The sequence below is a fragment of the Hyla sarda genome, chromosome 5, assembly GCF_029499605.1.
Source record: "Hyla sarda isolate aHylSar1 chromosome 5, aHylSar1.hap1, whole genome shotgun sequence".
In the NCBI taxonomy this organism is placed as follows: Eukaryota; Metazoa; Chordata; class Amphibia; order Anura; family Hylidae; genus Hyla; species Hyla sarda.
Window position 1 is genome coordinate 115,434,057 of NC_079193.1, and position 288,358 is coordinate 115,722,414.

Genomic DNA, 288,358 nt, shown 5'->3' on the forward strand with positions numbered 1-288,358 from the left:
TTTCCATTATGTTTGGCAGCTTATATCAAACCCAGTATTTAATTAAGGTATTTATCATGGTATGCCACGCACCGGCCTATAACTTGCACCCTCATTTTTCCAAGGAAATAGTTTTTTTTACCCAAATATCCTTGTTAAAATGAGGGTGCGTGTAAGTGTGTGTTATACCCCGATAAACTCTGGCCCCGCAAAAGCCGCTGCAGTTCAATGATTTAAAGCGGCCAATTTAAATCATGTAACTGCTGCAGCTTCTGCGGGGTCAGAGTCCCGCCGCCACTGCCCAATTCCCTAAACCCCCAGCTTTCATATTTACCGCTCCTGCACACTCCGGCGGTGACCGATATAAATCATTGAACCGCAGCAGCTTATGCGGAGCCAGAAATAGTTTATCGGCCCATAACACGCAGACAGACTTTAGGCATAAAAATTTTTGCTCAAAAAATGTGTTTTATATGCTGATAAATATGGTATGTTTCTCAATATATTTATACCTATGATGCAATATCTGCAATATCATATTAATCACAAATATCTTCCCTCACATATAGCCGTATTAAAATATCCCATTAAAAACAAAACCAGCAACCAGGGAACACTTTAAACTTAGTTATAAGATTGTTTAATGAATATGAATACATTTATTTTTACAACAAAATTAAAAGATAATGTCAATATATTTTTTTTCAAAGTATATCTTAACAGGCAGCAGTTCGTTTGATCTTCATAAAAAAAAATAACTGGATAACAATTTTTTAAACTACTGAAACTCACAATAATAATTATTTTCTATAAAATTTTTCTACCTAGTAAACATTGCAAGAAGATAAATACAATATTTAATAATTTTACTTATTTTTGCATATCTATAATAAAGTTTCTTTGAGCACATTGAATTGTCAGTGTCATTTTTTAAATGCTGTATCTAAAAATGTATCCCCTATCCGCAGGACAGGGGATAAGTGTCAGAACGCGGGGAGCCCGACCACTGGGACCACCCGCCATCTCCTGCATTGCACCCTCTGTTTTGAGCATGAATGAGGTGTGTCGACTGTGGCACAAGGCTGTGTCCAACACGCCTCCTCCATGTATCGCTGTGGCAGACCCGGAGAGAACCGAAAGCTGTGTCTCTGGTTCTGCCACAGTTACATGAAGAGGGCGTGTCGGCCACAGTTGTGCTTCAGATGCCGTGATCAGTATGGATCACGGTATCTGAAGGGTTAATGTCAGGCAGCAGCCGAGACTCACCGTGCATAAAGAAATCGCAGCTCCTGCAGTTACTTTATGTACAGGACATCAATGGATGTCCTGGTGCATTAATTACCAGGATTTACAATCACGTCCATTGTCTTTAAGGGGTTGATCATGGCTACATCTGTACACTAGTAATATATCTATAAGATCAGCAGACCTAATTTTATTTCCATCACAGGAAGAGCCTAAATGCAAAAGACAAGGTCATTTGTAATAACAAATAACTTAAAGTTGAATTATATTGTTTTAACTACATTAATCCAATTTAGGATTATGTTGAACTAGACCTTACGAATGTGAGTAATGATTTGTTTAAAGGGGTACTCCGGTGGAAAAAAAAAGTTTTCAAATCAACTGGTGCCAGAAAGTTAAACAGATTTGTAAATTACATTTATTTAAATATCTTAATCCTTCCAGTACTTATCAGTTGCTGTATGCTGTAGAGAAAGTTGTGTAGTTATTTTCAGTTTGACAACAGTGCTCTCTGCTGACACCTCTGTCCATATCAGGAACTGTCCAGAGCAGGAGGTTTGGTATGGGGATTTTCCCCTACCAAAAACATATATTATACATATCTGACGACTGCAAATTTGCAAGTAGGTAATTTTTCTGACTGATTCAATGTTGGGGAATTCATCATTGGTTGTAGATGATTTTTCTGTGTATTTTTCTCTGCAAATTTGCGCAGTGGTCATATTTGCGCTTTTTCTGTGCATTAGTTTGGTGGATCTTTTCATTCCGATGTCCATACAGGTGTGCCTTGAGCTCTTTTTCCCATGGACAGCGATTTATTAACTGCAGACTTTCTGTTTCAGCGCACAAATAATGTGCAACTGGCCTTTTTATGCGCGAATATACACCAGCTCAGGGGACACGTACGTATCAGAGCTATGGAGAAGGGATGAGGGGATTTTTTATGATTGTGCAAGATTTACAGAAACGCATGCGCCCGGTTTTTAAATTCAGAGCAGCAGCATGGGGAATACACACAGCAGAAAGTGGTAAAAATACCTCTATAATACACTGATAATGATAAATGTCCCCCATTGTACCAAATGTTCACAACTTCTATATAAGTTTTAAAAATGTATTTTGTTTAATTTATTACACTAAGCATTGCAATAACAATAACCGTAGCATGGGTAGTTTCTGCCATTGATCAGAATTAAATGTACATAGTTATTTTAAGTAACTTTCTATTAACAGACAAGTACAAACAAATTTCCCATTTCTTTTTCAGTTTGGTATTAGTATCAATTTCCATGTTAGTCCTTAATTTCTAGACAGTTTTTTTTCTCTTTCATTTCAGGAACGCAAAGGAGGCCAGAATTAATCTGTATGTAAAAAACAAAACAACAAAAATCAACACAACATATATACACACATCTTTCACAATTACGATAATTAAAAATAATTATGTCTTTAGTGAGAAGATAATTCCAAACTAATGATACTATGACAATCTATAGAAAGGTCAAAGATTGTTACAGTAGTTATAATCAGGACAAGAAGTGTCTAGTATAAACATTATGCTTTCACTCCAGTGACGTCTCCAAAAAAGTTGGTGGTTAGCAGTGCTTCTGTTATTATACATTCTACTAGCTGAGTACCCAGCATTGCCCGGTTTTTCCTTCCTAATCCTTGTTGTGGAGGAAAATCAACAGAGGAAGCTTTTGACTTCATATCCCGTCCTCATATATTGTTGTCATATCCCAACCCCATATTCCGACCTCCTATCTCGACCCCATATCCCGACCTCCTATCTCGACCTCCTATCCCATCCTCCTATCCTCTCCTCCTATCTCGTTCTCCAATCCCGTCCTCCTATCCCGACCTCATATCTCGATCTCCTTCTCAATGCTTCCAAAGGTACAATAATGCACTTGGAGAGAAGGAATCCTCTGTTTGAGCGTTGTATTAGCAGTTCGATGTTTGCTAATGATTTCTGATAGCTTCAAAATGAGTCAGCAGTATGGAAAGCCAGTAAAATGCTTGGCTATACAGCTAGAGGTATAACCGATGGGAAGAGGGAGATCATCAACCCCCCCTTTCCTCTCCACTGGGAAGAATTTTGAAATGAAGCAGCAATCAACCATACCCTGTCTATGGGTCCAACAGAAAGAACAGAGGACTATCAAAAAGGTAAACAGCAAGGATCAGAGTTAGCTCCATCGAAGTGCCAGGCACACAATGCAGGTGGCATGGGCATACAATTCTATCACTCCAGCACTGTAAATGTATAGTGCTTTCAAATGGGTTTAAGGATGTTATATACAAAATGTAAATGTATTTCTAGCCTGATGTTTTATTTTGTATACATTAAGAGAATAAAAATACTTGTACTTGTGGTTTACTGTAACTTTAAACATGGATGAAATGGATTAGAAATGTTCTAAAGTATTACCTTGTGTCTTTTTACATGTTTGTAGTCTCTGGAAGGAAAAATCTAGGTTGCTCCTCCATTCCATCATTTATCAGAAAGGAATCAATTGATCTACTGCTGACACGCAAAGGAGTCAACCTCTTAATGTTGCTTGGAGAATAAGGGATCTGTACTCGTGCCCTTTGGGATGGGACTACAGCATCTTCGTTGTACAGCCATGGTGTAAAGTTCATTGATGTATTTTGCTCGTCATCAGTTGAAAATATAGGATTATCAATTCCTAAAAAAAAGTAGTTGGAGAAATGTTTGTTTTGTAAAAGATCTTCGAAGGGAATCTGACAGCAACATCATCCGAATTAACAGGCTAATAGCGTGTGCGGATGACACTGATTAATATTACCCCTTTTTAAATGTTATTCCATTGCAGATATATTGTAGAAAAAAATGCAAATTAACTGCTTTGGTGCACTGGTACGGCGACACGCTTGTTTTTTGTATCACAAAAAACTAAATGTTAACTATTATCGCCCTAAGCACATTGCCTAGTGGGATCTCTTGTAAGATTGGGCAGCGGCATCCCTTCCTATGAAAGAGGGTTTGATGCAAATATCAAATGGACATCCGATAGGGCTAGGGAAAGCCCGGCGAGTGCACTATAGCACTTATTTGCTCTTTTGGCCATATCTCTCCAATGAACCAACATTTTAAAAATTGGTAAAAACCCATTGAGTGAAAACAGATACAGTGTTAATACAATGTAGTAAAGATGACCTCAAAAATTATATACTGTACTGTGATGAAAACAACATAATCACATTGAAAAAGCTCAACTCTACTCATCTTATATTTTAAAATTGTTGGCAGTTCGACAGGCTCGCAGAACTATTTAAAAAAAAGTTTGGTTTACAGAAAGAAATTGCAAAACCTATTGTTTATACATGCTTTACAACATTTAAAAAGTTTTTGTATCTGACAGTGCCCATTTAAGTTACAGCGACATGTGCTAACCCCATGGTAACCAAGAGCTTTTTACAAAAACACATTGCACTTTGAGATGTTGTAAGATTTTTAACATTAAACTACAGGTGCACAAAACATCTCTTTTTTTATTGGTGCAATGGCTTTTCCAAGCGTTCCAAAAATTTACCCCATTTGTGAGAAGGAATAGGTTTTGGGGCTGGCAAGTGAAGATGCAATGGCTTTTTTTCAAGTGTTTCCTTTTAGGAGTTGCAACAGGATTGGTGTTCCAAAATAATGAAAACTTAGCCCAGACAGTATCTACTAGCTGGTTATAGCAGCAGCAAGGGTGGTGGACTAGTGGATGTTGTAGCCAGTGGACAACAGGCTGTGGTGGGTGGACCAGTGAAAGTTGTGGTCAAACAAATCTTATATTCTCACTGTGAGCAGTACAAAACTTATGGAAATAAAAAGGTCAGGAACAGTAGAAAACCCTTGTGGATGAATAAAAATTATACAGGGGGCAATAATAAATGACAAAAAGCATTTAAGCTACAGGAAGGCAATGAGGGAGTATTAAAGGGATATTCCAGGATTTCTTTTTTTTATTTGACTATGCTACAGGAGTGTTGTCTCAGGTTTTACCAGATTGCAATACGGCCCGAGATAGTACATCACAAGTCAGGCGTTAAAAGCAGTCTGTCTGCTTCAATGGGTGGTGCGACTGCTGGGTGGGAAGGAGATCATTCTACAGTAAATTGTAGTTTTGCAACAGCTGGAGGCACCCTGGTTAGAAAACACTGGTCTATTGTTCACAGCAAAGCATGGAAGGCAGATGCTATATGAGATTACCTTACCTCAATGAAAATAAACAGATGCTATATGAAAATAAATGTATGATTCCATGGGTTTATGAGGGATTAGTCCTGTCAAACTAGCCTCACCAGCTTTTTTTGAGGGGGCGAGCTCAATACTGGACCGGGGTGTGTGAAATGCTGGATGTTATATATCAAGATTTTACCAAAGGAGTGCCACATAAAATGAGAATGCGTGGTCTGTGGGAAAATGTGTGTAGGTGGGTAAGTGGTTCAGTAAGGTTGTGTTCAGCGTCCGGTATAGTTTCCCTCTGGCGTGTACTGGAGGGAAACTGATGCTAGAATTGAATTCATTCATTTGAATGGGACAGTTCACAATCATCCAGTGTCTCAATGTTGATGCGGGACAGTCCGGTGTCCAGAAACAATGGACGCCAGATGCCATACAACTGATGACCACTGATGCACGTTCACCTATGCCAGATGCCGGACATACAGTCATGGCCGTAAATGTTGGCACCCCTGAAAGTTTTCAAGAAAATTAAGTATTTCTCACAGTAATGGGTTGCAGTAACACGTGTTTTGCTATACACATATTTATTCCCTTTGTGTGTATTGGAACTAAACCAAAAAAGGGAGGAAAAAAAGCTAATTGGACATAATGTCACACCAAACTCCAAAAACGGTATGGACAAAATTATTTGCTCCCTTTCAAAATTCTGGAAAAATAAGATTGTTTCAAGCATGTGATGCTCCTTTAAACTCACCTGGGGCAAGTAACAGGTGTGGGCAATATAAAAATCCCACCTGAAAGCAGCTAAAAAGGAGAGAAGTTCTCTTAGTCTTTGCATTGTATATCTGTGTGAGCCACACTAAGCATAGTGACACTAAGACAACAGAAAGGAAGAACTGTCTGAGGACTTGAGAACCAAAATTGTGGAAAAATATCAAAAATCTCAAGGTTACAAGTCCATCTCCAGAGATCTAAATGTGCCTTTGTCCACAGTGCCTTTGTCCACAGTTTGCAACCCATGGCACTGTAGCTAATCTTCCTGGGCATGGACGGAAGAGAAAAATTGATGAAAGGTGTTAACGCAGGATAGTCCGGATGGTGGATAAGCAGCCCCAAACAAGTTCCAAAGATATTCAAGCTGTCTTGCAGGCTCAGGGAGCATCAGTGTCATCGCAAACTATCCGTCGACATTTTAATGAAATTATTTGCTATGGCACAAGACCCATGAGGACCCCACTGCTGATACAGACATTAAAAAGCATGACTACATTTTGCCAAAATGAACTTGAGTAAGCCAAAATCCTTCTGGGAAAACGTCTTGTGGACAGATGAGACCAAGATAGAGCTTTTTGGTAAAGCACATCATTCTACTGTTTACCAAAAATGAAATGAGGCCTACAAAGAAAAGAACATGGTAAAATATGGTGGAGGTTCAATGATGTTTTGGGGTTGTTTTGCTGCCTCTGGCACTGGGTGCCTTGAATGTGTGCAAGGCATCATGAAATCTGAGGATTACCAATGGATTTTGTGTCAGACTGTACAGCCCAGTGTCATAAAGCTGGGTTTGCGTCCGAGATCTTGGGTCTTCCAGCATACATCAAAAAGCACCAAGAAATGGATGGCAACAAAGCGCTGGAGAGTTCTGACGTGGCCAGCAATGACTCCAGATCTAAATACTATTGAACACCTTTGAAGAGATCTTAAAATTGCTGTTGGCAAAAGGCGTCCTTCCAATAAGAGAGACCTTGAGCAGTTTGCAAAAGAAGAGTGTTCCAACATTCCGGCTGAGAGGTGTAAGAAGCTTATTGATGGTTATAGGAAGCAACTGATTTCAGTAATTTTTTCCAAAGGGTGTGCAACTAAATATTAAGTTAAAGGTGCCAAGAGGAAGGGGGAGGAGCATGTGTGCCGATGCGCATGCGAGGTGCCGCTCTAAACCACCCGGCACAGCCAGCTGGAGTGATGATCCCTTTTTGTACCTGAGTTTGGAGCCATCTGTGCTAGGAGGTGGCTGTGTGGGGGAAGGTTGTGAGTGAGGAGGCTGCTGTTAGGATCCCTTGAGAGCTGTGGGAGCAGGCCGGCGCGACCCACGTTGAAGGCGAGGCACTGTGGGCACATGAAGCAGAGTGGATCTGACGGCGAATAGGAGAAGGTCGGGGAACTGGGATCCACGTGGGATGCCGTGGGATGCTGGACCTTTCAGAGCAGACGGGAGTGGTGAGAGGAGCTAAGCTCCAGCCTGCCTGTGGCATAACAGTATACTCCATATCGCAGTGGGGCAGAAGTGTGAGGGAAGTGTGAGGATAGAAGCCGGAGTTAAAGGATTATTTTTGTGAAGTGACTTTATCTTTTGCCCTGGAAGTTGGAGGGCGGTTGGTAACATTATTTATTTTAACCCTCCCGTGGATATGATTCATTAAATCTGGGGTTTCATCTGATTTCTCCACCTGCACCCAAAAGGCTCCCCTGCTGGACTTTGGAAAAAGAGATGGTACCACCTGGTTGCTAGCCCCTAGAAGCCTAAATAAAAACAGGATTAAATATATAGTTGAATGAATTGTCTGAAGAAATTTCCTCCCTTTTTGCATCAATAACTTATTTGCGCCAATATCATCTATAATTAACTTCTGTGTTCTAGCAATTAACAACAGACTCTGGAGCTCTGAATTGCGCAATTGTGGAGAAACCATCAATTAATTTATGCTGCCTCATCACTTATTTCTCTAATGTTTTAAATACTAGATAATACTAGTTTTATATATTAGATAATAGATGGTGTGTGCTAAGTATTACAATCTGTTATCCCATGGTTGTGAGTTTTGGTTAGAAGCTAATATTGTGTTGTTAACGATGACGAGAGAGAATTTTGTCCTGGTCTTTTGAACTTAAGTTGTCGAATTGTAAAAACTGATGCATATTAATGGTCAACTGTTCCATACCCGAGATTTGGGGTTATGTAACATTCTTCCGGAACGGTGGGGTTAGAGGGACCAACTGAGTGGGGCGGTTTTTGTAGGAAAGTAAGGGAGAGGAAAGAGTAGAAGAAGTTGGTCTTAGAGGTCTGGACAATGGGGGGGGGGGGGGAGAACGTAAGGAGAGATCGTAAGGACATCGACCCATCAGAAGGAGAAGGTGCGGTGGGCGGAGGCTCAATAGAAAAAAAATTTCGATTCCCAGGGGTCAAGAGGGGAAAAGTGAATCAACAAGAGCTGGAAAGGAAAAAAAGACAGAAGACAGAAGACAATCAGGGAGAAGTGGGAACTAAAGCAATGCTCAGTAAAATATTTGAGGGGGGGGGGTAGAAAAAACAAACAAAGCAATAAGGGAGGTTCAAAATCAGATATGGGAAGTAAGACAGGATACCGTAATATTAAGACAGGACTTCCAGAAAATTAGAGAAAGGCTACATGAGGTAGAAGATAAAACTAAAGGGATAGAACACAAGACAGATGAGCTAGAGAGAAAGGTGGAAAAACTGTCAAGAATGTGTCAGGAACTGAATGCCAAAGTGAGAGATTTAGAGGATAGAGGAAGGTGATCAAATGTAAGAATAGTTGGGATCCCAAGCGTTTGTTAAAAACTGGATACTGAAATATTTTGATGGACAAGGGCTATCTGAATTATTCGAAGTAGAGAGGGTGCACATGGTCCCGTCAAAACCTCCCCTACCAGGGGCCTATCTGAGAACAATTCTAGTTAGGTTACTATCGGCGACAGACAGAGATGTAATTTTGAGGGCTAGAGGGTAAGATAAAGAAATCGATTGTAACAAAATAATGCTGAATGCAGACTATTCGAGGGCAACACAGCAGGAGAGGTTATCTTTTATACATGTTAAAAAGAGGCTAAGAGAAGCAAATATCAGGTATTCATTATTATTTCCGCCCAAACTCAGGGTGATATATAAAGATAGGTTGTGGTTTTCTGCCTCAGCAGAGGAAGTAAATGATTGGCTGGAAAAGGAAGGGATCAGATAAAATGTAATAAACTAATTCCTCCTATAAACAAATAATTAAATATATTGATGTATTTAAAGGGGAAAATTGATAAGTTGGCTGGCCGGGTGGGGGGCTTGAGGTAGAGGAATTGTCGAAAAATGTTTTTGGCAATTTCAAAGTAAGGGGGGGGGGGGTATTATAGAAGGGGTGTTTCCCCCCCCCCTCTCCCTTTCTCCTAGTCTATTAGAGACACACTTGAAAAAATATAAAATACAGATTTTTCAGAGAAAGTGGATTGCAAAGCAATTTCACTCAACACATACTTGTTATTCTAAAGGGGTAAGTGTGTTAATACACAACGGACTGAAGGTAGAAGTGTTAAATTCAAAAATAGATAAAGAAGGGAGATACGTATTTCTGGTATAAAATTGGGAGGGAAGAAGTCTGCCCACCACCCTTCTCATCAGGAGTATTCAAGGAATTTTGTCGGTTTGCCAATGATAAAGGAGGTATCCCAATTATGGTGATTGGAGATATTAATGCAGTAATGGATGAAGGGAAAGATAGATTAAGGATAGGGAGACAAAATTTGAGTGGTGGAATAACAGGATTGAAAAGAATGGTAGAGGAACTAGGATGGGTGGATTTTTGGAGAGAGAGAAACCTTGAATCGAGAATATATTCATGTTATAATAAATCCAAGAAAACATTGTCCCATATAGATATGATTATTGGAGATAAGGAAATAACGCCATGGATAGAGGGTATAAAATATGAACCTCGGAGTATATCCGATCATACACCGCTAATGCTCCAAATGGTAAACAGAAAAATATGCCAGATAAATACAAGCTTAGATCCATTTTGGATAGAAATATGGGGGGAGGATAGTGAGGTAGGGGATAAAATAAAAGCATACTTTGAGATTAATGATGGAACAGCTTCAGAGGGGATGCTTTTAAGGTGGTATTGCGGTATAAGAGAATGGGAAGAGGCAATAGGGAGGTATAAAGAAAACACTGTTCCAGTCAGAGCAGAAGAGATATCTAGAAGGAGGGAAGCCAGGAAGATGGTTTATAGAAGAAGGAAAAGGAAAAACACCAATAGCAGGATAGAGGGGGACGGATTGTAAGAGAACAGGAACAAATCACAAAAGTCTTTCTAGAATTCTATAAAGAGCTATATGCCTCACAAATAAAAGTAGAACAAGAAGATATACAAAAATATGTGGATGAATGTGAACTACCAAAATTAACAAAGGAAGCTGTTGAGATGTTGTAAAGTAAGATTATAGAAAGTGAAGTGTGGAAGGTGGTAAAAGAAGCACCCAGATCAAAAGCTCCAGGCCCGGATGGGATACCATTCTTGTCCCTAGATTGGTGAAATTATTTAAAGATATCTTAAAGAGAGCAATACTACCCCCCTCAATGAAGGAGACAGTGATAACGGTGATTAGGAAAGAAAAAAAAAAACAGGAAAAAATGAACATGAACCTGATGCGTATAGGCCAATCTCACTGCTTAATACCGATATGAAGATAGTGGCACAGACCTTTACAGTGAGACTGGCGAAGGTAATGCCTTTATTAATATTAAGAACTACGGCAGATAACGGAGAAGAAAATCTGCAAATGAAAGGGGGGGGGGGGATGCTCCATCCTGTCATTGGATGATGTTAAAGCCTTTGACAGAGTGGAGTGGTCCTACCTCTGGACTGTAATGAGGGGATACTGGTGTGGTGAAGATTTTATGAAATGCATGGGAATTCTGTATGACTCCCCCAGGGCAGCGGTTTTGGGGAACGGTGTTCAGTTAGAAGGATTTCAGTTGACCAGAGGAGCCAGACAAGGCTGTCCTCTGTCCCCCCCATATCTTCGCCCTATATATTGAACAATTGGCAACAAGAATTAGAAATATGAAGGAGGTGGAGCGGTTTGGATGTCGGGGGACAGAGGACAGAATATCACTTTTTGCAGATTATATTTTGCTGTATATTCAGAATATGCAACAAGCATTAGAGGGGATTATAGAGGAAATAGAGGAATTTGGGAACAAATCGGGACTGAATATAAATTGGAACAAAACTGTATTGATGCCACCAGATGAAAAAATATCCCACGGGAGAATCAAGATAGTAGGAGAAGGAGAAATGTTTAAGTATTTGGGTATAAATGTTGGAAGGCAAGTTTCAAAATATCCGGGATTAAATGTATGGCCCATTCTGGGAGCTTAAATTATTGTTTTACTCTGTTCAGTTTTGTTTGTATAATTATATGGTGATTTAATCAGGGATGTGATATGAGAGGGGGAAGAGAGGAGAGGTATTATTTAAATTGGTAATAAGAATATGTGGATTATGTGGGTCGGACAGGGCACTGGAACCGGATTGGAGAAATGTATAGGGGAGGGGGGGGGGGGGGACTTTTTGTTATACTGAAAGTATTGTGGCAGTGTGGCAAGGAAAGGGTGTATTTCCCTTGCTATCTCTGCAGAATGCTCCACCTGTGGCCTGATTAATGAGGTATCAGGAAGGGAAAGTGTGTGTTTTAAAAGGAAAAAAGACAGAATAGTTGGGGCTCTTCCTAGGAGACAGCATGTGGGCTGTAGGGAAGAGACAGAGCCTGCTGAGGAGTACACAGCCCGAGCTATGAGAGGCTCAAAGAGACTGCCATGAATTGTGAGTAGAAGGTTGCAGGGGACATATGTTTAACCGGCTGAGGGAAGCTCAGCGGTTGTTAGTCAGGACAAGCTGATCTGTGTAGTCAGTGACCAGACGGTCTAGGATTTTGTTTGTTCCTGCTTTTTGTTTATTTCTTTCCCTGCAACCTGTGTAATAAAACTGGCAAGGTGCCAGATTTGCATTATAAGCATTTGTTTGCTGGTTTATTGAGAAGAATCGCATCCTGTGGCGTGGTCCAGGACGATCCCAGAGCTAATCCCCAAGGAGGAATCCTTACAATTGGTGGAGGATGCGGGCATACACGTTGCTAGGAGCAACCAGTGGTCGAGTTGCAGTGAAGTTGTTGCCAAGAGAAAACTACCGTGCATGGTGCAAGGGTGTACTCTTTCTCAGAGAGGAGACAGTGGGACGAGCCCAGCTGTGGAGTACAAGAGCAGGACTGAGCCTGTGGTGAAGTTGTTGCTAGGGGCAACAGATCGCATCAAGCGAGTGGGCGCTCTTTCTCAAGTAAGGAGACAGGTGGACGGGCCACCTGCAGAGTGCAGATTACGTTTTGAGACTGTGTATAAAGGCGTTGCTAGGGGCAACGGAAAAATTTTGTTGGCAAGCGGCTAACATTTCGGCAGAGGACTGTGCTGTGTTTGCAAGGTTTGAAGTGTTGCAAGATGGATGTCCTGATAAGTGCTTTGTTGCAGACTGCTGCAGCGCAAGAGGAAGCAAGCTTTGCAGAGTTTGAAAGGATTGCTACGCTTGAGGCATGGCCCAAGACACACTGGGGAAACTTGGTGTTTGGATTCATTGGAGGAGATGCCCAAAAAGTTCACTGTGAACTGGATTCAAAGATATTACGGGACTATGAGAAAGTCAAGACAGAGATCCTGACTAAAGTGGGAGTAAGCCAAGCTGCAAGACTACAGTGTGCACTGCAGCCTAACAGTGACGCTGGGTTTAAGGTTGCAGAGCTACTTAAAGAGCAAGTGGAGCGATGTTCTGCAGCAGAGAAGCTGGTGAGAGGTGTCCAGCACCAGCCCTTAACTGACTGGACGGCAAGCGATTCTGGTAAGACTGTTCCAGGGGTTATGGGGGCCATGTTTAGTGACTATGAGACTGTGCATAAAAATGATGGGACTGTGCATAAAAAAGCTGAGTCGGAGGGTGGTGTTTTCCTAGTTGACTGTGTGAACAGTGTTCAAGGTGGTACCAACCTATGTCCAGTTGCAAAATCATGTGAGGGTGGAGAACCCCTCATGAAGACTGATGGGACTGTTCACACTGTGCAGATCGGATTGAAAAAATCTGGTGAACAGAAAATGTTAAATGCAGGACTGGGAGAAAATGTAACAAAACACACTTTGCCTGAGTTAGGTCCTAGTGCTATGAACTGTCCTGTAAATTTTGAACATGTGCAATCTGATAATGTTTTTGTTGAAAAACTTATGTTGATGTGTTCAGATGTAAAGAGTACTGCTGCCACCTCTGACAGGACAAAAGAAAACCTGTGTGAGCTGGCAATAGAAGGTAAAAAGATGATTGTTTTGTTAGACCCTAGATGTGTAATAAGTCTGGTAAAGTCCAGCAGGAGAAAGCCAGACCCCGCTATAATGTCTATGCAGGCTGGTATTTGGGGTTATAAAATGGTTAATGTCTGTATTTCTACTCCCTATGGTACTGTAGATCACAAGGTTGCAATAGAGCCCTCCTTGGAGTATGATGTAGTACTGGGGACGGATTTTCAATTTTTTCAGCAATTATGGGAAGACTGTCGGGTAACTAGAGCAGGTACACCTGATAGGCCCACAACACTTGACTTGCACCACACACTAGTGGAGAGTTACTCAGCAGAGGCTGAGGACGGGGAGTGTCAGCAGTCACTAGCTGTAGGTCAGATAGGGGTCTGCCAGACTGCTGGGGGAGCTGAAGACCAGACCATGAGTCAAGTCCAAGAGGATCCAGCGACTCAAGTGACAAGTGTGCCTCTGACTGAAACAGAATCTTCAGTGAAACCAGAAACGGATCAGGTACAGGAACATGGGTTCCATCCGCCAGCTGAAGATGAGCCCAAGGTGGGGCTAGAGTTGTGCGGTCATCTGGAAGAGGTGACTGGAAAAGAAGCTACAGAGATGTTTGTGGATAATGCAGAAGTACTGAAGAGAGTACATGTGGAGCTGGGTGCTGCGCTTACTGTCACAGACAGAGTCCTGAGTGAAGGAGATGTCACGTCTGGACCAGAGATGGATCGTGACCAGGAAGGTCGAACCACTGGACCAGATGTTGTTACAGACCCAGGAGCCCTAGACCTTTCTGCTGGGCAGCAGAGAGACAGTGTTGAAGTGAAAGAGAAGTCTGCCAGTGAGCAGAGAGACAGTCCAGAGAGACTGTCCAGGAACTACCCTAAAGCCCAAGTGACCAAGACCCTTGAAAAGGGGGAGACTACTCCTAAAGGTGGAAAAGAGTCTGAACGAGTTGGCTTGAAGAAAGAGACAGGCCAAGCACAGGTGACTGTCAGAGGACAAGAGAATGTCACAAGGTCCAGCAGCGAGAGTAAGGAGACCGCTGTAAGTAAGAGATCTCGGAAAAAACGCGCTGGTCTTGGTAAAAAAAGGGAGCAGATCCAGAACCTTGAAGAAACCTTACAGATGGTTTCTGCTAAATTGTCTCAAAAGGAAGAAGTAGTTCATCACCTGACAGAGGAGAAAGAAAAAACGCTTGTAGACTTGAATAAAGAGCAGGAAGCGACGCTTCAGCTGCAGAAAGATATGGAGCGCCACAAAAGTGAGTTGGCGGCTCTGCAGGATGAACTGTCCCGCTCCCAGGGTCTTATGACCAGCAAGGAGAGAGAATTGGAGATTCTGGCCAAGCAGATCTCATTCAAGGATGAAGAAGTGAATGTCCTGTGTGGGGCATATCTGGCTCTACAAAGTGATCACAAGGCTAGGTTGGTAGCCATGGAAGAGTTGGAGAAGGAGAAAGTGGTAATGGCTCATAAGGTGCAGAGCCTGGAGGCGCAGAACGAAACGCATATTAAGTCTCGCGCAGCTGCCTTGGATTCACTGGGTACTCAGCTCTCTGAACAAGAGGCTCAGCTAAAAGTCTATGAGCAGAAAGTGTCCAAGATGGCGCAACTGAATAAAGACAATGAGCAGATGAGAGAACAACTGCTGTTCCTGGAGGATACTGTCAAAAACTTGACAGAATTGCTGGAAAGTGAGAAGAAGAACTCTAGTAAGCTCAAGAGTGAGCAGCAGAAATGTTTAAAGCTGGAAGGGGACATGAAGGTCCTAAAAGAAAGTCGTGACCAAGCTATAGTAGAACTGGCTAACGAGAGGTTAAAAGTGTCTCAGATGGAAACTGAGGCCAAAGCCACAGCCGTCCGTGTAAAAGAAGAAAAACTGCTTGTGGGGCAAAAGCTACTGGAGACAGTGATGCTTTCTCTAAAAAAGGCGGAGTCTGAACAATGGACGCAAGAAACAGTAGAGTCTGAAGACCATGAGAAGAAGCCATATGAAAGGTCCTCTGAAGCTGAGACTGAGGTGAAACCATATGGGAAGTCCTCTGAAGCTGCAGAGCTATTGACATTGCATGGTGAAAATTCTGAGGCAGAGAAGTTCTCTGAGGTAGAAGTTAAACCAGAGATAACTGCAGAAGCTGCAAGTAAAGTCAGTGACACATCTGAAGGTGCAGGTGAAAAACTGGCTAAAGGCGCCAAGAGTTCTCAGCCTAAAAATGAGCCTGTGAAAGTCGGTGTCCCTAAAGAAAGGGCTAATAAGAAAGCAGAGTCCTTAAAAAGAGGTTACTGTGATAGAAGACTGGGTCGTGGTGGAAACCCTGAGAGGCACTGGATTAGAAAACACTGGAAGAAAGTCCTCAGAAGTAGAATTTGGAGAAGAGTCCGTCTCAAGGAGAAGATGGACAGGTGCATTAAAGGGAAGCCTCCTGAAATTGTGGAGGATGACTTAGAAGACCTGCAAATGGGTGATACAGGCTCGGTTGGCCACCAGCAAAGTTTGTGCAATGGTCATACCAGTGACAGAAGAAGACAATGGCTTAGAGCATCTGCCTTGTCCGCACCTAGTGTCCAGAGCACTGCACAGACCAAGATGAAGAACCTGGTGTTGGAAAGGTGTGACATGAATGGAGCTTTTTACAAGGAATTTGTCAAAGGTGACCAAAAGTCTTGTGCTCGGTGGCTGATGAAAGTGCGAATGAAAGAAGGGTGCACCATTGAAGTGGTGCAGATAAAATCTACTGATGAAGGAAGCCAATTGCCTCAAAACCTGTTGGACGTAGCTGTTCAAGGAAAAGGAAAGGCAGTTGGACTCTGCCTTTTGAATACAAATGCTCCTTCCCGGTGGTCTGAGCAGAGGGGGGGGGGGGGGGGGATATGTGGCAGTGTGGCAAGGAAAGGGTGTATTTCCCTTGCTATCTCTGCAGAATGCTCCACCTGTGGCCTGATTAATGAGGTATCAGGAAGGGAAAGTGTGTGTTTTAAAAGGAAAAAAGACAGAATAGTTGGGGCTCTTCCTAGGAGACAGCATGTGGGCTGTAGGGAAGAGACAGAGCCTGCTGAGGAGTACACAGCCCGAGCTATGAGAGGCTCAAAGAGACTGCCATGAATTGTGAGTAGAATGTTGCAGGGGACATATGTTTAACCGGCTGAGGGAAGCTCAGCGGTTGTTAGTCAGGACAAGCTGATCTGTGTAGTCAGTGACCAGACGGTCTAGGATTTTGTTTGTTCCTGCTTTTTGTTTATTTCTTTCCCTGCAACCTGTGTAATAAAACTGGCAAGGTGCCAGATTTGCATTATAAGCATTTGTTTGCTGGTTTATTGAGAAGAATCGCATCCTGTGGCGTGGTCCAGGACGATCCCAGAGCTAATCCCCAAGGAGGAATCCTTACAGTATGTAAAAATAATGAAAATGTAATTTTATAAAGAATGTATAACTATTGTTACTGAAAAGGAAAAATGCAATTCTATAAAAAAAAAAAAGAAGTAGCTCAGGAAGTGTTCACAGCATTGGCACAGGGGAGTATAGAATGCAGCAGATCTGCCGTTTCAGGATTCACCTCAATTCCTGGGCTTGTAAGCAGGTCTTGGTGTTAAACCTGTAATAGTATTCTATTGTTGTTTCATTTTTTACATTTTTGCTATATTGTAATTGTAATATTGTAGTAATTGTAGAGATAATATAAAAAGAGAAAATAGAGAGTAGAAAGCAAGGATAACTTAATAGATTAAACCGATTGTGACTAGATAATTTGACTTCTTAGGTTGCTTCATTATATTGTTGTTTGGTGGTTTGTAATCACTTTATAACAGTATAGAATGTGTCATCAAAAAATAAGTTATTGTTTCAATAAAGACATATGTTAAACATTAAAAAAAAAAACGTTAAGGGTGTCAATCATTTTGTCCAGCTCACTTTTGGAGTTTGGTGTGACATTATGTGCAATTTGCTTTTTTTCTTCCCTTTTTTTGGTTTAGTTCCAATACACACAAAGGGAATTACCTTGTGTATAGCAAAACATGTTACTGCAATCCTTTTCTGTTAGAAATACTTCCTTTTCTTGAAAAATTTCAGGGGTGCCAATATTTACAGCCAGGACTGTTAATAGAGATGAATCACAGAAAAATCTAGTGATTGGGAGAGTATTTGTAAAAGTTGTATGAAGCATGGTATATGTCAACAGTGACAGGATTACTTAGTTTGGACTGATCCTTTCTCGAATGTACTTACCCATGTAATGAACTTTGCATGTCAGTTTCACTGTATTGTGAACTATAAAAAAAAATGATTGCCCCACAAATTCCATTCAATTTGGCATTTCATATATTTTTTTTTTTCTTGCTTCATTATAAAATAAAATACGCCAATGAAAAGTACAACTTGTCCCACAAAAAATATGCCCTAATAAATTTAGGGGTCTTAAAAGTGAGGAGGAAAAAATTGCTGGGTGATGAAGGGGTTAAGGTACCCTGACCACTTTTAAAACCCTCTATAGAACTATATTTACTTTTTCCTCTAAATTAAATGAATTTTTGTTGCTTTTTTCACAGGAAGATAACAAGAAATCTCAATAATTGGCACATTTCATTTCAAGAAGTTGTTTCCTTTAACTGTGTGCTTAGGTGACATAACACAGAAGACACATTTGGTTTTTGGTATAATGCAAAACTTCTAGAGGGGCAAAGGTTCAAAAATAATATCAGGAAGTATTACTTTACTGAGAGTAGTGTATGCATGGAATAGCCTTCCTGCAGAAGTGGTCGCTGCAAATACAGTGAAGGAATTTAAACATGCATGGGATAAGCATAAGGCTATCCTTCATATAAGATAGAGCCAGGGACTATTCATAGTATTCAGATTATTGGGCAGACTAGATGGACTAAATGGTTCTTATCTGCCGACACATTCTGTGGTTCTTTGTTTCTAGGCTAATAGAATCAAAACTGCCTAATGAAAGACAGTACAGTGACCCCCCCCCCCCCCCGACCCACGATGGCCCGACATACGATCATTTCAACATACGATGTCCTCTCAGAGGCCATCGCATGTTGAAGGCAGCATCAACATACGATGCTTTTGTATGTCGGGGCCATCTCATAAACGACTATCCGGCAGCGCTGACTGCTTCAGCTGCCATCGGATAGCTGTTTACGGTGTCCCGTGTGGTCCGCTGATGATCACTTACCTGTCCTCTGGGCTCCGGCACGTCCTCTTCAGGATTCCCTGCATTGTCGGCGCTCTCCATCGTCGTCATCACGTTGCTGCGCACGCTGTCCCGTCATCCAATAGGAGCGGCGTGCGTTGCGACGTGATGGCGGTGAAGCAGAGGATGCCGGGGAAGCAGAGGCCTTGCCGGAGCGCCGGGGACACCCCGGGGACGCAGCGACAGCGATGGAAGGCGACATCCAGGGCAGCGGTGACGAGCGGTGACGGTCCGGAGCGGCGGGGACACGTGAGTATAATCTCCAATACCAGTGGTCTTCAACCTGCGGACCTCCAGATGTTTCAAAACTACAACTCCCAGCATGCCCGGACAGCCGTTGGCTGTCCGAGCATGCTGCGTGTTGTAGTTTTGCAACATCTGGAGGTCCGCAGGTTGTAGACCACTGTCCTATACTACATTGCACGGATCCCTCAGCATACGATGGTTTCAACAAACGATGGTCCGTTTGGAACGGATTACCATCGTATGTTGAGGGACCACTGTGGTCACTTCCTTAGCTAAAGAATAAGTACTGCACATTGAAGGTTTTCATTTTTTTAGATTGACTTAAATGCATTCCAATTGGCTTGCTGTACATGGAGCATGGCATGATTTCTTCTCTGCTGGATAAAGAAGTAATATATTCATACTACAGTACAACTCTGTCCAAGAGAAGAAACCTCTACTGCTGACACGCAAAGGAAACGTAAAAATAACTGTAAATGGGGCCTAAAATCCATGATCTTACTTATGCTAATGTAACAATGCTGTAAAACTTTAGTATATGTCCTAGAAATTATATTTTTGGCTAATTATCAAACTAAGCTAAAGAGGTTTTTTTTTTTTTACAATTCTCAAATAAAAAATGAAAGGAGAAAACTAAGATGTATACATTATATACATATAACTCGCTATATTTATATTATTGTCTTACCAAATGCTGTATTTGTTAGTCCTTTGTTTTCTGTTATATGTGTTAGAAAAGTAATACTGCCATCGAGCTGTTCATTTTGCATAGTATCCTCCACAGCTAGATCCATTTCTGTAAAAGAAAAAAAAGAAATATAATATTGTAAACTAAAAATGTTGGAGAGACACATACATAAGTCCTGTAAAAGAAAAGCCCAGGTCATCTTTTTTTTACCACCAGAAAGTGCAACTTTTTTTTATCCCAGGGAATCACTTTGGCGAATAACATGCCTTTTTACTGGAGCAGCTGCAGAAAACCAGTTGCTGGTGATCTCAATAGAAAATATCTGCATATATCTGCATATATCATGACAGCTGTCTGCATATAACATGACAGCTGTCACGCCCCCTCCCATAGGCTTACATTGAGGGGGCGGAGCGTGACATTACACGGGGGTGGAGACGTGACATCACAATGCTCCGTCCCCGTGATTGCCAGTAATCAGACCCGGAGCGAGCACGCTCCGGGAGCTGATTCTAATGGGGTGCGGCATGGAAGATCATGGGGGTCCCCAGCGGCGGGACCCCCACGATCAGGCATCTCATCCCCTATCCTTTGGATAGGGGATAAGATGTCTTAGCGCTGGAGTACCCCTTTAAAACAACCCTCTAGTTTTCCATAAACAACCCTCTACTGACAACACCTTTCCTTATTTATAATTTTTTGAATATTTGTTGCACTCAAAAATGATCCCCTATCCACTGGATCGAAGTTCTCCTTTAACCCCTTAAGAACGCAGGGTTTTTCCATTTTTGCATTTTCATTTTTTCCTCATCACCTTCTAAAAATCATAACGCTTTCAATTTAGCACATAAAATTCCATATGTTGGCATATTTTTTGTGCCCCGAATTCTACTTTGCAGTGACATTAGTCATTTTACCAAAAAATCCACGGCGAAACGTAAAAAAAAAAATTCATTGTGCGACAAAATTGAAGAAAAAATGACATTTTGTAGGGGGCTTCCGTTTCTACACAGTACATTTTTCGGTAAAAATGACACCTTATCTTTATTCTTTAGGTCAAAACAATTAAAATGATACCCTACTTATATAGGTTTGATTTTGTTGTACTTCTGAAAAAAATCATAATTACATGCACGAAAATGTATATGTTAAAAATTCTCATCTTCTGACCAATATAACTTTTTTAATTTTCCACGTATGGGCCGGTATGAGGGCTAATTTTTTGCGCCGCAATCAAAATATTTTGTCGATACTATTTTTGTATTGATCAGACTTTTTGATCGCTTTTTATTCATTTTTTCATGATATAAAAAGTGACCAAAAATATCCTATTTTGGATATTGGAATTTTTTTCCGCGTACGCCATTGACCGTGCGGTTTAATTAATGATATATTTTTATAAATTGGACATTTCCGCATGCGGTTATACCACATATGTTTATTTTTATTTTTATTTACACAGTTTTTTTATGGGAAAAGGGGAGTGATTCAAACTTTTATTTGGGAAGGGGTTAATTAACTTATTTTTTTCACTTTTTTTTGCAGTGTTATAGCTCCCATAGCGGGCTATAACTCTGCACACACTGATCTTTTACACTGTTCACTGCAAAGCCATAGCTTGGCATTGATCAGTGTTATCGGCGGTCGATTGCTCAAGCCTGTATCTCAGGCTTGGAGCAATCAAACGCCGATCGGATGCGACGGAGCAAGGTAGGGGGACCTCCGCTCGCGTGCTAGCTGATCGGGACATGGCGATTTTATCGCAATAGTCCCGATCAGCCCGACTGAGCTGCCGGGAAGCTTTCACTTTCATCATCTTTGATCACCGCATCTAAAGGGTTAATAGCACGTGGCACAACGATCGGTGCAGCACGCTATTAGCCCAGGGTCTCGGCTATCTTTAGCCGCTGGGACCGACCTGGTATGATGCTGGGTCACGGCGTCACGCCGTTTTAAATACCGGGACCGGGCGTAGGACGTATAGGTACACCCTACGTAATTAAGAGGTTAAATATACGACTTCCCCTTCATAAGAAATGTTTCAGATAATCAAAAAAAATTTATGTTATACAAGTAAACACAAAATACAGTTTTCAAGTGATCATTTAATTTATTTTGGAGGGAAAAATGGCGTTGTAACCCTTTCCAGAGTGATAGATGTCAATTACTTTGATTCTCATATGTTCCTGAATTTCTTTGGATAACAGTCTTGCTGTTTTGAGATCTTTTGGCCTCCTTCACTTTGTCAGACAGGTTCTATTAAAGTGATCAGCAATCAGGCCAATGTGGCTAATCAAATTGTATTCAGCTTTCTAAACAGTGTGATTAACCATAGTAAATTCATAATAAATGAAATGATCAATTAAAAAATGTATTTTTTATCTGATGATCTGAACCATTTAAAGGCATAGAAGCGGGAGGTATCGGGAAAAGCAGTCAAAGCAGGGAAGATACGTAATTTGCGTAATTCATGTTGACTCTGTTTATGCATCTCCCAGAGTTTAAAAGGAAGAAAAGATCTTGACATTTCACGTTCCCATAAATTGAAAAATAACAAAAAAATAAATAAATAAACAAACTAATAAATAAATCATTTGAAATATAATTACAAAAGGTTGAAATTCTTTTTTTCCCATTTTTACCATGTATTTTGTTTTCGTAAGGAACACTTCCATTCTGTAGCATTGCTATACTGCTGCTTCTCTAGAAAAAAAATGTATCAGTTAAATACCTTAACATGTTACAGATACAGTTAAGTGAATGCTTTTGTGTGCAATGTAAAATACATAGAATAAAGGATGTAAAGGACGAACAAACCCTATAAGCAACTAGCTGTCCCCGTCATCAGAATAATGTGTATAGGATTTTCAAATCCTACCAAATGCCATTGTTGATTTGATCTGAACCATGCTGAAACATGCATTGTAGCCTTTGTCAGTGACGAGGACATCGCTTAGGTGGTGGCTCCCTTAGTACGACTTGGTACTAAGGCACTAGTGGGATCTCTGTGCAGGTGCTCTTCTTAGCTCCCAAGGTTTTCAGTGACAGGGGGTATTTCTCTAGGAGGGGGGCATGCTGACTTGTGAGATGGCCCTCTAATTAGAGAGTTTCATCCATCTAGCAGATTGCACTCCATTCATCTATGCACATTCATTCATTCCCTATATACTATCTTTGCTTTTGACTTAATTTTTTTTGGTGGCCAGGGTTCGACTGATCCGCTCAATCATAAGTGACTTTTTGTAGGGAGGAAGGGTGGGGTTGTTGTGTATACTTATATGTTTCATGTATGTTTCTGTATTTTTGTACCCTTAAAGGGGTACTCTGGTGGAAAACTTTTTTGCCAGAAAGTTAAATAGATTTGTAAATTACTTCTTAAAATCGTAATCCTTTCAGTACTATTTAGCAGCTGTTTGCTACAGAGGAAAATCTTAATTTTTTTAATTTCTTTTTTGTGTTGTCCACAGTACTCTCTGCTGACACCTGATGCCTGTATCAGCAACTGTCCAGAGCAGGAGAAAATCCCCATAGAAACCTATGCTACTCTGGACAGTTCCTTACATGGACAGAGGTGTCAGCAGAGAGCACTGTGGACAACACAAAAAAGAAACTCAAAAAGTAAAGAATTTCCTCTTTAGCATACATACAGCTGCTAAAAGGTACTAAAAGGATTAAGATTTTTTTAATAGAAGTAATTTACAAATCTGTTTAACTTTCTGGCACCAGTTCATTAATAAAAATAAAAAAATAAAAAGTTTCCCACTGGAGTACCCCTTTAAGTCCTAGAGGCACAGGAGATCCTTGTCCACTGTCTAATTCCCTGTTTTTTTATTTTTATTTTTTTGCTGTATCTGTTTTATATTACAAAAAACAAAAAGAGCGTTTCCATTTTCCACCTACAGCGCCATATGAGGGCTTGTTTTACACATGACCAATTATACTTTGTAAAGATAAATCTCCTTTTACCACAAATTATTTCAGATGCTGCAATCAACTTTCATCGTGGATGCCGTGCATAAGTGGTACGGTAAGTCCTAACTCATGACCACACTTTCACATTCACCCACACTGCGACCAGGGCACACCTGTACACCATGTCTTTTAGAGTTTAACATAATGTTTACTTACTCTCTGTCCTCTTTTGTAGTTCTTATTTATATGTTTTGCTTGTTTGCGACCAAATTTAGTTGATTTGAAGGACTCTAAACGCCTCTTCATCGTTCTCTGAAATATCTCCTTTGTTTGTGTCTCATCTTCATCTATTGTGACTTCATGACGACTGTAGAGGTGTTTTTGCTGCCAAAAAGAAATACACAAATCAAAATCGTGTATGTAAAACTCATATAGTTTTATCATATAGTTTTTATCATGCCTGGCAATTTCAACAGTTGTATGAACATAAAACATAAACATAAAACCAGGGCTGTGGAGTTGGAGACGAGGAGTCGGATTCAGACGAAATTTTGGGTACCTGGAGTCGGTGTCGGCAAACAATGCACCGACTCTGACTCCTACTAAATTTAGATTGGAATAAAAAAAAAAAAAAAAGCAAGTTTAAATGTCCCAATTCACAAAAAGTTATAATTAATGACTTCTCTACTTTAAGAATAAAGACCACTGCATGCAGTGCCTCATGTAACCGCAAAACGTAAGTGACCGTGAAGAAGCATGCTTTTTATGTGCTTTACTATTTGGCACACAACGCACAATTAGAGTGGCAATACTTTCCATAGTGTTGTGTTCTGCTGTTACAGGGAACCCATGGGTAACCTAGCCTCTCACTGATAAGGGATTAAGTAAATATGTTTTTTGCAGGACTAGAGACACTTGTATAAGTGAAGGGAATGGAGGGTCAATAGTTCAAGACTGAAGCTGTAAACCATTGGAAAAACTACTGCTATTCAGCTAAGGCTATACAAACTTGTAAACTCGATTGTTAACTTAAAGGGGTACTCCGCCCCTAGATATCTTATCCCCTATCCAAAGGATAGGGGATAAGATGTCAGATCGCTGGGGTCCCGCTGCTGGGGACCCCCGGGATTGCCGCTGCGGCACCGCGCTATCATTACTGCACAGAGCGAGTTCGCTCTGTGCGCAATGACGGGCAATACAGGAGCCGGAACATCGTTACGTCACGGCTCTGCCCCCCGTGATGTCACGGCCAGCCCCCTCAATACAAGTCTATGGGAGGGGGTGTGGCGGTCGTCACGCCCCCTGCCATAGACTTGCATTAAGGGGGCAGGCCGTGATGTCACGAGGGGCGGAGCCATTGCATCACGCTGCTCTGTCCCCTGTATCACCCGTCATTACGCACAGAGCGAACTCGCTCTGTGTAGTAATGAAAGCGTGGTGCCGCAGCGGCGATCCCGGCGATCTGACATCTTATCCCCTATCGTTTGGATAGGAGATAAGATGTCTAGGGGCGGAGTACCCCTTTAAACTTTAAACATGACTATGGGATTCTACTAGGGAAATCATTCTATCTTTGCAGATGACACCAAGCTTTGTAGCACAGTACAGTCTATAGAGGATGTGTATAGGTTACAAGATGACTTGGATAGACTAAGTGTCTGGGCATCCACTTGGCAAATGAGGTTCAGTGTGGATAAATGTAAAATTATGCATCTGGGTACAAATAACATGCATGCGTCATATGTCTTAGGGGGGATAAAACTGGCAGAGTCACTGGTAGAGAAGGATCTGGGTGTACTTGTAGATCACAGACTTCAGAATAGCATGCATTGTCAGGCTACTGCTTCCAAGGCCAGCAGGATATTGTCATGTATCAAAAGAGGCATGGACTCAAGGCCTCACCTTGAATATACTGTTCAGTTTTGGTCGCCTGTTCATAAAAGGGACACTGTGGAGCTGGAAAGGGTGCAGAGACGTGCGACTAAGCTAATATGGGGCATGGAATATTTTAGCTACGAGGAACAATTAAAGGAGTTACAATTGTTTAGTCTTGAGAAGAGACGTCTAAGGGGGGATATGATAAATGTATATAAGTACAGTGACCCCCCCCGACCTACGATGGCCCCGACATATGATGAAATTGACATACGATGGCCTCTCAGAGGCCATCGCATGTCGATGTCAGCATCGACATACGATGCTTTTTTATGTCGGGGCCATCGCATTAAGTGCTATCCGGCAGCGCCAAATGCTTAAGCTGCTGCCGGATAGCAGCTTAATGTTCCCCGTGTGGTGCGGTAAGTATTACTTACCCCTCCACGATGCTCCGGGGTGCCCTCCGGGTCCAGCGCTGGTCTTCCGGTGTCTTCTCGGCCCTCTCCGATGACGTCAATACGCTGCTGCGCACGTCATCCAATAGGAATGGCGTACGCAACCACGTAATGACGTCGCTACACAGGCCCAGTAGGGCCTTGCGGAAGAAAGCAGAGGACTGGAGAAGACAGCAGAGGACTGGAGAAGACAGCAGAGGACCGGAGAAGACAGCAGAGGACCGGAGAAGACAGCGGAGAGCCCAGTGGAGGCCCGGGGACACCATCTCGAGCGGCGGGGACAGGTGAGTACAGCTTCCTATACTTTACATTGCACGAATCCCTCAACATACGATGGATTCGACAAACGATGGCTCGTTTGGAACGAATTACCATCGTATGTTGAGGGACCACCGCATATAAATGGCCCATACAAAAAATATGGAGAAAAACTGTTCCACGTTAACCCCCCCCCCCCCCAAAGGACGAGGGGGCACTCCCTCCGTCTGGAAAAGAAAAGGTTTAGTCTAAAGGGGTGAGACGCCTTCTTTACCGTGAGAACTGTGAATTTATGGAACAGTCTACCTCAGGAACTGGTCACAGCAGGAACAATTAATAGCTTTAAAACAGGGTTAGATACATTCCTGCAACAAAATAACATTGATGCTTATGCAGAATTATAAAACAACATCCCTTCCCCTTATCCCCTTACACCATTCCCTTCAATTCCCTGGTTGAACTTGATGGATGTATGTCTTTTTTCAACCATACTAACTATGTAACTATGTTTTATAATAAATGCCCCTTCCTGGATCCTCCCACTGCCCTATCTTAAGCAGCAGATCAGCACACAAACTGTTCAATACAGTACAGTACAGTACAGTTGGCTTCCCAGCCAGTAGTAGTGTGGTAATGACATGTATGTTGCCTTTCTTTCCTTCAAGGAATGTATAAAATACAATCACATATTAATACAGAGGAGTCGGAGTTGGGGAGTCGGAAGTACAGAAAACGTCGGAGTCGGATCATTTATCTACTGACTCCACAGCCCTGCATAAAACATAAAAAATTATTCAAATAGTATATAAAAATTTAAACCGCAATTTTGCTAATTAGGTGGGGGTTTGTGGGTTTGTTTTACACCGTTCTCCTTGGAGTAAAACAATAAAAGCAATAGGCTGCCATGACAATGGATTTACGGTTGTGTAAACCTTTGACATTGACATTTAAACAGTAAGGGTATGTTCACATGTGCACAGATGCCCTCATGTGAAGTGCTGTGGATCTCCTTTTGAAACATAACATTTCAATATGCTTGCTTTAAATCAACAGGAGTGGGATTTTCAGCATCCAAAAAGACTTGTTTTATGCGCATATGAATGTACTCTTAAATAGCCTACATTGGAGATCACTCCATACTGGCTAATGATGGCAGCTGTCAGCTTCTAAGAGGAAGGCTTGACTCCCAAGTCCTATCTATATGCCCCTAATATAGTTTACTTCTGAAAATAGACTCATGTCCGTTCCAAGCAGTTGCAGCAGCATTCCAGTTATGTCTTGTAAGAATCTTGTTGTTTGATCATATAGGCACAGTAATAGTGCCTGCACGATAGAGACAAGCTCTGCCTATTCTAAATTGTACTGGGCTTGACAAAGCAGAACTTGTCAAAAACTTAAATGGGCACTCTCATTAAAACTAATTTTTGCTATCGTACTCCGTATGTTTAATAAATAATCTTTCTAATGTACGTTATTTTTTTTAATTAAGTTTTATATGTTTTATTTATGTTTAAAAAAGCTGTCCTTAGGTATCTCCCTACTTTTTCAGAGCACATTTCCATTTATCTCTTGCACAGGCTTTGGACTCCTGCTGGCCTGGCAGAAGTCCAAAAGCAGGAAATGCTGAGGGGTGTGTGTGCAGACTTATCCAATCATAGCTCATCTCACACTAAACTGCTCTGGGCTGTGTGTAGCAGAGTGAGGAGGAAGTTCTCCCCTGTATGGCTTCAGATGATGTCACACCTGCTGGGTAATGCCCCTTCCTAGTCTGTGAATCTGAAAATACAGAGCAAATACAGAGCAATATGAAGGTAGAAAACTAAAAAAATAGTTGGGGGCAGTGAACTGGGAGGATTATAAAATTTAACAAGATCATGACAGGTACTATTTAATAAACTCATGACAAATAGATGGTATATAATATTACATTATGATCAGTGGGAATCTGACTTTTTGAAACCCAACAGATCCTGAGAATATTTTATTTTTTTTATTTCAAAATGAGGATTGATAATCAGTAATTTCACAGAACAAGGAGGCTTGTAATGGTAAAATAGGATAACATATTGATGTCATCCATCTAACTGGGATAAGTATTTATTATATAATCAAGAATGAGTGGCCCTATTTTCTGAGTGTTTTTCTTGAAGCGTGCTAAAAGTATTAAATTCTTGTTGCTGGGCAATTGTAATTAAAACATTATCTCCCTGAAGAATTTGTCTCCCATGGATGGTATTATAAAGCTTAAAGGCGTACTCCACTGGCCAACGTTCGGAACATTTAGTTCCTAACGCTGTGCGTGTGCTGCGGGCATTGTCCACGCCCCCCATGATGTTACGCCACACCACCTCAATGCAAGTCTATAGACTTGCATTGAGGGGGCGTGGTGTCACAAGGAGGTGTGGCCGATCCCCGCAGCGCATACAGCGTTCGGAACTACATGTTCCCAATGCTGCCCAGTTGAGTACCCCTTTAAGTTTTTGTTCCAAAAAGCTAAAGTTGATTATTTACAATGTATTTGTAAAGTTTTTTTTTAGACCCTTTTACTTTTTCCTATTTTTTATGTTGCAGCCTCTTTCTCCTTTTTTTCTGCAACAGTAAAAACAGAATTTTAAGAGATTTTATTAAAAAACAAAAAGTTCAATTTTGCATGAATATTAGACCCTTTACATCTATCCAACGTATAGGGGATAAGATGTCTGATCAGGGGGGTCCAGCCTCTGGGACCCCCCATGGTCACCATGCACGCACTAGGTGTTCTGAACGTGATGTTCAGAATGCTGGGTTTGGCCACGCCCCCTCCATTCATGTCTATGGGGGGGGGGGTTTAGGGGGGGTTGCTGTCAATTGACAGATGTCTTTTTAAAAAGGCCAATGCAGAAGCTACAATATAATTTAAGATTAATTTACTAAAAAAATTAATTAGAAGTTTTTCATTGATTTTTTAATGGAGCTTTAAGTAGCTCTGGATATGGCAGAATGGCATACTGATAAATAGCAAAAGACACTCACACCAAATCCATTTCCAAGAGTACTGAAAACTGCGCTTTCAAGTTCCAGCAAAACAAGTATATCTTAATGGGCCTTACTGGCGCACACAATATTGCATGCTGTAATGAAATAATCTGCAGACTTCTATAAGGCAGACATAATGCTGTGCAAAACTGACTGTACCATTAAAGCTGGCAATGGTAATAGGCATTGTAATTATGGACTGTAATTATTGTTGTGTCTAGAGATGAGCGAACTTACAGTAAATTTGATTCGTCACGAACTTCTCGGCTCGGCAGTTGATGACTTTTCCTGCATAAATAATTCAGCTTTCAGGTGCTCCGATGGGCTGGAAAAGGTGGATACAGTCCTAGGAGACTCTTTCCTAGGAATGTATCCACCTTTTCCAGCCCACCGGAGCACCTGAAGGCTGAACTAATTTACGCAGGATAAGTCATCAACTGCCGAGCCGAGAAGTTTGTGACGAATCGAATTTACTGTAAGTTTGCTCATCTCTATTTGTGTCTGCTAATATACATAGGCACAAAATTGTGGCAGATACAACATCTAGACACTGGCTGCATTCATTTTTATCGAATACTCAACAAATATACGATAGTCATTAACTTACCTGCCGTCTTGGTTTATATAGATATTGCTGCAGAGTATGATGACTTAAAATATCTTCCAAATCTCTAATACTTTTCCGCCTTTGCTCCAGAGCCTGCATGTCTAGGCAAACTGCACTGACATTTTCTCTTCTGAAACAGAAAATATGCACTCAAAATAGATCCATGTGTGTAAAGTTTATCAAAATACTTTAGTGTTGGAACATGTATGAAGTAATGACATAGTTATTAAACTTAGGATATGGCCATATACTGTAGAAATGCAACAGAGTTTCTACAGCAAAAGTTTGCTCCACACCAAACTATGCGGCAGATTTGGTGAGGATTTTGCTGATATTTAAAACTTTTAAAAAGTCAGTGGGGAAGATTTTAGCACCAAAATCCTTAAAGGGGAACTCCGGTCCTGAACAACTTATCCCCTATCCACAGGATAGGGGATAAGAGTCTGATTGTGGGGGTCTGACTGCTGAAACTCCTCGCAATCTCCTGCCCGGCACCTTGGCTCTCCACATACACAGAGCTGTGATGACCACTGCACAAAGCATCTCTATACAGCGTTCAAGTATCTCCAGCTCTCCCATAGAGATGCATGGAGGGGGTGTGTCAGAATAGGAAATGGAGTCAAATAGGATGGAGTCAAATCTTTCATTTGAGTCACTATTAGTGCAGCTCATCCAGGATGGCACATCAATGCAAGCTGTGGCAAGAAGGTTTGCTGTGTCTGTCAGCGTTGTGTCCAGAGCATGGAGGCGCTACCAGGAGACAGGCCAGTACATCAGGAGACGTGGAGGAGGCTGTAGGAGGGCAACAACCCAGCAGCAGGACCGCTACCTCTGCCTTTGTGCAAGGAGGAGCAGGAGGAGCACTGCTAGAGCCCTGCAAAATGACCTCCAGCAGGCCACAAATGTGCATTTGTCCACTCAAACGGTCAGAAACAGCCTCCATGAGGGAGGTATGAGGGCCTGACGTCCACAGGTGGAGGTTGAGCTTACAGCCCAACACCGTGCAGGATGTTTGGCGCCCTGTGCTCTTCAAAGATGAAAGCAGGTTCACACTGAGCACATGTGACAGACGTGACAGAGTCTGGAGATGCCGTGGAGAACGTTCTGCTGCCTGCAACATCCTCCAGCATGACTGGTTTCGCAGTGGGTCAGCAATGGTTTGGGGTGGCATTTCTTTGGGGGGGCCGAACATGTGCTTGCCAGAGGTAGGCTGACTGCCATTAGGTACCGACATGAGATCTTCAGACCCCTTGTGAGACCATATGCTGGTGCGGTTGGCCCTGGGTTCCTCCGAATGCAAGACAATGCTAGACCTCATGTGGCTGGAGTGTGTCAGCAGTTCCTGCAAAAGGAAGGCATTGATGCAATCGACTGGCCCGTGCGTTCCCCAGACCTGAATCCGATTCAGCCCTTCTGGGACATCATGTCTTGCTCCATCCACCAATGCCACGTTGCACCACAGACTGTCCAGGAGTTGGCGGATGCTTTAGTCCAGGTCTGGGGGGACATCCCTTAGGAGACCATCTGCCACCTCATCAGGAGCATGCCAAGGCATTGTAGGGAGGTCATACGGGCATGTGGAGGCCACACACACTACTGAGGCTCATTTTCACTTGTTTTAAGGACATTACATCAAAGTTGGATCAGCCTGTAGTGGGGTTTTCCACTTTGATTTTGAGTGTGACTCCATATCCAGACCTCCATGGGTTGATAAAAACTATGTAAAGACTAAACTATTTCATACGATTAGTTCATTCATTCAGATCTAGGATGTGTTATCTTCCCTTAGTATTCCCTTTATTTTTTTGAGCAAGTGGGACTTGTTGTGCTAATTGTAGGCCCAAAAAATGAATCACTAAGCCTGATGACCAAAAAATCATGGTATCCATGTTGTCTTACTATGCAGTCATGTTAACAGGGCCAATGGGTTCATCAAAAGGACACAGACACATATACAATGGGGGTCATTTATTAATGTGATCACAACAGTTTTTTCTATGGTTTTGTGCCCAAATAGTGTCTCACGCTTTGTGTATCAGAGAGTGCAACCAAAAAGTCCCCAAAAAACTTACCAACTATCCGTTTTACTCAAAAAACCCAAAAAGGGTGTGTGTGCCAAAAAAGGGGCATATCGTCAAACGTTTAGAAAAATCTTAACATATTTACTAATGTTCCCACATAAAATGTGGTGGATTTGAGCACTGAAAAACCCAACAGCTCAGAACAATTGTAAAACAAAAGAAAAACATAGGGAAAAATTCATGTATACCATGAAAAAATACCTGTTAGGGAAAAAAAACACAAAGAAATCTACTCTCCACTGTTAGTAAATCAGGGCCAATATCTTTTGATTTCAATTTCTACACAATTGCCCTGATTTCTTTGTTGTTTTTTTCCCCGACATGTATTTTTCCATGGTATTTACTAATTTTTCCCTATGTTTTGCTTTTTTTTTTACAACTGCTCTGAGCTGTCAGGTTTTCCAGAGCACAAATCCACATTTTATGTGAGAAAACTTTTAAATTTGTCCCTTTTTCTGGTTTTCTGAGTAAAATGGAGTGTTGAGGTACTCCAGTGGAAAACAATTTTTTTTTAAATCAACTGGTTCCACAAAGTTAAACAGATTTGTAAATTTGATTTAAAAATCTTAATCTTTACAGTACTTATAAGCTACTGTATGCTCCACAGGAAGTTGTATTACTTTCTGGAGTTCTTTTCAGTCTGACCACAGTGCTCTCTGCTAACACCTCTGTCTAAATCAGGTACTGTCTAGAGCAGGTTTGCTATGGGGATTTGCTTGTACTCTGGACTGTTCCTGAAATGGACAAAGGTGTCAGCAGAGAGCACTGTGGTCAGACAGAAAAGGATTCCAGAAAGAAATACTTCCTGTGGAGCATACAGCAGCTGATAAGTACTGGAAGGATGAAGATTCTTAAATAGAAGTAATTTACAAATCTGTTTAACTTTCTGGCACCAGTTGATTTGAAAAAAATAAATAAATAATAATTGTTTTCCACCGGAGTACCCCTTTAACGACACAGGACGTAAATGTACGTCCTGGTGACGTGGTACTTAACACACCAGGACGTACATTTACGTCCTGAGCATAACCGCAGGCATCGGAGCAATGCCGGCATCATGCGCGGCAGGTCCCGGCTGTGGATCGCAGCCAGGGACCCACCGGTAATGGCGTACACCTGCGATCCCGCGGATGTCCGCCATTAACCCCTCAGATGCCTTGATCAATACCGATCACGGCATCTGCAGCATCGCGGTCACTTAACAGGATGATCGGATCGCCCGCAGAGCTGCCGCGCCGATCCGATCATCCTGCACAGCAGACGGAGGTCCCCTCACCTGGCTCCGCTGCCTTCCGGGAGTCTTCTGCTCTGATCTGCCTTCCCGCAGACTAGAGCAGAAGATGACCAATAACCCTGATCAGTGCTATGTCCTATACATAGCACTGAACAGGATTACCAATCGAGTGATTGCTTTAAATAGTCCCCTATGGGGACTATTAAAGTGTAAAAATAAAAGTAAAAAAAGTAAAAAAAAGAAAGTAAAAAAAATGTGAAAACCCCCCATCCCCAATAAAAACGTCAATTGTCCCATTTTCCCTATTTTACCCCCAAAAAGTGTAAAAAAATTATTTTATATACATATTTGGTGTCGCCGCGTGCATAAATATCGGAACTATTAAAATAAAATGTAAATGATCCCGTACGGTGAACAGCGTGAAGGTAAATAAAAAAAAAAGTCCAAAATAGCTGCTTTTTTATAACATTTTATTCCCAAAAAAATTTATAAAAATGTAATAAAAGTTTTGTATAAGCAAATATGGTATTAATAAAAAGTACAGATCACAGCGCAAAAAATGAGCCCTCATACCGCCGCTTATACGGAAAAATAAAAAAATTTGTAAAAAGTTTGCGATTTTTTTTAAGCGCAACAGTAATAGAAAAGTGTATAATCATGGGTATCATTTTAATCATATTGACCCAGAGAATAAAAAACACATGTCATTTTTACCATAAATTGTACGGCGTGAAAACAAAACCTTCCAAAATTTGCAAAATTGCGGTTTTCTTTTTAATTTCCCCACACAAATAGTATTTTTTTGGTTGCGCCATACATTTTATGGTAAAGTGAGTGATGGCATTACAATGAACAACTGGTCGCGCAAAAAAAAAGCCCTCATACTAGTCTGTGGATGAAAATATAAAAGAGTTATGATTTTTTGAAGGGGAGGAGGAAAAAACGAAAACGTTAAAATTAAATTGTCTGAGTCCTTAAGGTCCAAATGGGCTGAGTCCTTAAAGGGGTATTCCAGGAAAAAACTTTATTTTATATATCAACTGGCTCCAGAAAGTTAAACAGATTTGTAAATTACTTCTATTAAAAAAATCTTAATCCTTTCAGTACTTATGAGCTTCTGAAGTTAAGGTTGTTCTTTTCTTTCTAAATTCTCTCTGATGACACCTGTCTCGGGAAACACCCAGTTTAGAAGCAAATCCCCATAGCAAATCTCTTCAAAACTGGGCGTTTCCCGAGACAGGTGTCATCAGAGAGGATTTAGACATAAAAGAAAAACCTTAACTTCAGAAGCTCATAAGTACTGAAAGGATTAAGATTTTTTAATAGAAGTAATTTACAAATCTGTTTAACTTTTATATATATATAAAATTCCTGGAATACCCCTTTAAGGGGTTATGTACCTGACAATCCACCCTAGGAAACTGTGAAGCTAAAGTGTGTTTATTCTATTGAATACTATTTCTTTACATATGGTATTGTCATGTACACAATTAAACATTGTTGGCTGACATTAAACATACACATATTATGCTAACCTATGTTTAACCTAAAAATCGAGTAGGACACCCTATTTATTAACCTTTGAAATCTATTAGGAAGATTTCCTGGAATCGTTTCTACAACTAGTAGTGTAACACAATCCAATTCACCTTTATGTTTTAATGTTATGTGTTTGGACACACTTTATTGTAAGAAACCTTTTAAAGTATTTGTCTGTGCTTATTCATATGGGACCACAACCTGACATGAATCATCACCACAACCTGAACAACAGGTTTATGCATCCCTAAAGCAGGGCCATTTTTCTGACAGACACCATGAGCTCAGACTCCATGGACTTCTGGGTCACCAGATTAGACCATTAGCCAGAACTTGTGTAGTTGTCTTGTTGCCATGGGTGTTCTGTCTTTTCCACCCATTATTTTAGCATCAGAAAGAATGTTCAGCGCTGCAGATGTTATCTAAACCCCTAAGCGAAAAAAGATTGTCTGCCAGCAACATGGAAAAACTCATGTTTGTAAAAAGGAATCAGACACTGTGCCAGATGCCACTAATTGGATAGTACTCCCCCCAGTCTACCACTGCCTGTTGTCCTGTCCTCTGGCTACCACAACTCCCAACAGTCCACCACTGCCTATTGGCTCCTACAACTGTCACCAGTCCGCCTCTACCTGCTACCCTGTCTGCTAGTTACTACCACTTGGTCTTGTCCGATAGCTTCCACAACTCCCACCAGTCCACCAATTCCTATTTTCTTTTCTAATGAATACTACATCTCCCACCAGTCCAGCACTGCCTGCTGTCCGCTGGCTACTAAAACTAACACTAGTGTTACAGTTATCCTCCGGCTGGACTCACTGGCCATGAGCACTTTCTGTCCCAGCTGTCGGCGGGGCTGAGATTCGCAGTGTGGGACGCGCCCGCATGCGAGTCTCAGCTGGTCGCTCACCTTCCTGTGTCCTTGCTCCCTGATGTCCCGGCAGCTCTGGCGTATGTGCCTCTGGCCCATTGGGTGCGTGCGCGCCAGAGCTCTGTTTCTTAAAGGACCAGTACCCAATTAGTCTAAGTGTTTGCACCTGTCCCCTGGTCCATATGTATCTGTTCCTCCCTGCTCCCTGGGCCGAATCTAGGTTGTCTGTCTCAGTCTTTGTTTGTCCTAGCCTGAGTCTAGTCCTGTTCCAGAGTCTGTGTACCTGTTCAGTGTTCCTGCCTTGTCCTTCTGCATTGCCAGTCACATTTTGCCCGCCACGTCCTGCCTGCCTCTGTCTGAGCCACGTCACCCTCCAGGTACCTGTGTGGACGAGTCGTGCCAGGGGTAGCGACCTAGGTTCCACCTGGCGCAGCAAGACCATCCCGCTTTGCGCCGGGCTTTGGTGAAAACCAGTGGCACCTTAGACTCCGCTCCCTGGCACGGCTCAAGTCTCCTTCCACACAGGCCCTGAGGATCCACCACCTGCTGTCCTAACAACTAGTTCACCACTGCTTGCTGTCCACTAGCTAGTACAACTACAACCAGTCCACCACAGCCTGATGTCCACTGGCTACAAGCACCAGTCCACCACTTTTGCTGCTGCTGCTGCTACTACCAGTCAGGACTACACATACACAACCCATGATCCCCAAAAAAGTTATAATCTTTTTTTTTTTGTACAAAAGCTATTTCTACTTTACTATTTTTGAACACCAATCCTGTTATTATTAGAAAAAGCCATTCCTCATCACTTGCCAACCTTAAAATATGTTGCTAATCCCAAAAAAGGGAACATGTTTTGAAAGCGCGGAAAAGGCCATTGGCTCTTCTGATACCTCCATGTGCATTTTAACACTCAGGCATCTATCAACAAAATGGGAAATGTTATACTTTATCAATGTAAAAAGACATACACAATCTGCTAGTGCAGTGTGTTTTTGAACAAGATATTATTTACCATTTTTTACTGCATGTTGCTATAACCTTGACATTAACTTTGCCTTAACCTCTTAAGGACGCAGGCTCTGACGGCCCCGAACAGCCAGAGCCTGCAGGGGTGAGGTGGCACTGGTGCCACCTCACGATCGCCGTGATTCGTCGGCCGGATTACCGGCCGACCAATCAGGGCGCCTGCTGCGGGTGTCACTCCCGCACCCGCTCCGCCCCTCTTCCGGAGGACGTGAGCGGGTGCGGGAAGAAGACCCCGGGTGCTGGGGACCACGATCCCCGGCGTCCATGTTGGGATCGGGGCCCCAGGAGCGATGGCGGCGGCGAGGGACAGTCCTGCGATGGAGCAGCAGCAGGAGGTGAGTTACAGCCTCCTGCTGTTGCTTAGCAACAGCTCCCAGCATGCAAAAAGGGCATGCTGGGAGCTGTAGTTATGCAACAGCAGGAGGCAGACCACCACAACTCCCAGCATTCCCTTATGGGCATGCTGGGACTTATGGTTTTGCAACAGCTGGAGGCACATTTTTTCTATGGAAAAGTGTACCTTCAGCTGTTGTATAACTACAACTCCCAGCTTGCACAAACAGCTAAAGTGCATGCTGGGAGTTGTAGTGGTGCATCTGCTGGTTGCATAACTACAACTCCCAGCATGCCCGCTGGCTGTCGGTGACTGCTGAGAGTTGTAGTTTTGCAACAGCTGAAGGCACACTGGTTGTGAAACCCATTTTTTTTTTACCTAACTCAGTGTTTCACGACCGGTGTGCCTCCAGCTGTTGCAAACTACAACTCCCAGCAGTCACCTTACACCATGCACCGTACATGCTGGGAGTTGTAGTTTTGCAACAGCTGGAGGCACACTGGTTTTGAAACACTGAGTAAGGTCACAAACTCAGTGATACATAACCAGTGTGCCTACAGCTGTTGCAAAACTAAAACTCTCAGCATGTACAGTCTGTCAGCGCATGCTGGGAGTTGTAGTTTTGCAACAGCTGGATGTCCCCCCCAATGTGAATGTACAGGGTACACTCACATGGGCGGAGGCTTACAGTAAGTATCTGGCTGCAAGTTTGAGCTGCAGCTAATTTTCTGCAACAGCTCAAACTGCCAGCGAGAAACCACTGTGAACCCCCGCCCGTGCGACTGTACCCTAAAAACACTACACTACACCAAAAAATAAAATAAAAAGTAAAAAACACTACATATACACATAACCCTACACAGCCCCCCTCCCCAATAAAAATGAAAAACGTCTGGTACGCCACTGTTTCCAAAACAGAGCCTCCAGCTGTTGCAAAACAACAACTCCCAGTATTGTCGGACAGCCGTTGACTGTCCAGGCATGCTGGGAGTTTAACAACAGCTGGAGGCACCCTGTTTGGGAATCACTGGCGTAGAATTCCCCTATGTCCACCCCTATGCAAATCCCTAATTTAGGCCTCAAATGCACATGGCGCTCTCACTTTGGAGCCCTGTCGTATTTCAAGGCAACAGTTAAGGGTCACATATGGGGTATCGCCGTACTTGGGAGAAATTGTGTTACAAATTTTGGGGGGTATTTTCTGCTTTTACCCTTTTTAAAAATGTTACATTTTTGGGAAACGAAGCATTTTAGGTAAAAAAGTTTTTGTTTTTTTTTACATATGCAATAGTCGTGAAACGCCTGTGGGGTATTAAGGTTCACTTAACCCCTTGTTACATTCCCGAGGGCTCTAGTTTCCAAAATGGTATGCCTTGTGTTTTTTTTTTGCTGTCCTGGCACCATAGGGGCTTCCTAAATGCGGCATGCCCCCAGAGCAAAATTTGCTTTCAAAAAGCCAAATGTGACTCCTTCTCTTCTGAGACCTGTAGTGCGCCAGCAGAGCACTTTTCACCCCCATATGGGGTGTTTTCTGAATCGGGAGAAATTGGGCTTCAAATTTTGGGGGGTATTTTCTGCTTTAAGCCTTTGTATAAATCTAAATTTTTTGGGAAACCAAGCATTTTAGGTACTTTTTTTTTTTTTTTTACATATGCAAAAGTCGTGAAACACCTGTAGGGTATTAAGGTTCACTTTACCCCTTGTTACGTTCCCCGAGGGGTCTAGTTTCCAAAATGGTATGCCATGTGTTTTTTTTTTTGCTGTCCTGGCACCATAAGGGCTTCCTAAATGCGGCATGTCCCCAGAGCAAAATTTACTTCAAAAAAGCCAAATGTGACTCCTTCTCTTCTGAGACCTGTAGTGCGCCAGCAGAGCACTTTTCACCCCCATATGGGGTGTTTTCTGAATCGGGAGAAATTGGTCTTCAAATTTTGGGGGGTATTTTCTGCTATTACCCTTTTTAAAAATGTAAAACTTTAGGGAAACCAAGCATTTTAGGTAAAAATGTTTTTTTTTTTTTTTTTTACATATGCAAAAGTCGTGAATCACCTGTGGGGTATTAAGGTTCACATTACCCCTTGTTACGTTCCCCGAGGGGTCTAGTTTCCAAAATGGTAAGCCATGCGGGGTTTTTTGAGGTTCTGGAACCATGGGGGCTTCCTAAAGGTGACATGCCCCCCAAAAACCATTTGACGCTCCTTCCCTTCTGAGCCCTCTACTGCGCCCGCCGAACAATTAACAAAGACATATGAGGTATGTCCTTACTCGAGAGAAATTGGGTTTCAAATACAAGTAAAAATTTTCTCCTTTTTACCCCTTGCAAAAATTGGGTCTACAAGAACATGCAAGTGTAAAAAATTAAGATTGTGAATTTTCTCCTTCACTTTGCTGCTATTCCTGTGAAACCTTTAAAGGGTTAAAACGCTTACTGAATGTCATTTTGAATACTTTGGGGGATGCAGTTTTTATAATGGGGTCATTTATGGGGTATTTTTAATATGAAGACCCTTCAAATCCACTTCAAACCTGAACTGGTCCCTGAAAAAAAGCGAGTTTCAACATTTTGTGAAAAATTGGAAAATTGCTGCGGAACTTTGAAGCCCTCTGGCGTCTTCCAAAAGTAAAAACTCATCAATTTTATGATGCAAAAATAAAGTAGACATATTGTATATGTGAATAAAAAAAATAATTATTTGGAATATCCATTTTCCTTACAAGCAGAGAGCTTCAAAGTTAGAAAAATGCTAAATTTTCCAATTTTTCATAAAATTTTGGGATTTTTCACCAAGAAAGGATGCAAGTTACCAAAATATTTTAAGACAAAGTTAAAGTAGAATATGTCACGAAAAAACAATCTCGGAATCAGAATGATAACTAAAAGCATTCCAGAGTTATTAATGTTTAAAGTGACAGTGGTCAGATTTGCAAAAAATGGCCGAGTCCTTAAGGTGAAAAAGGGCTCAGTCCTTAAGGGGTTAAAACCACTTCAAAATACTTGAGTACATTTCTAGGTGGCATAGATGTGTTATGCAGGTAAACAGCACTTTTTCAAAGCTTGCTCAACTCTAGTTGGTATATAAAATGAGGATGCTAGGACTAGGGGAGGTTATATATAAATGGGTTAGTTCACTGGCTTAGTGCTAAGAAACATAGGGTGGTCATAAATGGAACTTAGTGGAGTACCTCAGGGCTCAGTACTGGATGCACATCTTTTCAATATGTTTATTAATTACCTTGTAGAGGGATTACAGATAAATATTTCAGAATTTGCAAACACTAAACCGGTAAGGTAATCACCACAGAGTAGGATAACATAATATCACAGAGAAGCATTACATAATCTTAGAATTATGAGCTAAATATTAAAATGTACCTGTCGTTAACAAAACTTTTCATATAACGTAGCTAATACCATTAAAGGGGTATTCCAAAAAAATATATCAACTGGCTCCAGACAGTTAAACAGATTTGTAAATTACTTCTACTAAAAAATCTTAATCCTTCCAATAATTATCATCTGCTGAAGTTGAGTTGTTCTTTTCTGTGTGGCAACAGTGCTCTCTGCTGTCACCTCTGCTTGTCTCGGGAACTGCACAGAGTAGAAGAGGTTTGCTATGGGGATTTTCTTCTAAACTGGGCGGTTCCCGAGACAGGTGTCATCAGAGAGCACTTAGACAGAAAAGAACCACTCAATTTCAGCAGCTCATAAGCACTGAAAGGATTAAGATTTTTAATAGAAGTAATTTACAAATCTGTTTAACTTTCTGGAGCCAGCTAATATATAAAAAAAAGTTTTTTCCTGGATAATTCCTTTAAATATATATTTGTAATATACATTGATTAAAAAAAAAAAAAAAGTGTTTATTTTTAGGTGAAAAAATGCTGTCCCTGCAGCTATTGCCTGTGTGTCTCTATGAGGAGTCCAAATACAGGAAATGAGGGCAGGGCAAGCAGGGCTCTGTGCTGTCAATCATCCTGCTGTGTGAGCTGGGGGCATGTCACAGAGCCTCACTGCACAGAGCCCAGCTTGTCCTCAGTGCACAGAGCCCTGTGTACTGTATAACATTTTTTAACCCTGTATAAAAGAAGGAGACTGTGTCTAAGATTGCAGCTCTGTAGTAAGAAAATACACTGCTCAAAAAAAATTAAGGGAACACTAAGATAACACTAGATCTGAATGAATGAACTAATCATATGAAATACTTTCATCTTTACCTAGAGGAATGTGCTGACAACAAAATCCCACAAACATTATCAATGAAAATCAAATTTATCAACCCATGGATGTCTGGATATGGAATCACACTCAAAATCAAAGTGGAAAAGTACGCTACAATTGGATCCAACTTTCATGTAATGTCCTTAAAACAAGTCAAAGGGAAGCTCAGTAGTGTGTGTGGCCTCCACGTGCCAGTATGACCTCCCTACAATGCCTGGGCATGCTCCTGAAGAGGTGGCGGATGGTCTCCTGAGGTATGTCCTCCAGACCTGGACTAAAGCATCCGCCAACTCCTGGACAGTTTGTTCGTGGATGGAGCGAGACATGATGTCCCAGATGTACTCAGTTGGATTCATGTCTGTGGAACGGGTGGGCCAGTCAATAGCATCAATGCCTTCCTCTTGCAGGAACTGCTGACATACTCCAGCCACATGAGGTCTAGCATTGTCTTGCATTAGGAGGAACCCAGGGCCAACCGCACCAGTATATGGTCTCACAAGGGGTCTGAGGATCTCATCTCAGTACCTAATGGCAGTCAGGCTAGCTCTGGCAAGCAGATAGATGGCTGTGCGGCCCCCCAAAGAAATGCCACCACACACCATTACTGACCCACCGCCAAACCAGTCATGCTGGAGGATGTTGCAGGCAGCAGAATGTTCTCCATGGCATCTCCAGACTCTGTCACGTCTGTTACATGTGCTCAGTGTGAACCTGCTTTCATCTGGGAAGAGCACAGGGCGCCAGTGGCAAATTTGCTAATCTTGGTGCTCTCTGGCAAATGCCAAACGTCTTGCACGGTGTTGGGCTGTAAGCACGACCCACCTGTGGATGTCAGGCCCTCAAACCACCCTCATGGAGTCTGTTTCTGACCGTTTGAGTGGACACATGCACATTTGTGGCCTGCTGGAGGTAATTTTGCAGGGCTCTGGCAGTGCTCCTCCTTGCACGAAGGCGGAGGTAGCGGTCCTGCTGCTGGATTGTTGTTGCTGCGGCCTCCTCCACGTCTCCTGATGTACTGGCCTGGCTCCTGGTAGTGCCTCCATGCTCTTGACACAGCAAACCTTCTTGCCACAGCTCGCATTGATGTGCCATCCTGGATTAGTTGCACTACCTGAGCCAGTTGTGTGGGTTGTACCACTAGAGTGAAAGCACCGCCAGCATTCAAAAGTGACCAAAACATCAGCCAGGAAGCATAGGAACTAAGAAGTGGTCTGAGGTTACCACCTGCAGAACCATTCTTTTATTGGGGGTGTCTTGCTAATTGCCTATAATTTCCACCTGTTGTCTGTTCCATTTGTACAACAGCATGAAATTCAAATAGAAAATAATTTCATGTGGAGCATACAGCAGCTGATATATATAGAAGTAATTTCCAACACTAACTTTTTGGATCTAGTTTATTTAAAAAAAAAAAATCATTCTACTAGAGTACCCCTTTATCCCCTTAAAGGGGTTAGCCAGGAATTTATATATATATATATATATATATATATATATATATATATATATATATATATATATATATATATCAACTGGCTCCAGAAAGCTAAACAGATTTGTAAATTACTTCTATTAAAAAATCTTAATCCTTTCAGTACTTATGAGCTTCTAAAGTTAAGGTTGTTCTTTCCTGTCTAAGTGCTCTCTGATGACACGTGTCTCGGGAACCGCCCAGTTTAGAAGAGGTTTGCTATGGGGATTTGCTTCTAAACTAGGCGGTTCCCAATCATTTATTCAAAGTACTGCACTGCACTGTATTGATCACGGCATCTGAGGGGTTAATGGCGGACATCCGCGCGATCGCGGATTTCCGCCATTACCGGCGGGTCCCTGGTTGCTGATAGCAGCCGGGACCTGCCAGACATGACGCGAGCACTGCTCCGGTTCTAGCGGTCATAACGGAGCGTAAATGTACGCCATGGTGCGTTAAGTACCACGGCACCATGACGTACATTTACGTCCATTGTCATTAAGGGGTTAAGGAGTGATGCATTGCATTATTACTTACTTACACCAGCCATATAGTATATGTAGTGCATCCATACTGACTGAGGGGACTTCCTGCTCCTATTGCTCCTTTTTGGGCTATACAGTATATCCACTCATCTATAGATGGTTGTATATACTGTATACAGAAGCCGACATCCACTTACCTCATTTTGTCGCTCCGGCTGGGTCTGTGTAGCTCTGCCTCCTAGTGATGGCATCATTATAGGCGCAGCTACAGCTGGTAGCCAGAGGCTCTGTCAACTTTGTATGTTTTGTATAATGCGAACAGAACTTTCTGTCAATGTCTTCCCGCACAAGAAGACTCTAGTTGTTGATAAACTACAACTTCCGGCTTGTCTGGACATGCTGGAAGTTGTAGTTTTGCAATAATTGTAGGCTACCAGTTTGAAAAGACATTGCTTTAAGCCAAAAGTGTACAATCTAAGTATACACTAAGTTTTTAGATAGTTTTAGATCTATGAATGCAGAGGACTATGTTGGATTCCATGGACTACATCGATGACCAGCATTTATTTTCTTTCAATAAAATGGCTGACGAGGGTTTTGTGGGCGAGTGATTTGTAAAATAATTTTTTTGCTTCAGTGTGTCCGTGTTTTTTTAATAAAATTTTTTAGACTTAGTAGTGGAAGCTGTCTTATAAACTGAATCCATTACTAATTCAGGGCTTAGCGTTAACACCCAAAACAGCTAGCGCTAAGCCCCAAATATTACCCTAGTATCCACCCTCACAGGGGTACTGGAAAGAGCCGGTCCCCCCAGACTAAATAGCGCCAGCTTGTTACCACCTAGGTGAGCTATTTTTGACACTCCTGTTGGTATCGCCTCTTCCAGATACCGCTGTGGCAGTGGGTACTGTGGTAACATTCGGGGGTTAGCACTAGTTGTTTTTGGGGCAAACGCTAAGTCCCGTTTATAAGACAACTTACTAAGCCTGAAAATGATATTTAAAAAAAAAACGTGGACACATTGAAAAAAAAATTATTTAAAAAACCACTCCCCCACAAAGACCTCTTTAGCCATTTTCTTTGAAAAAAACCGCTGGTCATCTACATGGAATCTGACTTAGCCCTCTACATACACTGATCTGAAATGAGAAGAAGAGGAAAAGCACAAAAAATGGGTTAGTACATTTTTGGCTTAATGCAATGTATTCCAATACAGTTGTTGCAAAACTACAACTCTCAGCATGCCTGTACAGTCTTTGGCTGTCCAGGAAAGCTGGGAGTTGTAGTTTAGCAACATCTGGAATTTCTCTGTCTGGGAAGACACTGCTAAATAGGTCTGTTCACATTATACAAAATGTACAATGTGAGCAGAGCCTCACACTTACCACCCTTTGCTCCTGGCTGTAGCTCCACCTCTAATGATGTCATCACTAGGGGGCAGAGTTACATGGACCCTGCCAGGCAGGATGAGATAAGTGGATGTTGGCTTCTGTATACAGGAAAAAGAAAAGGAGGGTGATGCAGCTCACAACTGAATAAATGAGGTTAACTAAAGCACACAGATACCCACAGGTGTGAATTTAGACCAACAGAAAGAGAGAACAAATGCCATGTCATGAATGACTGGATGGACAGTGAGAGTAAGCCCTAAGCTGTCCCTAGAAGCACTCTCCCTGCCTACTTCCCCATCCGCCCTAAACGGCGGATCAACAACCATTCTCGATGGGCAGCAGATATACGACTTATACCTACTGCTCAGCATTAGCTGTGCTCCTGGCTCTATACTGTAGCATTCCCTCTATAGAGTCCCAATCTCTGCAGGGACAATCTAAGGCTCAGCACTATGCTGTGTTGAAAACTGTATGGATGCAGAGGGAAGTAGTGATGCTATGCATCAGTGCTTCCATTTGAGCATGCTGAAACAATGGCCTCTCTGCAAAACTGATAAAATCAAGTAGTGTTACTAATTAATTTTATCATGGGACAGATACAGTCCACAACCCTATGTATTCATAAGTCTGCAGTTGTAGCTAAGTATAAGTTACCTATATTTAATTTCAATTATATATCCCTCCCTAAAAACTGTATCTCCTCTTGACAGGATAGGAGTAAGTAAGTGTCTAACCTCTGAGCCCTCACCCCATAATCTCTAGAACGGTGCCCCAGCTCTCCACGCTCAATGAAGTAGGGTCAGAACTGTCCATGGGAGAGCTGGAAATACTTGGTCAGATCACAGTGTTTACATAAAAGTTGACAGGGCCCCCATGTCCACTTTCATGAAAAATTTTAGTTTCTTTTCACTGCTGAAAATAACAACCTGAAATGTTGTATGATCATGGCCCTAAGGCTATGCACACCTGTTAAGTGCATTTTATTTTATCCCAGGCTACTTTTAATTTCCTCAGTCTGAAAATTCCTCTCTTGAAAAAAATTTATTAGCTAACTTAAAACCAGATATAACAATCATTAAAATAATTTTGTATGTATTTTCTGAAGCAATTCGCCACACAACTTTGTTAGGCTGTGTTCTCACTTGCAATTCAATTTTATGTCTACCAATGACATAAGTTTTTTTTTTATGGAACTATTACTTTATGGGGACAGTAAGGGGGCCTACTACTATATGGGCACAAAAAAATAAAGCGCCACCGTTATCCAGCTGCATGTTACCTATACTGAGCTTCCATCACCTATCCAGGACATACAGTATTAGAAGATCTACTCATGGACATTTTTCTATTTGCTTCCATGTTGTGAATTTTGCTTTGCTTGATCAAGCCTCTTGCTACTATGCATATTTTATGACACGGATATGAACACTACCTCAGCCAGTTAGTCAAAATAAAGCTTCACATAACCTATAAAGTTTGGGTCTGATGTAATAGATGCCACACAGTTGAAATGCAGCCCGGATGCAATTAAAAACTATTGTTTGGTCAGGTTTTCTATTGATTGTTAATGGCCATAATGATTTTTGCTATTCATTTATGATTTTGCAGGTAAACAGCAGCTTTACATAATGCGTTGTATGTATTGTCATAATACGAATAATGTCAGTATCCTGATGTCAGGAGCAGCAATGGCCAAATTGTGTGTGGGCTTTAAAAATGGCCAATCGATGCCTGCTACTAATGTACAGTGAACTCATGGGAGAGCACAATGCGAGAAAAAAGGCAAATGGCGGGAAGAAAAGCGGCCCACAGAGAAAAACAGCCCATAAAGCATTATTCAGAATTGCCAGATGGGCAATCCGGTCTTGCATGCTAGGTATACTAGCTATAAATGCTTTATGTTAAAGACAATACTTCCTCGAGTCCATGTAAGAGGTATACAGGAGTATATACAAAACACATTGTCCAATAAAGCATTTTACAGCTAGTATACTGTATCTAGCATCCTTATTGTGGTATTGTTGGATTATTCCCCTGCTGTAAACCAAAAATGTCAGTCAATGCCTAAACCAAATATTGTTCAGGAAACAAAGTGGCTATTCTGTGCCTGAAATGAATCCCTGAAAAGTACAATTAGTCTGCAAAATTGGTACATTTCTCTTCATCAGCATATTTGCCATTATTTTTTAAGGCTGCATTTCCATTTGGCAGTTTTTGAGAAATCTGCAACTGCAGTTTTTGGGCCAAAGCCAAAAGTGGATCTATAAGGAAGGAGAAGCATAAGGCCTTCCTATATATTGTCCATTCCTTTGGAATCCACATCTAGTTTGGACTCAAAAACTGCAGTGGCCGTTTTAAAAAACAAAAACAAAAAAACTGTCTTAGGCTAGGTTTCCACACAGCATTTTTTCTGCCATTTTTTGGAAAACTGCCACTGCTGTTTTTGAGCCAAAGCCAGAAGTGTATCCAAAAGGAATGGGGAATATAGAAGAAGTACTTATACTTCTATTTCCTACTGGATTCACTTCTGACTCAATAACTGCAGTGGCAGTCCAAAAAAAGCGCCAAAAAAAACATTTGTGGAAACCTAGCCTTATTGTGGTTTTTGTTTCCAATCAAAAAAGTATACAATAAAAAGGAAGATCTGTGAAAATGTATGCAACTTACAAGAAGTAGGAAACAGATGGTTCTGAAACAGACGGGCGTGGGCTACTAAAATCAACATTTGCCATGTTCTCCATGCTTGGTGAGCGAATAAAAGCCAATGATCCTCTTCGTTCTCCCTGCAGATAAAATACAGCAACAAAGATGTAGACTGTTTTTTAAATGTATTATTTAAATACTTACACAACACGATATATAGTAATTGTTACTATTAGGCTGGTTTACATCAGCATCCTAGTTTCTGCTGTTCAGGGGGAAAGAAGCTCACAGATGGCTATAAAATACATTAAGCACCAGGAGTGTCTGAAGGTCCAGATCAACTTTAATTGATCTGACTTTAATTACTGCATATAATAGCACAGCATGCTGCCCTGTTTTGTACTGTATTTTTGGTGGAATATGCAATGAATGCTCCCAAGAAAACCTCTGACACAGTCAGAATAAGTAATTGTAAGTAGTGATGTTGCAAACATATGGGCAGGCAAATTTTAAAACCCACAGGGACTCTTTCTGGCCACAATAGTGATTTAAAAGTTGTTTCAAGGGGACTAACACCTGGACTGTGGCGTGCCGGATGGGGATCCATGGCAAAATTCCCATGGAAAATTACATAGTTGATGCAGAGTCTGGTTTTAATCCATAAAGGGCATAAATCACCTAACATTCCTAAATGGTTTGGAATAACGTGCATTAGCCCCCTTTAGGCATCACATAGTTAGATCCCCTTTAGGCAGCACATAGATTCCCCCATATTAGGCAGCACATAGTTAGAGCCCCCTTTAGGCATCACATAGTTAGATCCCCCCTTTAGGCATCACATAGTTAGATCCCCCTTTAGGCAGCACATAGATTTCCCCATGTTAGGCAGCACATAGTTAGAGCTCCCCTTTAGGCAGCACATAAGATTCCCCCAAATTAGGCAGCACATAGTTAGAGCCCCCCTTTAGGCAGCACATAGATTCCCCCATGTTAGGCAGCATATAGTTAGAGCTCCCCTTTAGGCATCACATAAGATTCCCCCATATTAGGCAGCACATAGTTAGAGCCCCCTTTAGGCAGCACATAGTTAGATCCCCCCTTTAGGCATCACATAGTTAGATCCCCCCTTTAGGCAGCACATAGATTCCCCCATGTTAGGCAGCACATAGTTAGAGCTCCCCTTTAGGCATCACATAAGATTCCCCCATATTAGGCAGCACATAGTTAGAGCCCCCCTTGAGGCAGCACATATTAGATGTATGCTAAGGGTAGCATGGTGGCTCAGAGGTTAGCACTGCTGCCTTGCAGCGCTGGGGCCTTGGGTTCAAATCCCCAGCGCTGCAAGGCAGCAGTGCTAACCTCTGAGCCACCATGCTACCCTTAGCATACATCTAATATCCACGGTTGCTAAAATGGACAGAGATGTCAGCAGAGAGTACCAGAAAAATTAGGCATGTACACATGGATGAAAAATTCGGTATTGCCGCAGCTGTAGCAGTGGCCAGAAAAATTACAGCACCATAACAAGTGCAGCAGCAGAGGCCAGAAAAATTAGGCATGTACACATGGATGAAAAATTGGGTATTGTTGCAGCCGCAACTGTAGCAGCGGACAGAAAAATTGCAGCACCATAACAAGTGCAGCAGCAGAGGCCAGAAAAATTAGTCATGTACACATGGATGAAAAATTGGGTATTGTTGCAGGCGCAGCTGTAGCAGCGGCCAGAAAAATTGCAGCACCATAACAAGTGCAGCAGCAGAGGCCAGAAAAATTAGGCATGTATACATGGATGAAAAATTTGGTATTGTCGCAGCCGCAACTGTAGCAGCTGCCAGAAAAATTGCAGTGCCATAACAAGTGCAGCAGCAGAGGCCAGAAAAATTAGGCATGTACACATGGATGAAAATTTGGTATTGTCGCAGCCGCTGCTGTGGCAGCGGCCAGAAAATTTCTGTTTGTTTCGCCATGCAGAAAGTGCCCTAAAACATTGCGGCTTGAACCCTACTTGGTGGCGGATAGGTCACGCAAGTCATCCGGCATTCAGAGTTCAAATGCAGCAGCGTGTGGACCATTTTTAGCCCAAGGCAGCTCATCTGATCAGGCCTTGTTCAGTCAAATGTATCGCCCAGTGTCAGTCCCTTCGGGATCCATCCCTCATTTATCTTAATAAAGGGGAGGTAATCCTGACTTTTTTGACCAAGGCGACTCCTCTTCTCAGTGACAATACCTCCTGCTGCACTGAAGGTCCTTTCTGACAGGACACTTGAAGCGGGACAGGCCAAAAGTTTGAGCGCAAATTGTGATAGCTCAGGCCACAGGTCAAGCCGGCACACCCAGTAGTCAAGGGGTTCATCGCTCCTCAGAGTGTCGATATCTGCGGTTAAGGCCAGGTAGTCTGCTACCTGTCGATCAAGTCGTTCTCTGATGGTGGACCCCGAAGGGCTGTGGCGATGTGTAGGACTTAAAAAGCTCTGCAAGTCCTCCATCAACAGCATGTCTGTAAAGCATCCTGTCCTTGCCGGCGTGTTCGTGGGAGGAGGAGGAGGATTACTTTCACCTCTTCCCCTGTTAGATCCCTGTTGTGCTGTGACATGAGCCTTATACGCTTTGTACAGCATACTTCTTAATTTATTTTGGACCTGCCGAATCCTTTCCACCTTGCTGTAATGCGGTAACATGTCAGGAATTTTATGTTTATACCGGGGGTCTAGTAGCATGGACACCCAGTACATGTAGTTCTCCTTCATCCTTTTTATACAAGGGTCCCTCAACAGGCACGACAGCATGAAAGACCCCATTTGCACAAGGACGGATGCCGAGCTACTCATGTCCCCTTCCTCGTCCTCACTGATGTCAGGGAAGGTATAACCTTCTTCCCCCAACCACGTACAACACCACGGGAACCTGATAGGTGACAAGGAGCACCCTGGGATGCCTGCTGTGGTTAGTCTTCCTCCTCCTCTTCAAAGCCAAATTCCTCCTCTGACTCCTCTTCCTCACAATCCTCTTCCAGCGTTGCCGTAGGTCCAGCAAGCAATGCTGATAAAGCTGTTTCTGGTGGAGATGGTGTCCACAACTCTTCCTCTTCACACTCATCTACTGCCTGATCCAGCACTCTTCACAGGGCACGCTCCAGGAAGAAAACAAACGGTATGATGTCGCTGATGGTGCCTTCGGTGCGACTGACCAGGTTTGTCACCTCCTCAAAAGGACACATGAGCCTACAGGCATTGCGCATGAGCCTCCAGTAACGTGGCAAAAAAAAATTCCCAGATCCACAGATAATATCCTAGCACCCCGGTCATGCAAATATTCGTTGACGGCTTTTTCTTGTTGGAGCAGGCGGTCGAACATTAGGAGTGTTGAATTCCAATGTGTCGGGCTGTTGCAAATCAAGCGCCTCACTAGCATGTGGTCCTTGAGCATTGTACAATCAGATTACACACATGTGCCATGCACGGCACATGTGTCAACTTGCCCAACCTCAATGCCGCCAACAAATTTGTTCCGTTGTCACAAACCACCTTGCCGATCTCCAGTTGGTGCGGAGTCAGCCACTGGTCCACCTGTGCGTTCAGGGCCGACAGGAGCGCTGGTGCGGTGTGACTCTCCGCTTTGAGGCAAGTCAACCCCAAGATGGCGTGACACTGCCATATCCGGGATGTGGAATACCACCTGGGGAGCTGGGGGGGGGGGGGTGCCGGTGATGTGGAGCAAGATGCAGCAGTGGAAGAGGGACTCGACCGAGGATGTTATGGAAGAGGATGGAGTAGGAGAAGTAGAGGTGGTGGCAGCAGGCCTGCCTGCAAGTCGTGGCGGTGTCACCAACTCCTCTGCAGAGCCACGCATTCCATGCTTGGCAGCCATCACCAGGTTTACCCAATGCGCAGTGTAGGTGATATACCTGCCCTGACCATGCTTTGCAGACCAGGTATCAGGGGTCAGATGGACCCTTGCCCCTACACTGTGTGCCAGACATGCCATCATTTCCTTTTGCACAATGGAGTAAAGGTTGGGGATTGCCTTTTGTGCAAAAAAATTTCGGCCAGGTACCTTCCACTACGGTGTCCCATTGGCTACAAATTTTTTAAAGGCCTCAGACTCCACCAGCTTGTATGGTAAAAGCTGGTGGGCTAGCAGTTCCGATAAGCCAGCTGTCAGACGCCGGGCTAGGGGGTAACTTTGAGACATTGGATTCTTGTGCTCAAACATCTTCCTGACAGACACCTGACTGTGGGCAGATGAGCAGGAACTGCTCAAGGCGAGAGACGGAGAGGCGGATGGTTGAGAGGGGGCAAGGAGGGCAGCAGTAGTTGACCTGGCTGAAGATGCTGGACCAGGAGGAGGATGGCGGCTTTGACTTTGTGTGCTGCTTGTACTGATGTGTTTATCCCATAGGCTTTGTGATGTGACATCATGTGCCTTCGTAAAGCAGTTGTGCCTAGGTGGGTGTTGGACTTCCCATGACTCAGTTTCTTCTGGCACAGGTTGCAAATTGCCTCGCTGTTGTCAGAGGCAGACACACAAAAAAAATGCCACACTGCTGAGCTCTGCGATGACGGCATTTTGGTGGTGGCAACAGCATGCGTTGATTGGCATCCCGTCTGGCTGACCCCGGGTGCCGATGCATGCTGTCTGACTGTGCCACTAGCTCCTTGCGACGACCTCCCCCTGCTTCCAACTCGTCTCCTCCTCCTCTCTGTCTCCCCATCTGAACTTTCCCCCTCTTCTTCTCTTCTAGCGGGCACCCACGTGGCATCCACGGACACATCGTCATCATCAACACCTTCACCGCTATCTGACACCTCAAGAAAGGAAGCAGCAGTGGGTACAACATTATCATCACACCGTACGTCCATGTGTGTAATGCTGCCTGACTGAGACATATCCCTGTTAACTTCATCCTCTGGCAATAATGGTTGCGCATCACTCATGTCTTCAAACTGATGTGTAAATAACTCCTCTGACGGATCAAGTAAAGCTGCTGTGGTGCTAGTGTTGGTGGTGGCGGCAGGCGGGCAAGTGGTAGCATGAGAGGTGCCCGAAGCTAAGCTAGAGGAGGAGAAGGATGGTGCGTCAAGGTTCCGAGCGGAAGCTGTAGTAGATTGGGTGTCTTGTGATAGCCAGTCAACTAAGTCCTCAGAACTTTGGGGGTTCAGGGTATGTGGCCTCTGAACACTGGCCATTCTAGGGCCAAAGGGAATCCCAGCACCACGACAGCCCCTGCGGGGTGGCCTTCCGCTGCCTGTCCTTTTTTTGGTTAAATTTGCACAAGTGTCACACCAAATGTGATTTGCACTAGGGTGACACAATTTGCCCTGCAGGCAAAAAATCTGGCAACTGTGACGTGAACTGAAAGTGACTGGTTTTTATTTAACAGCCAAAAAAGTATTTTTTATTTGCACAAGTGTCACACCAAATGTGATTTGCACTTGGGCGACACAATTTGCCCTGCAGGCAAAAAAACTGGCAACTGTGACGTCAACTGACAGTGACTGGTTTTATTTAACAGCCAAAAAATGTATTTTTTTAATTTTATTTGCACAACTGTCATACCAAATGTGATTTGCACTAGGGTGACACAATTTGCCCTGCAGGCAAAAAAAATGGCAACTGTGACGTGAACTGACAGTGACTGGTTTTATTTAACAGCCAAAAAAGGTATTTTTTTTTATTTGCACAACTATCACACCAAATATGATTTGCACTAGTGTGACAATGAGCAAAAAAGCTTGCCAGCGGAGTTCCCCTTTTAAGCAGTGGTCCCCAACCAGGGTGCCTCCAGCTGTTGCAAAACACACGGACTGATATATTTCAGCCCTTTGAATACTGTAGTAGTTAGTTGCTGTAAAGAAAAAAAAGCTTGCCAGCGGAGTTCCCCTTTTAAGCAGTGGCCCCAACCAGGGTGCCTCCAGCTGTTGCAAAACACACGGACTGATATATTTCAGCCCTTTGAATACTGTAGTAGTTAGTAGTTAGTTGCTTTAAACAAAAAAAGCTTGCCAGCGGAGTTCCCTTTTTAAGCAGTGGTCCCCAACCAGGGTGCCTCCAGCTGTTGCAAAATACACGGACTGATATATTTCAGCCCTTTGAATACTGTAGTAGTTAGTTGCTTTAAAGTAAAAAAGCTTGCCAGCGGAGTTCCTCTTTTAAGCAGTGGTCCCCAACCAGGGTGCCTCCAGCTGTTGCAAAACACACGGACTGATATCTTTCAGCCCTTTGAATACTGTAGTAGTTAGTTGCTTGAAGGAACTTAAGTTTTAGTCTGGAGTACCCCTTTTAACCAGCGGTTCCCTCCCAACCAGGGTGCCTCCAGCTGTTGCAAGACACACGGACTGATATTTGAGCCCTAAAAAGGGCTTTTTTGGGTGCTGTCCTTAAAGCAGATGTTACACTAGTGCTTTAGGAGTAAACTGGACCCTGAATACACCACCTAGCAGCAATCTAGCTATCGCTTTCTCTATACAGCAGGAGCAGCTTCTCCGACCCTCCACTTCCTAAGACTGCAGCATGCCGAATGAGGGTAAAATGGCGTCCGTGCAAGAGGTAGGAGGGTCTGGAATGGAGGGACTGCTGCTGATTGTCTGTAATGTGTCTGCTGACTCTGGCTCACAGGGTCAAAGTTTACCGCAATGTTAAAGTATAGGGGGCGGATCAAACTTCACGTATGTTTGCCCGGCGAGGCGAACACGAACATGCTAAATTCGCGAACAATTCGCTACATCTCTAATTGTTAGTAATAATTTAAAGCGGTATCCCACTACTAGGGAATAAGTGTTTCATTGCAGGTGTCCAACCTCTGGGACCAGACTCCTCCCCCCCCCCCCCCCCAGGCAATCTCCAGAACAGGGCCCCATCTCTCCCTGTGCATGGAACGGCATGTCAGCATGAGCTCCATGCGCTTCCTTTGGGAGCACATACCATTCACAGCTCCCCTGTACGTCTGGCCCTCCCATAGAGAATGCATGTGTGTCAGCATGCCACTCCATGACAGGAAGAAAGCAGATTACCCCAACAGCTGATATACATCTCAGTCCATCCCTTCACATTCCATTGCCCTCCGTCACATTCAAGTCCACCATACTAGTATATCAATATGTATCAAATCTACACTGAGTGTTAGCTTTCAAAAGCTGGAAACAATGGAGGGTATTCTTAGGAGTTCAATATCAGCAGTAAGTCACTTTATCTTATCTCCCTAGAGATGGGGCCCATTCTAGAGATCACGGATTTCCAATGGTCAGTCACTAATCCTGAATGGCGATTGCCGAAGGTTCTGTATAGAGGAAAAATGAAAGAGGGAAAAGTGGACACCCTTGACAGGTATCTTTTGTTAATTTAAAGAGCTCTTAGGGTTTACCATCCATCAGAATTCTGGCCATGGGTGTATTATATAATAATTTTATCAAATTGACATAGTTAAATGGGCACTATAAGATTCAAAATTTTTTGATATGTTGTAAAGCATGCAAAACCAATAGGTTTTTATAATTGTTTCATTAGAAAATTTTCAGTATTTCATACTGAAAAAGCCAGTCAAACAACTGCCCCCCCTGCCTGCTTGGACACATACTAGTCCTGCTGTGTCCGTGCATCATGGACACACTTCCTTAATTGACAGCTATGAGCGCAGGGCTCACAGCTGGAGGAAAAACCCTCCCACTGTCAGCTTGTGTCCCGCTACTGTCAGTGAGGACAAGCTGGGAGTTGTAGTTTTGCTAATCCTAGGGGAGATGTGAGCAGACAGCATACTGAGGGAGGGGGCGGAGACCTGCACAGTGAGGCCATGCCCCCTCCCTTTGAGAGGAATTCAGACTAGTGAGCTAAATTTAAAGTGTAATAGAAAGATAAATAAAGGTGCTAGACACATAAAAATTAGATGTACATGGTCAGGAATAGGTACTGAGGGATGTATTTAAAAAAATTTTTTTGGGTTGGATCTGACGGGTACGCTTTAACACTCATTCCACCTTCCTCCAATACTCCTAATCCACCCTGTCAAATGCCACATCTAGTGAAAGGATGAAGCGGGGTCCAAAACCCACCTTCTATAACCCATTGAAAACTCTGTCAATGTTATTAAAGATGGATCTACTGGGAATTAAACCAGTTTTAAAGTAGTGGAGTAACCCTTTAAGTGTACCAATACTTAAAGAAAATTTTAAAAACCTGCATGGTTTAGAAGAAAAGCCTTCTGTGATTTTTTTTGTCTGTTACTGCTGGTATTAGAGCTTCTGAGAGTCCCCTCTATGGTTTTTAACATACATGCTAATATACTTTGATGAACCTGAATTTAATGGAGGACAATAGAATGTGGAGTGATAAACTGATAAGCATTTCTCAGCAATACCAATAAGCCTTGCATCTGAGTGATAAGAAGGAGGAGGAGCTAGTTGTAGCGGTTTTCCTTCTGTCATAAAGCCATGCACCAGTCTCTGTTGTTGCGTAAACAATAAACAGAGCATTTATGATTGTCAATAGGCTCTGGGATAATAGGGGGTCATCAAAAGGGTAAAAACCTATTCTAAGGAAAAGGTGCCACCTACAGGAAGGTGTTGAGCTCCACAACCTTGTTTGCAGAATGTAAAGAAACTGTCTTGATTGGCTGAGACAGTATTTAGAAGGTGTACTAGGGATGGGTGATGTATTGGCTATGTGTGATTGATATATCATATATAAGTCAGCACACTGATGACTAGTTAGGCACTTTTTCTTCCCCATTATCCCTCCCTACCACCTTTCCCCTTTTTGCTTGTATCCTTGTCTTAGTTAGAAAGGTATCTATTTTTAATTGTATCCTTCGACTATAATTGTAAAAAAAAAAAAAAAAAAAAATTGTTTGCCAATAATCTTTTTATCATTGGTATATTGCCCATTTTTCATCATATTTTTTCTATTTTACCCTTGTCCTTATTGTTTTTGATGATCTGCAATAGAAGTTTTGTTGGCTTACCTCCTTCTATTAAACTATTTTGACCCTTATAATGATGTATATTTTGTATATTTTGAGCTTCTTTTGTTGTTTCTTCATTCTATCATATACCACCACCCCTGGCCTGTTGGCATACTCTTCATCCACAATACTAGCTTTTAACCTTAACCTTAGGCATCTTATCCCCTTTTCAAAGGATAGGGGATAAGATATCTGATCGCGGGGCCCTCGGTGCTGGGACCCCCTGCAATCCTCATGCAGCACCCGGCATTCTGTGCCAGGGGCTGCTCCCGAGGCAGAGACGTGATGTCACACCACCATGGTGATGTCATACTACGCCCCTTTTATTCATGTCTATGGGCGGGAGCGTGACGATTTATTTGGTCAAACACTGCAATTCTCTTAATCCTCTCTCCCAGATCTCTTATATTTCATGTTCCTACCATAGGCGTGCGCACGGGGTGTGCCGAGTGTGCCTGGGCACACCCTAATTGCCCCCATCACATTTGGGACATCTGTGTGTCCCGAAAGATCTTTTCAGGACACAAGGATGTCCCAGGTACCTTTCTGCGGCCCCGTGTTAACTTTAAAAATGCAGAGGTAGCGCACGCATGGACGTCACTGACGTCCCGTGCGTGCACCCTTAGGCACGGAGGAGGGGTGCATCAAGGAGGAGGAGGACGCGCAAGCATGATAAGTTGAACATCCTCTTCGGTGTTCCAACCACCGCTCCTCCAGTCCCGGGACCTCGTGACCCCGGACCAGAGGAACGGTGGTCGGAACACTGAAGTGGGGTAGTACACAGACATACAGCCTCCAGCCATACACTGTATATGGCTGAAGGCTGTAGGTCTGTGGGGAACTATACTGCACCTAATGTGGGGGAACTATACTGCACCTAATGTGGGGGAACTATACTGCACCTAATGTGGGGGGAACTATACGGCACCTAATGTGGGGGGATCTATACTGCACCTAATGTGGGGGAACTATACTGCACCTAAGGTGGGGGAACTATACTGCACCTAATGTGGGGGAACTATACTGCACCTAATGTGGGGGACTATACTGCACCTAATGTGGGGGGAACTATACTGCACCTAATGTGGGGGGAACTATACTGCACCTAATGTGGGAGGAACTATACTGCGCCTAATGTGGGGGAACTATACTGCACCTAATGAGGGGGAACTATACTGCACGTAATGTGGGGGAACTATGCTGCACCTAATGTGGGGGAACTATACTGCACCACCTAATGTGGGGGAACTATATTGCACCTAATGTGGGGGAACTATACTGCATCTAATGTGGGGAACTATACTGCATCTAAAGTGGGGGAACTGTACTGCACACCTAATGTGGGGGAACTGTACTGCACACCTAATGTGGGGGAACTGTACTGCACACCTAATGTGGGGGAACTGTACTGCACACCTAATGTGGGGGAACTGTACTGCCAACCTAATGTGGGGAAACTGTACTGCCAACCTAATGTTGGGGAACTGTACTGCCAACCTAATGTGGGGGAACTGTACTGCCAACCTAATGTGGGAGAACTGTACTGCCAACCTAATGGAGGGGGAACTATACTGCAACTAATGTGGGGGAACTATACTGAATCTAATGTGGGGAACTATACTGCACCTAATGTGGGGGAACTGTACTGCACACCTAATGTGGGGGAACTGTACTGCACACCTAATATGGGGGAACTGTACTGCAAACCTAATGTGGGGGAACTGTACTGCACACCTAATGTGGGGGAACTGTACTGCCAACCTAATGTGGGGAAACTGTACTTCCAACCTAATGTTGGGGAACTGTACTGCCAACCTAATGTAGGGGGAACTGTACTGCCAACCTAATGTTGGGGAAATGTACTGCCAACCTAATGTGGGAGAACTGTACTGCCAACCTAATGTAGGGGGAACTGTACTGCCAACTTAATGTGGGGGAACTATACTGCCAACCTAATGAGTGGGGCCTTATACTGCACCTAATGTGGGAGAACTATACTAACTAAGTGTATGTGTGTATGTATATACATTTATATATATATATATATATATATATATGTATATACACACACACGTGCACACCCTAATGCAATAGGCTGCGCACGCCTATGGTTACTACTTTAATAATCATTTAGATCCCCCTACCCCTTCGCCTCCCAAAAACCATTGATCCATGCACCAGACCTCTAAACCTGCCCAAATTGACTCCCCCGCACAACACACCACCTCTCTCCCTCCCAAAACCACCTGCCTATATCAGGATTTATTAGTGTCATAGTGCCTCACCACCCAACCAATTACAGGAGTAGCTGTTGAAGACTTTTTTGCAGAAATTAAACTGCCCCGAGTCACACAAGAAGATAGGGGAAAAATGGAACTTGCATTTACAAGAGGAGAACTCGCAGAAGCAATAAATATGGCCCCTGCAAAAGTCTACCCCAAGCCTTGTTGGGATACCCTTTGAGTTCATCAAAATCATTTTCAGGATCAGGTGATTCACTGAGATGTGTTATGAGGACAAATTGTAGGCATTGACAAATATAAAAATAAAAAAAACGCAAAATATAAATATTTGCATACCTCTGCAACATAACTTATAGCATCCTTCATATTCAGCTCATGGAAAACATTGAGTATTCGATCTCTTTTTTGTGCTGATTTTCTCATGAATAGTTTGCTGAGAAATTTTGTGTCAAAATTTGCAATCCTAGTGAAAAATTCATTTTAAACACTGTATTACAAAGTAGGAACATAAAACATTAAAACACTTATTGACAAAAAATATATATAATGCTGCAAAGCTCAGCATACAATTATATACCAGGCATATATGTAAATGATTACAGGTGTGGTCTGATTACACACTGGGTTTTTCCACAACAGGGTGTCAAAATGCATCTCCAATGCCCTCTAAAAAGGCTTTCAAAGGCTCCTTTTGGACACCATACTTCTTAGTGAGAGATATTTCACTGCTGGACATGAATAGTTGTTAGACTGAGAGGTGGTGCAACACTGACTAAAGAGAAGGCCTTTCTGACAAAGCTATTAGTAGATTTGGGAGCACTGTAAGTAAGGGCATGCACACATGGCCAATATGCTCTGTATGGCCCAGAGAGACCACTAGTAGAAAGGATTGTTTGATCCCCCAACAAGCATGAGCAGCTTTGACATTTTCCTTGTGCCTCTTTTATTACAAACACCCTTATCTAGGCTCAAATCATTTCCAGGCATTTAGCAGAAGGAAATGTTGTATCACATGACCCATTATGCTGCCCCTGACAGCTACAGTAGCCACCCCACTTTAGTTTGCAGGAGTGTCATAAACGAGAAACCTGCAATGCTACAGACTGAAGTTGATAGCAGTGCATGTTTCTAGTTCATGACATCACTTTAAACTAGGTGGCTAGCTATCAGGGGCAGGATAATGGGTGTTGTGATACAAAATTTTCTTCTGCTAAGTGCCTGGAAATGCTTTGGTCTAGATAGGGGCATGTAATGAATGAGGCACCTGTGCCTGGATGGTGAACAAGGAAATTGTGGGAGTTTCTTATACTTCTTGGTGGATCAGGGGTGTTGCTAGGGAACTAAAACATCTGGGGCACTATATCTATTATGCACAATAGGAAGTATAACAAAACAAACCATGCTGTGACATCACTGCATGTATTATCCTGTACTGTGACATCACTGTGTGTAATATCCTGTACTGTGACATCATTCTGTGTATTCTCCTATACTGTGACATAACTATGTGTATTGTCTTTGTACTGTGACATTAGTGAGTATTACTTCTTTACTGTGACATCCCTGTGTATTATCCTGTACTGTGACATCACTGTGTGTATTATCCCTGTACTGTGACATCATTCTGTGTATTCTCCTATACTGTGACATCACTATGTGTATTGTCTTTGTACTGTGACATTAGTGAGTATTACTTCTTTACTGTGACATCCTTGCGTATTATCCTGTACTGTGACATCACTGTGTGTAATATCCTGTACTATGTAAGTATAGGATAAATTTATGGCCTTTCCTCTGCCCTCTCTTTACATTGCTTCTTGGTAGCACATATACCGACTTATAATAAGAAGGGGCATTAAAATATTACTATATTAATTCTTATGTTAAAAAAACACCACAAAGAAATGTGATCCTTTGTGCAAAAAACAAGAAAAATATAACATTTTTTTTACCACTTTTTCCCCCCTTATGTATTATCCGATTTTGTTGTGTTTCTTCCTTCTCATTTCAGGTCCATCTATGTAAAGGATTAATTTGGATTTGGTGGGCTATGATGACCAGAGTTTTTTCAGTTTAAAATAAAAAAAATGGTTAATGAGGGCTTGTGGGGGCGTGTCTTTTCAGGCTTAGTAGTGGAAGCTGACTTATAGATAGAATCTATTACTAAGTCAGGGCTTAGCTTTAGCCCCAAACACAGATAGCGCTTACCTCCAATTACCTCAGTACCAACCGCCACAGGGGTGCCGGGAAGAGCCGGTACCAACAGTCGTGGAGGGTTAAAAGTGGTGCTTCTGAACCTAGGTGGTAACAGGCTGGCGTTATTTAGGCTGAAGAGGGCCAGTAACAATGGTCCTTGCCCATCTTGGTAACGTCAGACTGTTGCTGCTTGGTTGGTATCTGGCTGAGAATAAAAATAGGGGGAACCATACACCTTTGTTTTATTAATATTATGTAATTATTTATGAAAAAAATTTAAATTCTCAGCCAGATAAAAAAAAGCGCAATAAATCACTATGGCGGTGGGTACCAGGGCAATAATTGGGGGTTAGCGCTAGCTGTTTTGGGGGCTAATGCTAAGCCCTGGCTTAGTAATGGACTCCGCCTTTAAGATGGCTTGCAATACTAAGCCTGTAAAGTAAATTAAAAAAATGAAAAAATAACACAACCCGTTTTAAAAACTTCTATTACAAAAAACACTCTCCCACAAGCCCTCGTTAACCATTTAATTAATAGTAAACAAAAAAATGCAGGCCATCGACGTAGTCCACCAAATCCAAAGAAACATCAAAATACATTGATCTGAAATCAGGTGCTCTCCCTAGGGGGAATGTCTATAAAGCAAGGTTTTCAAACAGGTAGCTTCCAGCTGTTGCTAAACTACCCCCACCCCCTTTCCAGAAAGCCCATAGCTGTCTGGGAATGATGGTGATGGAGGTTATAATTTAACAACAGCAAATCTTCAGTTAAGCACCAGTTGCACTCTCACTGTTCCTAAATGATGGGAGCTGTAGTTCCGCAACAGCTGGAGGCTCCCTGTAGCTAAACTACAACTCCTGTGATGGGAGCGGCTGCCGACATGCCCCCTTTATGTATGCTTCCAGCTGTGAGGTTCGTGATGTCACGGCCACACCCCTCATGACATCACGCCATGTCTCCTCAATTCAAGTCTATGGGAGGGGGCGTGGTGGCACGAGGGGTGTGTTCATGACATCACAACCCTTATAGCCTGCTCCCAGCATTCAGAACTAAATGTTCCAGATGCTGGGGCAGTGGATACCCCTTTAATCCTTCCAGTATCTGCTGCTGTACATTCCAGAGGAAGTTGTGAAGTTCTTTTCATTCTCACTACAGTGCTCTCTGCTGCCACCTCTGTTCGTGTCAGGAAATGTCCAGAGGAGGAGAGATTTTCTCTGGGGATTTGCTTCTACTCAGGGCAGTTCATGACTCAGGCTGAGGTGTCAACAGAGAGCACTGTGGTCAGACTGGAAAGAACTTCACTACTTTCTCTATAGTATACTGCAGCTGATAAGTACTGGAAGGGTTAAGATTTTTATATAGAAGTAATTTACAAATCTGTATAACTTTCGATTTGAAAACATTTGTTTTCCACTGGAGTACACCTTTAATCTCCAAGGCTTCTGAAGACGGTATACAATGCATTTTCTATTGATTCTATAGTAGAGACAGAGTATTCTATCTTTGGAAACCTAGGAGACAAAGTCCATACTGTCTTACTTGCAATAGGCATACTAGATTACTGAAATATGCAACAAAAATGTGTAAGTTGGGCCATTATGATTTGAGAAACATGTATGGTTTTACTACCTTTGTATGGCTAGGTTTCCACTCAGGTTTATTTTTTTTTTTTTGAAAAATCAAAAATGCTGTTGTTCAGAAGTCAGAAGTAGATCCAGCAGGAAGGAGAAATATAAGTCATTCCTTTATATTTCCCATTCCTTTTGAATATACATCTGGATTTGGCTACAAAAAATGCCAGAAAAAAAAATAAACCTGTGTGGAAACATAGCCTAAAAACTAGAGCATGAAAATTACCATTTATATTTTGCCATTTTTATTGTGCAATAAATTATACAGAAATATTGAAGACATTTTCTGGTTACTTACCTATCTCTCATATAATTATGTCCAATTTGCCCAGACACATCTTCAATAGCCGAGCAGATGTGATCAAATGCCTTACACAAACACAAGGTAAATAACATTAGCAACTTTTAGTATTCAATTTGTTGTCAAATGGTGTAATATTTCATCATATGAAAAGATTATATCACTAAAGCTAAAACTTTAAATATAATGGGGGCATTTATCATTGTTTGCTTTGGTAAGCAAGTTCTAAAGGCTTTTTTTTTTGCTATGGGTTTGCTTATGTGCTACATACTTATAATACCATCACAGGGAGTTGAAATTTTTGGAGCACATAAGCAAAGCACAAAAGTCGCAGGTGAGGCTTTTGTGAGACTTTTTAGCGATTTTTTTTAAATTTGCTTAGGTTCAGTTTTGTACTCAAGGTCAGACCTGGAGAAGACTTGTCACTTTTTGTAAGGGGCGCCTGGAGTAAGCAAAAAAAAAAAAAAAAAGGCTCTAAATACCTTTATAAATGTCCCCTATAATGCTTACGTTTTTTTTAACTCAATACACATGTTGGGGTACTTTTATCATTGTTGGGTTTAATAAGTGAGTTCTGTATTTTTTATTTTTTTTGCTTATGTGTTATATATTTATCATACTATCACAGGGGCTTAATAAATTTAGCTCACATAATCAAAAAACAATAAATCACTTTAGAATAAAAAAAAATTTAGCACGCATTAGTAAAAAAAACAATAAATGACTTCAGAACAGCACTTTGTAACACCATCTCCTCTCCTCTGGGTCTTTCAGCATGACAATAATCCCAAACACACTGCCTGGGCAACGAAGGAGTGGCTACGTAAGAAGCATTTCAAGGTCATGGAGTGGCCTAGCCAGTCTCCAGATCCCAACCCCATAGAAAACCTTTGGAGGGAGTTGAAAGTCCATGTTGCCCAGCAACAGCCACATAACCTCAATGCCCTAGAGGAGATCTGCATGGAGGAATGGGCCAAAATAGATCAGACACAGGCATCCATTTTCCTGTCACATCACTGGTTCTCCTGTCAGCTGGTTTTCCTCACAGCTCTGTGGTGTCCCTGCTTCCGGCGTTTGGGTTTGGTGATCAGCTACGTGCTCAAATCAAATGAGACATGGGCATCCATTTTCCTGTCATATCACTGATTCTCCTGTCAGCTGGTTACCTGACAGCTCTGTGGTGTCCCTGCTTCCTGCGCTGGGCTGGTGACCAGCTCCACATTCAAATCACCTCAGACACACGCATCCATTTTCACAAGTGTGAGAAACCTTGTGAAGACTTACAGAAAACGTTTGACCCCTGTCATTGCCAACAAAGGGTATATTACAAAGTATTGAGATGAACTTTTGTTAGTGACCAAATACTTATTTCCTCCCATAATTTGCAAATTCATTCTTAAAAAATCAGACAATGATTTTATGGAATTTTTTTCGCATAATTTCTCTCATAGTTGAGGTATACATATAATGAAAATTACAGGCCTCTCATCTTTTTAAGTGAGAGAACTTGCACAATTGGTGGCTGACTAAATACTTTTTTGCCCCACTGAAATATATAATATATATATATATATATATATATATATATATATATATATATATATGTGTGTGTGTGTGTGTGTTTATAAGGAATATATATATATATATATATATACACACATGTTTTTTCCCCTAAATGTACCAACCCATTTTTTTATAAAATGGTTAATGAGGGCTTGTGGGGGATTTCTAATTTTACTTTACAGGCTTGGTAGTTGAAGCGGTCTTACAAAAGGAGTCCATTGCTAAGCCAAGGCTTAGCGTTAGCCCCCAAAACAGGTAGGAAAATAGGTTAGAACATTTATGGCGCTTTCCCTTGTGGAGAACGTCCATAAAGCAGCGTATCCAAACAGAGAGCCTCCAGCTGTGGCTACACTACAGCCGCCATCATTTCCAGAAAGCCTTTGGGAATGATGGGAGTTGTAATTTTGAAACATCGAGCCTCCAATTTAGCAACAGCTGGAGGCAACCTGTTCATAAACTACAACTCCCATGATGGAAGTTGAAGTTTTGCAACAGCTGGAGTCTTGCTGTTCCTAAACTACAGCTCAAATGATGGGAGTTATAGCTTAGCAAAAGCTGGAGGCACCCTGTTCCAAAACTACAACTCCCATGATGGGAGTAGTAGTTTAGCAACAGCTAGAGGCACCCAGATCTTAAACTACATTTACCTTTCTCAACTAGTGCAGGACCCAACAAGAGGGAGGAAGGGGTCACTTCTGAACCTTATATTAACCAATAGGCCAGACATAGTATCAGAAGTAGAGGTAGGGAGTCATCTTGGTAATAATGATCACAGCATAATAAGTTTTTATTTTACCTATAGCAAGATGTCTACTAGGAAGGCCAATTTTCACCAACTATGAGAGCACCTTAGTGACACAGATTGAGACCTTGTCCTTAGTAATAAAAGTACACAAGCTAAAAGGGACATTTTTAAGAGCATCCTGAATAGATCTTGTGAACCACATGTACCCTATGTTAAAAAATGTGCTAGAAATAGGAGAAAACCAATTTAGTTAACCAAAACAGTTAGGGATGCGATAAAGGAGAGGCTAAATTATGTAAAAAAATAAATAAATAAATAAAACTAGCAAAAATTGCAACAAAAAAAACAATTGCCATAGAAAGTAAAATGAACCCAAAAATACTTTTCATCTACATAAATAATAAGAAACTTAAAACTGAAAATGTTGGCCCCCTAGGAAATAATCTGAGTGTAATGGGAGAGGAGGATGAGGAAAAGGCCAATCTACTAAATGCATTCTTCTCTACTGTATTTAAACAAGAAAATTCAATGTCAGAGGGCAAGGGAAGGGATAAGGAGAACTGTAGTGCAATATAACTCACCCCCTATTTGAAGGATAGGAGATAGGTTATAGATAGATTTGCTATGGGGATTTGCTTCTAAAATGGGCGGTTCCCGAGACACGTGTCATCAGAGAGCACTTACACAGAAAAGAACAACCTTAACTTCAGAAGCTCATAAGTACTGAAGGGATTAAGATTTTTTAATAGAAGTACAAATCTGTTTAACTTTCTGGAGCCAGGTGATATATAAAAAAAAAAAGTTTTTTCCTGGATAACCCTTTTAATCCTTTTAGTACTTTTTAGTAGCTGTATGCTACAGAGGAAATTCTTAACTTTTTGAATTTATTTTTTGTGTTTTCCACAGTGCTCTCTGCTGACACCTCTGTCTGTGTCAGGAACTGGCCAGAGCAGCATAGGTTTGCTATGGGGATTTTCTCCTGCTCTGGACAGTTCCTGATACGGGCATTAGATGTCAGCACTGTGGAGAGCACAAAAAAAGAATAAAAAAAAATAAAGATTTTCCTCTGTAGCAAACAGCTGCTAAAAAGTACTGAAAGGATTAAGAATTTTTAATAGAAGCAATTTACAAATCTGTTTAACTTTTTGGCATCAGTTCATAAAAAAAAAAAAAAAAAAAAGGTTTTCCACCGGAGTACCCCCTTTAATGAAAACAACCTTCTGAAACAGCATCAACATGGGTTTATGCAATATCGGTCCTGTCAGACTGATCAGCTTCTATGAGGAGGTCAGTTAAAAAATAGATCGGGGTAAAGCTGTAGATGTTGTATTTCTGGACTTTAAGACATTCGATACTGTACCATACAAAAGGTTAATACATAAAATAGGGATGCTTGGACTAGGGGAGAATATATGTAAATGGATTAACAAGTGACTCAGTGACAGGAAGCAGAGGGCGAGATTCAATGGAACTTACTCTGGTTGGGTGACAGTAGTGGGATAGTGGGATACCACAGGGGTCAGTACTGGGTCCACTCCTTTTTAATATCTTTATTAATGTCCTTGTAGAGGAATTACAAAGTACAATTTTACAAATTTCTATATTTGCAGATGACACTAAATTGGTTAAGGTGATCACCACAGAGGAGGATAACATAATCTTAAAGAGGGATCTGGGGAAGCTGGAGGCTTGGATACAGACATGGCAAAGAAAGTTTAATGGGGATAAATTTAAGGTTATACACTTGGTCCATAAAAACAAAATGTACACTGATGTGCTCAAAATATATAAAATAAAATAAAATCACACTTCTGTGAAATCACACTGTCCACTCAGGAAGCAACACTGATTGACAATCTCACATGCTGTTGTGCAAATGGAACAGACAACAGGTGGAAATTATAGGCAATTAGCTTAACAACCCTAATATAGGAGTGGTTCTGCAGGTGTCGACCACAGACCACTTCTCAGTTCCTATGCTTCCTGGCTGATGTTTTGGTCACTTTCGAATGCTGGCGATGCTACAACCCACACAAGTAGCTACGGTTGTGCAGCTCATCCAGGATGGCACATCAATGCGAACTGTGGCAAGAAGGTTTGCTGTGTCTGTCAGCATAGTGTCCAGAGCATGGAGGTTCTACCAGGACATAGACCAGTACATCAGGAGACATAGAGGAGGCCATAGGAGGGCAACAACCCAGCAGCAGGACCGCTACCTCCGCCTCTGTGCAAGGAGGAGCAGGAGGAGCACGGCCAGAGCCCTGCAAAATTACCTCTAGCAGGCCACAAATGTGCATGTGTCCACTCAAACAGTCAGAAACAGACTCCATGAGGGCCCGCCATCCACAGGTGGGGGTTGAGCTTACAGCCCAACACCATGCAGGACGTTTGGCATTTGCCAGAGAACACCAAGATTGGCAAATTCGCCACTGGCGCCCTGTGGTCTTCACAGATGAAAGCAGGGTCACACTGAGCAGATGTTACAGACTTGACAGAGTCTGGAGACACCGTGGAGAATGTTCTGCTGCCTGCAATATCCTCCAGCGTGACCGGTTTGGCGGTGGGTCAGTAATGGTGTCGGGGGGGCCGCACAGCCCTCCATGTGCTTGCCAGAGGTAGCCTGACTGCCATTAGGTACCGAGATGAGATCATCAGACCCCCTGTGAGATCATGTGCAGGTGCGGTTGGCCCTGGGTTCCTCCTAATGCAAGACAATGCTAGACCTCATGTGGCTGGATTGTGTCAGCAGTTCCTGTAAGAGGAAGGCATTGATGCTATGGACTGGCCCGCCCGTTTCCCAGACTGGCCCACCCATGTGACTCCATATCCAGACCTCCATGGGTTGATAAATTTGATTTCCGTTGGTAAATTTTTGTGTGATTTTGTTGTCAGCACATTCAACTATGTAAAGACGAAAGTATTTCATACAATTAGTTAATTCATTCAGATCTAGGATGTGTTATCTTAGTGTTCCCTTTTATTTTTTTGATGTCATGCATTTTGGACACCCAAAAAAATGAATTACTATATTTAATATGTCTCATAGCATAAGAGCATGATGTTGGCCATTTTGTGTATGTTCTAAATAAGACCACAATAATTGTAAAGTCCTTCCCTGTATAAATGCCAGTCGGGGAGTAGAGATGTCTACTTACCTTATTTATCGTGTTTGAGATAAGGGACTGATAAGGGGTCTGGTTATACTCTCTAGACATCACTACTAAAATTCACCCAAGTAAAGGGGGGTGAGATAACGACTAGTGGAATATTCCTTAGACTTTGTGAACGTTATTCTGTTTAACAGTTAATTACCCATTTGACTGGACATAAACATTCACACATCTGTGTTGGAGAATCATCCATTGTATTTCTTATCTGTCCAATAAATTTAAATGTCTGATTGGAGACTCTATGTCTATGAGAACCCAGGGTTTGATTACTTATAGATGTCAAAAGTAATCCCTGTTTGATAATCTAGTGCTCCACATTTCAAGTGTGGAATGTTGGTTTAAGACCAATTATTGAAAAGTTAACACTTAATGGTAATGATGCTAATTGCTTATGCAATAGCAACCCCTAGTGGATGGGTAGGTGACATTACACTGACAGGAAAGGCATTATGGGTGATATGCTCAATGCATTCTGGGTAGTATAGTGATGTCATAATCATTACCATATGTACACGCCCAACCTACATTCATTGGGGAATTCCAATTTAGGAGGGAGTGTCTAACTAATTAAAAAGTCTGGTAAACCAGATGTTAGGGAACTAAAGACTGAACTGGAAGCTGAACTGAACTGAACTAGACTGGAGACTCTGATCTGAACTGTAGACTGTAGGCTGAAAGGGACAGACAAAGACAAAGAGATCTTGCACTAAAAGAGGTCTACAAGATGGAAGCCATGGAAGCCATGTAGATCCCTGCCAGCTGGACTGATCAAATGGTACCGACACAATGGCTGTCCCTGACGATGAGATGGACCGTTCAGTGTTCCTCAGAGCAGAAGTAAGGTTCTTACAAAGTTTTGGTCAGAGACACAAAAATGGTATTCCATTTAATTAAGACTAATGGGGATAATGTGGATGGAATTATACCATTTAGATTGGTGAATAAATTAATTAAATAAAATAATTAATTATCTCGATATTGAGATTATAGTTTTAGGATATTGTGAGACTTCATTCTATCTGCAGAAGAATCAAGACTCATAATCTATCAAAGCATTAAATAATTGCTTATACATATTGATAGAATTCCTACTCGCCAAGCTAAGTGTTATAAATATATTTCACACACAGGAAACTTGTTTCAAGTTCTTCCTCCTAAAATATAGTCTAGCGAGATCATAAAACTCTGCTATTTGTCTTAATGTCTTACCAAAGTCATGTATAGAAAATAGTCCAGAATGGGGTAGAAGTATATCATAATTCTTCCATATTTATATCTTAGATGGATTTCCCCATTCTTGAAGTCATGTGATTTGTAGTGGTTAGAAGGGGGCGGGGAGTGAATTTAGCATTCCATATTGATGTCTAATGATTAGATATTGCCCACCTTAATATCATGAGGTTCCTCTGAATAGAGTGATATGTAAGCTTTTTCTTATATGATATTCTAACCTAGGAGCTTTTGTTAATTTAACAAGTTACTAACTACCCACATGTATTGTTCTACTATATGTAGTCAATAAATCTTCTTATGTTTACTAATATCTAATTGATATTAATTTGCATATATCATTGTGTTTATTACTCATTTATGTTTATAATCATATAACCAATACATCTGCATACTTTATAATACCTGTGTATTATTGTATATTGCAAAACTGCATCCTTAAGCGTTAATGTCATCCCGTCATAAAAAGAAATTGTTGATATCTGAGGAAATAGTCGGACTTTGTCTACAATTCACCAGGTCATAATTTTGATATTTTTTATAATTTTCATAATTTTTCATAATTAATATTTTTATGACCATCATTCATAATTCATAATTGAGTTATTACCGCACGACATTGAGCAGTATAATAAAACATTAGGTAAAACTTCTACCGAAAAAGACTTGGGGGTACTGGTGGACAATAAACTCTACATTAGTGTTCAGTGTAAGGCTGCGGCTGCCAAAGCTAATAACATCATGAGCTGTTTCAATAGAAGCATAGAGGCTTTAACCCCTTAACGACCACGGACGTAAATGTACGTCCTGGTTTGGCGGGACTTCCCGCACCAGGACGTACATTTGCGTCCTGTGTATGACCGCGAGCATCGAAAGGGTGCTCGCGTCATACACGGCAGGTTCCGGCTGCTCCGATGCCGTGATCAATACAGATCACGGCATCTGCGGCATTGCGGCACTTTGATTTGATGATCGGATCGCCCGCAGCGCTGTCGCAGGGATCTGATCATCCATCATGACAGCCGGAGGTCCCCTTACCTAGCTCTGGCCGTCTCCCGGGGTCTTCTGCTCTGGTCTGCGATCAAGCAGACCAGAGCAGAAGATCACCGATAATACTGAGCAGTGCTGTGTCCTACGCATAGCACTGCACAGTATTAGCAATCAAAGGATTGCTATAGATAGTCCCCTATGGGGGCATATAAAGTGTAAAAAAAAAGTAGAAAAATGTAAAAAAAAAAAAAAAAAATCCCTCCCCCAATAAACATTAAAATTGTCCGTTTTTCCCATTTTACCCCCAAAAAGCGTGATAAAAAAAAAACATATTTGGTATCGCCGCATGCGTAAATGTCCGAACTATCAAAATATAATGTTAATGATCCTGTACGGTGAATGGCGGGAACGTAAAAAATTAAAAAGGTCAAAAAATGCTGCTTTTTTGTTACATTTTATTTAAAAAAATAAAAAATAAAAATGATCTAAAAGTTCTATATATGCAAATGTGGTATCTAAAAAAAGTACAGATGACGGAGCAAAAAATGAGCCCTCATACCACCCTATATACGGAAAAATGAAAAAGGTGGTCAAAATAGGATGAATTTAGATTACTGATTTTGTACAAAAAGTTTTAGATTTTTTTTAAGCGGTACAAAAATATAAAAGTAACTAGCCATGGGTATCATTTTAATCGTATTGACCCACAGAATAAAGAACACATGTCATTTTTACCATAAAGTGTACAGTGTGAAAACAAAACCTCCCTAAAAATTTTTTTTTTTTTGGGTTTGCCATACATTTTATGGTAAAATGAGAGGTTTCATTACAAAGTACAATTGGTCAGGCAAAAAAACAAGCCCTTATATGGGTCTGTAGATGGAGATATAAAAGAGTTATGGATTTTAGAAGGCGAGGAGGAAAAAACTAAAACGCAAAAATAAAATTGGACTGGTCCTTAAAGTGAAAATGGGCTTGGGCATGCTCGGAGTTGTAGTCTTGCAACAGTTAGCGGGCGGGTGGTAGGTGCGGGTGGATGGCCGGGAGCGGAGCTTTATGCATAGAAAGTCGCAGTTGTGATTGTGTGTGTGACTTTTAAAAGAATGCTGCCTATTGGCATTTTTGTAAGCCAGGTCTGACCTGGCTTTGGTTTGCGACTTTTTGAACGGGATTTGCGACTTTTATTTGCCTACGTGCAACAGTCGCACATCATAAATACGCGACCACTGCAAAGTGAAAACTGTGCAGGTACGGCTGGTTGCAGCTTCATGCTTAACAACAAAAGTTGAACAAAAAAGTGTACATGCGACTTTGTGTGTGGCCAGAGTAAGCAAAGAAAAAAAATTAATGCTCTAAACATCAAAATAAATGTCCCCTATTGACTTACAGCACAGCACATATGAATCAGTGCCTTTTATAACTAAAGATTATGCTGATCTAACAAAGGGAAGTCATACAAACTCTCCAGTCATTCATAAGAGAGGACAACATATTTCATGCTGTAGTAGAAAACCTGAGACATTTTCTGTACATAAATGACAATGTGAGAGAGAGTTGACGGGGAGTTTCTTGGTGAATCAGAAGATGGCTGTACCCATACTGTGCAACCACACTGTGATACTGCTCACCTGATGTAATCATTTTTCAGCTCTGGTAACTTTGTCATCATTAAATGAGGATGTCATGAGGGGGCGGGGCCGTGACGTCACGATCCTCCGGCCCATGTATCGTGAGTCATCACGCACAGAGCGAACTTTGCTCCATGCAGCTTATGACAGGGGGTCTGCAGTAGAGATCGCGGGGGTCGCGCCACTTTGGATAGGGGATAACATGTTTAGGGGCAGAGTACCACTTTAATAGCTCTGTATTCAGAAGAAAAGTTTACCATTAGGAATGACAATCTCTAATAAATAATATTTTAGTCTAACATGTGCTGTTACTGTATATGCTTAAGTATTCAAGGACAGCTCTTTCCTAAAACTTTTATATAATATATCAGACATATACATATATATCATCTCAATTAGTAATGATGAGTAAGCCGAGCCCCAAGAACCCAGACTCGATCCGAATTTCGGGTTGACAGCGGCTCGCTGAACTTTCGAACATGGCTCGTGCAAACCTAGATGAGAGACACATGGTGTTTTGGCACCTACAGAAAAGGAGATAGTACTGGGGCAGTGAGATGATGTCAGGGTATGCCCAACATACCTTGCAGCTATCACATGACCGGAGTTATCAAATGATTTGCTTACATTTATGTCTTATTCAGCTTCCAGGCCATTGGAACACAGCACAGGGGTGGGTTGAAGACACTGCTATGTACTGCATTGTGGCCACCATTTTGGAGAAAGCTGACAAAGCAAAGACTACCTACCGATCTTGATGAAGAGGTCAGACCAACCTTGAAACCCATTGTTGTTATACAATCAAGGGTCTATTTATGCACACAGTGTTCTATCTATCCATATCAAAGTTGCACTGTGGATTCCTGGAGAAATTGGAGGTTTCTATTATCTATTGTGTCATCATTAAAATGAAAAAAATATTTAAATAAAATGTTGATACTGTACCCTATACAATGGATAATATGATTATGATTGGGTATAGCACCCCTATTAACACTATGTATGCAGTTCTCTGCTAAAATTACAGAACACAGTAACATTGAAAACTTATGATCATGCCCTCCTTGACATGTTTCGCTGTAACAATGGTAAGCCATTGCCCTATAGCCTCTAGCAATATGTTTTTACAGAGTTGTGAATGCAACCTAGCCATCTAAGTGTGTGAGGGCCAATGTGTCCTTTTTACTAAAAAGTGCACTTTGTAGAAACGGAAGCCCCCAAAATTGACAAAATAGCAATTTTATTTAAATTTTGCCCCACACGTTTTTATTTTGGTTTCACAATAGATTGATGAAATGATTGAGGTCATTACTAAGTACAATTGGTGGTGCAGAAGACAAGCCCTTATATGCAACTGTAGGTAAAAAATTTAAAGAGTTATGATTATTAGAAGGTGAGGAGAAAAAAGCAAAAGGTTAAAAATAAAAAAATAAACTGCATTTTTAAGATGTTAAACCACTTTAAAACACTGCTAGGGTCACCTAGGAATGTATTGAAATAAATTTAAAGGAATTTAGAGCTCTTAGGCAGTGTTTTACAAATGTTTAGAGGTTTCTTTCATTGCCGGTTTGTAGTTAACTTGATGGACACGAAACAAACATTTCCTGAAAGTGAGCCCGGCAAACCAAACTTTTTAAAAGTTTACTCATCTCCATCAATAAGTCAATTATTGAGCACCCCTATTGTGGTATCCCGGTGCAGGACCTTGTTTTGTCCCTTGTCTAAAGTCCCCTCAGCTCCTCCATTCATCTAGGGCTCTCCTGCAGGGCTTGCCCTTGGTCACCTCGTGTAAAGTGTGTTTATATTTATTTAGTGTAAAGAAAATATATGTACAGAACCTTAGAGGTTATGTGATGTACCCAGAGTTCACTGGGTTTTCATAACTTACAGGTTTGCTGACCAATGAGCTTAGTCCAGCCCCTTATTATATAAAGGGCTGTAGTCAACAATTCACTCTCTTGGTCTCTTAGTTCCTGCACTATCAAGAAGCAAAAGCATCTCATCAGCATCAATTCATCTAGGCCAAAGCCTAAGAACCTGCAGCCACTAAACGTGAGTTATTCAAAGCTCCATCTATCAAATCCTGTGTGACTACTACAAGTTCAAATCCTCTAAATTAGTAGCACAGTGGCCTGCATAAAAGCTCATTGCTTCCAAGTCCCAGCAAACCTGTGAGTAACCTGTATCCCGGTTCACTCTTAAGAGACTGTTATGTTAAAGACTGTTTCATTAATTCAGCAAGTAAAGTTTCTTCAGTTTATTCCTGAAATCTGCTGTGGACATTCCGTTATTTTTCCCTGCCGTTTGTGGGACGGTTGGCGGTAGGAACATTACTATTGAGGAAACCGCACCCTGTCGTCACGACATTCAAGAGTTAATACCACCAGACACTACACTACCACTGCAACACCCCAGTCACCGTTACTCTCCCGGCACCACACTATTTTAACCCCTTAAGGACCAAGTCCATTTTAGCCTTAAGGACCAGGCCAATTTTCATTTTTGTATTTTCGTTTTTTTCTTCCTCCCCTTCTGATAATCATAACTTTTTTTCAATTTCAATTCAATCATCAATTTTGCACCTACAGACCCATATAAGGACTTGTTTTTTGCATCATCAATTGTACTATGTAATTACATTATTTTATACCAAAATCTGCAATAAATATCTAAAAACATTATTTATGGGGTGAAATTAAGAAAACCGTCATTTTGTAACTTTTGGGGGCTTCCATTTCTACGCAGTGCACTTTTTGGTAAAAATTACACCTTACCTGTCACGATGCCGGCTGGCAGGTGGTGGATCCTCTGTGCCAGAGAGGGATTGGCGTGGACCGTGCTAGAGGATCGGTTCTAAGTCACTACTGGTTTTCACCAGAGCCCGCCGCAAAGCGGGATGGTCTTGCTGCGGCGGTAGTGACCAGGTCGTATCCCCTAGCAACGGCTCAACCTCTCTGGCTGCTGAAGATAGGCGCGGTACAAGGGAGTAGACAGAAGCAAGGTCGGACGTAGCAGAAGGTCGGGGCAGGCAGCAAGGATCGTAGTCAGGGGCAACGGCAGAAGGTCTGGAATCACAGGCAAGGAACACACAAGGAACGCTTTCACTGGCACTAGGGCAACAAGATCCGGCGAGGGAGTGAAGGGGAAGTGAGGTGATATAGGGAAGTGCACAGGTGTAAACACTAATTGGAACCACTGCACCAATCAGCGGTGCAGTGGCCCTTTAAATCGCAAAGACCCGGCGCGCGCGCGCCCTAGGGAGCGGGGCCGCGCGCGCCGGGACAGAACTGACGGGGAGCGAGTCAGGTACGGGAGCCGGGGTGCGCATCGCGAGCGGGCGCTACCCGCATCGCGAATCGCATCCCGGCCGGAGGTGGTAACGCAGCGCCCCGGGTCCGTGGAACCGACCGGGGCGCTGCAGTGAGGGAAGTGTAGCGAGCGCTCCGGGGAGGAGCGGGGACCCGGAGCGCTCGGCGTAACAGTACCCCCCCCCTTGGGTCTCCCCCTCTTCTTGGGGCCTGAGAACCTGAGGATCAGACTTTTGTCCAGGATATTGTCCTCAGGTTCCCAGGACCTCTCTTCTGGACCACAACCCTCCCAATCCACTAAAAAAAAAGTTTTTCCTCTGACCTTTTTAGAGGCCAAGATCTCTTTGACAGAGAAGATGTCCGAGGAGCCGGAAACAGGAGTGGGAGGAACAGATTTAGGAGAAAAACGGTTGAGGATGAGAGGTTTAAGAAGAGAGACGTGAAAGGCATTAGGGATACGAAGAGAAGGAGGAAGAAGAAGTTTGTAAGAGACAGGATTAATTTGACACAAAACTTTAAAAGGACCAAGATAGCGTGGTCCCAACTTATAGCTCGGGACACGGAAACGGACATATTTAGCGGAGAGCCATACCTTGTCTCCAGGGGAAAAAATGGGAGGAGCTCTTCTTTTCTTATCTGCGAATCTCTTCATGCGAGAAGAAGCCTGTAAGAGAGAATTTTGGGTCTCTTTCCATATGGTGGAAAGATCACGAGAAATTTCATCCACAGCGGGCAGACCAGAGGGCAAGGGGGTAGGGAGGGGGGGAAGAGGGTGACGGCCGTACACCACGAAAAACGGAGATTTGGAGGAAGATTCAGAGATTCTGAAATTATACGAGAATTCGGCCCAAGGTAGAAGATCTGCCCAGTCATCCTGGCGGGAGGAAACAAAATGTCGTAAATAGTCACCCAAGATCTGGTTAATTCTCTCTACTTGTCCATTGGATTGAGGATGGTATGCAGAAGAAAAATTTAATTTAATCTTGAGTTGTTTACAGAGAGCCCTCCAGAATTTAGACACAAATTGGACGCCTCTATCCGAGACGATCTGTGTAGGCAACCCGTGAAGACGAAAAATGTGTACAAAAAATTGTTTAGCCAACTGAGGCGCTGAAGGAAGACCAGGAAGAGGGATGAAATGTGCCATTTTGGAGAATCGATCAACGACCACCCAAATAACAGTGTTGCCATGGGATGGGGGTAAGTCAGTAATAAAATCCATACCAATCAGAGACCAAGGTTGTTCGGGGACAGGTAGAGGATGAAGAAAACCAGCGGGCTTCTGGCGAGGAGTCTTATCCCGGGCACAGATAGTGCAGGCTCGCACAAAGTCCACCACATCAGTCTCTAGAGTCGGCCACCAATAGAAGCGAGAGATGAGTTGCACAGATTTCTTAATGCCCGCATGACCTGCGAGATGGGAGGAGTGACCCCATTTGAGGATCCCAAGGCGTTGGCGTGGAGAAACAAAGGTCTTTCCTGGAGGAGTTTGCCTGATGGAGGCTGGAGAAGTGGAAATCAGGCAGTCAGGAGGAATGATGTGTTGAGGAGAGAGTTCAATTTCAGAGGCATCTGAGGAACGAGAGAGAGCATCGGCCCTAATGTTCTTATCAGCAGGCCGAAAGTGAATTTCAAAATTAAATCGGGCAAAGAACAGAGACCACCTGGCCTGACGAGGATTCAGCCGTTGGGCAGACTGGAGGTAGGAGAGGTTCTTGTGATCGGTGTAAATAATAACTGGAAATCTTGATCCCTCCAGCAGATGCCTCCATTCCTCAAGTGCTAATTTAATGGCTAGAAGCTCTCGATCCCCGATGGAGTAGTTCCTCTCCGCCGGAGAGAAGGTCCTGGAAAAAAAACCACAAGTAACAGCATGCCCGGAAGAGTTTTTTTGTAGAAGGACAGCTCCAGCTCCCACTGAGGAGGCATCAACCTCCAATAGGAAGGGTTTAGATGGGTCAGGTCTGGAGAGCACGGGAGCCGAAGAAAAGGCAGACTTGAGTCGTTTAAAGGCGTCTTCCGCTTGAGGAGGCCAAGACTTGGGATCGGCATTTTTTTTTGTTAAAGCCACAATAGGAGCCACAATGGTAGAAAAATGTGGAATAAATTGCCTGTAATAATTGGCGAACCCCAAAAAACGTTGGATGGCACGGAGTCCGGAGGGGCGTGGCCAATCTAAGACGGCAGAGAGTTTATCTGGGTCCATTTGTAGTCCCTGGCCAGAGACCAAGTATCCTAGAAAAGGAAGAGATTGGCATTCAAACAGACATTTCTCTATTTTGGCATAGAGTTGATTATCACGAAGTCTCTGAAGAACCATACGGACATGCTGGCGGTGTTCTTCAAGATTGGCAGAAAAAATCAGGATATCGTCCAGATATACAACAACACAGGAGTATAGGAGATCACGAAAAATTTCATTAACAAAGTCTTGGAAGACGGCAGGGGCGTTGCATAGACCAAAGGGCATGACCAGATACTCAAAGTGTCCATCTCTGGTGTTAAATGCCGTTTTCCATTCATCCCCCTCTCTGATGCGGATGAGATTATAAGCACCTCTTAAGTCCAGTTTGGTAAAAATATGGGCACCTTGGAGACGATCAAAGAGTTCAGAGATGAGGGGTAGGGGGTAGCGGTTCTTAACCGTGATTTTATTAAGACCGCGGTAGTCAATGCAAGGACGTAGAGAGCCATCTTTTTTGGACACAAAGAAAAATCCGGCTCCGGCAGGAGAGGAGGATTTACGGATAAAGCCCTTTTTTAAATTTTCTTGGACGTATTCAGACATGGCAAGAGTCTCTGGGACGGACAGAGGATAGATTCTGCCCCGGGGTGGAGTAGTGCCCGGGAGGAGGTCAATGGGACAATCATAAGGCCTGTGAGGAGGTAGAGTCTCAGCTTGTTTTTTGCAAAAAACGTCCGCAAAGTCCATATAGGCCTTAGGGAGACCGGTTACATGAGGAAGCACAGGGACACGGCAAGGTTTACTGGGAACCGGTTTTAAGCAGTCCTTGGAACAAGAGGGCCCCCAACTCTTGATCTCCCCAGTGGACCAATCCAGGATTGGGGAATGGAGTTGAAGCCAGGGAAGTCCAAGAAGGATTTCAGAAGTGCAATTGGGGAGGACCAACAGTTCAATCCTCTCGTGATGAGATCCGATGCGCATTAGAAGGGGCTCCGTGCGGAAACGTATAGTACAGTCCAATCTTTCATTGTTTACACAATTGATGTAGAGGGGTCTGGCGAGACTGGTCACCGGGATGTTGAACCTGTTGACGAGAGAGGCCAAGATAAAATTTCCTGCAGATCCAGAGTCCAAGAAGGCCACAGCAGAGAAGGAGAAGGCAGAGGCAGACATCCGCACAGGCACCGTAAGACGTGGAGAAGCAGAGTAGACATCAAGGACTGTCTCACCTTTGTGCGGAGTCAGCGGACGTCTTTCCAGGCGGGGAGGACGGATAGGACAATCCTTCAGGAAGTGTTCGGTACTAGCACAGTACAGGCAGAGATTCTCCATGCGGCGTCGTGTCCTCTCTTGGGGTGTCAGGCGAGACCGGTCGACCTGCATAGCCTCCACGGCGGGAGGCACAGGAACAGGTTGCAGGGGACCAGAGGAGAGAGGAGCCGGGGAGAAGAAACGCCTCGTGCGAACAGAGTCCATATCCTGGCGGAGCTCCTGACGCCGTTCGGAAAAACGCATGTCAATGCGAGTGGCAAGATGGATGAGTTCATGTAGGTTAGCAGGGATTTCTCGTGCGGCCAGAACATCTTTAATGTTGCTGGATAGGCCTTTTTTAAAGGTCGCGCAGAGTGCCTCATTATTCCAGGATAATTCTGAAGCAAGGGTACGGAACTGTACGGCATACTCGCCAACGGAAGAATTACCCTGGACCAGGTTCAACAGGGCAGTCTCAGCAGAAGAGGCTCGGGCAGGTTCCTCAAAGACACTTCGAATTTCCGAGAAGAAGGAGTGTACAGAGGCAGTGACGGGGTCATTGCGGTCCCAGAGCGGTGTGGCCCAAGCCAGGGCTTTTCCAGACAGCAGGCTGACTACGAAAGCCACCTTAGACCTTTCAGTGGGGAACTGGTCCGACATCATCTCCAAGTGTAATGAACATTGGGAAAGAAAGCCACGGCAAAACTTAGAGTCCCCATCAAATTTATCCGGCAAGGATAGTCGTATTCCAGAAGCGGCCACTCGCTGCGGAGGAGGTACAGGAGCTGGCGGAGGAGATGATTGCTGGAGCTGTGGTAGTAACTGTTGTAGCATAACAGTCAGTTGAGACAGCTGTTGGCCTTGTTGCGCAATCTGTTGTGACTGCTGGGCGACCACCGTGGTGAGGTCAGCGACAACTGGCAGAGGAACTTCAGCGGGATCCATGGCCGGATCTACTGTCACGATGCCGGCTGGCAGGTGGTGGATCCTCTGTGCCAGAGAGGGATTGGCGTGGACCGTGCTAGAGGATCGGTTCTAAGTCACTACTGGTTTTCACCAGAGCCCGCCGCAAAGCGGGATGGTCTTGCTGCGGCGGTAGTGACCAGGTCGTATCCCCTAGCAACGGCTCAACCTCTCTGGCTGCTGAAGATAGGCGCGGTACAAGGGAGTAGACAGAAGCAAGGTCGGACGTAGCAGAAGGTCGGGGCAGGCAGCAAGGATCGTAGTCAGGGGCAACGGCAGAAGGTCTGGAATCACAGGCAAGGAACACACAAGGAACGCTTTCACTGGCACTAGGGCAACAAGATCCGGCGAGGGAGTGAAGGGGAAGTGAGGTGATATAGGGAAGTGCACAGGTGTAAACACTAATTGGAACCACTGCACCAATCAGCGGTGCAGTGGCCCTTTAAATCGCAAAGACCCGGCGCGCGCGCGCCCTAGGGAGCGGGGCCGCGCGCGCCGGGACAGAACTGACGGGGAGCGAGTCAGGTACGGGAGCCGGGGTGCGCATCGCGAGCGGGCGCTACCCGCATCGCGAATCGCATCCCGGCCGGAGGTGGTAACGCAGCGCCCCGGGTCCGTGGAACCGACCGGGGCGCTGCAGTGAGGGAAGTGTAGCGAGCGCTCCGGGGAGGAGCGGGGACCCGGAGCGCTCGGCGTAACATTACCCTTATTCTGTAGGTCCATACGGTTACAAGGATTCCCAATTTTTTTTTATTATTATTTCTTTATTACTCCATTTCAATAACAATGATACATTCTTCATAAAATTGCACTTTCATTTTCTTCACATATTGTCAATATTACAAAATTTTATACAAACCCCCCCCATACACTTCTCAAGTCTGGTTCCAGTGCCCTGTCCGACTCACATCACTCGCATCTATTCCTATTACTGATTTCAATAATTCCTCCTCTCTCCTCCCCTCTCACATCCCAACGCTAATCATTGGGTAAAAAAAAACGAAAAGAGTACCATATATCTATACAAAAAACAAAAGCGAATAAATAAATAAATAATAATAATCCTCCCCCTTTGTATTCTCCATAGAAGGCTAAACATGCAATCTTTTAATTGCATACACCTTTTAATGTTATGCCATAGCATAGCATTGATCAGTGTTATCGGTGTTCTGCTGCTCTTGCCTGCTGAAGCTTCCTGCGGCAACAGAGGACTGATCGGATGACAAGGAGGCAGGTAAGAGCCCTCCTGCCGTCCACTCAGCTGATCAGGACATCGTGATTTTACTACGATGGTCCCAATCAGCTCCGCTGATCTGCCTGGATCATTATCCTTGATTGGTGATGCCCGGCATTAACCATGGGTCCCAGCTGCTGATAGCAGTCTGGGCCCACCGGGTTTGAAGTGTGCTCAGCTTGTGACCACAGTTCAAACACCGGTAACGGGACCAGGGCGTACAGGTATGCCCTCGGTCCTTAAGGTGTTAAAATTAATAATTACATAACTTTGGACCTGAAAAAAAAAGAATGGTGGATGTTATTTTTGATGTCCACCATTAAAATTAATGGTGTAGTGCTTTTGTCATGGCTTATAGTGGAAAATGGCACCTATTCTGAGTTTTGCTATGTGGCCTAAACTGTTTCTGTGTTCCCTCGTTATTAACATTCTAAGGCTGGGTTCACATTTGTACGGCAATGCAACATTGTCCCTGATGGGAAGGGATGGCAAATCCTGATATCACCAGCTAGATCTGTTGCTCGATAGGCTGAGGTATTTATGTTATAGACCATTTTCAACTGCATAGTGGAAGACCAGGGAAATAAAAAAAGAAACACATTGTATTGTACAGTATAGCACAGTATAGCTAACCATGGACTAGAACTTTGCTTATATTTTCTCATGTACAATAAACAGATATAAATGTATTTATCTTCACTGGAACAACACTCTGCTTTCATCTGTTCCCACCATCCCCCAGTCAAAAAGGAAAGAAAAAAAATCTATGTATTTATGTTATCTATGTACTGTATATACTGCAAGTGTTTTTAGAAAAAAAAAATGTTACTGGAGACCAACCAGCAGCCTTAGTACTGTTAAAAAAACAAAAAGTCTTCCATGAAAAGAATATGGTTGCTCAAATACTTACTCTACCATGCAGTTTTTCGTTTAGTTTTCGTTCGTGATGTTCACTCCTCTTCACTTTCAACCACTGTACCAGTGGTTTAATAGTTAGTCCCTATTTACAATTGATAAACATTACATTGAGTTAGCTTGTATGGAAATAGAGCAATTTACTATACTATAACTAAGGCTGCTTTCACACTATGAATTTCTCCATTTAGGAACTTCCGTAATTTTTTACAGTAATTTTTCCGCCACGATGTCCCGTCACTGTATAATGCCCGTAATAAATTACGGGCATATATGGGTGCAAACTGGCAGTTACAAAACCCCATAGGCTGCAATGCAATTTAGTCACGGCCGTCAGTGGTTTCGTAACGGCCGGGTTTCGCAGCTGTAGTGACGGAACTTCTGACGGAAGTTCCTAAACAGAGAAATTCATAGTGTGAAAGCAGCCTAAGACAATTTAGAAAAGTATCATTTACTTAAAAATGTTTATAAATTTTGTATTTGTTTTTGCAGCAACTGGCAAACTGAGAGGCAGTATATGATGAAAAGAAATTATCCTTGTACCAAAATAAAAGAAAATAATATTTTTTCTAAGGGCTCCATGAAAATAAAAAAGAAGAAACACTGCAGTTCCCGTTACATACTATTACCGAAAGAAATTAGGAGTAGTGACAGTCTAATTAATCAATCACTGCAGTGGCATCCCTCCTCACTCAGTAATTGGCTGTGCAGGCTGGCATTGTAGTGAAAACTCCATCTCGGAAATTTTTTATATCTTTTTATTGTGCTGGTGGCAGGGACATATGAACAACCATCCTACATTTATGTTGCTGTCATGAGCCACAGTCAACACCAAAGATGGAGGGGGCTTCCTCTCTTACCCCTTCGTCTTTCCAAAGTGGACTCTATACCAGACCCCAACTGGTAAATTTATGCTTAATTTTCAGACTTATTCAGAATGAGAAGATAGCGCACACCTCCCTGAGATCAATCAATTTGGCAACACCTGATTCAGTTAATCAGCCTTCCATTCCTTCCACATCTACCAAATCTTTGTGAAATAATTATACACTTTAACCTGTTAAGGACAGCAGGCGTATCCATACGCCCCAGTTTTAAAGTCCTTAAGGACTGAGGGCGTATGGAATACGCCCGTGGGAATTCCGGTCCCCGCTGCTAGCCGGTTGGGGACCGGATTGGGATGCCTGCTGAAAGTATTCAGCAGGCATCCCGACACATTGTTGAGGGGGTCCTGAGACCCCCCCCCATGTCGGCGATCGGAGAAAATCGCATGTCAATTCAGACATGCGATTTTCTCCAATTCCAGGCTGATCGGGTCTCTGGTGACCCAATCACCAGGAAAATAGGGATGATCGGAGTTGTCAGTGACAGCCCCGATCATCCTAAGGGATAGGAGTGAGGTCGCAGTGCTGCGAGCTCCTCCTATCCCCTGCCATTAGTCAGAACTGAGTTCTGACCAATGGCAGTGCAGGACAGGGGGTTGCCATGGAAACCCCTGTTCTGCCCACCCCTGGATGTCGGGCAGAACGGGGGGGGGAAGAAGATGGATGCCTGTACCTGAGGAGAAGATGCGTGGGGCCCGGAGATCATCGCAGACATCCACCGGAGATCACGGCTCAGGTAGGGAAACAACGGTGGGGGGGAGAAATGAAAGTAAAGTGATCTTTACTGTGGCAGCCACTAGGAAGGCCGGACTGCAACTCCCAGCATGCCCAGACAGCCAAAGGCTATCTGGGCATGCTGGGAGTTGTAGTTTTGCAATATCTGGAGGGTCACAGTTTGGTGACCACTGTTACAGTGGCGCCCAAACGGTGGCCCTCCAGATGTTGCCAAACTACAACTCTCAGCATGCCTAGACCGCCCAGGCATGCTGGGAGTTGTAGTTCTGTAACATCTGTCCCTTCAGGTTTTGCAATTTTCATGAAATTTTTGGAAATTGCTGCTTTACTTTGAAGCCCTCTAATTTTTTCAAAAAGTAAAAATATGTCCATTTTATGATGCCAACATAAAGTGGACATATTGTATTTGTGAATAAAAATAAAATGTATTTGGAAAATCCATTTTCTTTACAAGCAGAGAGCTTCAAAGTTAGAAAAATGCAACATTTTCTAAATTTTCATGAAATTTTGGGATTTTTAACAAAGAAAGGATGCAAGTAACGCCGAAAATTTACCACTAAAATAAAGTAGAATATGTCACGAAAAAACTATCTCAGAATCTGAATATTCGGTAAAAGCGTTTTAGAGTTATTAACGCTTAAAGTGACGGTGGTCAGAATTGCGAAAAAGGGCTCAGTCCTTAAGGTGAAAAAGGGCTCAGTCCTTAAGGGGTTAATGTAGGCCTCATCCAGTAATTCCTTTACTAATTTGACTTATCTTGCACCTCTTGGTATCCCTAATATGTAACTGGATTTATACATAGGGGAGTATCTTCCAATAGAGGAGGGGTATGCCAATGCTATGAGGCCCAGTGGACGGGGGCCTTGTTAGGGACCAAATGGCCCCAATTTACCCAGCATATTAAAATGTGTGTGGTTTTGGACGGCCATCCAAACTACATATTTTATAACTTGCTTGCTATCCGGGGAATCCAGGACACTTGCCCCAAAGGTACAGGACAGTGAGCACCACCTAGCTGCTGGTGTAGGCAAGACCACTTCAGGCTGCAGCCTACACTGGTAGAAGAGCCTGACTTCTGTCCCAGGGAAGGCGGTTATGTCACTCGTCATTACCACTTGTGACATAGCAGGGGAGGAAGAAGATGAACTAGCTGTTTCTCTAGGTGAGAGTGGAGGTAAGTATTATTTTTTTAAATGAGTCTAGCATTTAGAGGGGAAGGCTAATCTGGTGAATACCTGCCTACCTGAATACTATCAAGACTTGCCTAATAGAAGACTATACCTGACTACCAGGTAGACATATCTTACTAATGGGGGACTATCTAGCTACAGACCTACCTAATAGGGGAACTTTCTATCTGCGGAGACATAATTAATGGTAAACCTAAATACCTTATGAGGGACCTACATACTTACACAGTTTTACTGTGTGGGGTAACAAGGTGGGTGTTATTGCCATTTGGGGACTTTGATGGGGAGTTTGTATAGAGGTGAGGAGGATGCTGGAGGGAGGATTCTTACATGTTTAGGCCCATTTCACGCTGCTGGTCAATTACGTCCATCAAACTCCCTTATTTTTTCTGTTTAACGGACGTAATTTTGACGGGTCATAACTGCCAATAACTGATCCCAATGGACCCCATTATAGTCAATGGGGTCCGCCGGGCGCTGTTATTTTCGGAGAAAAAAGGTGCAAGCACAATTTTTTCTCCCGCTTTTCTCGATCCTAAAAAAGCGGGCTTCACACTGCCGGATACAAGCGTCAGTGTGAATGTAGCCTTATGTGGACAATTCTGCTGGATTGAGTCGTGGATGAGGAAAGTCTTCATATTGGTTTGGGCCAGATGGAGAAGAGAAATTCCTCATGTTAGAGTAGACCTCTACTGTAGGTCACTGGATGTAACTGCACTGTATCTTTACTACTGTTGTTCAGCTCAGACCTTCTCCTGGCTGTTGCCAGGTAAAACTTTTCTGAAAGTATTGGTATGTGACTACAAGTGCACATTTATAGTTGCATAACAATAATAATCTTGATGGTAATTTATCATTGTTTTATGAAAATATGTAAAAAAATAAAAATGCCAGAATTACAGTCCTTTTTATCTTGTCTTCCAAAATGTGGAATAAAAAGTGATAAAAATGTTGTGTACCCAAAAACGGTTCCAATAAAATTTAAATTTCACTCCTGCAAAATAAGAAAAAGTGTCCTCACATACCATTGATGGCAAAATAGTAACTCAGAATATGGTGACAAAAAAACTTTCTTTTTTTTAGTTGTTTTTTTAATTTAAAAAACTCTTAAAGCATATAATAATCAGTAAATTTGATGTTTCTGTAATTGTCTTATTAAAAATAAACAAATATATAAAAAAATGTTTTCATTTGATCCAGAATTTCTAGTAATTTACTTTCCCTTAAAGGGGTACTTTAAACATCTTATCCTCTATCCATAGGATAAGATGTCTGATCGCTGAGGTCCTGCCGCTGGGGCACCCTGCGATCTCCATGCAGACACCTGGCGTTCTGAAAAAATTTCTACACTTTTTTTTATATTTTAGTTCATTTATAGCATAAAAAATATTTTTGTAAAAAAAAATCATGTTTGTAAGTCGCCGTATTCTGTGAGCCCTAACTTTTTGGGTGTGTTTTGGGGCGTATTATATATCTAATTTATTTTATAATTTTTTCACATTTTTTTATTTTATTTTTCACATTTTTTAATATATTTTTTTACATTTTTATTCTTTTTTCACTTAATTTTTTCCCCAATTTTCACATTTTACTTTTATACTATTATATCCATAGGTAGCCTTAGGTAAAGACTGATCTATTGCCATGACAACGGAGGCTACTGTCAGTCCTCCGGTTACTAATAGATGCTGCGGTCAGAGTGACCGCAGCGTCTACATGGGTTAATTCAGGATCAGAGCGCAGCTGCGATCCTGAGTGCCCGTGGGTGGCCTCCTCCGCTGGGGCCCCCCTCATCCCCGATCCCTTCACTGTGTGAAGCGAAGGAGGTGAGGGGGAAGGAAGAGACCCCCACTAGATCCCTGCTATTGGTCCATCTGTGCTAACAAACCAATAGCAGCGATTGCTGGCCGGGGACCGCTGCGATTGGTCCCTGGCTGGCTTCAGGGAGGCTCTCCGGCGCTGTGACAGTTTATTCTCATCTGGTACATGTACATGGTGTTGCAGGAAGTCATCCCTAATCACCATGTACATGTACCTGATTTTGCAGAAAGGGGTTAATAGAGGGATCGTGGTGTGATATCATGACCACAGCCTCGCAAGCCCAATGTTCTTAATCTGGTTGATCCAGGCGGCCTTGGAATATAAACTTGTTATACCACCAAGTGCTCTCATTATATCTGTATTAATCCAGAAGCAATTTTTGCGTATCATAGATATGCTAATAATTGCAATGTCTGATTGCATGCTGACAAATATGCTGAAAGGGGTATTCTGGTAAAAAATATATATTTTTTATATAATGGTTCCAGAAAGTTAAACAGATTTGTAAATTACTTCTCTTTAAAAATCTTAATCCTTCCAGTACTTATCATCTGCTGTATGCTCCACAAGAAGTTATTTTTTTCTTTTCTGTCTGACCACAGTGCTCTCTGCTGGTACCTCTGTGTCTGTCTGGGAACTGTCAAGAGCAGGGGTAAATCCCCATAGCAAGCCTATCCTGCTCTTGACTGTTTCTGAGACAGACAGAGGTGTCAGCAGAGAGCATTGTGGTCAGACAGAAAAGAAATTCAAAAAGAAAATAACTTCCTGTGGAGCATACAACAGCTGATAAGTACTGGAAGGATTAAGATTTTTAAATAGAAGTAATTTACAAATCTGTTTATCTTTCTGGCACCAGTTGGATTAAAATGTTTTTTCTGGATGCCCTAATTACTGTCATCTCAAAGCCACATAAGGAGCACCTCCAACCCACTAATTATAGGCCTATTTCCCTTATTAATTTGAATACTAAAATTCTCACTTCACCCGCACCAAGGCATCACGACAGTTAAGGGTTAATCCAACACCCTTTCATCACTGCACAGCTACACCCTACCTACTGTTACGCCTAGCGCTCCGGGTCCCCGCTCCTCCCCGGAGCGCTCACGGCGTCTTTCTCCCTGCAGCTTCCCGGTCAGTCCCGCTGACCGGGAGCGCTGCTCTGTCTCGGCCGTTGGGGATGCGATTCGCACAGCGGGACGCGCCCGCTCGCGAATCGCATCCCAGGTCACTTACCCGTTCCCGTCTCCTGCGGTCATGTGCTGGCGCGCGCGGCTCCGCTCTCTAGGGCGCGCGCGCGCCAGCTCCCTGAGACTTAAAGGGCCAGTGCACCAATGATTGGTGCCTGGCCCAATTAGCTTAATTGGCTCCCACCTGGTCCCTGACTATATCTAACCTCCTCCCTTGCACTTCCTTGCCGGATCTTGTTGCCTTAGTGCCAGTGAAAGCGTTCCTTGTGTGTTCCTTGCCTGTGTTTCCAGACCTTCTGCCGTTGCCCCTGACTACGATCCTTGCTGCCTGCCCCGACCTTCTGCTACGTCCGACCTTGCTTTTGCCTACTCCCTTGTACCGCGCCTATCTTCAGCAGCCAGAGAGGTGAGCCGTTGCTAGTGGATACGACGTGGTCACTACCGCCGCAGCAAGACCATCCCGCTTTGCGGCGGGCTCTGGTGAAAACCTGTAGTGGCTTAGAACCGGTCCACTAGCGCGGTCCTCGCCATCCCTCTCTGGCACAGAGGATCCACTACCTGCCAGCCGGCATCGTGACAGTAGATCCGGCCATGGATCCCGCTGAGGTTCCCCTGCCAGTTGCCTCCGATATCACCACGGTGGTCGCCCAGCAAGCCCGACAGATCGCCCATCTAACCCACCAGCTGTCGGAAGTGTCCACCATTGTGCACCAACATTCGCAACTTCTTCAGCAATCATCTCCTCCGCCAGCTCCTGCACCTCCTCCGCAGCGAGTGGCCACTCCTAGCCTCCGCCTGTCCTTGCCGGACAAATTTAATGGGGACTCTAAGTTTTGCCGTGGCTTTCTTTCGCAATGTTCATTGCACTTGGAGATGATGTCGGACCAGTTTCCCACTGAAAGGTCTAAGGTGGCTTTCGTAGTCAGCCTTCTGTCTGGAAAAGCCCTGTCATGGGCCACACCGCTCTGGGACCGCAATGACCCCGTCACCGCCTCTGTACACTCCTTCTTCTCGGAAATTCGAAGTGTCTTTGAGGAACCTGCCCGAGCCTCTTCTGCTGAGACTGCCCTGCTGAACCTCGTCCAGGGTAATTCTTCCGTTGGCGAGTACGCCATACAATTCCGTACTCTTGCTTCTGAACTATCCTGGAATAATGAGGCTCTCTGCGCGACCTTTAAAAAAGGCCTATCCAGCAACATTAAAGATGTTCTGGCCGCACGAGAGACTCCTGCTAGCCTTCATGAACTCATTCATCTAGCCACTCGCATTGACATGCGTTTTTCTGAGAGGCATCAAGAGCTCCGCCAGGAAAAAGACTTAGATCTCTGGACACCTCTCCCACAGTCTCCACTGCAATCTGCGCCTAGGCCTCCCGCCGAGGAGGCCATGCAAGTGGATCGGTCTCGCCTGACCCTGGAAGAGAGGAATCGCCGTAAGGAGGAGAATCTTTGTCTGTACTGTGCCAGTACTGAACATTTTTTGGTGGATTGCCCAATCCGTCCTCCACGCCTGGGAAACGCACGCTCGCACTCAGCTCTCGTGGGTGTGGCGTCTCTTGATGCTAAGTCGGCTTCTCCACGTCTCACGGTGCCTGTTCGGATCTCTACTTCAGCCAGCTCTCCCATCTCAGCCGTGGCCTGCCTGGACTCTGGAGCTTCTGGGAATTTTATTCGGGAGTCCTTAGTGAATAAATTCCGCATTCCGGTGACCCGTCTTGTCAAGCCACTCCACATTTCCGCGGTCAACGGAGCCAGGTTGGATTGCACCGTGCGTTACCGCACGGAGCCCCTCCTAATGTGCATCGGACCTCATCACGAGGAAATTAAATTTTTTGTCCTTCCTAATTGCACTTCCGAAATTCTCCTTGGACTACCCTGGCTTCAACACCATTCCCCAACCCTGGATTGGTCCACTGGGGAGATCAAGAGTTGGGGTCCCTCTTGTTCCAAGGACTGCCTTCAACCGGTTCCCAGTAATCCCTGCCGTGACCCTGTGGTTCCTCCTGTATCCGCTCCCCCTAAGGTCATTAAGGACTCTGCCTGCCACAGGAAATGCCTCTCCCCCCCTCCCAGTCCCATCAGGCAAACCTCTGTATCCCCTCATGACCCTCGTCCTGGTGTCACACTGCCCCGTGCCAGGTCTCGCCCTCTGCCATCCCTCCCCATTCCTACTCCTGCTGTACTGCCTGCCATTGAGGAAACCATACATTCCTTCCCGGTGTCCTCATCCCAGGGGAGGCAGTCACCGGACAAAAAAAAGGGGAGACCTAAGGGGGGGGGTACTGTTACGCCTAGCGCTCCGGGTCCCCGCTCCTCCCCGGAGCGCTCACGGCGTCTTTCTCCCTGCAGCTTCCCGGTCAGTCCCGCTGACCGGGAGCGCTGCTCTGTCTCGGCCGTTGGGGATGCGATTCGCACAGCGGGACGCGCCCGCTCGCGAATCGCATCCCAGGTCACTTACCCGTTCCCGTCTCCTGCGGTCATGTGCTGGCGCGCGCGGCTCCGCTCTCTAGGGCGCGCGCGCGCCAGCTCCCTGAGACTTAAAGGGCCAGTGCACCAATGATTGGTGCCTGGCCCAATTAGCTTAATTGGCTCCCACCTGGTCCCTGACTATATCTAACCTCCTCCCTTGCACTTCCTTGCCGGATCTTGTTGCCTTAGTGCCAGTGAAAGCGTTCCTTGTGTGTTCCTTGCCTGTGTTTCCAGACCTTCTGCCGTTGCCCCTGACTACGATCCTTGCTGCCTGCCCCGACCTTCTGCTACGTCCGACCTTGCTTTTGCCTACTCCCTTGTACCGCGCCTATCTTCAGCAGCCAGAGAGGTGAGCCGTTGCTAGTGGATACGACCTGGTCACTACCGCCGCAGCAAGACCATCCCGCTTTGCGGCGGGCTCTGGTGAAAACCAGTAGTGGCTTAGAACCGGTCCACTAGCACGGTCCACGCCAATCCCTCTCTGGCACAGAGGATCCACTACCTGCCAGCCGGCATCGTGACACCTACCCTACACCCCCAAGCTATCACATAGCCCTCTATCCATAGGATAGGGGATAAGATGTATGATCGTGGGGGAAAAAGGCTGAAGTATCCCTTTAATGGCCAACACAGGAGTGGTCCTGGCCGTACAAATTTAGGTTAGGTGGTTTGTGGATTTGCTTTTTCAGAATTGTGTGTTTTTTTTGTATAAGGAAATGCCACCTTTAGAAAAGATTGTGTTTAATAGTATTGCTCAATAATTTTAGCATTTTTTTTTTCACATGAATGGCAATAAATGTCTAATAGATGCAGGACCCAGAGGTGGCACCTATCTCAAGATTGGCAACCTTCTCTGGCCCTAATGCCGCAGTGGTTGGGAAGCCAAAAACAGCCAATCGGACTGTTTTATTTAGTTTTAGGAACAGTGTGGCTTGTGATTGGCCTTCATCTATTAGACATTTATGGTATATCCTGTTCATAAATCTGTATTCACTTAAAAGCATCTCCTACTGTTAAGTGGGGGTCCCAGCACCTAAACCCCCACCAATCAAAACTTTTGATATGTCTCTATGACATGTAAGGTTGTTTCTATTTGTTTTATGCTTCTGACACTTTTAAAAGCAAACATTACAAATGTTTCCTTGCTAAATCTTTCTACAGATGTCAAAATAGTTGACTATCCTTTTAACATTAAATACCCAATCACAGAGAAGTACACTTCTGTACAAACTTCAGCTCTGTATAGCATTATATGTATCTTAGACATAATGGCAAATAAATAACATAGAAAGTAAATCTTGTTGTTACAGAAACAAACATACCTGAAATATGACTGTAAAATAAACAACAATAATAGTTGTGCTGACAAACAGGTTCTTGGATTTTACCCTTTCACCATCTAGTAAAGCCACTAAAGCAAAGGCAACAGCACCTCTCAGTCCACCATATGACATCACAACTTGATCTATAATTTCAAGTTGTACCATTCTATAGCGGTTTAGAATCCATGTTTGAACAATTACACCTAAGAAAAACAGAAAGTGAGGTTAGTTAAAACAGTTGAATTCTATGAAATGACGTCATTTCTGTTTGGTATACCTAGCAGTTTTTCTCAATCTTTTTAAGCCAAGTAACCCCTACGGATAACTAATAAGGTGTTCCAGTCGAATACTCCCAAGGAAGCGATCAGTTATAAATGTTGACTAAATAAGGACAAGCTCACACTAGTACCATAGGCTCTGTTCAAAGTCTCTGTCAGTAGTTTCTTCCTGAATGAGATCCCCCATAACAATGTAAATCACATGCATTTTACAGTAATACTGCCCCTTTCAAGTAATAATGAATTATTAATTAATGAATAGATTTATTCATGTTTTATTAATTCATTATTTATTATGAATTCATTATTTATTTATTTATTATGTTTCCTTCTCCAGTAATTTTGTTCCCTGAAGCAAGTAATAATGTCCAAATCTCCAGTAAGCTGTCTTTAGCCAGATACAATGCCCCTTGTAATTATTAAGAATGCTCCTTTGCCCAGTAAAATGCCAGCAATAATGCCCCACTGTATTTAGCAATAATGCTCCCTGTAGCCTGTCTGTAATGTTCCCAACTGTAGCAAATAATAATAATGATGCCCCCTGTAGGCAGTAATATTCTCCTAACTACAGAGGGGGAATCTTAATGGTTATAGGAGGACACATTACTTGCTTCATGGGGCTATACAGGGGAGCATATAACTGGCGTAATATGCTCCCCTGTAGCAGGAAATGTTTTTTCATAAAGCCAGTAATAAGTCCCCCATGTAGCTAGTAATGTGTCCTACTATAAACAGTAATTTTCCCCTTCTGTAGTCAGTAAAATACCCCTCCCCCTCTTGAAAGTAATGTGCCCCCCTTTAGCCAGTAATATGCTCCTACAGCAACCAGTAATATGCCACCCCCTGTATCCAGTAATATGTCCATCTGTAGCCAGTAATATGCTCCTCTCCAGTAGACACAAATATATAATCCCATATGAATCTGTCCAAATGAAACATTGCCAAGCTCATCGGAACCCTGCAATCACCTTGAAGTGTTCGATGAGCCCTCTGAGCAAACCAGCATGTTTCATTCATACCTTTAAACAGGGCCTCTTCTATTTTTATTTTAAAGTAACAAAACAAATACAGCTTTCATACTTAGAAACACACACTATATGCTCCCCTGTATATTTTCCTATTTGTCCAGTGCTAACTATTCAGATAAAACTTCCCTGTCTATACAGCTTGCTTACTACCAGCCAATTGTAGATCATTGATGATTTCCAAGGTGTTATTAAGGGAGGGCACAAGTAAGGAAGATCATCAGATATAATAAGTCTGAAAAGAGTTCAAGTTGGATGGACTAAATATTAAAATATGCATAAAGCACCCATCGCAGGAATACTATAAAAAATTAAATAATAAACCTTAAAGGGGTGCTCAGGTGAAAAATATTTTTTTTCTAACCAACTTGTTCCAGAAAGTTATACATATTTGTCAATTACTTCTATTAAAAAATCTTAATCCTTCCAGTACTTATCAGCTTCCACAGTGCTCTCTGCTGACACCTCTGTCCATGTCAGGAACTGTCCAGAGCAGGATAGGTTTGCTATGGGGATTTTATCCCACTCTGGACAGTTCCTGACATGGACAGAGGTGTCAGCAGAGAGCACTGTGGTCAGACAAAAAAGAACAACTCAACTTTTTCTGTAGTATACAGCAGTATACTAAAGTAATTTACAAATCTTTAACTTTCTGTAGCTAGTTGATATGCAAATAAAATTGTTTTCCAAGGGAGTGCCCCCTTTAACTTTCTTGTGAAGGCTCATTAAACAATCATCAAGATTGGCCCTCATTGGAATGCAGATATTTAAACCTTTAGATACACATGTAAAATTGGACAAAATAATAAAAGAGACTGGCATTGCCATAAGATCTTGTAATATCAAAGTGGGTGCTCTGCTTCCCAAGGCCTGACTCCTGGCCTTATGAATCAACAATATCCAGATAAGTAGAGATGTGGCACTCCATTACAGTGCATCAAAAAAAAAAAAAAATGCTGTTTATTTACCCATCAGTCTACAATGCTTCGTTTGAAAATGCAGGCTTGAAAAAAGTCCTATGGTTGGACTGAAATGTGGCATTGTACACTGATGGGTAAATATACAGCATTTTTTGATTCCCTGAACTGTACAATTTTACAGATTGAGTTGGGAGGGACATTAACATATATACTTTACCGAAGCTCTTACCTAACCCCATTATTAATTTAGACTCAGTTTCAGGAAGAGAATATAACTATGTAAGCTATGTAAATATACAACAATGGCTCTATCAAATATATTCCAATAAAAGAAAAAAAATCTATAAAAGTACAATGCCCTACAAAATACCAATCATTGTACTATCTTGTGTTGACTTAGCACAGATATGTGTAGCACATAATGGAACAGCTAGACGCCATGTATTTGAGTTGGCAAGACAGTATAATACAGATTGTAAGACAATCATAATACTTTGACCTAACAAGGTTGCTTTGGAAGTTTGTCGTAACATATACTGCAATTCATAAATTTCCTGGCATAGTTTATAAGAGCAAGCACTGTAAATTTTTCCTGGCTCAACATTTAAGAGCCAGCACTTTGCTAACATGAATTACTATGTAGAATGGTAAACACCATAAAACATTGATAAATTAAATTAATTAATCTACAGATAAATTATGAAATGGTTTCCCTGCTGTCATATGGGTGCAAAATTTATTTTATATGCAGCACTTTTTTACCTTTTAGAATTAATTTAATTAATTTTTTTTATTTAATAATTTTATTTAGAAATATTAAAGGAGATCACCAGTATTAAAAAACGTATCCCCTATCCTAAGGATAGGGGATAAGTTTGCGATCGTGTGGGGTCTGGCCACAGCTGTCTGCGGTAAGGGGTCGTGTCAACCACCGCACATATTAGCGGCAGACCTCAATACGACACTATGGGAGAGCTGGAGTGCTGCCTTTGTCAATCTCCGGCTCTGCCACAGCACTGTATTAAGGGGGCGTGTCAGCCAGAAAGCCAGGGCTCTTTACGGGAGATCGCAGGGGTCCGACCACTGGGACGCCCCGTGATCTGAAACGTATCCCCCTATCCTTAGGATAGAGGATACGTTTTACAATACTGGACTACTCCTTTAAGTCTGTTTCACAGTATTAGAATCAAAAGCCCTGGAATTTTTTTGCATCATCATAAAAATTTCATCTACGCAAAATCCCACTATTAGGTCTTCCGGTAGGAGCTGCAGGTCACCATGGAAAAAGAAGGGAATTAATAATGCGAGAGTAGGGCTTTACAGGGGAAGATTTTACCCCCACCGGTTACAATGGACCATACGTTGTTCCCTTCCACCTTTTAGATGTCTTTGCATCACATCAATACTTGGTGGTGTAGGTGGCCCATGGTGTTTTTTGCACACCTTTCCTTTTGTTTGATTTAAAAAAAAAATTGAGTACATGTATTTTATCCTAAGAAAAGTTAAGTTTTAGCTAATGCACATCCCTAATACCTACTTGTGGTCTGATGGAGAGGAATGTCTAACTGGGGAACAGCGGAACAGCACCTTAAACATGTTTTGCACTATCCATATTTGTGAAGTGTTTGTGTGGCACCATGGTCAATCTACTTTAATTCATCAGGCATTGGTGGGTGAAAATCCTGGCTGATCCATGCCTGATTCATCTTCACAAAGGTCAGTCTCTCCACATTTTTTGTGGACAGACGAGTTCCCTTGGGGTTACTATGACCACGCCGCACTAAACACCCGCTCTGATGGCACACCACTGGCCGTGCGGGACAGCTTTTCAAGGGCAAACTCTGCTAGTTGCAACCACAAATCAAGTTTGGCTGCCCAGAAGTCCAGTTGATCTGCACTGCATACTGCCACAGTGTGTTTGGGTCCTCTGGCTCGCTTTCCTCATAACCCTCTAGCTTCTCTAGATGCTCCTGCTCCTCCTCTCCTGTCAGATGACTAGAAAAACCACCCATCTCGTCAAACCTAAACTGTGCTCCACTGAGCCCCTCCTCCTCCTCCTCCAGTTCAGCCCCCACAGGGCTCATGTGGCTGTGAGATGTAGGCGCCATGTCTCCAGTGCCCTGACCAGCCATTGTTTCCAACATGTGTTGTAGTAGATGAAGCAGTGGAATGACGTTGTTCATCCCGTAATCCTAGCGACTGACTAATAATGTGGCTTTCTCAAAGAGCGTGAGCAAATGGCGGGTGTCACGTATGAGCTGCCACTGGTTGACATTGAAGTTACACAAGGGAGATCCCCTATCCGCTTGGATCATCAAGAAATCGGTGATGGCTTTTCTGTGTTCGTATCGGTCCAAAATATGGAGGGTGGAATTCCAACGTGTGGAAACGTAACAAATCAAACTATGTTGGGGGATGCCGTTCTGATGCTGCAGCTCAAGAAGGGTGGGCTTTGCGGTGTATGAAAGGCTGAAGTGCATGCAAAGTTCCCTTCCCATTGTTAGGATGTCTTTCAGATGGGGAGGGACACTTCAGGAACCGCTTAACAACCAGATTTAGCATGTGTCATGTGTCATGCGCATGTCTCAGGCTTCCTTGTCGCAGAGCAGAAAAGAGCAGAGAAGATCTTCTTCTTGTTGTCGGTCACCATGGTTCCCATTTCCAGTTTTCATGGAGTAAGCCATGATTCGATTTCTTGATGAATGACTTAGCAGTTCCTTCCCTGTGTGACTCAGTTTGCCAAGGTAAACCATGTGAAGAACAGCGTGACACCACTGTGCTCTGCACACATGGTATGCTGGAGGGGCACTGAAACTTGTCCGTGCAGTGGAGGCTGAGGACACAGTGGAGGATGAGTAGGCGGAGTTGCAAACTGTCACAGGACCAACGGCCCGAGAGCGTGAAGACAGAATTGGCGTGACCTGTCCAGTTGTTGTTGTGGCTGTGCAGGAACCACATTCAGGAGATTACATCTCCACGCGACGGCGCTGCCGTGCACTTTGGTGCACACCAACAGGCTCAAGGACTGGCCCACCCTCTGTTCCACAAAATTGTGCAGGGCTGGTACTGCCTGCTTTGCAAAGAAATGAAGGCTTGGCACTCTCCACCTCGGCTCGGCACAAGCCATCAGTTCTCTGTAAGGTGCACAGCCCACCACTTGAAAAGATAGGGACTGCAGCACCAGCAACTTGGACAGAAGCACATTCAGATTCTGTGCCATTGGATGAGTGGGCGCATACTCTTGTCTCTTGGATATGGCTTTGCAGATGGATTGCTGGTGGAATGTAGGAGCAGGAGCATCTGGAGCGACATAAGATGGGTATGACACACAGCTCCCTTTAGCTGAGGAGGTGGATCCTGGGCTGGCTGAAACAGGGAACGGGGTGTCACTAGGTGATGCAGCAGGCTGGACCACCACATCGGAGCAACGGTTTTCCCAGGCCACTTTATGGTGACGCTGCATATGTTGACTCAGGGCAGTGGTGCCAACATTGGGACCCTGGCCTTGCTTCGCCTTTTGCCGACACATCTTGCATGTGGCCAGGTTAAGCTACTCCGGATGCTTGATGAAAAGCTGCCACACCGCCGAGTAGCTCATTTTTCACCAACAGTCTGCACTGATTGACTGCTACTGCCGACAACTCCAGGAACCTCTGTTTCACTACCTCTGGGGAAGGTAGGCTGCCGCGAAGCAGGTGGTCTATCCTGGGCACGTTTGGCTCCAGACTTTCTACTTCTGCCACCATGCTGACTACCAACCATGCTATGACCTTGCTGGCTCAGCTGTTGCCTCACAGCCAACCTGCAACCCTCTTCTCCTGATGACGATGAAGCCCCTTTTGTACCTAGCTCCCAAGTGCGATCAGATTCATCATCATCATCGAGTTGTGTCTGCAAATCACTGATGTCCTCCTCAGGTTCCTCAACAGTGTCTGCTTCTGGAGCCTGAATGCTTGCAACACCATCTCCCACGCCACTCTCCTCCTCACTACTTGGCCGCCTAGCATAAGAAGCGGCGGATGTCTCCTCCATTTCTTGGATAGACAGTAGCTGCTGACTGTCCTCTAGATCGTCCTCATTAAATAGTGGAGCTGAACCCAGAGCATAAGATACTTCTCTAGGAGAGGGAACAGAATAGGAAAGAGGCAATGGGAGGACAGGGACAGCTCACGGGCCATGCCAACTGAGGATTGTGTCTGAGGAACCCACCGACTGTTGACTGAGCGGGGTCAGATGTCACTTGTGATGAAGTGGATTACCGTGTTAACCAATCGATGACGGCAGATGGGTTGATGGTTGAGACACAACCGCTAGCTTAAACCGGGAGCTCAGGCCTCGCGCTGTGACTCCTGCTGCCACTCACCCCTAGTCTGCTGTGACCTCTGGCTGCAATTTAGGCCTCTGCCGCTACTCTGCGCACATTCTGGCACTTCTGCCTGACATACTCAGAGCGTATATGAGGGGAGTACAATACGCTCCACTATGCTTAAAAAAGTATTTGTGTACAACATCAGCCGGTGAGTACTTTTGCCTGGCCTTTCACAGTATCTAGGCCCTTGAGACTTTAACACGAACAAAATAGTACACCACTTAGATGTACGTATGTGGTATGCACTTATGAGTGGAGTACAATGTGCTACAGTACGCTTAAAAAAGTATTTGAGCACAATATTTAATATTTAGACGTCTGACAGGTAAGTTAAGGTCTTTGGGTTTGGAAATTTTAGTTTGTAACTGGATTGAACACTGGCTCATGGATCGTACCCAGAGAGTGGTGGTCAATGATTCGTACTCTGATTGGTCCCCGGTTATTAGTGGTGTACCCCAAGGTTCAGTACTGGGCCCGCTGTTGTTTAATTTATTTATCAATGATATAGAGGATGGTATTAACAGCTCTGTTTCTATCTTTGCAGATGACACCAAGCTTTGTAGCACGGTACAGTCTATAGAGGATGTGCATAAGTTACAAGATGACTTGGATAGACTAAGTGTCTGGGCATCCACTTGGCAAATGAGGTTCAATGTGGATAAATGTAAAGTTATGCATCTGGGTACTAATAACCTGCATGCATCGTATGTCTTAGGGGGGATTAAACTGTCAGAGTCACTGGTAGAGAAGGATCTGGGTGTACTTGTAGATCACAGACTACAGAATAGCATGCAATGTCAGGCTGCTGCTTCCAAAGCCGGCAGGATATTGTCATGTATCAAAAGAGGCATGGACTCAAGGGACAGGGACATAATACTCCCCCTTTATAAAGCATTGGTACGGCCTCACCTGGAATATGCTGTTCAGTTTTGGGCACCTGTCCATAAAAGGGACACTGCGGAGTTGGAAAGGGTGCAGAGACACGCGACTAAACTAATATGGGGCATGGAACATCTTAGCTATGAGGAGCGATTAAAGGAGTTACAATTGTTTAGTCTTGAGAAGAGACGTTTAAGGGGGGATATGATAAACGTATATAAGTATATTAATGGCCCATACAAAAAATATGGAGAAAAACTGTTCCAGGTTAAACCCCCCCAAAGGACGAGGGGGCACTCCCTCCGTCTGGAGAAGAAAAAGTTTAGTCTCAAGGGGCGACACGCCTTCTTTACCGTGAGGACTGTGAATTTATGGAATGGTCTACCTCAGGAACTGGTCACAGCAGGAACAATTAACAGCTTTAAAACAGGATTAGATACATTCATGGAACAAAATAACATTAATGCTTATGAAGAAATATAAAATCCCATCCCTTCCCCAATATCGCGCCACACCCCTACCCCTTAATTCCCTGGTTGAACTTGATGGACATATGTCTTTTTTCGACCGTACTAACTATGTAACTATGTAACTATGTAACACCAGTAGTACACACCAGTGATGCAGCACACAGTCACTGTGCACTACACCCAAAATTGCACTCTCTCAATCTCACTCCCTTCCCTATCAGTGCTTCTAGGCAGGCTTTGTGCTTAAGCTGAATCACTGTTGTTCTGTGCAACACACTGTGCAACACCCTGCTCTCTGTCCCTCTCGGTAATAGAACGCTGTAGGCAGTGACTGGGAGGTGAATCGCTGCTTTAAAACTGCTTTTCTTTGCAAAACACACTGCTCTCTGTCCCTCTCTCTGCAACAGAACTTTCTATCTCTCTGCAGTAAAAGGCTGAAGTGACTGGCTGCAATATGGCTGCCGATTATATAGGGCTGTGACATCAGAGGGGTGACTGGCTGCTGATAGGCTGCATGCGATTCAGGGTCATCCCTCCTACCCTTGTTCCTGCCTTCCCAGGATTCCTTGCCCCATGTCCTCAGATGTGGATCCGCCATTTTAGATGCCCTGGAGCCTGGACCGCTCTAAATGGAGTTTAATGAAGCAATTCGCTCGACAGAATAGCGGCTATATTCACGTTTGTTATGCATCAAATTTTTCCTGAAATTCTTAATGAATTCGGATTTGTCAGATGCGAGTCGCTCATCCCTACACACAACATTAGAAGCACAAACCACATCACATCAGGCCTAAGATGAATGGAACAAGTTTTCCACCATAGTCATCCCCACATTCCTCCATCTCATGTACAGTTTGTTCTCCTGATCTGGGCAAAGTTTTGTGTATTTCTTTTCCTGTCACTTCAGGTGTGTGAATGTGGATTCGATGGACACTTTTTAAAATAAAATGGTTAACAAGGGCTTTGGGGGAATGTTTATAAATAAACATGTGTTGTAAAAAATGATTTGTAGTGGAAGCCATCTTAAAGATGGATTATATCACTAAGCCGGAGCGTAGCGTCAGCCTTCGAAACAGCTATTACCCCAATACCTCCAATACCCACTGCCACAGGCAAGTAGCATAAAAAACTATGCTCATGGGCAAAGACGGTAGCAGGCTGGTGTTATTTAGGTTGGGGAAGGCTAAAAACTATGGTCCTCATCTACACTGGTAATATCAGCCTGTTGCTGATGGGTTGGTATCTGGCTGAATGAAAAAGGAGGAATCACACTTTTAATTAAATATGTTTAAAATAAATAAACAGGTCAAATCAAATAAATAAAAATATTAAACTATTTATGGTGCGCTGCACAGAGATTGCTGCTTGAGGGTGCGTTCACACGCTATTTCTTCTTGCGGGTTTTCCGCTGAGTATTTGAAAGTGGGCAGGCTCTTCTCGGCTGTCCGTAGCAGATTTACCGCAGCGGAAAATCCGCCGCAGTCCCTACTGACTTCAATGGGGCTTGCGGCGGATTTTCCACAGCGTAAATTCCTCCGTGGAAAATCTGCTGCGGACAGCCGAGAAGAGCCTGCCCCCTTTCACATACGTAGTGGAAAACCTGCAAAAACAAATAGCGTTTGAATGCACCCTCACTGTTCTTCCTGGGCAGGAGCCATACAATGTATGTCCAGCCTAAGTTGTACCTGTGGCTGTATAGCCACTGGCAGAGCTCAGTCCTGCCAAGAGCAGAGACTCCAGTTAGTACAGTGACAGGAGTCCGGGCTCCAGACAGTATACAGCAGTGAGCTATGCATCACTATATACTGTATGGCCAGAGGACGTAAGCAGTGATTAAAAGAATCACTACTTATCTCCTTGCACTCCATAGGCCGGGCGCTCTGCATCTGACCAATGGTTTCCACACAGGTGTAAAAACACCATAAAAATGCTGCAAAAAGCAGAGGCAGTTTTTGTGGATTTTTTTTTACCCCCAAACACCCTCCCCCCCCCCCCCCCAAAAAAAAATATACAAAAATAAAAAGCCTGTGCAGAAAACTAGCTTAAATGTAGTGAAAAATCTGCAGCATATTCTTTGTGGATGGACCATAAAGTCTTGTTTCCTTCAAAATAATATTATAAATGTAAACCATAAATAACAACTTACCAATCACTCTGTAAACAGAGATAAACAGCAGGGTCAAAAGTATAAAGGGTGTATTCCACACCCAGATGTTTGGATCCACAGCTGAAATTCCCAAAAACATGAACACAATAGTTTCAGCTCCGCTCGCCAGCATTTTCATTGTGTACCTAACTGTAGTTGCAGATTGTTCAGAAATATTTGCCTTTACATATTTTTGGCAGAAAATTCCACAAAATGTAATGCTGAAAAACAAAATGTATTGTCAATGTTAAATCTGTGTAAAAAATTTTTATAAATAAAAAAGATATATATATATATAAATATATATATACATATATATATATATATATATATATATACTCAATTTTTTTTTACTGGGGGTACTCCAGTTTTGAAAAGCTTATCAACTTTCCACAGGATAGGGAAAAAGTGTCTAATCTCAGAGGGTCCGATCACTCGGATCCTCTGCGACATCCAAAACTGTGCCAAACTCTTACCGCTGTGTGCTCCAGCACTCACCTTCTGAGACAAACTGGCCTTGGCAGGGATAAGCTTCTAAGTGTCTGCAAATAAACTGTACCACTTTCCTCTTAGATAAACTGTGCCACTGTACCCCCAAATTAACTGTATGCCAGGAAAATAATGGGTTGTCGCAGCACAACCTGAAAGTTGGGACTAGGTATGTAATTTCTGTTGTTTAGAAAGGTGGATGTGTTGCACACATTAAATGGGGGAGATTTATCAAAACTTGTCCAGTGGAAAAGTTGCTGAGTTGCCCATAGCAACCAATCAGATCGCTTCTTTCATTTTTCGGAGGCCTTTTCGAAAATGAAAGAAGCGATCTGATTGGTTGCTATGGGCAACTCGGCAACTTTTCCTCTGGACAGATTTTGATAAATCTCCCCCCCCATTGTATCTAGCTTTCTCTCCTGCCATGTCACGATCAGGTACCCAGGGGGACAAGAGAAGAGGACTGTGCAGCTTCACTGTTCTCCCAGAACCAAGAATAGGACTGTATCAGGGACTGTACTAGGGAAGCAGTCAGAGCAGTCTGACACTGTAAACTATTAGATGCAGACACTTCATAGCAGGATTTTTTAAGACTTTTTTATGTTATTTATAAAAATGTTTTGCTAAAAAGTACATCTTTTAGTTAAAATAATATGGTATATAACAGTACTTGCACCTATGTGATATACCCAAAACAGATTTTATGTGATATACCCAAGACAGATTTTATGTGATATACCCAAGACAGATTTTATGTGATATACCCAAGACAGATTTTATGTGATATACCCAAGACAGATTTTATGTGATATACCCAAGACAGATTTTATGTGATATACCCAAGACAGATTTATGTGATATACCCAAGACAGATTTTATGTGATATGCTCAGGACAGATTTTATCTACTGTAGGTAAATAATTACATTTTGATAGAATTACTGCTCTTTAAAGGGGCACTTCACCGGAAAACATCTCATCCCCTATCGAAAGGATAGGGGATAAGATGTCTGATCACGGTGGTCCAGCTGCTGGGGACCCCCGTGATGTCCAGGCCGGCTGTGGCGGCGTCCGGAACGTGTTCATGACATCATGCCATGCCCCCTCCATTCATGTCTGTGGGAGGGGGCGAGTTTGGATGACTGGGGTGCTTCTGCGGAGATCGCAGGGGTGGCCAGCGGTGGGACCCCGCGATTAGACATCTTATCCCCTATCCTTTGGATAGGGGATAAGATGTTTTCTGGCGGAGTACCCCTTTGAGGACACAAATAATTTTGCCCTTTTTTTTTTTTGCGCCTTTTTTTCGCTTTTATTATTCCATTCACAAAGTCACATAAGGTTTGTTTTATGCTTGGCCAAATGTGCTGTAAAGCAAATAACTTTTTATCTTTCCATGTGTGGGGCTGTATGAGGGCTCATCCATTTATCTACTACTAACATGCTTAGCAGAAAAAAAATATGGAAATGGCTAGAAGATAACTGATATTAATGGAGAGAAACGGATGTTAAGGGTTTGTTATTTTATATGCAATGTTTTACTAAATCTTTTACCATTTTCCTTCTGTTGACGTCAGTTTCATATCCATTATTAGTGACTTTCTTTATGTGTCAATTAGAAACATGTAATAACAAAGGGGGAGATTTATCAAAACCTGTGCAGAGGAAAACTTGCCCAGTTACCCATAGCAACCAATCAGATCACTTCTTTCATTTTTAACAAGGCCTCTGCAAAATGAAAGAAGCGATCAGATTGGTTGCTATGGGCAACTGGGCAACTTTTCCTCTGCACAGGTTTTGATAAATCTCCCCCAAAATATATACAGTGCTGATGTGAACATAGTCTAAATGTAACTGGCTATTTTGCTGTACAGGACATTGGGGGAGATTTATCAAAACATGTCTAGAGTAAGTGTGGTGCAGTTGCCCATAGCAACCAATCAGATTGCTTCTTTCATTTTTCCCAGGCCTCTTTAGAAATGAAAGAAGCAATCTGATTGGTTGCTATGGGCAACTGCACCACTCTTTCTCTGCACAGGTTTTGATAATTCTCCCCTATTGTCTATATCTGTGAGTTGGGAGTATGAAAGTATCTATGAATATTTTCAATACAGTGTTCCCTCAACATACAATGGTAATCCGTTCCAAATGAACCATCATTTGTTGAAACCATCGTATGTTGAGGGATCCGTGCAATGTAAAGTATAGGACAGTGGTCTACAACCAGCTGACCTCCAGATGTTGCAAAACTACAACACCCAGCATGCCCGGACAGCCAACGGCTGTCCGGGCATGCTGGGAGTTGTAGTTTTGCAACATCTGGAGGTCCACAGGTTCAAGACCACTGGTATTGGAGGTTATACTCACGTGTGCCCGCCGCTCCGGTCCGTAGCCCTGGATGTCGCCCTCCATCGCTGTCGTCGCGTCGTCGGGGTGTCCCCAACGCTCCGGGAAGGTCTCTGCTTCCTGGGAACATCGCTCTCCGTCACCGCCATCACGTCACTACGCATGCCGCTCCTATTGGATGACGGGACGGTGTGCGCCGTGACGTGATGACGACGATGGAGAGAGCCGGCGATGCAGGGGATCCCGAGGAGTACGCTACGGAGCACCGAGGACAGGTAAGTGATCGTCAGCGGAGCACACGGGGCACCGTAAACGGCTATCCGGTGGCAGCTGAAGCAGTCTGCGCTGTCGGATAGCCGTTTATGCGATGGCCCCGACATACAAAAGCATTGTATGTTGATGCTGCCTTCAACATTCGATGGCCTCTGAGAGGCCATCGTATGTTGAAATGATCGTATGTTGGGGCCATCGTAGGTCGGGGGTCACTGTACTCCAATGGAAGTACTGATGCCTAAAGTTTGGTTTACTGCTGCTATAAGTGAGTGAGTAGAAGAGCATGGAAATATTTATCAACATTACTATTATTATTTTTTAAGTGCAGCAGCTCTACATTTCTATGACTGTAAATATTACATTGTGGAAAATGTGTAAGAATAACAGTTGTGTTTTCTTAATATTTCTTCACTTTTTTTTTTACTCTTAACATAATACTTACGCCAAAATCGCAGATAAAGAAAGCATCTCTGATGTGAGGTAGGACAGATATGAAATAACAAAAACAAATCCAGGCTCAATTATTCTCACATGCTTAGTAAATCGAGTAACTAAGCTAAGAAGGTATGCAAAAATGATACCAACCAAAGTTCCTCCAATGCTCACCACAAAAAAAGACACTGTAAGAAAAAAAGATTACCATAAGTAACATCGACATCCATGTATGTAAAAGGTTGTAACAAATTAGAATTATTGAGCAAAATGCAGGTATTTAGTATTTTTTAAGAAAAACTGTCAACTGTAAGAGCTGAAGACACCGTTGGATAACTGTTAACTGTGCCTTTCCTGGAGCTGATTGTGATTGTCAAACGTATAAAATTACATTTTTATTTTTCCACCAATGTCAAGGAGTAGGAGATGAGCTGCTCATCTGTCGCAGCCTGACGCCTTCTCACTTGCCCTTAAAGGGGTACAGTACTCCCATGGAAAACTTTTATTTTTTTATGAACTGGTACCAGAAAGTTAAAGGGGTACTCCGGTGAAAACCTTTTTTCTTTTAAATCAACTGGTGGCAGAAAGTTAAACATATCTGTAAATTACTTCTATTAAAAAATCTTAATCCTTCCAGTACTTATTAGCTGCTGAATGCTACAGAGTAAATTCCTTTCTTTTTGGAACATTGATGACATCACGAGCACAGTGCTCTCTGCCGACATCTTTGTCCATTTTAGCAACCATGCATAGCAGATGCATAGCAGATGTATGCTAAGGGCAGCATGGTGGCTCAGTGGTTAGCACTGCTGCCTTGCAGTGCTGGGGACTTGGGTTCAAATTCCACTAAGGACAACAATAAATAAAGCATTTTTATTATTATAATAACATCAGCACAGAGAACTGTGCTCGTGATGTCATCAGAGAGCATTCCTAAAAGAAAATAATTTCCTCTGTAGTATTCAGCAGCTAATAAGTACAGGAAGAATTACGATTTTTTTGATAGAAGTAATTTACAAATATGTTTAACTTTCTGCCACTAGTTGATTTAAAAGAAAAAAGGTTTTCACCGGAGTACCCCTTTAAACAGATTTGTAAATCACTTCTATTAAAAAATCGGAATCCTTCCAGTACTTATTAGCTTCTGAATAGTACAGAAGAATGTATTTTAAGAACTGTCCAGAGTAGGAGAAAATCCCCATAGCAAACATATGCTGCTCTGGACAGTTCCTAAAATGGACAGAGATGGCAGCAGAGAGCATTGTGCTCATGTGATGTCAGCAGAGAGCTCTGTGTTCCAAAAAGAAAACATTTTCCTCTGTAGTATTCAGCAGCTAATAAGTACTGGAAGGATTAAGATTTTTTTTAATAGTAATTTACAAATCTGTTTAACTTTCTGGCACCAGTTGATTTAAAAAAAAAAAAAACACCAACTTTTTATTTATTATTAATTTGGCAGAGTGCTCAGTCTGTGTTTCAGACAGGGCAGCAACACTGTGGGGCTTGTTAAATAATGAACCTTAAAGGGGTACTCCAGTGAATTTTTTTTTTTAGATCACCTGGTGCCAGAAAGTCAAACAGATTTATAAATTACTTCTATTTAAAAATCTTAAAGGGGTTCTCCACCATAAGGGGATTTTAGTTCATACCTGCCAAACAGTAATGGACATGCTTAGGAAGGATCTGCGCTTGTCTTGGGGCTAAATGGCTATGTTGTGAGATTACCATAATACCGTGGCTAGCTTTTTGTGACCTGGGTATTTCCTGTTGGAGTTTGTTCTCTCAAACTACAAATCCCATAGTTCCTTGTTTGTAAGTGTGAGGTCACTTTCCTCCCTCCCACACATCAGCCACCCCACCCATTGAAACACAAATGACCTACATTCTATTCAAAAGACCAGTGCTTTCTAACCAGGGTGCCTCCTGTTGTTGCAAAAAAACAATTAGTTGCAGAATAATCTCTCTCACACCCAACGGTCGCTCCACCCATTGAAGTGGGACAGGCTCCCTTTGCACACCTGACTAGTGATGTCATGTCTCAGCCGTGCTGCAAAGATATGTAACAGGGTTGATGTTCCTGGAGTGATACGCCATATGGAAAAGGATTTAGGCAAACTAGAAGAATGGTCAGAACTCTGGCAACTGAAATTTATTGTGGATAAGTGCAAGATAATGCACCTGGGGCGTAAAAACCCTCGGGCAGAATGTAGAATATTTGACACAGTCCTGACCCCAGTATCTGAAGAAAGGGATTTAGGAGTAATTATTTCAGAAGACTTAAAGGTAGAAAGACAATGTAATAGAGCTTTAATGTATAGGGAGAGGTATAAGCAGTAGAAAGAGAGAAGTGCTCATGCCGCTGTACAGAACACTGGTGAGACCTCACTTGGAGTATTGTGCGCAGTACTGGAGGCCGTATCTCCAAAAGCATATGGATACTCTAGAGAGAGTTCAGAGAAGAGCTACTAAACTAGTACATGGATTGCAGGATAAAAATGACTAGAAGAGGTTAAAGGACCTTAACATGTATAGCTTAGAAGAAAGAAGAGACAGAGGGGATATGATAGAGACTTTTAAATACATAAAGGGAATCAACATGGTAAAGGAGGAGAGCATATTTAAAAGAAGAAAAACTACCACAAGAGGACATAGTTTTAAATTAGAGGGGCAAAGGTTTAAAAGTAATAGTAAGGTTTAAAAGTAATAGTAAGTGTCAGCAGAGAGCACTGTGGTCAGACTGAAAAGAACTCCAGAAAGAAATACAACTTCCTGTGGAGCAAACAGCAACTGGAAGGATTAAGATTTTTAAATAGAAGTAATTTACAAATCTGTTTAACTTTGTGGCACCAGTTGATATTATAAAATTAGTTTTCCACCAGAAAACCCCTTTAACCCTTTAAGGATGGACCCATTTATTTTTTTTTTTACCTTAATGACCAGGCTTTTTTTTTTTTTTATTTGACATCTCTTTAAATGGTAATAAATTTAGAAGGCTTTTTCTGAGCTGAGCAATTCTAAGATTGTTTTTTCGTGACATATTGTACTTTATATAAGTGGTTCATTTTTGTTGACACATGCAGCATTTTTTGTTAAAAACTCCAAAATATTGTGAAAAACTGGAACATTTCTGGCATTTTTTTATAGTGTTCACTATGTGGTAAAAGTGATGTTATATGTTATAATCGGTACGGTTATGGTGATACAAATTTTTTATAGCTTTTTATGTTCTTTTACCTTTTCTGAGCCAAATTCTTTTTTCCCCTTTTTGTTATTTTCTGACAGCCGTAACTGTTTTATTTTTTGTCTGACACCTTTGAGTGAGGGCTTATTTTTTGCAGGACAAGCTGTACTTTTTGTTGGTATCATTTATGTGATACATGCTACCTTTTTGATCTTTTTTATTCCCCTATTTGCATCAAAATTGGCGTTTTTTACAGCGTTCCCCATCCAGGATAATTTACATTATAAAGTTATAGTACATGTGATTATGGACGTGGCAATACTTTGTTTTTTTTATGATAATACATGGCTTTTATTGGGAAAAGGGCATTTATTAAATTTTTTTCCACTTTATACTTTTATTGAAGAACCTTTTATTATTTTTCCCCCCACTTTTTACAGGTTATACTATGCTGCAATACATTTGTACATCAGCACAGTATAACTTGATGAGCTGCACACATCACAGCCTGTGTGATCCAGCCTGTGGCTGGATCTCACAAGCTTCTGTAGCAGGCAGACAGGAGGCCATGATCTGGCCTCCTGCTGCACTAGCAACCAATGGTGACCCGCAATTGTATTGCGGCACTTCCGTTGGTAAACAGGGGGAGCACCCTCCCTCCCTGTCAACACCATAAATGCCATGATCAGGATTGATCACAGCATCCATGAGGTTAATGCTGCCGGGACCGGTGCAATTGTGGCCCTTACAGCTGCAGCGGGACCCCGGGTGTGATTGACAGCCGTGTCCCGCTGCCGATCTCCTGAGATCGTCAGGACATATGCCTACGTCCCCAGCGCTATGAAGATATTTGATTGGCCCTGTTCACTAGTGGTCCTGTTTGCTTGTGGTCCTTGTGTCTTATTGATATAACATAACCGAACGTCTGATTGGCCGTTGGACTGTAAATCAGAAATGCAATAATGTAATTAGTTCTTTTTGCACATAAAAAAGAAGGTCAAACTTGCTTTGACTACACCCTGGAAGAAGTCTGGTGATGAAATGTCGGGTGCTGGAGGTCTGTTATTGTTAGCCACTTGGCAAGTTATGATCTGATTAACATGTTTGATAGTTTTATGCAATGTTAGAGCCATGCTTTAGTCACTATTCTGTCTATTATAGCACCAAGTGATCTGTCTATGCGTAACCATACCTACACAGTTTGCATAATACAAATGGATGTTTAATGTACCTCTGTTCGCACTTTGGCACATTTGATTCGGAACATTGCTTAGGCCTCCATTTGTTCTCTTTTCCCTTACTGGTTATCCTTGCAATATGTGTTTCTATTATATTGGACATCTACACCTTTAGCTTTTGCTTTTGTTTTAATGATTTTACATGTCTGTGATTTTTGCATATATGTTAATGAACCTTGTCTATTATTGATCCATATACGCTTGGATGTGTTATCTGTCCTATAGCGGGAAGGGGTTAAAGGGGTACTCCGGTGTTCAATGTGTTTTTTCAGTTTCTACTTAGCCTTGCAGGTGAGTTTTCTTCTTATCTCTGGTCTCGTGCTTGCTCTTTGTTTGTCTTTCTTTTCCTTTCTTTGCACAAGTGTGTCCATGTAGTGTAGCATCTATTTCTGTTTTGCCTTTGCTTCAGAAACTACAGCTCCCAGCATGTCTTGTAGCCTGTCTCCTCTTTCAGTGCCCTGACCAAATTGTTTTGCGTTGCCGCCCAGCCCTGTTTGTGGGTGTTTTTTTTCCCCCCTTTAGCACTCCCTTTCCCAGCCCTGCTCATTAGTATAGACCTCCCACCCTCACTGTCAGCTTCTCACCCCACAGTCCCCACATCAGGGAATGAATGAATTGCCAGCCGCAGCGCTGTCCCCACATAAGGGAACTAGTCATATGTGACCCGCGGGCACTCCTCTGCTTCTTGATAACCCCCCCGCCCCCCCCCAAGGGAAGTCACTGCAAGGGATGACTGAGAATTAATGAATTGCCAGCCGCATCGCTGTCCCCAGGTCAGGGAACTAGTCATATGTGACAGAGAAGCGCCCGCGGGTCTGAATGAATTGTGAGCATGGGCGAAGGGCTTCTTATCAGCGTCACAGTTAAGGGACATCTGTAATAATGATTGTGACATATTCCTGTGCTCGGGGCTGCAAAAATAAACAAAATTAACTTTGACTTACCATCCTACGTTCCCCTGTTGCTACAGGTAACGGCTTCCCGGTCCTCTGCTGTGGTCCTCTGCTGAGAGCCGTCAGTGAATCACCGGCCGCAGCGATGTCCCGCCTCTGCCGGTGATAGGCTGAGTGCACTGCCATGTAAGGACACTGCACATGACACTGCGCTCAGCCTATCACCGGCAGAGGCGGGACATCGCTGCTCGGCTGGTTATAGGCTGAGTGCACTGTCATGTAAAGAGCCGGCTGACATGTTACTAATACACCCGTCATAGGTATCGTGCACCCGCGGGGGTATCATGTTAGCCGATTCCCCGGGGGGCACATGATCCCCATGGCGGGGAAGGGGTTACATGTCAGCCGCAGCGCTGATACAGGGTATTCAAGCTGGGCACAGGGCAGGCTGACAGCAGGAGGAGACATCCATCCTCCCTCAACAATTGAATGAATATTCATTACAGGGGTGTGGAAAAGGGGCGAAACCATTGCAGAAGAAAAAGAAAACAGCAACGCCTGCAGCTCGGACGTCTTGTCCACAACAGTGAACAAACATGGCCGCAGGTGTGGACAACAGTCAAAAGCAACCAGAATAACTACTGAACTTCCTTCACAGAAAAGAGGTCAGTAAAAAACATATATGCTGTGGACAGATGTATAACATGTGAATTACAAAAGTGCTAAACTCACTACAAGCACGCTAGATAACCATAAACTGTGGTACCGGGGTACCCCTTTAAAGACCTGACCTGTCCCACATTATGTTGTGATAATGTCGGGGGAAGTTAAATTATCAAAGTGATTCTGGTATGTGGCCCTAGAGCGTACAATTACGTCAATTTGCGAGAAGGGGTTAAAGAGGCTGTGGAGCTTGCACAAGTGCATAGCATCTAAAAAAAACAGCTCATCAACAGGGGTGCTCGAAGTTGGATTTGCCAATCTAATATTAAAAGGAGAATCCGGCACTAAGCCTGGATTTACCTCCCGCTGCGATCCTTTTTATGGAACTGGGGTTAACTCGTCAGACTACAATTTTGTAATGTACCACCTCAGTGAGTGTGACATATTGGGGATAGGCACCAGAAGATTGGGGCCAGAGCTTAGTACATCACACTGTCAATCACCAGTCCGACGTATTACGTGGTCCCAAAATGTAGCAATGAACAGAAATGGTTCTCCCAAGGATAATACATAACGCATTCCTCTTCATGCAAATAGTAACATTTGATTGAGATGGACCCAGATGAAATTTCATCTGGGAAACCCCTCATTTTTTATACTGAGCTATATTGGACTCTACTCAAATCCAGAAAAAAAAGAACATATCTGGTTAAAAAAATCTTTACCAAAGGAAAAATTTTCTGTGCAAAATTTTTTGCAGATGTAGTTTGGATACTAAATTTCTACAACTACAACCTTATGTGGGGGAACTATACTGCCAACCTAATGTGAGGGAACTGCAACCTTATGTGGGGGAACTATACTGCCAACCTAATGTGAGGGAACTGCAACCTAATGTGGGGGAACTACAACCTAATGTGGGGGAACTATACTGCCTACCTAATGTGGGGGAACTACAACCTAATGTGGGGGAACTATACTGCCAATGTAATGTGGGGGGGGGGGACTATACTATCAACCTACTGTGGGGGGAACATACTGCCTACCTAATGTGGGGGAACATACTGCCTACCTAATGTGGGGGAACTACAATCTAATGTGGGGGAACATACTGCCTACCGAAGTAGTTTTTTTTCTAAACTTAAACCTCAGTATTCTGATTTAATTGCTGTGCTGGCACTTTGAGGGGAAAAAAGTTGGCGTTCATTACGGTTTGGGCACTCAGGCTAAAAAAGGTTTGCTATCACTGGTTTAGAGCAACGGGTGCAGCACCGGAGGTTTGTGACATCACGGCCATGCCCTGCTCGTGACATCACGGCCATGCCCCTCAATGCAAGTCCATGGGAGAGGGTGTGACTGCCGTCATGCCCCCTCCCATAGACTTGCATTGAGAGGGTGTGGTCGTGATATCAAGAGCAGGCATGGCCGCGACATCACAAGTCTCTACCCCGCATCGCCAGTTATCTGGCATGGAGCGAAGTTCGCTCAGTGCACCAGATGTCTGGGGGGCTGCAGCCGAGATCACGGGGGTCCCCAGCGGCAGGACCCTCACAATCAGAGATCTTATCCCCTATCCTTTTGAATAAGATGTCTAGGGGCGGAGTACCCCTTTAAAGGAAACTATTGATCCCCACAAAGGAAAAAAAATATTACATCTAGGTTTAACATTACTGCATATTCAATTAAATTAAACTGTGAATAGTTTATTAATAGGAACATACATACCAACACCTTTGACACAATCCACACCAGTCACATTTTCACCACCAATGGCAACAAAAGAATCAAACACGTTATATAGTACCTGAAATAAAACATTCAGTTAAAATATGCTGTCACTTGCTTTCTAGTAGATTTACTTATTCTAAACATGATGCTGGGTTCACACAGTCCAACATTGATGTCACTAATTTACATATATATATATATATATATATATATATATATATGTAATAAGAAATCTAAAAATACTCCACTAAATAAAATATAACTTTTTTTTTTATATCAAGTTAATAACAAACCAGCACAAATAAATGAAATAAATTGATTCCAACAAATAGACCAAAAAACACACCTCAAGTGATAGGAAATTCCTCTGTGTGAATGGGACAGTGGAATCCCCATTGAAGATAATGGAATTTTTCCGTGGACATTCTGGCATGCGAACATGGCCTTAGTTGTACAGTCTATCCTCTCCATAGGGTTTATATGGAGAAGTTTTGGAGAAGGTACAAATGTGGACAGGGATAAGGTCAAAAACAAGATGTTTTGAATTCTGTCTATAAAGTTCTTGGATGGTCTTCCCAACATATATTTTGTGACAACTGTACTGTGCAGTATAAATGACACCTGTGGACTGACAGTCGATAAAATCATAGATTATGTACGGTTGATTGTCAACAGGATTGATGAAGTCCTTAGGACTTTATCAATCCTATTGACAATCTACAGTATATGATTTTATCAACTGTCAGACTATGGGAGTCATTTATACTGCAGACATATGAGAGAGACACATGGCAGTAACTTCTCGGATCTAAAGTTCTGGGATATCACCCAAAGCAAATTGGCACCCCACTGTGGCAATCTTAATAAAATTGCTACATAAGAAAGCACGGTGGATTTAAAGGGGTACTCGTAAAAAAATCTTAATCCTTCCTGCACTTATTAGCTGATGAATACTACAGAGGAAATTATTTTCTTTTTGGAAAACAGTGCTCTCTGCTGACATCACAAGCACAGTGTTCTCTGCTGACATCTCTGTCCATTTTAGGAACTGTCCAGAGCAGCATATGTTTGCTATGGGGATTTCCTCCTACTCTGGACAGTTCTTAAATTGCACAGGGATGTCAATAGAGAACACTGTGCTCCTGATGTCAGCAGAGAGCTCTGTGTTCCAAAAAGAAAACAATTTCCTCGGTAGTATTCAGCAGCTAATAAGTACTGGAAGGATTAAGATTTTTTAATAGGCTCAACATAGAATTTACCAACTCAGCTTTTTGTGGTTTTCCGGCCATTATATTTTTCATTTTATATAGAAACCTTTTTAGCCATTTGCTGTCTTAACCACTCCTAAAATGAGTATCAGTTGTATACAGAAAGGGGAATAGAAAAAGAAGGGGGAAGGTGGCCAGAAATATTTCCAATATGGAATATTAGTACATGAATACAATGTGCACACGTTTATTCATGTATGGTTAATTTAACCTACTATATCCCTTACCTGGTTTCCAGAACTGTGCACTATACTGTCCATCTAATTCCCCATTATTTTTTCTACTTGACTTGTATAATGCAATACTTAAAGGGGTACTTTTTTTCTTTTTTCTTTTTTAAATAAACTGGTGCCAGAAAGTTAAACAGATTTGTAAATCACATCTATTAAAAAAAAAATCTTAATGCTTCCAGTACTTTTTAGGGGCTGTATACTAAAGAGAAATCCAAAAAAGAAATGCATTTCCTGTGATCTCCTGACCACAGTACTCTCTGCTGACCTCTGCTATCCATTTTAGGAACTGGAGAAAATCCCCATAGCAAACATATGCTTCACTGGACAGTTCCTAAAATGGACAGCAGATTTCTCTTTAGTATACAGCCCCTAAAAAGTACTGGAAGGATTAAGATTTTTTAATAGAAGTGATTTACAAATCTGTTTAACTTTCTGGCACCAGTTGATTTAAAAAAAAAAAGTTTTCCACGGTAGTACCCCTTTAAACTCAATCAATGTATCTCTATTTATCGCTATCAATTTATCTCCCCGCCACATCTATGGGAGGGAGCGTAACGGCTTTGTACTAGTCATCGTGCCCCCTCCCATAGACATGAATAGAGGTGGCGTGGCGTGACGTCACAAACACAGAAGCCCCAGGCCTCTGTGCTCATGAATGCAGAAGCGTCGGCCCGAAGATCGCAGGGGTCCCAGCAGCCAGACCCCCCGCGATCAGACATGTTGTACCCAATTCTTTGGATAGGTGATTATGTGTCTAGGGACGGAGTACCCCTTTAAGTAAGTAAAAAAAAATTTCAGTACACTTGTAGTAGTGCATTGTAGAAATGTTTATACCTATATGAGCTGCTACAAATAAATTTATACTTGTAAGTTAAGTCTGCATTTCCATTTTCCCAGAAATTAAGAACTAAGCATTCCTTTGTATACTTAAAGGAGTTATCCAGCATTAGAAAAACAAAGCTGATTTCTTAAAAAAAAAAAAAAATTGCACCACATTTGTCTGCATGTCGAATGTGGTTTTGCAGCTCACATCCATTGAAGTGAATGGAGCCAAGTTGCAATACCACACAAAACCTGCAGACAAGAATGCTACTGTTTTCAGAAGAAATTAGCTCTCTTTTTCTATTCCTGGATAACCACTTTAACACTGTGAAGATTTGAATTCAGCTGGGGTATGTGGTACCTGTGCAAAAATGCACAATCATTTCTACTGTACAAAAAGAATTGGTTTGCAGTTGATCGTTCAATTGGAAAGAAAAACAGCTTTTGACTTTTGTTGTGTCTTGTGGCATTGTGCTAAAACAATAGATTTGACCTGAAGGGAAAAGGTCAATTTTAAAAGATTGCAAAAAAACATCACTGAAAAAAAGAGTCTACAAAAACCCCTATTTAAAAGGGGTATTCCAGGAAAAAACTTTTTTTTTATATCAACTGGCTCCAAAAAGTTAAACAGATTTGTAAATTATGAGTATACAGATATGTGTAGCTCAACCACAAAAAATGAGCGAGGTTAACTAAAAGCTCTCCCCCACAGAGAGATATAAAAAAGTAGTAAGAATAGGATATTAGTCCTCAGCTCAATATCAAAAAGATTAAATGGTGAATGTCTGGTATCAATAATAGAGGAAAAAATTGATATATAAAAATTAGTATTTATTATGTATTAAATAGTGCGTTCCCGCAGGGCCCTACGGTAGCGCACAAGTGGTTAAAAGATACAATAAGATATAAAAATGCAGTAAATTGTTACACTACAGAGCGAACATATATGGTACTGATAACACTCTCAATAACAATGTATCTATTATGGCTGCCAGCCGTATAATGATACACTGGATGATACTGTTACATATAGTGCTACACTTATCAGAATGATAGTGTATCTGGTGTGCACAAAAATAGAATAGGAACATTCCTCCTGGAAAGAAAATGGCTTGATGTCAAAATAGCCTTCTATGCAATAGATATACAAAATTTCCTGTAAATGGTGAAAATGACAGTCCTATAGATGGTAAAGTTGTGTCCTGTAAAATAAATCCTAAGATTGTCCTGAAAAAATGTCCTGTAATATAATCATATGCTGTAACAGATATGGCATACAGATCAATTTGTATGATGGATATTTAAGCTAGATCGCTGTTGCCGGTTTTTCCACTCCACAATCAAGTGGTCTGCAAATGAAATATAATAGCTGGCACAGATCTGTAAATTACTTCTATTAAAAAATCTTAATCCTGGGGGCGTAGCCTGCTATGCACGCCATCTAGCTGCTTTTTCTGTGAGCTCCGTGGCTGCACGGGAGAGAGAGGCCCACAATATCTGAATGATGGTGCGGAGGATGAAACTAAAAGGCCCCAAAGGCGTGGGAAGCTCCCGGGCTCCCCCCGGAGCCGATCTTAAATTATTTTACCCCTCTGGCCGGGCTCCAGGACTCCTTGGACGCAGTCCCCCCAGGGCCACCGCCATCTTCAGCTCCCTCACAGCAGCGTGAAGCCCCGCCCACCGTCAGCGGCACCTCACAGCAGGTGCCATCTCGGTCCTCAGGCGCAGGAGACAGGAAGAAGCGGCGGGGACACCAGGCCTCCGGTGAGTGTGCGGGCCCGGAGGAGATACCCCCTGTCCCGCTGCTGATTTATTTGCCCGTTGGGGACCTGGGCTTACCTGCCCCAGCTGCTCCAACCTCACTGGGCGCCCCTCTGCTGCCAGAACCGCCGGGAGCTGCGGAGGCCACTCTGCACACGCCACTGCAGCCCCGACCGTATCAGCCCTCAGCTCCCCTCTCCAGTCCTAGACCGGACACCACCTGGGCTGCTGAGCCCCTGCCCACGCCACCTGTGACAACGGGAGTGCGGTGGCCCCTTCAGCTATCTGGGGTCCCCATCCTGGCTGGGGACCTCACCACGGCAATGGCGGACTGTCCTGGATCGCAGGGATCCCCCCTGCTCTACTCTGCTGTGGCAGCCCCCTCATCACCTCCCCCCCTGGGCCCACTTTCCCGGGCCCCTGAGGGGGTGCAACCTCCTCCCTCACCGGCCCCCTCCTGGTCCTCCTCAGGGGGTAGCCCTTGGCCCCTGCAGACCCCGGCTGATGACTTAGGGACTGAGACTGTGGTGCCCTGCCCCCCACAGCTCTCGCAGAGGCCCCCACAACTGCCCGCTCCTGCACCTGTCCTGGACCCTATCCCACCAAGCTCTGCTGCGGCCCAAATACTGCAATCCCACCCTGAGCTCCAGGCGTTGTTATCTTTTTCACCTACCAAGGCTGATATTGTGGCCCTCAGGGAGGACTTGCGTTCTGCCTGGAGGCGGGACCTTCAGTAGGTGCAGTCTGAGGTGCAAACCCTCTCCGCAACAGTTGGGACTCTGGAATCCTTTCGATCTGACACCCAGGAATCTATTGCTGAGCTTAGGGCTGCAGTCTCTAAACAAGCGGTTAATCAGAAGCTATTGCACTCTCATATGGACGATCAGGAAAACCGAAACCGTCGCAACAATATCAGACTGCGGGGTCCCCCGGAGGCGACTCGAACTGATGGTCTTCTGCCTACGTTAACAGACATCTTCAATTCTATCCTGGGCCGTCCGTCTCAGTCCCCAATTGCTATTGACCGGGCACACAGAGCTCTCCGTCCTCCCAGCTCAGACCCTGCTAAGCCGCGGGACGTTATCTGTCGCATTCACTATTTCTCTGAGAAAGAAGAGATTATGCAAAAGGCCCGACAGCTCAGGGACATTGACTTTGATGGGGCTAAGCTGCAGCTCTTTCCGGATTTATCAAGACACACGCTTCGCCTGCGGGCAGCCCTGAAGACCCTTCTGCATGAACTGCAATCCCGCCACATTGTGTACCGCTGGGGATTTCCGTTTGCCTTGCATGCTCATCACCAAGACAAGTCTGCTACCTTGCGCACTTTGGAGGACCTCCCCCATTTTCTCCGGGCGTTTGATCTCCCTCCTGTGTCACTCCCGGGATGGGTGGAACTGTCTGCTGACCCCTTCTCCTCCCTCCTCCCGCCCCAGCCTAGGCTGCGCTCCTCCCAATCTGAGAGGTTTTCCCCGGGGCCCCAACGCTCTCGACGACGCCATCGCACCAGATCTGGCTCTGTGGAGAGGCCGGGAGGTTTCCGAAAGGGTTGATTGCTGTCTACCTGTGCTTTGATGTTATGATAATGCCTGTGTATAGTGCTATTTACGCTGTCTCACTGGGTTTTTTCTTTTTTTATTTATTTTATTTTTCTGTTTTCATCTATTTTAGGTGCGGGTGACACAGGCCCATGTGGCCGAGCTGTAGCCATTGCCTGGTTGTTTCCCGCCCGTACATGCCCTCCCCATTGCTGCCTCTCTCTCTCTTTTTTTTTTTTTGCTACCCTCTCTCCCCGTGCCGGTCACTGGGGCTCCTCTCTCTTTTCTGGCATTTTCCTTCCTGTTGTGATGCTTCTGTCTCCACATTGCCCCCAATAGGTTGAGGCAGGATTACTCCCTGCCTGTGCTTAGCCTCGTGCTATATATTTAGTCCAATTTTGCAGCCGTTTGTTGAGCTGCTGTTTTTGTCCTGGTTTTTGTACCTGTTCTCCCCCTGAGTGTTCCCTTTGTCGTTGATTCTCCCTCCCCTCTGCCGTACTTGTTTTCCCTTTCTCTTTCCCCTCCTTGTTTATCCCTTCTCTCCTACTCCGGTGTTGTGTTTTTCTTTCAGAGTACGGAGGTGAGGGGTGTCAAGGTCTGTGGCGAGGAGGTTAAATGTGCAGCTTTCGCGGATGACCTCTTAATATACCTCTCGTCCCCTGAGTCCAGTCTCCCGGCCCTCCTATCGCTCATCTCTGATTATGGTCAGTTTAGTAACTTCAAGTTGAACCTGACGAAAAGTGTAGCCTTGTATGTCTCCCTTGGCCCGATTGGGGTCTCGGCCCTTAAAAGTAGATATCAGTTTAGATGGGCTACTTCCTCTATCACATACCTAGGGGTTCAGGTCCCCAATGATCTCACCCGTACATATGACTTGAACTTTAGCCCCTTACTCTCCTCTTTCTCCTCTGACCTGACTAAATGGGACAGACGTGACTTTTCTTGGATTGGGAGGGTCAACATTATCAAAATGAATCTTTTGCCTCGTCTTCTCTATCTCTTTCAAACTATCCCTGTCCTCCTCCCCCGCACGTTCTTCACTGCCCTGGATAGAATGTGGACTAAATATGTGTGGGGTCCGGTGGGCCATCGTATGGCTCGGAGTGCTCTGGTGCGTCCTAAGTCTGAGGGGGGTCTGGCTCTCCCCGACCCTTTTCTCTATTACCTGTCCGCGGTAGCCACGATAATATTGAATTGGTTCCACCACTCTAAGGGGAAGCTTTGGGTGCGCTTGGAGACCCTCTTGACACCTGTCCCGCTCACTTTGCTCCCCTGGCTGCAAGTATCGTATTGAACATCCTCTCGAAAGGCGAGCCTCCCGTTTGTGGCGCGGTCTGTGCTCCGGGTGTGCCATCGCTTTTTTGACAAGATGGGTCTCCTGCGCCCCAACGGCCCCCTCACGCCTATTCGTGATAACCCCGATTTCACCCCGGGTGCTGTAGCCGGTCCCTTTCTGGGTAAGGTCAGGGGGACGGTCTTTGTTTGCGCCCACGTTTTCCCCCGGGCTCCATTAAATCATTGGCGGAGATAGTTCCAGGTGGTTCCCCTGCTCCCCTTCACTTATGGCAATATATGCTACTTGCCCATTTTTACTCTAATTGGAAGCAGGTACTGGACCTTCATAGATCCCCGCTCCCCTTTGAGTCCCTCTGTTTGAGTACTGACCCCCCTGGTCGTTTGGTCTCTGTTCTCTATGCCCTCTTACGTGATCATACCTGCTCTAAACCTTTGGCTCATCAGGGGGGATGGTCTCAGGAGTTGGGCTGCACTCTAGCCCGGCAGGATTGGACCAAGGCTTATGCCCTTTGTCATGGTGCCTCGGTCTCGGTGAAATTACAAGAGACCAACTTTAAAGTGTTGTCTAGATGGTATCGTGTATCTGCATTGTTGCACGCTTTTATCCCTCCATCTCAGATGTATGCTGGAGGTGTGGCGCTTCTCCCGGGACCATGTCTCATGTTTGGCTGGACTGCCCCCTTCTTCTCCCATTTTGGTCGGGGGTTCTGGAGATCATTAAGAGGGTGACGGACATTGCTGTTCCCCGTTCCCCACAGGCTGTATTGTTGTCAATGCTCCCGGGCTCGATCAAATCCTTGAAGGCGGGCCTGGTGTGTATTCTTCTCTCCGCGGCACATAGGGTCATAACTAGAAAGTGGAAATCTGCCTAACCCCTGACAGTTTCTGACTGGGTCCGTGAAGTAATCTATATACATGGGATGGAGGAGTGCATGGCGGAGACGGCGTCCAAATCTGAGCGGTTTTTGCTGCTATGGATGCCGTGGTCTGCGTTTTTGGACTCCCCCGCCTGCAGTGCCCTGCACCTGTCCCCTTGAGGTGGGGTCCTGTGGACACACTTTTTGGGAACTGATTGGACGCCCCTGGCTCTGGTGGTCCCTCTCCACGGTAGAGTTCCTCTCCCTTTCCCTGGGTTCCCCTTCCCTCTTTCCCCCTGTGTGTCCTTCTTTGTCCCCCCTTTTCTTCCCCTCTCCGTCTCTCTTTTCTTCGGTTTGTGTTGTTTAGTCTCTCCTTCTCGTTGTTGTTTTTGTTTGATTTAGTTGATATGTTACGGGCTTATAGTGTCTTTCCCTGCCCATATTCCGCCTACTGATCATTTATTGTTTACCCGGCCTGATTATGCTGGTTTACTTGCTCTCCTGTTTCTTATTCTTATTATTATTTTCTGCATTGGCTGCTACACGTCCCTTTATTGTGTACGGGATGACTGGGGGAAGTAGCTCCCGGGCCTCCTCATATGCCGCCTTTATTTGTATTTCCTAAATGTCAATGTATTGCTGCCATCTCATGCAGAATTGTTTATATATGCTTTCCTGTCAGAGGTTGTATATCTTGGCGGATGACGTTTCTAATGTTTTTGTATTACTATTGGTCCTTAATAAACTTTTTTTTGAATTCGAAAAAATCTTAATCCTTTCAATAATTATCAGCTGCTGAAGTTGAGTTGTTGTTTTCTGTCTGGCAACAATGCTCTCTGCTGACATCTCTGTCTGTCTCGGGAACTGCACAGAGTAGAATAGGTTTGCTATGGGGATTTGCTTCTAAACTGGGTGGTTCCCGAGACTGGTGTCATCAGAGAGCACTTAGACAGAAAAGAACAACTCAACTTCAGAAGCTCATAAGCAGGGCCGGATTAATGTAGGGGCGGATGGAGCTGCCGCTCCAGGCCCTTACATTAAAATAGGCCCAGTGGCCTGCACAGGCGGCCCGCATAGGCCGCCCGGACCGGTGACCTGCCTCCCGTTCTGCCGCCAACACCTAACGCCGACACCCCCCCCCGCTCCCCGCTATCTTACAACACCCGGGCCGTCGTCACCTCCGCCAGTCACACGCGCTGCGGCAGCTGTCAGTGAGAGCTGCGGTGACGTCGTCCACTTCACGGCGGCGCCCGGAAGTCACGTCCCCGTGGCTCCCACTGACACAAGGACTGAGCAGCAGCCGCCGCGTGTCAGTCTGAGTCACCGGGTCCCGGAGAGAAAGGTGACAGCTCTTGGGGCCATCTATAAAAAGGACAGCACTGTGAGGGGCACAATTTAACATGTCAGGGGGGCAGCCACCGCATTATAGGTTGCAAGACATGGTTTATTATATATGAGGGGGTCATTATATGTGGGGGCACATGACAGAACCCCCCCCTGTCATGTGCCCAAATAATGCCCCCTATCATGTGCCCATATAATGCCCCCCTGTCATGTGCCCCTCATATATAATATCCCATGTCCTGTGCCCCTCACATATAATGCCCCCCTGACATGTGCCCCTCACATATAATGCCCCCGACATGTGCCCCTCACATATAATGCCCCCCTGACATGTGCCCCTCACATATAATGCACCTGGATGTCCTGCCCCCTCAGGGGCATTATATGTAAGGGGCACATGTCAGGGGGGCATTATATGTGAGGGGCAACGGACATGGGGTATTATATATGAGGGGCACATGACAGGGGGACATTATATGTGAGTGGCACAAGACATGGGGTATTATATATGAGGGGCACATGACAGGGGGACATTATATGTGGGGGGTACATGACAGGACCCCCCCCCCCCCTGTCATGTGTCCATATAATGCCCCCCTGTCATGTGCCCCTCATATATAATACCCCATGTCCTGTGCCCCTCATATATAATGCCCCTCATATATAATATCCCATGTCCTGTGCCCCTCATATATAATGCCCCTCATATATAATACCCCATGTCCAGGGGGCATTATATGTGAGGGACACATGTCAGGGGGCATTGTATGTGGGGGGCAAATGACAGGGGGCATTATATGTGGGGGCACATGACAGGGCCCCCCCTGTCATGTGCCAATATAATGCACATATAATGCCCCCCTGACATTTGCAGCTTACGTATAATACCCCCTGTCCTGTGCCCCTCATATATAATGCTCCCCTGTCATGTGCCCTCACATATAATGCCCCCGTCATTTGCTCCCCACATATAATGCCCCCTGACATGTGCCCCTCATATATAATGCCCCATGTCCTATGCCCCTCATATATAATGCCCCTCATATATAATACCCCATGTCCAGGGGGCATTATATATGAGGGGCACATGTCATGGGGCATTATATGTGGGGGCAAATGACAGGGGGCATTATATGTGGGGGCACATGACAGGGGCCCCCCTGTCATGTGCCAATATAATGCACATATAATGCCCCCCTGACATTTGCCGTTTACTTATAATACCCCCTGTCCTGTGTCCCTCATATATAATGCCCCATGTCCTGTGCCCATCACATATAATGCCCCTGAAATGTGCCCCTCATATATAATGCCCCATGTCCTGTGCCTCTCACATATAGTGCCCCTTATACATAATGCCCCATGTCCTGTGCCCCTCACATATAATGCCCCCTGTCCTGCCCCCTCAGGGGGCATTATTTTTGAGGGGCACAGGACAGGTGGCATTAAAAGTCAGAGACATATGTCAGGGGGCATTATATGTGCATTATATGGGCACATGACGGGGGGGGGGCTATCCTGTGCCCCCCACATATAATGCCCTATGTCCTGTGCCCCTCACATATAATGCCCCCTGAGGAGGCAGGACAGGGGGCATTATATGTGAGGGGAACATGACAGAGTGCATTATATGCGAGGGGCACAGGACAGAGGGCATTATTATTATGTGGGGGGAACATGACGGGTTATCATTATTATATGTGGGGGCACAGGATGGGGCATTATTACCATATATGAGGGGCACAGAGTGTTTTGCATTTCAGAGGTATTGGCCGGCATTTATCATTGTAGGTGTAAGAGAAGCATTTTTTACACCTTTTTTGTGCGCTTTAATGTGTAGGAGCACCAAATTTATTAAAAGGTAGCAGAGCATTTGATAAATTTTGTGCAGGTCACTTTTTCTAAAATTTCACTCTTCACATACACCCAAAAGCTAAGTCTGGGCTGGTGTAATTTTAGAGACTTTTCAGTGGTTTTGCGCATTTTTTGCGCCTTTTCACAAAAAGGTGCAGTTCATAAAACCGTTACATATTATGTGTATTGCCAAAATCAGTGAATTACAACTCAAGCGCAAAAAAGGCACAAATAAACCCTGCTTGCGCCTTTTTTGCACCATTTTTAGACACAAAAAAAACAGTCTAAAGACAATTATACATGTCAGCCATAGTGTATATTATAAGGAATTTTGGTGTAGTATGGTTTTTATGGGCCACATAATTACGGTATTGTATTCAGAGGGTGCATGGCAAGGTTATATTCAGAGAGCACAGTATGTGGTAGTATTATAATCAGAGGGTACAGTGTGTTGTAGTAATATATTCAGAGGTTACGGTGTGTGGCGGTCTTATATTCAGAGGACACAGTGTTTAGTAGTATCATATTCAGAGGGTACAGTGTGTGCCAGTATTATATTCAAAGGATATGGTGTTTGGCTGTATTATAATAATTATTGTTTTCATATAGAGGATCAGAATGCGCTGACATAGTGAGGAGCTATCTGGGTATCAAGTTCTGCTGAGTGAACATTTAGCTGAAACAAGTCCTGGCGGTATGTACCATCTGAATTAGATAAGAAAAGACTATAGAGAAGACGTCACCTGTAGTAACAGATTTTATTGTGTATTCTCTTCACTATAGAGAAGATGTCACCTGTAGTCACTGATATCATTGTGTATTGTCTTCATTATAGAGAAGACGTCACCTATAGTCACTTATTTCATTGTGTATTCTCTTCACTATAGAGAAGACGTCACCTGTAGTCACTGATATCATTCTGTATTCTCCTCACTATAGAGAAGACGTCACCTGTAGTCATTGATATCATTGTACATTCTCTTCACTATAGAGAAGACGTCACCTGTAATCACTGATATCATTGTACATTCTCCTCACTATAGAGAAGACGTCACCTGTAGTCACTGATATCATTGTACATTCTCCTCACTATAGAGATGACGTCACCTGTAGTCACTGATATCATTGTACATTCTCTTCACTATAGAGAAGACGTCACCTGTAATCACTGATATCATTGTACATTCTCTTCACTATAGAGAAGACGTCACCTGTAATCACTGATATCATTGTACATTCTCTTCACTATAGAGAAGACGTCACCTGTAATCACTGATATTGTACATTCTCTTCCCTATAGAGAAGACGTCACCTGTAGTCACTGATATCATTGTGTATTCTCTTCACTATAGAGAAGACGTCACCTGTAGTCACTGATATCATTGTGTATTCTCCTCACTATAGAGAAGACGTCACCTGTAGTCACTGATGTCATTGTGTATTGTCCTCATTATAGAGAAGACGTCACCTGTAATCACTGATATCATTCTGTATTCTCCTCACTATAGAGAAGACGTCGCCTGTAGTCACTGATATCGTTGTACATTCTCTTCACTATAGAGAAGACGTCACCTGTAATCACTTATTTCATTGTGTATTCTCTTCACTATGTCCTATCAGAGCTGGAGTCACTTGTACGTTCTGCAGTAATGATGGGTGAAACAACAATTCCTAGCATAGCCTTACCACTGCTTAGGTCATACTGGGAGCTGTAGTTTTAAATGGTAAAAACTTTTTTAGCTCTTTCCCATTTTGTGGCAATTGGTATATTTGATTATTATACTGGAAATAATTTTCTGCAACATGCTTCAGCACGTGCATCACAACATGCTACAGCGCGGGCATCACAACATGCTACAGCACGGGCATCACAACATGCTACAGCGCAGGCATCACAACATGCTACAGCACGGGCATCACAACATGCTAAAAAAATCAGGGCCTATATCCCTTAATGTTATGCTTTTGCAAATATTCATCCAGTTGCTGTTTAAACATCTTTACAGACTCTAATAAGATCATATCTGCAGGCAGAGGATTCCACATCCTTCTTGTTCTTAGTGTAAAAAAAAACCTTTCCTTTGCCTTAGACAAAATCTCCTTTCTTCCAGTATAAAAGTTGCTGAGTTGCTCATAGCAACCAATCAGATCACTTCTTTCATTTTTGAAAAGGCCTCTGGAAAATGAAAGAAGCGATCTGATTGGTTGCTATGGTTAACTCTTCCTCTGGACACTAACATATATTCAGCTATCCTGGTAATTTAATGTGCATAAAACATGTGACAGATGCGCTTTTATTTGTGTTAAGAAAAATTACTTTGTATTGCATTTTTATTTTATATATTCCGATAAAAAGGCCCATCAAAATCTTCAGCACCAGGCCCATGATGCTCTTAATCCGGCCCTGCTCATAAGTATTGAAAGGATGAAGATTTTCAAATAGAAGTAATTTACAAATCTGTTTAACTTTCTGGAGCCAGTTGATATATATGTAAAAAAAGTTTTTTTCCTGGATAACCCCTTTAAGATTTTTTAATAGAAGTAATTTACAAATCTGTTTAACTTTTTGCCACCAGTTGATTTAAAAAAAAAAAAAAATTTCCACTGGAGTAACCCTTTAAGTTATCTATCCAGTATGTGTAATAATTTTTTTTTTTTTTTTAAGAGGGTGGGGCAAGGCATTTTTGGGTTAAGTTTTCAGCCAAGCACAGCCAACATTTTCCTTTCAGTGCACCACTATTTATTAATATTAAAGGGGTTATCCAGTGTAAATACTTTTTCAATCTTACCTGCGAGTCTCTAAGGCTAAGTCTCTACTTGTTTTTTGTTCTACTTGTTTTCGGCCAAAAACCGCTACGGCCAGATGTTAGCTGTAAATCAATGAGAAATCGCTAAATTCTTATTCCACTTTCCGTCTTTCACTTTGGCTTTTTTTTTTTTATCCTTTTGGCATTTTTGACGCTTTTTTGGCGTTTTCAGCTCCTTGACTGTTTCCAAAATTGCAGCGTGTTGAGCCACTGGTGATTTTTAAGTCAAAATCTTGGCGTTTTTCTCCCATAGAAGTCTATGGGAGTGAAAAAAAACGGCAAGAAAAACGATATGTGGGTTTTCAACTTTTGCATTTTTTCAGGCGATTTTTTTTATCGCCTTTTTTAATAAAATTTCATATGGTACCATAAAAATAATTTTTTTTTAAAAAGATACAGTAATGAAGGAAAACATTTTATCTAACGAAATGTATCTTTTTTTATAACAAAATTTTTATAAATTTTTAAAACAGGGATCAATTTATGTGGGCGGGCGGGGACCTAAAAATGTAGCCGACAATAATAAAAATGTAGTGTGTGTGTGTGTGTGTGTGTGTATGTGTTTCACTTTTTCTCTTTATTTTTTAAATTGTTTTCGGTAGTACTACATGGAACACACTGTTCCATGATGGGAGTAGTAGTACCTGTACTAATTGACAGATCGCCCGTTGCGATCCTTCTGTATAATGTATAGATGCGGCCGGCCGCTCTTCTGTGGTTCCCTGCACTGACGTATATATACACCTATTCATATTTCCAGCAGAGAGCTGTGATTGGCCAGATGGTTCCAGCCAATCACAGCTGACTGCTTCAGCTGCTGCCGGATAGCCGTTTGCGATGCCCGTGTGCTCTTACCTTTCCTCGGGGCTCCAGAGCGTCCTCTTCGGGATCCCCTCCATCGTCGGCTCTCTCCATCGCCGTCATCACGTCACCGCGCACGCCGTCCCATCATGCAATAGGAGCGGCGTGCGTAGTGACGTGATGACGGCGACGATCTCGGGCAGCAGAGACATTCCGGAGTGGCGGGGACATCACGGGGACGCGGCGACAGCGATGGAGCGCAACATCTAGGGCAGCGGTGACGGTCCGGAGCAGCGGGGACAGGTGAGTACAACTTCCTATTCTTTACATTTCACGGATCCCTCCCGCATCTATACATTATACAGGAGGATCACAGCGGGTGTCAGGAGTGACATCCACTGTGATCTTTCCTTAACTGAAAGTACTACAGCTCCCAACATGGAGCACACTCTGCTCCATGCTGGGAGCAGGGGCGGATCCAGAGTCGAGTCTTGGGAGGGGCACTATTAGAGTATTTTGTGTTGGCGGACAGAAAACAAGGTGTTGCTTACGGAACTTACAATATTATTAAATGTATCATACAGTCCTAACCTTGTTTAAGACTCTTAGGCCATGTTCACATGTCAGAATAATTATCAAATATACCAATTGTCACAGAATGGGAAAGTGCTAAAGAAGTTTTTACCATTTAAAACTACAGCTCCCAGTATGACCTAAGTAGTGGTAAGGGGATGCTGGGAGTTGTTGTTTTACCCATCATTACTGCAGAACTTCTTCAGTGACTCCAGCTCTGATGGGACACACACAGGAGGATACAGAATGATATCAGTGACTACAGGTGACGTCTTCTCTATAGTCTTTCCTTATCTAATTCAGATGTACATACCGCCAGGAATTGTTCCAGCTAAATGCTCTCTCTGCAGAACTTGATGCCCAGACGTCTCCTCACTATGTCAGCGGATTCTGATCCTCTATATGAAAACAATAATTATTATAATACTGCCAAACACTGTATTCTTTGAATATAATACTGGCACACTGTACCCCATGAATATACAACACACTGTACCCTCTGAATATAATACCGCCACACACCGTACCCTCTGAATATAATACTACAACACACTGCGCCATCTAAATATAATACTACCACACACTGTGCCCTCTGAATATAACACTACCACACACTGTGCCCTCTAAATTTAATACTAGCAAACACTGCACCCTCTGAATATAATACTACCACACACTGCACTCTCTGAATATAATACTACCACACTGTGCCCTCTAAATTTAATACTACCACACACTGCACTCTCTGAATAGAATATCACCACACACTGCACTCTCTGAATATAATACTACCACACACTGTGCCCTCTAAATTTAATACTACCACACACTGCACTCTCTGAATAGAATACTACCACACACTGTACCCTCTGTATATAATACTACCAAACACTGCACACTCTGAATATAATACTACCACACACTGCACTCTCTGAATATAATACTACCACACACTGCACCCTCTAAATATAATACTATCACACACTGCACTCTCTGAATAGAATACTACCACACACTGTACCCTCTGTATATAATACTACCACACACTGTACCCTCTAAATTTAATACTACCACACACTACACTCTCTGAATATAACTTGATGTGCAGTGCACCCTCTGAATAAAATACCCAAATGTATTGTGGCCCATAAAAAAATGTACCACCCCAGAAATTCCTCATAATCTAGAATATACTTGTGAAATGCAGAACACTCTGTGCCTTCACATATAGTAATAATGCCCCATCTTGTGCCCCTACATGTAATAATTATGACCCGTCCTGTTCCCCCCACATAATAATGCCCTGTGCCCCTAACATATATTGCCCCCTGTGCTGTGCCCTTCACATATAATTCCCCATTCTTTGCCCCTCACATATAATGCCCCCATCATGCGTCCCTCACATATAATGCCCCCTGTGCTGTGCCCCTCACATATAATGCCCCCCGTGCTGTGCCCCTCACATATGATGTCCCCTGTGCTGTTCCCCTCACATATAATGCCCCCTGTGCTGTGCCCCTCACATATAATGCCCCCCATGCTGTGCCCCTCACATATAATGCTCCTGTCATATGCCCCACACATATAATGCCCCCTGTGCTGTGCCCTTCACATATAATGCCCCCGTTCTTTGCCCCTCACATATAATGCCCCCATCATGCGCCCCTCACATATAATGCCCCCTGTCCTGTTCAGTCAGGGGGCATTATATGTGAGGGGCACAGCACAGGGAGCATTATATGTTTGGGGCACATGACAGGAGCATTATATGTGAGGGGCACAGGACAGGGGGCATTATATGTGAGGGGCGCATGATGGCGCATTATATATGAGGGGCACAGGATGGGGGCATTATATATGAGGGGCGCATGATGGGGGCATTATTTGTGAGGAGCACAGGGGGCATTATATGTGTGGGGCACAGCACAGGGGGCATTATATGTGATGGGCACAGAACAAGGGGCATTATATGTGTGGGGCACAGCACGGGCATTATATGTGAGGGGAACAGCACAGGGGACATTATGTGTGGGGCACAGCACAGGGGGCATTATATGTGTGGGGCACAGCACAGGGGGCATTATATGTGTGGGGCACAGCACAGGGGGAATTATGTGTGGGGCACAGCACAGGGGGCATTATATCATATAATGCCCCCTGTGCTGTGCCCCACACATATAATACCCCCTGTGCTGTGCCCCACACATATAATTCCCCCTGTGCTGTGCCCCACACATATAATTTATATGTGTGGGCACAGCACAGGGGGCATTATATGTGAGGGGCACAGCACAGGGGGCCCCCCTGTCATGTGCTCTTAACATATAGTGCCCCAAGTGCTTTGCCCTGCAGCACCTCACATTAAGAATTCCCCTTTCTCTTCCCCCCCCCCTCCCCTCCCCAAGTTTTTAAATCCCCCTCCCCCTCCGATACAGTGCCCTTAACAGTGGCACATATTCGGTCCCCCAAATCCCCTGGGCTCTGAGCATACTCTAAGTACTTGTGACGTCATCGCGCCGGCCTGCAGAGGATCGCGTCCCCGCAGCTCACACGCTGTGTACTCACAGCGTGTGACAGCCAGGGTTAGTGAATGGTGGAGCGGAAGCTTACAGCTTCGGCTCCACCATTCTAGGGGGCGGGGGGGGCAGCAATCTTGGGGGGGGGGGGGGGCAATTGCCCCGTTGCCCCCCCCCTGGATCCGCCACTGGCTGGGAGCTGTAGTACCTGCATTAATAGACAGATCACAACAGGTGTCACAACAAGTTACACTCACTGCGATCTGTCTATTAATGCAGGTACTACAGCTCCCAGCATGGAGCAGAGTGTGCTCCATGTTGGGAGTAGTAGTACTACCTAAAAAAATGTTAAAAAATTGAGAAAAAAAAGTGAAACACACTTTATTAACAATTAATAAAAATTTTGTTATAAAATATATCAATTTCGTTAAATAAAAATTTTTTCATCACTATCGCATCCTTTTTTTTTTTTCTGGTACCCAACAAATTTTGGGTACCAAAAAAAACTGCCAAGGTGCAATTTCCACACAAATGAAAAAACGCCAGAAAAAAACGCAAGACACAGGAAATTGCACTGCTGGTTTTTCAGGCGTTTTTTCTTGCGTTTTTTTTTCCAAACCAAAATCCGCAGGACAAAAAACCAAGAAGAAACTTAGCCTAATGGCCATGCTAGTGAAATATTCATGCTTGTCTTGTGGCTAGCAGGCTGAGCTCTGTGTCCACATAATGCTGCTGCTTCATTTTCCCTTCCAAGCTGTTTCCTGTTTGTTTCTCCAAACTGCAACTTCAACTACCATGCTGCTTTGCAGGGGATTGTGATGTCACATTCCCCCTCCTCCCCATAAGTTGTTCCTCCCATTGCTTGTTTGCCACGCTCCCTTTTTATTTTTTTGGTTTTACTACATGTCCCATCATGCCTCATTTATTTCCTTCCCCACCCTTTTTGGTTTGGGCACATACTGTGGTTGTCCCTCCCGTTCACGCCTTCCCGTGTTCATTTGCATGCATGCTGGGCTGTGAACTACATTTCCGTGCATGCATCGGTTCTTTCTGATCACGCCCACACTGTGATGCTGATTCCCTGCCCTCATCTTCCTGTCACCTGATGTGGGCTGTGAGGGACTGTATGTTGGTGTGCAAACCGGGCCTGGATTGCAGTTATGATAACTAGTCTGCACTTAGCCTATGCTATTTTTTGTATTCTGTGGCATTTTGCTGTGTAATGTATTGTATATTTGAAGCCTGTATTGTGTGTAGAGAGAGATTGCTCTTTATCTCTCTCTATGGTGGCGATTTTTTCAAAATCTGTGTACAGCAAGAGTGGTGCAGTTGCCTATAGCAACCAATCAGATTGCTCCTTTCATTTTTAAAGAGGCCTGTAGAAAAAGAAAGAAGCCATCTGATTGGTTGCTATGGGCAACTTTTACTGTAGACATGTTTTTTCAAACTCGACCACATAGTCTGTACCTTGTGGTAGTAGTATTGCAAATTTTACAAAAACATTATTGAAGATTTCTCAAAACCTGCATAGAGGAAGAGTGGTGCAGTTGCCTATAGCAACCAATCAGATCGCTTATTTAATTTTCAAAGAGGCCTGTGAAAAATGAAAAAAGTGATCGGATTCATTGTTATGGGCAACTGCACCGCTTTTCATGTCCACTGTTTTCCAAAAATCTAAACCATCATTACTGTAAGGGGAGGTGCAAAAGGTGGCCCTCAATGATGCCTGTACTACAACTACAGCCATCATGGGACCAACTGTGGACCATGATGGGTGAAGTGTTATTTTAGCAGGGGAAACAAGGGATGCCTCATTGCACATTCCCAGGGGAGTCCCGGAAAGCTGGGTAGCAAAGTTGCCAAACAGTATTGGCTTATTTCCCAAACCAAGTCAGAACACCGTTTATTGACCCCCCAAATTGAAAAAATAAATAAAAAAAGGAATAAAGCACCCTTACATTATTGACCGAACTACCTAGATGTGTGTGTTGGAAACATACGTTCAAATTAATTGAAATAATCCAATTATTGCACCAAATCAAACAAACAAAAAAAAAAAGCTGCCGTCTTCCATTATTCAACTGAAACCTCTTCCAGTGTGCAAAGCCAGGCCGGGTTTTGGACTGCAAGTCTCTGATGAAAATCCAATCAGACACAATTAATAACACATGTTTCAAAGGAGAACGGCAAGTTAGGGCGGAACTAAGTGTAAAAAAAAAAAAATATATATATATATATATATATATATATATATATATGACCTTCCCTTACATCACATGACTAGCACTGGATCACATGAGAAATTGTGATCACATGACTAACGTCATGACGCCTTGACACACATGGGCGTCAATAATGTTAGCAGGGGGCGGGCTGCAAAACGAAAACACACAGCAGCCATGCCCACTAACATTACATGACATTAGACATATCATGTGACATGGCCGTAGCTTTATGATGCGCACACATGGGCGACTAAAATACACGTCAGCAGGGGGCAGGGTTGCCGAATAGAAGAGAGAGCAGCACAGCCCACTAAACTGTGAGGTCACATCACGGAACGCAGAGAGAGATGGGAAAAAAGCGAGACCACAGTCATCAAGTAGGCTGATGAAAAGGAACTTCCACCCAAAAAAAGAAGAAAGATCTGCAAAGAAATATGCACACATATTTACGCATTACTTAAACAGGACATGTTCTTTACTGTAGTACAAAAAAAATGCTTTCCCTGGAATACCCCTTTAAGTCTGTTGTCTTGCACACTTGATGCTGTGCCCTCTGACTTAAAGTTTGAGTCAAAGGGCACAGAATGAAGACCGCAACTCGATGGAACGATAGCCTGGCAATTAACCCCTTAAGGACTCAGGGTTTTTCCGTTTTTGCACTTTCGTTTTTTCCTCCTTACCTTTTAAAAATCATAACCCTTTCAATTTTGCACCTAAAAATCCATATTATGGCTTATTTTTTGCGTCGCCAATTCTACTTTGCAGTGACATTAGTCATTTTACCCAAAAAAGCACGGCGAAACGGAAAAAAAAATCATTGTGTCACAAAATAAAAATAAAACGCCATTTTGTAACTTTTGGGGGCTTCCGTTTCTCCGCAGTGCATATTTCGGTAAAAATGACACCGTATCATTATTCTGTAGGTCCATACGGTTAAAATGATACCCTACGTATATAGGTTTGATTTTGTCGCACTTCTGGAAAAAATCATAACTACATGCAGGAAAATTTATACGTTTAAAAATGTCATCTTCTGACCCCTATAACTTTTTTATTTTTCCCTGTACAGGGCGGTATGAGGACTAATTTTTTGCGCTGTGATCTGAAGTTTTTATCGGTATGATTTTTGTTTTGATCGGACTTTTTGATCACTTTTTATTCATTTTTTAATGGTATAAAAAGTGACCAAAATACGCTTTTTTGGGCTTTGAAATTTTTTTGCGCGTACGCCATTGACCGTGCGGTTTAATTAATGATATATTTTTATAGTTCGGACATTTACGCACGCGGCGATACCACATATGTTTATTTATTTATTTTTTTACACTGTTTTATTTTATTTATGGGAAAAGGGGGGTGATTCAAACTTATTAGGGAAGGGGTTAAATGACCTTTATTAACACTTTTTTTTTAACATTTTTTTTGCAGTGTTATAGGTCCCATAGGGACCTATAACACTGCACACACTGATCTCTCATCCTGATCACAGGCGTGTATTAACACGCCTGTGATCAGTTTTATCGGCGCTTGACTGCTCCTGCCTGGATCTCAGGCACGGAGCAGTCATTCGCCGATCGGACACCGAGGAGGCAGGTAAGGGCCCTCCCGGTGTCCGGTCAGCTGTTCGGGACGCCGCGATTTCACCTCGGCGGTCCCGAACAGCCCGACTGAGCAGCCGGGTCACTTTTACTTTAGAAGCGGAGGTCAGCTTTGACCGCCGCTTCTAAAGGGTTAATACCGCACATCGCCGCGATCGGCGATGTGTGGTATTAGCCGCGGGTCCCGGCCGTTGATGAGCGCTGGGACCGACGCGATATAATGCTGGATCGCGGCGCGATCCCGCTTCATATCGCGGGAGCCGGCGCAGGACGTAAGTATACGTCCTGCGTCGTTAAGGGGTTAAAAGCCTGTGTAGTGGAAGCCTAGTATGTGCTTTACCAGGTTTCCATCTTGTATGTTGCGGCTGTGTTCTTTGACATTAGGATGCAGCCACAACATAGTTCTCTTACAAAAGCCTGTGAAATCAAATGCCAGGCTTCCTTGTTACTTTCCTGCAGGCGAGGAAGGACACACTGCTGTGGGGCTGGTATGCAAATATATCCAGGGCTGGTCTTAATCCCCAGTCCAGCCCTGCCTGGTGTAAGATATTGTCTGCTAAGGAGTTGAAACTTCCTTTGATATGTACAACAGCTGCTGAACAAATGTCTCTGCCCAAGTAAAGATCGGTTCCTCTTCTTTAAAGGGGTACTCCGCCCCTAGACATCTTATCCCCTATGCAAAGGATAGGGGATAAGATGTCAGATCGCCAGGGTCCCGCTGCTGGGGACCCCCGCAATATAGCAAGCTGCACTCACCTGTAACTGCTTTAGGAAGCGCTGGAGGATCTCAGGCTAATTGCTCCCGACCACGGGGACGGAAGATTGTGACGTCACAACTCCAACTACATAAGTCTATCCTCCTATAGCTGGACAATTTATAGCCCAGCTTAGTTTGAATTCTCCACATCTGTTGTTTTCACCCCTGCATATTTTGTATTGAGATGTAACCTGTGTATTTTCTGCTTATGTGCTCGTTGGGGGAGATTTATCAAAACCTGTACAAGGGAAAAGTTGCCCATAGCAACTGTTACGTTATGCACGATGGCCGTGAGCGCATGGTCACGTTACCTGCTGCTGCCGGCGGGGCTGGGGCGCCCACATGCGAGCCCCAGTCCATCACTCACCTGGTGCTTCTCCTGCCCCAGCATCTGCCTCACTCCTCTGGCACGCGTGTCCCCGACCCCTAGGGCATGTGCGCGCCAGAGCTTTAAAATTTAAAGGGCCAGTGCGCTCATTAGTGTGATTCACCTGTAGCTCATTTATATATTCCTCCACCCTCCTCACTCCCCTGCCGGATCTTTGCCTTGAGCCTGAGAGAAAGCCTTCCTGTTTCTGCCTTGCCATATATCTGATCCTTCACTTTGTGACCCGACCTTGCTTCTCTGCCCCCTGCCTATTGACCGTCTGCTACATCCTGACTATGCAACCGTGCCGCCTGCCCTGACCTTCTGCTATCCAAACTACGAGCTGCCTTATCCCTCCTGTGCCTCGCATCTCCTCAGCCGCCTGTGTGGTCGAGCCGTGCCGGGGGTAGAAACCTGGGTGCCGCCTGCTGCAGCAAGTCCATCCTGCTTTATATATATATATATTTATGTAAATATATTTTTTATATGGAATTTGGGAAAAGGGGGGTGATTTAAACCTTTAATAAGGAAGGGGTTAATGTGTGTGTGTGTGTGTGTGAAACTTTTTTTTTTTTTTTTTACACTTTTAGTCCCCTTAGGGGCCTTTTAGGAGGAATAATTTGATTCCTCCTACAGAACAATAGGATTACTTAAATTCCCATTGATCTGTGTGCTCTGCGCTTGATTGATAAAGCCTGGCCCTGCCAGGCTGTATCATTCAGAGCACGGGTGCCGCCGCAGCAGGAGAGGTAAGCCCTCAGGCTACCTCAATAGTGGATCGCCCATCCCCCCCGCGATCGCGCTGCAGGGGGGCGATCCACCCCACTGGACCACCAGGGACTGGATACAGGCACCTTTAAACGCCGTTGTCAACTTTGACAGCTGCGATCTAAAGGGTTAATAGCATGTCGGCTATTAACGCCGGCCCCAAGCTACAGGAATCATACCCTGGTAACGGCCAAAGGACGAGCATAGACGTCCATGGTTGATATCGGGTTAAAGGGGTACTCTGGGGAACTAAACCCAAATCCCATCCTTTCCCTCTCATCAACCTATTTATGTGTCTAAATATCATTAATTAGCTATATAGAACAGTGACCCTTCTTTTGGTTGTCACTTATAGTGTTGGGCGCGAATATATTCACTATATATTCGAAATTACGAATATTAACTTTTTTCCGCATAATCGCATAGGTCAATATTCGCATATTCCTTCTTTTCTCTTGTGGGCCAATTAGAATGATGCAAATACACTTGTCAGAGGTTATCAACAACATCCATAGCAACCAATAGTAAAGTTGCCCACCCCCTCACTGTTTTCTTCCTGGAATAAGCGAATATTCGCATATGCGAATATAATGAATAAGCGAAAATCACGAGTATAGGACGAATATTCGTCTATATATTCGTGAAATGTCGCAAATTCGAATATGGGCAATGCCGCTCATCACTAGTCACTTACATGCAGGAAGTGAGGGAAAGATGTCATCCGGCCTTGTTTCTATTTAAGGTCCTCTCTGAATGCAGAATACACCCTCCTGTGAGACTGAGACCATGAGTTTTCTGTCCTGCTCTGATGATTTATAATCCCTTTAGTTCTGGGAGGTGTGTGCATACCAATCCCACACTAAACCTCTCTGCTCACAGAGCAGGAGGGTGGGGGCTGCTCACAGAGAGAGAGAGAGCTGTGAGGAGCTGGCCACTGTCAGAGCAGAGTCACAATGACTGATGGGAGATGCAATTGACGTGATAAGGGGTGTGTGAAGGAGTGTCCAGAGCATGGAGACGCTAGGAGACAGGCCAGTACATCATGAGATGTGGAGGAGGCCATAGGAGGGCAACAACCCAGCAGCAGGACCGCTACCTCCGCCTTTGTGTAAGGAGAAGCACTGCCAGAGCCCTGCAAAATGACCTCCAGCAGGCTACAAATGTGCATGTGTCCACTCAAATGGTCAGAAACAGACTCCATGAGGGTGGTATTAGGGCCCGATGTCCACAAGTGGGGGTCGTGCTTACAGCCCAACACCATGCAGGGTGTTTGGCATTTGCCAGAGAAAACCAAGATTGGCAAATTCGCCACTGGCACCCTGTGCTCTTCACAGATGAAAGCAGGTTCACACTGATCAGATGTGACAGAGTCTGGAGATGCCATGGAGAACGTTCTGCTGCCTGCAACATCCTCCAGCATGACCTGTTTGAAGGTGGGTCAATAATGGTGTGGGGTGGCATTTCTTTGGGGGGCTGCACAGCCCTCCATGTGCTTGCCAGAGGTAGCCTGAGGTACTGCCAGATCCCCTTGTGAGACCATATGTTGGTGCGGTTGGCCCCAGGTTCCTCCTAATGCAAGACAATGCTAGACCTCATGTGGTTGGAGTGTGTCACATCTGGGACATCATGTCTCGCTCCATCCACCAACGCCATGTTGCACTACTGAGCCTCATTTTGACTTGTTTTAAGGACATTACATCAAAGTTGGATCAGCCTGTAGTGTGGTATTTCCACTTTGATTTTGAGTGTGACTCCATATCCAGACCTCCATGGGTTGATAAATTTGATTTCCATTGATCATTTTTGTGTGATTTTGTTGTCAGCACATTCAACTATGTAAAGACGAAAGTATTTCATACGATTAGTTCATTCAGATCAAGGATGTGTTATCTTAGTGTTCCCTTTATTTTTTTTTTTGAGCAGTGTAGTTGTTTCCCAACTAATGGAAATCTTTTAGATAAAAAGCACATAAGTGTAAGAATGACATATGACATTGTAAAAACAGGAAACATATACTTGCCACTGTAACTGCATCATTCAGAAGAGATTCGCCAAAGACTATGATAAATAGGACATCATTGACATGGACCTCTTCAAACACAGCAAGAACAGCAACTGGGTCAACAGCAGCAATGAGGCTTCCAAAAAGAAGAAACTCCAACACCCCAATTTGCAGATCCCCTGCAGCATAAACAAGAAAACAGTAAAATGTAAAGGCTGCTTCAATTATTTCTATTTTGAAAACCCCCAAATAGATTTGTACATAATATATCCAAAACTCAAGGACATCACCAAAAATATTGGTACATGATAGATGAAACAAATAAGGAAATAGAAGTAGAAATAAAAAAACAATTGTTTTTATTTCTAGTTCTATTTCCTTATTTGTTTCATTTTCATCACTATTATCTCTTTGACAAAGAGTAACTATCTTTCCAGGTCTTTTCTGTTAAGATTAATCATTACATTGTAATATGTTTTATTTGTATTTGTACCATTATTGTAACGCATGAGAGGAAGACTCCAAGTGTGAATGAGAACCATTCATGCTGTTAGAGAAGAGCATACTCCTAGAAATCCATGCCTTCTATTATATGTAACATTCTGACCATTTGTTTCTGATTCAGACCGTATGTGTATAAATAGGCTGAACTAACTTTAAATTTCAGCACAACTACTAAAGAAAGGGTCGTATACAGTATGTATTCCGTAAGTACCCTGAAACGCGTCTAGATTTGAACATATTTTGTAAAAGACACGCCACCACTATATCCAAATCCTTTGCATATCCTCTAATTCCTCATAGCCTATGGTGGATCCATCTCTCCTTCTCATCTGTTTGCCGAGGCTACAGCTCTGACATCAGGCGCCATATTCCAGAATATTCCGGACTTGCCAGTCAGGCGCTTCATCTGTTTGACATCCTGCGGTCTTCACTGTGTCCCATGTCCTCGGACCAGCCGCAGCTGTGCCTGCCAGCACTGAAACTCCAGCTTCTAATGATCTTCACATCACTAAAAGCGGCCACAGATTCCATAAGACGCTTGCTAGCATCGCAAGCGTAGCTCTGACAGTAAATGCTACCTGAATCTAATAGGTGAGATCTACCCAATAGAAGTATTATTTTATGTAGAACTTTACTAGCCACAGGGCTGAGTATCCAGGCAGTGCATATAAGCTGGGCTCTGACTCTGCGGACTTTAGCGCTTCTCTGGTATGCACGGCTGATGATCCCAGCGGCGTCCTTGTGTGTCTGCAGCGCGCACTGTTTATTTGGCAAATAAAGTTCATAGATGGATTAAAGGGGTACTCCGGTGGTTAATTTTTTTGACTATATGGCATCTTCTTTGCAAGTTTTGTTTTTTTGCAATATACATGTGTTATATGTTTTGGCAGCATGTGTGTGTTTTTCTTACCTGTTTGTTGGGCAGGAAGTTCTGTAGTTCAGAGGGTTTTCTTTTACTGTTGTCCACAGTTCTGAGTCTGTTGTGGACAAGATGTCACAGCTTTTTTTTTTTTTTTTTTTTTTTCTCTCTGTCTGCATGAGAGGAATAAGCCACGCCCCCTCATCTCATCTAGCTGAGTACACAGCCCCTCACCTCCCCTCCCCCCTGCTCTGTATTCTAAGGACGCAGGTCTGCACAGGAGAAGAACCTCACAGAGAAGATAAGTGTTATCTGAAGGGGAGGATGAGAAGGTGCACGGGCTGGGGATGTATGGACTGCAGGGGAATAAATCTCATACTGGGAATGATCTCTATGGGGGAGATTTATCAAAACCTGTGCAGAGGAAAACTTGCCCAGTTGCCCATAGCAACCAATCAGATCGCTTATTTCATTTTTCACAGGCCTTCATAAAAATGAAAGCAGAAAGCTGATTGGTTGCTATGGGCAACTGGGCAAGTTTTCCTCTGCCCAGGTTTTGATAATTCTCCCCCTATATGTGAAGGGGGGGGGGGGGGGGCTCCTGAATGACACATGCTGGGAGTTGTAGTCCCTGTTGTGTGTGTGTGTGTGTGTGTGTGTGTATGCTAGTGTTTACAAACCAGTGTGCCTCCAGCTGTTGCAAAACTACAACTCCCAGCATGCCCTGACAGACTTTGGGCATGCTGGGAGTTGTAGATTTTCAACAGCTGGAGGTACACTGGTTGGGAAACACTGTTCTAGCCTATTCAGCATACACATCATGTTACACCAGTGTTTCCCAACCAGTGTGCCTCCAGCTGTTGCAAAACTACAACTCCTAGCATGCCCAAAGGCTGTCAGGGCATGCTGGGAGTTGTAGTTTTGCAACACCTGGGTGCACCCTGGTTGGGAAACACTGGTGTATGCCCTACAGAGGTGTGGTGAACTACAACCCCCAGGAGACTACAGAGGCAGCATGCTGGTGTTATACCACAGACTGAAGACTCCTGAATGACACATGCTGGGAGTTGTAGTCCCTTTTGTGTGTGTATGACAGTGTATCCCAACCAAGGCTGATTTATATTAGTGTGCTGTGTATAAGGGGGAAATAAGGAAATAGTAGGATGGGTAAAGGGCGAAACAAACAAAAAAGCCGCCCCAAACCAGCAAGGCATGTGGCATGCTGGGATTTGTAGTTTTCAGCACAGCAAGAAACAGGAAATAGAAGCAAAGATAGGAAACCAAAGTGGGGGATAAAAAGACAACAAAGAACGGAAATAGAGTAGGCTAAACAACAAGAATAGAAATGAAACAAAACAAATAGGGTAAGTCAAAAGCGGAAAAACACGTTGACCACGGAAGTACCCCTTTAAGGTCACAATATAGGTGTTGGTGGTGGTCACAAAGCTTAGTAGATAGTGGGCTGGATGCATTTCAGGACCCTCATAGGTCCTTTCCTCAGCCGCTTAAAGTAGATATGAAAAATATAGCTGCTGAGGAAAGGACCTGTGGGGATCTTAAAATTTGTCCAGTCCACTATCTACTAAGCTTTGTGACCACCACCAACATCTACATTGTGACCTTAATCCATCTATGAACATTATTTGCCAAAGACATTGGTCTGTCAATCAGTACCTGACAGTGCACGCTGCAGACACGCATACCAGAGAAGCGCTGCAGAGCCCATTATTTCCAGCGCTGCCATCCTGCAAGACAGCTGAGTCTCCAGCAGTGCTCTCTCCAGCCTAGAGAGCCGACACAGGGGCAAAGACCAGCGCATACTGGAAGGCAATACTTCACCATACCGGCATCTGCTAACAGGTATCTTCTCCCGGATCGGTGAGCATTGCATCTTTTGATAAACTGAGTCCATTGTATTTGGCTATGATTCATCATACAATTACCCTGTAATACCGTACCTAAGGATAAATACGGAATTTTATGCACACTAGTATCTCCAGCACACACATATATGCTGGTTGCTAGCCTGTCTGAGGACACTAACAGAACTTTTTGCATATTTTCATTTCTATGATGAACCGGTCCCAATAGGTGTGCGGTTGCATTTTTACACTATTTTATTGCGTATTTTTGCATCTTATTTTTACTATTTTACTGTATCCATATTTTAAATGTAGTGATCCTGACGACACGCAAGGGCCCTATGAGTCACAAGTCACATTGCATTATATTAATATATATATATGTTGTCATTTTATCTATACAATAAATATTATATTGATTTAATATCCGTGACCTTGAGCCCCATATTTTATATTGTATTTTCCAATATCCAATTTAACATTGGATATAATCTAATTGTGATCTGTACTACAATTTGTCTTATTATTTGTTTTACTTTAAAAAACCCAAATACATTGGCCTATATTTTGGTTAGATAATGACTTTATAAACATCTCCTTCATTTCTGCACTTGTGACTCCGATTGGGAAAAAGGCATACTTGAATATTAAGTGCCTTGATAACATAGGAACATACGAGGAGATTTATCAAAACCTGTGTAGAGAAAAAGCTCACCAGTTGCCTATAGCAATCGGATTGCTTCTTTTATTTTTTTTAGAGGCCCTTTGCTATAGGCAACTGTAGAACTTTTCCATTGCACAGGTTTTGATAAATCTCCTCCATTGTTTATATGGTTAAAAGACATTAGTCTATCAAGTTCAACCTATATCCATACAGTTTCCCTACCATTTTGATCTAGAGGAAGGCAAAAAAAAAAACCTTATAATACTGATGTCAATTCCTCCATACCAGGGGGGGGGGGGGGGGGACATTCTTTCCTGACTCCAATATGGCAATCACAATAAAACCCTGAAACAATGTTCTATTCCTATAAATCTAGTGTCCATAACCTGTAATGTTATTATTCTCCAGAAATGTATTCAGGCACCTTCTAAACAATTTTAAAGAGTTCACCATGACCACTTTCTCTTGTAGAGAGTTCTATAGTCTATCTGCTCTTATAGTAAGCAGCCCTTGTTTGTGCTGGTGTAGAAACCATCTTTCCTCTAGCTGTAGAGAATTTGTAAGTGTTTCTGGTGTTTAAAAACCTATTAAGGCCCTATTAATTTAGTCTGCGCCTGAGCTCCACACAAGTTTGTCAGTCATCTTGGGACTCAACAAAGGAGCATATGGTCGGGGCAATCCTGGTTTTTGTAACTGCAAGCTCTAACCCCCAAAACCACAAACAAACTAGTATTGACGACAGGATAATTAAATCCAATGGCGCTGTGAAGAGCATTATAACCCCATGATCCACAACACTATAGTAAAGTTAAAGATGTGGTAATTTTACACATTTTACATATATTTTTCTGCAATATAATTGATGATATAAGGCTTACCCATTATTCCAGTTAGGTAGACTCCATACAGTGAAAGGCCGGTTGTGGCAGCATTCCATACTGTTCCGATAACTGCATACAGGAGAATGGTACCCAGATTTCCAAAGAACAGCCTATTTGGCATGAAGTACCCAGCGTCCAGCACAATAGGAGGCAATAAGTAAAAGAAGAATACTGTTGGTGTTAGGGTGAAAGAAGCAATGTGATCAGCAGCCCATACTATACCACCCAGAAGCAGACCAAGCACAATTAGGAGGCAGCTTTCTGGAATCACTGTTGTCACTTTGTGGGATATGTGGAATACTGTAAAGAGACAAAAAATATTACTCTGTTACAAACTAAAACATAACAAATTGCATAGTTTACATAGTAGCATAGTTACATATTGCTCTATTCGGTTGGTCAAATGTGCTAAATTAAAAAGGTAGCTTTTCGCTATAAAATTTTCCAAAATACCATGGGATGATACTGGAACAATGCTAGAAGAAACAGTGCAGTTATTTGTTTGGTTCAGTTATACTTTTGGGTGTATTTCCTGAACTTCTTGCAGTAGGCTAATGATTTAATTATGATTAAGACTTGTGATGTAAAAAAAAGATGATGCCCGTTTTCAAGAAATACTTCATTCCGGAACTTCAGCTTACTATTAAAATACACATATATACTCAGTTTAACAAACAATGGGTTTGATTTATCAAAATCTGTGCAGAGAAAAAGTGGAGAAGTTGCCCATTACAACCAATCAGTTTGCTTCTTACGTTTTTAAAAAACTTTTTCCTCTGAAAAAAACCAGGAAGAAGCAATCTGATTGCTACGGGCAACTAGTCAACATTTACTCAGCGCAGGTTTGGATAAATCTCCCCAAATATAAGTAGAGGTGCTAACAACTTATTTGTTTGTTAAGACAATGGATAGGAAAAGTTGAGCAAACTCTTTGAAAAATATTCCAAGCGGTCCATAAACTCTCCCTTTTTGGCAGAAGCAACAAACTTTTTTCCTGACAAGTAAAGAAGCAATGGCTTTTACAAAGCAGTCCAAAAATAATCCCTTTTTAGAGAAGCAACAGGTTTTGTAGCTGGCAATTTAAGTAGAACATTTTTCAATTTCTTGGTAACAACAGGATTGGCATCCTAAAAAGTAAAAAATAAATAAATAAATAAAAAATAGCTTTTGTAAAAATAAGCCATAAAAAGTATCTTTTTTGGGATCATCCAATTGTGTAGATCTGCTAGTAGCAGCAGAGGTTGCGTTAGAAGTAGCTGCTATAGCAGCAGTACAGTTTAAAACCAAGTACAGGAGAGGGGTGCTGTGCTTTCATAGGCCCGGTAGTAGTGGGGGCATCAGGGGTAGTGGACTGAACGTAGACAGTATAAGTAGCGGCAGTATTACTGAGTCACATGTGGGGTAGTAGTAGCCAGTTGACAGCAGTTATGACAAATCTAATCAGTGGCATCAGGCACAGACATTTTAAGATCCTGGGCCATGCCTGATTCATTTTAACTTACATGAGTTTTTCCATGTTGTTGGCAGACAATATTGTTTGTTTAGGGGGGTTGACACCACTTTCCTCTCTCTGACACTAAAAAAAGGGGGTGGACAAGACCACATTGATACCCATGGCAAACGGGGCAAGTTCTGGATATTGGTCTAAATTAAACAGAAGTCTATGCGTAAGGGTAAAGCTCACGTATGAATCAAACTGGTTGTTCATGTAGTGGTGAACATCCCTTTGGTGACAATTCACATCAGGTTGGCATAGTGGATATAGAAACACTCATCATGTTCTTCAACAGAAACATGCTGCTGTCTCTTGCAGGGGTGGTGCTGGCAGAGACAGTGAAGTGTTGACCTTTGTCTCCCAGGCTTAGTAGATGTAATACAGTGTGGCAGTGCTTCACTTAGCACTGATGAAAGGAGGGAGGAGGGTAAGTGAAATTCTGCCCTGTAGGGAACCGTAATATGTCTGTGGAAGAAGTGCTGAATGAGGAGACTGGTTTTGAACATCATGGCCCAGATTTATTAAACTGTTTCAGAGAAAAAATGTAGTTATTTTCCCACAGCAGCCAATCACAACTCGGGTTTCACTTTACCTCAGCTAGTTAGCAAAGCTGTGATTGGTTGCTGTGGGAAAATCATTCCAGTTTTTCTTTCACAGTTTGATAAATCTGGGACAAAGGGTTCATAGGCGACAGCTATCCTAAGTTGAACCAGATCGGCACAAAAGTGGAGGCCTCAATACTCATACCTCATACTGAAAGATGTGGAACCAATGAGCCCTGACAAATGTACTAGCCCTGACCATAGCTACTAAATCTTTTTTTGTATTGCTTCACATCACAATATGTGTGTTCATTTTACATTGTGTGTGTTATATACACCAACACACACCAAATCCCGAAATCCCAGCACCAGCCAGGTCATGGATCGTGAAAAAACTGAGGTGTATATATATGTGCACTTTGTTTGTACTATGCTTGATAAAGGGTACTGCTGCCGAAACATTGCATTTTGAAATCGGGACAATAAAGATTTCCAGTTTTTTCACGATCCATGACCTGGCTGGTGCTGTGATTTCGGGATTTGGTGTATCTTGATCCAGGGCTGGCAACCTGGGCAACCGACCCTGGGTGCTGTTATAGATATATCTATCAGCACCATATATATGTAAGACAGCACTAATATATATATAATTTTTTTCACTATGAATAGTTTTTCCTATTCACTTTATATTTTTATCACACTTTTTTTATCATGCTATTGCATGATGTGTAGTCTCACTATTATTAATCAATAATTTTTATTCTTTATATTTATAGTCTCATTAAATCATGGCATTGCAGCATTATTATTAGTTTTAGGTTATATTCACACATTCTTAGTTTTTTTTTTCATTTCCTTCATTTATGTTAATTTGTCACTTTTTGTACATTAGTACTTTCATCTACTTTTTAACTGAGCTTATATTTATAATATTATTTATAATTGAATGAGTCCGGTCTCCAGACCCCGTGACTCTCTGGGAGTTGCATCATGTGATCCAGTCATGTGACCGGCTCTGTGGCGCAGCACCCGGAAGTCTGGATCAGCCAGGATTTCCACCCACCAATGCCTTATGTATCAGAGTAGATTGACCATGGTGCCACACCAACACTTCAAAATATGGATAGTGCTAAACATATTTAAGGCGCTGCTACCCAGTTACAGACAGTTCCTCCGTATCAGACCACAAGTAAGTATTAAGGATATGCATTACATAAAACTTAACTTTTAATAATATTCTTAGGATAAAATATATGGACCCAAAATGTACAAAAAAGGTGTGCAAAAAACACCACCATGTTCCACCTACACCACCAAGTATTGATGTAATGCAAAGTCCTCTAAAAGGGAACAACGTATGGTTCATTGTAACCAGTGGGGGCAAAATCTTCCCCTGTAAGGCCCTACTCTCACATTATTAATTGCCTTCTTGGCAAGTGTTACTCTCCCTATTTCCCCCCTACAAACACTGCCATTTCCCAGGGTTTTTAGGTGGAAATAGAGAGAGTTTCCTGTGTAACACTTGCCAAGAAGGAAATTGATAGGGCGAGAGCAAGGCATTACAGGGGAAGTTTTCCCCTTCCAGGGGAATACGTTGTTCCCTACCCCCTTTTCGAGGAAAGTGTTACTCGTCTTAAAAAGGGTGGCCCCACACAGGAACCAATCCCTATTTCCACCTAAAGCCTCGGGGAAATGGCAGTGTTTGTAGGTGGAAATAGGGAGAGGTTCCTGTGTGGGGCCGCCCTTTTTAGGGCATATAACACTTGCCAAGAAGGGAATTAATAATGCGAGAGTAGGTCCTTACAGGGGAAGTTTTTACCCCCACCGGTTACAATGGACCATACTTTGTTCCCTTCCACCTTTTAAAGGTCTTAGCATCACATCAATACTTGGTGGTGCAGGGGGCACCAAAAAAATTGGGTCCATATATTTTATCCTAAGCATATTATTAAAAGTTAAGTTTTACTTAATTCTTATCCTCAATACTTACTAACACACTTTTAAAAAAGAGCCAGTTTTCTTCTGCCTACCGGCCTCAGCTACTATTCTGATCCTGCCACCCACCTGATGCCAAGTTCTCCTTTTTTCACCCACCTTTATCACCGGGTACTGGTATTGCCACCCACCATACCACTCTGTCACCGGCTCACTTTCAGGACTCCTGATGCTGCTGCTGCCACCTCCAGGGTGTCTCATTCTGCCAACATATGTTCTCCTCATGCTGATGCCAGCTTACAGCTGTCTCATACTGCCACCATATGTTCTCCTCATGTTGCTGCCACCTCCAGGCTGTGTCATTCAGCAACTATATGTTCTCCTCATGCTGGCACAAACTCCAGGCTGTGTCATTCAGCCACTATATGCTGCTACCAACTCCAGACTGTCATTCAGCCACTATGGGGGACATTTATCAATGTTTGCTTATGTATTCCTTTTTCAGTTCTTTTTTTCTTACAGTTTTTTTGCTTATGTGCGACTTATTTATCAATTGGTTTCAGCCTGTTGATAAATTTTTCAGGTAAGCAAAGTGTCATTCAGCCACTATATGCTGTCACCAATTTCAGGCTGTGTCATTCAGCCCCTGTATGGTCTCCTCATGCTTCCACCACCTCCAGGCTGTGTCATTCCGCCACTATATGTTCTCCTCATTCTTCCGCAAACTCCAGGCTGTGCCATTCAGCCACAATATCCTGCCACCAACTCCAGGCTGTGTCATTCAGCCACTATATGTTCTCCTCATGCTTCCGCCAACTCCATGCTGTGTCATTCAGCCATTTTATGGTCTCCTCTTGCTGCCGCCACCTCCAGGTTGTGTCATTCAGCCACTAGTCTCCTTATGCTGCCACCACCTCCATGCTGGGTCATTCAGCCACTATATGGTCTCCTCATGCTGCCGCCACCTCTGCGCTGTGTCATTTATCACTATATGGTCTCCTCATGCTTCCGCCATCTCCAGGCTGTGTCATTCAGCCACTTTATGATCTCCTCATGCTTTCGCAACCTCCAGGCTGTGTCATTCAGCCACTATATGTTCTCCTCATGCTGCTGCAAACTCCAGGCTGTGTCATTCAGTCACTATATGCGGCCACCGATATTTTTGGAAAAATTCGGCAATTCGGTCGAATCAGATTTTTCCAAAATTCGCTCATCTCTAGATATGTGTGTTTAGTTGAACCAGAAAAATAAATGTACAGTGGCTTTCCAAAGCAGATCTGTCACTTGCACACACTTTTTTAATTCACTGCTATCACACAACTAGGAAGATATAATGTGTGTTTCATTGACCCAGGGAAATAAACATACAGGGGGAGATTTCTCAAAACCTGTGCAGATGCAAAGTTTCAACCAATCAACTTGCTTCTTTCATTTGTCAGAGACCTTGTTAAGAATGTAAGACGTAAGCTGATGGGTTCCTATGGGAAACTGGGCAACTTTTGCTTCTGCACAGGTTTTTGCTGATGCATTTTAACACACTTTTTAGTGCACCCTTGTCTACTTGCGCTGTTAGCCGGATGTTATTTAGGTGCCTGTTTCTGCCACCCAAACAGTGCATGGTAAAAATGCTTTAACTGTGTTTCTTACTTTTTGATGCTACATTAACTTTTAATTATATAAGGGTAAGGGGTTTACTATATTTCTTTGTAAGCATGAGTAAAGAAACCACATGAGCAGTCCATCCAATCAGTGCCCTCCAGCCATTTCTTCACCCTGGTCTGACCAGGCAGGGAGGCGTTTAGTCAGTCTTTGCAGAATAGTTGAGAATGAGTCCAGTTAGAGACAAGAGCTCTCCTGTGTTGCCTATCCCATTCCTCTTGGGAACAAGCCTAAAACCCAGTTTCTTAATATTGGTTCCAGAGCAACTACACACTTCTCACATGGATCCCACTGACCAGGTCATCAGTCCAGTCTAAGTCAAGCTTTGGAGACAATAGAAGTATCTGATGGGCCCCATAGAACCAAAGCATAAAGGTGTGAAGATCCTCTGGCTCATATGTCTGTTATAGTCCACCATGGCGTTAAGCACCAAAATTAGAATTCTGGTGGTGAAGCAGCTCAAGTCTGTGTTAGTCAGCTCTCATAAATTTAAGACTACAAGTCGCAGCAAGCCCATAAAAGCAACTGTGGTTTCTTTCTCATCCACTGCTACTAAAGTGAGTTGTCCGCAATCTGTGGAATGTACTGTCTACCTTGTCACCTTGCAATTATCTCAAGTAAAGTTTCAAGTGGTTACCTATAATCTTGCATTTGAGGAATCATTTTCCTCAACCACTTTCATTGAATTGTGGAGGGTTAACACTCCTGGCATCACAAAAGTTCTCCAACAGCCACCTATCCTGATAATCTGCATTACACGTCAACCATAACTTTACCATACACTGCTATGTTACAACTGATAAATATAAGGTGTGTGTCATAAATTTCAAAGATGTGAGTAAAGATGCCATGCTGCATTTATGGCGCTTTAAACATGTATTGCTATTATACAGGTCAGCCACAGCACAGCTTTGCTCAGTTCAGTACTTGTTTTATTTTTTGTATGAGCTGTGAAAAAGCCTTTCTTCACTTTGTGGTACACAATAAGGAGGTCCCCCTATGATCAGCCCACACACACAGTGGCTGGGAATGATCCCTTCTTTGCTGTGGATTCTTGTATAGCCCTAGGATTTGTGCATTGAGGATATTCTAGTTAGGATAAGGATTCTGACTCCTGTTCATGCAAAGGATTCTGGCTTTCTGTTTGTTCCCTATCTCTGTCCCATATCTGTCTCTATCTCCCTTCCTGTTTATCTCTCTCTCTCCTGTTCTGACTGCGTGCAGGAACTGGCTTGGGAGCATTTAACTGTGTAAAACTCCCCTCCCTCTTGATGTCTCCTATTGACACATAAACCAGCAAATCATATGATAACCTGGGTTATTATGTGATATGCTGGTTACCCTGATGTCGTTGCACTGCCATTTGCGATTCATGCTTCCTCTGGGCGCTAAAATGCCAAGAAGAAGCCGTACCAGTAAAAATACTAAAGTTAGGCAAATTTTGTTGAACCCGAAATGTGGGTCGAAAGTGAGTTCGCCAGATGCAGAGAAGGCATTTGATAGGGTTTACCTCAGACACACCCATATTAAGTTCAACTTTCCCCTTCCTCTTGTCCCCTAAGCCAGGATGAAGGGATACATGGAAACACGGTGGGAGGGCGAACTCACCTAAAGGCGGCATTTGCAGACGACTTGTTGATAATGACTACCAATCTGCTACCTAACATTCAATTGCTTATTGACCGTCATGGTAATCTATCCAATTTTCGGGTGAATTACACCAAATCCGAGATACTGAAAATCACCATTCCCCCCCCCCCCCACACCATGCAGCTTCTCTTAAATCCCCCTCCCCATATTGTTGGCCGGTGCACGGCATAAAATACCTACGTATAACTATTCCCAGCTCCCTTGAACTCTTTGCTACTAATTATGTTCCTCTTTTTAATAAGCTGAAAAAACAAATAGAAGACTGCAAGTTGCCATACCTCTCCTGGAAGGGCAGATGAAACTTGCTTCAGACTTACATTATCCCATCTATATTATATATTATTAGAATGGCTCCTATAACTTTATGTACACAGTACCTCCTACAATGGAAACTACTGTTCCGCTCATTCCTATGGTCAGGTAAAAAACCTTGCTTACCAGATGCCCTTCTACTTTGCAGTAGGGAGAAGGAGGGCCTGGCCATGCCAGATGTGGCTCTGCTTTACAAGGCTGCCCATCTTCAGAGATGGGCTGAATTGGTGGCAGGGGCAGGGTATTCTCAGGATCTATGCCCAGAATACCAACATTTACATACGATGATAGGGTCGGTGTCCCGTGCCCTATGGCTACCATCAGCATACTCTCTCAAGAAAGTGATGAACCCTCCGACGAAATCTGCACTCACGATTAAACAGGCGCACACCAAACCTCAGACAGATACATAATCCGGTGCTCGCATTCTCTCACCGGTGCTGCCAAGCTCCCTCATACCATTCAAGTGATAGACATACAGTCATGGCCGTAAATATTGGCACCCCTGAAAATTTTTTAGAAAATGAAGTAGTTCTCACAGAAAAGGATTGCAGTAACACGTTTTGCTATACACATGTTTATTCCCTTTGTGTATTGGAACCAAACCAAAAAAGGGAGATAAAAAAAGCAAATTGAACATAATGTCACACCAAACTCCAAAAATGGGCTGGACAAAATTATTGGCACCCTTAACTTAATATTTGGTTGCACACCCTTTGGAAAAAATAACTGCAATCAGTCGCTTCCTATAACCATCAATAAGCTTCTTACACCTCTCAGTTGGAATGTTGGACCACTCTTCCTTTGCAAACTGCTTCAGGTCTCTTGTTGGACGCCTTTTTCCAACAGAAATTTTAAGATATCTCCACAGGTGTTTAATGGGATTTAGATCTGGACTCATTGCTGGCCACTCAGAACTCTCCAGCGCTTTGTTGCCATCCATTTCTGGGTGCTTTTTGACGTATGTTTGGGGTCATTGTCCTCCTGGAAGACCCAAGATCTCGGATGCAAACCAAGCTTTCTGACACTGGGCTGTACAGTGCGACCCAAAATCCTTTGGTAATTGTCAATTTCATGATGCCTTGCACACATTCAAGGCACCCAGTGCCAGAGGCAGCAAAACAACCCCAAAACATCATTGAACCTCCACCATATTTCACTGTAGCTTCTGTGTTCTTTTCTTTATATGCCTCATTCCATTTTCGGTAAACAGTAAAATGATGTGCTTTACCAAAAAGCTCTATCTTGGTCTCATCTGTCCACAAGACGTTTTCCCAGAAGGATTTTGGCTTACTCAAGTTCTTTTTGGCAAAATGTAGCCTTAGTTTTTTATGTGCCTGTGTCAGCAGTGGGGTCCTCCTGGGTCTTGTGCCATAGCGTTTCATGTCATTTAAATGTCGACGGATAGTTCGCGCTGACACTGATGCTCCCTGAGCCTGCAGGACAGCTTGAATATCTTTGGAACTTGTTTAGGGCTGCTTATCCACCATCTGAACTATCCTGAGTTGATCCCTTTCATCAATTTTTCTCTTCCATCCACGCCCAGGGAGATTAGCTACCGTGCCATGGGTTGCAAACTTCTTGATAATGTTGCGCACTGTGGACAAAGGCAAATCTAGATCTCTGCAGATTGACTTGTAACCTTGAGATTGTTGATATTTTTCCACCATTTTGGTTCTCAAGTCCTCAAACAGTTCTCTTCTCCTCTTTCTGTTGTCCATGCTTAGTGTGGCACAAACAGACACACAATGCAAAGACTAAGTGAACTTCTCTCATTTTTATTTGCTTTCAGGTGTGATTTTTTTTATATGGGCCTCACCTGTTACTTGCCCAAGGTGAGTTTAAAGGAGCATCACATGCTTGAAACAATCTTATTTTTCCAGAATTTTGAAAGGGTGCCAATAATTTTGTCCAGACCATTTTTGGAGTTTGGTGTGACATTATGTCCAATTAGCTTTTTTGGTTTAGTTCCAATACACACAAACAGAATAAACATGTGTATAGCAAAACATGTGTTACTGCAACCCTTTTCTGTGACAAATACTTCATTTTCTAGAAAAATTTCAGGGGTGCCAACATTTACGGCCATGACTGTAGATGATGTATGGACGAAACTAGATCATACCAATGACATCTGATTTAATCCAGGTGCTGCTGCCCACTGCTAAACTTTTATCACTTGTATATAATTTGGAGAGCTGCTGTGCTACAGGTGTGTGTCATTGGAGCCAATCTCAATTGGTTGGAGCGATTAGCACTAATGTCTTCTCGTGCAGGGCTTAGGCTGTGCACGGTCCTTTCTGGCATGGCACTAGAAGCGGATGTTGCTGTTATGCTATTTCTGCTCTCCTGGGAGAAAGAGTTAAATGTGTCTCTTACCGCTGAGGAACACAAAGAAGTTTTAAGACACCCGCATGGTTTTTCCAGATGCGTTAAATTGCAGGAGGGCAAACTTCTCACAAGGTGGTACTGTACACCATAACTACTACATCACTGGGGCCTCTTGCCCACTGGTGCATGCTGGAGGTGCCATGATGGTAGGGGCACCTTTTTACACATTTGGTGGCACTGCGCAGATATTATTCAATTTTGGTCGGAAGTTGGCAAGCTTATATCTACAGTCTTAGGCAAACAAATTACATTGACACCCCAACTGGTACTTTTTGGTCTTTCCACTGCAGATTGCAACATGCAGAAAAAATCTATGGTTCTCCATCTACTCTCTGTGGCAAAAGCATTGATGCCTCGGCACTGGATGCAGGTATCGCCTCCTACTATCCACCAATGGCACCTAAAGGTATCTGAACTGTGTAGAATGGAGGAGTTGGCCATTTGGAGCACCCACACTCATCCTAGCTTTCTAAAGGTATGGCAGCCCTGGCTGGACTATAAACTCCGCCTTGCATCACCCTTGCCTTCTCAGTCTTAGGTCCCCTCACTTTGCTTACACTACCTTTTGCTTGCACTACCTCTGTCGTCCCAACCTACCTAATAACACACTTCTCTTTCCTAAGATAATCTTTCTCTCTCTCCCATCCACCTCTCGGCTTCTGTATCTTTTCTTTTCCTCCTCTCTGCTTCTTTCTCTTTGCTTATCTCCTTTTTCCTCCTATTTCCTTTTTAAAATATATCTTTCTCATGCCTTACTTCTATTCCTGTGTTATGTCTTCTTCACATCCTTGATCTCTCTTCCTCTTTTTCTTACATTAACTACCTTTTCTAACTTTCCTTTTCCCAGTCTTTCAACCTCTTCTACTACTGTTTGTTAGTTTTTTGGTCTTTGGCATCGCTGTGAGCCGTAGTGGAGGCTGATTAGTTCAGTTCCTCTATGCCAATTTAGAGGTGGGTCTCAGAGACATATTATTAACAAATGTCTCCTATATGCAATGTAAGTTTGTACCTTCTTACTACTTGGGGCCTGAAAGCTCACAACCTTAATGCTGTTATTATTGTTTTTATTACTGGTTCTACTGCTGTTCTAATGAAAAATTCAAAATAAAGAATTGATATAAAAAAAAGTCATAATAAAAAAATAAAAAAGTGGGTTCACCAGGCTCGGCTCTCTCAACGCTACTGTTGAATAAAGAAGGTGGTAAGATAGAAAGTCTTATTAAGGATATGCCTAATAGGATATGTTTTTGTGGTGTCCTGGTACCGTATTGCATACCATACCTTGTATGGTGGTCCCCAAAGTCAGAGTTACTACGTTCAGGTAGAGTCCCCCAGGTGGGACAGCCCCTAGTCGCCTCCTCCTTCTCTAATTTTATGGTGTTTGTGTGTGCATATTTAGTAATGGGTATATTTAATATAATGTATATTAGTATGCTTACCTTGGTAGTGTCTCAGGACCTTCGGCCATGTGACTATGTTAATTCCTCTATGGTATGTTGGAGGACCTTTGGAGGTCCTTGGGTAACATGATTACCTATAACCCTTTGTAAAGATGATTGGTCCAGTACTTCTGTCAATCAGCTTAAGTCCAGCCCCTGCCCATATAAGGGAGCTGTAGCCAATGATCGCTCTCTTGGGTTGCTGCTCTCGTGGATGCCGGACTAGCAGGACGGATCTGCGCAACTTTCAAAGACAAGCTAAGCCAGAAATATGCCGGCCTCAGCCTAAACTAAACCGTGAGTTCTAAACTAAATCCCCACTAAAGCTAGCGAGACTGCTGAACCTCAACTAAATCCCCTAAATCCAGCTGAACAGCGCATATAAGTCTACTCTAAAACGCTTAAGGTCCCAACCACTGTCAATCTTTAAGACTTTGCCTGTTCCGGTTATGAAGCTTGCATAAAATCTTCAGTAAAAGCTCCAACTGTTTTCAGCAAACTCTCCAGTTGTGGACATTCAATTATTCCATACCTCCCTATCGCTCTTGGGAAGGGTGGGGGTAGGACAAGCATTGCAGAGGAGCCCTCACCCTGGCATCACAAATAGAAAGGGTTAAGCAGACACCCTTTAATTACCGAACAGCTACACCCCCAGGCTATCACATTTTCAGGAAGCAATGCCTGCCCATTATCTTGTTAAAGATTGTGCCTCCAACTAGTGGAAGTGTTTGCTCTGTTGCTAAGAGAACTGTGAGTTACCATTTCTCACGTTACCCCGGTCTAATTCCGATTTTGAAAATGTTGTGAAAATTGGAAAATTGCTGCTGAACTTTGAAGCCCTCTGATGTCTTCCAAAAGTAAAAACATGTCAGCTTCATGATGCCAACATAAAGTAAACATATTGAATATGTGAATCAATATATCATTTATTTGGTATGTCTATTTTCCTTACAAGCAGAAAGTTTCAAAGTTAGAAAAATGAAAAAATTTTCATGAAATTTTTGCATTTTTCACAAAGAAATGATGCAACTATCGACGAAAATTTACCACTATGTTAAAGTAGAATATGTCAGGAAAAAACAATCTCGGAATCAAATACATAAGTAAAAGCATTCCAGAGTTATTAATGCTTAAAGCCCAGTATCAATCTGTGTAAGGCTGCTTTGACTATAAAAATATACCTAAATATACACCTCCGTTATAAACGCCCATTATAAAAACCCTGGAAATCGGCCATTAAAAAATCCTATTATAGTCTATGGGATTTTTCTAATAGTGGTTTTAACCCGTTATTGCCCGTTATTTTGTGACGGGTGAATGAATGGAAGAAATAGTGCATGCACTATTTCTCCCGTTACTATCGCCCGTCATAAAATAATGGCCGTTATTAATAACTGGCGATAATGGGTTAAAACAGCTATTAGAAAAATCCTATAACAGGATTTTCTAACGGCCGATTTTCAAGATTTTTATGACGGACGTTCATTATGGATGAATTTTAATAGTGTGAAAGGGGACTCAGTTATGCCATTATGTTTTTGTTGAATTTTTTTGGATGTGTTTTATATGTTTTTTTTTTTCTGGATTCTGTGGTAAGATATACCCCGAGTGAGCTGATACAAAAGACCTGAATGCTGGTAAAATTTAATTAAGATCTATCAATATAAGTATCAAAACCGGCAAGATAATTTCTATTGCCACCCTAACCTTATATACAGAAACTTATGACAAAAAGTTATGACTAAATATAAGCATGAGCCAACATAAATAAACATTAACCCCTAATTATACCTATGACAAATTTAATTATACACCTGACTTAACAATCATTTTACAAGAAGCAATTCATATAACAGTTCCTTACAAACATGAGCATGTCAAAGCTATTAACCTTGACTAGAAAACGACTATATCTTCAAATGTAATTTATTTGCTGCAGTATACACTAACTATAGTTTTATTTGGTCTTTAAAGACTGGTTTACGTTAGTTTGTTTCCAGCTTTTCAAGGCTAAATGCGTATAAAAAGTAGCACTTAAAATGCATACAACTTTTTAATGAGTTCACTAAACAACAAGCAGTTTGACTTTTACATTTACTGTTACATTTAGAAAGATGTAAAACTTTAAAGGAACTGTATAGTTTTAAGGAAATCGTCTCATAGCTTATTATGTGGGTCCCACTACGAAGCAGAATATTGTTCATTTTATATTATTATTATTTTTTTTTTTTTTTTGGGGGGGGGGGGGGGGGGAGGGAACGCCCAAAAATATGCCATACCTGCTGCACTTTGTTTTTACGCTGTGGCCAAATGTTGGCAGGTAGTCAATAAGGGATTATATAACCCCAAACCCACTTAGCATTTTTGGATTTGGCTTCCCCCCCCCCCTCCCCCTGCTTTTGGCTGTTTTGGGGATAACTAGATGTTACCCAAAAAATGCAGCATGCTGAGACTATGGCGGTTTTGTGCCACATAAAACACTATAGTGGCAGCATCTACGGAGGTAAGTAGTGATGCATAGCCTTACTACTTACCTCCACTGGCCGTATGGTAAACAGCAGTGCATAGCACACCAATGTATCCAGTACTGGAGCCTGGACTCCTATAACTATCTAGTAAGAACATTCAGTTAACCAGAGATCTTAACCTTTTGTCAACATACAGTAAAACAGCAATCTGTATAGATCACTGTTCTACTCTCATTCCTTGCTGGGCTGAGCACTATGCGTGGGCCCAGTGAGGAAAGGGTTAACTAGTGCTGCAGAAGAAGAGCTGCACCAGCCGCTCACCTGATGCTTCTGGAATCGATGTCCCATCCTCTGGTCTTCTTCCTGCTTCTGGAGCCCGAGATGTCACAGGGCCACTCAGCTAATCGCCATACTAGTGATGTCCCGCCTTGCCTGGTGATATTCTAACCGGCAGTGTATTGTGCCCGGCCCTGATCATCTTACTGGTGCCCAGGCCTGATAAATCGCACAATCACCGCCCGAGGAGAGACATCACTGCAACTGTGATTAACTGAGTGAAGTGTAACATGTCAGGCCCCAGAAGCAGGAAAAAGACTGCACCAGGGGCCAGGATAGCAATTCTGGAGTCATTGGTCAACGTTGGTTTTTAAGGAGATTAGGGAGCAAAACAACTGGCTCAAAAACTGGTGTAGGAAGGAGAGGTCTTGGTTTATGAAGAACTGGGCCGACTTTTTTGTCGGATACAGGTTATACAGTAGTTACATAGTTACATAGTTTAAAAGGTTGAAAAAAAGGCAAGAGTCCATCAAGTTCAACCTAAAGCTTTACTGTGTTGATCCAGAGGAAGGCAAAATGGTAACTCCAATATGGCAATCAGAAAAAAATCCCTGGGTAAATGTTCTATCCACATAAATCTAGTATCCATAACCTGTAATATTATAGTTTTCTACAAAAACATCCAGACCCCGCCTTGAACTGATTGAGTCAGACATCACAACATCATGTGGCAGAGAGTTCCATAGTTTCACTGCTAACACAGTAAAGAATGCCTGTCTGTGATGATGGTGAAACCTTCTTTCCTTTAGATGTAGGGGATGCCCCCTTGTCATGGTTAATCCTGGGTAGAAAATAATCACTAGAAAGATGTCCATTCATAAATGTGTACATTGTGATCAGATCGCCACTAAGACGTCTTTTCTCCAAACTGAATAACGCCAAGCTTGATAGCCTGACTTATCTTTGTCGCCCTCCTCAGCAACCTCTCCAGTTCAGCCATGTCCCTACTATACACAGGCGCCCAAAACTGGATACAATACTCCATATGTGGTCTGATTTAATGATTTATACAGAGGTAGAACTATGCTCCTGTCCCGAGCCTCTATGCCTCTCTTGATACATCCCATGACTTTATTAGCCTTGGCAGCTGCTGCCTTGCACTGATCACTAAAGTAGAGTTTACTGTCCACCATTACTCTCAAATCCTTTTTGGTAGAAGTTTTATCTAATGTTTTATTATTTAGCACATAATTGTACATTTTGTTTTATGGCCCAAGTGCATAACCTTACATTTCTCCACATTAAGCCTCATTTGCCATGTTTGTGCCCAAGCCTCCAGCTTTCCCAGATCCCTCTGTAATATTATGTTATCATCCTCTATTGTGATCACCCTACCCAGTTTAGTGTAATCTGCAAATATAGAATTTCTACTCTGTAATCCCTCTACAAGGTCATTAATGTCACGTAGGGGCAGGGAAGGACTGCACTCTGATCTTGTCCACTCCCCTATCCCTGACTACTTACGTACCTGCCCTAACTGACAGGTCCGTAACCACGAAGACAGTCCCTTCCTGAATTCGTGAGGGGGGTAAATGTCAACACAATAAAATACAAAGAAACTGTCGAAGTCCGGGACCAGTAGGATACAGGCAACTAACAAAAATAAAACTAAACACACACACACAAGTCAGTTAGCAAACCGCTTCAAAGCCAGGAGAGGACAGAAGTACCAAATCGCTATAACCAGAGGGAAGTCGAGTAGGAAGCCAGAAGTCAAGGATGCCGGGTAATACAAAAGATACAGGGTACACATGCTAGCTACTTAGGTCAGAAGACTGTTTCACAGGCATTGGCTGAGAGCCAACTTCTGGGTTAAATAGTTAGGCCACAGGTGCTCAATCAGTCAGCTGACCAGCCAGACAGCAGGGTGTAACCCGGCAACCAAACAAACAAAGAACCTGTCAGAACTTATTAACCCTGCAGGTTCTGACCTAAATAATATAAAAAGTAGTGGACCCAGTACTGACCCCTGTGGTACCCCACTTGTCACTGTCATCCAATCAGAGTAAGTTGCATTGATCCCCATCCTCTGCTTCCTATCACTGAGCCAATTGCTATCCCATTTACACATATCCTCCCCTAGTTCCAGTTTCCTCATTTTATGTACTAACCTTTTGTGTGGCACAGTATCAAATGCCTTAGAAAAGTCCAGATATATACATATAGTTACATAGTTACATAGTTACATAGTACGGTCGAAAAAAGACATATGTCCATCAAGTTCAACCAGGGAATTAAGGGGTAGGGGTGTGGCGCGATATTGGGGAAGGGATGGGATTTTATATTTCTTCATAAGCATTAATGTTATTTTGTTCCATGAATTTATCTAATCCTGTTTTAAAGCTGTTAATTGTTCCTGCTGTGACCAGTTCCTGAGGTAGACCGTTCCATAAATTCACAGTCCTCACGGTAAAGACGGAGGGAGTGCCCCCTCGTCCTTTGGGGGGGTTTAACCTGGAACAGTTTTTCTCCATATTTTTTGTATGGGCCATTAATATACTTATATACGTTTATCATATCCCCCCTTAAACGTCTCTTCTCAAGACTAAACAATTGTAACTCCTTTAATCGCTCCTCATAGCTAAGATGTTCTATGCCCCATGTTAGTTTAGTCGCGCGTCTCTGCACCCTTTCCAACTCCGCAGTGTCCCTTTTATGGACAGGTGTCCAAAACTGAACAGCATATTCCAGGTGAGGCCGTACCAGTGCTTTATAAAGAGGAAGTATTATGTCCCTGTCCCTTGAGTCCATGCCTCTTTTGATACATGACAATATCCTGCCGGCTTTGGAAGCAGCAGCCTGACATTGCATGCTATTTTGTAGTCTGTGATCTACAAGTACACCCAGATCCTTCTCTACCAGTGACTCTGACAGTTTAATCCCCCCTAAGACATACGATGCATGCAGGTTATTAGTACCCAGATGCATAACTTTACATTTATCCACATTGAACCTCATTTGCCAAGTGGATGCCCAGACACTTAGTCTATCCAAGTCATCTTGTAACTTATGCACATCCTCTATAGACTGTACTGTGCTACAAAGCTTGGTGTCATCTGCAAAGATAGAAACAGAGCTGTTAATACCATCCTCTATACCATTGATAAATAAATTAAACAACAGCGGGCCCAGTACTGAACCTTGGGGTACACCACTATTAACCGGGGACCAATCAGAGTATGAATCATTGACCACCACTCTCTGGGTACGATCCATGAGCCAGTGTTCAATCCAGTTACAAACTAAAATTTCCAAACCCAAAGACCTTAACTTACCTGTCAGACGTCTATGAGGGACAGTATCAAACGCTTTAGCAAAATCCAGAAACACTATATCCACAGCCATTCCTCTGTCAAGGCTTCTACTCACCTCTTCATAAAAGCAAATTAGATTGGTTTGACAACTTCTATCCTTAGTAAACCCATGCTGGCTATCACTTATAATACAATTATCCCCTATGTATTCCTGTATGTAATCCCTTATAAGTCCTTCAAACAATTTACCCACAATGCACGTTAAACTTACCGGTCTATAGTTCCTGGGGAAGACCTAGAGCCCTTTTTGAAGATTGGCACCACATTCGCCTTGCGCCAGTCCCTTGGCACAATACCAGACACCAGAGAATCTCTAAATATCATGAACAGGGGTACAGATATTACTGAACTTACCTCTCTAAGAACTCTTGGGTTTAGTCCATCCGGCCCTGGGGATTTGCTTACATTTATATCACTTAACTTACCTTGTACCATCTCTACATTAAGCCAGTTCAGTACATTACATGATGTGTTACCAGCACTGACCTGGCCAATGTCAGCTCCTTTTTCCATAGTGTATACAGAACTAAAGAACCCATTCAGTAGCTCCGCTTTCTCTTGATCGCCTGAGACAACCTCCCCATTATCATTATTAAGGGGTCCTACATGCTCTGTCCTTGGTTTTTTTGCATTTATATATCCAAAAAAATATTTAGGATTAGTTTTGCTTTCTTTGGCCACCTGTCTCTCATTTTGAATTTTTGCTGTTTTTATTAAATTTTTACAGATTTTATTAAGCTCCTTGTACTGTTTAAATGTTATAGCTGACCCATCAGATTTGTATTTTTTGAAGGCTATTTTTTTGTTGTTTATTGCTCTTTTAACATCATGTGTCAGCCATGTAGGATTTAGTTTTAATCGTTTATATTTGTTCCCCTTTGGTATATATTTAGATGTATAGTTATTTAGAGTTGATTTAAAGATGTCCCATTTACCTTCTGTATCAGTATTTGAGAACACCTCCCCCCAGTCTATGTCCTGTAGTGCAGCCCTCAGCCCAGGGAAATTTGCCTTTTTAAAGTTATATGTTTTTGCCTTCCCCGCCTGTCTTTGTTTTCTACATTTTAAGTCAAAAGTAACTATATTGTGGTCGCTATTACCAAGGTTTTCCCGCACAGTTACATTACCAACCAGCTCTGCGTTGTTGGAAATGATCAGATCCAACAAGGCATCACTTCTTGTTGGGTCCTCCACAAACTGGCCCATAAAATTATCCTGCAATAAATTTAGGAATTGTCGCCCCTTTGTAGTTTTAGCCAACCCCGGACCCCAATCTATATCTGGATAGTTAAAATCTCCCATTATTACCACTGTACCTGCCCGGGCAGCCCTCTCTATTTGTTTATGAAGCCGAGCTTCTATCTCTTCAGTGATATTAGGGGGTCTGTAGATTACCCCAAATATTATTTTTTCAGTATTTCCCTCCTTTTGTAATTCTACCCACAGTGATTCCACCTCCTCAAAATCATCACACACTATGGCATCGTTCACACTGACTTTCATACCACTTCTTACATACAGACAGACTCCACCACCTTTTCTGTTCATTCTATCCTTGCGAAACAATGTAAACCCCTGCAGATTGACAGCCAAGTCATGCGAGGAGTCCAGCAATGTCTCAGTGACCACAACTATATCAATATGTTCCTCCAGTATCAAGGCCTCAAGCTCCCCCATTTTATTTGCTAGGCTTCTGGCATTTGTGAACATACACTTTACATTTCCATCCTTTATGTTATTGGGGTTAATGGGATTCAAGGGTGTAAGTTTCAATTTTCTATGAAGCCTATTCCTATTAACTATTCTAACCCCTCCCTCCGCTCCACCCCCAGGTACATTTATAATTCCCACCTCTCTATATACACTATCTTCCCCCTCTTTGCTGTAGGTTCCCTCCCCCCAAGTCCCTAGTTTAAACACTCCTCCACCCTTCTAGCCATCTTCTCCCCAAGCAAAGCTGCACCCTCCCCATTGAGGTGCAGCCCGTCCCTACGGTAGAGCCGGTAACCGACAGCGAAGTCAGCCCAGTTCTCCATGAACCCAAACCCTTCCTTCCTACACCAGCTCCTACTCCACTTGTTTACCTCCCTGATCTCCCGCTGCCTCTCTGGTGTGGCTCGTGGTACTGGTAGTATTTCAGAAAATACTACCTTGGAGGTCCTTGCCTTAAGCTTGCGGCCTAAGTCCCTGAAATAATTTTTAAGGACACTCCACCTACCTCTTACTTTGTCATTGGTGCCAATATGTACCATGACTGCTGGGTCCTCTCCAGCCCCGCCCAGCAACCTGTCAACCCGATCCGCGATGTGCCGAACTCGTGCGCCAGGCAGACAACACACTGTTCGGCGATCCCGGTCTTTGTGACAGATTGCCCTGTCTGTGCCCCTAATAATTGAGTCCTCCACCACTAGTACCTGTCTGGCCTGCCCTGTACTCCTCCCTCCCTCCTTACTGGAGCAGACACCCCCCTGGCAGTCAGAGGCGGTATCCTGCTGCAGTTCTGCTAGCTCTGTAATGGCATCCCCCTCATCTGCCAAGCGGGCAAACTTGTTGGGGTGTGCCAGTTCAGGACTAGCCTCCCTGACACTCTTTCCCCTACCCCTCTTTCTAACTGTAACCCAGCTAACTGCCTGACTGTCCTGCAACTCCGTCCCACTGTCCTCCCCCACCTCTATTCCGGAGAGTGCCTGCTCAGTGAGCAGGAGACTCCTCTCCATGTTGTTAACATCCACAGCTTCACCACAGTCCAATCTATAACTGACCTCCTCATAGAAGCTGATCAGATTAATCTGACAGGACTGATCCTGCATAAACATATGTTGTTGCTTTGTTATTAGGTTATTTTAATTGAGATACCTCAGAATAGCATCTCTCAGAAAACCTTTAACCCGTCCAGGACAAAGGGCATACAGGTACACCCTTGCATCCTGGTCTTTAAGGACTGAGCGCATACCTGTATGCCCTGGTCTCATTACTGGTGTTTTAACCATTCTCTCAAGCTTGGAGAAGCTATGAGCAGACAGGACCCACAATTAATGCCGGGCACCACTGATCATCCTGACATAAACCCTTTAGATGCCACAATCAACTTTGATTGAGGCGCCTAAAATGCGGGTTAATGGTGCTGGTTAGCTCAGTGGAGCTGAACGGAACATCCGCGGTGACATTGCGGGTCCCGTTCAGCTGAGTGGATGGCGGAAAGGCCCTTACCTGCCTCCCCACTGTCCAATCAGTCTTCTACTGCTCGCAACCAGCCATGCAGGCATAGCATTGAACAGTGTATGCAATCAAAAGATTGCATCGTATAGCCCCCTATGGGGACAAAAAAAAAAGTGTAAAAAGAAAAGTTAAAGGGGTAATCCATCATAAGGTAATTTTAGCACTTACTTGCCAGACAGTAATGGACATTCTTAGGAAGGATCCATGCTTGTCTTTGGGTTAAATGACTATATTGTGAGATTAGCATAAAGCTTTGGTTTTCTTTTTGTTAATTGGGTATTTCCTTTTGGAGTTTTCTCTTTCACTAAAAATCCCATTATTCCACTTTTCTCCTTTCGACAGCCACCCCACCCATTGAACCACAAATTCTATGCAAAAGACCAGTGCTTTCTAACCAGGGTGCCTCCAACTGTTGCAAATTCCCTGTGGTCGCTCTACCCATTGAAGCAGAACAAGCTCCCTGTCATCACCTAACTAGTGAGGTAGTGTCTTGGCTGCACTGCATCCTGGGAATACCTGAGACAGAAGTAATTTCCTTTGCTGTTAAAAATGAACATCCAGAGCAAATATCACAAAAGAATGCAAGACCAGCCATCAGAGACAGGTACAGAAAGTATATTATGAACTACACTAACTTTATAGCCCCTATAGCATAGTCAAATAAAAAAAATTCCTCGAATACTTTTTTTTTTGGGGAAAAAAAGTGAATTAATCCCTTCCCTAATAAAAGTTTGAATCATCCCCCTTTTCAAATTTTTTAAATAAAATAATGTATTAAAAAATAAACTTAATCATATGTGGTATCACCAAGTGCGTAAATGTCCGATTAAAATATAAGGTTAGTTTAACCGCATGGTCGATGGTGTACATGTAAAAAAAAAAAACAATATCCAAAACTGTGCATTTTTGATCACTTAATATACCATAAAAACTCATATAGCCCCATATGTGGAAAAATAAAAAGTTATAGGGGTCAGAAGATGACAATTCTAAACATACTAATTTTAGTGCATGTAGTTATAATTTTTTTAATTAGTAAAATAAAACCTATATAAATTGGGTATCCTTGCAACCGTATGGACCAACAGAATAAAGAAGGTGTAATTTTCCAGAAAATTGCACTGTGTCGAAACAAAAGCCCATATAATTTAGAAAATGGCGTATTTTTTTTTCCAATTTCATCCCACAAAGGTATGTTTTTTTGCTTTGTGGTAGATTTTGTTATTAATTGATTGATTTCATTACAGAGTACAATTGGTGATGCAAAGAACAAGCCCTACTATGGGTCTGTAGGAGCAAAATTTAAAGCAAGTTCATTATCTTGTATTCCACATAGGCTGCTGAAGAAAGGATGGTTATCCTGAAATGCGTCCAGCCAATTGAACTATTTTAAACTTACATTGCTGCCTTTTACTACTATTAGTATTTCAGTTCTAACTGCCTTTCCTACATCTGGTGTGTAAAAACACCAACATCCTGCCAGGCATCCACGAGGATGCTGTCCCACCTGACCCATCTACTATCACTTATGATTCTACCTATTGGAGCGGCGCAGTCTGTAATTCTACCAAAGAAGCGACGCAGATTGCTAATCTCCAGGAAGCGGCGCAGTCCGCAAATCATTCCTACCTTCCAGATCTTCCTGTACCTGCTACCAGCTAGTGCCGCATGTGTGAACTAGCGAATCAAACAGAAAAGAACTTCCTGTGGAACACATAGCAGCTGATAAATAATGGAAGGATTAAGATTTTTAAATAGATGTATTTTACAAATCTATTTAACTTTCTGGCAACAGTTGATTTAAATAAAAATTTTCCAGCCGAGTATCCCTTTAACCCCTAAAGTATACAAAATAAGAAAATCAGAAAGCTTGTTAAAGGGGTACTACCGTGGAAAACTTTTTTTTTTAATTAACTGGTGCCAGAAAGTTAAACAGATTTGTAAATTACTTCTATTAAAAAATCTTAATCCTTCCAGTACTTTTTAGGGGCTATATACTACAGAAGAAATGTTAAACTTTTTGAATATCTCTTATGTCACGACCATGGCATTGAAGGCCACGTGTGTTTACAAAGCCCCCCCGTGATGCCAGAATTGTGGACCCCCCCCACATGTGACCCCATTTTGGAAACTACACCCCTCACAGAATTTAATAAGGGGTGCAGTGAGCATTTACATCCCACTGGAGTTTGACAGATCTTTGGAACAGTGTGCTGTGCAAATGAAAAAGTAAATTTTTCATTTTCACAGACCACTGTTCCAAAAATCTATCAGACACCTGTGGGGTGTAAATGCTCACTGCACCCCTTATTACATTACGTGAGGGGTGTATTTTTTTTTTTTTTGCATTTATGTCAGAACCACTGTAAAATCAGCCACCCCTGTGCAAATCACCAATTTAGGCCTCAAATGTACATAGTGCCCTCTCACTCCTGAGCCTTGTTGTGCGTCCACAGAGCATTTTACGCCCACATATGGGGTATTTCTGTACTCAGGAGAAATTGCGTTACAGATTTTGGGGTCTTTTTTTCCTTTTACCTCTTGTGAAAATAAAAAGTATGGGGCAACATCATCATGTCAGTGCAAATTTTTATTTGTTTTTACACTAACAGGCTGGTGTAGAACCTAACTTTTCCTTTTCATAAGGGGTAAAAGGAGAAAAAGCCCCCCAAAATTTGTAGTGCAATTGCTCTCTAGTACAGAAATACCCCATATGTGGCCCTAAACTGTTTCCTTGAAATACGACAGGGCTCTGAAGTGAAAGAGCGCGATGCGCATTTGAGGACTAAATTAGGGATTGCATAGGGGTGGAATAGGGGTATTCTATGCCAGTGATTCCGAAACATGGTGCCTCCAGCTAAACTCCGAGCTAATGGCTCCGTTTTGGAAACACTGTCATACGATACGTTTTAATTCTTATTGGAGGGGACAGCGTAAGGGGTGTATATGTAGTGCTTTACCCTTTCTTATGTGTAGTGTTTTTAGGGGTTTTTTAGTGTAGGGGTTTACGGTAAAATTTCTCGCTAGGAGTTTGCGCTGCGGCGGAAAATTTGCCACAGCTAAAACTTAAAGCAGGAAACTCACTGTAAACCCACCCATGTGAATGTACCCTGTGGGCAAACCTCCAGCTGTTGCAAAACTACAACTCCCAACATGCACTGACAGACCGTGCATGCTGGGAGTTGTACTGTTGCAACAGCTGGAGGCACACCTAACTCAGTATTTTACAACCAGTGTGCCTCCAGCTGCAAAACTACAGCTCCCAGCATGTACTGATCACCGAAAGGGCATGCTGGGAGATGTAGTTATGCAACAACTGGAGGTACGCAACTACAACTCCCAGCATGCCGAGACAGCTGTTAGCTAGTTTTGCAAGATCTGAAGGGCCACGGTTTAGAAACCACCGCACAGTGATCTCCAAACTGTAGCCCTCCAGCTGTTGCAAAACTGCAAATCCCAGCATGCCCAAACAGCATACAGCTGTCTGGGCATGCTGGTAGTTTTAGTTTTGCAACATATAAAGTGGCCTCAAAACTGTAGCCCTCCAGATGTTGCTAGGCAACTACTCACCGGCTTCAGTAGGATCACTGCACCACCGTCCTCTGCCGCCCGCCACTGATCGCCGATGGTAAGTGGACCATCGGCATCGGTCACCGCCGGTTCCCCCGTTCTGCGCAGACTACTGTGGGTGGGCAGAACGTGGGAACCGAACTTTAAACCCCCGCCCCTGATCTGCTATTGGTCTGTCTCTTCTGACCGACTAATAGCAGGGATAGGAGGGGAGGCACCCCTGCCACCTCACTCCTATCCCTTCAGGAGGATCATGGGTGTCTTGAACAACCCCGATCCCCCTTATTTTCTGGGTCACCGGAGACTTGTATGACCCGGAATCGTCGCAAATCGTCGGTGTGAATTCACTGACGATTTGCGGCGATTGCCAACCTAGGCATTGGCACGGGATGCCTGTTGATAGATATCAGCAGCCATCCCGGTCCGGTCCCCGCCATGCGTCGTACAGATATGCCCTTGGTCCTTAAGTACCAGGGCGTACCTGTACGCCCGTGGTCCCTTAGTGATTAAGGAGCAAGCCCATTTTGGCCTTAAGGACCAGACCAATTTTAGTTTTGTATTTTTGTTTTTTCCTCCCCGCCTTTTAACCTCTTCAGGACGCAGGACGTATGGATACGCCCTGCATTCCGAGTCCTTAAGGACGCAGGGCGTATCCATACGCCCGTGGGAATTCCGCCCCTCTTCCGGAGGACGTGATCAGGTGTGGGAAGAGGACCCCGGCAGCTGGGGACCCCGATCCCCTGCATCCCTGTTGGGATCGGGGCCCAAGGAGTGGCGGCAGCGATGAGGGACTGACCTGCAGTGGCGGCGTGGATCAGCAGTTGGAGCTGAGTGACAGCCTCCGGCTGTTGCTTAGCAACAGCTCCCAGCATGCAAAAAGGGCATGCTGGGAGCTGTAGTTATGCAATAGCAGGAGGCAGACCACCACAACTCCCAGCATTCCCTTATGGGCATGCTGGGACTTATAGTTTTGCAACAGCTGGAGGCACATTTTTTCTATGGAAAAGTGTACCTTCAGCTGTTGTATAACTACAACTCCCAGCTTGCACAAACAGCCAAAGTGCATGCTGGGAGTTGTAGTGGTGCATCTGCTGGTTGCTTAACTACAACTCCCAGCATGCCCGTTGGCTGTCAGTGACTGCTGAGAGTTGTAGTTTTGCAACAGCTGAAGGCACACTGGTTGTGAAACTGAGTTTTTTTTTTTACCTAACTCAGTGTTTCACGACCGGTGTGCCTCCAGCTGTTGCAAACTTCAACTCCCAGCATGCACCGTACATGCTGGGAGTTGTAGTTTTGCAACAGCTGGAGGCACACTGGTTGTGAAACACTGAGTTAGGTCACAAACTCAGTGATACATAACCAGTGTGCCTACAGCTGTTGCAAAACTAAAACTCTCAGCATGTACAGTCTGTCAGCGCATGCTGGGAGTTGTAGTTTTGCAACAGCTGGATGTTCCCCACTCCCCAATGTGAACGTACAGGGTACACTCACATGGGCGGAGGTTTACATTAAGTATCCGGCTGCAAGTTTGAGCTGCGGCAAATTTTCTGCCGCAGCTCAAACTGCCAGCAAGAAACTACTGTGAACCCCCGCCCGTGCGACTGTACCCTAAAAACACTATACTACACTACATTAACACAAAATAAAAAGTAAAAAACACTACATATACACATACCCCTACACAGCCCCCCTCCCCTCCCCAATGATCTGGTACGCCACTGTTTCCAAAACGGAGCCTCCAGCTGTTGCAAAACTATTCCCAGTATTACCAGACAGCCACTGACTGTCCAGGCATGCTGGGAGTTTTACAACAGCTGGAGGCACCCTGTTAGGGGTATTCTACGCCAGTGATTCCCAATGTCCACCCCTATGCAAGTCCATAATTTAGGCCTCAAATGGGCATGGTGCTCTCACTTTGGAGCCCTGTCGTATTTCAAGGCAACAGTTTAGGGTCACATTTGGGGTATCGCCGTAAATTGTGTTACAAATTTTGGGGGGTATTTTCTGCTTTTACCCTTTTTAAAAATGTAAAATTTGGGGGAAAACAAGCATTTTAGGTAAAAAAAATTTTTTTTTTTTTTTTACATATGCAAAAGTCGTGAAACACCTGTGGGGTATAAAGGTTCACTTAACCCCTTGTTACGTTCCCCAAGGGGTCTAGTTTCCAAAATAGTATGCCATGTGTGTTTTTTTTTTTTTTGCTGTCCTGGCACCATAGGGGCTTCCTAAATGCGGCATGCCCCCAGAGCAAAATTTGCTTCCAAATGTGACTACTCCTCTTCTGAGACCTGTAGTGCGCCAGCAAAGCACTTTTCACCCCCATATGGGGTGTTTTCTGTATCGGGAGAAATTGGGCTTCAAATTTTGTGGGGTATTTTCTGCTTTTTTTTTTTTTTTACATTTGCAAAAGTCATGAAACACCTGTGGGGTATTAAGGCTCACTTTATCCCATGTTACATTCCCAGAGGGGTCTAGTTTCCAAAATGGATTTTTTTTTGCTGTTTTGACACCCTAGGGGCTTCCTAAAGGTGACATGCCCCCCAAAAACCATTTCAGAAAAATGATCTTTCCAAAATCCCCTTGTCGCTCCTTCCCTTCTGATCCCTCTACTGCGCCCGCCGAACACTTTACATAGACATATGAGGTATGTGCTTACTCGAGAGAAATTGGGCTACAAATACAAGTAAACATTTTCTCCTTTTACCACTTGCAAAAATTCAAAAATTGGGTCTACAAGAACATGCGAGTGTAAAAAATTAAGATTTTTGAATTTTCTCCTTCACTTTGCTGCTATTCCTGTGAAACACCTAAAGGGTTAAAACGCTGACTGAATGTCATTTTGAATACTTTGGGGGGTGTAGTTTTTATAATGGGGTCATTTATGGGGTATTTCTAATATGAAGACCCTTCAAATCCACTTCAAAACTGAACTGGTCCCTGAAAAATATCGAGTTCGGAAATTTTGTGAAAACTTTGAAAATTGCTGCTGAACTTTGAAGCCCTCTGGTGTCTTCCAAAACATAAAGTAGGCATATTGTATATGTGAACCCAAAATTTTTTTTATTTTGAATATCCATTTTCCTTACAAGCAGAGAGCTTCAAAGTTAGAAAAATGCAAAATTTTCATTTTTTTCATAAAATTGTGGGATTTTTCACCAAGAAAGTATGCCAAAGTTACCATAAAATTTTACAACTATGTGTAAGTAGAATATGTCATGAAAAAACAATCTCGGAATCAGAATGATAAGTAAAAGAAAGAGTTATTAATGTTTAAAGTGACAGTGGTCAGAATTGAAAAAAACGGCTGAGTCCTTAAGGGGTTAAAAATCATAACTTTTATATTTTCATCCACAGACGAATATGAGGTCTTTTCTTTTGCACGACCAGTTGTCCTTAGTAATGGCAACACTCATTTTACCATAATATGTATGGCGCAACCAAAAAAAATACTATTTGTTTTGCAAAATTTAAAAGAAAACCAGAATTTTGCAAATTTTGGAAGGTTTTGTCTTCACACTGTACAATTTACGGTAATAATGGAAATTTTTCTTCCATAGGTCAATGATTACATACTTATCTATTCTTGTACTGCTTAAAAAAAATCTCCAACTTTTTAACAAAATTAGTATGTTTAACCCCCTTAACCCCTTCAGGATGGAGCCCATTTTGGCCTTAAGGACCGGAGCGTTTTTTGCACATCTGACCACTGTCACTTTAAACATTAATAAATCCGTAAATTTGATGAAAAATTAGAAAATTTTGCATTTTTCTAACTTTGAAGCTTTCTGCTTGTAAGGAAAATGGATATTACGAATACATTTTTTTTTGGTTCACATATACAATATGTCTACTTTATGTTTGCATCATAAAATTGACGTGTTTTTACTTTTGGAAGACACCAGAGGGCTTCAACGGTCAGCAGCAATTTTCCGATTTTTCACAAAATTTTCAAACTCGGTATTTTTCAGGGACCAGTTCAGGTTTGAAGTGGATTTGAAGGGTCTTCATATTAGAAATACCCCATAAATGACCCCATTATAAAAACTACACCCCCCAAAGTATTCAAAATGACATTCAGTATGCGTTTTAACCCTTTAGGTGTTTCACACGAATAGCAGCAAAGTGAAGGAGAAAATTCACAATCTTCATTTTTTACACTCACATGTTCTTGTAGACCCAATTTTTGAATTTTTACAAGGGGTAAAAGGACAAAATTTTTACTTGTATTTGTAGCCCAATTTCTCTCGAGTAAGGACATACCTCATATGTCTATGTAAAGTGTTCGGCGGGCGCAGTAGAGGGCTCAGAATGGAAGGAGCGACAAGGGGATTTTGAAGAGTAAGTTTTTCTGAAATGGTTTTTGGGGTGCATGTTGTATTTAGGAAGCCCTTATGGTGCCAGAACAGCAAAAAAAAAAAAACACATGGCATACCATTTTGGAAACTAGACCCCTCGGGGAATGTAACATGGGATAAAGTGAGCCTTTATACCCCACAGGTGTTTCACGACTTTTGCAAATGTAAAAAAAAAAAAAAAAATTTTACCTAAAATGCTTGTTTTCCCAAAAATGTTACATTTTTAAAAAGGGTAATAGCAGAAAATACCCCTAAAAATTTGAAGCCCAATTTCTCCCGATTCAGAAAACACCCCATATGGGGGTGAAAAGTGCTCTGCTGGCGCACTACAGGTCTCGGAAGAGAAGGAATCACATTTGGCTTTTTGAAAGCAAATTTTGCCGCATTTAGGAAGCCCCTATGGTGCCAGGAAAGCAAAAACAAACCCACATGGCATACCATTTTGGAAACTAGACCCCTCGGGGAACGTAACAAGGGGTTAAGTGAACCTTTATACCCCACAGGTGTTTCACGACTTTTGCATATGTAAAAAAAATAACATTTTTTTTACCTAAAATGCTTGTTTTCCCAAAAATTTTACATTTTTAAAAAGGGTAAAAGCAGAAAATACCCCCCAAAATTTGTAACACAATTTCTCCCGAGTACGGCTATACCCCATATGTGACCCTAAACTGTTGCCTTGAAATACGACAAGGCTCCAAAGCGAGAGCGCTATGCGCGTTTGAGGCCTAAATTAGGGACTTGCATAGGGGTGGACATAGGGGAATTCTATGCCAGTGATTCCCAAACAGGGTGCCTCCAGCTGTTGCAAAACTCCCAGCATGCCCAGTCAACGGCTGTCCGACAATACTGGGAGTTGTTGTTTTGCAACAGCTGGAGGCTCCGTTTTGGAAACAGTGGCGTACCAGACGCTTTCATTTTTATTGGGGAGGGGAGGGGGGCTGTGTAGGGGTATGTGTATATTTAGTGTTTTTTTTACTTTTTATTTTATTTTTAGTTAGTGTAGTGTAGTGTTTTTAGGGTACAGTCACACGGGCGGGGGTTCACAGTAGTTTCTCGCTGGCAGTTTGAGCTGCGGCAGAAAATTTGCGGCAGCTCAAACTTGCAGCCAGATACTTACTGTAATCCTCCGCCCATGTGAGTGTATCCTGTACATTCACATTGGGGGGGGGGGGGGGGAACATCCAGCTGTTGCAAAACTACAACTCCCAGCATGCGCTGACAGACTGTACATGCTGAGAGTTTTAGCTTTGCAACAGCTGTAGGCACACTGGTTATGTATCACTGAGTTTGAGACCTAACTCAGTGTTTCACAATCAGTGTGCCTCCAGCTGTTGCAAAACTACAACTCCCAGCATGTACGGTGCATGGTGTACATTGACTGCTGAGAGTTGGAGTTTGCAACAGCTGGAGGCACACCGGTCGTGAAACACTGAGTTAGGTGAAAAAAACTCTGAGTTTCACAACCAGTGTGCCTTCAGCTGTTGCAAAACTACAACTCTCAGATGCACCACTACAACTCCCAGCATGCACATTAGCTGTTTGTGCAAGCTGGGAGTTGTAGTTATAACTACAGCTCCCAGCATGCAAAAAGGGCATGTCACTCACCTCCAACGATCCACGCCGCATGAGGTCAGTCCCTCGTCGTCTCCGCCGCTGCTCCTGGGGCCCCGATCCCAACATTGACGCCGGGGATTGGGGTCCCCAGCACCCGGGGTGCACGTCCCGCACCCGCTCACGTCCTCTAGGAAGAGGGGCGGAGCGGGTTGCGGGAGTGACACCCGCAGCAGGCGCCCTGATTGGTCGGCCGGTAATCCGGCCGACGAATCAGGGAGATCGTGAGGTGGCACCAGTGCCACCTCACCCCTGCAGGCTCTGGCTGTTCGAACAGCCAGTAATTCCGGGTCACTGGAGACCCGATTGACCCGGAATCGCCGCAGATCGCTGGACATAATCACCCCCCTGGGCAATATGCCGGGATCGATTTCAGCAGGCATCCGGCTCCGGTCCCCAACCGGCTAGCGGTGGGGACCAGAATTCCCACGGGCGTATGGATACGCCCTCGGTCCTTAAGGACTCGGGATGCAGGGTGTATCCATACGCCCTATGTCCTGAAGAGGTTAAGGACCCAGCCCATTTTAACCTTAAGGACCCGGCCATTTTTTGCACATCTGACCACTGTCACTTTAAGCATAAATAACTCTGGGATGGTTGGTAATGTAACTGTGCGGGAAAACCTTGGTAATAGCGACCACAATATAGTTACTTTTGACTTAAAATGTAGAAAACAAAGACAGGCGGGGAAGGCAAAAACAAATAACTTTAAAAAGGCACATTCCCCTGGGCTGAGAGCTGCACTACAGGACATAGACTGGGGGGAGGTGTTCTCAAATACTGATACAGAAGGTAAATGGGACATCTTTAAATCAACTCTAAATAACTATACAGCTAAATATATACCAAAGGGGAACAAATATAAACGATTAAAACTAAATCCTACATGGCTGACAAATGATGTTAAAAGAGCAATAAACAACAAAAAAATAGCCTTCAAAAAATTCAAATCTGATGGGTCAGCTATAACATTTAAACAGTACAAAGAGCTTAATAAAATCTGTAAAAATGTAATAAAAACAGCAAAAATTCTAAACGAGAGACAGGTGGCCAAAGAAAGCAAAACTAATCCTAAATATTTTTTTAGATATATAAATGCAAAAAAAACAAGGACAGAGCATGTAGGACCCCTTAATAATGATAATGGGGAGGTTGTCACAGGCGATAAAGAGAAAGCGGAGCTACTGAATGGGTTCTTTAGTTCTGTATATACTAAGGAAGAAGGAGCTGACATTGGCCAGGTCAGTGCTGGTAACACATCATGTAATGTACTGAACTGGCTTAATGTAGAGATGGTACAAGGTAAGTTAAGTAATATAAATGTAAGCAAATCTCCAGGGCCAGATGGATTGCACCCAAGAGTTCTTAAAGAGGTAAGTTCAGTAATATCTGTACCCTTGTTCATGAGATTTAGAGATTCACTGGTGTCTGGTATTGTGCCAAGGGACTGGTGCAAGGCGAATGTGGTGCCAATCTTCAAGAAAGGCTCTAGGTCTTCCCCAGGAAACTATAGACCGATAAGTTTAACGTGCATTGTGGGTAAATTGTTTGAAGGACTTATAAGGGATTACATACAGGAATACATAGGGGATAATTGTATTATAAGTGATAGCCAGCATGGGTTTACTAAGGATAGAAGTTGTCAAACCAATCTAATTTGCTTTTATGAAGAGGTGAGTAGAAGCCTTGACAGAGGAATGGCTGTGGATATAGTGTTTCTGGATTTTGCCAAAGCGTTTGATACTGTCCCTCATAGACGTCTGACAGGTAAGTTAAGGTCTTTGGGTTTAGAAATTTTAGTTTGTAACTGGGTTGAACACTGGCTCATGGATCATACCCAGAGAGTGGTGGTCAATGATTCGTACTCTGATTGGTCCCCGGTTATTAGTGGTGTACCCCAAGATTCTGTACTGGGCCCGCTGTTGTTTAATTTATTTATCAATGATATAGAGGATGGTATTAACAGCTCTGTTTCTATCTTTGCAGATGACACCAAGCTTTGTAGCACGGTACAGTCTATAGAGGATGTGCATAAGTTACAAGATGACTTGGATAGACTAAGTGTCTGGGCATCCACTTGGCAAATGAGGTTCAATGTGGATAAATGTAAAGTTATGCATCTGGATACTAATAACCTGCATGCGTTGTATGTCTTAGGGGCGATTAAACTGGCAGAGTCACTGGTAGAGAAGGATCTGGGTGTACTTGTCGGTCACAGACTACAGAATAGCATGCAATGTCAGGCTGCTGCTTCAAAGGCCGGCAGGATATTGTCGTGTATAAAAAGAGGCATGGACTCAAGGGACATAATACTCCCCCTTTATAAAGCATTGGTACGGCCTCACCTGGAATATGCTGTTCAGTTTTGGTCGCCTGTACATAAAAGGGACACTGTGGAGCTGGAAAGGGTGCAGAGACACGCGACTAAACTAATATGGGGCATGGAACATCTTAGCTATGAGGAGCGATTAAAGGAGTTACAATTGTTTAGTCTTGAGAAGAGACGTTTAAGGGGGGATATGATAAACGTATATAAGTATGTTAATGGCCCATACAAAAAATATGGAGAAAAACTGTTCCAGGTTAAACCCCCCTAAAGGACGAGGGGGCACTGCCTCCGTCTGGAGAAGAAAAAGTTTAGTCTCAAGGGGCGACACGCCTCCTTTACCATGAGAACCGTGAACTTATGGAACAGTCTACCTCAGGAACTGGTCACAGCAGGAAAAATTAACAGCTTTAAAACAGGTTTAGATACATTCCTGGAACAAATTAACATTAATGCTTATGAAGAAATATAAAATCCCATCCCTTCCCCAATATCGCGCCACACCCCTACCCTTTAATTCCCTGGTTGAACTTGATGGACATATGTCTTTTTTCGACCGTACTAACTATGTAACTATGTAACTATGTAAGACATCAGAGGGCTTCAAAGTTCAGCAGCAATTTTGCAATTTTTCACAAAATTAAAAAGAAAAAACAAACAAAAAAAAAAACACATGGCATACTATTTTGGAAACCACACCCCTTAAGGAACGTAATAAGCGGTACAGTGAGCCTTAAAGGGGTATTCCAGGCAAAAACTTTTTTTTATATATATCAACTGGCTCCAGAAAGTTAAACAGATTTGTAAATTACTTTTATTAAAAAATCTTAATCTTTTCAGTACTTATGAGCTTCTGAAGTTAAGGTTGTTCTTTTCTGTCTAAGTGCTCTCTGATGACTCCTGTCTCGAGAAACGTCCAGTTTAGAAGAGGTTTGCTATGGGGATTTGCTTCTAAACTGGGCGTTTCCCGAGACAGGTGTCATCAGAGAGGACAGGAAAGAACAACCTTAACTTCAGAAGCTCATAAGTACTGAAAGGATTAAGATTTTTTTAATAGAAGTAATTTACAAATCTAGAGGTATAAGAAAAACCGCACTCCTCCGTATATCTTCGTGCATGATACAATTTATTTCAACAAAGTGGCAGAAAAGTCCATGGAACACAGTGGTTACAGGTCGGCTAGGACTCTCGGGAGCGTTCCATCAGGTGTGACAGCTGTTTCACGGGTCTCAGCCCGCTTTGTCAGACCACACCTTCCCCGTGGCGTCAGGTGTATTTTATACACACCTTTCACTGACGTCACCGGGCGTTTTCAAAAGAGGTGAAAAAGTGACGTTAAAAACATTTATAACAATAATGTGAATTAAAACCAACACTCTCTGCAATCTATTAGATCAATTTATAAAAATACACTGAAGTCTAATTTGTCATTCATGCCAAGATTACCCTGCGCGTTTGTGCGCAGGATTACCTTGGCTTCTGTTTGCAAGAATTACAAATTAGACTTCAGTGTATTTTTATAAATTGATCTAATAGATTAATTCACATTATTGTTATAAATGTTTTTAACATCACTTTTTCACCTCTTTTGTAAACGCCCTTCCCAGTGACGTCAGTGAAAGGTGTGTATAAAATACACCTGACGCCACCGGAAAGGCGTGGTCTGACGAAGCGGGCTGAGACCCGTGAAACAGCTGTCGCACCCGATGGAACGCTCCCGAGAGTCCTAGCCGACCTGTAACCACTGTGTTCCATGGACTTTTCTGCCACTTTGTTGAAATAAATTGTATCCTGCACGAAGATATACTGGTGAGTGCGGTTTTTCTTATACCTCTATATTGGAAATAGCGATTTGTGCACCTTCACCGAGCACCCCCATATACTGCAGCAAACACAGCCTCGTGGAAGCTAGTGCGGTGTATACCGATCTATTCAGCTTATCAGCTACCAGTTAGCAGTGCCGGAAATCTCTTGCTTATTTGCCATAATTTACAAATCTGTTTAACTTTCCGAAGCCAGTTGATATATATAAAAAAGTTTTTGCCTGGAATACCCCTTTAACACCTTTTTTGTTAAAGTCTGATATGTAAATTAAGAAAATATAATTTTTCATTAAAATGCATTTTTTCCCCAAATTTTACATTTTTACAAGTAGTAATTGGAGAAAATGAGCCCCAGAATTTGTAACCCCATTTCCTCTGAGTATGAAAATACCCCATATGTGGACATCAAGTGCTCTGCTGGCGCACTACAATGCTCAGCATAGAAGGAGCGCCATTGAGCTTTTGAAAAGAGAATTTGGTTGAATTGGAAGTCAGGGGCCATGTGAGTTTACAAAGCCCCCCCATGGTGCCAGAACAGTGTACCCCCACATGTGACCCCATTTTGGAAACTAAACCCCTCACAGAATTTAATATGGGGTGCAGTGAGTATTTATACCCCACTGGCGTTTGACAGATCTTTGGAACAGAGGGCTGTGCAAACAGACCACTGTTACAAAAATCTGTCAGACACCTGTGGGGCGTAAATGCTCACTGTACCCCTTATTACATTACTTGAGAGGTGTAGTTTACAAAATGGAATAACATGTGGGGGGGGGGGGGGTTTCCACTGTTCTGGCACCGTGGGGGCTTTGTAAACACACGTGGCCTTCAATTATGGACAAAATTTATCTTCAAAAGCCCAATGGTGCTCCTTCTCTTCTGAGCATTGTAGTGCACCCGCAGAGCACTTTACATCCACATATGGGGTATTTATATACTCAGAAGAAATGGGGTTACAATTTTTTTTTTCCTATTTTCCCTTGTGAAAATGAAAAATTTTGGGTAACACCAGCATTTTAGTGAAATTTTTTTCCCATTGTGTACAGTACTGGGGACCAGTATACAAGAAAGATATAGTGGAGCTGGAGAGGGTTCAAAGAAGGGCAACCAGGGCAATACGGGGAATGGGAGGACTGCAGTACCCAGTAAGATTATCAGAATTGGGGTTATTTAGTTTAGAAAAAAGAAGGCTTAGGGGAGACCTAATAACTACCGTATTTTTCGCCATGTAAGACGCACTTTTTCTTCCCCAAAACTGGCGAATACACCCCTATCGCGGCGGTCTCTGCGGCCATCAACGGCCGGGACCCGCGGCTAATACAGGACATTACCGATCGCGGTGATGGCCTGTATTAACCCTTCAGACGTGGCGATCAAAGCTCCTTCCTCGTCGTCGCGTACGTGCGTCGGCGTGCGTAACGACGTGATGACGGCGACGGAGAGCGAGGATACCCTGCCGGCAGCAGAGACGTTTCGGAGCGACGGGGACACGGCGACAGCGATGGAGCGACATCCAGGGCAGCAGTGACGGGTCCGGAGTGGCGGGGACACGTGAGTATTACCTCCCGGCTGTCCGGGCATGCTGGGAGTTGTAGTTTTGCAACATCTGGAGGTCCGCAGGTTGAAGACCACTATTGGGTTCAAAATCTTTATTTTTTTAGATTTTGCACCTATAAATTGGGTGCGTCTTATACGCCGGTGCGTCCTATAGGGCGAAAAATACGGTATGTATAAATATATCAGGGGACAGTACAGAGATCTCTCCCATGATCTATTTATACCCAGGACTGTATCTATAACAAGGGGCATCCTCTACGTCTTGAGTAAAGAAGGTTTCTACACCAGCACAGATGGGGGTTCTTCACTGTAAGAGCAGTGAGACTATGGAATTCTCTGCCAGAAGAGGTGGTCATGGTGAACTCTGTAAAAGAGTTCAAAAAGGGGCTGGATGCATTTTTGGAGAATAATAACATTGCTGGTTATGTATATTAGATTATAAAGACAGAATGTTGATCCAGGGATTTATTCTGCCATATTTGGAGTCAGGAAGGAATTTTTACCGCTAGTATGAGGGTTTTTTGCCTTCCTCTGGATCAACTCAACTCATCAGGGACTTATTAGGGGTATAGGATGAACTTGATGAACTTTTTTCAACCTTATGAACTGTTACTATGTATTTTCCCATCCAATTTTAATGAAAATTCTTCAAACACCTGTGGGGTGTTAAGGCTCACTATACCCCTTGTTACATTCCGTGAGGGGTGTCGTTTTCAAAATGGGGTCACATGTGGGTATTTTTTTTTTGCGTTTATGTCAGAACCGCTGTACAATCAGACACCCATGTGCAAATTACCAATTTAGGCCTCAAATACATATGGTGCGCTCTCACTCCAGAGCCTTGTTGTGTACCCGTAGAGCATTTTACGCCCACACATGGGGTATTTCTGTACTCAGGAGAAATTGCGTTACAAATTTTGGGGGTCTTTTTTTTTCCTTTTACTGCTTGTGAAAATAAAAAGTATGGGGCAACACCAGCATGTTAGTGTAAACATTTTTTTTACACTAACAGGCTGGTGTAGCCCCCAAATTTTCCTTTTCATAAGGGGTAAAAGGAGAAAAAAAACCTCAAAATTTGTAGTGCAATTTCTCCCGAGTACGGAAATACCCCATATTTGGCCCTAAACTGTTTCCTTGAATACGACAGGGCTCCGAAACGAGAGAGAGCCATGCGCATTTGAGGACAGCATTAGGGATTGCTTAGGGGTGGACATAGGGGTATTTGTGGTGTCCCGGTACTGTACCTTGTGTGCTAAGTCCCCAAAGTCCGAGTACCGGTAGGACCCTCCTAAAGGAATTACCCCTTGTCACCTCTTCCTTCTTTAATTTTATGTTGTTTGATATATATAATTTATGTAATTAATGTATATGTATAGTACTTCCAGGACCTTAGGTCACATGACTATTAAGCCTACTGTTAGGTTAAGCTTAAGGACCTTCCAGGTCATGTGAGTGGGTCACATGATGTACCACAATGCTTTGTGAAAGGACTGACAGTTGCTGGGAACCAATAAGCTTTGAGCCTTCCCCCTTGCCATATAAGGGTGCTGTTACCCAATCATCACTCTCTTGAATTCCGGACTATCAGAGAGAGAGGAGTTCCGTGTATACCTGCAAGACAAATCTAGGCCTGAAGCCTGCTAACTTCAGCCGAATACAAAACCGTGAGATCTTCTAAACTCAATCCTAAATCGTGACTACTGAACCTAAAACCAAACCCTAAATTCAGTGGAACAGCATACCGGAAGCCTCAGAGCTTATTTCCCTACAAGGTCCCAACCAACTGGGAGGAACCTAAAGTCTGTTCTCTGTATAGACTGTTACTATACCCTGCATGAGAAGTTGCAGTAAAGTTATTTTCAGTTTACTAAACCTCCGGGTTGTGGACAATCCTTTATTCCTCCCTATCGTTCATGAGACGGGTGGTGGTAGGATATATATATATATATATATATATATATATATATATACACAGAGGAAGAACCCTCACCCTTGCGTCACGACAGTTAAGGGTTAATCAGACACCCTTTCATCACTGCACAGCTACACCCTACATCCCCACAAGCTCACCACATATTCTACGCCAGTGATTCCCAAACAGCGTGCTTCCAGCTGTTGCTAAATTCCCAGAATGCCTGGACTGTCAGTGGCTGTCCATAAATGCTGGAAGTTGTTGTTTTTCAACAGCTGGAGGCTCCGTTTTGGAAACACTGGCCTACGATACGTTTTTCATTTTTATTGGGGGGAACAGTGTAAGGGCTGTGTATTTAGGGTTTACCCTTTATTATGTGTTAGCGTAGTGTTTTTAGGGTACATTCACACTGGCGGGCGTTTACGGTGAGTTTCCCGCTAGAAGTCTGCGCTGCGGCGAAAAATTTGCTTCAAACTTGAAGCAGAAAACTCACTGTAAAATTGACTGTGTGAATGTACCCTGTACATTCACATGGGGGGGGGGGGGCAAACCTCCAGCTGTTTCAAAACTACAACTTCTAGCATGTACTGACAGACCGTGCATGCTGGTAGTTGTAGTTTTGGAACAGCTGGAGGAACACTGGTTGGAAAACCTTCAGTTAGGTTCTGTTACCTAACTCAGTATTTTCCAATAAGTGTGCCTCCAGCTGTTGCAAAACTACAACTCCCAGCATGTACTGATCGCCGAAGGGCATACTGGGAGATGTAGTTATGCAACAGCTGGAGGTATGCAACTACAACTCCCAGCATGCCGAGACAGCTGTTTGCTGTTTGGGCATGCTGGGATTTGCAGTTTTGCAACATCTGGAGGGCTACAGTTTAGAGACCACTGCACAGTGATCTCCAAACTGTAGCCCTCCAGCTGTTGCAAAACTACAAATCCCAGCACGCGATCTGCTATTGGTTGTCGCTTTTTGGTTGTCGCACCTCACTCCTATCCCTTCAGGGGGAAGGGACCCCCCCTGGGCATTTGCAGGAGATACCTACTGAATGACCGGAATTCCCACAGGTGTACAGGTACACCCTGGGTCCTTAAGGGGTTAAAATCCCTCTATTTTGACGACCTATAACTTTTTTTCATTTTTTCATATAAGCGGCGGTATGAGGCTCATTTTTTGCACCGTGATCTTTACTTTCTATTATTACCACATTTGCATATATAAAACTTTTAAAGAGGTACTCCGGCGCTAAGACATCTTATCCTCTATCCAAAGGATAGGAGATAAGATGCCTGATCGCGGGGGTCCCGCCGCTGGGGACCCCCGTGATCTTGCACGCCGCACCCCATTAGAATCAGCCCTGGGAGCTTGCTCGCTCCGGGTCTGATTACTGGCGATCACGGAGACAGAGCATAGTGACGTCACATCTCCGCCCCGTGTGATGTCACGCTCTGCCCCCTCAATGCAAGCCTCCCATAGGCTTGCATTGAGGGGGCGGAGCGTGACGTCACACGGGGCGGAGCTGTGATGTCACTATGCTCTGTCTCCGTGATCGCCAGTAATCAGACCCGGAGCGAGCACGCTCCCGGGGCTGATTCTAACGGGGTGCGGTGTCGAAGATCACAGGGGTCCCCAGTGGCGGGACCCCCGCGATCAGGCATCTTATCCCCTATCCCCTAAGATGTCTTAGCGCGGGAGTACCCCTTTAATACATTTTTTTTATAAAAATTTAAAAAAAATTGGGGGAATATGATGTGACCTAAAAGCATCAATTTTGGACTTTTTGTTTTCATGTTTACGCCGTTCACCATATCGAATAATTAACATTATATTTTAATAGTTCGGACATTTACGCACACAGCGATACCAAATATCTTTATTAATTTGTTTTTTTAAGCTTTTTGGGGGTTTTACTTTTTTTACTTCTTTTTTTACACTTTAATGGTTCCCATAAGGGACTATTTATAGCAATCGCTTGATTGCTAATACTGTTCAGTGCTATGCATAAGACATAGCACTGATCAGTATTATTGGTCATCTTCTGCTCTGGTCTGCTCGATCTCAGACCACAGCAGAAGACCCCAGGAGACAGCCGGAGGCAGGTGAGGGGACCACTGTCTGCCATTACAGATGATTGGTTCGCCGCGGGAGCGCTGCGGGTGATCCGATCATCCATATTAAGTGCCGCAGATGTGGTATTGATCACGGCATCTGAGGGGTTAATGGCGGAAATCGTTGTGATTGCTGATGTCCGCCATTACCGGCTGGCGGACATCTCTGTGGGTGGAAATAAGAGGAAGGGGGTAAAAACAATAAATTACTGGTAGGGGTTTCTTATAAGTTGCCAAGTATAATGGAAGCAGGAGAAAACCTATTCATAAGACAAATAGTTGGGGCAGTAAAAAAGGGTGAAGTTATTATTATTTGCGCAAAATTTATCAAAAGACGTGCACAATTTTTGTCAGTTTTGATCAAGAGTGTAAATTTGACAAGCAGTCTAAAGGGGTAGATTTGTGTCTACAATAGACACCTAATGATAAATGTCCCCCAAGGTCCCTACACATAAAACTACTTAGGTGCAAGACACGGGTTCCGCTCACCACCTATTAGGGAACATGCATCAGCTGAGCACGGACGTGCCGGTCCCGCCCTCGGCCAAACACGGATTGTGAACAAAGAAGTCTTCCAGCTCCCAAGATGCAATTAAAAGTAGTATTCTTTATTGATCCATCAGATAGGATTCACACACAGAGGTAGAAGCGTCTGACGCGTTTCGCACGGAACGTGCTTAATCGTAGACTGGCTTCTCAACTTAACACACAGTTTAAAATACAGATAAGAAGGGTCACATGACCCATTACATCATTGATCAGATACAAGGCATTGCACAAAACCTGGACAGTGGAGGAGTAAGCGATGGTCTCCGTGTCTTAGTGAGTGGCTACCTGAGTCCAATATCCACAGCTTTCCATGTGCCTTCATATTCCAGTGCCCAGGTTATTAATAGCTTATAATACGGTGGCATTTTAAATTACCTCCTCAAGAATGTTTTTACTCTATATATAAGACACTCGCATCGGGAAATTTGGAATGCATTACATGATTTAAGTGTTGCTAAGGGTAACCACCTGAAGACTTCAGAGACGATCTCCACTTCTCCACTTTACACAGTATGTTGATTCTTCCTGATTTATCTAGAATAAATCAGGAAGAATCAACATACTCCGTAAAGTGGAGAAGTGGAGATCGTCTCTGAAGTTTTCAGGTGGTTACCCTTAGCAACACTTAAAGCAAAACAATCATGTAATGCATTCCAAATATCCCGGTGCAATTGTCTTATATAGAGAGTAAAAACATTCTTGAGGAGGTAATATAAAATGCCACCGTATTATAAGCTATTAATAACCTGGGCACTGGAATATGAAGGCACATGGAAAGCTGTGGATATTGGACTCAGGTAGCCACCCACTAAGACACGGAGATCATCGCTTACTCCTCCACTGTCCAGGTTTTGAGCAATGCCTTGTATCAGATCAATGATGTAATGGGTCATGTGACCATTCTTATCTGTATTTTAAACTGTGTGTTAAGTTGAGAAGCCAGTCTACGATTAAGCACGTTCTGTGCGAAACGCGTCAGACGCTTCTACCTCTGTGTGTGAATCCTATCTGATGGATCAATAAAGAATACTACTTTTAATTGCATCTTGGGAGCTGGACGACTTCTTTGTTCACATAAAACTACTTAGGTCATGTTCCCACACAGGTTTTGACTGTGATTTCCTGCCATGAAAAACCCAGACGATTTATAAGCAAAAACAGATGTAAAAATTCTCCAAGTTTTAAAAAAAACTTTTTTTTTAAGGTTTATAAGCAGATTTTTAATGTTCATGGCGGAATTTTTATTTAAGCCATTTTTGCGTAAAATAAAGAACATGCTATTTATGTAACGGCTGTTGAAATTTTTTTTTACCTTATTTGTGCATGATTTTACATTGACAATTGTTCCATTATCGTCACTGTGCCCTTTTACTGTGTGTGTACATGACTTAAGAAGAATATCAGAAAATGCTAGAAACAAGTACATTATGAACCAGAATGTTGGGTTTCAAATTGTATTTTTTCAATTTGTGTATGAACTTATTCTTGGTTTGAACAGATTTACATGTTTAATCACCAGTTTACTAATCCCAATCTAAAATCCTTTTCTGACTGCAACAGTATGGGTAATAGTAACAAACCTAAACATTAATCATTTACAAGCCAATTACTTCTACATCAATAGGTATAAACAACTCAAATTACAAGAATGAGAATTAAGAATTTTAACTGGGCCTTAATGAACAAGCTTACCCAACCATAATGAAATTAGTAAAGTAGTTAAAAATTAGGACATAGACTGCTTAAATGGGCACTGTTATCTCCCGGTGTAAGGTAAATTTCACCCTCCACTTTATTCTTTAGCGGGGGGGGTTGACAGACAGACGGATGGAGCGGGTGTGCATGGCAGAGTTCGGGGGAGCGGGATGTGCGGCAGGTTGCCTCCAGTTGTTTCCCCACTACAACTCCCAGCATGCCCACCACTACAACTCCCAGCTTGCCCAGCCAATAGATGTCAGGGCAAGCTGGGAGTTGTAGTGGTGAAACAGCTGGAGGCACCCTGTGTTGATGAACTAAGGGCTGAAGTGTCGGCCCCAGCAGGCATCAGTGACGTCGTGCCCGCTGGGGAAGTCTGCCTAGTAGTGAGCACATTACCAGGCAGACAAAAAGGCATATTTAATATAGTAAACAAAAAATTAAAGGCAGGGAGGGGGTTAGGGATAGATTGGCAATAGGCAGGGACAGAAAAAAAAAAAAAAGGATGGTGGGAGCTACCCTGTAAATTATATTCTCCCATAAAAAATAATGCTTGTAGGGAAAAATGCTTCTATACTTTGTTGCATATAGTTGGTTGGAACATGCCACAACATTTTTTTCTTGTGCTTTGTACAGAATATGTAAAAAAAAAAAAAAACTCCATATGTCTCCAAGAATATAATCTTACTGAGTGGTAATGCCAGCAATGATAGTCTCAGACAGTATAATCATTAAGCTGTAACCCTGCTTTCCCAGTCTAAGCAGCACCAATACACTGCACCTCAGGGGTCCCTCTAGGGAGAAAAAAAGTTTTCAAAAACTGCCCTAATATAAATGAAAAAATTTAATGAGCAAATTAGAAAAATAAATATGGTATCACAGTAAGGCTAGGACTCCACTGAGATTTTTGCCCTTCGATTTTTGTGGCATAAAAACGCCTGAAAAAAACGCCAGAAAAACTGCCACAGTTTTCCCCTCCATTTTTGCGTTTTTTCTGGCGTTTTTACCTTTTGTGTGGAATTTGCCGTTTTTGGCCCCTTTGGCATTTTTTTTTTTTTTTACAAAATAGTTGGGTACCAAAAAAAAAAAAAGGGATGCAGTAGGGATGTAAAAATGTATTTAACTAAAGGTAAATTTTTATAACATTTTTATAAATTTTTTATAAAGCGTGTGTGTGTGTTTAACTTTTTTTTTTTTTTTTTTTTTACATTTTTTTGTAGTACTACTACTCCCAGCATGGAACACACTGTTCCATGCAGGGAGTAGTAGTACCTGTACTATAGACATATCGCCCCGGGTGTCAGCCTGACACCTGATGTGATCGTCCATTATATAGCAGAGAAGCAGAGAGGCTCTATACAGCGTTCCCCTCTCTGCTCTATTCACATCACTGGCCATTCATATTTTCCGCCCAGGCCGGATGGTTGCAGCCAATCACAGCTCTGAGGAAAAGATGAATGAATGATGCGATGTATACAGCCGCTCCATCTCTGCTATAGACAGGACGATCACATCGGGTGTCAGTAGTGACATCCGCTGTGATGTGTCCTTAACTGCAGGTACTACTACTCCCAACATGGAGCACACTCTGCTCCATGCTGGGAGCTGTAGTATCTGCATTAATAGACAGATCGCAGCAAGTGTAACTTCTGACACTTGCTGCGATCTGTCCATTAATGCAGGTACTACAGCTCCCAGCATGGAGCAGAGTGTGCTCCATGTTGGGAGTAGTAGTAGGAAAGATCATAGCGGGTATCACTACTGACACCCGCTGTGATCCTCCTGTATAATGTATAGATGCGGCCGGCACTCTCCTATGGTCCCCTACACGCCGTATTTATACACATTCCGATTTCTCACAGAGAGCTGTGATTGGCTGGAGCCATCTGGCCAATCACAGCTCTCTGGGGGAAATATGACTATGTGTATATATACGGCAGTGCAGGGGACCATAGAAGAGCGGCTGCATCTATACATTATACAGGAGGATCGCAACAGGCGATCTGTCAATTAGTACAGGTACTACTATTCCCATCATGGAACAGTGTGTTCCATGCTGGGAGTAGTAGTACTACCTAAAAAATGTAAAAAAATTAAGTGAAAAACACACACAAACTACATTTTTATTATTGTTGGCTACATTTTTATTGCCCTGCCCACACATAAATTGAACCCTGTTTAAAAATGTATAAACATTTTGTAATAAAAAAGATAAATTTCGTTAGGTACAATTTTTTCCATCACTACTGTATCTTTTTTATAAATTTTTTTTTTAATGGTACCCTACTACATTTTAATAACAAAAAGGTATCTCCATCACTTTTTTGGATCGCTAAAGTCCAAAAAAGAATAAAAACACCACGATTTCAGGGCAAAAAACGCCAACCTAGGTTTTGTCGGGCATTTTGAAAATCAAGCCTCTGAGCCCGAAATTGCTTAAAAACGCCAAGTGAATCTGGCATTTTGAAGTTTACTATTGACTTGCAGCTAACATCTGGACGCTGCGTTTTTTCCAGTGAAAAGTGCGGGAAAATTGGCATTTTTGACGGCGTTTTTGCAAAAAAAAAAACTCAGTGGAGTTCCAGCCTAAGGGAATGTCTGAACTAGAGGTGAAAAGGCCTAAAAAATATTTATAAAATACTTTCTTTTTTTAATAATATGTTTATAATATGGTATTCAAACTATTAAATTGTATTTTTGTTAATATTGCAACTAGAGATGAGCGAACTTATAGTAAATTCGATTCGTCACAAACTTCTCGGCTAGGCAGTTGATGACTTATCCTGCATAAATTAGTTCAGCTTTCAGGTGCTCCGGTGGGCCGGAAAAGGTGGATACAGTCCTAGGAAAGAGTCTCCTAGGACTGTATCCACCTTTTCCAGCCCACGGGAGCACCTGAAAGCTGAACTATTTTATGCAGGAAAAGTTATCAACTGCCGAGCCGAGAAGTTTGTGACGAATCGAATTTACTGTAAGTTCGCTCATCTCTAATTGCAACAAGAAGCTCAAGGTTTTGTTTACAGGTCATATTAATGGTGTTGAACGCATTGTTCCCCCACTTCAGCTTTGACCGGCCTTTCTAGGTGATTCTGTGTCTGACTATTCAATTTCCTTCTATCATACCGTAGCTGCTATGGGAGATAAATGCTGCAGACTGTGTGAAAAATCAGCACACCTAGAGCATGCTACCTTTTTTAAAAACTATCACTAACCAATAAACACAAATGCACCACAAGTGAGGAAAAACTACTCAAAAGAAAAGGCACTGTAGGTATAGCATTTTATAATTTATTGTTGAGATTTTCCTTGCGGAAATTTCGAAGTGTGAACATAGCCTAAGGGTCAGGGTGATTTCACACCTGGCCTTTTTCAGGGTAGTGTAAAACTACCCTTAGGCTATGTTCACACTACGGAATGCCCGCACAGAAAATCTCCATGCGGACATTCCGGAGAGTGCGGGCGCAAGCATAATAATATAATAATAATAATAATAATATAAGACCACATGGGAATGCCCCGTCTCATAGATGGCTATGCATTCCGTACAGTGTCTGCATAAAAAAATAAACAGGTTCATTCTTTGTGTGGACATGGAAAACAGAATTTTCAGACAGAAATTCCGGACGTGTGCACATTGGGATTCAACGGGCCAGCGCCGACTGATTCCGGACCATGCGGATACTGCAATCTCCAATAGATTGCAATGTGTTCCGCAAGTATTTCCACTTGAAGAATGAGAAACGTCATTCTTCAGGTGGAAATTTCCAAGCGGATTTTCCGTTCACAAATTCCGAAGTGTGAATTGTGAAGGGAAACCCATTCACGACACTATACATTTTAGCAAGCGGAATTTCTGCCTGCCTTTTCAAAGCGGAATTGCAGGCGGAAATTCCGTAGTGTGAACCTAGCCTTAGGCTATGAACTTCCGTGCGGAATTATGCTGCAGAAATCCTGATTCCAGCGTCCACAGAAAGACTAGACATGTCCATTTTCTCTGCAGAGTCCACACGGAAACGCACTGCCATCTATGAGACAAAGCATTTTCAGGCAGTTCTAGCTCCGCTGTTGACAGAAATTTTCTGTGCAGACATTCCACCATGTGAACATAGCCTCAGGATAGGTTTCCACAAAAACTTTATTTATTTATTTATTTTTAAACTACAACTGTAGTTTTCTGGTCAAAGCCAGAAGTGGAATCAAAATGAAAGGAATATATAAAGGAAGGATTTATACTTCTCCTTCCTTATGAATCTACTTTTTTCCCCCTCTTTTGTGGTTTTTAGTAAAAAAATGAAGGGGCGGTGTTTTCTGATTCTGGCCAAAATAAAGGCCACACAAAGGTTGTATAGAATTACAGTCTTACCTCCAAGATAGCTAACTAACTTGATGCCATACACATAATTCAGACAGCTTAATTAAACAATTCCCTAAAACAGAGGTGATGACACAAGGCTCACGCACCCAACATACTGTATTACAGCTCTGTATAAAAGAAGCTACAGAGGTGCCAATTCTATAGCCTAATAGGTCTTTAATCTGATAGAGGCATGAAAAGATATCATTTCTCTAAGGAAATCATGGCATGCTCCTCCGAACTTTACAGTACTTTGTGAAAATATATTAGTACAGTGGTCCCTCAACATACGATGGTAATCCGTTCCAAACGGACCATCATTTGTTGAAACCATCGTATGTTGATGGATCCGTGCAATGTAAAGTATAGGACAGTGGTCTACAACCTGCGGACCTCCAGATGCTGCAAAACTACAACACCCAGCATGCTCGGACAGCCAACATGCTGTCCGGGCATGCTGGGTGTTGTAGTTTTGCAACATCTGGAGGTCCGCAGGTTGTAGACCACTGTTAGACGAAGTTGTACTCACCTGTCCCCGCCACTCATGACAGTCACCGCTGCCCGGGATGTCGCCGACCATCGCTGTCGCTGCGTCCCCGAGGTGTCCCCGACGCTCCGGTAAGGCCTCTGCTTCCCCGGTATCCTCGCTCTCCGTCGCCGCCAACACGTAGTTACGCACGCCGCTCCTATTGGATGACGGGACGGCGTGCGCAGCGACGTGATGGCGTCTATGAAGAGCACCGACAATGCAGAGGATCTCGAAGAGGACGCACCGGAGCCCTGAGGACAGGTAGGAGACCATCACCGGAGCTCACGCGGCACTGTAAACGGCTATATGGCGGCAGCTGAAGCAGTCTGTGCTGCCGGATAGCCGTTTATGCGATGGCCCCGACATAAAAAAGCATCGTATGTTGAAATTATCATATGTCAGGGCCATCGTAGGTCAAGGGGTCACTGTACTCACTCACAGGTATGAAGGAATTTGTATAGCAGTTTATGGAACCTGTATGAGTACTGTATGTTAAAAGGGGACAAGTTTACAAAAGAAAAAAAAAAAGAAAAAATACACACTGTAATTCAGCTGTAACAATTAAAGCTGAGCGTAGATGAAGATCTGGCCATGATGTCAGGAGGCATATCAATAAGGGAGATTTATCAATACTGGTGCAGAGGAAAAGTTAACCAATAGCAACCAAGCAGATTGCTTCCTTCATTTTTTTAAATGCTTCTGAAAAATAAACCCTCTGATTAGTTGCTATGGGCAACCGGTCAACTTTTTTCTGCACAGGTTTTTATAAATCTTTCCCATTATCTTTGAAAAACAAAATGTTTGCTCACAATTCAAATTGCACACAATTATATTTTGAATGGAAAATTACATTGTGGGAGATATGGGCAACATTCAGCATTTTCATTGCCTCTCATGTAAACAAAATACTCAGATTGTAATGTTTATAACAATCAGAAAAAAAATAGTATTTTTTATACCATTTTGTAACTTTAGGTTCCCTTTACAACTCTGTCTTTTTTTTTTATTGATACAAAAGGGTTGTTACTAATAGTGAACTAGTGTAAAATCCTCTGGAATGTTATTACATCTTTGACCATTAATCTAATAATCAGCATTCTAATCATTAATAATCAGCATTCTAATAATTAATAACCAGCATTCTAATCATTCTTAATCAGCATTCTAATCATTAATAACCAGCATTCTAATCATTAATAACCAGCATTCTAATCATTCATAATCTGCATTCTAATCATTCATAATCAGCATTCTAATCATTAATAACCAGCATTCTAATCATTAATAACCAGCATTCTAATCATTAATAATCAGCATTCTAATCATTAATAACCAGCATTCTAATCATTCTTAATCAGCATTCTAATCATTAATAACCAGCATTCTAATCATTAATAACCAGCATTCTAATCATTCATAATCTGCATTCTAATCATTCATAATCAGCATTCTAATCATTAATAACCAGCATTCTAATCATTAATAACCAGCATTCTAATCATTAATAACCAGCATTCTAATCATTAATAATCAGCATTCTAATCATTAATAACCAGCATTCTAATCATTAATAACCAGCATTCTAATCATTAATAACCAGCATTTTAATCATTCATAATCTGCATTCTAATCATTCATAATCAGCATTCTAATCATTAATAACCAGCATTCTAATCATTAATAACCAGCATTCTAATCATTAATAACCAGCATTCTAATCATTCATAATCAGCATTCTAATCATTAATAACCAGCATTCTAATCATTAATAACGAGGATTCTAATCACTAATAACCAGGATTCTAATCACTAATAACCAGCATTCTAATCATTAATAACCAGCATTCTAATCATTAATAACCAGCATTCTAATCATTATGGGGGAGATTTATCAAATCCAGTGCAGAGAAGAAGTTGCCTAGTTGCCCAATGCTTAACAGGCCTTGCTAAAAATGAAAGAAGTGATCTGATTGGTTGCTTTGGGCAAGTTTTCCTCTGCACAGGTTTGGATAAATTTCCCCCTATGTGCCCAGCTGAATCTGCTGTTTGATAAGCATCATACCAAAAATATGTTCAAGCTTTAAAGTAACTCAAACCTTTAACGTGAGTAACATTGATACAAATGTATAATGCAGGAGAAATGTAACTTACCAATTTTAGCCAAACTTGCCACGAGAATCCATAAAGCGATTATGTACGGTTCTTGAACATGATGCCATTTAAATGTTACGATCTGGAGAGTGGTAGGTACCTCTACAGGGTGACCACCACCTGAAGGATCACTTTTGAGGTCTTTGTCTTCTAGTGCTGCACTTATCAATGGATACGCCAAGCTTATTACCAAAGAGATAGAAATCCTTTCCATGGTTCTAGTCATATAATGAAGCAAGAAGATCCAACTTCAGATATACCTAGTTAACAGTCACTGTACGGATTGCTATGGATAATACTAGTTCTTCAGTCAGTCATTTACTAATGGAGCCTTAAGCAGTGCAATGAATCCTCCTTTATCAGTCCTGCTTGTCTCAGGTGCTGCTTCTCAAGTAGCTATTGCTAAGTTCCATTACATAAGGAATAAGGCGTATGGGTGCATTGAGGCACAGGTGAGGAATGGCATGGAAGCCCTCCTTTTATGGTACACAGGACCAAGGACGGGTCCACCTCTGCCCCTCCCAGTTAGTAGGTATTCCAAATCACAAAAAGGCAAAGCTGGAAGCTGCTTTCACGTCAGTTGTGAAAGGAAACATATTTATCCTTTACATAAATGTGTCATTTGAAAGGAAATGTCTTACTGTATAACCTGCATCTACTTGAGCCTTTTACAGAACAATGAAAAAATTGTATGAATGATGATTCATGTACTAAATCAATATATTATCTGCCATGGATCATACACATTCTTTTATGGAATACCACGAAAAATGCCCCAATAAGTCAATGAACAGCTAATAACTGACAAATACCCATTATATTACTTAAAGCAAATTGTTCACTTTACTATTGTATTCACATGATCCATGTTTGACCTTAAATTTACAGAAAACCTGCATTTAACACCCAATAATGCCAGAATAAAGTGACCTCACAGGACACTGTGAACCCACTACATATATTCCAAGGAGCTACAGTAGTACAGTCATTATATTGCAATGTTCTACTTCCCCAATACAATGGGTTAACTGCGGGTTAACTGTTCACACCGGCTCCATTAACACAGACAATATCAGGTTACATTACAATGTAAACTCCTGTAGTGCTTATGCATGGAAATCTTCTCGTCTTCTTACTATTTGTTAACCCTTGTATGTAACACCCCTCCAAAGTAGGTTTTCTTCAATATACATCTTGATGTCTGCACAGCCAAGTGTGAAAAAACATTCAGAAAAGTTCAAAATTCTCTGTCTTTTACTGAAACATGACATCACTAAAACAACTGGTCAGTGTTTCACAATCAGTGTGCCTCCAGCTGTTGCAAAACTATAACACCCAACATGGACAGCTTTTGGCATGTAGGGAGTTGTAGTTTTGCAACAGCTGGAGGCACATTGACTGGGAAACTGCCCTGAGCTGTCTTGTCAAACCTGGGCACTTCCTATGCCTTTCTACAACTGCTGGGTTTTGTTCCCTTAGGGATCCTGTGATGTTTTGCCCTGTACTTAAATGATGTCAGACTTGGGGTATGTTTACACGGGGGGATTTATTTGCGTATTTGAAAGGGGGCGGGCTCTTCTCGGCTGTCTTCAGCAGATTTTTCACGGCGGAATTTATGCTGCGAAAAATCCTCCACAGACCCTACTGACTTCAATGGGGCTTGTGGCTGATTTTCCGCAGGGTAAATTCCACAGCGGAAAATCTGCTGCGGACAGCGGAGAAGAGCCCGCCCACTTTCAAATACGCAGCAGGGTTTATGAACGGAAAATCTGCTTTAAAATTTACGCCTGAAGAATGGCGTTGCTCATGGATTTGAAGATGAAAAACATAGGTTTACTTCAGGGAGATAATGTCAAACAAATCTTATAGATTTTTTTGACTAGATGACTAAAATAATAAATAGCGGAGGGGCAGTAGACATCGCATATCTAGATTTTAGTAAGACTTATCAATAAACTGCAGTCATGGACCTTGGACTCCCATATTGTTGAGTGGATTAGACAGTGGCTGAGTGACAGACAACAGGGTTGTAGTCAATGGAGTATATTCAGAGCAAGGTCTTGTTACCAGTGGGGTACTGGGACTAATATGGTTTAACCCCTTAAGGACCACGGGTTTTTCCGTTTTTGCACTTTTGTTTTTTCCTCCTCACCTTTTAAAAATCATAACCCTTTCAATTTTGCACCTAAAAATCCATATGATGGCTTACTTTTTGCACCACCAATTCTACTTTACAGGGACATCAGTCATTTTACCCAAAAATCGAGGGCCAAGTGGAAAAAAAATCATTGTGCGACGAAATTGAAGAAAAAACGCCATTTTGTAACTTTTGGGGGCTTCCGTTTCTACGCAGTACATTTTCGGTAAAATTGACACCTGATCTTTATTCTGTAGGTCCATATGATTAAAATGATACCCTACTTATATAGGTTTGATTTTGTCGTACTTCTGTAAAAAAAATCATAACTACATGCAGAAAAATGTATACGTTTAAAATTGTCATCTTCTGACCCCTATAACTTTTTTATTTTTCTGCGTATGGGGCGGTATGAGGACTAATTTTTTGCGCTGTGATCTGAAGTTTTTAGCAGTACCATTTTTGTATTGATTGGAAGTTTTGATCATTTTTTAATGAATTTTTTCATGATGTAAAAAGTGACCAAAAATATGTTATTTTGGACTTGGGAATTATTTTGTGCGTACGCCATTGACCGTGTGGTTTAGTTAATTATATATTTTTATAGTTCGGACATTTACGCACACGGCAATACCACATGTTTATATTTATTTTTATTTACCTTTGTTTTTTTTTTATGGGAAAAGGGGGGTGATTTGGACTTTTAGTGATATCGCAAAAGGGAATGGGTTAAATGACATTTATTTTTTTACTTTTTTTTCCCACTTTTTTTTGCAGTGTTATAGCTCCCATAGGGGGCTATAACACTACACACACTGATCTACGTAGATTTGCATTGATCAGTGTTATTGGCGGTCGATTGCTCAAGCCTGCATCTCAGGCTTGGAGCAATCGCCGAAGGGACACGCCGGAGGAAGGTAAGAGGACCTCCGCTCATGTACCAGCTGATCGGGACACCGCATTTTCACTGCGGTGGTCCCGATCAGCCCCACTGAGCAGCCGGGAAGCTTTCACTTTCGTTTTAGACACGGTGTTCAACTTTGAACGCCGCGTCTAAAGGGTTAATAGTTACTTGCCGGGACCGACCCGATATGACACGGGGTCACCCCGTGACCCCGCGTTATGTCGCAGGAGCCGGCCAAGGATGTAAATATACATCTTTGGTGTCGTTAAGGGGTTAAAGGGGTATTCCAGGCAAAAACATCTTATCCTCTATCGAAAGGATAGGGAATAAGATGTCTGATCGCGGGGGGCCCGCAGCTGGAACCCCCCGCGATCTCCCTGCAGCAGCCCACATTCTATGCGTAGCTGCGTCTGAAGTTTCGGAAACCTCCGGGCTTCACGTCGGGCCACGTCGCCTCCATTCATTTCTATGTGAGGGGGCGTAACGGCCGCAATTCCCCCTCCCATAGACATGAATGGAGGGGGCGTGGCGTGACATCACGTCCCTGTCTCGGAAGCCCGGAGGTTTCCGAATCTTTAGATGCAGCTACGCATAGAATGCGGGCTGCTGCAGGGAGATTGCGGGGGGTCCCATTGGCGGGCCCCCCGCGATCAGACATCTTATCCCCTATGCTTTCGATAGGGGATAAGATGTTTTTGCCTGGAATACCCCTTTAATATCTTCATTAGTGATATCGCAAAAGGTCTCGATGGTAAGGTGTGGCTTTTTGCTGTTGGCACAAAGCTATGTAACAGGGTTGATGTTCCTAAAGGGATATGCCAAATAGAAAAGAATTTAGGAAAACTAGAAGAATGGTTAGAACTCTGGCAACTGAAATTTAATGTGGATAAGTGCAAGATAATGCACCTGGGGTGTAAAAACCCTTGGACAGAATATAGAATATTTGACACAGTCCTGACCTCAGTATCTGAGGAAATGGATTTAGGAGTAATTATTTCAGAAGACTTAAAGGTAGGAAGACAATGTAATAAAGCAGCAGGATACGCTAGCAGAATGCTTGAATGTATAGGGAGAGGTATAAGCAGTAGAAAGAGAGAAGTGCTCATGCCACTGTACAGAACACTGGTGAGACCTCACTTGGAGTATTGTGCGCAGTACTGGAGGCCGTATCTCCAAAAGGATATAGATACTCTAGAGATGGTTCAGAGAAGAGCTACTAAACTACTGTAGTACATGGATTGCAGGATGAAACTAACCAGGAAAGGTCAAAATACTTAACATGTTGTAAGGATTCCTCCTTGGGGATTAGCTCTGGGATTGTCCTGGTCACTTGCCACGGGACACGTTCCTCACAATAACACAGCAGACCACAGTTCCTCATACAAGTCTGGCTCCTCGCCAGCTTTATTTCCACAGGTTGCAGGTAAAACAAAACATAAACAGGAACAAAAATAATGCCCTAGACCGTCTAGTCACTGACTATACATGTAAGCATGCCCTGTCTATCAACTGGTGAGCTTCCCTCATCCAGTTTAAAAACCTGTGCCAGCTGCAAACTGTTTTACTACCAGTTCACACCCGAACTTGGACCACTCGCAGCGCCTTCTGCATGTTACCTAAACAGGGCCCGTGTGTCTCCCCCTCTAACAGCCAGCACACTGTTTCCAAGGGGGGGCACAGATTAGACTGAGTCTCCATCTCCTATACACCTCCCTTCCCTGCTGCCTCATTACTTAAGAAGCAGGTGAGAGGATTATCCAGGGTGAGCCAAGGAAATACACCCTTTCATTGCTACCTTGTCACATATCCCCCCTTCCCCTTTCCTCAGACCACCGGGAAGGAGCACATATGTTTGAAAGGCAGAAACCATCTGCCTTTCCTTTCTCTTGGACAACTTTTGTCCCACAGTCTCTGAAGTCCTTGACTTCTTTCTTCCGGACTTTTACCAGCCACCAATTGCAAGTCTCTCTGTCACACCACTCCAGTACCAGGTTCTTCAGTCTGATGTGCGCAGGGTTCTTGAGATTAAGGACCGAGAGAACTGATGCTTCCAACCTTTGCCACCTTCTGGCTTGCCAGACCTCTAGCTCTGCTTCAAAGAATCTCCCGGCCTCAGTGGCTTCACCAACCACTGTCTGGTTCTCTGTAGCTTCAGAGGACCTCAGACATGGGTCCATCTCAGTCTCAACTTTATAGGACTTTCCACCTGGTTTCACCTCAGTCTTTCCAGCTTTCTCTTCAGGGTCACCAGTTTCCTCAGGTTTGGCTTCAGAGTCTTTGGCTCCTTCAGGTTCTGCAGCTTCTTCAGTTGTGCCATTTTCTTTACTCACAGATTTTGAGGTTGACTCTGGTTCAGCTTCTGCTTCAGTGGATTTCTCTGCCTCAGCATTACCTTTAAACTTTTTGGTCTGCTCAGGTTCAGAGGATTTCCCGCCTGACTTCTCCTTAGTCTCCACTTCAGAGGATTTCCCACCAGGTTTCAGCTCAGTCCTAACTTCAGGGGACTTCTTACAGGGCTTCACCTCAATCTTAGCTTTAGAGGACTTTTTGGCATTCAGAGAAAGCATCCCTGTATCCTGTAACTTCGGCCCCAGAAGCCTTTCTTGAGCCAATTCCACAATATCTTGGTCTCTGCTCTCTTTTAGGACTTCCTGGTCCTCTTTTTTTTTTTCCACAGTTCCGCTGCTTACACTGGAGCTTAGCGGACTTCATCCTCTCACTGTCAAGTAACTCTGTCAAGTCCCTGACAGTATCTTCCGAAGACAGCAATTCTTTCCTCAACTGTTCATTGTCCACCAGCACAGCCACCTGCTCGTGGAGTTGCGCTCCCAGCAAAACCAAGGCAGCTTTATGGGACCTTCTGCGCATTTCGTTCTGCGCTTCCAGGTTCTCTTTTAAGATCTTCATGTCATCTTCCAGCTTTATATATTTCAGCTGCTCACTCTTGAGCTTTGCGGAGATCATCTTCTCACTGTCCAGCAAGTGTTTCTTGGTCTTCTCTAACTCATTGATAGATTTTCCACTCTCACCAATCTGTTCAGATAGATCTGAGATCTCCTGTTGCAAATTCTTGTTTTCATGTTGCAGAGTCTCAACTTGTTCCAGGGCCTCCTCATACTGCTCACGGAGCAAGTCATTGTCATGACGGGCAGATTGAAGAGCATGTGCAAGGACATTCTTCGCCTTGACTTCCTCCTCAAGTTGTCTCTTAGCTTTAGAGACACTCTCCAGATTGCTGGCAAGATCATCAACTTCCATCTTCATTTTATTCTTCTCTTTTTTCCATGGCTACCAGCCTAGCCTTGTGATCACTCCACAGAGCCTGATATGCACCATGTAGAAGACTCACTTCTTCCTGGAATGACATCCGCTTGGCCAGACTCTCCACTTCACTCTCCTTGCTGGTCACAAGACCCTGGGAGCGGGACAGTTCATCCTGCAGAGCCACAAACTCCATTTTGTGATGCTCCATAACTTTTTCCAGCTGAGGCCTCGCTTCTTGCTCTTTCTTAAAGTCAGCAAGTGATTTGTCCTTCTCCTCTGTCAAGCGATGTACCTCTTTTTCTTTCTCCATCAACTTCACAGAAACCATCTGCAGGGTTTCTTCCAGATTCTGGATCTGCTCCAGTTTTTTTCTAAGGCCAGCTCGTCTTTTCCGAGACCTTTTACTGACAGCAGTCACTCACTCTCGCTGTTAGACCTTGAGACATCCTCTGGTCTTCTGTCAGACACTCGACCAAGCTCTTCTCCATCTCTAGACGGAGTCTCCCCCTTTTTCGGGGTTGTGGCCTCGTTATTATCATCAACAACAGGTGCCACCGACACCTGGCACTCTTCCTCTCCCACCATGTTGGCAACTCTGGAGACTCTTGCTAAACACTGCCGTCGGACTGGCAATCCCTTGGCGGTAAGTTCATTGCCCCTAGCAACAAGTTCAATGGCTCTTGGCACCAGCGAGTCAGGGTGATTCCCGAACAGTTCCTCTGAACTGTCTCTCGGCTCCTTGGCAGACTCTCTTTTGTCTTGTCAGTGTCTCTCCACGGCCTGGCAAAAACGACTAGGGCTCCTGGGTCTGCAACAATATCTGGTCCAGTGGTTCGACCTTCCTGGTTGCAACTCCTCTCTGGTCCAGACGCCACATCTCCTTCACTTAGGACTCTGTCTGTGACCATAAGCGCAGCCCCCAGCTCCACCGGTACTCTCTTCAGGAGTTTTGGTTTTTCCACAGTCATCTTCGTAGCTTCACTTGTGGACTGTTCTTCAGCTCCCCTAGTGGTCTGGCACACTCCCGCCTGAGATATACCTAGGGTCTGCTGACACTCCCTGTTCTCAGCCTCTGCTGAGTTACTGTCCCCTGCTACATGGTTCAAATCAAGTGTTGTGAGCCTATCAGGTGTTCCTACTCTAGTCACCTGACTATCTTCCCACAACTGCTGAAAAAACGGAAAATCTTTCCCCAGCACTACTTCATACTCTAAGGTAGGCTCTATTGCAACCTTGTGACTTATGGTACCATAGGGAGTAGAAATACACACATTAACTGTTTTATAACCCCAAATACCGGCTTCTGCCGCTGGTCTATACCAGACTTATTACACATTTTGGATCTAACAAAACCCTCATCTTTTTACCTTCTATTTCCAGCTCACACAGGTTTTCTTTTGTCCTGCGAGAGGTGGCAACAGTACTCTTTACATCAGAACACTATTAACATAAGTGTTTCAAGAAAAACATTATCAGCCTGCATGGGTTCACAATATACAGCACCATTCACACAGTCCAGTAGAGACCCCCCAGTCCTCACTACTTCCGAAACCTTTGGGTGCAAACTCTCAGGTGCACTCTCAGTATCCCACAGCTGCCAGAAATATGGAAAGTCTCTGCCCAGTACAATTTCAACTATAAGTTCCACACATACCTCCATCATATGGCTTACTGCCCCAAAACATGTATCAAAGGTATTTGAACAGTCTTACCGGGCTCCGGGTGGGACTTCACAAAGAGAATTATTTCTGGCATAATCCGAGATACAGTCTGGCAACAATCCAGTTCCACAAGTAGTGGGATTCCACCCACCAGTAACTCACGGGTCCTCTTTTCCGTCTTGGTGACCACAGCTTGCGGCCCACGTCGGTTGCTCCCAGCAACGGCCTTTCGAGGTTGTCCCATTTTCTTGACACAATCTGTTGCCCCTAGCAACGCTCCTCCACAGACACCATCCTGTGCTTGAACCCCTTGGCAACGGGTTGCCCTTAGCAACAGCATGCCCGCATCCTCCACCAAAATGTAAGGATTCCTCCTTGGGGATTAGCTCTGGGATCGTCCTGGTCACTTGCCACGGGGCACGTTTCTCACAATAACACAGCAGACCACAGTTCCTCATACAAGTCTGGCTCCTCGCCAGCTTTATTTCCACAGGTTGCAGGTAAAACAAAACATAAACAGGAAAAAAAATAAAGCCCTTGACCGTCTGGTCACTGACTATACATGTAAGCATGCCCTGTCTATCAACTGATGAGCTACCCTCAGCCAGATAAAAACCTGTGCCACCTGCAACCTGTTTTACTACCAGTTCACACCCGAACTTGGACCACTCGCAGCACCTTCTGCGTGTTACCTAAACAGGGCCCATGTGTCTCCCCCTCTAACAGCCAGCATACTGTTTCCAAGGGAGAGCACAGATTAGACAGAGTCTCCATCTCATATACACTTCCCTTCCCTGCTGCCTCATTACTTAAGAAGCAGGTGAGAGGATTCTCCAGGGTGAGCCAAGGAAATACACCCTTTCCTTGCCACCTTGTCACAATGTATAGCTTGGAAAAAAGAAGAGACAGAGGGGATATGATAGAGACTTTTAAATACATAAAGGGAATCAACACGATAAAGGAGGAGAGCATATTTAACCTGTTAAGGACCCAGGGCGTACCTGTACGCCCTGAGTCCGCTCCCGTTCTATAATGCGGGGCCACGGTGCAGCGGGTCAGGCCCGGCCTCTAACAACGGCTGGGACCCATGGCAAATAGCGCGTGGCACCGATCGAATACACATAGAATACTGTGTACAGTACTGGGCACCAGTGTACAAGAAAGATATAGTGGAGCTGAATGGGAGGAATGGGGAATGGGAGGACTACAGTACCCAGAAAGATGATCAGAATTAGGGTTATTTAGTTTAGAAAAAAAGAAGGCTTAGGGGAGACCAAATAACTATGTATAAATCTATCAGGGGGCAGTACAGAGATCTCTCTCATGATCTATTCATACCCAGGACTGTATCAATACCAAGGGGGCATCCTCTTCGACTGTGGAATTCTCTCCCGGAGGAGGTGGCCATGGTGAACTCTGTAAAAGAGTTCAAAAAGGGGTCTGGATGCATTTTTGGAGAGTAATAACATTGCTGATTATGTATACTAGATTTATGGGGACAGAACATTGATCCAGGGATTTATTCTGACTGCCATATTTGGAGTCGGGAAGGAATTTTTACCTTTAGTATGAGAGTTTTTTTGCCTTCCTCTGGATCAACTCAGTAGGGGCTCATTAGGGTTATAGGTTGAACCTGATGGACTCTGGTCTTTTTTCAACCTTAAGAACTATGTTACTATGTTACTAAGGGTAGAGTCACACGTGCCGTATTTTACACAGCTTATTTTCTTACCCATTGACTTCAATGTGTAGGAAAATACGCAGCAGCAAATACGCAGCAAAATACGGCATGTGTGACTTTACCCTAAAAGAGCATATTCATGCTCTAATTTTTGCATTACCTATAATGTTTTATCAAGCTTCAATAAATAGACTTTGCCCAGATGACTATATATTTGCCATTTTGCCTATTTTCATCCTTTATAGAGAAGTACCAAACAGGCAATTGCTCCAAATATACTGGAAAACTACCAATCGCTAACATGCGTCAATGCCTAATAAAATCCCATATTATATAATTAGATGAATGTGTTAAATGTTTGGATAATGGATGGCCTTCAAACACCTTAATGATGTTCCACAAATGTTCCCCCCAATGTTTACTCAGGGCCTATTTTGAACGGCTTACCCAGTGGGCATTTTAGTATATAGATTAACCCTTTTGTATAACATGAGGGGTACTTCTTTATTGTAAATCGGGTACTCCTGTCTGAATTTATTTAATTTACATTATTTTTATTTATTTTCATTGTCCCACAAATCCTTCATTGTCCTTTCTGAATGTTTTATTCCTTAGTAATAACCCTAAGGTCTTACTCAACTGGTAGACCGCGGTCCAGATCCAGAACGCAGCCGCCAACAATGCGGACCGCCCGCCAACTTCCTCCTCTTTTACTTGTATAGGCTTCCCTACACAATTTTTTCAATAAAGCAAATGCGGTTCAGGCAGCTCTCCATAACTCCCCCTTCTGCAAGACCCCCACTTCGGCTGGTCCCCCGACCCCAAGTAAAGTGAAAAGGGGCAGGGACGCTGCCTCTTTAAAACGTCAGCGCGTATGCACGCCCGACGTCATGGACGTGTCCCTGCCCCGGCCACTATGGAGGTGGGGAAGTGCTGTTTTCGGATGGGGAGGAAATGTGTAGTTTAGGATGGCAGAGGGGTGTGGAGCACTGTATGAGTTTGGAGAATGACGGGGGGGCTGTAGGAATGTGGAGGATGGGGGGCTGTAGGAGTGTGGAGGATGGGGGGCTGTAGTAGTGTGGAGGATGGGGGGGGGCTGTAGTAGTGTGGAGGATGGGGGGGCTGTAGTAGTGTGGAGGATGGGGGGGCCTGTAGTAGTGTGGAGGATGGGGGGGCTGTAGTAGTGTGGAGGATGGGGGGGGGCTGTAGTAGTGTGGAGGATGGGGGAGGCTGTAGTAGTGTGGCGGATGGGGGAGCTGTAGCAGTGTGGAGGATGGGGCCCCCCCATTCTTCACACTGTTACAGCCACCCCATCCTCCACACTACTCAGCCCCCCCATCCAGCACACTACTCATAATTTCCCAGGTGAACAGTCATTCCCCCACCGGTGACTCTCCAGTTGTTACAGAACTACAACTCCCATCATGACTGTCTGTGCATGATGGGAGTTGTAGTTTGCAGAAGCTGAAGAGTCACAGTTGCACAGTTTGTGGTAGCACAGGGGCATCGTGTGTTCTGGGGGGCACAGGGGCATAATTTTTTGTGAGGGAAAAATGTGTGGCAGTAATATACCAGGGGCACAGCGTGTAGAAGTAATATTCAGGGGCACAGCATGTGGCAGTATTATATTCAGGGGTACAGTGTGTGGCAGTATTATATTCAGGGGGTACACCATGTGGCAGTATTTTTCAGGGGGTACACAATGCAGCAGTATTTTAATAAGGAGTATAGTATTGGGCAGTACTATATTCAGTGGTATAGCATGTGGCAGTATTATATTCAGGGACACACAATGCAGCAGTATTTTATTCAGGAGTACAGTATGTTGCAGTGTTATTTTCAGGGGTACAGTCTCTGGCAGTATTCAGAAAATACAGGTAACTGTAGGTTTACATCCTCCAGACTCCGGTCATTTTGCCTATTTCCTTCATGGCACTGCGGCCATTAGGTGTGAACCAGGCTTTAACGTTCAGCTCAGACTTTTAACAATGGCAGACCTGAATAAGTGGACCCTCACCAAAAATAGTTGAGTACCGCTGGTATAGAGCAATGTTTCCTGTTATTTTTAGGGTGACCAGTGTAAGGGATGCCCAGCAAAAACAAGGAGCCAAAGACATATGGACAACAAACTGCAGTTACAAAGCTGGGCTCAAAGAAGTAATCATGATGGTCATTGCCTGATGGAGAAGAGTCAGAGGTAGATGTCATTGGCTATTCTGACACTGACTGCGTCTGGTCAGATATTGTAATAACCTCATTTGGTTATAGAAGCAGAAATATTTTTTGTGGCTATTTTGGTGCAATAGGCAGATAATACAAATTGCATTCTGTTCAGCTGCCCACACCTCACCATGCAATATATATTGCCCCCATTCTGTAGGTAGATGTTAAGAACCCCCATCTAGTAGACTTTTAGTAGGCATACTGGTGTTAAGTAGGTTAAGTACAGTATATAGATCAGTATATGGACGGGATTGGGTAGCTCAACAAAGACACAAAGGTAAACAAAGTGTGATGCCAGACGAGTACTGCTGTACTGGGGTTGTGTGTCCTATACAATCTAAAAATGAACCAAGGGGGGGGCACTGTCCTCAAGTCTGGCCTTAGGTGCTTATATGCATAAAGACATATATAATATCTCAGTCAAAATAGAAATAAAAGACAGGTAACATACCTGTTGTAATATGTAATAGGCACAGTCTGCAGGGCCCTTGCAGGTGTGCAACGATGTTATTATTCATAGTACATACAGTATAGTAAAAGATATATTAAAATAAATAAATAAAAATATATATAAATATGTTACGTTATGCACACGCTGGCCGTGAACACATGGTCCTGTTACCTGCTGCTGCCGGCAGGGCTGGGACTCGCATCGCAGGACGTGTCCGAAAGCGAGCCCCAGTCTGTCACTCACTGGGTGTTTCTCCTCCCCCCGCCTTTGCCTCTCTGCTCCGGTGCATGTGTCCCTGTCCCCTAGGGCACGCTGGAGCTTTAAGATTTAAAGGGCCAGTGCGCTCATTAGTGTAATTCACCTGTGGCTCATTGATAAATTCCTACACCCTCCTCACTTCCCTGCCAGATCTTTGTTACCTTGAGCCTGAGAGAAAGCATTCCTGTTATTGCCTTGCTGTGTATCTGATCCTTTTCTCCGTAACCTGACCTTGCTCCTTGCAGTCTGCCTACTGACCATTTGCTACATTCCTGACTACGCTACTGTGCTGCCTGGCCTGACCTTTTGCTATCCTGACTACGAGCTGCCTTATCCCTCCTGTGCCTCGCATCTCCTCAGCTGCCTGTGTGGTTGAGCTGTGCCAGGGGTAGCGACCTGGTCCATCCCACTTTGCGACGGGCTCTGGTGAAAACCAGCGACACCTTGTACTCTGCTCCCTGGTATGGTCCGAGTCATCTGTCACACAGGTCCAGTTGATCCACATCCACCAGGATTCCAGTCTTCTAAAACGTGAGTGTTTCAGTAAGATCCGGCCATGGATCCCGCTGAGGTACCCCTGCCTGAAGTCATGGATCTTCCCTCCGTTGTGGTACGTCAGTCGCAGCAACTTTTGGCCTTACAACAGCAGCAGGTATCGCAACCTGGCCCACTCCCACCACCAGCTCCTGCAGTGTCTGCTGGCTCCCAGCTACATCTGCCTTTACCTTCCAAGTATGATGGGGATTCCAAGTCATGCAGAGGCTTTGTTACACAGTGCTCCATGCACTTGGAGCTCATGTCTGAATTGTCTCTGACGGAATGTACAAAGGTGGCCTTTGTCATTAGTCTACTGTCTGGAAAAGCCCTGGCCTGGGCTACATCCCTTTGGGACCGTGGTGATCCGATATCCTCCAATTTGTCAGCCTCCTTGGCAGAATTTCGCAGTGTCTTCGAGGAACCCACACGTGCCTCTTCTTCTGAGACGGCGTTGCTGAACCTCTGTCAAGGGAATTCTTCCGTTGGTGACTTCCGTTGGTGAACATGGAATGTGCTACATTCAAAAAAGGACTGTCAAGCAGGATTAAAGATGCCCTTGCAGCACGTGATCCTCCATCTTCTTTGATTAAACTTATCCACTTGGCTACACGCATTGCTGTGCTTTTGCTGAGAGACAGGAAGAACTGCGCTTAGAGAGGGAACATGCGCACCTGGTACCCGTGTTTCAACATCCACCTCTTCAGTTTCCTGCACCTCTTGCCAAAGAGGCTATGCAAGTGGATTGTTCTCGTTTTGCGCAACAGGAGCACTTTCTCAAGGACTATACAGTTCGCCCGCAGCTAGGGTACGTGGGAGAGGTGTCCCTGGGTGTGAATACTACCTCTCCATGCTTAACTATTCCTGTACAAGTCTTCGCTTCAGCTCGTCAGCATTTTTGGATTCTGGATCAGCAGGTGACTTTATTGATGCTGCTTTGGTCCACAAGTATCATCTTCCAATTACTCGGCTTGCCAAGCCCTTGTTCATCTCCACTGTTAATGGACAAAATCTGGACTGTATGTTTCGCTTCCGTAGTAAATCTCTCGTCATGCAAGTGGGAGCATCGCATAAAGAAAAGATCGAATTCTATGTTCTGCCACACTGTACTTCTGAGTTTCTTCTTGGCCTTCCTTGGCTGAAACGCCATTCTCCTCAACTGGATTGGAGAACTGGAAAAATAATTTGCTGGGGACAATCCTGTCAAAATCTTTGCCTCCAACCAGTTCTGCGTAAAGTTGTTTCTTGTCTTCCTCCTTTACCTGGCCTGCCGCCACCTTACCAAGATTTCTCTGACATTTTCTGCAAGAAACAGGCTGAGTCTCTTCCTCCACATCGTCCTTACGACTGCCCTATTGATCTTCTGCCTGGTACCTTGCCTAGGCATATTATTTCTCCTGACCATTTGATTCCTGCCGCTCCTGCCAAGATTCAGCAAGTTCCTCCGGGAAAATCCTTTGTGCCTGCCAGATTGAGACACAAGGTTCTGAAATGGGATCATTCTTCCTTGACAGCAGGATATCCTTGAGGACGTAAGACTCTACTTCTTATTTCCCATCACTACTGGAAATCTAGAATGTCTAGAATCTAGAATGTGATGTTTCTGATTTTGTTTGTTCCTGTGAAACTTGTGCCTGTGACAAAACTCCTTGACTGAGACCTCCAGGACTCTTACAGCCTTTACCCATTCCAGAGACTCTCTGGTCCAATATCGCCATGGATTTCATCACCGATTTGCCACCATCTCATAATAACACTGTCATCTGGGTCGTTGTAGATCGGTTTGCCAAGATGGCTTATTTCATTCCTTTACCAGTCCGTCACTCACTGGGTGTTTCTCCTGCCCCGACCTCTGCCTCTCTGCTCTGGCGCACTTGTCCCCATCCCCTAGGGTGCACGCATGCCGGAGCGCTCATTAGTGTAATTCACCTGTGGCTCATTGATGAATTCCTTCACCCTCCTCACTTCCCTGCCAGATCTTTGTTGCCTTGAGCCTGAGCGAAAGCATTCCTGTTATTGCCTTGCTGTGTATCTGATACTTTGCTCCATGACCTGACCTTGTTCCTTGCTGCCTTCCTATTTACCATATGCTATGTTCTGGACTACGCTACTGTGCCTCCTGCCCTGACCTTTTGTTATCCTGACTACGAGCTGCCTTGTCCCTCCTGTGCCTTGCATCTCCTCAGCCGCCTGTGTGGTCGAGCCGTACCAGGGGTAGTGACCTGGGTGGCGCTTGTCGCAGCAAGTCCATCCTGCTTTGCAGCGGGCTCTGGTGGAAACCAGCGGCACCTTAGACTCCGCTCCCTGGTACGGTCCTAGCCATCTGTCACACAGGTCCAGGGGATCCACATCCACAGGGTTCCAGTCTTCTGAAACGTGAGTGTTACAATATATAATTGCAACAATTTTATGATAGGTGGTAAATATTGTAATGAACTGGCCAGTATATGGTTTATGTTAACATGATGTGCATAGTTAGTTGTGGGAGATAGTTATGTTACTATTAAGAGTATGCACTAAAATATAGATTACTTATAGATATCTCTTATAGAAATTGTCCACAGTGTAGTTGTGAAGTACAATTCTTGTAAGTGCTATGCGCTAATACTCTAGACTCCTGTTGAGGCGGATTGTTTTAATACTAAGTATCATAATAGGCAAAAGTCTTCCTTGTACAGAGATAGGGAGTATACACTTTAAGAGTTGTGGCTCTTGCCGATCCGGACAAGGTCCCACAGCACTTACACTTATTCTCTGTGGCTTTCTGTGAAGACGCCTAGCCGCTCCTGGTGTTGCGGGTCATCAGCCGAGAAGTGGATCCTGCGGAGCAGGCAGCGGGTGTGCTGCAGAGAAAACAGCGACATCTTCCAAGTTTGGTGAGCGCGCTGAGACTTGTAGTGGGTGGAATAATAAGTGAATCTGGATATATGACCGTATGTTGGCCAATATTATAACTTAGTATAGCTGTATATTGTTGGCTAGAAGCGATTGGAGATGCTGCTTGATCTCTTTTTCAATAGCATTGTTTGACTGAGATGCCGATGTTCTATTTATGACACACATTCATGTTTGATTGGATCTTTGCTTTTGGTGTATATGAAACATCGGACTGGATTCAATGGATCGAGATGGATCGAGATGGATCGAGATAATGGATCAGAATTAAGGCATATAGAGCATGGATAAGCAGGACATATATATTAAATACAAAATATATGAATGTATTACACATGAACATTGTAAGTATCCAGATGGTGATGTATTAAATATATAAAGAAAATGGAATAAAGTGGATAGTGAAGGTAATAAAATAAAATAAAATACATTTAACCCTTTAACGACAAAGGTCGTATATTTATGTCCTCCGCCGGCTCCCGCGGGGTACCCGCGTCATATCGGGTCGTTCCCGGCGGCTATCAACGGCCGGGACCCGCGGCTAATACAGAACATCACCGATCGCAGTGATGCCCTGTATTAACCCTTCAGACGCGGCGATCAACGCTGACCGCTGCGTCTGAAGTGAAAGTAACCCGGCTGCTCAGTCGGGCTGTTCGGGACCGCCGCGGTGAAATCTCCGCATCTTGAACAGCTTACAGGACACCGGGAAGGCCCTTACCTGCCTCCTCGGTGTCCGATCGACAAATGACTGCTCCGTGCCTAAGATCCAGGCAGGAGCAGTCAAGCGCCGATAACACTGATCACAGGCGTGTTAATACACGCCAGTGATCAGCATAGGAGATCAGTGTGTGCAGTGTTATAGGTCCCTATGGGAGCAGTGTAAATAAAAATAAACATATGTGGTATCGCCTCGTGCGTAAATGTCCGAACTATAAAAATATATCATTAATTAAACCGCACGGTCAATGGCGTACGCGACTAAAAATTCCAAAAAAGCGTATTTTTGGTTACTTTTTTTACCATTAAAAAATAAATAAAAAGTGATCAAAAAGTCAGATCAAAACAAAAATAGTACCAATAAAAACTTGAGATCAAAATATGCACTGCGAAAGAAACGGAAGCCCCCAAAAGTTACAAAACAGCGTTTTTTCGATTTTGTCGCACAATGATTTTTTTTTTCCGTTTTGCCGTAACTTTTTGGGTAAAATGACTAATGTCACTGCAAAGTAGAATTGGTGACACAAAAAATAAGCCATAATATGGATTTTTAGGTGGAAAATTGAAAGGGTTATTACTTTTAAAAGGTAAGGAGGAAAAATCGAAAGTGCAAAAACTGAGAAACCCTGCGTCCTTAACCTCCTGAGCGGTAATCCCGAGCGTGACTCGGGGTTAATTTTCCCTGCCAGGATCGGTAACCCCGAGTCACGCTCGGGGTAGAATTGCAGAGTTCCCGGCCGGGATGCACGATATATCGCAAAAGCAATGCGATATAGCGATGCGGCCCCCCGGGAAAACATGTGATTATCTGCTCTGGTCGGCTCCCGTTGCGGGGGCCGGCCAGAGCAGGTAAAGAAAAATACTAAAAGTCAGTGTTTCCCTACCAGGGGGCCTCCAGCTGTTGCAAAACTACAACTCTCAGCATGCCCGAACAGCCAAAGGCTGTCCAGGCATGCTGGGAGTAGTAGTTTCACAACAGCTGGAGGCCCCCTGGTAGAAAAACACTGAGCTAAGTGTAAAAGAAAGAAGTAGTAAAATTAAAAAAACTTTTGCTCACCTAGTCCCGGTCCCTGCAGATGCCGTTCCCCTCCGTGCGGTCTGAGGTGTCCTCTCTTCACTATTCATCTTCTAGGACCTTTCACTTTTCAGCCAATCACAGGCTGCAGTGGTGTAAAGCCTGTGATTGGCTGAAGGGGAAAGGGCTTGTTCTGCAGCAAATACACTAGGTTTGAAATCTGCCGGCAAACCTAGTGTATTTGCTGCAGGACAAGGTGACAAGGGGGGAATGTGACAAGGGGGGGAATGTGACAAGGGGGGAATGTGACAGGGGGGGAATGTGACTGGGGGGGAATATGACAAGGGGGGAATGTGACAAGGGGGGGAATGTGACTGGGGGGGATGTGACAGGGGGGAGGGGAATGTGACATGAAGGGGGGATGTGACAGGGGGGGAGGGGAATGTGACATGAAGGGGGGATGTGACAAGGGGGGGGGATGTGACAGGGGGAGGGGAATGTAACATGAAGGGGGAGAATGTGACAAGGGGGGGAATGTGACAAGGGGGGAAGAATGTGACAAGGAGGGGGGAGAATGTGACAAGGAGGGGGGAGAATGTGACAAGGAGGGGGGAGAATGTGACGGGGGATGTGACAAGGGAGAGGGGAATGTGACGGGGGAGATGTGAAATGGGCGGAGGGAGATGTGAAATTCAGTTCAAAAAAATTGTACTGCTTTTGGTACACATTTCCAGACAGAATCATACCGCCAGGGAGGATAAGGGGTTAAATAAATAGCTTGGGATGTGATGAAATGGAAATGACATGAGGTAAAATTGTCTGATGAAATATCTTGTTAGAGACAAAGGTAAAAAGACCATTAAAATATATTATAGATAGATCTAGTGTGTAGAATAGAGACATACCTGAATAAATATATTAAAGGGGTACTCTGCTGGAAAACATTTTTTTTAATCTGCCAGAAAGTTAAACAGATTTGTAAATTACTTCTATTTAAAAATCTTAATCCTTCCAGTACTTATCAACTGCTGTATACTACAGAGGAAGTTATTTTCTTTTTGAACTTCCTTTTTGTCTGACCATAGTGCTCTCTGCTGACAACTCTGTCCATGTCAGGAACTGTCCAGAGTAGGAACAAATCCCCATAGCAAACCTTTCCTGCTCTGGACAGTTCCTGACATATAGAATAGAAGTCATTTACAAATTTTGGATTCCTTTAGAAGTTATATTTTCTGGGGATGAGGTCGACTTTTGTTTTGTAAATTGTCATGTGCCATCCCCTGGTCTCCTGTGTTGTTTCCTGATCTCCTGTAGTAGTATCATCATTTTTATTTTTATTTTATTATTATTTTTGTTTTAATTTCTATTTTCATTTTATATAATTTTTTTTAAAAAAATTTCATTCTCATTTTTCTTTTTCTTTTCTTTTTCTTTTCTTTTTCACATTCATATTTATATTTTACCATTTTTTTAAATTTTTTTTATTTATGCACATCTTTGTCACGATGCCGGCTGGCAGGTGGTGGATCCTCTGTGCCAGAGAGGGATTGGCGTGGACCGTGCTAGAGGATCGGTTCTAAGTCACTACTGGTTTTCACCAGAGCCCGCCGCAAAGCGGGATGGTCTTGCTGCGGCGGTAGTGACCAGGTCGTATCCCCTAGCAACGGCTCAACCTCTCTGGCTGCTGAAGATAGGCGCGGTACAAGGGAGTAGACAGAAGCAAGGTCGGACGTAGCAGAAGGTCGGGGCAGGCAGCAAGGATCGTAGTCAGGGGCAACGGCAGAAGGTCTGGAATCACAGGCAAGGAACACACAAGGAACGCTTTCACTGGCACTAGGGCAACAAGATCCGGCGAGGGAGTGAAGGGGAAGTGAGGTGATATAGGGAAGTGCACAGGTGTAAACACTAATTGGAACCACTGCACCAATCAGCGGTGCAGTGGCCCTTTAAATCGCAAAGACCCGGCGCGCGCGCGCCCTAGGGAGCGGGGCCGCGCGCGCCGGGACAGAACTGACGGGGAGCGAGTCAGGTACGGGAGCCGGGGTGCGCATCGCGAGCGGGCGCTACCCGCATCGCGAATCGCATCCCGGCCGGAGGTGGTAACGCAGCGCCCCGGGTCCGTGGAACCGACCGGGGCGCTGCAGTGAGGGAAGTGTAGCGAGCGCTCCGGGGAGGAGCGGGGACCCGGAGCGCTCGGCGTAACAGTACCCCCCCCCTTGGGTCTCCCCCTCTTCTTGGGGCCTGAGAACCTGAGGATCAGACTTTTGTCCAGGATATTGTCCTCAGGTTCCCAGGACCTCTCTTCTGGACCACAACCCTCCCAATCCACTAAAAAAAAAGTTTTTCCTCTGACCTTTTTAGAGGCCAAGATCTCTTTGACAGAGAAGATGTCCGAGGAGCCGGAAACAGGAGTGGGAGGAACAGATTTAGGAGAAAAACGGTTGAGGATGAGAGGTTTAAGAAGAGAGACGTGAAAGGCATTAGGGATACGAAGAGAAGGAGGAAGAAGAAGTTTGTAAGAGACAGGATTAATTTGACACAAAACTTTAAAAGGACCAAGATAGCGTGGTCCCAACTTATAGCTCGGGACACGGAAACGGACATATTTAGCGGAGAGCCATACCTTGTCTCCAGGGGAAAAAATGGGAGGAGCTCTTCTTTTCTTATCTGTGAATCTCTTCATGCGAGAAGAAGCCTGTAAGAGAGAATTTTGGGTCTCTTTCCATATGGTGGAAAGATCACGAGAAATTTCATCCACAGCGGGCAGACCAGAGGGCAAGGGGGTAGGGAGGGGGGGAAGAGGGTGACGGCCGTACACCACGAAAAACGGAGATTTGGAGGAAGATTCAGAGATTCTGAAATTATACGAGAATTCGGCCCAAGGTAGAAGATCTGCCCAGTCATCCTGGCGGGAGGAAACAAAATGTCGTAAATAGTCACCCAAGATCTGGTTAATTCTCTCTACTTGTCCATTGGATTGAGGATGGTATGCAGAAGAAAAATTTAATTTAATCTTGAGTTGTTTACAGAGAGCCCTCCAGAATTTAGACACAAATTGGACGCCTCTATCCGAGACGATCTGTGTAGGCAACCCGTGAAGACGAAAAATGTGTACAAAAAATTGTTTAGCCAACTGAGGCGCTGAAGGAAGACCAGGAAGAGGGATGAAATGTGCCATTTTGGAGAATCGATCAACGACCACCCAAATAACAGTGTTGCCATGGGATGGGGGTAAGTCAGTAATAAAATCCATACCAATCAGAGACCAAGGTTGTTCGGGGACAGGTAGAGGATGAAGAAAACCAGCGGGCTTCTGGCGAGGAGTCTTATCCCGGGCACAGGTAGTGCAGGCTCGCACAAAGTCCACCACATCAGTCTCTAGAGTCGGCCACCAATAGAAGCGAGAGATGAGTTGCACAGATTTCTTAATGCCCGCATGACCTGCGAGATGGGAGGAGTGACCCCATTTGAGGATCCCAAGGCGTTGGCGTGGAGAAACAAAGGTCTTTCCTGGAGGAGTTTGCCTGATGGAGGCTGGAGAAGTGGAAATCAGGCAGTCAGGAGGAATGATGTGTTGAGGAGAGAGTTCAATTTCAGAGGCATCTGAGGAACGAGAGAGAGCATCGGCCCTAATGTTCTTATCAGCAGGCCGAAAGTGAATTTCAAAATTAAATCGGGCAAAGAACAGAGACCACCTGGCCTGACGAGGATTCAGCCGTTGGGCAGACTGGAGGTAGGAGAGGTTCTTGTGATCGGTGTAAATAATAACTGGAAATCTTGATCCCTCCAGCAGATGCCTCCATTCCTCAAGTGCTAATTTAATGGCTAGAAGCTCTCGATCCCCGATGGAGTAGTTCCTCTCCGCCGGAGAGAAGGTCCTGGAAAAAAAACCACAAGTAACAGCATGCCCGGAAGAGTTTTTTTGTAGAAGGACAGCTCCAGCTCCCACTGAGGAGGCATCAACCTCCAATAGGAAGGGTTTAGATGGGTCAGGTCTGGAGAGCACGGGAGCCGAAGAAAAGGCAGACTTGAGTCGTTTAAAGGCGTCTTCCGCTTGAGGAGGCCAAGACTTGGGATCGGCATTTTTTTTTGTTAAAGCCACAATAGGAGCCACAATGGTAGAAAAATGTGGAATAAATTGCCTGTAATAATTGGCGAACCCCAAAAAACGTTGGATGGCACGGAGTCCGGAGGGGCGTGGCCAATCTAAGACGGCAGAGAGTTTATCTGGGTCCATTTGTAGTCCCTGGCCAGAGACCAAGTATCCTAGAAAAGGAAGAGATTGGCATTCAAACAGACATTTCTCTATTTTGGCATAGAGTTGATTATCACGAAGTCTCTGAAGAACCATACGGACATGCTGGCGGTGTTCTTCAAGATTGGCAGAAAAAATCAGGATATCGTCCAGATATACAACAACACAGGAGTATAGGAGATCACGAAAAATTTCATTAACAAAGTCTTGGAAGACGGCAGGGGCGTTGCATAGACCAAAGGGCATGACCAGATACTCAAAGTGTCCATCTCTGGTGTTAAATGCCGTTTTCCATTCATCCCCCTCTCTGATGCGGATGAGATTATAAGCACCTCTTAAGTCCAGTTTGGTAAAAATATGGGCACCTTGGAGACGATCAAAGAGTTCAGAGATGAGGGGTAGGGGGTAGCGGTTCTTAACCGTGATTTTATTAAGACCGCGGTAGTCAATGCAAGGACGTAGAGAGCCATCTTTTTTGGACACAAAGAAAAATCCGGCTCCGGCAGGAGAGGAGGATTTACGGATAAAGCCCTTTTTTAAATTTTCTTGGACGTATTCAGACATGGCAAGAGTCTCTGGGACGGACAGAGGATAGATTCTGCCCCGGGGTGGAGTAGTGCCCGGAAGGAGGTCAATGGGACAATCATAAGGCCTGTGAGGAGGTAGAGTCTCAGCTTGTTTTTTGCAAAAAACGTCCGCAAAGTCCATATAGGCCTTAGGGAGACCGGTTACATGAGGAAGCACAGGGACACGGCAAGGTTTACTGGGAACCGGTTTTAAGCAGTCCTTGGAACAAGAGGGCCCCCAACTCTTGATCTCCCCAGTGGACCAATCCAGGATTGGGGAATGGAGTTGAAGCCAGGGAAGTCCAAGAAGGATTTCAGAAGTGCAATTGGGGAGGACCAACAGTTCAATCCTCTCGTGATGAGATCCGATGCGCATTAGAAGGGGCTCCGTGCGGAAACGTATAGTACAGTCCAATCTTTCATTGTTTACACAATTGATGTAGAGGGGTCTGGCGAGACTGGTCACCGGGATGTTGAACCTGTTGACGAGAGAGGCCAAGATAAAATTTCCTGCAGATCCAGAGTCCAAGAAGGCCACAGCAGAGAAGGAGAAGGCAGAGGCAGACATCCGCACAGGCACAGTAAGACGTGGAGAAGCAGAGTAGACATCAAGGACTGTCTCACCTTTGTGCGGAGTCAGCGGACGTCTTTCCAGGCGGGGAGGACGGATAGGACAATCCTTCAGGAAGTGTTCGGTACTAGCACAGTACAGGCAGAGATTCTCCATGCGGCGTCGTGTCCTCTCTTGGGGTGTCAGGCGAGACCGGTCGACCTGCATAGCCTCCACGGCGGGAGGCACAGGAACAGGTTGCAGGGGACCAGAGGAGAGAGGAGCCGGGGAGAAGAAACGCCTCGTGCGAACAGAGTCCATATCCTGGCGGAGCTCCTGACGCCGTTCGGAAAAACGCATGTCAATGCGAGTGGCAAGATGGATGAGTTCATGTAGGTTAGCAGGGGTTTCTCGTGCGGCCAGAACATCTTTAATGTTGCTGGATAGGCCTTTTTTAAAGGTCGCGCAGAGTGCCTCATTATTCCAGGATAATTCTGAAGCAAGGGTACGGAACAGTACGGCATACTCGCCAACGGAAGAATTACCCTGGACCAGGTTCAACAGGGCAGTCTCAGCAGAAGAGGCTCGGGCAGGTTCCTCAAAGACACTTCGAATTTCCGAGAAGAAGGAGTGTACAGAGGCAGTGACGGGGTCATTGCGGTCCCAGAGCGGTGTGGCCCAAGCCAGGGCTTTTCCAGACAGCAGGCTGACTACGAAAGCCACCTTAGACCTTTCAGTGGGGAACTGGTCCGACATCATCTCCAAGTGTAATGAACATTGGGAAAGAAAGCCACGGCAAAACTTAGAGTCCCCATCAAATTTATCCGGCAAGGATAGTCGTATTCCAGAAGCGGCCACTCGCTGCGGAGGAGGTACAGGAGCTGGCGGAGGAGATGATTGCTGGAGCTGTGGTAGTAACTGTTGTAGCATAACAGTCAGTTGAGACAGCTGTTGGCCTTGTTGCGCAATCTGTTGTGACTGCTGGGCGACCACCGTGGTGAGGTCAGCGACAACTGGCAGAGGAACTTCAGCGGGATCCATGGCCGGATCTACTGTCACGATGCCGGCTGGCAGGTGGTGGATCCTCTGTGCCAGAGAGGGATTGGCGTGGACCGTGCTAGAGGATCGGTTCTAAGTCACTACTGGTTTTCACCAGAGCCCGCCGCAAAGCGGGATGGTCTTGCTGCGGCGGTAGTGACCAGGTCGTATCCCCTAGCAACGGCTCAACCTCTCTGGCTGCTGAAGATAGGCGCGGTACAAGGGAGTAGACAGAAGCAAGGTCGGACGTAGCAGAAGGTCGGGGCAGGCAGCAAGGATCGTAGTCAGGGGCAACGGCAGAAGGTCTGGAATCACAGGCAAGGAACACACAAGGAACGCTTTCACTGGCACTAGGGCAACAAGATCCGGCGAGGGAGTGAAGGGGAAGTGAGGTGATATAGGGAAGTGCACAGGTGTAAACACTAATTGGAACCACTGCACCAATCAGCGGTGCAGTGGCCCTTTAAATCGCAAAGACCCGGCGCGCGCGCGCCCTAGGGAGCGGGGCCGCGCGCGCCGGGACAGAACTGACGGGGAGCGAGTCAGGTACGGGAGCCGGGGTGCGCATCGCGAGCGGGCGCTACCCGCATCGCGAATCGCATCCCGGCCGGAGGTGGTAACGCAGCGCCCCGGGTCCGTGGAACCGACCGGGGCGCTGCAGTGAGGGAAGTGTAGCGAGCGCTCCGGGGAGGAGCGGGGACCCGGAGCGCTCGGCGTAACAATCTTATTCTCATTTTTTTATTCTTGCATTCATTCTCTAAATTTTCTTAGTCCACAATAGATTTATTTAAATTATTATTATTTATCTGCACTCTATGTTGATATATTGTGGGAACCAGTGTCTGTATGGTATGGGATATATCATAATTCCCCACCTAGAGTCTATTTGTATTTTTATTATCCATGTCTGATTTTTGCATTCACTTTATAGACTGAGTTCATGCCATTAATCCATACCTGGTCTTAGGTGTAATTTTAATTGTTGCACATTGTTTGGAGGCATATAAAAGTGAGCAGCGACCGCATATGGTCATACACCACTGAAGAAGGGGTACTACTAATGCTCTTTGAACCCTGAAACGTGTCTGGTGACCGAGATTGAGCCTCTGATTATCAGATCCAGTTCACACTACAGTTGCGTTATCATAGTGTCTATTGTACAATTGCTGTTTGGAGAGACTTTATTCATCTACCACCTACTACTTATCTATTTCATGGATTCGCATTGCAATATATCTGCCAGGCTGTTCTAAGACCCTCCACTGCAGGAACATTGTCATTTGAGTCCGTTGGAGTTGTACTCTATCTGCACATCATCAATTATCTGCATTCAACGCTATTCAGCGCTTACCATCCTCCTGTACCAGGTCAGCTGACCTGCCATCAGCTGACCTCTGACGTCAGACGCCAGGGAACAGCTCGACGGTGAGAGCGGCCGTACATCTTGCGATCATCACGCCGCCCCGGCTGGAGCGTGTCTGACCTTCTTCCATCTGTCTACCAGCGGTGCGGTGAGTGGCACAACTGTGCCAGATATTATATTTCTTTTGCAGACATTGTCAGAGTGGAGTGGAACAACCGGCATTAGTGATCCAGCATTACTATAACTACCCAAATTGAACTGTACTCCATAAAAGTTATAGGATACTTTTCAGGACATTTATTTTACAGGATTCAATTATCCATAAGACTGTTTTTTATTTACAGGACATTTATCCATAGAACATCCATTTCATACATTTCATATAATAAGTTTTTTTGAAAATCAAGTTTATCATACAGTTATTTTTAACAGGTGGAACGTTCATCATTTATGGTGTACAATAGACACACTATCAATTTGACAAGTGTGCCATTATACGTAAACCATAGCTAACAGCTATAATAGATACATTGGTTACAATATTATTTGAGAATATTACCTATGTTCGCTCTGTAGTGCAATATCCAATAGTTTTTCTGCATTTTATTATATTTTTCTAACCATTTGTGCGCTACCGTAGGGCCCTGCGGGAAATGCATTTATTATTCAGCATTTATAATTCATTTTTTATACAATAAATTACACAACTTTTTATCAGTTATTCTTTTTGTTCTTTTTGATACCAGACATCTACCATTTAATCTTTTTCTTGATATTGAGCTGAGGACTAATAAACCTATTTCGTCACTTTTCTTAACTCTCTGTAGGGGAGAGCTTTTAGTTAACCCCGCTCATTTATTGTGGTTGAGCTACACACAAATACTCCAATTTTCCTAATTTACAAATCTGTTTTACTTTCTGGCACCAGTTGATTTTAAATAAAATGTTTTCTAGGCGAGTACCCTTTAAATCATGTAATGGTTGTCAAATGTGTAATAATGGTGATATATGAAAATGTGTGTGTGTGTGTATATATATATAGATAGATAGATAGATATGGTATAGACCTATGTATGTGGCAGTAGAAACACTATATATTAATATATAAAATGAATATATTAAAGGGGTATTCCAGGCAAAAACTTTTTTTTATATATCAACTGGCTCCGGGAAGTTAAACAGATTTGTAAATTACTTCTATTAAAAGATCTTAATCCTTCCAATAGTTATTAGCTTCTGAAGTTTTCTGTCTAACTGCTCAATGATGATGTCACGTCCCGGGAGCTGTGCATGATGGGAGAATATCCCCATAAGAGCTGCACAGCTCCTGGGACATGAGTCATCAGAAAGCAGTTAGACAGAAAACAGCAACTCAACTTCAGAAGCTAATAACTATTGGAAGGATTAAGATTTTTTAATAGAAGTCATTTACAAACCTGTTTAACTTTCCGGAGCCAGTTGATATATAAAAAAAAAGTTTTTGCCTGGAATACCCCTTTAATGTGGGAACCATGTTATTATGCACTAATCTAAAAAATGCAAATGATACATAGATTCACAGTGCAATAACAATCCTCATGTACATTTACAATGCAGTATTGTTTTAGATGTAGCATAATGATTATAACAGTTATTGAACAAATGTTACTAGAGGGGGTTAGGTTACGGTGTGGGGGGAGTCAAGGCACTTTTAACAACCTGGCTCTCGACTCACCATTAAACCGAACCTGCCTCCAACTAGATAAAACCAAAAATTTGGAGTTCAGTCCTTTGGGAGCTAGAGTCCCTATTTCATATATGAATTTGGATTCTACTCAAGGCATTTTTTTAACGAAATTACCCCCTCTCCATTCTGGTTGTACAGTTTGTATGGCTGCGTATTGTGTAGCTCTGATGTGACAATTATGGGATTCTTTATAGTGAGCGTATAGCGTATGTTTGTCATGTCCTCTTTTTATGTTGTAGAAATGTTCTGCAATGCTTCTTTTGAATGTGCGTGATGTGCGGCCTATATATTGTTTATTACAGGGGCAGGTAATGATGCATATGACACTTTTTACTATTGCAAGTAAGGAGTTCTTTGATCTTATGTTCTATGGAATTGGTAGTAGAGGTAACTGATTCTGTTTTTCTTGGAAAGTTTGTACGTTTACAATTGTTACATTGATTACATCTTTGGAAACCTGTAGTACCTGTTTAGGTGGATTGATGTTTGATACCATGCACCTTTTTGGTTAGTTTGATAGTAGGTGATATTTGTTATCCCAAAATTGGGTGCTTTTGTGTAGATTACTGAGGCTTGTGAAGGAAGTGATGGTCCTATTGTTTTATCTGCTTGTAGTAAATGTCAATGCTTATTTTTTTTAATTTTTTTATTTGACAGTGTAGTCTGTTGAATGGAAGTATTAATTTGGCTTGTTATTCCGTACTATCTGATCTTGTTTGTTTTTCTATGAGAAATGTATCATGGTTTTGAATCTTGGCTTTTTGTAGTAAACTTTGCAGAAGCTGAGAAGGGTTTTGTTTCTGTTGAAATTCTTCCATTAATATTTGAGCTTCTTTTTCAAAATTTTTGGTGTCTGTACAGTTACGTCTAATACATCAATATTGTTCGTATCGTATGTTAATCAGCCATTGAGGTAGGTGACAGCTGTCAAACCTGATGTAACTATTTTTGGATGTAGTTTTATGGTATGTACTGTTTGTTACTGTGATTTTCAAATCTAGAAATTATATTGTGTGTAAATCAAAGGTCCGTGTGAATTTGAGATTAAATGTATTTGTGTTTAGTTTTATGAATGTTTCCAGAAAGGTTCCATTCCATATTATTATGATGTCATCTATACTTCGTTTCCAGAGGAATAAGTTTGCATCCTTGTCCAGTTCTTCCCAATAGGCCATAAATAGGTTTGCAAAACTGATTTGGGATGACATCATAATATCATAGTGTCATAGTATCATCAAAACTATCTGCCTAGAGAGTCTAGAGAATTAGTGCTTCACAACTACACTGCGGACAATTTCTATAAGAAATATCTATAAGAAATCTATACTTTTGTGGATACCGTTAATAATAACATAACTATCTCCCACAACTAACTATGAACATCATGTGAACATAAACAATATATTGGCCAGTTCATTACAATATTTCTACATATCATAAAGCTGTTGCCAGTCAGTCATGGCCGTAAATGTTGGCACCCCTGACATTTTTCAAGAAAATGAAGAATTTCTCACAGAAAAGGATTGCAGGAACACATGTTTTGCTATACACATGTTTATTCCCTTTGTGTGTATTGGAACTAAACCAAAAAAGGGAGGAAAAAAAGTAAATAGGACATTATGTCACACCAAAAATGGCCTGGACAATATTATTGGCACCCTTTCAAAATTGTAAAAAAAATAAGATAATTTCAAGCATGTGATGCTACTTTTAACTCCCCTGGGGCAAGTAACAGGTGTGGGCAATATAAAAAAAAAAATCACACCTGAAAGAAGATAAAAAAGGAGAGAAGTCCACTTAGTCTTTGCATTGTGTGTCTGTGTGTGCCACACTAAGCATAGACAACAGAAAGTGGAGACGAGAACTGTCTGAGGACTTGAGAACCAAAATTGTGGAAAAATATCAACAATCTCAAGGTTACAAGTTAATCTCCAGAGATCTAGATTTGCCTTTGTCCACAATGCGTAACATTATCAAGAAGTTTGCAACCCATGGCAATGTAGCTAATCTCCCTGGGCGTGGATGGAAGAGAAAAATTGATGAAAGGTGTCAACGCAGGATAGTCTGGATGGTGGATAAGCAGCCCCAAACAAGTTCCAAAAATATTCAAGTTGTCCTGCAGGCTCAGGGAGCATCAGTGTCAGCGCAAACTATCCGTCAACATTTAAATGAAATTATACGCTATGGCAGGAGACCCAGGAGGACCCCACTGCTGACACAGAGACATAAAAAAGCAAGACTACATTTTGCCAAAATGAACTTGAGTAAGCCAAAATCCTTCTGGGAAAATGTCTTATGGACATATGAGACCAAGCTACAGCTTTTTGGTAAAGAACATCATTCTACTGTTTACCAAAAATGGAATAAGGCCTACAAAGAAAAGAACACAGTACCTACATTGAAATATGGTGGAGGTTCAATGATGTTTTGGGGTTGTTTTGCTGCCTCTGGCACTGGGTGCCTTGAATGTGTGCAAGGCATCATGAAATCTGAGGATTATCAACGGTTACCGCTCCTTGCTTGTCCTCAGCGATGTCAAGCAATCGCTGAGGACAAGCAAGGAGCTGTAACTATACCTCCGAATAATAACATCCGGACCGGTGAGCTAAACCTACTTTAATACTATGCGCGTAGTTTTAATTTACTGCCGGCATTCGAATAACCAGTGCTGCGGAATACAGTATCCTAGAATTGCTCTATATGACATACAGAGCAGTATCTAAGTCTGAGGTCACAGACACCTGAGTATTACTCAACTGCCACTCAACTGTTATAAAAGGACATTTATAAGTGTGAAAGACTGTGATATACCTTTAGGACTGCATTGGCACTTTTATGGACATTACCCATAAACAAACACTATCCAGAGTGCTGATTTGAATTAGCTGCTATCATTTCCAGTGGTCTAATACATCTATAGATATATTTTTATTTCTATATATATGAATTTTATGATTTTATATTTTTTATTTAAAACTATCTGACTCCGTGGATTTACAAGGGCCCTGTGATCCCGGATTATCAGTTTGATATATCAGATATTTATTAATTAGTTTATATCTTAACCAACAAGTGTGTTCCTTATCCAAAGACCTTGAGCCTCAAATATCTTTATTGTTTAGTACTTCTTTATCAGACACCTTAGGTACAGGTGTCAGTTTGAGTTGCCCGGGTCATTGTAGTGAAACTTTCCGCAGGAGCCTCTCCGTTCTTTACTATATTAATTTAGAAATCTGTTTAACATTCTGGTACCAGTTCATAAAAAAAAAAAAAAAAAATTTTTCCAGTACCCCTTTATGGATAACAACCTATTGAACACCCCTTCCCCTTAAAGAGTACCTGTTATGATCTTGTAAAATTTTATCATCCTCCTAGTTCACTGCTCCCATCATGATAAACCACCCCTTCCTTTTTTTAATATTATTTTTTAGTTCTCTACCTTGATATTGCTCTGTATTTTCTGCTCAGTCTGTCAGATTCACAGACTGGGATCCCCAGCAGGCGTGTCATCATCTGAAGCCATAGAGGGAAAAACGTCCTCCCTCACTGTGCTACACATATGATGAGATGAGCTATGATTGGTTAAAGCTGCACACACCCCCCTCAGCACTCCAGACTGCATTTCTTGATTTTTGACTTCTGCCAGGCCAAGCAGGAGTCCAAAGTCTGTGCAAGATATGGGGGGAAAGTGCTCTGGACAAGTAGGGAGACACCAAGTGGCAGCTTTTTTAACCTATTGGGGACAGAGGGCATACAGGTACGCCCTCGCATCCTGTACTTAAGGGTAGAGGACGTACCTGTGTGCCCTGGTCCCATTTCCGGGATTTGAAGCGCGCTCATGAGCTGAGCATGCTTCAAACCAGGTGGATCCCGACTGCTATCAGCAGCCAGGACCCAGTGTTAAGGCCGGGCACCGCCGATCAGGCTGATGCCCGGCATTAACCCTTTAGATGACGCAATCAAAGTTAAACTCGACGTGTAAATGTGAAACCGCAATGTCCCAATCACTGTCGCAATGTCGCGATCAGAGGACAGTGGGAGGGTGCTCATCTGCCTCCTCGCTGTCCAATCGGTGATCTGCTGCTCCAAACCTGCATAGCAGGCTGGAGCAGCAGAACACTGATAACACTGATATGGCATAGTATTGATCAGTGTATGCAATCAAAAGATTGTATGGTATAGCCCTATTTGGGCTAAAAAAAGAAAAGTGTAAAAAAAAGAAGTTTATAAAAGTGAATTACGCCGTGTGCGTAAATGTCCAAGCGATTAAAGGCCATCTGCGGCCATAAACAACTTATCTCCTATCCACAGGATTGATCATGTTTGATCACAGGGGTGTCCAACCACTGAAACCCCCCGTGATCCCCTGCACAGGGCCACGGTTCTGCCACGGCTCTTCCGTGCAGGTGGTGTGCTGGCCGCAGTATGACATTGCAGCCGACGTGCCTCCTTCATTTGTGCCTCCCTGCCTCTCCCATAGAACTGTATGGGGAGGGGGCGTAACCGTCGACCTCTCTAGGTTAACGCTACGTGCATTAGCGCTCTCACTGAGCACTAATGCGGGGGCCCCGTTTAGAAGATTGCGGGGGTCCCAGCGGTCAGACCCCCCATGATCAAACACTTATCCCCTATCCTGTGGATAGGGGATAAGTGTTATTGCGCTGCAGTTGTCCTTTAACCCCTTCAGGACCAAGCCCATTTTGGCCTTAAGGACCAGAGCGTTTTTTGCACATCTGACCACTGTCACTTTAAACATTAATAACTCTGGAATGCTTTTAGTTATCATTCTGATTCCGAGATTGTTTTTCGTGACATATTCTACTTTAACATGGTGGTAAAATTTTGTGGTAACTTGCATCCTTTCCTTGTGAAAAATCCTAAAATTTGATGAAAAATTTGAACATTTTGCATTTTTCTAACTTTGAAGCTCTCTGCTTGTAAGGAAAATGTATATTACAAATAAAAAAAAATTTTATTCACATATAAAATATGTCTACTTTATGTTTGCATCATAAAAGTGACGAGTTTTTACTTTTGGAAGACACCAGAGGGCTTCAAAGTTCAGCAGAAATTTTCCAATTTTTCACAACATTTTCAAACTCACTATTTTTCAGGGACCAGTTCAGGTTTGAAGTGGATTTGAAGGGTCTTCATATTAGAAATACCCCACAAAAGACCCCATTATAAAAACTGCACCCCCCAAAGTATTCAAAATGACATTCAGTCATCATTTTAACCCTTTAGGTGTTTCACAGGAATAGAAGCAAAGTAAAGGAGAAAATTCACAATCTTCATTTTTTACACTCGCATGTTCTTGTAGACCCAATTTTTGAATTTTTACAAGGGGTAAAAGGAGAAAAAGTATACTTATATTTGTAGCCCAATTGCTCTCGAGTAAGCACATACCTCATATGTCTATGTAAAGTGTTCGGCGGGCGCAGTAGAGGGCTCAGAAGGGAAAGAGCGACAAGGGGATTTTGGAGAGTACGTTTTCTGAAATGGTTTTTGGGGGGCATGTTGCATTTAGGAAGCCCCTATGGTGCCAGAACAGCAAAAAACCCTCACATGGCATACCATTTTGGAAACTAGACCCCTTGAGGAACATAACAAGGAATAAAGTGAGCCTTAATACCCCACAGGTGTTTCACGACTTTTGCATATGTAAAAAAAAAATTTTTTTTTTTACTAAAATGTGTGTTTCCCCCCAAATTTCACATTTTTCCAAGGGTTAATAGCAGGAAATACCCCCCAAAATTTGTAACCCCTTCTCTTCTGAGTATGGAGGTACCCCATAAGTTGACCTGAAGTACACTATGGGGCGAACTACAATGCTCAGAAGAGAAGGAGTCATATTTGGCTTTTTGAGAGCAAATTTTGCTCGGGGGGCATGTCGCATATAGGAAGCCCCTATGGTGCCAGAACAGCAAAAAAAAAAAACACATGGCATACCATTTTGGAAACTAGACCCCTTGAGGAACGTAACAAGGGGTACAGTGAGCATATGCCCCCCACTGGTGTCTGACAGATCTTTGGAACAGTGGGCTGTACAAGTTTTCATTTTCACGGACCACTGTTCCAAAGATCCCTCAGACACCTGTGGGGGGTAAATTCTCACTGCACCCCTCATTACATTCCGTGAGGGGTGTTGTTTCCGAAATGGGGTCACATGTGGGGTTTTGTTTTTTTTTGCGTTTGTCAAAACCGCTGTAACAATCAGCCACCCCTGTGCAAATCACCTCAAATGTACATGGTGCGCTCTCCCTTCTGGGCCTTGTTGTGCGCCCCCAGAGCACTTTGCGCCCACATATGGAGTATCTCCGTAGTCGGGAGAAATTGCGTTACAAATTTTGGGGGGCTTTTTTCCCTTTTACCTCTTGGGAAAATGTAAAGTATAGGGCAACATCAGCATGTTAGTGTAAAAAATTTAAATTTTTTACACTAACATTCTGGTGTAGACCCCAACATTTCCTTTTCATGAAGGGTTAAAGAAGAAAATACCTCCCAAACCTTGTAACACAATTTCTCCCGAGTACGGCGATACCCCATATGTGACCCTAAACTGTTGCCTTGAAATACGACAGGGCTCCAAAGTGAGAGTGCCATGTGCATTTGAGGCCTAAATTAGGGATTTGCATAGGGGTGGACACAGGGGTATTCTACGCCAGTGATTTCCAAACAGGGTGCCTCCAGCTGTTGCAAAACTCCCAGCATGCGTGGACAGTCAACGGCTGTCCGGCAATACTGGGAGTTGTTGTTTTTCAACAGCTGGAGGCTCTGCTCTGGAAACAGTGGTGTACCGGACGTTCTTATTGGGGGAGGGGGGCTGTGTAGGGGTATGTGTATATGTAGTGTTTTTAACTTTTTATTTTATTTTGTGTAGGTATAGTGTAGTGTTTTTAGGGTACAGTCACATGGGCGGGGGATTACAGCGAGTTTCCCAGCACAAAATTTGCTGCATCTCAAACTTGCAGCGAGAAACCCACTGTAAAAGCCTCGCCCATGTGAATGTACCCTGTACATTCACAGGGGTGGGGGGTGCACCAGCTGTTGCAAAACCACAACTCCCAGCATGCATGGTCTGTTAGTGCATGCTGGGAATTATAGTTTTGCAACAGCTGGAGGCACACAGGTTAGGAAACACTGAGTTAGAAACAATGTTTCCCAACCAGTGTGTCTCCAGTTGTTGCAAAACTACAACTCCCAGCATGCCCAGACAGCTGAAGGGCATGCTGGGAGTTGTAGTTCGGCAATATCTGAAGGGCCAGATGTTGCTGAACTAAAACTCCCAGCATGCCTGGACAGTCAGTGCATGCTGGGAGTTGTAGTTTTGCAACAGCTGGAAGAGCACAGATTAGAGACCATTATACAATGATCTCCAAACTGGGGCCCTCCAGATGTTGCAAAACTACAACTCCCAGCATGCCCAGACAGCCAAAGGCTGTCTAGGCATGCTGGGAGTTGTAGTTTTCAGACTCCTAGAAGCAGCAGTGAAGTTCTTCACTGCTGCTTCTGAGGACCATATACTCACCTGCCGGTCCCGTCGCTGCTCGTCCACGTGGCCGGTCCCGCGCTGCTCCTCGGTCCCGCCGCTGGTTCGGGTAAGGCTGCCGGTCCCCACGTGTTCCCCCACCTATGCCGCGAGCCCCCACAGCCATCGTCCCCCGTTCTTCCCGACTTCCAGGGGCGGGCAGTGCGGGGGATCTGAACTTTCACCCTAGATCACTGTGATTGGTCCACAGGGACCAATCACAGTGATCGCTGACCAGGACCATCAATGGATGGTCCTGGGGGTGAAGCAGAAGTTGTCCCCTGCTGGAAACAGCGGGACTTCTGCTGGTTAACCCGTGCGATGCTGCGCATCGCCGGGTTAACTGAATGTCATTTATAAACGTTGGGATGCGCGAACGCACTGCACAACCCGGCGTTTATATATGCCATTCTGCGGGAAGGGGTTAATATATAAGGGTAATTTAACAGTACAGTTGATGGTGTACACGTTAAAAAAAATACCAAATTCCAAAATTCATATACCATAGAAAATGTATAAAAAATTGTCAAAAAGTCCCATCAAAACAAAAAAGGTACCGATAAAAACTACAGACCACAGCGCAAAAAATAAGCCTTCATTAAGCTCCGGAAAAATAAAAAAGTTATAGGGGTCAAAAGATGACAATTTTAAACATACGAATTTTGGTGCATGCTGTTATAATAAAATGAAACCTACAAAAATTGGGTATCCTTGTAACCGTATGGACCTACAGAATAAAGATAAGGTGTCATTTCTACTGAAAAGTGCACTGAGTAGAAACTGAAGCAGTTCTCAGCCTGTGGCCTACAAGGTAGAGGTTACAAAGCACCTCCACATTTGTCCCAGTTGCCCCCATACACATGCACATTCAGCTTGGCCGAGTGTGCATGTGTTTTAAATTGGGAGAGGTGAGGAAGGTGCTGCCAAACACCCCTAGCAGTGACATATCTCTACAAGATTGAGCATCATATTTCATCTAGGGGAGGACGCGCCACACACATTAGACAGTAAACTGGTTCCACTGAAGTCAGCAGGTTCAGCTGACATTTCAGCGGGCTTGGGAGCCTTAAAAGGGTAGTCCAGTGGTGAAAAACTTATCCCCTATCCTAAGGATAGGGGATAAGTTTGAGATTGCAGGGGGGCCCGACCGCTGGGGCCCCCTGCGATCTCTCTGTACAGGGTCCCGGCTCTCCGGCCAGATAGCGGGTGTCGACCCCCGCACGAAGCGGCGGCCGACACACCCCCTCAATATATCTCTATGGCAGAGCCGGAGATTGCCGAAGGCAGCGCTTCGGCTCTGCCATAGAGTTGTATTGAGGGGCGTGTCAGCCGCCGTTTCGTGCGGAGGTCGACACACCCCCTTCCCGCGGGCTCTCGGGGCTCCGTACAGGAGAGCGCAGGAGGCCCCAGCGGTTGGACCCCCCGCGATCTGCAACTTATCCCCTATCCTTAAGATAGGGGATAAGTTGTTCACCACTGAGTCACCACTGGATATCTCCTTTAAGTGACAGGTAGGGAGTCCAGATAGGAAGTGGATGCATTTGGGGATCTGAGGCATTTTTGCTGAATTCCTCAGTTCTAGCCACAAAGAGTTGTGCCCCACCACTTGAATTCAAATCCTACTATTGTGCCCATGTCTCTTATACCTAGTCTCTACATATGCAATAGCAGACATCTCAGAGACTCCCAAACTAAATTTCTGGATACACCCCTTGCCTAACATCAAGGGTTAAGTTATTTGAAGTCACATAACCTACAATAAGGAAGTGGAATTGTATTCTCCTAATTTCTCAATGTAGTTTCTCAGTTAAATGAACAGGAAGTTTAATTTGCAAATAGTACTAATTGTTTTGCATTGAAAGGTATGCTGAATTTGATCTGATTTTTAAGTGATTAGGATTAAGTAGAGAGATTAAATACAATACTAGTAAAGTCTGTGGTGCTGTTTACAACCTTGCCCATACATAGGTTTCTAGTTTGCAGAGTGCTTTCGAAACAACAAACATGACATTGTATTGCAAATAGCCTTTCACCACTGTTTTCTTCTTTCACACCATACAAAAGTCTTTGATATAAAGACAAACTAGGCCATGAAACTGATGCACAATACATTTGGAAAGTTCCTTTTAGAACATTAGTTCACCAATAGGAAGAGCTTTTTTTATGAGCATTGGGTGAATTGATTAGAGATGAGCGAACTTTTCAAAAATTAGATTCGGCCGATTCGCCGAATTTTCCGAAAAAGTTTGTTTTGATCCTAATTTTTTCGCAGCGAATCTATATTAAAATAGGCTATTTCTAGCCTACAGGCAGCCTCAATAGGGGTATAGAACACTTTGCTGTGTTCTAAAACGCATATGGAGTGTGCTGGGGTAGTGAAATAATACTGTTATTCAGAATAACATGCAGAGCGGCACATGCAGAGCGGCACAATGACAGAGCCTGGAGGTGGCATCAGTGTGAGGAGACCATATAGTGACTGAATGACACAGTGTGGAGGTGTTGGCAGCATGAGGACACCATATAGTGGCTGAATGACACAGCGTGGAGGTGTTGGCAGCATGAGAAGACAATAGTGGCTGAATGGCACAGTGTGGAGGTGTTGGCAGCATGAGGACACCATATAGTGGCTGAATGGCACAGCGTGGAGGTGTTGGCAGCATGGGGACACCATATAGTGGCTGAATGACACAGCTTGGATGAGGCTGAAGCATGAGGACACCATATAGTGGCTGAATGACACAGCTTGGATGAAGCTGAAGCATGAGGACACCATATAGTGGCTGAATGACACAGCTTGGATGAAGCTGAAGCATGAGGACACCATATAGTGGCTGAATGACACAGCTTGGATGAAGCTGAAGCATGAGGACACCATATAGTGGCTGAATGACACAGCATGGATGAAGCTGAAGCATGAGGACACCATATAGTGGCTGAATGACAAAGCGTGGAGGTGTTGGCAGCATGAGGACACTATATAGTGGCTGAATGGCACAGCGTGGAGGTGTTGGCAGCATGAGGACACTATATAGTGGCTAAATGGCACAGCGTGGAGGTGTTGGCAGCATGAGGACACCATATAGTGGCTGAATGACACAGCTTGGATGCAGGGGAGTAGCTAGAAATCACAGGGCCCTGATGCGAAAAATTGTCCTGGGCCCCCCTATCCCTTGACGACACGCTTCCCCAATCCCTGACGAACTCCTTACCCAGCCTCGACCACACAAATATAATAATGAATGACAGGCAGGGCCGTACTGGGACCAAAAATTAGCCCAGGCATTTTAAAATAAGCAGCCCATTTTAAGCAGCCCACTGCTTTGACCCCCACCAATCACCTTGGTTCAAGTGGCTCTCCAGCTGTTATAAAGCTACAATTCCCATTGTGTCTGGAGATCCTCATTAATCATTATAACCCTGTCAAATACTGGGTCCCCTGAATATAATACTGACAACCACTGTACCCCCTGAATGTAATACTGCCACCCACTGTACCCTCTAAATATATTATTGCTACACACTGTACCCCCTGAATATAATATTGACACCCACTGTACCCTCTAAATATATTATTGCTACACACTGTACCCCCTGAATATATTGACACCCACTGTACCCTTGAAATATATTATTGCTACACACTGTACCCCTGAATATAATACTGCCACCCACTGTACCCTCTAAATATATTATTGCTACACACTGTACCCCCTGAATATACTGCCACCCACTGTACCCTCTAAATATATTATTGCTACACACTGTACCCCATGAATATAATACTGCCACCCACTGTTCCCATAATAATACTGTCACACAGTGTTTCTTCTTAGTCCGGCTGAATCCCACCCCTGCACTGTCCTCCTCCAGGCTGCCCCCTAAGTCTTTACCTAAGTCATTACCGCATACACGGCCACCCACGACCGTACACCATCCTCAGTCTCCTTCTCATCACCTCATACACCACCACCCAGCCCCCCCCCCGTTCCCCATCCTCAGTCTCATCACCACCACCCAGCCCCCCCCCCCCCCCCGTTCCCCATCCTCAGTCTCATCACCTCATACACCACCACCCAGCCCCCCCAGTACCCTATCCTCAGTCTCCTCATCACCTCATACACCGCCACCCAGCCCCCCAGTACCCCATCCTCAGTCTCCTCATCACCTCATACACCACCACCCAGCCCCCCAGTACCCCATCCTCAGTCTCCTCATCACCTCATACACCGCCACCCAGCCCCCCCAGTACCCCATCCTCAGTCTCCTCATCACCTCATACACCGCCACCCAGCCCCCCCAGTACCCCATCCCCAGTCTCCTCATCACTTCACACACTGCCACCCAGCCCCCCCATACCCCATCCTCAGTCTCCTCATCACCTCATACACCACCACCCAGGCCCCTCCTGCACCCCATCCCCAGTCTCCTCATCACCACCACCCAGCCGCCCCATACCCCATCCTCAGTCTCCTCATCACCTCATACACTACCACCCAGTCCAACCCCCCCCCCAGCACCCCATCCTCAGTCAATCCCCCCCAGCACCCCATCCTCAGTCTCCTCATCATTAGGTACCCCCACCATCCATGGTCTTCTCATCAACCACCCTCAACATCATCAATGAATAACCCCCACACCCTCAGTCTCCTCATCAGTCAGTCAATCAATCAGCCCCCCCCCCACCCTCCATCTCCTCAGACTCCTCATCAATGAATAAAACACACACACAATGTCCTCATGAATTTATCACCCCCAGCACCCCCCTCCGGCAGCCCGTCACATGTCTCCTCACCTTCTCACTGCAGCGATGTGGGGCAGACGGGCGGCTGCACCTGCCTCTGCCTGGTATCGATAACACAGGGTCAGAGGCAGGGATGCGTCGGGCTTTGAGCTGACGTGCATGCCTGCGCGGAGCACGTCTTCTCCCATCATCCCCTGGCCTCCCATCATTCCCCTGACCCTGTGCTGAGTTTTAAAGGGCCGGCGCTTAGGTAATTGAAATAAATAAATAAATAAAGATTGCTGGCAGCAACGGGCCCAGGCCCCAGCAGCGGACCTGTTGCTGCAGCTGCACAGTGTAGTGGCATGGCTGCTGCTCCGAGTGCGAATAAGAGAACACCTCTATGCGATACGCACTGGAAATCAGGGAGCCGCCAGGCTCATGTCCCACGTAAAAGAGATGCATAACAATAATCCAGAAATGTTGAAGTTTGCAGGACTGGAAAGAGTCACTGCCAATATAGGAGAAAGACTAGATAGAAAACGATTAAAAATAGAAACAGAATGGATAATAAAAACACATGCGACAGGTGCACTCGGCCTTAACCCTTTAAGGACTCAGCCCATTTTGGCCTTAAGGACTCAGACAATTTAATTTTTACGTTTTCATTTTTTCCTCCTCGCCTTCTAAAAATCATAACTCTTTTATATTTTCATCCACAGACTAGTATGAGGGCTTGTTTATTGCGCGACCAGTTTTCCTTTGTAATGACATCACTCATTATATCATAAAATGTATGGCGCAACCAAAAAACACTATTTTTGTGGGGAAATTAAAACGAAAAACGCAATTTTGCTAATTTTGGAAGGTTTTGTTTTCACGCCGTACAATTTCTGGTAAAAATGACATGTGTTCTTTATTCTGAGGGTCAATACGATTAAAATGATACCCATTATTATATACTTTTATATTATTGTTGCGCTTAAAAAAAATCACAAACTTTTTAACCAAATTAGTACGTTTATAATCCCTTTATTTTGATGACCTATAACTTTTTTATTTTTCCGTATAAGCGGCGGTATGGGGGCTCATTTTTTGCGCCATGATCTGTACTTTTTTTTGATACCACATTTGTATATAAAAAACTTTTAATACATTTTTTATAAAAAAAAATTTAATAAAATGTATTAAAAAAGTAGGAATTTTGGACTTTTTAAATTTTTTTTCGTTCACGCCGTTCACCGTAGGGGATCATTAACATTTTATTTTAATAGTTCGGACATTTACGCACGCGGCGATACCAAATATGTCTATAAAAATGTTTTTTACGCTTTTTGGGGGTAAAATAGGAAAAAACGGACGTTTTACTTTTTTATTGGGGGAGGGGATTTTTCACTTTTTTTTTACTTTTACATTTTTTAACATTTTTTTTTACACTTGAATAGTCCCCATAGGGGACTATTCATAGCAATACCATGATTGCTAATACTGATCTGTTCTATGTATAGGACATAGAACAGATCAGTATTATCGGTCATCTCCTGCTCTGGTCTGCTCGATCACAGACCAGAGCAGGAGACGCCGGGAGCCGCACGGAGGAAGGTGAGGGGACCTCCGTGCGGCGTTATGAATGATCGGATCCCCGCAGCGCTGCGGGCGATCCGATCGTTCATTTTAATCGCGAACTGCCGCAGATGCCGGGATCTGTATTGATCCCGGCACCTGAGGGGTTAATGGCGGACGCCCGCGAGATCGCGGGCGTTGGCCATTGCCGGCGGGTCCCTGGCTGCGATCAGCAGCCGGGATCAGCCGTGCATGACACGGGCATCGCTCCGATGCCCGCGGTTATGCTTAGGACGTAAATGTACATCCTGGTGCGTTAAGTACCACCTCACCAGGACGTACATTTACGTCCTGCGTCCTTAAGGGGTTAATGATAGGATGGAACTATCAGCTTGTTTTTAAATCACAGACACTCCCCTCTTTTTCCCGAGTCTAAGGGTCACAGTCACGTGCACAGGTGTAAGAAAAGGTGATTGGAGAACAGGTAGGCTTACCTAGTATTTAAGAATGTTATGTCAGTTTAGAAGAGATGGCCATACGAAGTGCACCTGCTGCACGAAACGGAGCTTTGTTGCCTATGTAACCCCCCTATGTCTGTTCCCTACCCACCATATATGTGAGTATAATAAAGAAGAAGATTAAGAAGACTGGTGAGTGCCGGCTATCATTTCATCTTTCTTTTTGCTGGACATTTATGAACGCTTTCATATTAGCCAGAGCATATAAGTGCGAGCGTTACCCAGAGAGACTGCACTAATTCTCCGTGCCCACAGTGCCGTATGCATATCTACTACATGAATCTATATCTACGCCACTGCTTGGATGAGGCTGAAGCATGAGGACACCATATAGTGGCTGAATGACAAAGCATGGAGGTGTTGGCAGCATGAGGACACCATATAGAGGCTGAATGACAAAGCATGGAGGTGTTGGCAGCATGAGGACACCATATAGTGGCTGAATGACACAGTGTGGAGGTGTTGGCAGCATGAGGAGACCATATAGTGGCTGAATGGCACAGCGTGGAGGTGTTGGCAGCATGAGGAGACCATATAGTGGATGAATGGCACAGCCCGCAGTTGCCAGCAGCATGAGTAGGCACTAGGCGTTCACAATCCCTAAGATTAAAAGATGAATTTAGAAATTTAAACCGAAGATTTTGGATAGCAGGTGCTACCTATGATAAAATTTGAATTTCCCAGACCCAGGCCCAGCAGCGGCATCAGTAAACCATATATTGCCTGAATGACACAGCCTGGAGTTGGCTGATGCATGAGTACACACCTGGGCTTCTCAATCCCTAAAATAAAACACAACAATTTTTGAAATTTTTAAGAACATTTTGGATAGCAGGTGCTGCCTATGATATGATAAAATTTAAATTTCCCAGGCCCAGCAGCGAAATCAGTAAACCACATATTGCCTGAATGACACAGCCTGGAGTTGGCTGATGCACTAGTACACACCAGGGCTTCGCAATCCCCCAAAAAAACAATTTTTGAAAGATTTTGGATAGCGGGTGCTACCGATGATAACATTTTAATTTCCCAGACCCAGGCCCAGCAGCGGCATCAGTAAACCATATATTGCCTGAATGACACAGCCTTGAGTTGGCTGAAGCATGAGGAGACCATTGAAATGTCTGATTTTTTTATTTGAAATTTAAATCAAAGTTTGAGTGTCCCGGACCCCAGCGTGTGGGTACAAAGGACCAAATCTAACAAGCTCCCACAAGGCTCATGGGGCCGTGAGATGTAGGCGCAACGTCTCCATTGCCCTGACCGGCCATTGTTTCCAAGACTTTTCGCCAAGGCAAACCATGTGAACAGCGTGACACCGCCGTGCCCTGCACACAAGGTATGCTGAAGGGCCACTGAGACTTGTCCGGGCAGTGGAGGCTTAGGACACAGTGGAGGATGTGGAGGCGGAGTCGCACACTGTCACCGGACCAACGGGCTGACAGTGTGGCACAGGAAGCAGCATGAGTACACAAGAAGGGTTCACAACCCCTAAAATTAAAAGGTGAACTTTGAAATCTCTATTGAAGATGCATGTTGGGTAGTGCTCCCATCCAAAAATTTAAGGCCCAAGCCCAGAAGCATCAGTAAGGCAAGTAATTCCTGAAAGACACAGGCGCAGGCATCAGCAATACACCCGAGGGTTTCATAACCCCTTTACATTGCAAGATCAATGTTGAAATTTCTATTAAGCTAGTGCTAAATATCACAAAATTTGAGGGCCAAGGCCAGAAGCAGCATTAAGTAAATTAGTTCCGGAAAAAAACAGTCAGAAAAAGACATCTGCAGTGCACCGGGAAGCCATTATGGCTCACACACGTAGGAAATAGGTCAATCCAAAGAAGCAACAAGTAATTAATTCAAGGATTTTAATTATGTGACTCAAGATCAACTGATAGCAGATTCTATCTCAGAAATTCAGACAGACGCTCCAATTTTGATAGAAAGTAAAAATGATAACCTTTAGACACTCTCATTAAAAGTGGATAACAGTGTTGAGCCACATGACACAGCAGTCAGCTGTATCCCACTTCCATCAAATAAAGGCTTGCACAAAATTGAGATTCCCACAATAAAGAATAGACTGAATAAAAAAGGCTAACTTCAGTGTTTATTAAAAGGTGTACTAGAAGAATTCAATAGTTCTCTCAGTCAGAAGAAAATATTAAAGTTGTTTTAGGTATGTTGTCTGACGAAATACCTTTGTGTTAGAACAAGTGCATATCCAAGAGTCCAGAAGATTGTATAATGCATGACGGTGGACCACAAAAAGACATTCTTCTCTAAAGTAATGTGTTCTGACATAAAGAAGCAGAGTTCATCCCTTACCGTATTATTTTGGGATCAAAGGCGAATGACCAGGGAGTCAGGAGTTTGTCTGGCGCAGAGAGGAACCATCAGACAGCCAGGTAAAATCAATGGATTTATTAGATGCAACGCGTTTCGCTGCGCATGCGCAGCTTCATCAGGCATGACAAAGGGAGGCTGGTAACAGGTATATATACCTCCAAGAATTAACCATTAGAGTGCTTTTTGAAAAGAATTGTTACGTAGAGTTACATATCTATATGACAATATATAAAAAAGATACATAAATACATATAAACAGAAGTCACAAAAGTAGTAATAAGACAGCAATATGAAAGCAAAATACAATCCTATAAATATATATATAAATATAACATGATTACAATTATCGCATGTGATGTGAATATGACACCAAAACGGCTCAAGAAATCGCTCCGCTAAATCGCCGGTGCGACACTCAACAACACAAGTTGGATATTATTTCAAAAAATATATATATGGTATAAAGAGTCATGTCAATTGATTCAAAAAATAGAAAAATTATTATTTAATTGTATATCGCTACCTTATTAAAAAATAATAAAAAATGAGTGACAGTGCGATAAACCAAACCGCAACTGATCAGAGGGGAATGTATGAACACTACTTAGAGAATAAGATAAACTCTATTAACTAATGCGGTATTGAGTATAGCAACCGGCGAAAACGCAGGGTGTGAATATTCGTACAAGAATCCGAATTAACAAACAATAAAGGAAAAAATACAAAAATGTTTATATGTAAAAAAGAAGAAAGGGAAATCAACAAAACTTAGATAATAAAACCTAAAAAATGAATAAATAGATACACCGTGGGGCGCTCCAAGGTGAACAGTACAGAAGGAGCAAGGCAAAATCAAGACTTGATGTTTTTAAAATTAATCCATATCGAACGATGGGAAATTTTTAAATCCCAAATTATCAAATTATTTAACTGTATCAATACATTCATTAAAACCTTGAGGGTGCAAAGTATGTAGTTTGTGAATCCAAAAGGATTCGCGATTATTAAGTCTTTGTATTCTATTAGGTAAATGAATGGGGATAGTTTCTAAAATAATTAATTTCAAAGTTTCAGTGTTTTTTTGATGATAGAGAGTGAAATGACGGGAGAGACTATGCAACAAAAAACCATGTTTTATGTTCCATCTGTGTTTGTTCATCCTGGAGCGCACCGTTTGTGTGGTACGGCCAACATATTGGCGATCGCAACCACAGGTTAATAAATAAATAGCAAAAGTGGTGTCACAATTTAATGAATCCTTAATTTTGAATGTTTGTTGTGTAAAAAAGGAGGAAAAGGTATCAGTTTGAATAATCCATTCGCAACAGAGACAGCGACTTTTTTTGCAAGGAAAACAATATGGTTTAATAGAACAGGAATTCTGTGGTATACGATATTCGGAAAATCTGCTAGGGGCTAATAAATTGCTGAGATTTTTGGAACGTCTGTAGGTGACATTAGGGACAGGGGGAATTAGTTGGTTTAAAATTTTATCATTTTGAATAATGGGCCAATTTTTAGTTAATAATTTTCTAATATTAGATGCCTCAATATTGAAATTCGTAACAAAATTGTATCTAAAGGGGTTAAGAAGCTGATTAGAGCTGGATTTTTTGAAAGTCGGTGTAACCAAATCAGATTGTTTTTTATCTTTCACCTTCAGATATGCCTTAGTAAGAAGCGATTTGGGATAGCCCTTTTGTATAAAGCGTTGTTTTAAAACCTCAGCTTGAGAGATAAAATCTAAATCAGAGGTGCAATTTCTACGAATTCGTAAATATTGGCCGAAGGGCACCCCTCTTAGCCAGCTTGGATAATGTGCACTGTCGAACTGTAAAAAACTATCAATATCGACAGATTTGAAAAAAGTCTTCGTCGAAATAGTGCCATCGGCTGTTTTATGGATGTCAAGGTCCAAAAATTGGATGGAATTTTCTGCATAATGCATAGTAAATTTAATACCCCATGTGTTAGTGTTCAACTCTTGGACAAAGAGGTCAGCTTCATGTTTGGTACCTACCCAGATCAAAAAAAGGTCATCTATATAACGACGAAAGAAAAAAACGGACTTAAAGACCATGTCAGGAACTCCCTGATCAGCCAACTCTTAGGTGCGGTAAAAACTAACCCTGTACCACCTGGTGGCTTTGTTCCGGGAGCCCTCACAGAGGACGATCTAAGTAAACTGACGGCTCTTTTTAATGATTACGAAAGTTGTTGCAAGTCTGAATTGCAGCATAATTTAGATGTTTTATTTTTACAAAGATATCTTAATGATAGTTTTACCCCGAGGGGTCTGAGATTACCCTTTGAATCCTCCTTTCCTGATGATCCTCTTTTTACTAAAGAGTGGGATGAATTTACGGAAAATTGTTCTAGGGGACTTGTCACTCGTCTCCTGGACAAAAGAAATACATTAGTCCTTCATTATCGGGACAAAGCTAAGTCCATTAAAAATGCTCTGGCAACCTTTTCGGGTTATTCTGAATATCATAAACTTGAAGGACTTCTATCTAATAGATTACAAAAATTGGAGATAGAAACCATAAATAAAAAAGTACATAAGTTTAATCGTGACAAACAGGATTATATGTGTGGCCAAATACATAAATGGCCAAGATATAATCCTCAGAAACAAATGTCTAATAACACTTTATCCTCTAAAAAACAGGAAAACCCAATTAATTCTGTTCTTAAAACATCGTCTGTCACTCCCCTGGGTACTGACAAAAAATTTGAACATAGTAGAACTATAGTAAATTCAGCTCGTAACAATTCCCAATACTCTAATTCAAAAAATTCTAACAACAAGAAAAATCATATTACCTCTGAAACCAAACCATCAGCGAATAAATCTTTTATGCCTACTGCTAATACCAATATTAGTTGTAATCAAAAGATTATTACTAGCACATGTATTACCTCTACCAATTCTAACACTAATGTGTTTAATAACACTACCACTAATACTTTTTCATCACTAGACAGACCAGCACTTAATATGGTCTGTCCTTTGCTTCCTCCTCTCACCCTTTTGGATCCTTGTCATGGGTCGAACTCGGGTTCCGGGGCGGTGGGGGGTCTTTCTGTTGGGCAGCCTTGTAATTCTCTCGACTGCTCCATTGATCCCTCCCTTCTCACGGTGCACGAGGGTTCTATGTCTGACATGAGTTCCACACTCATTGATAGCTCACAATATGACACGCTTGACACCCCAGGGAATTCTACTCCTGTTTCCACCTCCTCATCTTCTTTTTACAATTGCCCTCTCACTACAGATGCCACTCTAGCGTGCAATGCCAATTTGGATGTACGCTTACGCACGATCACCCAGTATTATCCCCTCATAAAGACATCAAATCGAACACAGTCTATAAAAAGAAAGGAAAACCCAGAGGTTGCAGAGGAGGTCAGAGAAAACGCCAACCCACCTCTACAATTATCCCAAAGACAGAAAAATTAATAACAAAAAAAGAAACTATAAAAATTTTTAATTTATCTAACTATATACTTTCCGAAAATGAAACGAATCTACTCGCGAAAGGACTGTCTTTTTGTCCTGCTGCACGTCCGAACGATTTTCAATTATTTTTAGATTTAAACGATTTTATTCGTAGATTAACATTGAGCCGTCATTTCTTTATCCAAAATAGATCGGACCATCAAACTACCAATACCCCCCAAATTTCGAATTCGGGAGTTTGTAATTCTAATACTGATAATATTTCAATTCCTGTTACCACACTAGTTGACATGACTCCAGCTCGTCATGTACCAGTAAAACCCAAATCTTCGTTTTATCCTCTACACAATCGTGGCAGCCATCTTGAGACTTTTTATCATATGGTCATGCAAGATTTTTCAAATTTATGTGATAAATCTGTTATTTTTAAGGAAAATGATAATTTAACTTCTGCTGAGAGAATTGCAATTAAATCTATACAGAACAATAAATCTATTATTGTTCGCCCTGCAGATAAAGGTGGGGGGGGTGGCTGTTTTGAATAGGGCTGATTATAAAAATGAAGCCCTTAGAATTTTATCAGACCTTGAATATTATACTCCACTTCCTTATGACCCTTCCCCTCATATTTTTTCACAATATTGTTTGCTTATAGGTGGAGCTACAGAAAAACAATTGTTGGATAAAAGGGAGCACACATTTCTCAATATTAAAAATTATAATTTACCTATTTTTTATTATTTGCCCAAATTACATAAATGTCTAACCAACCCCCCTGGTAGACCTATTATTTCAGGTATTGGTTCGATTACTGCAAACCTTTCTCACTTTATAGATCTATTTCTTCAACCTTTCGTTTTACAATTACCATCTTATTTGAGAGATTCAGCTCAACTTATTTCGGAATTACATGCCCTATCCTTACCCCCCTATTATAGTTTTCTTACTCTGGATGTGTGCTCCCTTTATTCTAACATCTCCACTGATTTAGGTGTTCCGGCAATTAAACATTTTTTACAAGAAGATCCTTCACTTAACCCCAGCCAGTCAGAATTTTTACTGGAGTCCATTAGATTTATTCTTCTTAATAATGTTTTCGAATTTAATCATACCATTTATCGGCAGAGTAGGGGCTGTGCCATGGGGACTCGATTCGCCCCTAGTTACGCTAATTTGTTCATGGGGCGATTCGAGTCCCTTGTCATGGCACAGTCCCTGTTCTTTAAGTCCGTTTTTTTCTTTCGTCGTTATATAGACGACCTTTTTTTGATCTGGGTAGGTACCAAACATGAAGCTGACCTCTTTGTCCAAGAGTTGAACACTAACACATGGGGTATTAAATTTACTATGCATTATGCAGAAAATTCCATCCAATTTTTGGACCTTGACATCCATAAAACAGCCGATGGCACTATTTCGACGAAGACTTTTTTCAAATCTGTCGATATTAATAGTTTTTTTACAGTTCGACAGTGCACATTATCCAAGCTGGCTAAGAGGGGTGCCCTTCGGCCAATATTTACGAATTCGTAGAAATTGCACCTCTGATTTAGATTTTATCTCTCAAGCTGAGGTTTTAAAACAACGCTTTATACAAAAGGGCTATCCCAAATCGCTTCTTACTAAGGCATATCTGAAGGTGAAAGATAAAAAACAATCTGATTTGGTTACACCGACTTTCAAAAAATCCAGCTCTAATCAGCTTCTTAACCCCTTTAGATACAATTTTGTTACGAATTTCAATATTGAGGCATCTAATATTAGAAAATTATTAACTAAAAATTGGCCCATTATTCAAAATGATAAAATTTTAAACCAACTAATTCCCCCTGTCCCTAATGTCACCTACAGACGTTCCAAAAATCTCAGCAATTTATTAGCCCCTAGCAGATTTTCCGAATATCGTATACCACAGAATTCCTGTTCTATTAAACCATATTGTTTTCCTTGCAAAAAAAGTCGCTGTCTCTGTTGCGAATGGATTATTCAAACTGATACCTTTTCCTCCTTTTTTACACAACAAACATTCAAAATTAAGGATTCATTAAATTGTGACACCACTTTTGCTATTTATTTATTAACCTGTGGTTGCGATCGCCAATATGTTGGCCGTACCACACAAACGGTGCGCTCCAGGATGAACAAACACAGATGGAACATAAAACATGGTTTTTTGTTGCATAGTCTCTCCCGTCATTTCACTCTCTATCATCAAAAAAACACTGAAACTTTGAAATTAATTATTTTAGAAACTATCCCCATTCATTTACCTAATAGAATACAAAGACTTAATAATCGCGAATCCTTTTGGATTCACAAACTACATACTTTGCACCCTCAAGGTTTTAATGAATGTATTGATACAGTTAAATAATTTGATAATTTGGGATTTAAAAATTTCCCATCGTTCGATATGGATTAATTTTAAAAACATCAAGTCTTGATTTTGCCTTGCTCCTTCTGTACTGTTCACCTTGGAGCGCCCCACGGTGTATCTATTTATTCATTTTTTAGGTTTTATTATCTAAGTTTTGTTGATTTCCCTTTCTTCTTTTTTACATATAAACATTTTTGTATTTTTTCCTTTATTGTTTGTTAATTCGGATTCTTGTACGAATATTCACACCCTGCGTTTTCGCCGGTTGCTATACTCAATACCGCATTAGTTAATAGAGTTTATCTTATTCTCTAAGTAGTGTTCATACATTCCCCTCTGATCAGTTGCGGTTTGGTTTATCGCACTGTCACTCATTTTTTATTATTTTTTAATAAGGTAGCGATATACAATTAAATAATAATTTTTCTATTTTTTGAATCAATTGACATGACTCTTTATACCATATATATATTTTTTTGAAATAATATCCAACTTGTGTTGTTGAGTGTCGCACCGGCGATTTAGCGGAGCGATTTCTTGAGCCGTTTTGGTGTCATATTCACATCACATGCGATAATTGTAATCATGTTATATTTATATATATATTTATAGGATTGTATTTTGCTTTCATATTGCTGTCTTATTACTACTTTTGTGACTTCTGTTTATATGTATTTATGTATCTTTTTTATATATTGTCATATAGATATGTAACTCTACGTAACAATTCTTTTCAAAAAGCACTCTAATGGTTAATTCTTGGAGGTATATATACCTGTTACCAGCCTCCCTTTGTCATGCCTGATGAAGCTGCGCATGCGCAGCGAAACGCGTTGCATCTAATAAATCCATTGATTTTACCTGGCTGTCTGATGGTTCCTCTCTGCGCCAGACAAACTCCTGACTCCCTGGTCATTCGCCTTTGATTTCATACCTACCCAGGAGGGCTGCAGTGGACCTGCCTTCATATCTTTTCTGCTTCTAACCTTGTTGTGTGTGGGCGCACAACCAACTTTGGTAAGCGGCTTGGGAATTACCTTCCCCTACCCCCACCTGCAAGATCTACTGATCCCGCACATGAGGCGCCTTCCTTCCTTTCTCCGTATTATTTTGGGGACATTTTAATTAAAAAATCACACACAACAAGCGTTTCATGGTGTAATGGTTAGTACTCTGAAAAATTCAAGTTTACTTCTGAGAAAATTATCAGAAAATTTGAAAAAATCAGAACCCAAGAGGGTTTAATAACCTCATACATTGCACCATAAATTTTGTATCTATTCCAAAAATCCAAAAATGTAAGGCCCAAGCCCAGAAGCATGAGTAATCCAAGTAGTTCCTGAAAAAGACAGTCAGGAAAAGGCATCAGTAGTACACAAGAAGATTTCATAACACCTAAGATTGAAAGATCAATGTTGAAATCTCAATGAAGCATGTATGTAAGCTAGTGCAAAACATCCGAATTTAAGGCCCAAGCCCAGAAGCATCAATAAGCCAAGTAGTTCCTGAAACACACAGTCAGGAGCAGGCATCAGCAGTACACAAGAGGGTTTCATAACCCCTTACATTGAAAGATCAAAGCTGAAATTTCTATTAAGCATGTATTTATCTTGTGCTAAACATCCCGAAATTTAAGGCCCAAGCCCAGAAGCATCAGTAAGCAAAGTAATTCCTGAAAGACACAGGAGCAGGCATCAGCAGTACACCCGAGGGTTTCATAACCCCTTTACATTGGAAGATCAATGTTGAAATTTGCATTAAGCATATATTTAGCTACTGCTAAACATCCAAAAATTTAAGGCCCAAGGCTCGAAGCATCAGTGAGGCAAATAGTTCCTGAAAGAGACACAGGATGAGTCAGGAGCAGGCATTCGCAGTACCCAAGAGGGTTTCATAACCCCTTACATTTAAAGATCAATGTTGAAATTCGCATTAAGCATGTATTTAGCTACTGCTAATCTTCCAAAAATTAAAGGCACAAGGCCAGAAGCATCAGTGAGGCAAGTACAGGGTGGGCCATTTATCTGGATACACCTTAATAAAATGGGAATGGTTGGTGATATTAACTTCCTGTTTGTGGCACATTAGTATATGTGAGGAGGTAACTAATAATCACCAACTGACCAACACCAGTGATTAGAGGTGGCTTAAAACATCACTTTTAATATATACTCAATAAAAGTAGAAAGTACAATTAGTGCCGTTCCGTGCATGTACTCAATAATCTTTAATCCAAACTATATTAAAAGTGATGTTTTAAGCCACCTCTAATCACTGGTGTTGGTCAGTTGGTGATTATTAGTTACATTGATACTTGGCTAAGAGGTTTATTAAATCGGTCGTGTACAGGACCTTATTGGTGTGCAATTTATGTTATATGTGAGGAGGGGAAACTTTTCATGATGGGTGGTGACCATGGTGGCCATTTTGAAGTCGCCCATTTTTAATCCAACTTTAGTTTTTTCAATAGGAAGAGGGTCATGTGAAACATCAAACTTATTGGGAATTTCACAAGAAAAACAATGATGTGCTTGGTTTTAACGTAACTTTATTCTTTCATGAGTTATTTACAAGTTTCTGACCACTTATAAAATGTGTTCAATGTGCTGCCCATTGTGTTGGATTGTCAATGCAATCCTCTTCTCTCACTCTTCACGCACTGATAGCAACACTGGAGGAGAAATGCTAGCACAGGCTTCCAGTATCCGTAGTTTCAGGTGCTGCACATCTCGTTTCTTCACAGCTAGACAATTGCCTTCAGATGACCCCAAAGATAAAAGTCTAAGGGGGTCAGATCGGGAGACCTTGGGGGCCATTCAACTGGCCCACGAAGACCAATCCACTTTCCAGGAAACTGTTCATCTAGGAATGCTCAGACCTGACACCCATACCCATGTGGTGGTGCGCCATCCTAGGTCCGAGCATTCCTAGATGAACAGTTTCCTGGAAAGTTGATTGGTCGTCGTGGGCCAGGTGAATGGCCCCCAAGGTCTCCCGATCTGACCCCCTTAGACTTTTATCTTTGGGGTCATCTGAAGGCAATTGTCTATGCTGTGAAGATACGAGATGTGCAACACATGAAACTACAGATAGTGGATGCCTGTGCTAGCATTTCTCCTGCGGTGTTGCTATCAGTGTGTGAAGAGTGGGAGAAGAGGATTGCATTGACAATCCAACACAATGTGCAGCACACAGTCAGAAACTTGTAAATAACTTATGAAAGAATAAAGTTACGTTAAAACCAAGCCCAATAAGTTTGATGTGTCACATGACCCTCTTCCTATTGAAAAAACAAAAGTTGGATTCAAAATGGCCGACTTCAAAATGGCCGCCATGGTCACCACCCATCTTGAAAAGTTTCCCCCCCTCACATATACTAATGTGCCACAAACAGGAAGTTAATGTCACCAACTATTCCCATTTTATTAAGGTGTATCCATATAAATGTCCCACCCTGAAAAACACAGCATGAGTCAGGAGCAGGCATTTGCAGTAGCCAAGAGGGTTTCAGAACCCTAATTGATAACCCAAGAGGGTTTCAGTACCATAATTGTGACGTGTTGGTGTAGCAGCATGGTCAATCTACTCTGAGGCATCTGGCATTGGTGGCTGGAAATCCTAACTGATCCATCCCTGATTCATCTTCACAAAGGTCAGTCTCTCCACATTTTTCGTGGACAGACAAGTTCGCCTTGGGGTGGCTATGGCCCCGGCCACACTAAACACCCGCTCTGATGGCACACTACTGGCCTGGCAGGACAGCTTTTCCAGGGCATACTCAGCTAGTTGTAGCCATAAATCAAGTTTGGCTGCCCAGAAGTCCAGCGGATCTTCAATGTTTGTTGGCATGGCCATGTTAAGGTATGCCACCACCTGCTGGTTCAGGTCCTGCTCCATGTCTACCTGCTGCTGATGAGTTGCTTCACTATGCGGGTGAAGAAAGCTACTCATCTACGACTGTAGACTCAGGCTACTGCTGATGGAGCTGGTACTGCTTCTGCCATCCCTCCCCTCCCAAGCAGCCATGGCAGTGGAAGGTGAGCGCAGAGGGCCCCCCGAGTCAGACCTGCGAGTGGATAGACCATGTCGCCGATAGGCATCGGCCAACTGACTACGTAGGATCTCTCTGTAGTAGGTCAGTTTATCCTCCCTTTCAGTAGGTGTAAAAAAGGCCCCCATTCTGTGACTGTAGTGAGGGTCCAATAAGGTGGAGAGCCAGAAGTCATCCCGCTGACGAATTATGACAATTCGGGGGTCCCTACGCAAGCAACTGAGCATGCATCGTGCTATTTGCACCAGTGACTCGGAGGGACTACCTGCGTCCATCTCCACTGCATACTGCCACGGTGTGTCTGGGTCCTCTGTCTCGCCTTCCTCATAACCCTCTAGCTCCTCTGGCTGCTCCTGCTCCTCCTCTCCTGTACGATGAATAGAAACACCGGCCATCTCATCCAACCTAAACTGTGCTCCACTCTGCCCCTCATCCTCCCCCTCCAATTCAGCCCCCACAGGGCTCAGTAGCCTTGAGATGTAGGCGCAACGTCTCCATTGCCATGACCAGCCATCGTTTCTATCATTTGTTGTAGGAAATGTCGGAGTGGAATTAAGTCGTTCATGCCGTAATCCAGGCGACTTACAAATATACAAATAATGTGGCTTCCTCAAAGGGCCTCAGCAAATGGCAGGTGTCACGTATGAGCTGCCACTGGTTCACATTGAAGTTACACAGGGGAGTACTCCTATCTGCTTGGATCATCAAGAAATCGGTGATGGCTTTTCTTTGTTCGTATAATCTGTCCAACATATGGAGGGTGGAATTCCAACGTGTGGCAACTTCACAAATAAGACTATGATGTGGGATACCGTTCTGACGCTGCAGCTCTAGGAGGGTGTGCTTTGCGGTGTACGAGTAGCTGAAGTGCATGCACAGTTTCCTTGCCATTGTCAGGATGTTTTGCTAATGGGGTGAAGACTTCAGGAAGTGCTTGACAACCAGATTCAATACGTGTGCCATGCAGGGCGCATGTGTCACACTTCCTTGTCGCAGCGCGGACACGGTGTTCATCCCATTGTCGGTCACCATGGTTCCCATTTCCAGATTTCGTGGAGTAAGCCATACTCGGATTTCATGACAAATCAATTTTAGCAGTTCCACCCCTGTGTGACTCCGTTCGCCAAGGCAAACCATGTGAAGAAAAGCGTGACACCGCAATGCCCTACACACATGGTACGGTGAAGGGCCACCGAGATTTGTACGTGCAGTGGAGGCCGAGGACACGGTGGAGGATGAGGAGGCCGAGTCGCACACTGTCACAGGACCAACTAAGAGCGAGAGCGTGGAGGAGGAAGCGGTGTGACCTGTCCAAGTTGCTGCTGTGGCTGTGCAGGAACCACATTTACCCAGTGGGCCGTAAAAGACAAGTATTGTCCCTGTCCGTAGTAACAGCTCCACACGCCGGCGCTGCCGTGCACTTTTGAACACACCGACAGGCTCAAGGACTGGCCCACCTTCTCTTGTACAAACTTATGCAGGGCTGGTACTGCCTTATTCGCAAAGAAATGACTGCTTGGGACTCTCCACTAGTGTTGAGCGGCATAGGCCATATTCGAATTCGCGAATATTCGCGAATATATGGACGAATATTCGCCATATATTCGCGAATATTCGCATATTCGTTATATTCTTGTTTTATTTTCGCATATGCGAACATTCGTGTATGCGAAAATGAACATATGTGAATATTAGCATATACAAAATTAGCATACGCGTAAATTCGCATATGCGAAAATTCGCATATGCTAATGTTCGCATATGCGAATTTTCGCACGCCAGTCTCACACAGTAGTATTACAGCCTTCTTTACACCACACAAGCTGGAAGCAGAGAGGGGTGATCACTGTGATGTGTACTGTGAAAAAAAAACAAAAAAAACGAATATTCGTAATTACGAATATATAGCGCTATATTCGCGAAATTCGCGAATATGCGATATTCGCAAATAATATTCGAATTGCGAATATTCATGAGCAACACTACTCTCCACCTTGGCTCAGCACAAGCCATCAATTCTCTGAAAGGTGCAGAGTCCACCACTTGAAAAGGCAGGGACTGCAGCACGAGCAACTTGGACAGGAGCACATTCAACTTCTGCGCCGTTGGATGAGTGAGCGCATACTGTTGTCTCTTGGAAATGGCTTTGCTGATGGATTGTTGGCAGAATGGCTGACTAAAAGCGGGAGAAGCAGGAGCATCTGGAGCAACAGAAGGAGGGTTTGACACACAGCTCCCTTCGGCTGAGGTGCTGGAGCCTTGGCTGGATGAAGGAGGGAGCGGATGGCCACTGAGTGATGCAGCAGGCTGGACCATTACATCGGAGCCACGGTTCTCCCAGGCCGCTTAATGGTGGCGAAGCATGTGTTGACGCAGGGCCGTGGTGCCGATATTAGGACCCTGGCCACGCTTCACCTTCTGCCGACATATCTTGCATGTGTCTACAAGCGGCACATGTCTCCTCCCCTTCTTGGCTGGGCAGCAGCTGCTCACTGTCCTCTATTAGATCGTCCTCAGTGAATAGTGGAGCTGAACCCACAGCATAAGATACTTCTCTAGGAGAGGGAACAGCATAGGACAAAGGCAATGGGAGGACAGAGACTGCTCCCGGGCCATGCCAACTGAGGGTTGTGTCTGAGGAACCCACTGTTGACTGGGGGTGTCAGATGTCACTTGTGATGAAGTGGATGAGCGTGTTAACCAATCGACGGCGGCAGATTGCTGGTCGAGACACGACCGCTGGCTGATAACGGGAGCTCAGGCCTCTCGCTGCGACTCCAGCTGCCACTCGCCCCTAGTCTGCTGCCAACTCTGTCTGAAGTATTTAGGCTTCTGCCACTCCTCTGTGCATGTCCTGGCACTTCTCTGCCTGACATACTTAGTGCGTATATGAGAGTATTACAATACGCTTCACTACACTTTAAAAAGTATTTGTCTAGAACAGCAGCAGGTGATTAATTTTGGCTGTCCTTTCACAGTATGTAGGCCCTTGACAGATTAACAGGTACAAAATGGTACACTAATTAGATGTGCGTTATGCACTGATGAGGGCAGAAAAAATGCGCAACAATACGCAGAAAAACTCTGTATTTTTGTAAAACACCAGCCAGTGAGTACTATTGTTTGGACTTTCACAGTATGTATGCCCTTGACAGATTAACAGGTACAAAATCGTACACTACTTGGATGTACGTATGCGTTATGCACTGATGAGGGCAGAAAAATGCACAACAATACACAGAAAAACACAGTATTTTTGTAAAACACCAGCCAGTTATTACTTTTGCCAGGACTTTTGTCACGATGCCGGCTGGCAGGTAGTGGATCCTCTGTGCCAGAGAGGGATTGGCGTGGACCGTGCTAGAGGATCGGTTCTAAGTCACTACTGGTTTTCACCAGAGCCCGCCGCAAAGCGGGATGGTCTTGCTGCGGCGGTAGTGACCAGGTCGTATCCCCTAGCAACGGCTCAACCTCTCTGGCTGCTGAAGATAGGCGCGGTACAAGGGAGTAGACAGAAGCAAGGTCGGACGTAGCAGAAGGTCGGGGCAGGCAGCAAGGATCGTAGTCAGGGGCAACGGCAGAAGGTCTGGAATCACAGGCAAGGAACACACAAGGAACGCTTTCTCTGGCACTAGGGCAACAAGATCCGGCGAGGGAGTGAAGGGGAAGTGAGGTGATATAGGGAAGTGCACAGGTGTAAACACTAATTGGAACCACTGCACCAATCAGCGGTGCAGTGGCCCTTTAAATCGCAAAGACCCGGCGCGCGCGCGCCCTAGGGAGCGGGGCCGCGCGCGCCGGGACAGAACTGACGGGGAGCGAGTAAGGTACGGGAGCCGGGGTGCGCATCGCGAGCGGGCGCTACCCGCATCGCGAATCGCATCCCGGCCGGAGGTGGTAACGCAGCGCCCCGGGTCCGTGGAACCGACCGGGGCGCTGCAGTGAGGGAAGTGTAGCGAGCGCTCCGGGGAGGAGCGGGGACCCGGAGCGCTCGGCGTAACAGTACCCCCCCCCTTGGGTCTCCCCCTCTTCTTGGGGCCTGAGAACCTGAGGATCAGACTTTTGTCCAGGATATTGTCCTCAGGTTCCCAGGACCTCTCTTCTGGACCACAACCCTCCCAATCCACTAAAAAAAAAGTTCTTCCCCTGACCTTTTTAGAGGCCAAAATCTCTTTGACAGAGAAGATGTCCGAGGAGCCGGAAACAGGAGTGGGAGGAACAGATTTAGGAGAAAAACGGTTGAGGATGAGAGGTTTAAGAAGAGAGACGTGAAAGGCATTAGGGATACGAAGAGAAGGAGGAAGAAGAAGTTTGTAAGAGACAGGATTAATTTGACACAAAACTTTAAAAGGACCAAGATAGCGTGGTCCCAACTTATAGCTCGGGACACGGAAACGGACATATTTAGCGGAGAGCCATACCTTGTCTCCAGGGGAAAAAATGGGAGGAGCTCTTCTTTTCTTATCTGCGAATCTCTTCATGCGAGAAGAAGCCTGTAAGAGAGAATTTTGGGTCTCTTTCCATATGGTGGAAAGATCACGAGAAATTTCATCCACAGCGGGCAGACCAGAGGGCAAGGGGGTAGGGAGGGGGGGAAGAGGGTGACGGCCGTACACCACGAAAAACGGAGATTTGGAGGAAGATTCAGAGATTCTGAAATTATACGAGAATTCGGCCCAAGGTAGAAGATCTGCCCAGTCATCCTGGCGGGAGGAAACAAAATGTCGTAAATAGTCACCCAAGATCTGGTTAATTCTCTCTACTTGTCCATTGGATTGAGGATGGTATGCAGAAGAAAAATTTAATTTAATCTTGAGTTGTTTACAGAGAGCCCTCCAGAATTTAGACACAAATTGGACGCCTCTATCCGAGACGATCTGTGTAGGCAACCCGTGAAGACGAAAAATGTGTACAAAAAATTGTTTAGCCAACTGAGGCGCTGAAGGAAGGCCAGGAAGAGGGATGAAATGTGCCATTTTGGAGAATCGATCAACGACCACCCAAATAACAGTGTTGCCATGGGATGGGGGTAAGTCAGTAATAAAATCCATACCAATCAGAGACCAAGGTTGTTCGGGGACAGGTAGAGGATGAAGAAAACCAGCGGGCTTCTGGCGAGGAGTCTTATCCCGGGCACAGATAGTGCAGGCTCGCACAAAGTCCACCACATCAGTCTCTAGAGTCGGCCACCAATAGAAGCGAGAGATGAGTTGCACAGATTTCTTGATGCCCGCATGACCTGCGAGATGGGAGGAGTGACCCCATTTGAGGATCCCAAGGCGTTGGCGTGGAGAAACAAAGGTCTTTCCTGGAGGAGTTTGCCTGATGGAGGCTGGAGAAGTGGAAATCAGGCAGTCAGGAGGAATGATGTGTTGAGGAGAGAGTTCAATTTCAGAGGCATCTGAGGAACGAGAGAGAGCATCGGCCCTAATGTTTTTATCAGCAGGCCGAAAGTGAATTTCAAAATTAAATCGGGCAAAGAACAGAGACCACCTGGCCTGACGAGGATTCAGCCGTTGGGCAGACTGGAGGTAGGAGAGGTTCTTGTGATCGGTGTAAATAATAACTGGAAATCTTGATCCCTCCAGCAGATGCCTCCATTCCTCAAGTGCTAATTTAATGGCTAGAAGCTCTCGATCCCCGATGGAGTAGTTCCTCTCCGCCGGAGAGAAGGTCCTGGAAAAAAAACCACAAGTAACAGCATGCCCGGAAGAGTTTTTTTGTAGAAGGACAGCTCCAGCTCCCACTGAGGAGGCATCAACCTCCAATAGGAAGGGTTTAGATGGGTCAGGTCTGGAGAGCACGGGAGCCGAAGAAAAGGCAGACTTGAGTCGTTTAAAGGCGTCTTCCGCTTGAGGAGGCCAGGACTTGGGATCGGCATTTTTTTTTGTTAAAGCCACAATAGGAGCCACAATGGTAGAAAAATGTGGAATAAATTGCCTGTAATAATTGGCGAACCCCAAAAAACGTTGGATGGCACGGAGTCCGGAGGGGCGTGGCCAATCTAAGACGGCAGAGAGTTTATCTGGGTCCATTTGTAGTCCCTGGCCAGAGACCAAGTATCCTAGAAAAGGAAGAGATTGGCATTCAAACAGACATTTCTCTATTTTGGCATAGAGTTGATTATCACGAAGTCTCTGAAGAACCATACGGACATGCTGGCGGTGTTCTTCTAGATTGGCAGAAAAAATCAGGATATCGTCCAGATATACAACAACACAGGAGTATAGTAGATCACGAAAAATTTCATTAACAAAGTCTTGGAAGACGGCAGGGGCGTTGCATAGACCAAAGGGCATGACCAGATACTCAAAGTGTCCATCTCTGGTGTTAAATGCCGTTTTCCATTCATCCCCCTCTCTGATGCGGATGAGATTATAAGCACCTCTTAAGTCCAGTTTGGTAAAAATATGGGCACCTTGGAGACGATCAAAGAGTTCAGAGATGAGGGGTAGGGGGTAGCGGTTCTTAACCGTGATTTTATTAAGACCGCGGTAGTCAATGCAAGGACGTAAAGAGCCATCTTTTTTGGACACAAAGAAAAATCCGGCTCCGGCAGGAGAGGAGGATTTACGGATAAAGCCCTTTTTTAAATTTTCTTGGACGTATTCAGACATGGCAAGAGTCTCTGGGACGGACAGAGGATAGATTCTGCCCCGGGGTGGAGTAGTGCCCGGGAGGAGGTCAATGGGACAATCATAAGGCCTGTGAGGAGGTAGAGTCTCAGCTTGTTTTTTGCAAAAAACGTCCGCAAAGTCCATATAGGCCTTAGGGAGACCGGTTACATGAGGAAGCACAGGGACACGGCAAGGTTTACTGGGAACCGGTTTTAAGCAGTCCTTGGAACAAGAGGGCCCCCAACTCTTGATCTCCCCAGTGGACCAATCCAGGATTGGGGAATGGAGTTGAAGCCAGGGAAGTCCAAGAAGGATTTCAGAAGTGCAATTGGGGAGGACCAACAGTTCAATCCTCTCGTGATGAGATCCGATGCACATTAGAAGGGGCTCCGTGCGAAAACGTATAGTACAGTCCAATCTTTCATTGTTTACACAATTGATGTAGAGGGGTCTGGCGAGACTGGTCACCGGGATGTTGAACTTGTTGACGAGAGAGGCTAAGATGAAATTTCCTGCAGATCCAGAGTCCAAGAAGGCCACAGCAGAGAAGGAGAAGGCAGAGGCAGACATCCGCACAGGCACAGTAAGACGTGGAGAAGCAGAGTAGACATCAAGGACTGTCTCACCTTTGTGCGGAGTCAGCGGACGTCTTTCCAGACGGGGAGGACGGATAGGACAATCCTTCAGGAAGTGTTCGGTACTAGCACAGTACAGGCAGAGATTCTCCATGCGGCGTCGTGTCCTCTCTTGGGGTGTCAGGCGAGACCGGTCGACCTGCATAGCCTCCACGGCGGGAGGCACAGGAACAGATTGCAGGGGACCAGAGGAGAGAGGAGCCGGGGAGAAGAAACGCCTCGTGCGAACAGAGTCCATATCCTGGCGGAGCTCCTGACGCCGTTCGGAAAAACGCATGTCAATGCGAGTGGCAAGATGGATGAGTTCATGTAGGTTAGCAGGGATTTCTCGTGCGGCCAGAACATCTTTAATGTTGCTGGATAGGCCTTTTTTAAAGGTCGCGCAGAGTGCCTCATTATTCCAGGATAATTCTGAAGCAAGGGTACGGAACTGTACGGCATACTCGCCAACGGAAGAATTACCCTGGACCAGGTTCAACAGGGCAGTCTCAGCAGAAGAGGCTCGGGCAGGTTCCTCAAAGACACTTCGAATTTCCGAGAAGAAGGAGTGTACAGAGGCAGTGACGGGGTCATTGCGGTCCCAGAGCGGTGTGGCCCAAGCCAGGGCTTTTCCAGACAGCAGGCTGACTACGAAAGCCACCTTAGACCTTTCAGTGGGGAACTGGTCCGACATCATCTCCAAGTGTAATGAACATTGGGAAAGAAAGCCACGGCAAAACTTAGAGTCCCCATCAAATTTATCCGGCAAGGATAGTCGTATTCCAGAAGCGGCCACTCGCTGCGGAGGAGGTACAGGAGCTGGCGGAGGAGATGATTGCTGGAGCTGTGGTAGTAACTGTTGTAGCATAACAGTCAGTTGAGACAGCTGTTGGCCTTGTTGCGCAATCTGTTGTGACTGCTGGGCGACCACCGTGGTGAGGTCAGCGACAACTGGCAGAGGAACTTCAGCGGGATCCATGGCCGGATCTACTGTCACGATGCCGGCTGGCAGGTAGTGGATCCTCTGTGCCAGAGAGGGATTGGCGTGGACCGTGCTAGAGGATCGGTTCTAAGTCACTACTGGTTTTCACCAGAGCCCGCCGCAAAGCGGGATGGTCTTGCTGCGGCGGTAGTGACCAGGTCGTATCCCCTAGCAACGGCTCAACCTCTCTGGCTGCTGAAGATAGGCGCGGTACAAGGGAGTAGACAGAAGCAAGGTCGGACGTAGCAGAAGGTCGGGGCAGGCAGCAAGGATCGTAGTCAGGGGCAACGGCAGAAGGTCTGGAATCACAGGCAAGGAACACACAAGGAACGCTTTCTCTGGCACTAGGGCAACAAGATCCGGCGAGGGAGTGAAGGGGAAGTGAGGTGATATAGGGAAGTGCACAGGTGTAAACACTAATTGGAACCACTGCACCAATCAGCGGTGCAGTGGCCCTTTAAATCGCAAAGACCCGGCGCGCGCGCGCCCTAGGGAGCGGGGCCGCGCGCGCCGGGACAGAACTGACGGGGAGCGAGTAAGGTACGGGAGCCGGGGTGCGCATCGCGAGCGGGCGCTACCCGCATCGCGAATCGCATCCCGGCCGGAGGTGGTAACGCAGCGCCCCGGGTCCGTGGAACCGACCGGGGCGCTGCAGTGAGGGAAGTGTAGCGAGCGCTCCGGGGAGGAGCGGGGACCCGGAGCGCTCGGCGTAACAACTTTCCCTGTATCTAGACTTGCTACAGATACAGAATAGTAGACTGCTTTGATGTAGGTATGTGGTATGTACTTATGAGGGCAGCCAAATGCACCATAGTCCGCTGAAAAAAAGTATTTGTGAACAGCGGAAGGACACAACAGTGCAGCACCACAAAAAAAAAAAAAAAAAAGGATTAAACTCTAAATTGCACTCTGTCATAGAGTGTTAAGAATGGTGTGCACTGGTTTTTATACAGTCTACACACAATTCTAAGCAGCAGATGATTTCTGGAGCAAAAAAAGCACAGAATTGCGCTAAAAAATAAGGTGATAAGATGGTTGATAAAGTTCAGGCAGCTTGTTGATATGTATGAGGCAACGAAAATCTATCTACCCCTCTCTGATGAAATGCTCAATAACGTGAATAGGAGGTTTATATATCATAAGATCCTTGTCAGTGAGAACACCAAAGCACTGCACTTCTGTCTGTCCACAATGCTGATGTGACTAGCCAGTGGTACCCTGTGGTATAAGCAATTCACACACAGACTCTCCCTGAGTGCATGGATGAAATGAAGAGAGGCAAGATGGCTGCCGATTATATAGGGCTGTGACATCACAGCGGTCAATGAATGCTGATAGGCTGCATCTCACATGTGATTCAGGGTCATCCCGCCTACCTCCCTTCCCACCGTACTTTCCCGCCCCCTCCCATAATCCCCTGCCCCATGTACTCACACGTGGATCCGCCATTTTAGGTCTCCTTTAGCCGGGAACGCTGTAAAATGGAATTTAATGAAGAGATTTGGGAGATAGAATCGCGGCGATATTCACATTCGTTGCGAATCAAATATTTCATGAAATTCGTAATGAATTTGGGTTCGTCAGCTTCGATTCGCTTATCTCTAGACTTGCTCATGCATCCAAAATGGCTGGTTAAGCCTAAATAATGCGGCATACAGGTATACAATGCGGATACATCACATGTCAGCCATCTGTAAGATGGACTAAAGGGGAGAAAAAGGAGAGCGCTTCTTGGTGTGATAAAAGAGAGATAATCAGTATAAAAGTGAAATAAGACAGCAGCTCAACAGATGTGGTTGTGTAGCGTCATACACAACTATGGTAAACGAATCAAGAGGTAGTGTATCCACAGCCCTCCGGCTAGGCAAGTTATTCAATCGGTGTGGCTTCAAGTAGAATGCTGCTCCACGTGGCACAGGATACAAAAGGAATAGAGATCAGATAAAATCGAGAGAGTTTATTTCCCAAGATGCAATGCGTTTTGCTGCAGGAAAGCAGCTTCATCAGGCATGCATCAGTTGCATCTTGGGAACTAAATTCTCTCGATTTTATCTGACCTCCATTCCTTTTGTATCCTGCGCCACGTGGAGCCGGCATTCTCCTTGAAGCCAGACCGATTGAATATCTGTAAGAAGGAAGATGTGATGCGATCTACAAGACCTAGAACTTGCTTGGTGTCCTGTATATAAGCAGGAATATTTTTTAAAGGCAATAAAGAATCCATGTGCACAGATTTTCATTTAAATAACCTATTCTGAACCTATCATCAATTTGGATTGGTTATCAGTAAAAACACTGAAAGATCTACCAACCTGCATGTTTTTTTTTTGTAAACTTTTCACTAGTATAACTAGAATACCCACAAGTTTATGGTTGGTATTTCCATCAGACAACATATCCTCATTCAATTTTCTGTAAAAATCACTATCCAAGACTACACATCCTCCTTTGTCTTCCTGTCTGATCATAACATATTTGTGCTTTTTTTTAGGTTCTTGTTCAGATTGTCTCCAAAGTATTTTCAGACAGGTTAAATCTTTCTCCATCAATTCCTAGAAAACATCCAAGGCAGGGCAATGAGACTGCAGTAGATAGAAACCAGGATTTTTGACAGAGAAGGATTCAGAGCAGCAGATCTCCTGTACAGGTTGACCAATTACAAATTATCCTTTCATCTTTGTAATACAGATATGTAAGTGATGGTGCTGTGCCTGCGAAATCACCCCAAGGTGAGACCAGGGGTGCAGCGGCATCAACAAAATCAGCATGATCATTGTAAGGGCACTTTTTATACGTATTAGTAGCAAGGGAAATATCTACATTGTTGATTTTATTAGGGCACTGTTCACACATGCTAGCAGCAAAAGAAACATCTACATTATTCATTTTGTTGGGGCCCTGTTCACACATATTAACAGCAAGATAAATATCTGCATTGTTTTGTCAAAGTGCCTCCTAACAGTGATAGATCTCACAAATCTATTTTTGTCCAATAGGGAATTAACCCATTTCACCTTAAGGACCCTTTTTTCCAATTTTGACCACTTATGACCATTTATGCATTAATAACTCTGAGATGCTTTTACCTTTTATTCTGATTCCGAGAATGTTTTTTCCTGACATATTCTACTTAAACATAGTGGTAAATTTGCATTGTTACTTGCATCCTTTCTCTGAGAAAAATCCCCAAATTTCATGAAAATTTGGAATTTTTCTAACTTTGAAACTCTCTCTGCTTATGAGAAAAATGTACATTCCAAATAAATTATATATTGATTCACAAATACAATATGTCTACTTTATGTTGGCATCATAAAGTTGACATGTTTACATGCTACCTTTTGATGATATTTATTCAGCTTTTTTAGAAGCAATGTGACCAATTCTCGTATTTTTTATTTTGTTATGGCACCCGCTGTCTGCGGAATATCTGCCCATAAACATTTCGCCATGTGAACATAGTCACACCGTGTGAATGTTCATGTGTACTGCTGTATACTATACCTGTCAGTGTTATGTTCACACGATGGAATTTCTGTGCGGAATTTGGCATTGGAATTTCATACGGAGATTCCGCAACAGTAGAGTCCTATTGATTTCAATGGGATTCTGCTGCACTGTTCACATAGCAGAATTTCTGCGCCAAAAACATCTGGTACGGGAATTCAAATTCTGGTGTGATTTTTTTTTTTTTTATTGCACAAAGAGGGCACTACTAACAATACCAACCCAATCACATACCCAGCTACCTACAACCCACCTATGGCATAATAAATGGGAGTGGCACAAAGGGAGTCATTATGAATATCTGGGGGCACAAAGGAGGGCATTAGAAATTTTGTGAGGGAACAAAAACATAGTAGGATTGTCAACAGAAAAAGACCACCTGGTTTCCTTTTTTATTTTTTCTTAGGATAGATATATGCTTATCCCATGCATGTTTAATCTGTTAAAGGGGTACTCCGGTGGAAAACATTTCTTTTTAGGTCTTTATTGGTCAGCTGGGGCCTGAAAGTTAAACATTGCTCTTTTCAAATTTCTTTTTTTGTCTTGTCCACAGTGCTCTCTACTGACACCTCTGTCCATATCAGGAACTGTCTAGAACAGCATATGTTTGTTATGGGGATTTTCTCCTGCTCCGGACAGTTCCTGATACGGGCATCAGGTGTCAGCAGAGAGCACTGTGGACAAGACAAAAATAAAATTTAAAAGAACAGAATTTCCTCTGTAGCATACAGCCGCTAAAAATTACAGGAATGGTAAAGATTTTTTAATAGAAGTGATTTACAAATCTGTTTAACTTTCTGGCACCAGTTCATAAAAAAAAAAAAAAAAAAATTCCACTGGAGTATGCCTTTAACCTATACCTTTTCTTAATTTTTTATATTTTTTTAAATTTGTTTTATTGAAACAGTAAAAAAAAATCACAGTTTACATGGTTGGACAGTCAGTACAAAATAAACAATAGCAGGTCAGAACATACATCGTATAGCAAGAGACACATGAGAAATCTGTCCAACCTCATAGATGCGAGGACTACAGAGATGAGACCGATAACTATAATCATATGTGAAACATAACAAATAAAACATACACATAAATAAACAGAAGCTCCATCCACCATGACATGTAGATAGCACTGAGTTGGTAATAACAAATCAATAATTATCTAATGAGGTAGCTTGTGAAACCCAGAGAGGGGACATATAAAACAATAGAGGAGAAGAGACCTAGGAAAAAGTAGACTTCTACAAGAGCCTTTAGGGAATCAAGGAGCGTAGACTCCGATCCTCAGCAGGTGTACATTGGGTAAGGGGAGAAGAGCACCAACCACCCCATACACAAGGGAACTTATCTGGGCACTTCCTATTTTTATAGACAACTTGCATAAAGGGCAGGGTAGAGTTAACTATTGTTCCACTTGGCGCACGTCGGGGGTCTCTGATATATCCAGCGGAGGGCCACAGTCTTTCCAGCAAGAAAGAGAGATTCTCTAAGCAATACACAGACAGGATGAGGCAGATGAGTGGATCACGAAGGGGGACAGGTTGAATCAAGGTGGCCAAGAGCAGCAGGACTTCCGATCAGAACTTCACAATATAAGAGCAATTCCACATGAGATGCCAGAAGTCCGCTCGAGGCGCATGGCAGCGATGACAAGCTGCTGAGTCAAAGCGACCCATACAGTCATGGCCATAAATGTTGGCACCCCTGAAATTTTTATAGAAAATGAAGTTTTTCTCACAGAAAAGGATTTCAGTAACACATGCTTTGTTATACAAGTTTATTCCCTATGTGTGTATTGGAACTACTTATATCCAAAGAATCCCAAGAGGGGCTACCAGGGTTAATAATTAGAATTATCCCAATTCCCATCCGGGTTCACACCCATCCGGGACTAATGATCCCCAACTAGGGAACCCCCTAAATGCAATTATTAAAAGTTTCTCTTTATTAGTTAAAAAAAAATGCTCCAAAAATTTGTGACAGGGACAAAATATGTTATGTGATTTAAAAACACAGCATCTAGATCATTTACTAATAGAGTGCAAGCTCCTTATTGCCAATTATTTGACACCTAATGGCTCCCTTCAGGGATGCTAAGTAATTCTAAATTTATTAAGTAATTTTCCACCATTATGTTTTGATCCAAAGATGCTGCCATTTAAAATGAACACCACATTAACACCCCCTGACATTTTGCTGGCCGTAACTGGCTTTATCAAGGGTCTGGGTGAAATGGCGATCTAACGCTACTCGTGGTTTTTATATCCTCCGTTTGTAGGTGTGTCATATGTCGCGGTCTATTATCCGCCAATTCTATACTGCTAATTCTATATATTAAGTACTTCCCTCTATTGTTTATGCCTCCTCCGATTAAAATACCTTCCAGTTATCCCATCAGCCACTTACCATACACGATTTCTCCTGCTCCTAGACTTCCGGTCCGTCATGGTACTTCCTCTCTCATAATATGTCACATGACCGCTCATGTGGGTGGTTACACAATGTGTTGTTTACATCAGTTCCCACGTGATCTCTCGTCACTATGCGCTTCTCCTAGGTGCTGGTTACTACACTGTGTGAGAGTCACAAATGCGTGTTGTGCGGTTAGCGCATAACTTTCTTAATCTGTAAGAAACTTCCCAAAGTTTACTTTTAGGTAATTATATATCTTATATATTATTCCAAAAGGTTCACAATAAGATGGAATAATATGCTATTATCCACAAAGATGGGATAGTATGCTATTATCCACTACTAATTGTGAGGATTATTGCATTTATTTTATTGAGTGGTGATTGGGATTCACTCTATCTATATTAATTTTCAGCTGTATTAATAATTAATAATTATGATCCTACCAGTGGTGTAACTACAATTTATCATATTCTTAATTCATTACATATGTGATTTATTTATTGACTGTGATATATAGATACATGAAAGGGGAGGGGGGGCACAGTGAGGCAGTGGCTGAGGGAGGTGGGTGACTGGCTGGGATTTGCATGCGGGCGCGAGTTTCCTTGGCAAAGGTTCAGTAGAGCCATCTCGGCAGAGGAGGCTCTGGCGGGTTCTTCAAAAGCTTTGCGGAATTCAGAAAGGAATGCAGACAGGTTCAAGGAGACTGGATCTCTACAATCCAAGAGAGGAGTATCCATGGCCGGATCTTACTGTTAGGAATTACGGCAGGTGGTGGATCCTCAGGACCTGTGTGGATGTAGACATGAGCCGTGCCAGGGAGCGGAGTCTAAGGTGCCTCTGGTTTTCACCAGAGCCTGCCGCAAAGAGGGATGGTCTTGCTGCAGCAGGCAGCACCCAGGTCGCTACCCCTGGCACGACTCGTCCACATGGGACACTGGCAGGACATGGCAGATGGCAGAAGGTCAGGGCATGTACACAGGTACAGGTTAGGTAGGGAAACAGGAAACAGGTACACAGTAGCGAGACACAGGACTTCACTATGGCATAAACAATCAAAGATCTGTCCGGGAAGCAAGGGAGGGGCAGGAATATATGGACATGGGGGACAGGTGTATTTAATTAATTGGGCACAGACTCTTAAAAAAAAAAGAGCTCCGGGCATGTGCCTCCACCTTCTAGGGCACCTAGAGGGTGGAGGCACGCGCACCGGAGCTGCGAGGACAGGGACACAGTGAGGCAGTGGCTGAGGGAGGTGAGTGATGGATTGGGAATCGCATGCGGTCGCGTCCCGCGATGCAGATCCCAGCCCCGCCGACAACAGAGACATGACAACCCGCTCATGGCTAGCGTGTCTGGCCAGAGCGCGGCTGTTACACGTACCTTTTTCTTCATTTTAAGTGTACAAATGTTCATGTTGAACAGAAAGGAAAGTGTGAAGACTGTCTAATTTGGACATTTTTACATGCAGCATAACCAATTATGTGTTTATTTCTTTTTTTAGTCCCTCAGGGGAACCGTATCACATTGTAGCATACTTTTGTGATCTAATACACACTACTTTTGACAGGCTGTAATAGTCGATTGGTGGGGTCTGAAGCCGAACATTACGCAGACCGTTCCATTAATAGCTGGCAACGTAACGCCTCTGTTCTGTAGAGGAGTCACAAGAACAATGAACTTTAGGAAGGCAAAGTTTAATTAGCTTTGAGAAGACCTTAACATTATAGATGGGAGAATGTATAATAATCTATAATAATAATTTTGTCCTCAAAAACAGGAGTACAGACAATAAAAATACCTTATATTCTCACTGTGCTTGGGTTTATACCTTATGGGAATAAAAGGCCCAGGAGACAGGAGAAGACCTATGTTGATGAATAAAAATGTAAAGAGGGCAATCAATTACTCACTCTCTCTCTCTCTCTCTCTCTCTCTCTCTCTCTCTCTCTCTCTCTCTCTCTCTCTCTCTCTCTCTCTCTCCCCATATCAAGCAATCAGATCGCTTCTTTAAAAAAAAAAAAAAAAAAAACTCTGAAGAAATCCGATTGGTTGGTATGGACAACTGAACCATTTGTTTTGATAAATCTCCTACCATGTGTGAAAATGCTGGCCAGTAGGTTGTGCAGTGGAGTAACTTGTAAGTCAACTTTATATAAACTCTGAAAAACCCTTGTTGTAATTGAGGAAAAATATCTAAACCTGCATAAAATAATGGCATATATCAAAGGCATTAACCCCTTAAAGACAGGGACAGTTTTCATTTTTGCACTTTTTTTTTTCTTATTGCCCTTTAACAGCCATAACTCTTATGTTTTCATCTTCACACGCATATGAGGGCTCGATTTTTGCAGGACCAATTGTACTTTGTAACGACTTCCTTTATTTTTCCATAATATATGATGGTCTAAAAAAAAGAAAATGTGGGATTAAATTGAAAAAAGAATGTTGTGGGGTTTCTTTTTATGCTATTCAACCATGCGGTCAAACTAATAACTCATTTTAGACATGTTCTATTTTTTCACTATATGGCTAAGTTTCCACACAGGTTTTTTTCTGGCATTTTTTGGAATACTGCCACTGCAATTTTTGAGCCAAAGCTAGAAGTGTATTCAAATGGAATAGTGAATATAAATAAAGGACATATACTTTTCCTTCCTACTTGATCCACTTTTGAGTTTGGCTCAAATACTGCAGTGGCAGTTTTCCCAAAAAATTGCCAGAAAAAGAACCTGTAGGAAACCTAGCCTATTTTTTGTTGGTGAGATCTTAACCCCTTGGGGACGGAGCCCATTATGACCCTAAGGACGGGAGCATTTTTTACAAATCTGACCACTGTCACTTTAAGCATTAATAACTCTGAGATGCTTGTACTTATAAATTTGATTCCAAGATTGTTTTTCATGACATATTCTACTTTATGTTAGTGGTAAATTTTCATCGATACTTGCATCATTTCTTGGTGAAAAATTCAAAAATTTCATGAAAAATTTTAACATTTTGCATTTTTCTAACTTTGAAGCTCTCTGCTTATAAGGAATATGGATATTCCAAATAAATGATATATTGATTCACATATACAATATGTCTATTTTATGGTTGCATCATAAAGTTGACTTGTTTTTACTTTTGGAAAACATCAGAGGGCTTCAAAGTTCAGCAGCAATTTTCCAATCTTTCGCAAAATTTTCAAAATCTGAATTTTTCAGGGACCAGTTCAGGTTTGAAGTGGATTTGAAGGCTCTTCTATTTAGAAATACCCCATAAATTACCCCATTATAAAAACTGCACCCCTCAAAGTATTCGAAATGACATTCAGTAAGTGTGTTAACCCTTTAGGTGTTTCACAGGAATAGCAGCAAAGTGAAGGAGAAAATTCAAAATCTTCATTTTTTACACTCGCATGTTCTTGTAGACCAAGTTTTTGAATTTTTACAAGGGGTAAAAGGAAAAAAATCCTCTCAATTTGTAACCCAATTTCTCTCGAGAAAGAAAATACCTCATGTGTATGTCAAGTGTTCGGCGGGTGCACTAGAGGGCTCAGAAGCGAAGGAGCAACAATGGGATTTAGGAGAGTGAGTTTTTCTGAAAGGGTTTTTGGGGGGCATGTCCCATTTAGGAAGCCCCTATGGTGCCAGGACAGCAACCCCCCCCCCACATCGCACACTATTATGGAAACTACACCCCTCAAGGAACGTAACAAGGGGTACGGTGAGCCTTAACACCCCACAGGTGTTTGACAAATTTTCGTTAAAGTCGGATGTGTAAATGAGAAAAAAAAAAATTTCCATAAATTGCTGGTTTTTCCCCAAATTTTACTTTTTTACAAGGGGTAATAGGAGGAAATGCCCCCCCAAATTTTGTAACCCCATTTCTTCTGAGTATGGAAATACCCCATGTTTGGATGTCAAGTGCACTGCGAGCGAACTACAATGCTCAGAAGAGAAGGAGCGCCATTGAGCTTTTAGAGAGATCATTTGTTTGGAATGGAAGTCGGGGGCCATGTGCATTTACAAAGTCCCTCGTGGTGCCAGAACAGTGGACCCCCCCCCCCCCACATGTGACCCCATTTTGGAAAATACACCCCTCACGGAATGTAATTAGGGGTACATTGAGCATTTACACCCCACTGGCGTTTGACAGATCTTTGGAACAGTGGGCTGTGCAAAAAAACAAAAATCATTTTTCATTTTCACTGACCACTGTTCCAAAAATCTGTCAGACACTTGTGGGGCGTAAATGCTCACTGTACCCCTTATTACATTCTGTGAGGGGTGTAGTTTCCAAAATGGGGTCATATGTGGATATTTATTTTTTTGGGTTTATGTCAGAACCGCTGTAAAATCAGCCACCCCTGTGCAAATCACCAATTTAGGCCTCGAATGTACATGGTGCGCTCTCACTCCTGAGCCTTGTTGTGCGTCCGCAGAGCATTTTACGCCCACATATGGGGTATCTCCGTACTCGTTACAAATTTTGGGGGTCTTTTTTTCCTTTTACCTCTTGTGAAAATAAAAAGTAAGGGGCAACACCAGCATGTTAGTGTAAAATTATTTATTTTTTTACACTAACAGGCTGGTGTAGCCCCCAACTTTTCCTTTTCATAAGGGGTAAAAGGAGAAAAAGCCCCCCAAAATTTGTAGTGTAATTTCTCCCGAGTACGGAAATACCCCGTAAGTGGCCCTAAACTGTTTCCTTGAAATAAAACAGGGCTCCGAAGTGAGAGAGCGCCATACACATTTGAGGACTAAATTAGGGATTGCATAGGGGTGGACATATGGTTATTCTTCGCCAGTGATTCCCAAACAAGGTGCCTCCAGCTGTTGCTAAACTCCCAGCATGCCTGGACAGTCAGTGGCTGTCCGGAAATGCTGGGAGTTGTTGTTTTGCAACAGCTGGAGGCTCCGTTTTGGAAACACTGCCGTACAATACGTTTTTCATTTTTATTGGGGGGGACAGTGTAAGGGGGTGTATATGTAGTGTTTTACCCTTTATTATGTGTTAGTGTAGTGTAGTGTTTTTAGGGTACATTCACACTGGAGGGTTACGGTTAGTTTCCTGCTAGGAATTTGCTCTGCGGCGAAAAATTTGCCGCAGCTCATACTTGAAGCAGGAGACTTATTGTAAACCCGCCCGTGTGAATGTACGCTGTACGTTCACATGGGGAGGGGCAAACCTCCTGCTGTTTCAAAACTACAACTCCCAGCATGTACTGACAGACCGTGCAGTAACTCAGTATTTTCCAACCAGTGTGCCTCCAGCTGTTGCAAAACTACAATTCTCAGCATGTACTGATCACAGAAGGGCATGCTGGGAGATGTAGTTATGCAACAGCTGGAGGTACGCAACTACAACTCCCAGCATGCCGAGACAGCTGTTTGCTGTGTGGGCATGCTGGAATTTGTAGTTTTGCAACATCTGGAGTGCAACAATTTAGACCACTGAACAGTGATCTCCAAACTGTGGACCTCCAGATGTTGCAAAACTACAACTCCCAGCATGCCCAGACAGCTGTTTGCTGTGTGGGCATGCTAGGAGTTGTAGTTTTGCAAGATCTAGAGGGCAGTATAGAGATCACTGTGCAGTGGTCTCTAAACTGCAGACCTCCAGCTGTTGCAAAACTACAAATTCCAGCATGCCCACACAGCAAACAGCTGTCTCGGCATGCTGGGAGTTGTAGTTTTGCAGCATCTGGAGGGCTATAGTCTAGAGACCACTATAGGCAACTCACCTTCGCATCCAGGGAGCCGTCCTCTTCTGCCGCCCGCCACCCGCAGATCTCCGTCACCGCCCGCCGATCGCCGTTGCTCTGCTGCCTCCGGACGGGTAAGTGGACTCCGGAGCCGCTCCTCTTTGTTTTCCCCGTTCTGGCCCGCCTATTGTGGGTGGGCAGGACGGGGAAAACGAAAGTAAACCCCCCCGTGCTACCTCACTCCTATTGCTTTAGGGGGATCGTGGGTGTCTTAGACACCCGCGATCCCCCTTCTATTCCGGGTCATCGGGTCACCATAGACCCATAATGACCCGGAATCGGCGCAAATCGCAAGTGTGAATTCACTTGCGATTTGCGCCGATCTCCGACATGGGTGGGTCTAATGACCCCCCTGGGCATTTGCACGTGGTGCCTGCTGATAGATATCAGCAGTCACGCCGGTAAGGTCCCTGCCCGGCGCGCGGCGGGGACCGAAATTCCCAACAGGTTAAAGGGGTACTCCGGTGAAAACCTTTTTTCTTTTAAATCAACTGATGGCAGAAAGTTAAACATATTTGTAAATTACGTCTAATAAAAAAATCTTAATCCTTCTTGTACTTATTAGCTGCTGAAGAGGAAATTCTTTTCTTTTTGGAATGCTCTCTGATCACATCACGAGCACAGTTCTCTCTGCTGATGTTATTATAATAATAATAATAATAATAATAATAAAGCTTTATTTATTGTTGTCCTTAATTAGATTTCAACCCAAGTCCCCAGTACTGCAAGGCAGCAGTGCTAACCCTTGAACCACCATGCTGCCCTTAACATACATCTGCTATGCATGGTTGCTAAAATGGACAGAGATGTCAGCAGAGAGCACTGTGCTCGTGATGTCATCAGTGTTCCAAAAAGAAAGGAATTTCCTCTGTAGCATTCAGCAGCTAATACGTACTGGAAGGATTAATAATTTTGAATAGAAGTAATTTACAAATATGTTTAACTTTCTGCCACCAGTTGATTAAAAAAAAAAAAAGTTTTCACCGGAGCACCCCTTTAACCACTAATCTAGTAAAAGCTAAGTCATTTTCCATATTAAAGAAACCCTTAGAAAAATCAAACCAATTGCACACTTTTGTGTCATTTGCCAACATATTTTTAGTCTGATCTAGGGTCTGAATTTATTTAGAGAGGAACTTATTGTGGTGTCTGGTGAGCTAATTTTACATCTGAATACATTTTGGGGTCTCATTTGGGATCTAAATAGGCATTTGCGTTTTGGAGTTTTGTTCGGAGCTTATTTAAAAGTTTGGAGTTAAGCCCATCATTTAGTTATGCCTTTGACTTTACCCTTATACATGTTCTCAGGAAATATTATATGGCTGGAATTCCACTAAGGTTTTTCAGCCAAAAACGCCCCAAAAAATGCCCATCCTGCCGTGCAGCATTTTTTCAAGGATAAAAAACACTAGATGCTAGCTGCAAGTTAATAAGGAACTGCAAAATGCCATATCTACTTTTTTATTCTTTTTTTTCCCAGTTTTTATTCTTAGGGATAGAGCTACCTTTTTTTCTTTATAAAATTTCGAAGGTTACCATTAAAATAAATCAATTAAAAAAATAAAGGTACAGTAGGGATGGGAAAATTGTAGGGAACAAATTTTATCTTTTTTCGAACATTTTTTTTTTCTTCGAGCAGGGAACCATTTATGTGTGTGAGCAAAGACATAAAAATACACCTGACATCATCATTTTTTAAATTAAAATATATGTTATAATAAATAAATGTATGTAAATATTTGTGTTGCAAAGTGTACAGTATTTTTATTTATTATTGATAAATGTTTATACAGGGGGCTGCCACGTCTAAAACATCTCTCTACCGTGTCACTGCATGACACAGGGAGAGTTGCTTTATGGCAGACAAAGGGCATAGGGTATAAGGAGTAGTGTACTAAAAATAATTTCCACTCCAATGTGCCCGGGCTGCAAAAAGAGAAGAAACTTTAACTGAAAATAAAAAATTATATTCCAGTCCTCTAGGTTATATATTAAAATTTTTATTTATGATAAAATAAAATGTATATAACATAAATAGCATTTTGGATTATGCAGAATCGCAGAGCCCTTGCGTCCTACAATAGCCTAGATATCGTACATTAAAAGGTAAATCTATGATATCTTCAGTGTAATATTAAATCAAACACATTATAGTACCTCCTTGCCATCTAATCAGTGATCCACAGCTCTGGTCAACATTGTTCAGTATATGCAATCTAATGATGGCATGTTATAGTCCCCTATGGGAATTATAAAATAGGGTACAAAAAAAAGTTCATAAATGTTATCTAAAGGAGTAGTGTAGTGAAAGATAACTTATCCACTATCCAAAGGATAGGGGATAAGTTATAGATCACGGGCGTCCGACTGCCGGGACCCCGCCCCTGCAATCTTCTTAACAAGGCCCCAGCAGTCTGCCAGAAGTGTGCTATGCATGCATGTGTGTATATGTGTCTCTGTACTGAGCGTATGCCTGTACCTGACTGTACAATGGGTGCGTGTTTCTATACTGAATTTATGTGTGTACCTGACTGTGCAGAGTGTATGCATGTACCTGACTGTCTTGAGTGTGCATATGTATGTGTCTCTGTACTGAGCATACGTGTGTACCTGACTGTACTGAGTGTGCATGTGTCTACTGAGCGTGCATGTGTCTTTGTACTGTGGGTAGCTGACTATACAGAGCATGCATGTGTCTCTACTAAGCGTACATGTGTACCTCACTATATTGAGCATGCATATGCATGTGTCTCTGTACTGAGCATATGTGCTACCTGACTGTTCTTAAATGGTTGTGAATTTCTTTATTAATAAGCAACAAATGCCAAGATTTCTGGCTAACACTCTCAACACTGACAGTTGGGCATCAGAAGTGGGGAAGGTGTTTTCTGAATGACCCATCAGTACAAACATCAAGTCCCTGTTTAGGGAATTGACTAAGGCCTACAAGGACTATATTGTATCCTGGTGGTAAATAAAATCTCTAGAAAACATCATCAAACATAACATCGTACCTAAGGGACTTAGGATCTAAATTGCTCCAACTGAGGGGATTCGGAGCACGAGTTTGGTGGAAAAGTGGGAACAAGAGGCCACCACCAGCTCTCTGAGATTTATTACTAGAGATGAGCAAACTTTTCAAAAATTCGGTTTGCCAAATTTTTCCAAAAAGTTCGTTTTGGGTCGTGTTTTAAATTTGCAGCGAAACTGTATTAAAAATGGCTATTTCTGGCCTACAGAGAGCCCCAATAGGGGTGTAGAACACTTTGCTTTGCTGTAACACGCATAGGGAGTGTGCTAGGTTAGTGAAATTATTATACAGTTATTCACTTTGGCATGCATATTACAGGCATTGCCATTAGAATCACCACTGCAGAGCGTCTATGTGGCAGCAGGGAGACCATATGGTGTCAAAATTGAAGAGGATAAAGAGATCTTTTATGTCATATTTAATGTAATTTGATGTGAAAATGTAATTTTTATATTACCCATTCTGGCGAGCATCAAGCTGGAGGTCCTCCGCCAGGTGAGATATCACCTGTTCCAACCCCTGCCTCTCAGTGCCCCCCGATTATGAAAGTACGAATGTTTCATTTAAACAGTTATGGTTCATTGATATTGTTCTAACATATTTCATTGGATTTTTGTGATAATTCCACAGGTCATATGAGGTTGAGGGCCAAAGGGCCTCAGTCTTGAAAAAATTACAACCCCTAAGATTAAAAGATGAATGTTGAAACCTCTATTGATGCTAGTGCTACCATCAAAGCATTTTTTGGCCCAGGCCCAGCAGCAACAGAAAGCCAAGTAGTTCCTGAAACACACAGAGTGGAGCAGGAAGCAGCATGAGTACACAAGAGGGGTTCACAACCCCTAACATTAAAAGGTGAATGTTTAAATCTCTATTGAAGATGCATGTTAGCTAGTGCCGCCATCCAAAAATTTAAGACCCAAGCCCAGAAGCGTCAGTAAGCCAAGTAGTTCCTGAAAGACAAAGGAGCAGTCAGGCGCAGGCATCAGCAGTACACCCGAGTGTTTCATAACCCCTTACATTAAAAGATCAATGTTGAAATCTCAAGTAAGCATTTATGATAGCTAGAGCTACCATGACATATATTGAGTTAATATCCCAGTTCCAGCAGCATCAGAAAACAACATATTGGCTGAATTACAGAGCCTGGAGGTGAGGAAAGCAAAAGGAGCCCATATAGTGTCTGAATAGTACAGCCTGGAGGTAGCTGAAGCATGAGGAGACCATATAGTGGCTGAATGGCACAGCCAGGAGTTGGCGGCAGCAGCATGAGTAGACATTAGGCCTTCACAATCCCTAAGATTAAAAGATGAATTCAGATATTTAAACCATATATTGCCTGAATGACACAGCCTGGAGTTGGCTGAAGCATGAGCACACACCAGGGCTTCACAATCCCCAAGAAAAAACAGAAGAATTTTTGAAATTTAAATGAAGATTTTGGATAGCTAGTGCTACCTACTATAACAAAATTATTATTCTCAGACCCAGGCCCAGCAGCGGTATCAGTAAACCATATATTGCCTGAATGACACAGCCTGGAGTTGGCTGAAGCATGAGGAGACCATTGAAATGTGTGATTTTTTTATTTAAAATTAAGATTTTGAAATTTAAATTAATGATTTTGAAATTGAACTTTTTACTCCCAAGTTTTAGTGTCCCGGACCCCGGTGTGTGGGTACAAAGGGCCAAATCTAACAAGCCCCCACAGGGCCCATGTGGCCGTGAGATGTAGGTGCAACGTCTCCATTGCCCTGACCAGCCATTGTTTCCAACACTTTTAGCCAAGGCAAAACATGTGAAGAACAGCGTGACACCGCCATGCCCTGCACACATGGTATGCTGAAGGGCCACTGAGACTTGTCCGGGCAGTGGAGGCTGAGGACATGGTGGAGGATGAAGAGGCAGATTTGCACACTGTCACAGGACCAACGGGCTGACAGAGTGGAGCAGGAAGCAGCATGAGTACACAAAATTAAAATTAAAAGGTGAATGTTGAAATCTCTATTGAAGATGCATGTTAGGTAGTGCTACCATCCAAAAATGTAAGGCCCAAGCCCATAAGCATCAGTAAACCAAGTAGTTCCTGAAAGACACAGTCAGGAAAAGGCATCATCAATAAACAAGAGGATTTCATAACCCCTAAGATTGAAAGATCAATGTTGAAATCTCAATTAAGCATGTATGTCAGCTAGTGCTAAACCTCCAAAAATGTAAGGCCACTGACCAATCACGACCCTGCTGGGCATTGATCGAGGCGGCGATCATGGCGGCAATCGAGGGGTCTCTTACCTGTCCCTGGTCCTGAGGGGGTGCCCTCTGGTGCGGTGGCGGCCATAGGAGCAGCAGGATCGGTGGCAGCAGCGGCGGTGGCGTCCAAGCGGCAGGATATATCAAAGTGAGGTCTGTTCATCTCCTGCTGTTGCTTAGCCACAACTCTCAGCATGCAAAGCCAAGGGCATGCTGGGAGTTGTAGTTTTGCAACAGATGGAGTTCCAACTACAACTTCCAGCATGCCCTTTGGTAGTCTGTGCATGCTGGGGGTTGTAGTTATGCAACAGCTGGAGGCACATTTTTTCTATGAAAAAGTGTGCATTCAGCTGTTGCATAACTACAACTCCCAACATGCACAGACTACCAAAGGGCATGCCGAGAGTTGTAGCAGTGTGCCTCCAGCTGTTGCAAAACTACAACTCTCAGCATGCCCTTTGATTGTCAATGCATGCTGATTATTGCAGTTTTGAAACAGCTGGAGACACATTGGTTGTGAAACTGAGTTTGTATCCTAACTCAGTGTTTCGCAACCAGTGTGCCTCCAGCTGTTGCAAAAATACAACTCCCAGCATGCACTGAGAGACTATACATGCTGGGACTTCTAGTTTTGCAACAGCTGGAGGCACACTGGTTGCGAAACACTGAGTTAAGTAACAAACTCTGTGTTTCGCAACCAATGTGCATCCAGCTGTTGCATAACTACAACTCCCAGCATGTATGGTCTGTCAGTGCATGCTGGGAGTTGCAGTTTTGCAACAGCTGCAGGGTACATTCACATGGACAGGATTACAGCAAGTTTTCTGCTGCAAGTTTGAGATGCGGCAAATTTTCCGCCGCACCTCAAACTCCCAGCGAGAAACACTACATATATATATATACCCCTATATAGTCTCCCCCCCCCCCCAATAAAAAAAAACAAAAAACTCTTGTACGGCACTGTTTCCAAAACAGAGCCTCCAGCGGTTGAAAAACAACAACTCCCAGTATTGCTGGACAGCCACTGACTGTCCAGGCATGCTGGGAGTTTTGCAACAGCTGGAGACACTCTGTTTGGGAAACACTCTCTAGGGTATTTTTGTGGCGGATTCAAATCCCCAATTTAGCCCTCAAATGCCCATGACGCTCTCTCGCTTTGGAGCCCTGTCGTATTTCAAGGAGACAGTTTAGGGCCACATATGGGGTATCTCCATACTCGGGAGAAATTGCGTTACAAACTTTGGGGGGCTTTTTCTCCTTTTACTCCTTATGAAAAGGTAAAGTTGGGTTCTACACAAGCATGTTAGTGTAAAAAAAAAAATGTACACTAACATGCTGGTGTTGCCCCATACTTTTAATTTTCACAAGCGGAAAAAGGAAAAAAAAAGACCCCCCAAAATTTGTAATGCAATTTCTCCTGAATACGTAAATTCCCCATATGTGGGCGTAAAATGCTCTGCAGACGCACATCAAGGCTAAGGAGTGAGCGCACTATGTACATTTGAGGTCTAAAATTGGTGCTTTGCACAGGGGTGGCTGATTTTACAGCATATCTGACATACCGTTTATACTCGAGTATAAGCCGAGTTTTTCAGCACGATTTTTCGTGCTGAAAACACCCCCCTCGGCTTATACTCGAGTGAACTCTCCGCCCTCAGTGGTCTTCAACCTGCGGACCTCCAGAGGTTTCAAAACTACAACTCCCAGCAAGCCCAGGCAGCCATCGGCTGTCCGGGCTTGCTGGGAGTTGTAGTTTTGAAACCTCTAGAGGTCCGCAGGTTGAAGACCACTGCGGCCTTCGACATCATCCAGCCCCCTATCACCCCCTTTAGTTCTGTACTCACCTCCGCTCGGCGCTGGTCCGGTGCTGCAGGACTGTCCGGTGGGGAGGTCGTCCGGTGGGATAGTGGTTCCGGGCTGCCATCTTCACCGGGGAGGCCTCTTCTCCGCGCTTCGGGCCCGGCCCCGGAATAGTCACATTGCCTTGACGACGACACAGAGGTACGTTCATTACCAACGTTCCTCTGCGTCATCGTCAAGGCAACACCTCTATTCTGGGCCCGAAGTGCGGAGAAGAGGCCTCCCCGGTGAAGATGGCAGCCCGGAACCACTATCCCACCGGACGACCTCCCCACCGGACAGTCCTGCAGCACCGGACCAGCGCCGAGCGGAGGTGAGTACAGAACTAAAGGGGGTGAGAGGGGGCTGGATGATGTCGAAGGCCGCAGTGGCCTTCAACCTGCGGACCTCCAGAGGTTTCAAAACTACAACTCCCAGCAGGCCCGGACAGCCGATGGCTGCCCGGGCTTGCTGGAAGTTGTAGTTTTGAAACATCTGGAGGTCTGCAGGTTGAAGACCATGATGATGACATGTGGTGATGATGACAAGGGGATGATGAAGCCCCCCCGCCCCTGGGATTATGACAAGGGGATGATGAAGTGGGGGGGTGTAGAATGATGACAGGGGGATGATGAAGGGGGGGGGTGGGATGATGACAAGAGGATGATGACAAGGGGATGATGAAGGGGGGTGGGGATGATGACAAGGGGATGATGAAGGGGGGGTGTGGGACGATGACAAGGGGATGATGAAGGGGGGTGGGGATGATGAAGGGGGTGTGGGATGATGACAAGGGGATGATGACAAGGGGATGATGACAGGCGGTGATGATGACAGGGTGATGATGATGAGGGTGTTAATGACGGGGGTCTGGATGATGACAGGGGGGATGATGTATTTCCCACCCTAGGCTTATACTTGAGTCAATAACTTTTCCTGGGATTTTGGGGTGAAATTAGGGGCCTCGGCTTATATTCGGGTCGGCTTATACTCGAGTATATACGGTAAATGCAAAACATTAAATACCCATATGTGACCACATTGTGAAAATGAAAAATGTAGGGTACCACCATGTAGTTTGCAAAAAGGAAAATAGGAAAAAAATCCCCCCAAAATTTGTAGCCCCATTTCTTCTGAGTAAGAGCATACCCCATGTGTGGAAGTTAAGTGTTCTGCGGGTGCACTTCAATGCTCAGAAGAGAAGGAGCGCCATTGGGCTTTTGGAGAGAGAATGTGTCCGAAATTGGAGGCCATGTGTGTTAACAAAGCCCCCATAGTGCCAGAACAATGGACCCCACCACATGTGACCCCATTTTGGAAACTACACCCCTCACTTACTGTAATAAGGGGTAGAGTGAGCATTTACACCCCACAGGTATCTGACAGATTTAATTTTTAATTTGCACAGCCCAGTGTTCCAAAGGTCTGTCAAACGCCAGTAGGGGGTAAATGTTCACTGCACCCCTTATTAAATTCTGTGAGGGGTGTAGTTTCCAAAATGGGGTCAAATGTGGGGGGTCCACTGTTCTGGCACCACAGGGGGCTTTGTAAACGCACATGGCCCCCGACTTTTATTCCAACAAAATTTTCTCAGCAAAAGCTCAATGGCGCTCCTTCTCTTCTGAGCATTGTAGTTCGCCCGCAGAGCACTTTACATCCACATATGGGGTATTTCCATACTCAGAAGAAAAGGGGTTACAAATTTTGCGGGGCATTTTCTCCTATAACCCCTTGTAAAATTTGGGGGAAAACCAGCATTTTAGTGGAAAAATTAAATCATTTACGCATCCGACTTTAAAGAGGCACTGTCATTGTTAAAAACATTTCATATATTTCAGGACTCATTATAATATGACATTTCACAATATACACCTGTTAAAAAATTTTTTTAAATTTTCACCTGAAATTCAAGCTCAAAATAGCCACCACTAGGGGTCGCCTTGTCTTTTAGCCAGACAGACTAGTCTAGATTTTACAGCATACTGGATACCGGCCGTAAAGCATACCGATATCCAGTATAGGAGATTTCTATTGTGTATGCAAAACTACAGATAAAGGATGTGTGGACATGCTGAGAGCTGTAGTTTTAAAACAGCTGGAGGCAACACTGCTCTAACACAGTTATTTACAAACATTGCAGCTTTAGTTGTTACTAAACTACAACTCCCAGCATGCTGAAATAGTCAAAGCTTTCTCAGACTCCTGAATGACAAAGAAGTTGATCAGACATTCAGGAGTCTGTGAAAGATGAATGACACACATAGTGACAGCTATGCTGATTAGCATCCAGCTTTACTAGGAGAAGATAAAACAGATGAACATGTATTCATAAAAATGCTGTACTTTTATCTAAAAAACCCTTGCACTAATTTTATAAATATCTATTCTTATATTTAGACATTTTATCCTGTTATGAATTCACCATAATGTCTTCTGATTACTGCAGGCAAGCTCCGAGTATCTTCCTCTGACACATGACGCAGCATAAAATCAGAGAGGAAAGGGTTACAGAGTAGAGAGTACTGATTGGCTGACTGCCCAGGCTTGCTCCTGTGAGGGAGACAGACTGACACGCCCCCTCCAGCCTGCACAATGAAAAAGAAACTCACCAGCAGATAAATGCTTATATCTCTGAATATATAAGTCCGAGGCACATAAAAATTATATGCACATGATCAGGATTGGGTCCTGAGTAACATATCACTTCATTTTTTTGACAGTTACGCTTTAACAAAAAGTCGTTAAACACCTGTTGCGTTTTAAGGCTCAATAGACACCTTGTTACGTTCCTTGAAGGGTGTAGTTTCCAAAATAATATACATGTTTTTTTGCTGTTCTGGCACCATAGGGGCTTCCTAAATGTGACATGCCCCCAAAAATCATTTCAGAAAAACTTACTCTCCAAAATCCCATTGTCGCTCCTTCCCTTCTGAGCCCTCTAGTGCACCTTCTTGTCACGATGCCGGCTGGCAGGAGGTGGATCCTCTGTGCCAGAGAGGGATTGGCGTGGACCGTGCTAGTGGACCGGTTCTAAGTCACTACTGGTGTTCACCAGAGCCCGCCGCAAAGCGGGATGGTCTTGCTGCGGCGGTAGTGACCAGGTCGTATCCACTAGCAACGGCTCAACCTCTCTGACTGCTGAAGATAGGCACGGTACAAGGGAGTAGACAGAAGCAAGGTCGGACGTAGCAGAAGGTCGGGGCAGGCAGCAAGGATCGTAGTCAGGGGCAACGGCAGGAGGTCTGGAACACAGGCTAGGAACACACAAGGAAACGCTTTCACTGGCACGATGGCAACAAGATCCGGCGAGGGAGTGCAGGGGAAGTGAGGTATACATAGGGAGTGCACAGGTGAACACACTAATTAGAACCACTGCGCCAATCAGCGGCGCAGTGGCCCTTTAAATCGCAGAGACCCGGCGCGCGCGCGCCCTAGGGAGCGGGGCCGCGCGCGCCGGGACAGGACCGACTGAGAGCGAGTCAGGTACGGGAGCCGGGGTGCGCATCGTGAGCGGGCGCCACCCGCATCGCGAATCGCATCCCGGCTGGAGGCGGTATCGCAGCGCACCGGGTCAGTGGATCTGACCGGGGCGCTGCAGTAGCGAGAGTGTAGCGAGCGCTCCGGGGAGGAGCGGGGACCCGGAGCGCTCGGCGTAACAGTACCCCCCCCCCCTTGGGTCTCCCCCTCTTCTTGGAGCCTGAGAACCTGAGGACCAGACTTTTGTCTAGGATATTGTCCTCAGGTTCCCAGGATCTCTCTTCAGGACCACAGCCCTCCCAATCGACCAAAAAAAAGGTTTTCCCTCTGACCTTCTTGGAGGCCAGTATCTCCTTTACGGAGAAGATGTCCGAAGAGCCGGAAACAGGAGTGGGAGAAACAAGTTTGGGAGAGAAACGGTTGATGATGAGTGGTTTAAGAAGAGAAACGTGAAAGGCATTAGGAATACGAAGAGAAGGAGGAAGAAGAAGTTTGTAAGAGACAGGATTAATCTGGCACAAAATTTTGAAAGGACCAAGATAGCGTGGTCCCAATTTGTAGCTGGGAACACGGAAGCGGACATATTTAGCGGAGAGCCATACCTTGTCTCCGGGAGAAAAAATGGGGGGAGCTCTTCTTTTCTTATCAGCAAACTTCTTCATGCGTGATGAAGCCTGTAAGAGAGAATTTTGGGTCTCTTTCCATATGGTGGAAAGATCACGAGTTATTTCATCCACAGCGGGCAAACCAGAGGGCAAGGGAGTAGGGAGGGGGGGAAGAGGGTGACGGCCGTACACCACGCAAAATGGGGATTTGGAAGAAGATTCAGATACTCTGAAGTTGTACGAGAATTCGGCCTATGGTAGAAGATCTGCCCAGTCATCCTGGCGGGAGGAAACAAAATGCCGCAAATAATCACCCAGGACCTGGTTAATTCTTTCTACTTGCCCATTGGATTGAGGATGATAAGCAGAAGAAAAGTTTAATTTAATCTTGAGTTGTTTACAGAGAGCCCTCCAGAATTTTGACACGAATTGGACGCCTCTATCCGAGACTATCTGCGTGGGCAACCCGTGAAGACGAAAAATGTGTACAAAAAATTGTTTTGCCAACTGAGGCGCTGAAGGAAGACCAGGAAGAGGAATAAAATGTGCCATCTTGGAAAATCGATCAACGACCACCCAAACAACAGTGTTGCCACGGGATGGGGGTAAGTCTGTAATAAAGTCCATACCAATCAGAGACCAAGGCTGTTCGGGGACAGGCAGGGGATGAAGAAGACCAGCGGGCTTCTGGCGAGGAGTCTTATCCCGGGCACAGACAGTGCAGGCCCGCACAAAATCAACAACATCCGTCTCCAGAGTCGGCCACCAATAGAAACGAGAGATGAGTTGCACGGATTTCTTGATGCCCGCATGGCCTGCGAGATGGGAGGAGTGACCCCATTTGAGGATTCCGAGGCGTTGGCGTGGAGAGACGAAGGTCTTCCCTGGAGGAGTTTGCCTGATGGAGGCTGGAGAAGTGGAGATCAGGCAGTCAGGAGGAATGATGTGTTGCGGAGAGAGCTCTACTTCCGAGGCATCCGAGGAACGAGAGAGGGCATCGGCCCTAATGTTCTTATCGGCAGGGCGAAAGTGAATTTCAAAATTAAACCGGGCAAAGAACAGAGACCACCTGGCCTGGCGAGGATTCAGCCGTTGGGCAGACTGGAGATAGGAGAGATTCTTGTGATCGGTGTAAATAATAACTGGAAATTTTGATCCTTCCAGCAGATGCCTCCATTCCTCAAGTGCTAATTTAATGGCCAGTAGCTCTCGATCCCCGATGGAGTAGTTCCTCTCCGCCGGAGAGAAGGTCCTAGAAAAAAAACCACAAGTAACAGCATGCCCGGAAGAATTTTTTTGTAGAAGAACCGCTCCAGCTCCTACTGAGGAGGCATCAACCTCCAATAGGAAGGGTTTAGATGGGTCAGGTCTGGAGAGCACGGGAGCAGAAGAAAAGGCAGACTTGAGCCGTTTAAAGGCGTCTTCCGCTTGAGGAGGCCATGACTTAGGATTGGCATTCTTTTTGGTTAAAGCCACGATAGGAGCTACAATGGTGGAAAAATGTGGAATAAATTGTCTGTAATAATTGGCGAACCCCAAAAAACGTTGGATAGCACGGAGTCCGGAGGGGCGTGGCCAATCTAAGACGGCAGAGAGTTTGTCTGGATCCATTTGTAGTCCCTGGCCAGAGACCAAGTATCCTAGGAAAGGAAGAGATTGACATTCAAACAGACATTTCTCCATTTTGGCATAAAGTTGATTGTCACAAAGTCTCTGAAGAACCATGCGGACATGCTGGCGGTGTTCTTCTAGGTTGGCAGAAAAAATCAGAATATCGTCCAGATACACAACAACACAGGAATATAAGAGATCACGAAAAATTTCATTAACAAAGTCTTGGAAGACGGCAGGGGCGTTGCACAGGCCAAAGGGCATGACCAGATACTCAAAGTGTCCATCTCTAGTGTTAAATGCCGTTTTCCATTCATCCCCCTCCCTGATGCGGATGAGATTATAAGCACCTCTTAAGTCCAGTTTGGTAAAGATGTGGGCACCTTGGAGGCGATCAAAGAGTTCAGAGATAAGAGGTAAGGGGTAGCGGTTCTTCACCGTGATTTTATTAAGACCGCGGTAGTCAATGCAAGGACGTAGGGAGCCATCTTTTTTGGACACAAAGAAAAATCCAGCTCCGGCAGGAGAGGAGGATTTGCGGATAAAGCCCTTTTTTAAATTTTCCTGGATGTACTCAGACATAGCAAGAGTCTCTGGGGCGGACAGAGGATAAATTCTGCCCCGGGGTGGAGTAGTGCCCGGGAGGAGGTCAATAGGACAGTCATAAGGCCTGTGAGGAGGTAGAGTCTCAGCTTGTTTTTTGCAAAGTCCATATAGGCCTTAGGGAGACCGGTTACAGGGGGAACCACAGGGTCACGGCAGGGAGTACTGGGAACCGGTTTAAGGCAGTCCTTGAAACAAGAGGTACCCCAGCTCTTGATCTCCCCTGTGGACCAATCCAGGGTTGGGGAATGGTGTTGAAGCCAGGGTAGTCCAAGGAGAATTTCGGAAGTGCAATTGGGGAGGACCAAAAACTCAATTTTTTCGTGATGAGGTCCGATGCACATTAGGAGGGGCTCCGTGCGGTAACGTATGGTACAGTCCAATCTTTCATTGTTAACACAATTGATGTAGAGGGGTCTGGCGAGACTGGTCACCGGGATGTTGAACCTGTTGATGAGAGAGGCCAAAATAAAATTTCCTGCAGATCCGGAATCCAAGAAGGCCATAGTAGAGAAGGAGAAGGTAGAGGCAGATATCCGCACAGGCACAGTAAGACGTGGAGAAGCAGAGTTGACATCAAGGACTGTCTCGCCTTTGTTCGGAGTCAGCGTACGTCTTTCCAGGCGGGGAGGACGGATAGGAAAATCCTTCAGGAAGTGTTCGGTACCGGCACAGTACAGGCAGAGATTCTCCATGCGGCGTCGTGTCCTCTCTTGAGGTGTCAGGCGAGACCGGTCAACTTGCATAGCCTCCACGGCGGGAGGCACAGGAACGGATTGCAGAGGACCAGAGGAGAGAGGAGCCGGGGAGAAAAAACGCCTCGTGCGAACAAAGTCCATATCCTGGCGGAGCCCCTGACGCCTTTCGGAAAAACGCATGTCAATGCGAGTGGCTAGATGAATGAGTTCATGTAGGTTAGCAGGGATTTCTCGTGCGGCCAGAACATCTTTAATGTTGCTGGATAGGCCTTTTTTAAAGGTCGCGCAGAGGGCCTCATTATTCCAGGATAGTTCTGAAGCAAGAGTACGGAATTGTACGGCGTACTCGCCAACGGAAGAATTACCCTGGACCAGGTTCAGCAGGGCAGTCTCAGCAGAAGAGGCTCGGGCAGGTTCCTCAAAGACACTTCGAATTTCCGAGAAGAAGGAGTGTACAGAGGCAGTGACGGGGTCATTGCGGTCCCAGAGCGGTGTGGCCCATGACAGAGCTTTTCCAGACAGAAGGCTGACTACGAAAGCCACCTTAGACCTTTCAGAAGGAAACTGGTCCGACATCATCTCCAAGTGCAGGGAACATTGTGAAAGAAAGCCACGGCAAAACTTAGAGTCCCCATCAAATTTATCCGGCAAGGATAGTCGTAGGCCTGAAGCGGCCACTCGCTGCGGAGGAGGTGCAGGAGCTGGCGGAGGAGATGATTGCTGAAGCTGTGGTAGTAGCTGCTGTAGCATCACGGTCAGTTGAGACAGCTGGTGGCCTTGTTGCGCTATCTGTTGTGACTGCTGGGCGACCACCGTGGTGAGGTCGGCGACAACTGGCAGAGGAACTTCAGCGGGATCCATGGCCGGATCTACTGTCACGATGCCGGCTGGCAGGAGGTGGATCCTCTGTGCCAGAGAGGGATTGGCGTGGACCGTGCTAGTGGACCGGTTCTAAGTCACTACTGGTGTTCACCAGAGCCCGCCGCAAAGCGGGATGGTCTTGCTGCGGCGGTAGTGACCAGGTCGTATCCACTAGCAACGGCTCAACCTCTCTGACTGCTGAAGATAGGCGCGGTACAAGGGAGTAGACAGAAGCAAGATCGGACGTAGCAGAAGGTCGGGGCAGGCAGCAAGGATCGTAGTCAGGGGCAACGGCAGGAGGTCTGGAACACAGGCTAGGAACACACAAGGAAACGCTTTCACTGACACGATGGCAACAAGATCCGGCGAGGGAGTGCAGGGGAAGTGAGGTATACATAGGGAGTGCACAGGTGAACACACTAATTAGAACCACTGCGCCAATCAGCGGCGCAGTGGCCCTTTAAATCGCAGAGACCCGGCGCGCGCGCGCCCTAGGGAGCGGGGCCGCGCGCGCCGGGACAGGACCGACGGAGAGCGAGTCAGGTACGGGAGCCGGGGTGCGCATCGCGAGCGGGCGCCACCCGCATCGCGAATCGCATCCCGGCTGGAGGCGGTATCGCAGCGCACCGGGTCAGTGGATCTGACCGGGGCGCTGCAGTAGCGAGAGTGTAGCGAGCGCTCCGGGGAGGATCGGGGACCCGGAGCGCTCGGCGTAACACTTCTGAGCACTTGACATCCACATATGAGGTATTTCCTTACTCGAGAGAAATTGGGTTACAAATTTTGAAGGTATTAAAAGTGTAAAAAATGAAGATTTTGCATTTTCTCCTTCACCTTGCTGCCATTCCTAAGAAACACCTAAAGGGTTAACACACTTTATGAATGTAATTTTGAATACTTTGGGGGGTGCAGTTTTTATAATGAGGTCATTTATGGGGTATTTCTAATATGAAGACCCCTCAAATCCACTTCAAAACTGAACTGGTCCCTGAAAAATGCAGATTTTGAAAATTTTGTGAAAAATTTGAAAATTGCTGCTGGACTTTGAAGCCCTCTGATGTCTTCCAAAAGTAAAAAAACATGCCAACTTTATGATGCAAATATAAATTAGACATATTATATGCTATATGCTAAATGCTAAGGATGCAAGTAACAACGAAAATTTACCACTGTTAAAGTAGAATATGTTACGAAAAAACAAACTCGGAATCAGAATAATCAGTAAAAGCATCCCAGAGTTATTAATGCATAAAGTGACAGTGGTCAGAATTGCAAAAAAAGGCTCAGTCCTTAACATCCAAAAATTTAAGGCCCAAGCCCAGAAGCATCGATAAGCCAAGTGATGAATGACTTGAAGCCTACTGGAACTGAGGGACTTCAAAATGGTAAATCTACCAGCTGGGATAGTCAGTCAATTCAAACAGCCGGTGGTCAGTATCCACAGTTCCCTGTTTCTGCTAGTCCTTGTCAATATTCCTTTTATTACTGGTCTGGTATCAACATGGCAATAATGCTGGGAGAGTAACTCAAGGATAGCCACATGTTTCCTACAATACACAGTCAATATATGGAGACCATATAGTGGCTGAATTACACAGCCTGGAGGTTGCTGAAGCATGATGAGACCATATAGTGTCTGAATGGCACAGCCTGGAGTTGGCGGCAGATGAGGAGACAATAGGGCCTCACAATCTCTCAGAATAAAAGATTAATTTTTAAATTTCCATTGAAGATGTATGGTACCTAGTGCTACCATAAACATATATAGGTAATTTCCTAGGTCCGGTAGCATCATTAAACCATGTAGTTGCTGAATGAGGTGGACAGGAGCAGGCAGCAGGATGTGTACATAAGAGGGCTTCACAACCCCTAACAATAAAAGATCAATGTTGAAATCGATTTGAGCATGTATGTTTGCTAATGCTAACATAAAAAATTGTAATATCCAAGACAGTCCCAGGAGCATCAGAAATCAATATATTGGCGGAATGACTCAGCCTGGAGGTGGGGAAAGCATAAGGAGCCCATATAGTGTCTAAATGGTACAGCCTGGAGTTGGCCGAAGCATGAGGAGACCATAGAGTGGCTGAAAGGCACAGACTGGAGTTGGCAGAAGCATAAGGAGACAAAATAGTGGCTGAATGAAACAGCCTGGAAGGGGCAGCAGCAGCAGCAACAAGAGTCCCGAAAGTGACCCGGTGACAGAGTGGTGCGGTGGGTGGCAATACCAGTATCCAGTGATGAAGGTGGCTGGAATGTTGTAACTGGGGAGCAGTACCTTAAGTCTGTTTTGCACTATACATATTTGTGCAGTGTTGGTGTAGCACCATGGTCAATCTACTCTGATGCATCTGGCATTGGTGGGTGGAAATCCTGGCTGATCCATGCCTGATTCATCTTCACAAAGGTCAGTCTCTCCACATTTTTCATGGACAGGTGAGTTCTCCTTGGAGTGACTATGGCCCCCGCCGCACTAAACACCAGAGAGCGATGCCACACTACTGGCCGGGCAGGACAGCTTTTCCAGGGCAAACTCTGCAAGTTGCGGCCACAAATCAAGTTTGGCTGCTCAGAAGTCCAGCGGATTTTCAAGGTGTGTTGGTATGGGCATGTCTACCTGCTGCTGATGAGTTGCTTCACTATGTGGGTGAAGAAAGGTACTCATCAGCGACTGTAGACTCAGGCTGCTGCTGATGGAGCTGGTACTGCTCCTGCCACCCCTCCCCTCCCCAGCAGCCATGCCAGTGGAAGGTGAGTGCAGAGGGCCCCCGAGTAATGGACAATGGCGCCGATAGGAATCAGCCAACTGACTATGTAGGATCTCTCTGTAGTAGGTCAGTTTGTCCTCCCCATCAGTGGGTGTAAAAATGGCACCCATTTTGTGACGGTAGTGAGGGTCCAGTAAGGTGGAGACCCAGAAGTTATCCCGCTGCCGAATGGTGACAATTCAGCTGTCACTACACAAGCAAGTGAGCATGCATTTGTGCAAGTGACTCAGAGGGACTCCCTGCCTCCATCTCCACTGCATACTGCCACGGTGTGTCTGGGTCCTCTGTCTCGCCTTCCTCATAACCCTCTTGCCCCTCTAGTTCATCATGCTCCTCCTCTCCTATCAGATGACTAGAAACACCGCCCATCTCATCCAACCTAAACTGTGCTCCACTGTGCCCCTCATCCTCCTCCTCCAGTTCCGCCCCGACAGAGATCATGTGGCCGTGAGATATAGGCGCAACGTCTCCATTGCCCTCACCAGCCATCATTTCCAACACTTGTTGTAGGAAATGAAGCAGTGGAATGACGTCGTTCATCCCGTAATCCTGGTGATTTACGTGTAATATGGCATCCTCAAAGGGCCTGAGCAAACGGCAGGTGTCACGTATGAGCTGCCACTGGTTCACATTGAAGTTACACACGAGATTACCCCTATCCACTTGGATCGTCAAGAAATCGTGATGGCTTTTGTTGCGCCGAGCGCTCCGGGTCCCTCTCCTCCCCCGGAGTGCTCATGGCGTTCACCTCCTGGTTGCAGCGCCCCGTTCAGACTCGGGAGCGCTGCTCGGTCTCCTCCGGCGGGGATGCGATCCACGCAGCAGGACTGCCTGCCCGCGGGTCGCATGCCGTTCCGTCTACCTGCCCCGTCCTCCTGCTGATCAGTCCTGGCGCGTGCGCGCGTGCGCCGGGTCTCTCAGATTTAAAGGGCCAGTGCACCATTAATTGGTGCCTGGTCCAATCTGTTTCCAATCCTTCCCACACATATAAACCCACTTTCCCTTCCTGTCCTCACCGGATCTTGTTGCCTTAGTGCCCTGAGAAAGCGTTTTGTGTGTTTCCCGTGCCTGTGTATCCTGACCACTTGCTGTTGCCCCTGACTACGAACTTTGCCGCCTGCCTTGACCTTCTGCTATGTCTGACCTCGCCTTGCCTTGTCCTTGTGTACCACGCCTGTCTCAGCTGTCAGTGAGGTTGAGTCGCTATCGGGAGGAACGACCTGGGGGTTACCTGCCGCAGAAAGTCCATCTTGCTTTGTGGCGGGCTCTCGTGAATACCAGTAACCCCTTAGATTCTGTTCCCCTGGTTCCCCACGCCATCGCCTCACTGACACAGAGGATCCACTCCCGTATCCTCCCCGCATACCAGTCCGGACCCTGACAGTAGATCACCACCATGGTTGCCCAGCAGTCTCAGCAGATCGCCCAACAAGGACAACAGCTGTCGCAGTTGGCTGCCATGGTCCAGCAGCTTCTGCCTCCACAGCCTCTACCATCTCATCCGCCAGCTCCAGCATCTCCTCCACACCGCCGCTTCTACCTCCAGAGTCCGCCTGTCTCTTCCTGAGAAATTTGACGGGGACTCTAAGCTGTGCCGTGGGTTCCTGTCCCAATGTTCCCTGCACCTCGAGATGATATGGGACCAGTTCCCCACAGAATGGTCTAAAGTGGCTTTCGTGGTCAGTTTATCTGGAAAGGCCTTGTCCTGGGCCACACCGCTTTGGGACCGCAACAATCCTGCCACTGCTTCCGCCCAGTCCTGCTTCTCCGAAGTACGCAGTGTCTTTGAGGAGACAGCCTGGGCTTCCTCAGCCGAGACGGCTTCTGAATCTCGTTCAAGGGAGCTCTTCAGTGGGTGAATATGCCATACAGTTCCGCACCCTCGCCTCTGAGCTCGCCTGGAACAATGAGTCCCTCTGCGCGACCTTCAAGAAAGGTTTATCCAGCCACATCAAAGATGTTCTGGTTGCACGAGAAATTCCTGCTACCTTGTCTGAACTAATCCACTTGGCCACCCGCATTGATATGCGTTTCTCTGAAAGATGCCAGGAGCTCCGTCAGGAAAAGGATCTTGTTCGCACCAGGCGGTTTCATCACTTGGCACCTCTCTTCCAGAGTCCTCTGCAACCTATTCCTGTGCCTCCCGCCGAGGAGGCTATGCAAGTGGATCGGTCCCGCCAGACCCAAGAAGAGAGGATTCGCCGCAGAAATGAAAATTTGTGCCTGTACTGTGCTAGTACCGAACATTTCCTAAAGGACTGCCCTATTCGTCCTCCGCATCAGGGAAACGCACGCACCTAGTTAACGTGAGAGAGGCATTGCTAGGTGTGAATTCATCCTCTCCACGTCTGACTATACCAGTGCGGATTTCACTATCCGCTAATCTCATCAAACCTTTCTTCATTTCTTCTGTAAACTGAGAAAATCTGGTCTGCACCGTGCGTTACCGCACTGAACCCCTGCTCATGACCGTTGGTGCTCTCCATCAAGAAAAAATTGAATTCTTTGTTTTGCCAAACTGTACCTCTGAAATTCTTCTTGGCTTGCCCTGGCTCAGGCGTCACACTCCTACCCTCGACTGGACCTCTGGTGACATTAAAACTTGGGGCTCTTCCTGCCACAAACGCTGCCTTAAGTTTGTACCTACCAGCTAAGTCCCCATCGCTACACCATTGCCTGGCCTTCCAGAGGCCTATCAGGACTATTCTGACATCTTTTGTAAGAAGCAGGCGGAGGTTTTACCACCACACAGACCCTACGACTGCCCTATTGACTTGCTCCCTGGTACCACACCGCCCCTTGGCAGAATCTATCCTCTCTCCGCTCCAGAGACTCAGGCCATGGCGGAATACATTCAGGAGAATCTTAAGAGAGGTTTCATCAGGAAGTCTTCTCCAGCCGGAGCTGGATTCTTCTTCGTTGCCAAAAAAGACGGATCTCTACGCCCTTGCATAGACTATCGTGGCCTTAATAAAATCACAGTAAAAAAACGCTATCCTCTGCCTCTCATCTCGGAACTCTTTGACCGTCTGCGCGGAGCAAAAATTTTGACTAAACTTGACCTTAGGGGCGCTTATAACCTCATCAGAATTCGTGAAGGTGATGAGTGGAAAACCGCTTTTAACATCAGATTGCCACTTCGAATATCTCGCCATGCCTTTTGGACTTTGCAACGCCCCTGCAGTCTTTCAAGATTTTGTTAATGAAAATTTTCGGGACTTACTGTATACCTGCATTGTTGTCTACTTAGATGATATCTTCATTTTTTCCTCCAACCTAGAGGAACACCGGCTCCATGTCCGTCAAGTGCTCCAGCGCCTTCGTGAAAATCATCTATATGCCTAATTTGAAAAGTGTCTTTTTGAACGCAGCTGTCTTCCTTTCCTGGGATACCTAGTCTCCGGTCAAGTTCTTCAAATGGATCCTGACAAACTCTCCGCGGTGTTGGATTGGCCTCGCCCCCTCTGGACTTCGTGCTATCCAGCGCTTCCTCGGATTCACCAACTACTACCGTCAGTTCATTCCTCACTTCTCCACCATCGTTGCTCCTATTGTGGCACTGACTAAGAAAATGTGAATCTGAGGTCCTGGCCTTCCCAAGCGGATGAAGCTTTTTATTGCCTTAAGGCCGCATTCGCCTCTGCACCAGTCTTGTCCAAGCCAGATCCTCTGAAGCCTTTTTTCCTTGAGGTTGACGCCTCCTCAGTTGGAGCCAGAGCAGTCCTTCTTCAAAAAACCGCTAAGGGAAAAAACGTCACTTGCGGATTTTTCTCCAAAACTTTTTCTCCTCATGAAAAAAACTATTCTATAGGAGACCGTGAACTATTGGCCATTAAGTTGGCACTTGAAGAGTGGATACATCTTCTGGAAGGATCCCTTCATCCCATCATTATCTACACAGACCATAAAAATCTGTCTTATCTTCAATCCGCCCAGCGGTTAAATCCTCGCCTGGCTGGATGGTCATAGATTTTTGCCTGTTTCAATTCTGACATCCATTTCCATCTTGCGGACAAGAATGTCAGGGCTGATGCTCTATCACGTTCCACCGATTCCTCTGAATCCGAAGCTCTTCCTCAGCACATCATACCTCCAGAGGGTCTAATCTCCTCTGCTCCTGCTTCTCTGGTGCCAATCCCTCTGAGAAAAACTTATGTTCCTCCACGTCTTCGCCTCCAGACTCTCAAATGGGGTCATTCCTCCCATCTGGCTGGTCATGCTGGAATCAAAAAGTCCATACAGTTAATTGCCTGACACTATTGGTGGTCTTCCCTAGAGAAAGATGTGACTGATTTCGTACGGGCCTGTACAGTGTGTGCACGTGACAAAACTCCACGCCAGAAGCCTGCTGGTCTTCTCCTTCCTCTGCCAGTGCCTGAACAGCCGTGGTCCCATATCTATGGACTCCTCATTTTGTCCCGCTTCCAGGTCTTCCTTCTGCGCCACAATTGGTGAAACAATTTTTTCTGCAAATTTTTCGTCTCCACAGGCTTCCCACGCATATCGTCTCTGATAGAGACGTTCAATTTGTCTCAAAATTTGGGAGAGCACTCTGTAGTCAATTAAAAATCAAATAACATTTTTCCTCTGCTTATCATCCTCAATCCAATGGACAAGTGGAAAGAGTGAACCAGATTCTTGGTGACTACCTGCGACATTTTGTCACCGGGTCTCTCAGATTTAATGGGCCAGTGCACCGTTAATTGGTGCCTGGTCCAATCTGTTCCCAATCACTCCCACACATATAAACCCACTTCCCCTTCCTGTCCTCGCCGGATCTTGTTGCCTTAGTGCCCTGAGAAAGCGTTTTGTGTGTTTCCCTAGCCTGTGAATCCTGGCCACTTGCTGTTGCCCCTGACTACGAACCTTGCCGCCTGCCTTGACCTTCCGCTACATCTGACCTCGCCTTGCATTG

At 43.7% G+C, this 288,358-nt stretch overlaps 1 protein-coding gene across 2 annotated transcripts; it reads right to left on the bottom strand.

Annotated features, from left to right (window-relative positions):
• Positions 1–314: 314 nt before the first annotated feature.
• Positions 315–192,435, bottom strand: SLC9A3 (solute carrier family 9 member A3). Of its 2 annotated transcripts, none has more exons than XM_056520134.1 (17): positions 192,001–192,435; positions 142,694–142,996; positions 137,945–138,105; positions 112,537–112,615; positions 104,847–105,024; positions 101,301–101,521; positions 91,214–91,416; positions 81,602–81,691; positions 62,422–62,492; positions 58,633–58,759; positions 47,125–47,240; positions 29,801–29,930; positions 23,807–23,974; positions 22,321–22,381; positions 19,679–19,786; positions 3,656–3,914; positions 315–2,585 (listed from the first exon to the last, which is right to left on the bottom strand). In XM_056520134.1, exons 1-16 carry the CDS (start codon positions 192,224–192,226, stop codon positions 3,667–3,669), a joined length of 2,490 nt encoding a protein of 829 aa, XP_056376109.1. In that variant the 5' UTR covers positions 192,227–192,435; the 3' UTR covers positions 315–2,585; positions 3,656–3,666. The 2 variants fall into 2 exon arrangements, with proteins under 2 accessions (XP_056376109.1, XP_056376110.1); XM_056520135.1 differs by lacking the exon at positions 192,001–192,435 and adding an exon at positions 144,199–144,319.
• Positions 192,436–288,358: the final 95,923 nt, after the last annotated feature.

Excerpts from the sequence above, each read along its gene's own strand:
- SLC9A3 (XM_056520134.1), bottom strand. The coding sequence starts at position 192,226 with ATGACTAGAACCATGGAAAGGATTTCTATCTCTTTGGTAATAAGCTTG. Across the intron at positions 105,025-112,536 it reads GGATTGTGTCAAAGGTGTTG|TGTCTTTTTTTGTGGTGAGC; the intron begins GTATGTATGTTC and ends TTTTTCTTACAG. Across the intron at positions 29,931-47,124 it reads CCATCTGTTTCCTACTTCTT|AAGAGAAAATGTCAGTGCAG; the intron begins GTAAGTTGCATA and ends TTTCTGTTTCAG.